The sequence below is a fragment of the Crotalus tigris genome, unplaced genomic scaffold (assembly GCF_016545835.1).
Source record: "Crotalus tigris isolate CLP2741 ecotype Arizona unplaced genomic scaffold, ASM1654583v1 scf7180000018282.538533, whole genome shotgun sequence".
In the NCBI taxonomy this organism is placed as follows: Eukaryota; Metazoa; Chordata; class Lepidosauria; order Squamata; family Viperidae; genus Crotalus; species Crotalus tigris.
The window spans coordinates 100,875-389,232 of NW_024096923.1; the positions used below are offsets into that span (position 1 = coordinate 100,875).

The 288,358-nt window shown below is 39.4% G+C and overlaps 3 protein-coding genes across 11 annotated transcripts; 1 reads left to right on the forward strand and 2 right to left on the reverse strand.

Annotated features, from left to right (window-relative positions):
- Positions 1-21,595: 21,595 nt before the first annotated feature.
- On the reverse strand, positions 21,596-136,826 carry STXBP4 (syntaxin binding protein 4). 9 transcript variants are annotated; one of them, XM_039349511.1, is made up of 25 exons: positions 136,695-136,777; positions 136,350-136,414; positions 135,922-136,036; positions 134,662-134,759; positions 128,996-129,069; positions 128,712-128,804; positions 127,404-127,473; positions 126,893-126,967; positions 123,754-123,839; positions 121,313-121,412; positions 118,631-118,763; positions 114,582-114,688; positions 113,548-113,728; positions 105,510-105,588; positions 103,826-103,917; positions 97,088-97,184; positions 95,590-95,684; positions 94,316-94,405; positions 88,781-88,846; positions 84,084-84,263; positions 79,337-79,453; positions 77,461-77,510; positions 76,059-76,192; positions 47,040-47,097; positions 21,596-25,024 (listed from the first exon to the last, which is right to left on the reverse strand). In XM_039349511.1, the coding sequence occupies exons 4-25, from the start codon at positions 134,691-134,693 to the stop codon at positions 24,868-24,870; spliced, it is 2,166 nt and encodes a 721-aa protein (XP_039205445.1). In that variant the 5' UTR covers positions 134,694-134,759; positions 135,922-136,036; positions 136,350-136,414; positions 136,695-136,777; the 3' UTR covers positions 21,596-24,867. The 9 variants fall into 9 exon arrangements, with proteins under 9 accessions (XP_039205445.1, XP_039205448.1, XP_039205449.1 ...); XM_039349512.1 differs by lacking the exon at positions 136,695-136,777 and having other exon boundaries at positions 22,707-23,177; positions 24,825-25,024; positions 136,350-136,651; XM_039349514.1 differs by lacking the exon at positions 136,350-136,414 and having other exon boundaries at positions 136,695-136,826.
- Positions 136,822-142,309, forward strand: LOC120310747 (cytochrome c oxidase assembly protein COX11, mitochondrial). Its single transcript, XM_039349521.1, has 4 exons — positions 136,822-137,135; positions 140,312-140,467; positions 141,095-141,220; positions 141,690-142,309. Exons 1-4 carry the CDS (start codon positions 136,863-136,865, stop codon positions 141,870-141,872), a joined length of 738 nt encoding a protein of 245 aa, XP_039205455.1. The 5' UTR covers positions 136,822-136,862; the 3' UTR covers positions 141,873-142,309.
- A 1,068-nt stretch (positions 142,310-143,377) lies between these two features.
- On the reverse strand, positions 143,378-194,988 carry TOM1L1 (target of myb1 like 1 membrane trafficking protein). Its single transcript, XM_039349520.1, has 15 exons — positions 194,722-194,988; positions 193,344-193,428; positions 183,000-183,078; positions 164,187-164,336; positions 161,689-161,808; positions 159,656-159,748; positions 159,217-159,333; positions 154,872-155,005; positions 152,698-152,758; positions 150,526-150,640; positions 149,399-149,501; positions 149,009-149,069; positions 147,432-147,510; positions 146,544-146,622; positions 143,378-144,715 (listed from the first exon to the last, which is right to left on the reverse strand). The coding sequence occupies exons 1-15, from the start codon at positions 194,777-194,779 to the stop codon at positions 144,655-144,657; spliced, it is 1,395 nt and encodes a 464-aa protein (XP_039205454.1). The 5' UTR covers positions 194,780-194,988; the 3' UTR covers positions 143,378-144,654.
- Between the last annotated feature and the right edge of the window lie 93,370 nt (positions 194,989-288,358).

Consider the following 288,358-nt stretch of genomic DNA (forward strand, 5'->3'; position numbering starts at 1 on the left):
TGTATCATACAATGTTTTACATGTTCATTTTCCAAATTCAATTTCAATAGCATTTTATAAACCTTAGCAATAATATGTTCATCACTGCCACACAATAATGTTTCAAATTCATTTTTAATGAAGTCAAACCTATAATTCTTTTTATCTAATTCTTTCGGTTGTTGATATGTAAACCAATGGCAAACATAACTCTCTGATTCTAACTTTTCACTCAATTTAAGAGTAGGGTCCCCCGAGTTAAAGAGTATTATTTTACCATAAGTCCACTAGTATGGCTTTGCGACCATTTCTTTTCTTAAAAAAAGCTTCCTGTGGGGACACCCAAAGAGGCAACTTTGTAGAGAATCTTGTTTTATATTTATTCCATATTCTAAGTATGGTATGTCTAACGAAGTGATTATTAAAATCAACATTAACTTTAACATTATCATACCATAAATAACCATGCCATCCAAACCTTAGTTCATGCCATCCAAACCTTAATACTCCCAAATCAAGTAGCCTCTTATTCTGGAGGTTCACCCACTCTTTTTTTTTTTTTTAAATTGAAAAATTTTATTTTTTAAAACATACAATCATTTATAAAAATACAATAAAATTTTAAAATAGAGAAACCCCCCCCCCTTACCCTCTCTCCCACCCCCACCCCCCCTTCCTTCACTTCCCAGAGCAGAATACAGGGTTAAAAAAAAAAGAAAATTATAATAATTAAGAAAAAAGAAAAAAAAGAAAGAAAAAAAAATATCATAATTAACCTTTAACTCCATAACCTATAAAACAATTCTCTATAATATTTGATATTCATTCATAAAATAAATAAAAAATTTTAATTCCATACTTTTTCTGAATATAATCTATCCACCTTCCCCATACAGTAATATATCTTTCTTGTGTATGATCCTTTAAATAAGCAGAAATTTTTGCCATTTCTGCAAAACTAGATACTTTAAATATCCATTCTTCTAAAGTAGGCAAGGAATCTTTCTTCCAATATAAACCTACTAGTAACCTTGCTGCAGTTAATAAATTCAACATCAAAGTAGTTTCTTTTTCATTTAAGTCAACAAAAATACCAAGTAAAAATAGTTGAGGAGTAAACTTTATCTTTTTTCTAAAAATCTTTTGAATGTTCCACCAAATCATAATCCAAAAAGCCTTTACTTTTTTACAATTCCACCAAATATGAAAGTATGTCGCATCATTATTGCCACATCTCCAACATTTGGGCTGTATGTTGGAATACATACAAGATAATTTTTTAGGATCTAAGTGCCATCTATAAAACATTTTATAAAAATTTTCTCTCAAATTTTGAGCTTGTGTAAATTTAACATTTCTTATCCAAATTGTCTCCCATAAATCCAATGAGATCGGCTCCTGTATATTCTGAGCCCATTTAATCATACAATCTTTAACCAATTCTGTTTCCGAATCTAACTCTAATAAAACATTATATATTCTTTTTATATGAGCCGGACCTTGGTTTTTAATCTGAATAACCAATTGTCTATCTTCTAGTGTTATTCCCTCTTTCTTGTCTACAGTCCATCTGTCCATTATTTGTAAATATTGAAACCATGACTGTAGAATATTTTGCTGCCTTAATACATCTAGGGATTTCAAATGCCAATTCGAACCAGAACAAATTAACAATTCTTTGTATGAGATTTTATCAAAATTTGTCCCCTTAGAGGTTCCCTCAATTGCATGTGTGGGAATCCCCCAGATAGGTATTTTATAATTTAATCTATAATAATACTTCTTCCAAACACGAAGTAAGGCATTCCTCAAAATATGTGATTTAAAAGTCCGATCAACTTTCTTATTAAAAATTAAATATGCATGCCAACCGTATATTAAATCCCAACCTTCCAAAAAAAGAATATCCATATTTGTTAAATTAAGCCAATCACTTAACCAAGTTAGGGCGGCTGCATCATAATATAATTTCAAATTAGGTGCCTTAAGTCCCCCTCTTTCTCGAGCATCCTGTAATATCTTAAATTTAACCCTTGGTTTCTTCCCGGCCCATATAAAATTATTGATACCCTTTTGCCATTCCTCCAAATTTGCCTCTTTTTTAAGAATAGGTATCATCTGAAACAAAAAAAGAAACTTTGGTAGAACATTCATTTTTACAGCTGAAATTCTCCCCAACAATGACAATTGCAATTTTTTCCAATCTCTTAAATCCTTTTGGACTTTTGCCCATAGTGGTTCGTAATTGTTCTTATACAATTTTCCATTTGAAGCAGTTAGATATACTCCCAAGTATTTAACCTTTTTTACCATCTGAAAACCTGTGGCTTTAATCAAACTTTCCCTTTCTTTAACTGACATATTCTTAGATAATATCTTAGTCTTATAATTATTAACTTTAAAACCAGAAACATTCCCATACTGTGTTATAAGTTCTAATAAACCATCAATCGCCTGATTCGGCTGTTCCAAAATTAAAACCAAATCATCCGCAAATGCCCGCAATTTATACTCATTCTTCCTTATCTTTACACCCTTAATTAACTTCGATTCCCGAATCTGAGTCAATAAAATTTCCAATGTTAAAACAAATAACAATGGGGATAATGGACATCCTTGTCTTGTCCCTTTTTGAATATTAAAATTCTCAGTCAATCCCCCATTTACAACAATTTGTGCAGATTGCTGCTGATATATAGCTTTAAGTGCATGTAAAAAATTATCCCCAAAATTCATTTTCTCTACCAAAGAAAATAAAAATTGCCAGTCCAATTGATCAAAAGCTTTTTCAGCGTCCAAAAAGATAAAAGCCACAGGAATCTGATTATTCTTATCCAAGTACTCAATTAAGTTGATAATTTGTCTGACATTATGTTTCATATATCTCCCTGTTATAAATCCTGCTTGGTCACTATGAATCAAATCTTTCATAACCTGCATTAATCTATTTGCCAAAATTTTTGTAAAAATCTTATAATCAACATTCAATAATGAAATTGGCCTATAATTCTTAGGCTCTGTAAGATCCTGATCTTCCTTCGGAATCAGTGATATAAAAGCTCTTTTCCAAGAAGGAGGAACTTGCATACCCAACAAAATACTATTAAAGAGTTCCTTTAATGGCTCTATCATTTCTTCAGATAAGATCTTATAATACCTAGAAGTCAGTCCATCTGTTCCAGGAGACTTTCCAACCTTTAACTGCTTAATAGCTAAACCAATTTCCTCCACAGTAATTAAACTATTCATCCCATTTTGTTGTTCCTCTGAAAGTCTAGGAAAATGTACTGATTGTAAATATTTATCTATATCCAAACCCCTTATATTATCACTTGAATATAATTTTGTGTAAAAGTCCAAAAAGCTTTTTCTAATCAAATCTTGCTGAAAAACCTCAGTACCTTTATATTTTACTTTCTCTATAATTCTAGCTTTCTGTTTCTTTCGTAACTGATAAGCCAACCACCTCCCAGGTTTATTCGCATTGCAAAAAGTATTATGTCTCATGTACGACAGATTGGTAGCCACCTGATCTGCCATCAACATATTAAATTGTTCCTTAAGCATCTTTATAGATACCTTTAAATTATTATCAGTAGGGTTAAGAACCAACTCTTGTTCTTTTGATTTGATCTCTTCTTCTATTTCTCTACGTCTTTGTGACCCTTTTTCCTTAAAAACTTTATTCAATTGAATCAAAATTCCCCTCATATATGCTTTACTAGCGTCCCACACCATAGACATTGATGTTCCCTTATTCATATTTATAGTAAAAAAGTCCTTTAAATGTTCTTTACACTTTTGTACGAACTCCTCCCGATTAAATAAGTTCTCATTCAATCTCCAGGATCTTCTATTCCCGTCTTCCGAATATAACTCCATCCACACAGAACTATGATCTGACAATGTTCTGGGAAAAATTTTCACCTTCCTCACTCTAGGGAGGAAGTCATTAGTAATCCAAAAAAAAAAATCAATCCTTGAAAATGACTGGTGTCTATCAGAATAAAAAGTAAAGTCTCTATCACTTGTGTTCCTTTCTTGCCAAATATCAATAAGCTCCAGTTCTTACTTCAAATCAAAGAAAGTCATAGGTAGTTTAGTTTGAATAAAAGTTTTAGAGGAACTTCTTTTGTCTATAGTTGGGTCTAAAACCCCATTCCAGTCACCCATCAAAATTACCGATTTATAATCCAACTGAGATATCTTGCCATGCAGCAACTTGTAAAATTGTTTCTGTTGTTGATTGGGAGCATATAGTCCAACAATAAGAACCTTTCGGCCTTGTAATAATAATTCCACAAAAAGATATCTTCCTTCAGAATCAGCCTCAATTAGTTTAGCTGAAAAAGTTTTCTTCACATAAATTACCACTCCCCCTTTTTTCCCAGGGGCTGGAGCAGTAAAATGTGTGCCCAGATGGGAATTCATCAAGAATTTAGAATCCTTTAAAGTTATATGAGTCTCCTGCAAACATATCAAATCATTATTATGTTGTTTCAAATAATGGAAAATCTTTCTTCGTTTCTGTGGCACATTTAAGCCATTAACATTCCAGGTCAGGAACCTGACCATCTCCACCGGCCTGGAGCCTCTGGAGCATGGCCTGCAGATCTGCTGTCGAAGATCTTTTTGGTCTTGCCCCTCCCACAGGCTCTGTAACAACCAAACTTTCACCACTCTTCTGCAACTGCTCTTTTTCTTTACGTTTATGGGCAGCTCGTGTCATCCTTTGCTCTTTTATGTCAGAATTCTGTACAGCTTGTTCCATAACCATAATTGATGAGGCTCCTGCCATAAGAGACTCTTCCGTCATCCTTATTTGTGGAGGTGGTGACAATCTTGCTTTTAAGATAGACTGATAAAAAATCTCTTGCTTTGGAAACAGTAGTTAATCTGTGATGTATCCCTTCATAGTTTACTATTATTCCTCTTGGAATCTCCCATCTGAACTGAATTTGACGATGTTTCAGCTCATCAGACAAGAAAGTAAAATCTTTTCTGGCTCTTAACATTTTTGGAGGTATCTCTTTTAAAATTACCACGTCTTGATCAGCAATTTGAAACTTTTGTTTGTAAAAAGCCTGTATAATTTCATTACGGACAGATCTTCTAGAAAAGTAAATAACCACATCTCTTGGTAGATTTCTCTGTCTAGCAACCCGTGAATTAACTCTAAAAAATTTTTCTATCTCATTCTCAATTATTTCAGGCTGCCAGCCAATATTAGGAGCAATATCTTTCACAATAAGCATCTTTAAGTCTTCCTGAGGGTTCTCCCTCAGGCCTCTGATACGCAATGCGTGTTCCATCTCCCTATATTGTGAAATGATTTGTTCATCCTGTGTAATTTCTATCTTGTTCTCTACCTCCTGCATTCTAAATTCCATCCTTAATGCATTTTCAGTAATCTTTTCCATCTGGTCATCAATCCTCTCTATGTGCAGGGCTAAGCCCTGAAAGGCCAGAAGGATATGGTCTCTTACTTGTTTGTTCTTTTTCTCCAATAATTCTGTATTAGCCCTCTCTGCAATTATAAGATCTTTTACCTCCTCCTTAATATCCAAGGCATGCTGTTTTAAAGCATCTTGTAAATCATTAAGAGAAATTGCAGGAGGAGGAGGAGAAGGTGGAGGTGATTTTGGTTTCTGAGATGCAGGCTGAGGCATTGGAGAAGAAATAGGAACCTTAGAGGCGGGAGACAGACGTTTTGAAGCCATTTTTTTAAGTTCCAAGAAGAAAGATTCTTATTGAAAAAAAAAGGGGGGGCACAGTTCTTTTAAGTATTCTTAAAAAAAAAATAGAGAAAAAAAGAGGAAAGAATAAAAGCCAAATTCTTACTTCTGTATTTAAAGAGTTAATCTGTATCCAGGTTTTACTTTGTAATGCAAATCAGGCAGGAAAGACAATCGCCATTTTACTTTTCACTTTCCCTTTCTTCTAAAGGGAAAGTGAACAAAAGAAAAGGAAGAGGAAACTTGCTGAAGTTAAAGGCACCATCAAACTTGAGTACAGTCTCTCCTGGTCTGCTCCGTCTGCTTTCAAATACTCACAAGCAGCTGGAAAAAAAAGCAGATGTGGAAGCGGCAACTTGCTTCATCCCAAAAGCTTCGGGATGAAGTCTCCCTGGAACGCGGAGTTGCTCAGGCTCCGAGGGAGCTCTACCCTCCGATCCCCAAATAACAGGGATCCAGGGGAGCTCTTACCTCTACCTGAGAGCTCTCCTCCTCCCTTTTTCCCAGGGAGGAGATTCAAGCCGCGGGACAGCTGATTGTCAAAGTCCCGCGGCTTTTACACGCACCAGGAACGGGCGGCTTTGTAAAACGCCGCCATTCATCGTCGCTGGAATCACCGGAAGTCCGAGGTTCACCCACTCTTTTAACCAGGGCAGGCAACATGCACCAAAATTCAATTTTAAATCTGATAGACCCAACCCCCCTCTTTCCTTAGCATCTTGCAATAAGATATATCTAATTCTTGATTTTTTTTCTCTTGCCATATGAACTTGGAAATATCCCTTTGCCATTGTTTAAAAGGAGCTTCAGTTGCAAGTATTGGTAATGTATGAAAATGAAAAAGCATCTTAATTACAGAGATCCTACCCAGTTTGGGAGCTGGATTTTGAGAATCCCTCTGGAGGAAGATGGATGTAATGAACAGCTACCACTTCAGAATGTTTAAGGAGCAGAGACTGTGGTCTGTTTTTGTAAAGATATCTGGGAATGACCTTGGGAGACAGGTAGAAGAGCCACAAACCAAACAACTGTAATGCAAAAGGTATCTCAGCTCATAGAAACAGAGGAGGTGTGGAAAGAGTTTCAGAACAGACCCTAGTTTATGAAGAGTAAAAGGTGAAGACATGAGAAGTACTTTCAGATTTGCACTATTCTGTTAACATAGCCTTATAATAGAGTTAATACTCAGAATTGTGCTAGGGTTAACAGCTTTGTTTCTGAAGGACCTATGGGCCAGTATTTTCTCCCTCCCCCATGTAATTTCTGCTCTATGGAAAGATTGAAATTTGATTCACTCTTTAAAACTAATATATTGAGATATTTATTGCTTTGTTTAGTTTATATTCAAGGTACTGCTTGAACTCTTTTTCAAACTGTTTTAGAATACAGAATAACAGAGTTGGAAAGGACCTTGGAGGCTTCTAGTCCAACACCCTACTTAAGCAGGAGACCCTATACCATTTCAGGCTAATGGCTAACCAATCTCTTCTTAAAAGCCTCCAGTGATGGAACACCCACAACTTCTAGAGGCAAGTTGTTCCCCTGATTGATTGTTCTCACTGTCAGGAAATTTCTCCTTAGTTTTAGGCTGGTTCTCTCCTTGATTAGTTTCCACCTGTTGCTTCTTGTTCTGCCTTCAGGTGCTTTGGAGAATAAGCCAACCCTCTCTTCTATGTGGCAGCCCTTTTGTTTTGCTACTAAAGACTTGGGATTTGGGCAGCCCTCCTCTCTGATAAGCCCAATCAAAACAATCTTAGTTCATGTCTTAGTTATATGTGGCTTCAAGTCATTTTTGATTGATCATGGTGGATTTTCTTCCTGACAAAGGAAACCTGATGTCTCACATGTAGAGGAAGTGTGGATGGTTGAATGAAATGTGTTTAGTCTCTAGACCAGGGGTGTCAAACTGCTGGCCCGCGGGCTGATTGCATCATATGAAGGCTGTGCATACCCCAGCTCTGGCAATGCAAAAAAGTTGCAATACATTGCAACACATCACGTGATGCAGCGAGTTTGACACCCGTGCTCTAGACTCTCCTCTTCTCTCCTCATCATGTGCCCCATCTGTGCTGGAGAGTAATTTGTTAGGGTGGAAAGCCAGATTTGGAACCTTTTCTGAGTGTCATCTCTCAGATAATTTGGGGAGGTCCAACTTCTCTGAAAAACAGATCGTGTTAGTCATCATCTAAGGACTTGACTTAAAAGATTGATATATAGACACAAAGACACATATATACATACACACACCCTTCCTGCTTACCAACATTTACAGTCTCAGGTTTGAGACGAGTAGAATACTTGCATGCACTTCTAAGGATGACTGACCTGGTTTGAACTGGCAGAGAGGTTGTCCCATGGAGAAGTCCTTGGATTTAGTCCAAAATAGGCAAGGTGCCCTATGCTGTGTGCCAACTCCTGCTGTATGAGAGGAGTTGGAGTGTATATATAGGAGATGGATTAAGGATAAGATCAGGATTCAGTAGGAGAACATCTGGCCTGAATCTCTCTATAATTGCTAAATTGCACATCAAGAGTTGGCTTATTTCTGACTTCATAAATAAGGTCAATGTGACTTTTTCAATAACTATGGTTTAAAACAGGCATGTCCAACCCGTGGCTTGTGGGTTGCATGCAGTTCTGGACAGCTAGTAATGTGGCCCCACAAGTTATAATAAAACATATTAAAAAGGAATGTATTATTTATATACATTAACTATATTATATATTTTATATGCAGTCCGAGTCAATTTCTCTTCACTCAGTGCAGCCCAGGCAAGCCAAAAGTTTGGATAACCGTGGTTTGAAACAATACTGGCTGATGGTTAGGTATGAATCCAGTTCTAACCATTCTGAGACAGGAATCCCAGGTTCAAAGGCTGTTTTCCTTGGATGAGAAAGAAGGCTGTCAGCATCTTCTGGTGCAAATTGACTGTGATAAATATGTCTGATGCAGGTAAGGATGTCTGATAAATATGTCTGATGCAGGATTCAGTCTCATTTGAAGGTTATAGTTACAGCTGAAATGATAAAGATGTCGATGATGATGATGATGATGATGATGGAAGAGTCCTTGGAGGTCTTCTAGTCCAACCCCCTGCTGAGGCAGGAAACCCTATACCATTTCAGACAAATGGCTGTCCAGTCTCTTCTTAAACACTTCCAGTTTCTGGAGACAGGTTATTCTTTAAGTCAAGCTGAACCCCGGGCAACACCATGTGATACGCCCATAGCATTTTCTTAGCGTGGTATGGAAAGGTTTGGCATTTATTTTTTCAAACTCTGGAATTCTTTGGAATCTTCCATCCAACTCCTAATCAGGTAGCTTCCCAGAATAGACAATGCTGCCTGCTGTGGCCAGTCACAGCAAAAGTATGATTTAAACTGGTTGGGGCCATTGAATCCAAACCATGTTTTGTTTTTATCCAGAAGCACTAATAATAATACGGAAAGATGGGAAACTGTCAAAAGGGATGAGATCCTAGAGCAGCGATAAGTAAGATGTTAGGGCATGATAGTCCCCAGTGTCGCTCAACTTTGCCATAGTTTAGCAGCATCTGGAGAATGTTGGATCTCTATTGCTGTTGAGGAAATGTTCAAAAGGATAAAGAGAAACTTAAGTAAACCAGGAAAAGGTAAGCCACAAAGTCTAAGTTAAATATCCCCCCCTTTCTTCTTTGCAAGCTGGCAATAAGAGTCACTTTAAGGGGAGATGGGCAGCATAAACATGTAATAAATAAATACATTCTAGGTCCTGTTGGGTCTTCCATTGGTCTCATGAATATCTGGAGATGGAGTTGGCAAACAGGCAAGCTATTGGCTGCAAGTTCATTTTCTACTCTGTTATGTTTTTAATGCATGAAAGCAAACTATTGTGAGAAATTTTGGCAATAGAAGGCAGTGAATCTGGGACCTTCTTCATACAGAAAAGGTGCACTGGCCTCACTGAAGTAAGGCTTCTTCCACTTTACCTGAGGCGCAGTGTGACCGTTCTTCTACTGTTGACTGTTCTGTTACATTCCCAGAGTTGCCTTTAAGAGAAGCTGCTAAGGCAGGGGTAGGCAACCTTGGCTTTTTTATGACTCGTGGACTTCATCTCACAGCTGGCTCAGGAATTCTGGGAGTTGAAGTCCACGAGTCATAAAAGAGCCAAGGTTGCCTACCCCTGCAAGGGATCTCTGGCCGAGTCACTGCTCTTACACATTCAGCGACCGTGAGCTAGTCTGCCCGGTTAGCTACCTGATATGTATATCTGTATCACTGCGAGATGCGCTGCAAATAAATTTAATAAGCCAACTGTTGCGTCCTTCGCGAAATGGCAATGACACGAGAGGCAGTTGTAGTTCTCAGGAACTTCTTTATTTCAGTTCAGCATACTGGTTACAAGACGCCGACAACGCCCAAAACTCCCGGCCTCTTATATAGGCCATTCCCGGGTCAATCTGCAACTTTTGGCGCGCCAGCACCCGCGCATGCGCACAAGTACTGGAGACAGCCTGTCTGGTCCCGAGCAGCTTGCACCTGCCCGGAACCGTTTGCAATGCCCCGAGCCTGCTTCCACAGGCTCAGGACATAACACCAACAAATACACAAGAGGTGTATTTGGATGTTCTTGATGCCAACATGCACATCGGCTGCTCTTCTCTTAGAGAAGCTGCCTGTTGTGCCTGTGAATCAGGAATCACATTCAGAGATGATCAGTATTAAACACGGCACTAAACCCAGGTCAGACAGCCCTGACCAGAATTTACTATACCTTCTTTTGATAAGTATAAAAAAATCGAACGGTATTTTCTCTTTCTCTTCCCTGCTACTCATGATTGCTGTTTCCAAACTGTATCAGATGCAGAAGAAGTTTTTATAGGTAGCTGCTTGCCAGTTTTAGTAATCAGGATTTTAATTAAATTTTTTTTAAAACTGCTGAGACCTCATTTATGCCCAGCGAATTGTGTACAAATTGAATATACTGTTCCATTTAAAATTACTATATTTTATTCTAATTATACAGAACATATATACCTTTTCTAGAGAAAGTGTCAAACAGCAGGCTGATGCACTGGTTTTTTTTTAATTTGCTTATAATGAACACCAGTTGCAATGTATGGCTGTGAAAGTTGGACCATAAGAAAGGCTGAGCGCAAAAGAATTGAGGCCTTTGAACTATGGTGCTGGACTCCTGCGAGTCCCTTGGACTGCAAGGCGTTCAAACCGGTCAGTCCTAGAAGAGATCAACCCCGGCTGCTCCTTAGAAGGCCAGATCCTGAAGTTGAAACTCAAGTACTTTGGCCACCTAATGAGAAGGAAGGATTCACTGGAGAAGAGCCTAATGTTGGGAAAGATTGAGGGCAATAGAAGAAGGGACGACAGAGAATGAGATGGCTGGATGGAGTCACTGAAGCAGTAGGTGTGAATTTAAATGGACTCCAGAAGATGGTAGAGGACAGGAAGACCTGGAGGAACGTTGTCCATGGGGTCGCGGTGGGTCGGACACGACTTCGCAATTAACAACAACAACAACAACAACAACATAATGAACAAATGAGTTTTGCAATATGCATCTATTCTTGCTTTGAATTGATAGAGTGGTCTCCACATAAGAAAACATGTACTGCGTGTCAATATTTCTCAAATGTTTGATTGCATGTTTGTTTCTTTTTCTCTTTACCATAAAAGCAGAGCCAGCCTTCACTCTTACACCTGAAAATAGTATTCTTTGTTTTTTAAATGAATATAAACACTAGCACTGAATATAGCACTTGTCTTCAATTCATTCATTTGTTTTCCGAATGAGTCACTCTGGAGAGTGAGAAATTGAAAGGAAGATGCAGTCTCCTCTAAAGGCAGAGCGTGAAAGGAAGAGTAATGACATGATCTGATTGTATTGGAAACAAAATTACTGCTAATTTTCAAAATGTTATGCTGGTGGTCTTCCTGAGAGTATCAATCTGTGGCAATAGAATGCTGGGCTCAGTAGATCTTGATGTTGGGTTAGTAGTGATCTTTTGTCCGCTACAAATTATATGTACAGTGGAAAGAATCAGTAGCGATTTTTTTTTTCTAATCTAGCAGGAGTGATCTACGCATGTACTGAACTGAACTCTTTGCCAGAGTGATTCACGGATGATACTTCTTGATGAATTTCTTTAAATTGGGTGCTACAGTGTATGCATTTCTGCCTTGGAGTCAAGTTTGACTCCTGGTGACTGCCTGGATAGGTTCCTGCAGTTTCCTTGGTAAAATTTTTGGAGACACTCTGTGAGATGAGATGGGAGATGTCTTCTCTGCCAGCTTGGTGCCTAAGGCAGGACTAGAACTCATAGTCTCCTGGTTTGTAGTCCAATGCTTTTATCCGCTGCCCCATACTGGCCTCTCAGATATTTCTGTTAGCCTGCCTAATAATAAGGGACTGTTGGGTGTTGACCTAGGCTCAGGCTGTGCAGCTTGGGTTTCTGGCCAGATCGACAAAAGGCTAAATTAAGCAGAAAGAAGCAAGACTTTAATGGCACTGGTATGTTGGCATAGCTTAGTGTTTGGTATCCTGCTCCATTTGGGAAAGGCACTATGTATGTTTATCACTTAAATAAACTAGACTGATTTGCTTTACACCTTGCCCTGTGCCACAGTTTGTTTTAATGTAGCCCTTATGATCTGGCTGAGCCATAGGGCTAATTATATAGAAAATTTAGAAGCCCCCAAAGGCTGCGTTCACACGCTACTCAGTATTAAATCAAAACCAAGTAGACCACATGATGGCTAAGTGGAATTTATAAACTCAGACAGACTTGGTAAACAGAAACTTGGAATATAATCAGCTTCATGATTATGTAAGTGGAAGTGTGTCCTCCACTCACCCAGGCCTTCTTTTTATATATATATATATAAAAAATTCAGATTCCTAAAAAAAATAAACAGGCTGCAAATATTGTAATGAATGCCGCTCAATGAAAATTTGAGTAGGCTGAGGTGCCACAATGTTGGCCCTGCTGGTTGATGAGAAAGTATTTGGATTATTTTAAACAACGATTCATCTGCTTGATCAGTTTTTCCTACCCAAGCAGCAAAGCTCTGGGAAAAGGTGTGGGAACATTTCATACCTGATGAGAAAGAAAAAGCTTGCTAAGTGATTTAGATTGGCAAACTGGCCACTGGTCATGAAGTCATGAAGATCATCCAGCAGGAAATCTGGGATCCCACCAGACTTTTATAGGAACACCACCTTATTTGGAGCCAGGCCCTTGGACTTTAAAATCCCTAATTTTGACTCTGGCACACAAAATTTTCAGCAGGCATTTGGAAATTGGGCATATTAATCCTTGGAGATGCATGGACTCCAGCTGTTTTCCTTACAGATGGTGTTTGTTTGTGTATTTTAATAGCTTCACAAGGTAAAAAGAAACAAAAGTGGTGAGGATGAAATTGCATTCATTTTTTACTATGAAATCCACTAACTGCTCTATTACATATTGTCTTTAGTGCCACCGATGCACTCGTAGTCCTCAACTTATGATTATAATTGAACCCAAAATTTCTCTTGCTAAGTGAGACAGTTAAGTGAATTTTGCCCCATGTTATGACCTTTCTGGCCACAGTCATTAAGCGAATCACGGCAGGTGTTAATTTAGTAAAATGGTTAAGTGAATCAGGCTTTCCCATTAACTTTGCTCGTCAGAAGGACGCAAAAGGCGATCCCATGACCCCAGGACACTGCAACCATCATAAATATGAGTTAGTTGCTAAGCATCTGAATTTTCAGTGACCGTGGGGGTGGTGCAATGGTCGTAAATGTGAAAAACAGTCATAAGTCACTTTTTCAATACATTGTAACTTCAAACAGTTACTAAATGAACTGTTGTAAGTCGAGGACAACCTGTAGTGTTATAATGTTCATTAAAAGCCTAGTCTGGGGTAGGCAACCTTGGCTCTTTTATGACTCGTGGACTTCAACTCCCAGAATTCCTGAGCCATCCATGCTGAGGGGAAAGGGAGAGGTGACCAAGCTGAGCCATGCTGGCTCAGGAATTCTGGGAGCTGAAGTCCACAAGTTATAAAAGAGCCAAGGTTGCCTGCCCCTGGCCTAGTCGAAGATTTTTAGTTAAGTGTTAGAGTAGCAATAGTAAAGGTATGACACTTGTATCACAGGTGATACACCAGGCCGTTTTTGGTGACATGTCAGGCCTCCGGACCCTCTGGAAGCCACCCAAGAAGGCTTTGTTCTTACACATCCTCTGAGGCATCCAAAAATCATGCAAGCAATCCCCATGCAATGTTCAGAGGCTCCAGAGGCCCTGTGAGAATAGGGCCCTCTCGTGCAACTTCCAAAAGGTCAGGAGAGGATAGTCCAGAGAAACCTCCTTTGTCCAGAATAGGGATGGAGTGACTGCCAGCAGAGTCAAGGTAGGATTTTCTGAATTTTTGACGTGCAAGCCCCAAAGATTTGCCATCGCTGTATTAGACTGATGTAAGTTTCTTACAGAAATATATTTATGACTTCAGCTTGGCTGGATTGCACCGTGTTCCTGACAGGGAACTCCGCTGCATTTTATTATACTGTTTCTCTTTAACATGTTAGACTCCATAAATCTTTTTCTAAAATTGTATGCAGTTCTAATCAGCAACCATTTTATATGTAAACAATGTTTATATATAGCATGTCAGGCGGCCTATAAAATGTATTTGTTTGTTATGGGCTACCTGATGTGTTACCGTCCTAGCTTTTAGCATATGCAAAACACCTGTTTGTATCAGTTGCTTCAGTGAAATCAAAACAGAACTTAAATGGGCTTCAATGCTGAAGATGCCCTTGACAAAATGTAACCTGATTCTCTCTGTGTCCCTATCCCTCCCCTGCTTTTCTGGGATCCTTTGAAGTGTTGGCTAGGCATGGGAATTTCCCACAATGTTCTAGAATGCCTATCATAACATTCTTCCAGGACATTAAAGGACCTTTGAAATGGCGGCTTCCATCCACTTAAAACTGTAAGTGTAATGGATATTGGCAACTACTTTAATGCTCCAGGGACAGGCTTCTGTTCAAGTGTCCAACTTCCAATATATCAGTTTCTTTCAATGTGTAAATAACTTCATCCGCAACACTTATAAAGGGAAACAGTCAAGAGGGCGCACCCAGCCAGAATAAATTTGCCTTCTTTATACAGGGCTCTTTAGCTGATTTGTATTAGTCATGTTTGAGTCCCCCCCCCCTTTCCCAAAGGGAGGGAATGGAATTTAGATAATTCATTCCAGATGTTCATACAGAAAGTGGAAAGCTAGACTGCCTGCAAGACACATTAAGACTTTTTTTTTGTTATTGTTCCCTATGCTATTATAATTCATTTATAAAGTGCTACAGCTTTATAGCCCCATATAAATGGTGAAAGATGTGGTGAATTCCATGTTCACAAGCTTGAATTAATAAATTGGATAGAAGAAAACAAAGTGAGGATTGGAGCAATAGTTTCTTTTTTGGCTGGTGGTTACAGTAGTCTCAATACTCTCTGGAGATGTTGGAGAGTGAAATTCCTTGCAGCTGTTCCCCCTCTGACCAATGTTTGGCCAATTTGGTCTCTTTGTGACTGATGAGTTAGGACATTTCATAGCTATAGACCAGGGGTCTCCAAACATGGCAACTGTAAGTCTTGTGGACTTCAACTCCCAGAATTCCTCAGTCAGACATGTTGGCTGGGGAATTCTGGGAGTTGAAGTCCACAAATCTGAAAGTTGCCATGTTTGGAGACCCCTGCTATAGGTCTTGTAACCCAAGGAGGGGATAATGGTTTGTCCCAGTTGGCTGCTATTTTTTCCTCTGCTTTCTAATTAGTCTGTTTTATATCGCAACAGGAAAATGTCAGGCTGCCTTCAGTTTCCATTTTATTCTCTCTTAAATGCTTTGCTGTAGATTTATTCTGATCATGACTGAGAAGGACTACCTGTAACAGGTATTATGAGCCACCATTCAGCATCTGACTGACCTTTTGCTCCAGCTGAACCTGTGGATTGCCAGCTTCAGGACTGTCAGCCTCTGGAATCATTAAACCATTATTCATTTGAGGCTGACAAGCCACAGGCATTTCCTGTTCAGTTGGAGCATCAATGAGGCATGAGCCCCAGCACCGGGTCTAGACACAGGCAGCAGCGAGCAGAGCAACACTCTTCTTGAGGCTCCTTGTTAGACAAAGGGCAAGAAATGAGTAATTGCAGCTAGCTGCTTGCAGACAGATTTATATAGCTTTGCTTTCAGTCTTTGTTAGAGACAACCGTTTCAATTTTGAGTTTGTGATTCTTGTTCCTGTGCCTGCTTACTGCTGAAATCTTGATTGTTGGACTAGCTGATTACCTGACTTGGTACTCTGACTCCTGGAATGAATTTGGACCAATCTATTGCTGCTTGAACTTCAAACAGTTATTCAAGCAAGCTCTCTTTGCACAGACCTTGGTTTTCAATTTTGTCTACTATTATCTGCTTAACTCCTTAGCAACTGTGTTTGTGTCTGCAACAGAACATCAGTGATGATTGGCTTGCAGTTGCTATCCAGATCTATATATCTTCCTCAAAAAATGTGAGAATTTTTCTCTAAGATCCCACAGAACAGAACTCATATAGCCTAACTGTTTGACGAGGAATATAATCATTGAAGTTTTCTTTTTAAAATTGCTACATCTCAACACCCCAAATCTTAGTTCCTACCGGTACATCTCTTCAACAAAGACTGGTTAGAATTGGATGGGGATCTCCACAGCTCTCTCTTATTCGGCAAATATTGGCCAGTTGTGTGTTACATCACACAGAGCCATAATCTTAGGCCTAGTGTGATGTATGAACTCTGCCATTGTAGTCTGTAATCTGTGGTTTATATCTCAGTGCAGAGGCAGGTGTGTGATGTGGTAGTTCTTTATCTTAATAGAATAACAGAGTTGGAAGGGATCTTGAAGTCCAAGTTCCTGCTCAGACAGAAAACCCTATATTGTTTCAAATGGTTATCCAATCTCTTCTTAAAAACCTCCAGTGTTGGATCATCCACATCTTCTGGAGGTAAATTGTTCCACTGATTGTTCTGTCAAAAAAATTATCCTGATGGCTGCTGTGGGTATGATCCATGTGGATATCACCACGTGGGCAGGACTGATATTTTCGTTTTAGTTGCTGATTTTTTTTTCTAGTTCTGAAATGTTCAATGTATGATAGATTTGTAAAGCTTAACAGATGCAGTTATTTTCAGTTCTGTTTTAATAACCATAGCTACAGAAAACTGATGCTATATGTAGCGGTGTGAATATTTATGAGTTTCCTAGGGTTAGCCCCAGTTGTATTGGCTGCCAGAAAGTTTTTGAGTACAATTCAAGGTTATGATCTGTGTGGTCCCTCATGGCATAAAGTCTACCTATCTCCATGTGATGAAATGTCCTGAGGAGATGGGGTGCATTCCAAGGAGTAGGAGGCAATTCAGCCCAGATATTCTGTGATAGAGGTGAAGACAACCTCTCCCTAATAATTCACCGTATGTACATGTAATTCTTGACTTATGACCCAATTGAGCGAAACTCTAGGTTGCTAAACAAGGCAGCTAGGTGGGTTTTGTCCCATTTTATCCTTTTTGCCAAGGTTCTTAAGCAAATCACTACAGTTAAGTGAATCATTTAGTCATTACGCAAATCTGGCTTCCCCTGTTGACTTTGCTTGTTGGAAACTGGCTGGGAAGGTTACAAATGGTGATCACATGACCCTGGGACACTGCAACTGGCATAAATACATGCCAGTTGCCAAACATCTGAATTCTGATCACATATCTGTGGGGGTGCGGCAACGGTCATAAGTGTGGAAATCGGTCATAAGTCACTTTTTGCAATGCTGTTGTAACTTCAAATGGTCACTAAACAAAGGGTTGTAAGTCGATTTCCTGTAGTAGATGCAGATAGTAGAGTCCTCAAGGTTTTGTCTATAGATGTGAGACAAACTCAGCTTGGAAGAATTGGCATATGTCATTCTTGGGCTTGGGCCCGATATTGCAAACATTTCTGCCCATGCCACAAGATCCAGCAAGGCAAGCATGCTCTGCGTCTCTTCTCTGAAACAAGGCCATTTCATGGGACTGAAGAAGCACATCTTCTCTGTTGATGTGGCTGCCCTGTTGATGTAGCATTCTCTCTAAGATTTGGTTGCCCTGGATCTTGCTGGCCGTTAGTAAGGGGCTGTAAACCAGGCTCTTTCTTTAGGTCTTAGGCTGAGGAATTAAATGCGGTCATTTTGTAAGGATCATGTATTTCTTTTTTTTAAATCTTGTTACCTTTTGTTTACTTGTTTTTAAAATGATAGCTGCTATTGTCAGTTGGGCAGCCGTCCAAATTAATTAACTAAATAAAGCACTCTTAAAAAAAAAACAACACCTTTCATCACAAAAGTTTGTTGGTGCAATCTCTGAGACATAAGGACACATAGTTCCAAAGTCAAACATTTCCACCATTATTGAGTATACTCTTTTTTTAAAAAAAAAATTGATTAAAACAATCTAATGCTTAGAAAGGATGGGCAATTTATCTGCCTCATTCCAAGTGTTGGCAATGTAGCTGTTTTGGCAATTAACAAGAGACATAACATAGGCTGAGAGAAGTGGATGCCCGTTGGGGAGACATCAATTGGACATGCTTTGTTTGTTTCCCTAATTCAGTACTGTACTTACTGTGAGATGGAATAGGGAGAACAAACAAGAATTTCTCACAGGGAATTGTCAGGAAAGGTCCTGTCTCTCTAGCTGCCCAAGAGAAATGGTCAGAGAGATGCAGAGCCTGTACCTGATGGAAGAAGTGGTCCTGCAGTGGACCACATTGGGCTGCCTCTGAAGAACATTTGGTAACTTCAACTGGTGCAGAATGCAACTGCATAGGTAGTAAATGGCGCCAGATATATGGCAGATGTAACACAACTACTGAACAAGCTGTATTAATTACTGATACATTTATGAGTACACTTCAAGGTACTGGTTGTCAACTTTAAAGCCCTATATGGCTTGGGACAGGGTTACCTGGGGGGCTGTACCCGTCCAATTCTATCTAGCAGATTGGGCATGCTGCGGATCCCATCAGCCAAAGAGCGTTGGCTGGAGGGGACTAGAAGATGGACCTTTTCTGCAGTAGCCCCTGCTCTGTGGAAGATCTTTGCCTCAAATTAGAGTGGCCCCAACCCTGTTGGCCTTTTGTAAAGCTTTAAAAACTTGTGTGATTGTGTTCCTGAGCTTGGGGAGCAGAAAGTGTTAATGTCCCCGTTTCTTGACTTTACTATTAAGTGGCTAATTATCTCAGTTGCTGTGTATAGTTTGGATGTTTTTATTTTTTAAATGCTTTTTATTGTTTCGTTTTTGTAATTATGGAATTGTAAGCCATCTAGAATCATTGATTGAGATGGGTGGCTATAGAAATTGAATAAATAAAATCCAGCAGGTCACTGATTTCTGGAGGCTTCTTCTCCCTACAACAAGGGAGGGTCCCTCTGTTTTCCCATGGAAAGATCACTATTCACCTTGATCCAGCTTCAGAAGACTAGTATGTATTGGGAGGCTCCATTTTGAGTATGCAGTAACTTGGCTGTCTTGGAGCCAGGGCAAGTGAGCTATGTGGATGAGCACTTCATAAGAAGAAATGCAACCTGCAAAGGACCCATAATTTGCTCTCCTCTTGCATGAACAAATTCAGTTGTGTAATGTATTCAAGCCAGAGTTTTGGTTGGCCAGGATTATAAAGAGTTGTTCAAATGTCAGTTGTTAAAATTAATAACATTTACATATTCACAAAATATACTGCAATTTACCCTATAAATCATATTTCCTATTGGGTGGGATATAAAGAAATGGTCTGAGATGCGCTCCACACAATCTGCAATTTTTAAAATCAAGCATTTGAAAAGAAGCCACTGAGAAAATGAGGAGTGAATGTTTTTGCCTGGTGGTTGAACACTGAACCGTGTTCCCATATATCCTTAATGCAGAAGGTTATTTATAGCCATGACGGCATGAATGTCCTTGCTTAATGCAGTTAAGCCCCATGAACACTCCCAGAGCTGATGTGGCTTCTCAACACACTCTGCTGGTGACTGAATGCTTTGCTACCCTCAGCATTTCCTGCAAACAGGAGTTCAATACAGAGCCACTCCTGGGGCCCCAAATGTATTCTCCAACTTGATGCAGTGGCCAAAGGCAAATTATCTGATGCTGTGTCAGTTAATCTTTCACCCTTTTCTTTTGCAATTGACTGTGGGCAGGTATTTGAGCAGGTGCTTGTTGAAGTTGCTCTACCATCAGCCTGGGTCTAGGGCTAGGCTTTGGGCTTGGTGTATCAAAAATTTGGAAAAAGCTTAACTTAATTCTGCTGACATTTCACTCTCCCTCCAACAAAAGATAAACACTTTTCCATCTCCCCCATCTAGGCTACCCTGAATAGTGATACTTTAGTGGCAGCACTGAGGCTAGACCTGAAGATGAGGCCTGGTTCTCAACTGCAGCCTAATATAATCGCTGCCTCACAAAAACTCCATTCCCCAGGATATTCTGCACACTTAACTTTGGCAGTGTTTTCTTTCTGTTGACAGGCCCCAAGGCCTATTTAAGACCACTCTGGGTTACACAAGCCTTTGTTTTTGAATTGGTTTAAGACAGGGGTAGGCAACTTTGGCTCTTTTATGACTCGTGGATTTCAACTCCCAGAATTCCTGAGCCAAGGTTGCCTACCCCTGGTTTAAGAGAATGCTCTTCCACAACCCCTGTAGCCTCTGAAAACCATGCAAAACATGCCCTGCTTTCACCTGATTTTCGGAGGTTCTGAAGGCCGTACAAGAGCACAACTTTCTTGTGCCACTTACAGAAGGTCCCGAGGCCGTGCAAGAGCACACCCCATTCTCACGTGGCCTCATTGTGCAAGAATCATAAGCTCTGGTGGCACAGTGGTTAGAATGCAGTATTGCAGGCTAACTCACTATCTCCAGCCAGCAGTTCGATTCTCACCGATTCAAGGTTGACTCAGCCTTCCATCCTTCTGAGATCGGTAAAATGAGGACCCAGATTGTTGGGGGGGGGTGATATGCAAAGAATGCTTATATTGTAAATCGCCCAGAGAGGGTTATAGGGTAGCATACATGTTTAAATGCTATTGCCATTGCTATTGCTAAGAACAGGGTGTGCTTTTAAGAATAGTTGTCAGGTGTTGGTGAATGCTGGAGTATGATCCTAAATAGGGCATGCCATTTTAGACACACATCATAGCATCACTATCACTGTTCTAGGGCAATGTGCCTAGTCCCACTGGCATGGTCAGCAGAGAAAGTTGTTAGGAATTTCAGTTAGCAGTACCTGCAGGACCATTAGTTCCCAATGGACACTCCAAGGCTTCCACTTAAGATAATGGGATGTTATGGAGGATTGTAGACAGTGGTGGGATTCAAATATGTGAACAACCGGTTCTCTGTGTGGATGCCACTTCTGGAAGTCCATTCTGGGCCTGGGTAACAAAAATTTAGTACTGGTTCTGCTGAAGTGGTGCGAACTAGCTGAATCTCACCACTGGTTGTAGAGTCATAATCCCACTCACTGCTGTGTTTTGAAACCAGATGGTTTTGTTTTCGGTATCATTGTTTTCATCTTGGTCTGCAGTCTAAATCTTCTCCTTCCCTGTGAAAGAGTCTCTGGGAGATTGGGGGAAGAGTGGCTCTAATAGAGGATATATTTAACACTCTGACCTACCATGTAGATTTCCCCGTGCAAAAGGTATGTTTTCTTGCATTATTTTCTACAGAGCTGTGGTGGTTATTGCATGCAGCAGTAATTTAAAAGTTGGCTACGCACACTCAATCCTTTTATTAAGTCCCATGAGCTGTCTCAGTGGATTCAGCTTGAAGAAAGTTGCCCTCAGTTGGCTGAATAAATTTGCTCTTTGATTGTACGGTAAAATGATTAATGAATCATGAGCATGAGCCAGCTTTGGCTACCAATGTGGTTAAGCCCACAGCGCAACTAGCCCACTTAAATGACGAGATTATGGCTCTGTGGTAATTGACCACAGACTATAATACCTTACACTTCTGGCCTCTTCAATCTAACGTTGGAAGTGCCCAATAGTTAATGCTTGGCTTACCTGCTTTATTTCTGCTTTTATTTTAATTGGTATGTTTTAAGCTTCTGAGCACTTCCTTAATCAACTAGCTAATGTCCCTCAGTCATACAATATCATGTCGAGCCAATTTGGTGAAATGGTTAAAGTGTTGGATAGGCACCAGGGAAAGCCAACAACTAGTCCACTCCCAGCCATTAAATGGACCAGGCATTGTTTTACAATTCAATCAAATTCAATTATGGGGGAAAATATGAGGGAACAATGTGTTAACCACCTTGAACTCTTGAATGAAACAGCAAGTAAATAGTTGTCTCATGTTTGATGGAGAATGTCTCTGTGTATCTTGCTTTAGCTTTGTTGGCACACTTGTGAGAGCAGCCTTTGGATAATAAGTCTTTAAGCCAATGTGGCAGATGTGCTAGATCCTTATGCAAAACATCTGTCAATATTGTTGATCGACGGATGGCAAAGGCAAGAAAATTAGGAATGATTAGATTTCTTCTTCTCTGGTTGGTGATGAATTTATCTTTCTCTGAAAGCTATCTAAAGAGACGGAGAAAGAAGGTAAAGGTGTGTGCGTGTTTGTGTGCGCGCGATGTGTGCAACTCTATTAGAATTGCAAATTGAATTCTGAATGGCATAATTAATTGAGCTGATAGGCTTCATACAAAAGTGATAGATGTAAAAAGAGATGCATTACCCTCTTGTGGTTTTTGAATTCTACTGCCAAGAACCTTCTGGTGTGACTGTCTCAGATTGCCATCTGAAACTGCCAAGCAGGCATTTGTAAACAGCTCTATAAGAGTTTAATTTCAATCTTTCTTATCTAATGAAATACTGAAGTGTCTTGGTTGCTTTCAAGTCCTCAAGTGCTTTACTGGCTGCAACCCAACTAGGTTCCATGCCCCCCCCCACCACCTTTTTTTTGTCTGCAAAAGTTCACTATATGATGGAAAGTGTCTTTTGAGATTTGTGGAAATGGCTTTGTGTTAACAGTTATAAAATTTGTTTGATGGAGGTTTTAAAGGTATGATTTTGACAGCAGCTGATGATATTAAAGGCATGTCAGTGAGAGTTTGAGAGGGTTCTTGGTGTCAAGCAGGATGAAGCCATTACATGGATGCAACTCACACTATTTCACAAGGGTGAGAATATTCACCTGAAAAATTATTTGTTTTTTCTCCCCAGAATAATAACTGAATGTGTGGCTGCTTTATCTTTTGGTTTCACTGAAACCTTATGATCCTTTGGAAATATGCCAACCACTGCATTATGCTACCGAGAACAGTTGAGCCCTCAGGGTGAATTTGAAAGAAGAGGTTCTAATGGATTTCTTTCTTCTTTCTTTAGCAAATGCCAGGGCCAAATTTTAAGCTGCCAAAACAAACAAACAAACAGACAAAACAAAATAGAAAAAGAAAAGAAAAAAGAAGCTGTATTTTTTGTAATATGGTGAATAAAAAAAAACACAATAAATTAAAATGTCCAGGCTTACAATGGCTTTAACGAAAAAAACCGAATAGTTCATCCAAGAATGAAATAAAGAACAAGCAACTATGCTACAGGCACAAATTCCAATAAAAATAACATTACACAAATGCAGTATGACCTGGAAAGAAGCATCTTTAAAAGCTAGTCTTTGCAATGAACAGTGAAAATCCCAGTATCTCGAGAGCTGTTTCATATCGTTTGTCATATCATTTCTGCATGGTATGTTCCAGTGCTTTTGTATTTTTATAGAATATCTGAACTATCTCCCTTGCTGAGACATCTAATTGTGCAAGACTTGTGTCTATACAGTAGGAAGAGCAGATTGCATTTGATTCCACAGACGAATTAGTGGGAAGAACTACAGACTGGCATTGAACTTCTACCTTTCTAACCCTCTTTTGTAGATATCTACAAATCTTAAAGAAAACGAATGAGAATTGGTGTGTGACAGCCACTGGAGGATTTGGTTATGGTTGATTTTTCCCTATGAGCTACCAATCTTCTCATGATAAAGATTAGTGGCATAAGGCAAGCAATTTATATCTATAGTGGGCTATACAATTTTGGTAGAAATACGTTTGAGACTGCATTGGCAATAGACAATACTAGGGTCAAAAGATGGGTAGAGTCTGTTCTGTCTTCCTACTATCCCCATCCTTTTCTCCATCTTCTTTCCACCCAGTAAGTCCCTGGAACAGGACAAGATTTCTCTTGCCAAAGATCTGAACTAATTTGTAGCATAGGGCTTTTGAGGTAAGGCCAAGGACTGCCTATGTTCCTCGGAATGGAGGCTGCCTACCCTCAGAATGGAGTGTTTTTTCCTCCAGATTATTTTCTTCATGAAAATAAGAGGTGGGGATGACCCCCTTTTCTTTGGCCATGGGGTTTCTAGGAGCTCTGCTATGAATTATTGGTAAGTTGGGGGGAAAACAGAAAATGGCAACAACCTGCTATTTCTGTATGGGAACTAGGAAAACCATTTATGAAGTTCATGAACGTGTTAAACCAATTCTGAACTCTCCCACTAGCTCACAGTCCTACAAGAATGGCCTAATCCTTGTTATCCCAAGTGTTGCACTTTTTATTGTGCATTTCAGCATTATTAATTTATAATGATACCCAAATGTCACTATGGCAATACAAAGTTTGTTTTCCTTCGCGACATCCCATAGAGCGGCTGGATGATATTATAAATTGCTAGTGCGGACAGCACATCCTTTTCATAACAGTTTGTGTGCTGGCTGAGATTTTCTAATCATTTCACGTTGTTTATCCTGATGGATGCAAAAAGCAAGCAGAGTTTGCTTTTCCTGTTTGATTGTCACTAAACCTTTGCATGGTTGATGACCATCCAAGGCGGAAAGAGACAGAAGCTGAACAGGGAAACAGACTTGTGGTAAAGCTTTGCTGAACCTGCATTGTGACACATGCATATCACTAGCCTGTTTGACTCACTTCCTCTTGTGTGACAGCCCCTCCCAACTACAGCAATTATGGCTTTGGGATGTACTTGTGCTTTTGACATCTCACCTTTTAGTTCTGTTATACTGGTCTGTCAGGTTTTGGAATTCTTCTACCCTCTTCTCCTTGGTGTGAGTGCCAATAAAAGACAGCTAAAGAAGAAAATACCAAAAGATGGAGGAGGAGGAGGAGGAGGAGGAAGAGGAGGAATTTTGCAAGTACTCCCTAGTGGATTTTCTTTCTTCTGATGAGGGCACAGGATGGAAACACTAAGATAAAGGAGAGGAAGTTACACGACTGTTATGTGAATATTGTCACTTTTGAACTTGGAGAAGAGACTACATCTATATTCCCATCCGCAATTCCTAATGGAGATGGCATGACAAAATTGAATTGCTTCCCCTTCACTGAAATAAAACCCATTGCCTCTGTAGCAATCCTCTTCACCAGCAACTCAGATCTAGTTTATGCCTAGCAGCCAAAGGAACTAAGGCACTACCTGTATTCTGTAATAGATGGCAGGGATCTCTGTTTAAACAGCTGATCTTAAGGAAGGGTAAGGATAATTAAAGTAATCAATGATGATGATATCTGTAGCATAGCTGTCTCCAATAAAAAAAATAATTGGATCCTTCAGGACTTAACTATAATGAAGTCTCATGGCAGTGCATGTTTGTGTGTTACTGGGAGGATTGAGTGAAGAACGGAGGGACCAAGAGGACCTGTGTGTGGTTGAAGATGGAAAGCCAAAATTGAGAATAGCAGAGAGAGAAAGGTAATTGGACCGAATAGTTTAGGAAAGAGAAATGAAGCAAAACAACTTATCAGCTGCTGCCAATTCAATGATTTCAAGGGTTGATTGCGGAAGTGATCATGAAGTGGTCCTTATTCATGATGGCAATGAGGGTGCTTACCGCAAGGAGGTTGAGGGGTTGGTGAACTGATGTAAGGAAAACAGCCTAGTTTTAAATACCGGAAAAACCAAAGAGATCATTGTCGATTTCAGAAAAGGCAGGCACAGCCACACTCCTCTGTGCATTAATGATTCACCTGTGGAGATGGTTACCAGCATCAAATTCCTGGGTGTGCAGCTAACGGGTAGGCTGGCTTGGTCGCTCAACAGCGAGACACTGGTGAAGCGGGCACAGCAGCGCCTGCATTTTCTGTGTCTTCCTATCCTTACCCTTTCTACAGGGGGACGATCGAGAGCATCCTGTTATACAGCATCACAGTTTGGTTTGGAAGCATCACTGCTTCAGACAGGAAGGCGGTACAGAGAGTGGTGAGGATGGCTGAAAAGATCATTGGCAGCTCCCTCCCTGCCATCCAGGACATAGCACAGAAGTGTTGCTTGAGCAGGGTCCGTAAGATTATCTGGGACACTACACATCCTCTTCACGACCTGTTTTCCTTGTTAATTTCTGGGAGGAGGCTTTGTGGTATCCACAGCAGAACATCCAGATTCAGCCGTAGTTTCATTCCATACAGCATTAACCTTGTGAACTCTCAAGCTTCCTCCTTCCGTTATATATCCAAGATGGACAGTATTTAATATTTATTTGTTACATATATGTAGGGATGTGGGTTTATAATATGTTGTATATAGTATGTTTAGGTGTGTGTCATGTATGTGTTTCATTTTGAGAGCGGGCACCTAAATTTCATTTTTGATGTGCCCACAGTAAAAAATGACAGTAAAGTTTATCTCATCTCATCTCATGTTATCTTATGTGCAAACTCCAAGCCAAGTTAAAGCAGGTTATGCTGGAGATGATTTAGCTATCTGGTCAATAAGAGTTGATATTGACTTGATGAAACATAAGCAATAATGAAATCTGAGACAGAAAACAGTTATTTTCAAGAACTAAATATGAGAAAGAAGCATTACTTACCATGAAATACATCATTTCCTGGCTTCTTAATATCAATTACTACATATCTGGAAACTCAACTTTGTCAATGTATTTACGGTTGAAAGTTCTCAATTTACAGTGGGGCCATAGAATATTTCAGATTTCTGCTGGAATTTTTACACCGGAGGGGAAAATTCATCATTAGCATTTTGTTTAAGCCAACAACTGAAGTTTTTCCTCTGGTGAAAAAGAAACCAAGGTAAAGATAATTTTATTTATATCTTGTGTTTCTAGACCTCCCCATCTCCCTCAATGATGGTATTGAAAATAAATTTTATGTGGAATGGGAAAAATGCTTTCTGAGGAAAATGCTGGGGGACACTTGATAACGATGGCTCTTAATCTCATGAAAACCCAATCACAATTGGGGGAGATGTACCTTTAATAATAATAATAATGATGATGATGTTGGAAGGGACCTTGGAGGTCTTCTAGTCCAACCCGCTGCTCAGGCAGAAAACCCTATATCATTACAGACAAATGGCTGTCTAGTCTAATTGTTCTAACTGTCAGGAAGTTTCTCCTTAGTTCTAGGTTGCTTTTCACCTCGATTCTTTGATCTTATGGGATACCAACAGGGTAATTAGTTGATCCACTCAACTAACCTGAAGAGAATAAACTTATCCCCAAATAGACCCTGTCTTGCATATGGATAAATGTGCAAATTATACTTATCGTGGGAAACCCCAAAACACAGTTGTCCTATTTTGCCCGGTTAGTTCTCTAAGACAAAGAGTTGGAGAGAAAGAATGGATTAAAAAAAGAAATTCTCTTTGTTTTATACTTGATTATTAATGCCTGGCAACACAAACACATACTTTCAAACACATACTAGCTACAGTACCTAAATCATGCCCTGACAGTCCTCTTGCCACCTGCTTGAAGGGCTTATGGAATATCATGGTTTGTGGCAGAGGACTTTATTCCCAACATACAGCCTTTATTCAACATGACTGTGTGCTTCCAAATGGGTAAGGGGGCTGCCTGGGTTAAGTGTGCCCTGTCAGTTTGAAGAGTTGTCAGTCCCATGGAAAAAAGTAACACTTATCACAGAGTGTGCAGCATGGAATAAAGGAAGGTTTCAGGTGAACATCAGGAAAAGCTTTCAAACATAAGAACAAATGAATAGTGGAACTGATTCTCCAGGGAGGGGTAAGTTTTAAATGCTCTGTTTTAAAATCTGCCTTCATCTGTCAAGGGCAATCATAAATCAGAACAAATACTAAAGAAACTGAAATGGGATTCATCATGAATCATGTTTAAGAGAGTTCTTTAAATAAAAATAAAGACATTAAGTTCACTGAGTTTCCATGGGAGTTTGTTTTTGGCTTTCAGAGCCAATGTCAATACTAGTCAATTGTCAGAAAACCAAGTTGGGAGCTTCTGGCAATTCCTTCTTGATCATTTACATGTCAATTTCATCATTCTTGTTATTACAAATGGGTTACACTTTAAGTGTTTCCCCCCCCTCCCAGTAATTTCTGAAAATTTACATTTAAAGTTACATAAAATGCCACGGCACAAAACACATCTCTATATAGTTGACAGAAGGAAAAAGAAAGGGCTGTTTTATGAAGCTATGGGCTGCAATGTATATGAAATATCTAAGATGATAACAATAATAGAAGTAAACATTACCAGCATTGCCTCACCTCAAACATGAAGAGAGGGAAATTGTGGTCTCTTAGATCTGTGTTGGACTACAACTCCCATCACTTTGAACAGGTGATTTTGACTGATAGAACTTAAGAGTCCAACAATCTCTGGCAACACAATTTCCTGGTAGAGAACCCAGCTGTTGCAAAGGGCAGCATTAGGATGATCATTCCCAGCTTGTAGGAGCTGTACTTAGATGGGGCAGTTTTCTATGCTATGATGACCACTAAAAGATACAAAGTCAGTAATAAGGATCTTCCTTCCCTACGTTATATCTTGGATTGCTACCCAATGTAATTATGGTTAGCAAAGTTATTTCCAAAATGTTTCCCTTACCAGCAGGCTTTCATTACAACATATAAATTGATTACTGCTCCCGTTAAGTCAGGCACTTCATGAAACAACTGATTGATATACAGCAGGAGTTCCCAAACCCTGGCTGAGGACTGGTACCGGTCCTTGGCCTGTTAGGAACTAGTCTGTACAAGTGGCAGGCGAGCAAGTGAAACTTCATCTGCACATGTACAGGATCTAGGTTGTGCACAAAATCACCCCCCACCCACCTCCCAGTCCAGGCAAGACAATTTTGCTTCTGAAACCAGTCCCTAGCCGCAGAAAAGTTGGAGACCACTGATATATAGGACAAAGGAAATGCAGGTACTGTACACTTTGGGAACAGATAAATCCCCCAATTTATAAATAACTTTTGATTGATTTTGGCTTGTTAAGCATGTGTCTTGGAATATGTCCCTTAGTCCACAGCTAGCAAGCTATTATAATCTGCTATAGTAAAAGTTCTAGTTCTTATATGATTCGTAGTCACAGCTTTGAGAAAACTAAATACTTCAAACGTTAAAACCTTGAAAGAAATATCATTTATTCATCTATTAAGATTGAATACAATGACAGTACAATGTCTCTCATTAGCCTATTGTAATCATGTGCGAAGAGAAAAAGTGAAAAATTGGGAAGGCTTATAATATGGGAAATAAAAAGTTAAAAAAGTCGGCTAATTTTGTTATGAAAACATTACTAATACTTACAAGCTGCTAAGGCACTATATCTTAAGACTACATATTCCATTTGCGTTTGCCTGCATAATGGAAATACATGTTGTAACTTATAAAATAAAGTAAGTCAAGGCTGGAATATATTTTGCTTTTAAACAGAACATAATCTGCTTTCATGACATGTCAGTAAAAAATGTGAAATGACTGGAACTTATCTGACCAGCAATATGATGCTAGGATAAAGAAATACACTGGACATAGCGACCTACTTCTGAAGAGCTATTAATTAATAGGTTTTTTTTAAAAAACCGTAACATCTCCAGATTGCTGAAATGTTACTATGGCTGAGCATAAAACTGCTCTGGTAATTACTTATGTTTATGTATTGATAACTGTTTGGAAATGTATGGGACTAAAGAGTTGCACAACTGATACATCATTAATTTGGTAGAGACATTAAGAAGACAGCCATGCTAGTCTATGATGGCAAAGTGTCAGAAGCAATCTGACTAATACAGTGGTTCTCAACCTTTCTAATGCCGCGACCCCATAATACAGTTCCCCATGTTGTGGTGACCCCCAACCACTTATACATCACCGGGTGCCAAAGGCGTGGCCAAAGAAAAGGGGGAAAAATGGCAGACAGCCTTGTTTGGCGACCCCCGTGAAATGGTCGTTCGACCCCAAAGGGGGTCCCGACCCACAGGTTGAGAATCACTGGACTAATACATCTTTTCTGACTAATACATTTTATTAAACACCATAAGCTTTTGTGAGCTACAGCTTACTCTATCAGATATAAAGAGTGGCTAGGCTGATATTTCCAGATCTAGGAGAACAAATAGTGCTTGAGTGGAAATTCCAGTGGAAATTACTCAAAGATATACTTCGGTTTGCAGGAAGTATATTTTTAAACAAACCCCTCACCCCTACCCCATTTCTTCTAGTAAAAATGCAATAGATAAGTAAATAACAGGAGAGCCAATCTAGTGAACTGGTGAAGGCACCAGGCTAGAAATCTAGAGACTGTGAATTTTAGCCTTGCCAAAGCCAGCTGGGTGACCTTGGGACAGTCTCTCTCTTTCTCTCAGCCCTAGGAAGAAGGCAAGAGCAAACCACTTCCAAAATCTTGCCAAAAAAACTTCATGGGCTTGTCCAAAGTCACCAGAAGTCAATATTGACTCAAAGGCACCAAAACAAAACTCCCAAATCAACTGTTTTTGTTACTTTTCTATACCCCCAAACTTTCTGAACCTAGTCTCTTAAATCTACCTCATGGTAGGACTAGCTTGAGGGACTCAGCACTATTGAATAACACACAGTAGGAAACAATTCAGCTCTTGGGCCAGATATAGTACCTCTCATCTGTTATCAGCAATAATGATCAGGAATGCAAGAAGTTGTCTGTGGTTGATTCGCAAGAATATGAATTGGTAATGGGAAGGACATAAACAATATTGAAATTAAACTCTTGGAATATGAAACTGGTTCTTCTGTATAACACTGATCCTGTGAGGGCAATTGTTTACCCTTGTAATCTGTTACACAGAAACAATAACTAAACTTTAATTTATTTCTGTTGATGAATAAATTGCTGGGAGCAGCTTGTCTTTCATCTATGGTCTCAGGTTTGGGGATTGGGAAGTTCTCGGAAACCATCATCCACGTTCCCTTCCAAGCATGACAAGGCAAGGACATTAGTGACAGGATGGATCCAGGATGTTGTTTGTGTCACATGGCTAGAAAACAAACCAACAATCATTATTTTGAGAGATCAGCTTCAAATCATACCCGCCAATAAAGTATGCCAACATGTTTTGAAACAAGTTAGCCTAAAGTTGTGAAAAACTAAAAGTGAAGTTCCTTGATATAGGGCAGGGGTAGGCAACCTTGGCTCTTTTATGACTCATGGACTTCAACTCCTAGAATTCCTGAGCCAGCCATGCTGGCTCAGAAATTCTGGGAATTGACGTCCACAAGTCATAAAAGAGCCAAGGTTACCTGCCCCTGCTATAGACCAAACTGGCTCTTGCTGACTTCAATGGAGTTTAGCTTCTTGAAGAAAATCTAAGGCTGTAATGTGAGTCTGCAGTGATGTTGTTGTAAATTATATTATTTTGTAAGCTTTTCAAACTGGATTTACAAGTCATAAAAGAGCCAAGGTTGCCTATCCCTGATATAGGGAGATAGATTTATTGGGTAATGATTCAATTGCTTTGCCAACGAAAAGGTGATGAGGAATATGTATTTCAATATTGAGAAATACACAATTTGGGTTGTTTTAAAAAGCAAAATTATTTAGGGAGGAGGAATAGCCATGCAAATATTAATTGGACAAAAAGATATTTGAATAGTTCAGTTGAAAAAGATCTGGATGCATTTTTTCCATCAAAGATAACATTCCAGAACTTCGCAAAATGAAAGTATAATCTCAGAATTTGACCCAATGTTATCTGATATGCAATTTATTCATGAATGTCAGTTTATTTTTAAGAATGGTTATTTGAATAATAGCATTAAGTTTTATATTTTACTCCAGTAAATAGAAATAAAACTTACTTTGCTCCTCAAAGAAATAAAATAGTGTGATAGCTTCTCTCCCAGTGTTTTGCCTAAGGCACGGATGTCAAACTCGTCATGTCACGTGACATGTCATGATGTATTGTGACTCTTTTTGCATTGCCGGCAACGGGTGGGCGCGGCTTCGGTATGATGAAACCGGTCAGTAGGCCGGCAGTTTGACACCTGGCCTAAGACATTTTTCCTAGCTCTTGACTCTTAGTTAGATTTAGGCCACAATCTACCTGTTGGTGAACACAGGCACTTATCTGGCTAATTCCTATCTGCTCTTCCTAGCTATAAGAAAAATATTGAATAACTAATAGTGAATTTGTTATTTATAAATCCTTATGTAGCCAACTGGCACCAACCAAACAACACACATATGCACAAATGTCATGGTTGCCTGGTTGGCATTCTGAAAAATAGAATGCCATAGCATAATCTTTTTTGGCAAGCCCCAAATGTATCAATGAATTTATAGCTTCCTAATCCACTTGATTGAAATGTTCTCTGATTTTCTCTCTAAATTTGATCAACTTAGGTAGAAGATCGGAAAAGGGAAATTAAATCTAATTTATACTAACACTATTCACCATCCCTCTTCTCCATCTTTTTATCCTTTCAAACTATTCTTTCATTACATCTAAATATTGGGTGGCCTCTTTAAACTTCATTTTTGAACGTATCAGCTCCATACAATGACTTTTTTGTTCTTCCTCTTAACTTATTCATTCCTCCTCTTATGCAATTAGTGTTCATAAATTCTCTATATGATCAAACCCAAATGTATTGGTTAACTTATTTTTACATTCACTCCATTTTTATTAAGCACTGATTCATTCCTGATGCTAACTCTTCTTTTTTTTAACACACAAAGTGTTTCATTAATTATTCCATTTCTACTGCTTCCATATTTCTCCTGTGTCAACTCTCACGTCAATACAATAGTAGAAGCATGTTCTTTTATATTTTCACTTGTTTAAATGATCGTGCCTAGCACATTACCAACATTTGCACATCTTAATTTTTTTCCATTTCTTCAGAAAAGAGTATAGAACTTAATCTGCTTGCTTATAAATTGAAATGGTTCACTCCATTTTTCTTCTCAATCAAACAAACAATTTACCTTGGTCTTTGATAACTAAATTTTCAGATCTGTACTTCTTGTTGCATCACATAATCTATGTGTAAATTGTTAGCATTCCCAGAGATCAACATGGCATTGTTTGCATACATTATGCACATATTCATGTCTACAATACACAATATTTGTTCTAAATATAACCAGATCAAAATCCATTTACCATCTATCACTCAAGAAACCATCTATAAAGCCTATGAAATACTTCCAGCTGTTGTAAAATGTGCTTCCCGCAGTTATGTGACTACACTTCAGGCACATGACAACTGGCACAGATTTATGGCTGGCTGCAGTGTTACAGTCACGTGACCTCTATTTTCCAGGCAAAAGACAACCATTCAGAAGAATGGGTTCATTTAATGACTGCCGCAAAAAATATTGTAAAAATGGGCCGAGTCACATGTATGCCTTGATTTAAGACTAGTTCCAATTGAGGGCTACCTACAAATGGAGCCAAATCTGGCAAGAAAAAAAGTCAATGGATGTGATAAATTAAAAAAAAAAAATCCAACAAGAAAAATTACATAATACTTCAAAACTGCAAAGGTAATTGCAGAATGAGATCAAAGAAAATTCTGTGTTTTCTTCAACATCTATTTAGTCTTGCTTTTGCTAAAGCAGAATTTAATTCAAATATTTTTAGTTCAGAATAATTAGAACTATTTGATTTCTCCTAGTGTACATATTCTCAAATACTCTGGTCCTTTAGTCAGCAGTACAGTGTAATCACTTGCTTAATTATTAACATTTTGTACATTCAATGGTGGCTTTCCAGATATATTTAAGCTTCAGTGACCATTATCACACAAGCTAATTCAAGTTTGATTTTGCTATTTTGGGGGAAAGGTAGCCTGTGCTGGGAAGGGGGCTGGTATTTGCAAGGTCAAAGAAGGGTAAAAAGAAACTCTATCATTGTGGAAACGTGGCAAAATGAGTATTAAAAAAGCCAAAGAGCATACCTGACGTTTCAGAAGACATCTTATGTAGGATCTTTGGGTGATGTCTTCCACAATTAAAATTTCTCAAATTCTAGGCAGACTTTGTAGTAAAACCTACTTTAAAAAGTTCCCAAGCAATATTATAGAAAAGATACAAGCTGATTTTAAGAGAGATGGAAAGGAAAAAAAAAACTATTTGCCACCAGTATCAAGTTCCCTGCGTTATCTTTTTATCAGAGGTCAGTTTCCATCACATCAAAGTTAGAAAACTGAGTTAGGACAGATATATTTCTATTTAGTGCCTTTTCGGTTATGGCACTAAATAGGGCACTGTTAGGGTTAAGTTGGCTTTTTGGAAAGCTCTTAAGAACTGGCTATTTTCCCAGGCTTCAAGGTTAAGAGGATAGTTCAGTCCAGATGGGTTGGTTCCTAGTTTCCTTGGTTGACATAGCACGCTTGTCCTTGCTTTTGGCTAGTTTGTTTTGAACTGTTTCCAAATTTTGTTAGATAGCCAGAGGCATATTTGCTAGATGGGCAGACATAAGAATAAAATCAAACTTTTTTTTTTTTAAATTGGCTTAATGTCAAGTAAGCCTTCCATTTTCTCTCCTTTCCTTCCCTGCAACTGTGCATAAAAACATTTTCCTTTCTCACAGCTGTAAACAGGATATTGCTGGTCTTGATTTTTATTGCATAGAATTGACAAGGACACTGTAGTCACTTTCTTTATGGCTAATGCTGCCTCTATCCTTCTCATCCTTTCATAAAATATTCCATATTCTTATCACCCTTGCTCTTTTCAGCCTTCCATTAGTGAAGACACCTATAAAAGCCCTCTTGAAGCATCCACAAAAGCTCTGAAAGAATAAAAATGGTTACTTCTTAAGGCACTGAACATTGTTTCCTTTATCCCGTGTTTCGTCAAATATTCAATCTACTCTAAACCCTGCACTTGTAAATGGAGCCAAATCTGGGGGGGGGGGAATCCTTTTTCTGAAGTTCACCTTAATTCTTTCTCCACAAGTTTTCCTCAACCTCTTCTCTTCACTAGATCGCTTCCAGAGCCCATGCAGCCCTCACCCCCATGTGCCATTCATGACTGGCATGGCACCTCCTACCCCTATTCTTCTTAACCTGTTCCGACACCTTAGTTGACCTGCATGGTACCTCTTACCTCTATAACTTCCACAAACCCTTCTTAACATGCCCCGCATCTCATGCGCCCTCCCCAATCCACACAGCACTTTTTGTGTATCCCGGGGAACCTTTTTCCAACCTATGCCATCCACCTATGCTCCATCCCCAAATCACTTGCCATCTCTAGTGCACACCCACACACCCTTCCCAGCCCACAAGGCACTGTTTGTGCACTTCCATTTACCATTGCTGACCTGCAAACTCTTGATCCCTCCCCCATCCAGAAACAGTCACTTATCTGCCTGCTGGCCTTGCAAATTCCAGCTGGCTTCCCCACTCACTGTCTCCCTGCAAGCTTCCCACAAGCAAAATGGGGAATCAGGAAGGAGTTCTAGGGAAGAAAGGAAAGGAAGTAGGGAAGATAGTTAATGGCAGGGAAGGAGGAAAGAAGTGAATTGGGAAGAGGAAGGAGCAGTGAGGAAGAAAGGGAAGGAGGAGGGAGAGAGGGAAGGGAGAAGGGAGGGAGGAAAGAAAGGAGGCAAAGAAAGGTGAAAGAGGGAGGGAGGAAGGAAGGCAGGAAGTGAGGAAGTGAGGAAAGGGTGGAAGAGAGGGAGGAAGGATGGGAAGGAGGGATGGAGGAAGGATGAGAAGGAAGGAAGAACAGTGAGAAAGAAGGGTGGAAGGAAGAAAGGTTTTTGATGCTCCCTTCCAGCTTTCCATAAGAAAACTCAATGGAGAAGCCCATGGGAAGTAACACATTACTTTCACTTCCACTGCTTTTTTTGCTAATCCATAGTTGTCTATTTCTATATAGCTAAGGAAATTTCAATGACCCAACAAGTCATGCAGAATAGTTTTTCTTGATTCTTAGATTCAAATAATGCCCAGGACATGCAGCTAGATTTCAAAAAAGAGATAAAGGAAACTAAGGATGCAGAAAGCAGATTGATAAAGTATTGGTAACAAGTGGCAAAAATATATTCTGAATGTGACTAGCTAAGCAAGGAAAATTTCAGAATTTAGTTGATGTAAATTGGCATTTTGGAGTTTTGCTTAGATTGCCGGTGGCTTAACTAGATGGATGAGAAAAAAAACCAAGGATTTTTGAAGTGTCTTTCCTGAAAATTTCACATTTTTTTTTTTTTTTTTGCACTAGCTTCAGATCTGTTTTCTAGACATCATCACCTGTCTGGAAGCTGAATCAATTTATTTCTGACTGTGCTTCACTATGTAGGAAATTGCAGAAAAGCCAGTATTGCACTAATCTTCCCTTTATATTAAATTGCTGTAGTCCATTTTCATGTTGTTATGCCCATTCTTTCATTAGTAATACTCAACCTGCCAGTCAAGCTCCTCCAAGCAGATGTTTTGAAAAACACAGCTGGGAACTAAATCATTATTATACCTCAGGAATGGTATACCTCTTAATTCAGGCCCAGCAGGTTTTTATCATATTGAAAAATCAGGGAAAAAAAAATCTGGTGGCACCTGTTAAAGAGTATTTTATCAATTAAAAATTGTAATGTGTTATAAATCCATTGTGTTTATTCAGACTCTCTGAAATTACCTAAAACCTCTTGTGCTAAGTTGTGCCGGCAAAGTTTCTTTGTTCCAAAATTGCTTCTCTGAGATTTCTATTAGGATGTCCTGGGAAGTTAAAATGCTCCATTATTACTTTTTGCTTGTTGAGTCCTTATGTCAGACTTGTGGCCATTAATTCTTTTGTGCAAATTCTAAGCTGCTTGACATAGAATCCAGAAATGCATTTCTGGCAGACAATGGGAAGAAGCTCAGATGTTTACTTTGCCCTCACAATAGGTCTATTATGGGCTCTAACAAACTTTCAGAACTTCTTTCTCTATTGTGACATGTGCCATCATGCTTCTAAATTGTCTCCCATGTAACTTTTCACTGCATCACTCCATTGTCTAGTCCAGCGGTTCTCAACCCTGTGGGTTGCGACCTCATTTGGGGTCGAACGACCATTTCACAGGGATCGCCAAACAACGCAGTCCGCCATTCCCCCCCCCTTTCCTTAGCTGTGCTACTCCCTTTTATTCTATTGGCTTTTGAAAGCCAATAGAATAGACTCTCTTGAATAGAGTCTAATTCTATTGGCTTTCAAAAGCCAATAGGAATTGTCCAGGCTGTCTCTGCCCTGCTGAGCCCGCCAAAAGTCCCATTCTGCAAATGGTGCTGCAAGTTGTCTGCAGCGAAGGCGAGCTGTCTGGCAGTTTCCACCCCTCCCTGCTGAGGAACTACTAAAAATGTAAGTAAAAGAGGGCCAGGGATGGGAGGTGGGAGGCCGGCGGGCGCAGGGAGGGTTGCTGGCGTGCATGGGGCCCGGCGGGTGCCTTACCTCCCTTGGGCTGGGCCAGCCGGTGGCCCAGCCGGTGGTCGGCCTGTGCCGTCTCTGCTGCTTGCCAGCTATGCCTCGGCTGGTGCAGGGGGCAGCACCACGCATGCGCAGCGCTCCCGGGCAGGGAAAGTCCTTGACTTACGACCGGTTGGGGGTCGTAGCATTAAAAAGGTTGAGAACCACTGGTCTAGTCTTTCCCTCTCCACTTTTGCCCCTTTATTTGTAAAGGAATCCAGAGATGACTTTGGTACAAAGAACCATTAATGATGGATTTGGAGAAACAACTGGATAGTCTTGAATTGAAGCAAGTGTAAGAAACTGAGAATAACTCCTCTATTTTTTTTAGTGCAAGAGGGAATAAATTGAAATGTAGACAGGCTTTCAGGATGCTGTAATCATACCCCCTTTGAGGTAGCCCAGATCACGACAAACACCACAGGAATTCCAGGTATGCTATTTCAACCTTTCAACTATATCAATTTTTACTGATCCGTTTTCAGACAGACATGCATAAAACAATATAAAATAAAAATAATTTACTGTACAGCAAATAAAGAAAAACTTTAGAAAACGCTGTGCAAAAGACTCTATAATTACAGTTATATCCCAAGGTCACCTGATATTGTAAATATTTAAAAAGTAAAAGCTTTTAATTTTAATCAAGCCTATTCAAAATACTCAAGAAATAATGTGATATTTTCTGATTGACCAAATATATAATTTTTCAAAAAGAAATGGCTAACTCTCCTATCTCTGAAATCCAATCTTTTATGCTTACATTTTATTATTGACAAGAATATGTTAAATTGTTCATCATAAGCAATGTGTCTGCTACATAACTATGGATTCTAAAAGGTAGATGCCATTTACTTGTGTAAGTTTCAACCTCTTTCATGACAAATTGAAACTCTTTGGGAAAAAGTAAAGGAGTGCCAATATTTTGGCACACTTGTCCATCCCGGTTTCATTATATGTGAGGAGGAACAGGTTCTTCACACATTGCAGAGATTAGATAAGAGACGCAACACCTATTTTTCTCCAAAGAAAGGCCTCAAATATTTATAGTTTAAACAAATTGTAATTTGAACTGTAGTTTCCAGGAATGTTTGTTAGCTCTAAAATATTATTCCTGGACTGCCAACAGTGATAGCCCATATAAATCAAAAAGATGGAGCTTTCTTTTTTTGAAAAAGCAAATTAAAAAAAAATGTATACAGATGTGAGCAATAGTATCTATGAAAGAATAGTAGGGACTTTGTAAGTGTTGCTGATTCACAGGGGACAAAAAAAAAATCTGCTTGTGATACAGTACAGATAAAGCTACAGTACTATTTTCTCTACTGCATGGTTTGTGAGATTATCTGGGAAGGCCATTCACTATTATGCATACTTGGTGCATAAAAATTAAGTTTTTCACCAAGGAAAAGCAATTTTTATATTTTACATCAATTGGGTACATAATTCTGTATCTTTCCTCCTTTTCTGTAATATGTTCTAATAACAGGAATGAATCCAAACTTTGCAAACTTTAGCCTATTTCTCTTCGGTTTACACTTCAATCGTTTATTTTTGCAGAACTGTGCTTGAATATTAATCAAAAAAAGCTGCAAAACACAGGATATGAATTGAACATAATAACCACAGAATGCATAAACTTTCAATTAAGCTTTAGCTGCATTATATCAGACATATGCAATCAACTTTAAAACCATTTACCATCATTCAATTTAAGCAATACAGTCCTTATCCTGGATGTCCTTGGGAATGAAGAGGAGGAATAGGAAAAAATGTACAATGGTACCTTGGTACTCATTGGTAATTCGTTCCAAAAGATGCAACAAATACTAAAATCGATGGGTACTGAGAAAACCATGACTTATCATGTAACCATTTCAACTGGAAGAAATAGCAAGTCATGAAGCAGCTGATGTCAGCAAGTTCTTCCTTGCATGTCAACTATTGGCAGAAAGATGAGTGCCAGGACATGATTTCTGCTTCAAAATGCGTCAAATACCGAATTTGAAGAGTTTTGAAGCAGTTGAGTGCTGAGGTATGACTGTAGTTGATCTATGTTTTCGAATTGACCTAAATCTTCCACTTTTCAGGCTAATAAGAATATTAGAAACCAATTGTCATTCAGTATGTGTTTCTTGTAATTATACATATTCTGTTCTTGGTCCCTTAATTATACACACAACTACACACAGGCATTGTCAGGGAAAATTGGATTGAAAAAGATTTGTCTTTTAAAATTGTAGTAGTGTGGAAAATGGGCAGAATGGAATTATAACTAAATATGCGGGATATTGCTATGTGTTGGAACATTCATGAGCAGGAAGAGTCATGTGGTAACTCAGTCAGCCAATGTGAAGAAAGTGCTACTGAGTCTGTGCAAAAGGGTATTGAGTTAGAAGCTGAATTTTCAGTCTCAGGTTTGTCTCTGTATCTCTCTGTAAGAAGCCTTCAGTTGAGCTATGTTGCTGTAAAGAAGAATGTATGGTATTGTAAATATTTTGATATAAATATAAAGAAGTTATTTTGAATCAGCTAAAATGCAGTCAACTGTGAGAGCTTCTAATTTATTTTCACCAACAGAGAAATTAAAATTCTCTGACAGGTTATGGGCCCAGAGCTTACTAAGGACTGCATTGTAATTTAAAGCTGGAAGAAATTGCCTGTGTTTAGAAAGTATAAGAACAAGGCAGAATAAGCAGAATGGCTGCAATGGAATTTAAGGAAAGCTCTGTGCCTCATTTGAGCCAGAAGAATTACATTGTGTGGGCTGCTAAAATGGAATGTTTGCTGAAAGCTAAAGAGCTGTGGTATATCATAGAAAATCCACAAGTATTTGTAGCTGCTGATCAGAAAAGTCATGATCAAGCAATGGCTTATCTCATCTTGAATTTAGATGATGAACAATTTCTAAATGTTGCAAATTTAAAGACTGCAAAGGAGATTTGGTTGAAGTTGAGAGCTGTGCACGTGAATGTTTCTGCATGCAATATAGTGCAATTGTCAAGAAAACTTTACAGGGCCTGTTTGCAACCAGGTGAATCTGTGGAACAGCATTTAAATAAAATGCAAAGTTTATTTTTGGACTTAGAACAACGTGGGATTAAATTCCCCGAGTCCCAGAAGGTTTTATTGGTGTTGAACAGTTTAGATAAAACCTGGAACACAGTTTCTGTAATATTTGAGTGTAAAGAAGAGCAAGACTTAAATTTTGAGGCTTTAAAGGCATGTTTGCTTAATGAAGAAGAAAAGCGCCATTTTAGAAGCAGCCGCGAGGAGGTGAAATTTCTGAGGAGGGGGTCCAGACTGCAAGTCTCCAAAGAAGAAACATTTTGCAAGCAGAGGGCTCAGCAAGAAAAGAATTGCTACATTTGTGGAGCAAACAACCATCTGAAAAGGAACTGTTTGCAGAGGAACAATTTGCAGCGGACATTTGTGCAAGCAAAAAAGACTGATTTGCAAAAGGAACATTTTGGTGTTGCAAAAGTTTGCTATAGCAACAACAGAGACAAGTGGCTAATAGATCGTGGGCAAGTCAAACAATTGTTAATGACTCTGAATTATTTTGCAGGTTTGTTCCAGTAGCACAAGAAGCTGTAGCTTTGGCAAATGGCCAGAAAGCAAAAGTCATTGGAAGAGGCAATATAAAAATTCCATATTTGGAATCAAAGTTTACCAATGTGCTTTGTGTACCTGAGATGGAACATAATTTGTTAAGTGTGTCTAATTTAGACAAACACGGTTTTGAGGTCATTTTTGTAAATGGCAAGTGTCTCATCAAAAGGAATGGGAATATTTCTGCAGAAGGCATAAAGGAAGATAATCTATATGCATTGCAGGGACAAAAGGTTCAATGTTCTCATATATTTAAGAATGTTGCAGAGCATGATTTGTGTGTTCATCTTCTACATAGAAGACTTGGCCATGCAAGCTTTAAAGTTTTGCAGCAAATGCAAGAGTTTGCAGAAGGGATAAATTTGAAAGGATGCAAAACGTATTTGGACTGTGCAGTATGCAAAGCATCGAAGTCAAAGGCATTCCCAGTTAGTAAATATAGCACAAGAGAAACAAAAAGAGCTCTAGAGCTGGTCCATGCAGATCTTGTGGGACCTATGCAAGCCAGTTTCAGAGGAGCAAAATATGCACTGGTAATTGTTGATGATTATAGCAGGTATTTGTTTTGCTACTTGCTTAGAGGAAAGACAGAGGTGCTACAATAATTCAAACAGTGGGTAAGTTTTGTAGAGAGAAGGTACAGACAACAAGTGTGTCAGTTGCAAACTGACAGAGGTACTGAATTTATGTCAACTAAATTCCAACAATGGTTGGGGCAGTTGGGGATAAGACACAGACGTACAAATCCTTACACAGCAGCAGAGAACAGTGTAGATGAAAGAAGGAATGGTGTTTTGCAAATTCATTATTAGAAGATTCTGGTATGAGCAGGTCATATTGGGGAGAAGCCATATTGACTGCCAATTATATAGTTAACAGGCTGTGGAGTTCCTCCATTAATAATACTCCATATGCCATTCTATATGGGAGAAAGCCATCACTGGCACATTTGAGAATTTTTGAAAGTACTGCATGGGTACATATTCCGAAAGCAATCAGAAGAAAGGGACAGCAAAAGGCAAGAAAGCTCAGGTTTGTGGGCTATGAGCCAGGGTCAAAAGGATATCGCTTTAGCGATGGAAGTAAAGGAATTGTAATTTCAAGGTCTGCTAATTTTGCAGAACAAAATTGGGACAGAATTAATGTAAATTCTGGGTATGTCTCACTTAATGACGGTGATCTATTTAATGACAATAACTCATCTAATGATGGAAAAATGCTTATTGAAGATGTCAATGTTCAGGGAGGAGAGGCTGAACAAGACATGAAGCCAGATAGACTTGAGACACAGGAGCAGATAATACCATGTAGGTCAGAGCGATGTAACAAAGGAATTCCGCCTGACAGGTATTCTGCCAGCAAGGTAAAGGTTTGCAACGTGTGGTATGAGCCAAGAAGTTATAAAGAAGTGTTGGCATTACCAAAAGCTGAACAAGAAAGATGGAAGGAGGCCATGGATAAAGAGATGAAATCCATGGGAGAACATGAAGTATATTCTTTGCCACAGGGAACCAAAGCTGTGGGTTGTAAGTGGGTATATAATAAAAAGGTATTGCCAAATAATAATGTATAGTTGTTGCAAGATTTCAATATTAATGTAAAAGAATCTGTAAAGGTATTTGAAGACAATGCTGCCTGTATAAAAATGGCAACTAGTGATAGGGTGAAGAACAGAAGTAAACATGTAGACATTAAGTATTGTAATGTCAGGGAAGCTGTAAAAGGAAAATTGATTAGTTTACATCATTGTTCTTCTGAGGATAATTTGGCAGACATGATGACTAAACCATTGGGTAGTGTTCACTATGGAGAATGTATTAAGTCAATAGGTCTGATGTCTCTTCCTGTCATGAAGGGAGGAGTGTTGGAGTATTCATGAGCAGGAAGAGTCATGTGGTAACTCAGTCAGCCAATGTGAAGAAAGTGCTACTGAGTCTATGCAAAAGGGTATTGAGTTAGAAGCTGAATTTTCAGTCTCAGGTTTGTCTCTGTATCTCTCTGTAAGAAGTCTTCAATTGAGCTATGTTGCTGTAAAGAAGAATGTATGGTATTGTAAATATTTTGATATAAATATAAATAAGTTATTTTGAATCAGCTAAATGCAGTCAACTGTGAGAGCTTCTGATTTATTTTCACCAACAGAGAAATTAAACTTCTCTAACACTATGCACCAAAAGAAGGCTGATTCAATGACTGCAGTAGAAAAATTAGTCAAGTACTTAGTTGCAGCTTCATTATGTCAGCCCATATTGCATGGCCTAATGGGAAACTCCAAAGGGAATACCTATAAGGATGGTCTTTTTCAATTGTTTGTCTTACTGAATAAAATCTGTGCAAATCATTAGTTACTTTGTAGTCGCCACTCATTCTAAAAGATTCTGTGCAAGAAAGCTCATACTGAATTGTGTGGCAGTCTCCTATAGCTCAAGCATAACTATCTTCTTCTTCTTGTGCCATATCCATTATCGACGTTGGCGATCATATAGCATAACTATAGGATCAAATATTATTTTATATGCCACTCTTAGCAAATAATGCATATTAAAGTTCTAGAAGAACATTAACAGAGAGATTGGGTAATCTATACAAAAGTTTGACATCTCAGATTAAGTAATTAACTCTTATGACATATAGTATGTAATAAAACACCTAATAAATTATGCTGTATATCTTTGTTTTAGAATATATTTCTATATTAATAGACAGAAACATGTTCTTTTCCAATACAAACATAAACCAGCCTGTAATAAGAGATCACCGGTATATTCCAGAAGCATAGGTTTGTTTGGGAAACTGAAAGAACATTCCAGAAAGTGTCTTAACAACACTGCCAAGAAAATAATATGGCAGTCCCTGTGTGGTCAGCATGAGTCAATTTCAAACCTGAAGAAGAGTTGACTTTACTATTCCAGTTTAAAAATAGTCAGATGCCATTTTTATAAAGCATTTGTTGCATTCATTGTTATTGAAACTTATGGATTCAAGGTATCTGCTGAGTTAATAATACCCTTGCATTTACTAGTATCTTTCCCTACAACAGTGGTGGTGAACCTATGGCACGGGTACCAGAGGCGGCACTCAGAGCCCTCTCTGTGGACACACGTGCCATTGCCCCAGCCTTGCTTCTCCCCGTGACCCCCTCCTCACCAGCAGCCCTCTTGGAGAAGAGTTGCCCCCGAGCGTGGCCCATGCGGAGAAGTGCAGCCAAGGACATGGCAGCCAGGCAGCGTAGACAAGACTCTGCTCTCACGCCCCATCGCGCACAGTTGATGCTGCCGGGCGTGGGCAGAGGGCGTGGCTGCCATGGCGCTGCTGGGCGATCTGCGGCAGGCCTTGGAGACGGTGAGTGGCCCTGTGGGCAGGCGGAGTGGGGGCAGAGCAGGGGGTGAGCGGGGGTGGGGCCAGTTTTTGGGCACTCGGTCTCTAAAAGGTTCGCCATCACTGCCCTACAACAACGAAATCTAATTTAACCCATCACCTTCAGTTGAAATGCAACTGAGAGAATAGCCCCAAGCTATAAACTGAAGGATTCAGGCATAGTAGATTAAAAGTTAGAATGATATGGGGAATTATAATTACCATGACAACCAAGTCATGTTCCTAATTTTGTTCACTGGAAACAGAATAGCAGGAAATAATTTTAAGACCCTCATAACTGCAGCTATTTCAAATACCAAAGACTGAAAGAACAGACTGAAATTTACTTCTTCTGCTAATTTTTCTTTATATAATGTACATATGTGCTAAATTAAAGTCTGTATGGGACCATCTGATTAAAAATATTTTTTGAGAACCTTTTTTTTAAGGAAAAGAAATCTTTTTTTTAAGATGGCAGTAATTTTTGGTTGCTGGATAACTGATTGGCCTTGAGAGATGACTGCTGACTCATGCCTGTCTATGGATTCTTCCATACATCCTGTTTGCCACAGCGCAAGGACACCAATGAACAGTTTGTTGAGGAGGTGTTCTCACAAAGGCACTTTCATCTTGTCATTAACTATTTGCTGAGGCAGGCAGAAGCCAGTCTAAAATGTTCTAGCTTAAAAATAGTGTTTCTCCTGCTCTTTGACAGAAGTCCTCCCACGGAATATTCTACTATTATGTGAAGGAGAAGTCCCTGAAGACTGAATATCTGCTGACTCCAATTTGTTTACTGAGGACCATCCCTCTTATTTGGTTTTCCTTTTGGTTTAATCTGCCTCTCTGTCTCTCTCTCTCTCTATCCAAAATAGTTATTGTAAATAAACCTCCAAACTAAAAAACATTCTCAGGTCTGCAGAAGCGACCATGCAAAACAATCCCAAAACTATCTAATGGATGACATCCAGTGAAGTGCCAACTCCTCTTTTCTGGTCATCTTATTGGAAGTTCTGCTTATTGTTTAATGTGATACTGTTTAGTACTAGGAGATTTAAAGCCTCTTTTATTTAGCAGTGGACAGTTCTGATAAAAGAAGAACAAACTATTTCTACCCATATCTCAGGAACAGCCAAATATATACAAGCTATAAATGAAGCAAATAGCACCAAAAAAGGCAATATTGGGAGCAGTTCCAAGCTATATAATAATAATAACAACAACAACAACAACAATAAAAAGTTGGAAAAGACCTTGGAGGTCATCTAGTCCAACCCCCTGCTCAGGCAGGTAACCCTTTACCATTTCAGACAAATGGCTGTCCAGTCTCTCCTTAAAAACTTCCAGTGTTGTTGCATTCACCCCTTCTGGAGGCAGGTTGTTCCACTGATTAATTGTTCTAACTGTCAGGAAAATATGTGCCATATGGCCTCAATCTTCTGGCTCCTCTACAACATAAAAGTGCACTGTATGTTCTAATCTAAAGAAAATTTGCCACATTCTCTTTGGGATTAGCTGACTGAAATTTTGATGTTTACTCATAAAGACTTTGTTGTATAAATGGAAATGTTGTGTCACTATTTTTAAGATGCTAGTGTATATTTATTATGTATATGTAATTTTTAAAAATTTCTTTAAATTTTTGAGACCTTTTGGCAGTCCTGGCTCCTGTTTCAGCCCATTACATTTATTTTAAAAGTGCTTCTGTCTGCGAAATTCTTTCAGGACTGGTCTGTTCCAAACAAAGCTTATTAAGAGAAACTGTTAATTACCAAAGATTTAAATGACAAATGAGAAAATGGACCAATATTAATTTTTAAGGAGAGAGGAGAGGAGGGGGGAGCAGAGGGGAGAGAAGAGGAGAGGAGAGATCACCATCCTTCCTGAGGATTAGTAACCTATTTTAGACTTTTGCAAAAATATATTTCTCAGTATCACTTCAACCTGACGCTTTGGAGGAAATCTTTAAATGTCATTTGTTTGAATTGAGTGAGATGAAATTTCACACATTCATTTTGTTTCAGTGATAAAAGTTTGCTGTTGATAAATGCATAACACCTTTTGAGTGATGACATGACATTGATTAATATAAAAAACAAGCACACAACTCATCTGGTACCAACCTCAATCCCCACCCCATTATAAAGGAGGTGTAGGACAGAAAGAAGAAATAGTTCCCGTACTTTTACAGAAACAAAATGCTAAGAAGCAGAGTAACCTTTATTGACCAGCCTCTAAGCTGCATTCTGAAAAGAGTTTTTAACTAACTAACTAACACAGTAAAAATGTTCCTGTCCCTGGAAATCCTTAGTAAAAGGCAAAAGATTTACAGAATTTGAAGACAACACAATAACAGAAATGCTATCAGTAGAAGCTTCCCTTGATTTTTAAAAGATAATTCTCATTTCTATGCCCAAAATTTCTACAGATATGCATTACCAAGAACTTGCAAAGTACGTGCCAGCTAGAACATATTTCTATGCTTTTACTAGCATGGTGATCATATTCTTAGTGGCCATATGCACTATAAACCTTTATTTTATATATCTATTTTATAACTGCCTTCTGAAAGTGATGTACTTACTTGATGAAGTATTTGATTCCATCTGCTGTATACGCTTTTTCCCACCCATAAGGCAGACCTAAGTCAAGGGGGAGGTAAGACATGGATAAAAATAGAATGAATCTCTCAGTCCAACAAACTTCACATTCAGACATGTTATATCCACATCAAACTATTTCATTTCAAGACAATATATTGCAAAGCACAAAAAGAGTTAAGAAATAATCAGCATAAGAACTTAAAGGCAGATGACAAGTCTTTACATCAGTGGTTCTCAACCTGTGGGTCGGGACCTCATTTGGGATCAAACCACCATTTCACGGGGGTCGCCAAACAACGCAGTCCGCCATTTTTTCCCCTTTCCCTTAGCTGTGCTACTCCCATTTATTCTATTGGCTTTTGAAAGCCAATAGAATAGACTCTCTTGAATAGAGTCTAATTCTATTGGCTTTCAAAAGCCAATAGGAATTGTCCAGGCTGTCTCTGCCCTGCTGAGCCCGCCAAAAATCCCATTCTGCAAACGGTGCTGCACCAGTTGAGTAGTCCTCGACTTACGATCGGGTGAGTAGTCCTCAACTTACGACCGGCTGGGGGGTCACGGCATTAAAAAGGTTGAGAACCACTGCTTTACATCAACATATTGATTCTTACTTCCTACAAATAACGTGCTCTCATCTGAGCATCCTGGCTATGATGGGAGCTATCCTTCTACACCATTAGTTTTAAATGTATGGTAGGAACATGTCCTAAGGCCCAATTCTGAAAGACCCATCACTTTCAAAGAGGGTGAGCTCCTGCTTTGCATGTTTGTCCGACAGTCTCCCTTGCTTTCACTCCTGCTGCAACTCTTCATTTTTGCTTTCTTACTTTGGACCCAAAGCAGAAAGAAAGAGAAATGGAAACAAATGGTCCTGACTGCTTGCTTGCTTCTTCACTCAGAAAATGTAGACAAACAAGTATTGGCAACAAGGAGCCGAAACAGAGAACTCACCGCTAGAAAAGTTCTAATAGTGAGCTGTAGATGCTTGGTAATGCCAACCCCCTGGCTTCATTTCCTGAAGTTAAAATATTAGATGTGAAAACCCTGCCGATGGTTTTGATCTATACTGTCTAATTCTCTCCTCTAGTAAATGTGAATTTCCTTCAAAAGTCAGGAAATGGTTCTTCACGCAGATTTCATGGGTTTACATGCTTTGTCTGATGAATACAACAGAGACCTTGACTTGTGAGCTTGCTATTCATTTTGTAAAGTACAGACTAGACGAGTGGCAATCTACTACAATACTAGTTGATAGAAAATAAAGCTTTTCCTCTTGGTTAAGCTTTTAGTCTACTAAAAGCTTAAGGGGCTCTGAAAGCTTTGATAGGCAGATTGTTTCTGAAGCACATAAAGCTGAAGAGTTCCAAGGGCACAAACTAATGTACAGATCTCTGACCTAATGCCAATCTGAAAAGAAATCCCACTAAAATATATTTCAGGAGCTGGAGTCAAACAAGCCATCAGTTTGGAGTCATTGCATTGCCACAAGAGACCCAAGTCTACCCCCCCCCCCGTGAAATCTGTTGACCCTTATCTAGAGCTAGTTTAGTTTTGATTGTTAGTTGACTAGAGCCTTGCACAGAGGTGGAAATAATAAACTCTTCTGTGCTTTGAATTCAATAAATGCTTCTGATTTATTTGCACCTGACAGTTTTCTAGTTCTGCAGGCCATTCTCTACAAAATTCCTTTGTGAGGGTATTTTGTAGAGTGTGAGGCAAATTAAGGAGAGTTGTTGTCCTCCTGCCCCAGTAATATTCAATGCCAAAGATGATAATCCTTTGCATACTTATTCAGAAGTGAAATATTTTGCTCACATTGGTCAAAACTGAATAAACACATTGATGAAGATGATGCCATTAACTTATCTGTTGACTTGTAGTCAACTGTTTTCTTATGTTTTCAGCAATAACCCCATTAGGACTGATACCAAAGCCCTTAAACTTTGGTCTTTCTGAACTTCATTTTATTCTTGATTTCTCAAAGTTTTCAGAGAACACATATTGATGAAAAGTCAAATGTATTAAATAAAATGGGTGAAAGAATAAAAGCAAATCAGCTTAGGCTATAAATTAATGAAGATCACTTGCTAACTGAATTGTTACATTTTACACCACATTGGGAATTTATTTCACCCATGATTATTTTCGCTGTTCGCTAAGAGAAAGCAGCCACATTGGGTGAACTTAAAAATAAACAAGAATAGTTTCTGAAATACATCTTTCCTCTTTCTGATGGTTTGTCCTGCAGTTGTACAGCATGTGCGTATTTTGGAAGAAAGGTGTTCTAAGACTTGTATTTTCAAATAGTATAATGAAATGAAGAGCCCTCAAACAACCAGAGCAAATGCCCCTGAATTCTCTATAAGAGAGAGGGAATCTGGGACAGCTGGTGTGGGCAGATGCTCAGTTATATTAGTGTGAAAGTGCTCCCTATAGGTTAAAAAAAATTAGGAAGACACAGACATAAAAGACTTGCAGTCATCCAGAAGTGAATAATATAGAAGTCACATCTTATATACAGCCAGATTATTTATTAAATAATTTTAGATATCCAATCAAATCATACATAGCGATTCTAGGCAGCCTACAACATTCAAGATCAACAATACTGTATACAAAATCTAAAAATCTTAACCCTGTGGCAGCAACAAATACAATCAATTGATCGACTCTGATTCAGCTTGGTGTCCTCAAGCCTTTTGAGAAACCATGTCTTCAGGGCCTTCAGGGAAAGTGGCAAGGAGGGAGACAATTTTATTTCCAGGGGGTTGATGTTCCAAAGCGAGGGAACCATCACGCAGAAGGTCTTTCTTCTATGTACCATCAGATGTACTTAATAGATGGGACCCATAACATGCTCAGCCTTCCTGCTCTGGTAGGCCCCAATACAGGTAGTCCTTGACTTCTGACCGCAATTGAGCCCAACATTTCTGTTGATAAGTGAGACAATTGTTGAGTTTTGCCCCATTTTATGACCTTTCTTGCCATAGTTGTTAAGTGAATCACTATAATTGTTAATTAGTAACATGGTTGTTAAGTGAATCTAGATGTCAATGCTGCTAACATCTGATGTTCTTGCTTTGACAACATATGAAGATGCAGCCAATTTCCTCTTAACTTGTGTGTTACTTTTAGAGTTAGAATTAGATGATACTGGGGGGGGGGGGAAGGAGGAAGAATGTGTATGGGAATTAGTTAGACATAACAACATTGTAGTAGAGTGTTTTTTAAGGTTGCTTGAAATAAGAGATGATAAGAAATGGCAGGTTGAAGAACTGGAGGGAAGATCTGCATTTCAAACTAATTGGAGAATGTGATTTATGACTGTTAATTAGAGGAGGGAATTTTGCTTTGATACTAGGTGTTTAGGGGAGGAGAATTCAGATTTCGGCTTCCACCATGCACATCTGATGCCATGCAATTTGAATAAAGATTCTTTAAGATAAACAATGCCTCACATGAACCCTGCAACAGTCATAAATATGAGTCAGTTGGCAAGTGTCTGAGTTTTGATCACATGACCATGGGGATGCTGCAACAATCATAAATATGAAAAACAGTTATAAGTCACTTTTCTCAGTGCTGTTGTAACTTTGAACAGTCACTGTACTCTAATCAATCTTTAAATAATTAGCCTAAAAAAAAGTGCAGTCATTCTTCACAGCTGGGAGATGTGTAACACTACTGCTAAGCATTAAAGATCCACACAATGATTAGAGGTAATCTTAGGTTCCTATTACTACTGGCCTCCATTTCTGGAACAAGTGTTACTGTAAACACTTTTATTGGTATTAGGGTAAAGTTAGAATTACACTAAATATTCCTTGAGATTTATGCCAAGTTAGCATGATGCTATTATTAGATGAGTTTTTATGGTTTGTGGCATTTGCAGATTTTCTGATTGAGAATTTATTAATTATTGTGACACAGTGAAGCTAGGGTTAGGATCAAGATACCAAGTGGTGCATGCTATAACTAAGTGTGAGGGATAGCATAAGTGTGTTTTTCTGTTTAGTAGTTATATATTACAGTTATTTTTGTGTTGGTTAGGATTAGGTTTTCTTGGAGTTAATGGTCAAATTTATTTGCGACTTCACATTAGGGTGAGCTTATGGTTAGCAATAAACTTGGATAGGCTTTTTTTAAAAAAACCTCTTCAAACATCTCTTTCCTATTGGTTAGGATTCTGCCTAGGAGAACAGATCCACTTGTCTCTTCCTCATCCTTCTGGAAAATAAAACAGCAGGATCACTGAGGAATCTGGGAGATTTTCCATTCCTGGTCAGGTTACTTCCTATCGTTAGTATGTTTCTTCTCCCTGGCTACCTGGTTCAAGAGGATTGAACCTGATTGGCAGTTTATAGCCAAGAATAGTATCATTGTTGTCACCACTTCCTTGAATTCCTACCCAAATGCTCTTGACTGAACATTTTTTTAAAATATAATTTTTATTAAGAATTTTGATTACAATAGTAAAACTAATACAAACTAAACTTAGAGAAAAAAAGAAAAAGTGTAGGAAAAACAAAAAAAGAGAAGAAAAAGAAAAATAAACATATAAAGGACTTCCAACCTTCATCATAACAAGTACAAAGAAATTTATTAACTTTTCTCCTCCTATAAGTTTACAAACATATGTCTCTTTATCTATATGCAAATCCATAAAATATCAACTTTTCAATCCTGGTGTCAGCAAAAAGTCCATAAAGGGTTGCCAGAACTTTGCAAAAGAAAACTTAATTAAATTATTTTAATCTTGATCAGGTAAATCAATTTTATATTCCTTCCTTTATTCTAACAGTCGTAATCTTTAATTCAATTAGAAACTATTGAAGGATTTGATTTCTCTTTTATTTTTTTTTTTATTCCATCACAATATATCCTCAAGACTTTATCAAGCTTCTTTTGTAGATCCAATAAGAAAACATTTTCTAGGTCAGTAATGGCAAACCTTTTAGAGACCGCCCCAAAACCACCACCCCGCTCCACCCCCGCTCTGCCCGCCACTCGCCTACCCGCAGGGCTATCCACCACCTCCACGGCCTGCCGCAAATTGCCCAGGTGGTCCAGCAGTGCCATGGCAGCCATGCCCTCTGCCCGTGTCCCGCAGCATCAACTGTGTGTGACAGGGCGCGAGGGTGGAGTCTTGTCCTGTCTGCCATGTCCTTGGCTGCACTACTCTCCATGGGCCACACTTGGGGCGACTCTCCTCGGGGGGGGGGTTGCTGGTGTGGGAGGGGCCGCGGTGGGAGGCAGGGCTGGGGTGATGGCGCGCATGCCCACAGAGAGGCCTCTGAGTGCCACCTCTGGTACGCATGCCATAGGTTCGCCACCACTATTCTAGGTCATTCTCTTGGTTTATCATTTGCATTTCCCTTTTAATTTTTAAAGTCTCATCCAGTTTCTTTTGCTTATCTAGTGTCCTTTTCCAAAAATTATCTTGTAGTTTCACTTTCAGTATTTTATCCTGTCAGATAAAATGTATTAAACATCAATCATTCCTTTATTAACACCTCTTGAATACACTCTATCCCTAGAAGCAGACATCATTACTGACAGCAGTGATATTTTAGATATTAATTTCTGGCTCCATTGTTAAAATGTATCTTTTAGGGTTTCTGATAATATTTTTGTTATTTTGTAAGTCCCAGTCCCCATAACATACTGACATCAAGAACAGGCTTGCACTTTTTTTCTTTCTTCTACTTATAATCTTTAATCCCCTCTGGTGTCAAATTTCTAAAATCATAAAGTAACTTATCTTTAATATGACCTACAATAGTCAGGATAACCAAAATAAGTCTGTTTCCCACAAGAAGCTATTTATTTTTTATAATTAGTTCCAAAGTCTTATAGCAAAAGTCAACGTTCCAAATTTATCTGAACCTTTATATAACATTCTGAGATCAAAACCTTATTTAGTTTTTTTCCTGTTTATTTCAAATTCTTTATTTTTTTTAAGCTTATAATACATTTTCTTTTGTTCAGAGTTCAAGATAAACTCACCTAATTTTTCAAACTTTTTGTTTGGAAGGTTTCTAAGAGCTTTAAGATGATTAATAAGCAATTTCTGAAAGTGATTAGAAAGGGTGGCTTGCAAGCTTAGTGACCTTAAATTTAAAGGCTTCAGTGACCTTGAACTTAAGTCTAAATCACTTAAGTTTAAATGACAAATTTAAAGGTTCCACCTTGGTTGTGAGAAGGTGGTGAATCCCATTATCTCCAGGTGTTCAAAGTGCAGAAAACTACTGTTCTGCAGTCTTCTTGCACATGTGAGTGATCTTTCATCCTCTCCTTATCTGAATGAGTTGCAAGAAATCAGCTTACTTATTTGGTTCCTTGGTCTTTGCTGGGATTGCTGGCTCTGCCCTCGAGGAGACATTTCAATTCACCAAACCTCCTCCCAAACCACCCGCAGAGGCCCACTCTTAATTGGACTATTGTTATCTTCAAAGAGGAAAACAAACATGGCACATCCCCTGCAGGTCACAAGAACAGCCCTCTCATCTTTGTGTTCCTTTGATGAACAACAATGAAAAATATCCCTCCTGCTTGACCTTTTCTGCCAAAGTCCTATTACTCTCTGGGAAACTGGCTTCCTTATATATTCTCTGAAGGTATCTTAGCCGCACTAGTACAGTGGTTCTCAACCTGTGGGTCGTGACCCTTTTGGGGGTCAAACGACCCTTTCACAGGGGTCGCCTAAGACCATCCGAAAACACATATTTCCGATGGTCTTAGGAACTGAGACACCGCTCCTCTATCCGTCTCCGCATGGCTTCGAGCTGGGGGCCATTGCAGCACCAGATTCGTTTCCGTCGAGCATCTCCTAAGGGAGGCTGTGCTGCTTCGCAACCCTTTCCGTGAAGGAGGCTGAACTAAGCTCTGCCGGCATTGTTGCCCTCTTGGCTCGCTCTCTCTCTCTCTCTCTCTCTCTCTCTCTCTCTCTCTCTCTCTCTCTCTCTCTCTCCCTCCCTCCCTCTCCCCGCCTGGGCGCTTCTCCAACCAGGCTGGGCGGAGCGGCCTTCCTGGTCCCTCTCCCTGGCCAGCTGGAGCTGGGCAGGCCAGCAACCTTTGGAAGTGAGGTGAGAACAGGCAAGGCGCGCTGAGCCCCAGATGCAGCGGATGAGTGGGCGGCATCGATGCGCACTTGGGGAGCCCTTAGAGTTGGGGGGTCACCAAAACATGAGGAACTGTATTAAAGGGTCGCGGGATTAGGAAGGTTGAGAACCACTGCACTAGTAGCTATCACAGATAATTAAAAACAGTGTAAAAACTGTAGCCCTCTGTCTCTCAGGCACTTCTTTTTCTTCTACCTCTTCCCTGTCCTTAGTTTAATTCCCTGCTAAATTCCTCTTTGCTTCCTCACTGATTCTAATATCTGAGTTCAGATTTCTTTCTCTGTCCATCCCAAACAATATGTTTCTTTGTGAAGTCCTTGCAGGTATCACAATACTAAAAATAAATGCTCTATCTTCCCTGAATAGAGATACAGAAACATGAGATATCTTAGACATAAACAGCAATCTTCTTCTAGCCCAGACATGTCAAATTCACGACGTCACGTGACATCGCACAACGTATCAGGACGGTTTTGCCATTGCCGGCAATGGGGTGGACGCGGCTTCCGGATGACGCGTCTGACTCACGGGCTGGCAGTTTGACACCGCTGTTCTAGCTAACAGGATCAGAAGGAGAACAAATAATGTGGCATCTGTCCCTCAATTCTAAATTTGCTTATGTAGCAGTGTTAGTCAAAAGAATTTTTTTAGGTTGTAACTTACAAGATTATTAGATAGAAAAAGGAAGCCAGTAATAATTCTACGCAGTTATTGATGGAAGTAACAGAAATCTTGGTGTCATACAAATATCAATGATTTATCTTCCTATCCAGGAGAATGACAGAGAGAGGTGCTATCTCATAATATCTAAAATCACGAAAGGGATAAAGTATTGGGGATTAAAGCTACTCCTTTTACTTCTACTGAACCCAATACTGGGTGACATTTTATTTTTCACTGTGCTCTGCTCTAACCTTTACTAATGCAAACATACACTTGAACTCTGAACCTCAACTAGACAATCACATGCTTTGGTATCCTCCTCCTTTAATTTTCCATAACTGTATAGCAAGTCTCTGTACAGCAAGTTAAGAATAGAGCCTACTGTAGCAAAATTTGTGTTAAATAAACAATAATTCAACTTAAAGATACAATGGCTCAAGTTCATTACATAGTATTATTTATACATAATTATACAATATGCCAGCTTATACACAAATTTGACTTAAGGACAGACCTTGAGAATGAAATTCATTCTTAAATTGGGGATGGAATGAAAACCAGTCCTCATCACTTCAAATCAAAATAAGGTGAATTTGACAGAATAAATTGGATAAAATGGTTAGTACTTCTAAGTATTGTTCACTATGATAAGACATGTGAAGCTTTACAAAGTATGTGCCTTCACCTTATATACCTTCCCATTCCTTAATCTGCTTCTGTGTTCAAATAAGTATATTCATCTTAATAAGATTCTGCTAAAGGAACATTCCTGGGTTATTTTTTCTGCACTGCAGATTCCAGCATAAACAATTAGATCTAATTTGTCATTGTTGCCGATTGAATGACAATGAAGAACAGCAGAAAACATGTCCAATCTGGCACAATGTTATGTCAATAAAAGATGTGCTCACAACAACAGATCTACGCTGGGAATTAGCACTGAATTAAAGGTCAGGGAGTGGTTTATGTTCACTCATCCACTGAACTCCATCCATTTCAAAATTGAGCAAAGATAGTATGAATATGCATTAGCAACAGAGAATTGTTGTTTAGAGAAAAACAAAAGTCATTCCTGCTTGCCATTAGCCTCACAACACATGGGAGTACAGCTTGCCAGCTACAAATGAGGAACTGTAGTTGGGAAAAACTCATAAACGATCATTTAAAATGGGCATGAAGACTGTTCTTTTACTTATTCTGGTGACATTTTAAAATATGGCAAGCTGAAACTTTCAAAATCTAATTAGAAAATCATCTTTATCGAAAGAAAACTAATATAACTCTGTCAGACCAAAGGCTTTCACTTTTTCAAATCAGACAGAGCTTCATGGATCCGGAGGGTTATTAAACTCAAAACGGAAACACCCAGCTGTGACTAATTTTTAATCCAAGCAGGAGCTCAATGCTAGAAGAAATGAGCACACAGCACTGAACAAAGCAATAAAACACCTTTGCCTGCTTTGCTGACGGCAATCAAACATGAACAACTGTTGTATTCAGTAAGCTGAAACCAACTGAGCTTATAGGCTGAAGATGAGCTTGTAAATACAGCAGTCTGAATACACATTTCAGTGAAGGAAATACCAATTAAGACTATTGTATATCCTTGTTTGTCTATTTTTTTTTCTTTCCCTTTTTGGAGAAAATTCTAAACTCTTTGTCCATGTGTCCCAATACTGTACAATAAAACTGTGGAGGGAGGGGGGCATTGTCCTCTGGCTATTTCTCAGGAACTCATTTTTCAGCCTTCTCAGCTGAATCTCATAACCCTAATGATATTATAGCTAGCCCTTGATTTATGTCCATTTGCTCAATGACCATTTGAAATTATAACGGCCCTGAAAAAAAGTGACTTACAATTGGTACTTACCCTTGCAACCATCATAGTGGGTCTGTGATCACCGGGTCAAAATTCAGGCGCTTGGCAACTGGCAGGTTACTTTCAGGATCACAGTGACCTCGGTTACATGGCTATGATTTGCGACATTCTGAGGGGGCTTCTGACAAGCAAAGTCAATGGGAAAAGCTGGATTTCTTTAAGAGCTGCGTGATTTGGTTAATGATTGCAGCAAAAAAAGATTGCAAAATCGAGTGTGACTCACAGAATGACTACATCACTTAGCGGCAGAAAGTCCAGCCCCAATTTTGATTTTAAGTCAAGGACTACGTGTAAAGGTGATGGATCACAGCTCTTTGTGGAACCTTCTGATTTATTTTTCAGGAATGAAAAGAAAAAAGATTCCCTAACAGAGCAACACAAACTAGAGTTTAACTTCAGATAGTGTATCTTGCGATTCAGTTTCTAAAAAAGAACGGTTCTCCCTATAATACCCTATGGAAGCTAAAGTTCAATTTTGAAGAAATGGTATAGAAAAAGTATTGATACTTTTGACCCTGGTGTCAGAAAAATCTCTTGAGAATGCAATGCATAGACAAGAAAACAAACGAATAGATTTTCAAACCAATTTAGCCAAAATTAACACTAAAGACACAAAGGACCAGGCTCTTATGATCTGTCAGAAATTTGAAAGTAGGAGTATAATTCTTAGCTCTGTTGTAACACTGGTTTCAATTGCTCTTTCTTTATTGACAGCAATCGCTCTCTCTTCATGCTCAGCCATCAAAGAGAGAGAAACCAAAAAAGCTTCTTTGGGAGCTGGTCCCATAATCCAGGTTCAGAATATTTTTAGTTTGAGCAGAGAGCTAAGCAGAAGCCAGCTCCCACATAAAAATTCACTGGAGAATTAAAATGGAAATGCTCCACAAGTTAATCCTTATTCAACTTTTCAGAAACACCGAAAAGGACTCTACCATACAATGCTATAGACATGATCAACATAATGTTTTGCACCATATGAAAGGCTAGAGGTAAGAATTTTAAATAATAATAATAAAATAATATTTTTAGATTTCAAAAAACTAAGTGCAGGTCATACTAACTACCTCTTACCACTCGTGTAATCTCAAATTATTAAGGCTAGATGTGGCCATGCAAATTGCTGAAGTTACTGGAAATAGTATCTATAGAGGGTAATGAAAATGAAAGATTTTTAGAATACACCTCTTTCTCCAGGCACATACAACAGTATCCAGAGATTTAAACATATGTCTAAATTATACATAATAAACAAGAGGAAGAAATGTATATCCAGTTATATATTCCAACACTGGCAATGAAGAATAAGCAATCTGGATAAAATTGAGACTGGCTTTTGATTTCAAGTTCTCTTTCTCTGATTATTATTTATATGCTGTATTTTGCTTGCACTACTGGTAAATTATTTGCTACCATGATATTTCAGTGCTTTGAGTGTCGCAGTGGGTGGTCAAGGTAGTTATATAAAAAACCTTTTTTGTTTTAATCCAAGCAGAAATTCAACACCATTTAAGTAGTGAGCACATGGGTACTAATTTTTTGTTCGGTACCTTTCTGTTTATTTGATGCTTATGGTGATATATGAAAAAAGCTATGTATTTTCACTTATGAATATTTATACTGCTGCAGAACAGTAAATCTACATAAAGTTTTTACTGATACAGATCTGATTTTTTTTCTTTCCCCCCTCCTGCATACTATTTTTCATACACTGGCACTCAATTTAATACAATGGCAACAAAAATTCTCACAGTGCTTTCATCATTATCTGTTGAAATATGGTTTTTAATGATTTCTACAAGGAATGATGAAACTTCTACAGGGACATGAGCTTAACAACCAGCAAACTTTTAAAATTAATTTTTGGTAACTGATGAGGCCAGTCATTTGAGGCTGCAATTTCATTAAATACTGCAAGTGATAAAAAGGATGTATGATCAGAATATGATAATTTGGGTTCATCTCCAACTGTTTTAATGATCAGAAAGTCCTTTGATGGAACAAGCCAGGGTTCAGTTTACATACATACTCTTAGGAAATAAGGAGCACTTTGGACTTAATTTGATAGATGAGGAAACAATTCCATTTGAAATAATCCTGCATGAAGGAAGGGTTAGAAAAACCATAATGTCATTTAATTTATTAATAAAAAATGTATGTCTTTGCAAAAGTTGTGTCAAAAATTTCTATTGGACCATTGAAGGCCTTTTGTACATTCAGTGAAACTGCTACTGCTGATTTCAGGGTTTTTTAAAGTATACATTTAAAATATCAATGTAATCTAACAATATTAGAAACCTGCCTCTTTTTTGAATATTTAACAGAGACATTGGGTGACAGCTTGAACAATCAGCACAATTTTTTTATCAGACTTTAAAATCAACATCATATAGGATTCCTTAAAGGAATAATAAAAAAAAACTTTATTCAAAGAAGTGTCATAAGTTACAACTGTATTGGACCAAGGGCCATTGCTAGCTGTATCAGACCAGAACTAGTTCCAGATGTTATAGTTTCTAGATCAATATTGCAGTCAGTACTAACTAGGACTGTTGGGCCTGAAATCAATAGGAAAATTTCCGGTTCTGTTAAATGATGAGGGCAGAACACCAGTTTTTCTCCCATAGTTATAATATATACTTTTAATATATCCAGTGGCATCAAATTTTCTGTCCCGTGTTTGTGACATCACAGTTTCTTCCTGTATAAAAGATTTATCTGATAAGACTCCTATCTAAATGGTAGATCATCAGGTATGTTATGTAAGAATAGGGTTCCCTTTCCTTCAATAAGTCCTCTTGAAATTTTGCCTTTCATTATTATAGATCTCATAAACTAAATAGGAATTAATATACTAGAATGTCAGATGCAAAAACCATTGTAACCAACTGTACCAGATGAGTTTAAGAATAACAAAAACTAATGCTTGCTACCCAGAATATCTATTTATTGATTAATAAAAATCCTTGGGAATTCTGCAAATATTCAACATTAAAAAAATATAAGAATGACTATTGTTTCTGACAGAGGAAGGTATTTTCTTAACACATTTTCTTCCCAAATAAAATAAAGTGAGAACACACTGCTCAAATTTTATGAAAATATCCTCATTTATAATATGTTCATTTAGTGTATTAAATTCAACAGATGACAACCAAAGGTAAATTCACCTACATAAATTAGCTAGAAGCCATTAGTGACCAAGATACATGTCATCTAGCTCTGCATAACAGTCTACTTTTACATTTGCTGAGAACGATATGGTTTTTAATAGCACAGTACTATTCTGAGATTGTCGAGGTCGATGTAAGTTTTATCTATGTTTATTTATTTACATCCTGTCTTTATTATTTTTATGAACGAACACATATAATATTCCCATTTTTCCCACAACAACCACTCTCTGAGGTGGATTGGGCTGAGAAAGAAAGTGACTGGTTCAAAGTCACCTAGCCATTCACGCCTAAGGCGGGACTAGAATTCATGGTCTCCCCGTTTCTAGCTTGGTGCCTTAACTATAGACCAGGGGTAGGCAACCTTGGCTCTTTTATGACTCATGGACTTTAACTCCCAAAATTCCTGAGCCAGCCATGCTGGCTCAGGAATTCTGGGAGATGAAGTCCAGGAGTCATAAAAGAGCCAAAATTGTCTACCCCTGCTATAGACCAAACTGGCTCTTGCTGACTTCAGTGGAGTTTAGCTTCTTGAAGATAATCTAAGGCTGTAATGAGAGTCTGCAGTGATGTTGTTGTAAATTATATTCTTTTGTAAGCTTTTCAAACTGGATTTACAAATGTGTATCATAAAATGCATCATTCATGCTGCTTTGACAAATGTAGACAATTTTTTCTCATTAAAGCTGGCAGTAGCTTGTTTGCCAAAGCTGGAACATACTAGGCTGAGCATAGGAGTTAGGAAATAACAAGACAGAGGGGAGCTAATTTATTCCAGGTCAACTAACATACATCATTTTGACCAGTCACAAACAGGGACACGTTGAGTAACAATGGCTTTAAATCAGGACAAGTATATTTTTTAAAGCATCCCTGCTGACTGCAAATGAGTTAATCAAATTGATTATTCATTGGCAACATATTTTCACATTTTTGTTATTTCTGTTGACAACTATTCTAAATAAACCACTAAAACACTGCAGACACTTGAACTGCCAGCTCAGAATAAATGTGGCTGTAAGGTATATGCAATAATTCCCCACATTAAAACAAATGAAAAAGGATGACGTTCGTTCTTTAAATCCTTTTCCACAGCTTTATTTTTAACTTTTGGATTCACAGAAGGGATCCTTCCTCTAGCTCCAGTACTTTTTAACCAATTTCTGTCTATTAAAGTTGACACAACCGACTGCTCGTCTTCAGCTGCATTTAGAATTAAAGGTTTCTCCCGCATGACTTCTCCCGCAACCTTCTGGAAGTAATTTAATATGACAGAACATTTTCATCCATATTCCCACCAAATTGCTCCTGCTCTCACAAAGAATAATTCTGCCAGAAAACTAGCTTAGCTTTTGGGAACAGCATTATTTCTTACTTTCAAAGCTGCAGCATTTCATGAAACCATAATCCTAATGAATCCTAAACTTCATGATTAAAATATCTGCATCCCCTTCACTGTTCCACAGATCCATGTTTTTCTGACACGTCATGATACTGTGGCAACCTATGAAAAGTGACCATCCCATGTATGCATGCTCCTGCTTCTGAGAAATTAAGGCAGATACTCCTTTGAGCCGGTTCACATACGTACATGTGTCATTCGTGTGTGGTACCACACTTTTACTTTCAGCACATAGCAACATTTGATTGCTCTTGAAATAGTATATGACTGATTACCTGTTGCAAGGGAAATCACTGAGAATGTCAGAAGTGCAGGCTAGTTTGGGTAATGAAAAGATATTCTGGAAAAAGGCATTAGTAGAGGCTACTGAGGGAAGTATGGCGAACTGAATATGGCTCTGCAAAAGTGGAACTGATGAATATGGCAAAGACCAGTGAAACAATGAATAGACCAGTTCCTTGGAACATCTCCAGATAAGGAGAGAACAAGAGATTGCCCTCATGTACTCTGGATGGTTGCTCCTAGTAAAGAGACTGCAGGACAGTTTTCTGCAGGTTTGAGAAGAGGAAGATGCAACTATAGCAGAAGTTTTAAGGGATAAATAAGTTTGCAAACCTCATTTCCTAGCCATTTTCAGAAATTGTTCATTAACTCCTATTAAATTATTAGAGATCTTTTGGAATAACAACTACGAAAACATGAGGTGGGTTTCCCCTCAATCCTGAATGAAAGAAAAAAATTTAATCATAAACTTAAGAATTTAAAAAATCTGAAATAAACAGCAAAAAGCTAAATAAGATTTTGATTTAGAAAGTTATAAACAAACTAAGGGCCCAGATAAAATTCAAATATTGAAACTTTCACAATAGGATTTTGGGGTTAATTATAAATTACAAACAGCTTCTCATAAGAAATAATTCCTACATTGATATTGCAAGACATAACATGGATAAGTAATTTCATTATTTCAAAACTTAAGAGAGGGGAACTAAAGATTTTCGGTAGAGGAAAGATATACAGGCCTATAAGATGATGCAAAATGTTCTGGCAATACAAATACTGAAGGAGACTTCTGATGGCAATAAAAAATAGTAGTAGTGTGCTGCAGCTGCCAAAAAAGCCAATGCAGTCCTAGGCTGCATTAACAGAGGGATAGAATCAAGATCACGAGAAGTGTTAATACCACTTTACAATGGTACACACTTGGAATACTTCAACCAGTTTTGGTCACCACAATGTAAAAAAAATGTTGAGACCCTAGAAAGAGTACAGAGAAGAGCAACAAGGATGATTAGGGGCCTGGAGGATAAAACATAATGAAAAATGGTTGCAGAAATTGGTATGTCTAGCTTAATGAAAAGAAGGACTAGGGGTGACATGATAGCAGTATTCCAATATCTGAGGGGCTCCTACAAAGACAAAGGGGTCAACCTATTCTCCAAAGCACCTGAAGGCAGAACAAGAAGCAATGGATAGAAACTAATCAAGGAGAGAAGCATTTTAGAACTAATGAGAAATTTACTGATAATGAGAACAACTGACCAGTGGAACGGCTTGCCTTCAGAAGTTGTGGGTGGTCCAACACTGGACGTTTTCAAGAAGATATTGGACAACCATTTGTCCAGAATGGTATAGGGCAGTGATGGTGAACCTTTTAGAGCAGTGGTTCTCAACCTTTTTAATGCTGCGACCCCAAACCGGTCATAAGTCGAGGACTACTCAACCGGTCGTAAGTCGAGGACTACTCAACTGGTGCAGCACCGTTTGCAGAATGGGACTTTTGGCGGGCTCAGCAGGCAGAGACAGCCTGGACAATTCCTATTGGCTTTTGAAAGCCAATAGAATTAGACTCTATTCAAGAGAGTCTATTCTATTGGCTTTCAAAAGCCAATAGAATAAAAGGGAGTAGCACAGCTAAGGAAAAGGGGAAAAAAAATGGCGGACTGCATTGTTTGGCGACCCCCGTGAAATGGTCGTTTGACCCCAAATGGGGTCCCGACCCACAGGTTGAGAACCACTGTTTTAGAGACTGAGTGCCCAAACTTCAACCCAAAACCCACTTATGCATCGTCAAGTGCTGGGTGGGTGTGGCCAATTGGGTGGGCATGACTGCCGTGGTAATGGCAGACTGGGTGGGACTAAAAAGTTCAATCAATCAATTCCAACTTTGCAAGATCTTTTTTTTTCCCGCAAGAAGTTGAAATTGACAGATTGAACCTTTTTCTTTTTTTTTTTGCACACAGCGGCGGAGGCCTAAAGTGAAAAGGTTTTATAAAACCCAGCTGAAGGCCTAGGATTAGGGTGACAGCGTGCGTGCCCTCAGAGAGGGCTCTGAGTGCCGCCTCTGGCACCCGGGCCATAGGTTCGCCACCACTGGAGTAGGGTCTCCTGCCTGAGCAGGGGATTGCATTAGAAGACCTCCAGGTCTGGTATTCTGTTAGTAGCCATAATATCAACAATGTTGGATAGGGATGATACTTTGGATAGTAATGATGGATGGGTTCAGAAGGGTGCTTGGGAGTGCCCAAGAGGTGCCATGCAGGTCAGGGATAATGCACAGGAGGGTGCATTCTGAGTGCCCAAGAGGTTCCCTTCCATGCAGGTCATGAAAAGCACACGGGATCATGTGGATCAGGAAGGGTTATGTGGGAGGTACACAAATTGTGAAGGGTGCAAAGGGATGTGCAAGAAGTGTTGCGCAGGTCAGGGAAGACCTGTGGGGACTGGTGGGGTCAGGGCTGGCTGCATAAAGCTGTGTTAAGAGGTGCCATACAGGTCAGGGAAGGTGCAGGAAGGTCCTCCTCCCTTCCTTTTTCAGCAGGCAGGTAAACAGCTGCTGCTGGGTGGAGGAGGAAGTGAGGAATTGCAAGACTGGCTGGAAAACTGTCATAGAAGTTGAAAATGAAGATCACAGCAGCAGCCAATACGTGTGAAGCAGCTAAAACTTCCTCAAGTTTCAGCCCCTTGGAAGTCATGGGTCCCAGATTTTGGACACATTCTCTAAGTTAGGTCAGTGTTTCTCAACCTTGGGAACTTTTTAAGTTGTGTGGACTTCAATTCCCAGAACTCTCCAGCCTTCAACTCCCAGAATTCTCTGGCTGGCTGGAGAAATCTGGGAGTTGAAGTCCACACATCTTAAAGTTTCCAAGGTTGAGGAACACCGAGTTAGCTATTTGAGATACCCTGGCTCAAACAGTGCTGCCCTACGAGGCACCCGTTTGACCTGCTAAAAGTCATGACAATGAGAATTTTACTAGTACATAGATTGTAAACATTGCAGAGTAAAAGAAAATGTGTACTCTGTGGGTTATCATAGATATTGTTTTAGCAACAGATTGAGATAACACTTTTTCGTATGACATTTTTTAATTCTTTTGAGATTGGAACTATAATATTTGCTCACTGAGTCAATACAAAAGTGAGAAATTTCATAGAGTGTTCTTTTATGAAGAACACTTATCTGTAAATTGTGTAAAACTACAAAAAAATAACAAAAGGTTTTTATTGAATTATGAATCTTGGTTAGATTTAGCTTAAAACTTCAACTGCACATGCATACTTGAAAGCAACATTAATTGAACTATTTAACAGTTATTTTTTAATAAAATGACTGATTAGGTTCCAACTATAAATAATCTGACTGCTTGGAAACAAGTGAGCGCATAATTATTTCAGAATCAAATAATTATCATTCTTAATTCTTTCATTAAGAAATTCTGAATGTTTCAAATCATATACTACAGTAATCCAGTTGTAATATATTTGAGGTTATAGGTTAATCATTCTAAAAGGTAAGAACATTGCAGGAATATGTACAAAAGATGTTACTGGCTGGTATACTGTAATTCAGTATTAACTCTTACTTGAATGAATCCAATTTTAAAAATGTATTTAGTAGATTGTCCAAATAGCCATTATAATGAAAACATGTTCAATATGGATTCACATAATGCAGTAATTTCTCAATTAATTTCACAATGAAGAAAACTTTAAACGGATTCAAAAGTACATATTTAATTGTTGAACCTCTGTGCCTATTGCTAATTACAACTACTAGTAGTACTGATACTACTTATATTACTTTATTACTTCTTTTGGTCTTGTATCCAAAGGTCACTTAAGGTGGCAAGGCCACTTATGAAACATTTAGTGTATTAATTGTGACAAGGTAAATTACTAATCCTGATTCCTTTCATTAAGCGGGTAGCAAAAAGTCCACATGCGTGAAAAAAGCAGGCACATAAACAGATTCTTACTGCACTGTTCTGGTGAGCCATAAAGAATGCAAATTTATACGAACTCCATGTACATACCTAGAATAGTTCCTATTGTGTTAAAACAAACACATATAAAACTAAACTCTTCAGTGCAGAAAAATCTGCCCTTCCTAGACTGAAAAGTATCCTGTGGTTATGTGTACTTAAATAACACAAAGGTGTCCTCTCTCTTTATGTCTTAGTATTACACTATACGATTGTTTTCATGTATGCAAACTCCATTCTAGCAATATCATTATATTTAAGCATTAAGTGTATCTTGTAAATATTATAGGCTTCCAGTATCACTGATGTCTGTGTATAAATAAAATTATAGAAAAAAAACCCATATTTACACAGTAGCGCTTCAAAATTTTGAACTGACTTATAATAAGGCCCAAATAAAAGAACAGCTAAAGAGGTGTGCATATGGGGCATTTTGACCATGTGACTGCTACTGCCAATCTTGCCCATGCACAATCCAAGGAAGACACAAAAAACCTGAATTGTCATCTAGTTACATTATAGCTTTATAATCCTACAATTACCAACATCTTGTTATATCTTTTCCCCTTAAAATCCCTGTTGAACATTAAATGAGAACTAAGTAACGAACCCATGTTAATAACCAATGGTTTACAGTTTTTGGTTGCAAAGAATGTTTGGCTTTTGCGAACATTATATGCAACCATATTCTTAAAGTATTCTGGCTTTTCATAATTCTCAAACTTTCCTTTGTGGATATAAATTTAGCCCTCCCAACCCATCTCTCCAATATAGTCTCACAAAAAAAAAAAAAAAATGGCTCAGAAATCTCACTGCTGTATATACACACAGATAAACTAAGACTTTTAGATGCCAAAATGTATTTAAAAAATCAGGTTTAGCTTATCCACTGAAAGGCTTATTTGCAAGGACATACAGTAACACATATGTACCTATATTTCCTGTATATTCTGATATATCTGTATACAAGCAGCTGTAGATAAAGCAGCTCCTTGAATTTTTAACCCAAAATACTGTGGAAAAATACAATTTGGCTTATTCATGGGTGGTGCATTTTTCATAGTATTTTGGTTAAAAATTTAAAGGGTCAGATGATCCACAGGTGGACTCATACAGCAATTTTACTGAAGCTCTCTTGACATCTTCTGAAGTTCTCTGATGTTCATGTTATGCGTAAGTCAATGATAGCTCTCTGTAGAAGCACTGAAAATGATGTATATTAAGGCTGTTAGTATTCTTGAGATTATCATAGAAAAGTAAGAAAACTAACAAATGGATAATAGAACAAACCAATCCAGAGTTCTCATTTGAGGCACAAATGGCTAGCTTGGTTTATTGTATTTTGGACACATTATACAAAGGCCCAGTTCCCTTGAAAAGAAAGAGAATTAGCAGCAGCAAGGTGCCTGTACTTGAGTGGTGCACTATTGGAAGATCTGAAGAGCAAGGGTGGGAGTAGATCATCTTGGAGAAGATATACTAATACTACTACTAATACTACTACTAATAATAAAGTTGGAAGCTTCCGGTGGGAGGCGACGGCGATGGCGGCTAGCTTTTAGCCGTCCAGCTGGGGAAGTGTCAGAGCCGCGGAGCGCAGCGCGCATCAGCTGGCCCGCGGCTCGGAAATCCCTTCCCGGGCAAAGGGAAGGGATAGAGAACGCAAGTGTAGAGGTAGAACCCCTGAACCCCCTCTGGATTTATTTCTAGAGGGGGTGAAAGGAGTGTTCCCTCGGAGCTCTTGCTGATCTCCGCCTCCCAGCTGTTTTTGCTTCCTTGGAAGCAAAAGAAACCGCCGCTTCTATCTCCGTGTTTACAGCATTTTGGTGATTAATTTTTAAACGGACGGAGCAGTTTAAAGGACTTTTTCTTATATTTTAGGTGTTTATTTTTTTATCTTTTGATTTTTACTATTTTTCCTCCTTTTCTTTGTTATACTAGTGAAAGGACTTTAGATGGCGTTTTGAAAGTGTCGGAGTTTTTTTTTCCTTTCTCTTTTGTTTTACTTTCCCTTTTTAAGGATTGTTTTTTGCTTTTGCTTTTGCTTTTGGCTTAGAATTTTTTTTTTTGAATTGTTTGCTCTTTTACTATTTATTCTTGGGATTTATTCTGGACTTTTAATGATTATAGTTTGTCTCTTTTTAAAAATTCTTTTTTTCTTTTTTTCCTCCTCCCTTTTTGGCTGGAGGGGAAAGGGAAGTGACAATTGTGCTTTTTAAAATGGCTTCAAAGAGGCAGCAGCCTTCCTCAGTACCCAAGGTTATTTCTTCTCCTATAACTTCCACTGCACAGCTACAACAACAATCTAAACATGCACCACCGGCTCAGCCACCACCCTCCCCTCCTTTACCTGGACTTGCAGTGCAAGAGGTTAGAGGTATAATGGGAGAGATTGTAGTTCAAATGAGAGAGGAAATGACTCAATTTGTTTCACAGATTAAATCAGAAATTAAATCTGATCTCAAAGAAGAGATAACGGGGATAAAGTCTAAATTGCAAGAAAATAATAATGAATTACGACAAGATATACTGTCAGCTGTTTCAGGTTTGGCTACTGTGGTGGTTAAGCTCGATGCAAGGCTTGAGGAAGTGGAAGACAAAGTTGACTCTTTAGATGACAAAATTCAAGACGTGGAAAGGAAGGTGGACTCCTCACAAGAAGATATTTTGATGTTTCAGTACAGACAGATGGAGTATGCTCTGAGGATTAGAGGCCTTAAGGAAGATATGAATCAAGATTTGATGGAGGTGGTTCTTAGTGATCTGGCGCTGGCTTTGGATATGGATAAAGGAGAATTACAGAGAGAAGTAGAAAAAAATTATAGACTCAACTCCTGGATTGCTAAGCAGAAGAATTTGCCCAGAGATGTGGTGATTTACTTTACAAATAAGTCCCTGCGGAATGAGATTATACAAGCTTTTTACAACAAAAGATTTCAGATTGCCGCCCAAGATGTCATCATTCTAAAGGAAATCCCATCTAAACTCTTAAGAAGTAGGAAAGATTTTGCTTTTTTAACTAATGAGCTTAAAGCTAGATCGATGCCATTCAGATGGGAAATTCCGATGGGTATCGTTTTGAGCCATGCTGGGACACGTTACAGATTGAACACAGTTGACAAAGCGAGAGATTTCTATACTTCGGTCCTGAGTGCAGGCTCAACTTCATCTGGTCGGAAATCTTTGAGTGCTAAGGAACCTGAGCAGCAATCTGAGGCACTAGATTTGGTTTCCGCAGGGATGATAGAAGTGGCAAAGCAACGCCAAACGGAGGCTAAAAATGACTGAGGATCAGAAATATGAAATTAATGGTTTAATCACTAAGGAGGAAATCGCCTCAGCAATTCAACAATTGAAATTAGGGAAAGCACCGGGTACGGATGGGTTAACAGCTGTTTATTATAAAGCCTTAATGGAGGAGATGATTCAACCATTAAATGATCTTTTTAATGGTATCCTACAGGGTTTAGAGATTCCTCCTTCATGGCGTAGTGCTTTTATATCATTGATTCCAAAGGAGGATCAAGATCTTACTTTACCAAAAAACTATAGGCCTATATCTCTTTTAAACGTGGATTATAAGATATTTGTAAAAATTTTGGTAAATAGGCTTATTGAGGGTGGTGCATCATCTTGTGCATAAAGATCAATCAGGGTTTATAACAGGAAGGTATATGAAAAACAATGTTAGACAAATTATTAATTTACTAGAATACTTAGATAAGAACAACCAAGTTCCTGCAGGGCTCATATTTTTAGATGCTGAAAAAGCATTTGACCAACTGAATTGGCATTTTATGCTAAGAGTAATGGAAGAAATGAATTTTGGTGAAAACATATTACAAGCCCTTAAGGTAATATATCAAAAACAAACAGCACAACTTATTGTTAATGGAGGTTTGTCGGAGGTTTTCACAATAGAGAAAGGTACTAGACAGGGGTGTCCTTTATCGCCATTGTTGTTTGTTTTAACATTGGAAATATTATTGATTAAAATTCGAGAGTCTCAGGAAATTAAAGGAATATATGTTAATAAAAAAGAATATAAGTTGAGAGCTTTTGCGGATGACTTGGTTGTTACTTTGTCGCAACCTGACTATTCTGTAGTAAACTTATTACAGTTGATTCACCATTATGGTTTGGTCTCGGGTTTTAAGATTAATGTAAATAAGACTAAAATTTTACCTAAAAATATGTCGAGTCAGGAGAAGCAGATTTTGGTTAACTCGACGGGTTTTGAGATTGTTAATAAGGTAAAATATTTGGGGGTGATGCTGTCTGTTTCTAATGCAAAATTATTTAAAAACAATTATGAAAGGTTGTGGGTCGGGGTACAGAAAGACTTGAAGAACTGGGAAAAGCTGCAATTATCCCTCATGGGAAGAATTGCAGTGATAAAAATGAATATTCTACCCAAGTTTCTTTTTTTGTTTCAAATGTTACCAATTTTGAAAAATGAGATTAATTTAAATGAGTGGCAGAAGGGTCTCAATAAATTTATTTGGGCAGGGAAAAAACCAAGGGTTAAGTTCAAAATTATGCAAGACTTCCGTGAGAGGGGCGGACTCAAGGTACCAAATTTGAAATTATATTATGATGCGGTGGTTTTAACATTAATTAGTGACTGGGTAAATTTGACAAATTCTGAGATACTTTATCTAGAGGGATGGGATTTACTTTATGGGTGGCATGCCTATTTAATATTTAATAAAAAAATAGATTGGGCTTTTAAATCTCATATTTTAAGAATTTCTTTACTTAGGATTTGGAGAAAATATTATAAAAGTGATTTTAAAGTACCATTATGGGCTATACCTTGGCATGCGATAGAAGGAATAAAAAGAGGGGTTAAAATGGACATGGTGTCTTATAGACAGTTACTTAAATGGGATGGACAAAACTGGCAATTAAAATCACGGGAAGAATTAGCACAAGAAAATTTTACTTATTCTTGGTTCCAATATAGGCAACTACTAGATAGATGGAAGATGGATTGCAAGGTGGGTTTTCTTAGAGAAGATGAAAATCTTATTAAGCAACTGAAGGATCAAAGACAAACCCACATTAAGAGAATTTATGGGGTTTTAGTTGAATTGGACTCAGAAACGGAACTAATTAAAGATTGTATGATTAGATGGGCGCAGAACTTTGGTGAGCCAGTTTCATTGGACACCTGGGAAACTATTTGGGTGAGAAATGTCAAATTTACTCAAGCACAGAATTTAAGGGAGAATTTTTATAAAATGTTTTATAGATGGCACCTTGATCCACACAAAATGTCTTATATGTACCCTGACGTGCAACCTAAATGCTGGAGATGTGGTTACAAGGAGGCTTCTTATTATCATATTTGGTGGTCATGCAGAGAGATAAAAGCATTTTGGATCAAAATATGGTGGAATATCCAGAGAATTTTTAGAAGGAGGGTAAAATTCACTCCGCAATTATTTTTGTTAGGTATTGTTACAGATTGTGATACAAAGGAGGTTGTATTGATGTTAAACTTGATCACAGCCGCGAGGCTGTTGGTTGGACAATATTGGAAGAAGGAATCTTTGCCTACATTGCAGGAATGGTTTTTTAAAGTAGCTTATTTGGCGGAAATGGCAAAGATTTCGGCTTTCTTAAAGCAACAAACGCAAGAGAAGTTTTTTGCTATCTGGGACAAATGGATAAAATTTATACAATTTAGATTGGGTATACAAAAATATTATATAGCCTTTTCATAAGTTTTATTTTTATATATATTATAGATATCTTTTTTATATATATAAATATAGAGTTTTTAATTTAATTTTTATTTTTTTTTTTATTATTTCTTAAGCCTATATTCTGCTCTGGGAAGCTCAGGGGGGGGGGAAGGGAGGGTTTTTGGGAGGGGTGTGGGGTGGGGTTTTTTTTTTTATATGTATTGTTTAATTTTTTTTTCTTTTGTATATGTTGTTTTTTGTTCTGTATTGTTCTTGTTTTTTTTGTAAAATTTATAAAACTTTTAATAAAAAAAAAAAAAAAAAAAAAAAAAAAAATAAAGTTGGAAGGGACCTTGGAGGTCATCAAGTCCAATCCCCTGCCCAGGCAGGTAACCCTATACCATTTCAGACAAATGGCCGTCCAGTTTCTTCTTAAAAACTTCCAGTGTTGGAGCATTCACCGCTTCTGGAGGTAGGTTGTTCCACTGGTTATTTGTTCTAACTGTCAGGAAGTTTCTCCTTAGTTCTAGGTTGCTTCTCTCCTCGATTAGTTTCCATCCATTGCTTCTTGTCCTGCCCTCAGGCGCTTTGGAAAATAGCTTGACTCCCTCTTCTTTGTGGCAGCCCCTGAGATAATGGAACATTGCTATCATGTCCCCCCTCGTCCTTCTCTTCATTAAACTAGACATACCCAATTCCATCAACCTTTTCTTATACGTTTTAACCTCCAGTCCCCTAATCATCTTTGTTGCTCTTCTCTGTACTCTTTCTAGAGTCTCAACATCTTTTTACATTGGGGTGACCAAAACTGGATGCAGTATTCCAAGTGTGGCCTTACCAAGGCATTGTAGAGTGGTATTAATACTTCGCGTGATCTTGATTCTATCCCCCTGTTAATGCAGCCTAGCACTGTGTTGGCTTTTTTGGCAGCTGCAGCACACTGGCTCATATTTAGGTGATTGTTCACTAGGACTTCGAGGTCCCTCTCACAGTTACTGCTATTGAGCAAGGTACCCCCTATACTATACCTGTACATTTGGTTTTTCCTACCTAAATGTAGAACCTTACTTTTTTCACCATTGAATTTCATTTTGTTAGATAGCGCCCAGTGTTCAAATCTGTCCAGATCCTCCTGTATCCTAAGCCTGTCTTCTGGAGTGTTGGCTATTCCTGCCAGCTTGGTGTCGTCTGCAAATTTGATGAGTTCCCCATCTATCCCCTCGTCCAAATCGTTGAAAAAGATGTTGAAGAGCACTAGGCCCAGAACAGAGCCCTGGGGCACCCCATTACACACTTCCCTCCATGTAGATGCGGTTCCATTGAGGACCACATGCTGAGTACGGCTGGTCAGCCAGCTACGGATCCATCTGGTGGTCATGCTGTCTAACCCGCATTTTTCTATCTTATTGAGTAGTAGGTTGTGATCTACTTTGTCAAATGCCTTACTGAAGTCCAAGTATGTAGTCACTAAGAATCAAAACTGACTTGATGGCACATATTCAATCTATCACTTTTCAAAGATTCAGAAAAATAAACCAAGTTTGAACTGGGGCCATGTTGGGAAAATGCCAGCTAAGCTGGAAGGAAGGGATCAACGAGGGCGTAGCTTGGAGTCCTTGCCAGCCACAAGTGCATAAGTTTCACCTCCCCCAAGATCCATGAGCCTTATCTGGTCGTTCCCAGGGAAGGCAAGAAATCGGGTGAGATTCTTGTAACATAGCTGGTAAGCAATAAAGTTACTGGCTTTCACTATTCACAAGTGGCTCAGGTTGCTTGCATTGATAGGCCAGCATGCAAACCAATCTACGCTTTCTCTATAACCACTTTCCTCTTACTTATTAGGATGTAATAATAGGAGGAATAGAATTATTATTCCCTGCATACTGCCATAAACATGTAGAACATTATTAAAAGTTTCACTGTTCCTAGCCTTTAGACATTACCCTATATACCTATGATAGTGAACAAAGGTACTGAGACTCATGAAAAGTTTATATTATAAGGTTTTTATATATCCCTTTTGTCTACATTTAGCCTCTTTGGAAATCAGGAAAGAAAAAAATGTCCTAAATTTGTCCTAAATGTTTTTACACTGAGGCCCTACTATATCTTACATATTCCATATTCCTTTCGATCAGGATAATTGTGGAAAATGGACAGAAATTACAGTTAGACAATGTGTACAAAACAGCCTTTTCAGGTTAATCTAAAAAGTTTGGGCCAAATTAAAATGCTTGTCATTATAGATCCATGAAATCCAGTGTCCTGCATAACATTCACTTTGCAATCACTCTGCCATGATAAAAAGTTATAGGCAATACTGTCTTAAATTGACTATTATTTCAGTGAGTTCTCTATGACATTTTCTTATAGAAGTATAAGCTGGTTTGCAATTTGATTTGATCTAGTTTTAATTCAAAACACTGCAATATGCATTTGAAAGAAGAAGTATTTAACCTTTTGACAGCATTATCAGTATTCCATAAATACTTTGAATAATAAATTAAATGGTCTTGTTTGAGTTAGAAAATCCTTGCTCCTTTCATCAGCAAGGTCAATTATTATTTTTCCCATTTGATTCTAAAATCTGAATACCATTAACAACATTTTCCAGACCGAAAGGGAATAGATAATTAATGTTATTATTATATCAAGGATGACTATGACAGCGTGTGTCTGTATGTGTGTTAGGATTACACAAATTTAAAAGGTGAATTATTCCTTTTCTGAAACTGTGGTCATCACAAATTGAGATTATAAGCAATTCCTAAACAAGCTATGTAAGAATGTCCAACATATAAATAACTTCCAAAATAAAAATATAGAAAAAATATTTATGATGCTAATCATTAAGCATATTCCTCCAGAATAATTTGGCTAATAGAACAGATCTTTAATTCCTTCCTTATAAATGCCTGTGCAAACATAGCATCTTCTACAGTACTAAAAACAAAACAAAGGATGTTTTATATTTAGACAGTTGCCAAGGAAAAGTGTGTATTGTTAAATACATGCTTCCTTCACACTGAATATATTGCCATTCTTCATTAAGTAAAATATTAATTGCAATTGGTTTATAGAACAACAGTGGCTGGAAAAACTAAGTATCCCATAGTTAAGGGATCAACACAGTAAATCTATGTTACTATAAGATTTTTTCCGGTAAAGTAATAATTGGAAGTTGTTATTTCCAATTATAATATGTCAAACTGTAGCATCATTTGAATCCTTAACCATAGTTTGATTCAACACATAGCCTATGGTTGTAAGTTAGCATATCACATTTAAATTTAACTTGAATGTGTTATTCACAGAAAGCAAGACCAACTGATTAATCTGAATCTGAATAAAAAAGTCTGAACACTTCTTTGTAATCACAGTGGAGAAGGATAGGATTGGATCGGATCTGTGCAAGTAGTTCTCATCACAGTTAAACTACGGTTTAGCCTGAAACCCATATGTAGTTTTCTTTATAGGATTGCTGGCATAACTATTCTGATATTTTTTTGGGTATAAAAAAGGCAACATTATTAAATTGGTGTAATTATTTTGTTGAGTCAACTGGATAATGTCTTAAAAGAACATACACTGAATGCTACGGTGGCATACACTTTTTAAAATAATAAATGGCTTCAGGGCAAAAGTCTTCATTTTGTTTTTTTCACAAATTAAAGTTAACTCAATATTGGAATTAACACAACAGGTTTGTTTATTTATTTAACAATGGGAAATACCTATAAATATGCTTCAAAGGAAGGATTTATTGTTAGCTACAGATGGCTGGTTCTGTAACTAAGTGAGTAGCACCAATATACCTCGACTTACAACCATTTGCTTAATTACTGTTAGAAGTTATAACAGACTGTCCTGGGGGTTCTTACAACCTGGTTCTAAAGTTCTGAGGATTGGGCTCCCCATTCAGTCATGGTGACTGAATTTTGGGTGCCTGGCAATGGCTTGCATTTACAGCCGTTTGCAGCATCCCACAGTCACGTGACAACGTTTTACTATGTTTTGCCCAAAACAGCATTTACTTCCAGTTTTTAGCAAAACCAGCCCATACTGAACGATCAGTTTGTTTAACAACTGCAACCTTTACTTTATGATGGCAAAAAAGATTGTAAAGTTAGGTGGGTTCTGTTTTATGATCATCCTGGCTTATGATGGTAATGGGCAAGCTCCAAGGACTACCTGTATACAAATTCAGAAGCAGTTTCTCTAATAACTATTTAGCCAACCGGGGTCATGTGTCTTCTTGAAGAAATAGCAAATGACCCCTCAGTAACTTTTAGAATGGCCTTGTTATAAATTCCATCCATGCAGTACATTTAAATATAACCCTTTTTTTTAAAGTTCTGCTTACTATGAAGATGTGATTACTTCCTATGTATGTTATCCTACCGGCAGAAACAACATTTGGGATAATTAGCACGTAATTTGAAAGCTTCATCTATTTGAATCACAATTTGCTCTTTTTAGTTTTTGCTTTTCATGTTTGCAGTTAAACAAGAATAGGTACAATTATAGACCAAGAATGCATACCCCAACTATTTTTCTCAATTATGTAGTTCGAAAGTCCCAAGTACATATCGTACAGTTGATCTGAATTATTACATCTGTCACCATTTGAACATTTCACGGATGGTTATTTTCCTTTCTTTTGACAAACCACAATGAATTTGGGCACAACCCAAAATATGTCAAATATTCTTTTTTAGAGACATTTAAAAAAGAACAAGAGAAAGCAGTAAGATAGAAACCAAATGAAAATGAAAAAGAAATAGAAAAAGAAGAGCAATCTGATAAAACTCACAATCTGCTTCTAGAATGGACCGGACAGATCTAGCAAGTTCTTTGGCTTCTGTTGCAAGAGATGCCACAAGAGTGTGGCCATTCCGTCCCAGATGTGCAAGGAGCATTTTTGAAGAGATTGTGGCTTTCCTGTCACTGGATAAAATGATCAGAAAAAAAAGAACAAAGCATTTTCTTTACAAGGTCCCAACCTTTCTGCCTTTGTGGACTGGCGGAAGGGGGGGGGAGATAGCATGGGTCTGCGTAAGCAGCGGGCATGCACTCGCCCGCCATCTCCGCAGTCCGGTTCCGAACAGCTCAAGGCCCAGTATTGGGTCATGGTCCACAGCCCTGGTTTAAGTCACTAAATGCATTTTCATTTTCATCTATATCTAGAGTAGTCAAGGATTGATTCACCGGAACACTTTATTCTGACCTGTAATATTTCTCAATATAACCATTTTTTGAAATAGAGGACAAAGAGGTTAAACACTGCATGGTGAAGTGGGCTGCACACTTTGGCTATTTTATAAATATGGATATATGGCAAAAATGTGAGAAACTGGTGTTTTCACATTGTATCCTAATTTAAGAGAGCAATATTATAAAATAATGCACCAATGGTATATGACCTGATTTACAGCCTAAAATGTATAAAAGAATATCAAGTAAGCCTTGAAGATGAAGATGGAGACTTTTTACCATTCACCTTTCGAGGTGGACTTGTGAAAAAGCAAAGGAATTTGCGTGCAAATTAATACACTGTGGATTAACATAGTATTATGATTAAACCAGAATTGTATTTATTGGGCTGTATAGGTCTGTTGGCCAAAAGGTGAGTGAATAATAAATGAACAATTGCATTAAATTGCAACAGAAGACTGAGAGCTATAAATCAACATGACAGCGATCCACATCAACACGTGAGAAAGATTATTAATTAGGTAGAAGTCCTGTATAATTTTATACATGGAAACATGATTCTAATGTTATATTGTATCCACATCTCTCTGCTCTGAAATCTTAAGGGAAGGTGGATTGTATTTAGTATTCTGATAGATTCTAACCCCAAAATCTGATTTTATTCTCAAAATCCCTGAAAACAATTTTCAACAAGACGGGTGAGAACTGAGAACCGTATTCAGATCCATTTTGTGTAACAAATTCAGTTGTTTAGCCTTGGCAAATCAGATATTTCTATAGAGTCAATTCTCTCTATCTGTCTCAAAATAAGACTACTTGTTTCGCCAAACAGAATCTTCTGGGTATCAACGTTATAAAGCTAATTTTTAAAAAAATTTGCAAAAAAGTTCTGTATGGGATTTGTAAGCAAATAGTACCAAAATTTAATAATCAGTTCTCGGATTCTTTGCCCAGAGTTAAAGTATTAATTCAAGAAAATTTCAACAGCACACATTTCTTACCTTAAAGTGACTGGAGGGCTACTGCCATGCAATAGTATTTCGGGTACAGTCTACAGGCAAATGGTAGAAAGCAGAAAAAGAAATAAGTTAAATTAAATAAAATAAAAATTCCAAAAGCAAAATAGCATGGCTTTCTCTTTCACTGATTATATAATCACCAGTCCCCCAAGTGTGCATTTTGAAACCACACAGCTTTATATACCTGTCTCTTAAGGTACGTTAGCTTTGCTGGCAACAATTTACACCCTTCTGAAATCAACAGCCGTTAATACCCTTCTTAATGATTCTTGATTCTTTCAGTTGCTATCACCATAGCAGTTAACAGCCTTATCATTCAGGTGCCTATGAATTCCCTGCTCTTGTTATCAGGAAAGGTAGCGAGGCAAGCAAGTCAGCATCCAATCTGCAGCTGGCATGCTGTAGTCTACCAATAATCCTAACAGTAGTGTTGCATAAAAGCTAAAGTTGGAGACAGGCTTGACTTTGTGAGATATGGACAAGATCACCCCTCTCTCAAGCTGCTTCTGCCAACTTCTGTTTCGTCCTACACCGTGGCATCTAGAACCGGGGTAGCGCAGTAGTTAGAGTGCAGTATGTCAGGCTGACTCTGCTCACTGCCAAGAGTTTGATCCTGACCGGCTCAAGGTTGACTCAGCCTTCCATCCTTCTGAAGTTGGTAAAATGAAAACCCAGACTGTTGGAGGGATTAGGCTGACTCTATAAACCGCTTAGAGAGGGCTGTTAGTCTATGTGCTATTGCTATTATTAGAAGAATGCCTTGAAATATCTCTAGTCCACTGTTCAAATTATGGGAATAAAAGTAGGGAAGAGGTTTAATGAAAATTATCCCCATGTGTTATCTAAATCATGTCCTATGAATATATTTTTAAGACAGAATCTAAGAGATCCAATCAAAAAGGGAAGAAACAAGAACTTCTTCTAGCCTCATATGATTTGAACAATGATCTAGTGACCAAATACATTGTCCAAAGCTTCTATATCGATGTGAAGCTGTAAGACATAATCATGTAAGAACAAGAGAGAGGGGATACTGGAGATGGCAAAAACAATATTGTTAATGAACATCTTTGAGGATTTCTTGAGGGCGGAAGAAAACAAATGTCAGGGATTCTTCTTCCTTCCCTGGTGATCTGCTAGAAAAGCAACTACGGTTAATACAGAAGGCAGATTGTAAAGAGAACCCAACAGCATTAGCTACCTCCCTTTAGAGTTGGCATCATGGATTGTACCACTAAACAAGTTAAAAACTAACAATAACAAAGTAAAAGCCAAAGCAAGGACATATCTTATTATTAAACATTGAGTTAATAATCAGAAAAACATTCAATGAAGTCTTATTTGAGTTTATGAGACAATCTAGATCAGTGTTTCTCAACCTTGACAATTTTAAGGCATGTGGACTTCAACTCCCAGAATTCCACAGCCAGCAATGCTGGCTGTGGAATTTTGGGAGTTGAAGTCCACATGCCTTAAAATTGTCAAGGTTGAGAAACACTGATCTAGAAAGTTCTAATGTGAAAAATCTAGTTTTAGAATTCTGTGATTTTTGAATTACAAACCCTAGATTTGCAGCAATAGCTGAGTTATATAAAATATTTGATATCCTTGCATAGCAACAGGCTCCTGAACAGAGATTTATCTGTTCACAAAGGGACTTACTTTCTCAGAGATGTTCTAGTTCTGCTTTCTGAATTTTTAGTTTTGTTTTTTTTTTTTACTAAAAAGAAGAATACGTTTTCAACCCATTAATAATAATAGTGCAATTAAATAACTTTTAACAACACATCTTTGTAACAATTAATACAATCAACATACTCTAGTCTCTTGAAGGAAAAATATTTGAATTCACCATTACCTCAACAAATTCTAGCAATTTTTCAGTTGCCACCTCAAAGGTCTTCTTGGCTGTTTCAGATTTTCTTAATTGACAATCAAGCACAGTAATCCTCTTCCTTAAATCTTGCATACTCTCCTAGGAAAAAAAGAAATTAAGTAAAAACAAAAACACTAGCATCTAAATATCAAGGTAGGGAGTCAACAAAGGAGCGAAAAGGCATTACCTGTACCAAGATCTGATTTAGCATCCCGACACATTGCAAAATAAACAGTTTTATAGTGGGGGGGGGGTCAAGTGAACTTGAAAGTGATTAAAATACTGGAGAAACTGATCCATATTTTTAAAGAAAAAGTGTAGTCCAGTGCCCTTAGAGATGGTTAATTATTTCCTTAATTTGTAAACTTTTCATGGGTTCTACTTATCTAGCATATGGCATACAATGTCAAGGAAATCTATACACGCTAGACACACACAACGCAGTCCTGACAGCCTAGAATGCTAGTTCATTCTATTCAGTGCTTAGGCATCTATCCTTGGTGCACCGCGGGAGGTGAACTAGCTTTACACCAACTAACTGGGTTGTACATCTATCAGTGACAAGTATAGGAAAAAAATAGGGCTTCCTCTACAAGCAGAGTAAGGAAGCCACACTGAGCGGCAGATATTCACAGTGAGGATAGTATTTGACTGTGGTGTCAAGCTAGGGCACTGGTGGCGAACCTATGGCACGCGTGACAGAGGTGGCACTTGCAGCCCTTTCTGTGGGCACGTGCGCCATTGCCCCATCCCCATCTCCCCCTGCGGCCCCTTCCTCTCCAGAAGCCCCCCTGGAGGAGAGTTGCCCCCAGGCGCGGCCTGCATGGAGCAGCGCAGCCAAGGACATAGCCGGGCAGCAGAGACAAGACTCCGCCCTCGTGCTCCATAGTGTGCAGATGATGCTGCGGGGTGTGAGCGGAGGGCGTGGCTGCCATGGTGATCTGCTACGGTGGGCCATTGAGGCAGTGCATGGCCCTGTGGGTGGGCGGGTGGGGGTGGAGCAAGCAGGGCAGGAGGCGGAGTGGGGGCGGGTTTTGGGCACTCGGTCTCTAAAAGGTTCGCCATCACTGAGCTAGGGTGTAATAAGGTGAATTCAGAAACCTGCTTTGACATACATACTATTTAAATATTAGCCATGGATATCCTGAGCCCTAAGATGATAAAAACAGTACAATTATACCCTCTTCCAAAATTACAACTTTATATTTAAATGTATTGTAGCCCATGGTATAAAAATTGCCTTCACTTATTATGTATTCCAAAACAGAGTTCCCCAACGTTTCCAGCTTTGCGGACTGGTGGGGGGGCAGAGAGAGGGGATGGTTCGCATTTGTGGCTGGCAAGCCACCGCGGCCTGCTGCTCGCACAAATGGAGCACACGCGCAGGCACTCGCCTGCTGTTTGTGCAAGTGAGGATGCGTTCACGTGCTCACCGGCCTTTTCCGCAGCCTGACTGCCACAGGTTGGGGACCCCCGTTCTAAAATCTTGCTACCCTTCCTCATGTATAATTAATTCCAGGTTTTCGTGTTACTCAGATCCATCCAATGGCATGTGTTTGTGTGTAAGACTTCAGTTAAATTTTCAATTCATAAAATTATTGCTTCTTCATCTTCAAAAATTAGCATAGCAAACCAATGCCATTAATTATGATTTGATTATGCTGGAGGATTTACTTTTTGACTCCTCTAAAGATTAAATAGAAAGAGTTTTTTTTCATTTTTTTTCTTCAAAAGACGGATTCCTGTATTATGACAAGCCTTTTTTTATCAATGAAGTTGCTTGACTTCCCCAAAGGAAATTATTGTTACTTTAAGATAAAATTAGCACAAAACAAGGATCATTAAAATGACTTGTTCTCCAAGAACCCATGCTAATATTAGCTGCAGAGGACCCTTCTTGAAGTTCTGGCAGCATCATTTTCCTTTTTGTATGAATGCTGATAGAAATAAGTGCTGCTGCAGACAGAAGGCAACTTGTCTGAAATCTTGTCAGGAGGAAGTAATGTACCAATAAAAGGTACATTAGGGAATATTTGCTCGTCATCTTCTGCAGAGGCATTCTCTTGTGTGCACTGAACTCTTTTCCTCCCTTCCCCATCCTTTGTTAACTAGTTACAAACATCAAACTACAAAGTAGCCAACTACCTTTGGCTATTTGGTATAATTATGGATGAATGTATAGGAACTGCTTGTGATAAGGTAAGAAGCTAAGTTACAAAGCATTGTTATATGGTTTCGCTAGTTTGACTTCGTCAACCGGTCTCTGGGGTTATTGGCCTTATTTACGATTATGCATTTTTTTAAAATAAATTTTTATTGATTTTCTAGTTTTACATTTAAATATTTGAAAAGCAACGTGGTGGCTGAGTTGATCAATAATTCAATAACATACAAATATCTTTAATACGGATCTCAAACTATTACATTAAGTTACTTGTCTGAGCAGGGAGTTGGACTTGACGACCTCCAAGGTCCCTTCCAACTACTACTACTACTACTACTACTACTACTACTACTACTTCTTCTTCTTCTTCTTCTTCTTCTTCTTCTTCTTCTTCTTCTTCTTCTTCTTCTTCTTCTTCTTCTTCTTCTTCTTCTTCTTCTTCTTCTTCTTCTTCTTCTTCTTCTTCTTCCTCCTCCTCCTCTCCTCCTCTCCTCCGCCTCCTCCTTATTATTATTTCCTCTCCTTTCCCCTTGGTATTTACTGTCTCATATTTAAACTAATGCAATTCTAACATTCAATATTTTTAGACAATCAATGTCCTAATTAGTTTTTCCCTATTTTTAGTTTCCCATTAATATTTAAATTTAACGTTTAATATTTATAATTTCCAAGTTTTAAATAATCCCAATTCCCTTTATCACAATTCATCACAAGATCTAATGTTCAGGATACACGTCTTATCTATCTGAATTCTCACCATCTTACATCAACTAATTAATAATACAACTATTATGCATTTTATCTGAACATGGCCTGCTCTAGAGAGGATTCAAGGTACACTTGAATTGCTTAGCCTTGCCTACATACGAAAATCCATGTACATTTGTTTCACAAGACAATTAGCCTCTTACATTATCACAAGCAGTTCTTATATATTCATCCATAATTATACTAAATAGCCAAGGGATCATAATCAAATTCATCTATAACAAAGATTCTGCTATAAATTGTGTACGGTGCTTGATAAAAGGCACTTACTGTATGTTTTAGAGTTTCAGAATGGAGGGAGAGGAAACCCTGTTTTCAAGTGTCTATAAAAATTAAGATTAGTAATCAAGAATCAGATTTAGAGAAATGCTATACTGAGTGAGTGCACATGTATGTACTCAACATAAAACATTATCACCCATGGCAACTTCAGATGGCCTCAACTTACACTGTTAAATGCATGTATATTACCCCATTTTCAGTATGTATGAGTGTGTGTGTATGTATGTATACAAACATTAATACACATACACACACCTATCTAGGAAACTTTTTTAAATAAAAGACAAATTATTGTTTTTTGGCAAATAATTCCCTTGTAGCTTTGTCTTTATTATAATACAAAAGTAGTCCACAGTTCTTTGCTGTGTCTGTAACTTAAAGATCAAGAAAAACTACTTTCAATTAATTGAATTGAATTAAAAGGAGAAATAGGGTATTTTTATGTAGTTAATGCAAAAATTGACTGAAATATTTGTTGCAAACAAGATATGAAGATCACATCTCAGGTAATCCTCAAGTAACAACTAGATTTCTGGTTGTAAGTTATTACAGTCATAAGTCGAGGCTGTTTTTATGACATTTTTGCAGAGCGCATTAAGCAAATCAGTGCAGTCATTAAGTGAGTCATCCCATTCCTTTCTTCTAGGGTCAACATTACTTTTAGCTCTCAAGTTGGCAATGAATTTATTTTAGTCGGTCGTATGCTGGAAAGTCCATAGTTCTTTGGGAAAACTGAAGGATGTTTCATTCTTTGTGGTCTGTTATAAAGTAAATAAAATTTATAGTAAACTGAACATTGGTTGTAGCCTATTTCTACTAACTGAAACATCAACTTGATTGTTTTTGCTTTAAGCGTTATATCATTTCTAGAAAATGCACCAATCAGATAGAATATCTGGTTACCACAGCTGCAACTGAATTTCAGCATTAAAAAGAAAGCATTTGAAATAAAGCTTTATTTTTTTTAAAATATTTATAAAAATAAATAGTAATTATATAACCTCTATAATATTTACTCCCCATTAACCACCATAAAATCCTCTACATAATCAGGTGGGTTATAAATGTTTTGTATAAAATAACCAAAATGAATGTACAGACTAAGGACCCCTAGCTAACTGGAACTCAGATGGAATTAAGTGTTTATAGGACTGCAATTTTAATTTCTGAATAAAATTAAAGCTGTTTCATCCACTGTACAGTTAAAATATAGATCAAATATAAATGCAATATGCTCTATATATCTCGTGCACTTGAGCTACGCCATACTGACCAGCCACCGAAATGAAGCCAAAGTTCATATTTTGTCACTCAAAACACTTCTCTAAAGAAAAAAAAGTGCATAGCTTTTATGCCCCTCTTCCCTTCACAGCACGTTCATTCCAGCTCTTGAATTGTACAAGACAAACAGTGGCTTATTTTAAGAGAACAAATGGAAGAAAAATGAAAAACAGGATACTTGACAGCAGCAAGGAAACCATGGCAACTCTACTAGAGACTACTGGAAGTGCTTACTTTATTTTGGCCACCACCGTGATCAGCCAGCTGAGCCCTCAGCCTGGTGATTTCTATCTCCAACAAACTGATTACTTCCTCGTAGTCCAGTTCCATTCCACGAGCTTGCTTTTGGGCAGCTTCTGCGAGGTGGATTCTGCTTCGTAAGGTTCTCGCCTCCTCCACAGATGCCTTGGCTTCCTACAGGGAATCAAGTTCTATTTTTAAAATGTACCATTCGTGCTAACTAGATACTTTCATTTTGCTTTGACTATGTAAAGTTACTTTAAATGCGTCTTTTCTCCTTTCGAAACAGCTAAAAAAAAAAAAAAAACAGACCCAAAGAGCTGCAAATACATGTACTATTGCAGAAAGAGTTGCTCCAAGAAAAAAAGAATAAAAATGCTTGAGAATTCCCAAAGCCAATTCCCTCTTCCATCGTTTCAGCTTGCCCTTCTGACACTCTCTATTCAACAGTGCCTTCGTTGTGGTCCTCCCTGTGGACACAACCTTTCCTGGACATTCAGGTGGGCCTTTTTATTTAAAGGTATGGAAGACTTGGTTTCTCCCCTGAGCATTGGGCCAAGTTATTTGGTGAGGCTATCTTGGTGCTGTGATTTTGTGTGTTTTGTTTATATATATATATATTATTAGTTTTTTTTTATCATAACAATCTTTAGTATTTACTAAGCAACATGTTGTCTGGGTTTACATATTTAACATCAATAGTAATAGTTTCCATTCCTATCCTTTATTCTGTTTTTCTAACCATTTATAAAATTTTTCCCATGTTTGGAAAATGAGTCTTGTTTCCCTTTCATTTTCAATGCGAGCCTATCCATTTCTACACAGTCCAAAATTTTCTTAATTGTATCTTCTTCAGATGGTATTTCTTCGTTTTTCCAATATTGAGCAAATGTAATTCTCGCTGCTGTTGATACATATAATATTAAGTATACACATTTTTATCATATTTTTTTGAGATTATACCTAAGCAAAATAGTTCTGGATTATAGTCTATATGTGCTTCTATCATCTTCTTTAGCCACCTATGTATTTTTGATCAAAAGTTTTTGTTTTAGTGCATGTCCACCAAAGATGGTAATGTTTCCAATAATTGCTAGATATATTTTTAAACATTTTTGCTAGTCTTGCAGGTGGTAAATGCCATCTATAGAACATTTTATATAGATTTTCTTTATAAGCAGCTACCCTTGTTATTTTATAGTTTCTTTCCCATAGGTTTTGCCATTTTTCTAGCTCTACAGTGTGCCCAAATTTTTTTGCCCAAGTTATCATTGTTTCCTTAATGTTCATCTTCCATCTTTAAATTTAACAGAAAATTGTACAATTTCTTAATCAATTTGTCATCTGATGACAATAGTATCTGGTCAAACGCTGTCTGATCTTTGTAAAAACCATATATTTTAAAAACCATATATTTTTGCATCTTTCTCATATCTCATTTGCATTTGCAAATGTGGCTACCATCAAAGCTCTATGCCCTATTCTTCCAATTGTTTAGTTTGTAGTTTCCCATCAATATTCAAAATATCTTTATAAGTCACAAGTTTCTCATAGTTAATTAAATTTGGGTGAACAAACGCCTCCATTGTCGAGATCCATTCTGGTATTTTCATGTTAATGCTCGATTTTATCTTTTCCCATGTCAAAAGCAATTTCTTATATAGTGGTTTTGAAAGTGTTTATGAATTTTTTGTTCTTCCCATAACATAGAAATGCGTGCCATTTGTAGGTCATGCCCTTCTAGGTATAATAGTCTTTTGTTTCTAAGGATTATCCATTCTTTTAACTATGTTAATGCAGCTGCTTGACAGTACAAAACCCAACCTGGTAGCCCAAAGCCTCCATTTTCTTTCGCTTCTTGTAACATTTTCAATCTAATTCTGGCTTTTTTTTTGTTGCGAAATAAATTTCAGTATCGATGCATTTAATTCATAAAAAAAAATTCTCAATTTTTATTGGTATTGTTTGAAATAAGAAAAGAAGTTTTGGTAGAATGTTCATTTTCACAGTCACTATTCTTCCCAAAATTGATAGTTGTAGATTTTCCCATTTTTCCAGGTCTAGTTTTATTTGTTCTAGTAATTTTACATAATTGTCTTCTTTTATTGTTGCGCACCTTGCTGTTAGATATATCCCCAAGTATTTCACTTTCTTGACTATTTGAAGGTCTGTTTTTTTCTGACAACTGATTTTTTTGTTTTATCTGTAAGATTTTAAACTATAACTTTAGTCTTTTCTCTATTTATTTTCAGTCCTGCTACTTCTCCAAATTCTTCGATCTTTGCTAATAATTTAGAACTTCTCTCTAAAGGATCCTCTACTATAAATACCAAGTCATCTGCAAAAGCTTGTAGTTTGTACTTTTCATCTTTTATCTCCATTCCTTTAATTTCTGGGTCCTGTCTAACATTTCTGTTCAGCACTTCCAGGGTTAGAATAAATAATAGTGGAGATAGTGGACACCCTTGTCTTGTACCTTTTTTTAATATTGAAACTCTCCATGAAATCTCCATTCATAATTATTTTAGCTTTTTGTCTATGATAAATTGTTTGGATTATATTCATAAATTTTTCTCCAAAATCCATATAGTTTAGTTGTTGAACCATAAATTGCCAATTGATATTATCAAAAGCCTTCTGTGCATCTAGAAAGATTAATGCCATTTGTTTCCTTGAATGCATTTCATAATATTCCAATTTATCTAAAATCATTTTTAAATTACTCCTTATTTGTCTCTTTGGTAAGAATCCATTTTGATCTGAATGTATAAATTCAATCAAAAATCTCTTTAATTTTTATTTTCTCTCTCCATGCCAGCAAAAAAGAACAAAGGAGAAACAACCAAAACTAACTAGAAAAGGAAAATAAAACACTAAACTATAAAAAGAAATCCTTTAAACCGCTCTGTCCGCTTCAAAAGTTACTCACCGAGACTCTTTAACCGCGGAGATAGAAGCGGCGGTTCCTTTTGCTTCCGAAGAAGCAAAAACAGCTGGGAGGCGGAGATCAGCAGGAGCTCCGAGGGAACGCTCCTTCCACCCCCTCAAGGAAAAAATCCAGAGGGGGTTCAGGGGTTCTACCTCTACTCCTGCGTTCTCTACCCCTTCCCTTTGCCCGGGAAGGGGATTCCGAACCGCGGGCCAGCTGATGCGCGCTGTGCCCCGCGGCTCTGACACCTTCCCAGCTGGACGGCTACAAAGTAGCCGCCATCATCGCCGCCACGTACCGGAAGCTCCCCAAAAATCTCTTTAATTTTTCTGCTATTATTGAAGCAAAGATTTTATAATCCACATTTAGTAGAGATATTGGTCTGTAATTCTTTATCTGGGTCAAGTCTGAGTCTTCTTTGGGTATTAGTGTAATATTAGCTTCTATCCATATAGTTGGTAATTTGGCTTTTAATAATACCTCGTTACACCTTGCATTGGTAAGATTAGTGTATCTTGTAAGCATTTGTAAAATTCTGCCGGTAGCCCATTTGGGCCTGGTGTCTTGTCATTTTTTTGTTTTTTTATAGCTTCTCTCAACTCCATCACTGTTATTTTTCCATTTAGCACGTTCTTGAAGTTCTCTGAGATTTTTGTAGCTTAACATTCTCTATACATTGCGTTATTTTTTCCTGAGGAATTTCTTCTATATTTAAAGTATTATTTTTTTTACTGCATCATTTTGACATTGTAAATCGCCTCTCATATCTTGTAAATTATTTATCAATTTCTTCTCTCTTTCTTTTTTCAGTTTATAAGCCAATCATCTTTTCGGCTTATTATCATTTAAAAAAATGTTTTGCTTTTTTGAATTGTTAGGTCATTTCTTCAGCTTTTATTAAATGTAATTTATGTTTTATTATCTCCATTTGTTTTTTAAGACTTTTCTTTTATGGGTTTCTTTGTAATTCTAATTCTAGTCTTATAAGTTCTTCTTTTAGTTTAGTTTGTTGTTGTTTTTTGTCTTTCATCTTTTTTGCCCTATAAGTTATGGATAATCCTCTAAAATATTCTTTGGCTGTGTCCCAAATATTAAGTGAACATCTTGTTTGCTATGGCACAGGTCTCCAACCTTTCCGGGCTCGAGGATCAGAGGGAAGGATAGCAGCTTCAAAATTGGCACACGTGCATGTGTACACACTGGTGCAGTACTAGCAGACTCATTCACGCATGCGGCATGCCCTGGCCCCATGCGCATGCGCGAATGGCGGTGCACGCCCCACGGCAGCTAGTGGCCTGTTTGTGCATGTGAAAATGGGCCACGCAAACCACCTGGGCTAGCGGCACATGCGCAAATAGACTGCGGACACCCGCCCCATGCTAGCATCCCCGTCTACGCTTATGCAGATGTTGGGATGTTTTCCAAAAATGTCGCAAGTCGTAGTAATGTGACTGTGGCATGCGGCAAATGGAGGACAGTGGCCAAGCACCCAAATGCAGTCATGTGGCCATGTGGGTGGGTGCAGAGGCAGACATCAGAACTTTGAATCCATGTTATAGGTAACTTTTACCAGGATTTGTTGTAACTTTGAATGGTCGCTAAGAGACCTGTTGTTAGTTGAAGACTATCTGTATTATAAATTATGTAATCAAGATATGAAATATGGAAAACGGATATCTCAGAAACAAGGAATATCTTTCAGTGTGGGGGAAAAAAAAACAGAGCGAATTACTTAATTTAATTTTACAGATATTCTACCCACTTGTTTGGTAATCCGCAACTCTTCAGCTAGTTGTTTTCTCACACATTCTGACTTTGCCAATTCTTCCTAAGACATATATGGAGAAAAGATAAGCAGTAAATTTAGAGATTTTTCCCACCCCCTCCCATCATTCAATGACATTTTGATATAAGAAAATCTGGTTAAAGCAACTCCCAAAAAATGATTTCAGCTTCCTATAAAACAGACCAAAGCTTCTGAGAATCTGAAACCCCCTTTTCAAAGCACTGCTCTATCTTTCTCTTCCTGTGACAATGGGTGTTCCCATCTGCCTCCCAATCCCATCAGTCCTATCTTCCCAAATCTCTAGAAATCCCTCCTATCCAATATCACATACTACCCAGTCCTAATCATCCCACCACCCCAGGGGGCTGCATCTGATTAATACTCATAATCTCCCTGAGTCTGCCCACCATAAACCAAACTCAAAAAATTGATTATCCACTTATATCTTTCAGAACCTGTTTCTTTCATAAGTGCCACGTAAGTGGCAACCACCTAAACTACTATCAAGGAAACGATGCACATGTTCCTCTTTTCCTTACTTGGAGAGGAACCAGTCATTTTTTCCTTCCACTTCACCCAATCCAACTTTATTAACAGTATTGTTCCACCAGTGAAAAGGTGATTGCTTCTAATTGCTAAAAAAAGAAAAAAGAAAAAGAAGGCTGCAACTCAGTATCCCTCTTATTTGGGATGAGATAGTGGTGACAAAATTAACATTCTGAACGTATCTAAGGGAAATTTCCTGTTGTACTGCTTCATAGCTAACAAGAGTTATTTTCTTAGAAATATAAAGATTCAAATTAAGCTCACATTTTCAATTCCCCCCCCCTATTCCACTGAGGTATTTCTAATTCTGCTTCCTCACAACATGTGCATATGTGACACACAATACACAAATGCACAGAAGGAACATTTTGGCTCCTTTTGTTCTACAAGGACAACCATGGCTACATTATTGGGAGTGTCAAGGTCTCCTGACTGCCAATCAGAATCAGTTGTTTTCTTTGGAGGTTTTACTGAAGCAATCAAGTCAAGAGTAACCTGTATCAGTCAGAAGAGCAGATCAGAAACGCCTCAGCCTTTTAACGGCAGAAAGTCATTCATCAGATTGGTTTGTTCTTTTTCACAGTGTTAGAGATCAGCCATTACTGGTAGTCCTTGACTTATAACAGTTCATTTAGTGACTGTTTGAAGTTACAACTGCACTGGAAAAAGTGGCTTGTGACCATTTTTCACTTACAACTGTTGCAGCATTCTCCATGGTCACGTGATCAAAATTCAGCCACTTGGCAACTGACTCATATTTATGACGGCTGCAGTGTCCCAGGGTCATCTGATCACCTTTTGTAACCCTTCTGACAAGCAAAGTCAATGGGGAAGCCAGATTTACTTAACAACCAGGTTACTAGCCTAACCACTGCAGTGATTCACTCACCAACTGTGGCAAGAAGGGTTGTAAAATGGGGCAAAACACACTTAACAACTGTCTTGCTTAGCAACAGATATCTTGGGCTCAACTGTGATCATAAGTTGAGGACTACCTGTATGTACAATCTCCCCCCTTCATTCTGGAAATGCACCCTGCAGCTGTTTGTGCTTATTTAAAAATTATGGATGCGCAATTGTTCAAATAGCAAATATGGTTAGCTTGCAATGCTAAATATGAAGGAAGATATTTGGGTTCTGTAAAAAAAAAACCCAACAGAACAGACTTGTTATTTTTATTGACATTCCCTTCCTAATGGCATCTGAAAGCAGTAAACTGACAGTAAACTGAAACCTTGTGGGAAAGGCATGACAATGTTATATATATACATATATATACATACATACATACATACAAACATACATATATATATATATTGTTTATATTAAACAGGCTGGTTTATTATATCCTGGTGTTCGTTTTTTCTTTTATTTGTTAGCATACATATATGTGTGTGTGTGTGTGTGTGTGTGTGTGTGTATGTATATGTGTGTGCATGTGTGTGTGTGTATGTATATATGAGAGAAAAATGCTTAATTTGCCTTAAAATGGTGGGTTAAAAAAAGAAATAAAAATGCTGACAAAAGAGGAAAAAGGAGCAAATGTCCCCCACAATATTGTTAAAGGAAGACAGTAATAGGTCAAATTTTAGCTGGAAAGAGGAAACCTGTAATTGGATCGCCATTCTTGCGATGGAAACATCTGTCAGGGTGCAAGTAAATGGGGAATCGGGCTCTCCTCAAAAGAAATGAAGCGCTTCAAATTTTCACTGAATAATTTGTTTTAAAAACTGGGGAACTGCAAGTGCAAGTCAGATACTCCACCACATACCTAAAGATATGATTCCCTTCTGTAACCAATGAACCAAGGTGACTGAATTTCTTCCTATGGGGAGATGGACTTTAGGGCTGTGCGTTCACTGACACATATTCGTCCTCTGCTCCAAACTAGCTCAGAACGGTGGTTTAAGCAGATCCAGGCAGCTTTTAAAGGAGAATATTTGTGGCTCAGGGTTGAAATGAGGGGGTCTATGGTGCTCTTTGAATTTGTTTTCTTGCAGACATTTCATTACCCAAACTGGGTAACAACCACCAGCGCTAGTCAAAATAGGTAACCTCATCAGTGCTAGTGACTTGGTCGCTGCCTTGGTTGCAAGAAAGCAACCAAGCTCAGAGATCACAAAGTACACACACACATACACGCTCCCCGTTCTTGCAGACTAGCTGTCCGGGTTAGCAAAGCAAACCACAAAACAGCCCCACACTAGAAGGCAGCCTGTGAGAATGCCCCTTACTATTTCCTCTTGCCCTTTCCCCAGCATGGTGCCACTTGCTACTTTTTCTGGGTATGGTTGAGTATATTCTTAAACAAGAATATTTGTTTATCTACATGGGGCCCCAAAGCATTTGTGGAAATAATTATAATGTTAGGCATCTCCAAACCTATGCTTTGCAGCTCTGTTGGATTAATTCTTATCACGGGCAGCCAACTACTGATGAGAGTTGCTGTCCACACTGGGAAAACTTGATCTAAGAGTCCCTGATGAAAAAACTCTCAATTTCCCTTCTTTACAGAAACAATCTCAAGGGACCTCCCTTGAGCTCTCTTCACTGCTTTCTGACTTCTATTTACGTTCATCACATTAGATTCAGTTGGTTAAACAACTCCTCTTAATTCTACTTATTCAAAGCTTTACATAAATAAGTTAGTTCAGCGAGGCTCATAGTTAAAAATAATCAAAATTAAAGCAGTGCGTTTACAAATTAAAGCATGCACAGGGTCCAACAATACGTCACTGGAATAGGTAGCAATAGCAATTACACGTTGCCAGCATTAAAGACATATTGTGGAAGTCTGCAGAGAATTGTCCTGGGGACATATCCAAGGACGTAATCAAACAAATGATTATTGTAATTACTTAACAAATTAACTCTTGGTGTAGACAATCACATAGGAACAATGATTATTTCATGAAGTTGGTAGAGAACTAATGAAACAAAAATTATGACCCCAGAAACCGTCTGCCAGTACAGCATTTTAAATCTTACACTAAGTTACACTTTAAAAAGGTTTAAAGCCCGGTATGTGTTTAAGACTAGAAATCTCTGCTTCTTATTATGAAGCATCAATCAAATCTTTATTATGGTCATAGACCAGCATAAGAAAAGTAGGGTATAGCCATTAAAAAAGCGCAGAAGATAAAAATAAAAACTAAAAAGATTATGAAAAGCTGTAAGATACAATACATACATGAATGAAAGACTAAAAGTATATTAAAAAGAGAGAAACTTAAAAGGACAGTGACATTAGATGGGTACGGGGGAGCATAGAAGGTTAGTATATGGTACATCCATCAAGTTACAGGGCATTGTAATATGATGAATTAGCTATTCATTAAATCTAGCTTATAGCACAGGTCATCACCTGATAAATTTTGTTGCTGCACAGAACCTAACAACACTATATGTTGTAGTAGGATTTCTTAAGAAGCACATCTTTATACGATTCATATTTTTTTTTTGTCTTCTGAATGAAAGTTAAATGAGGATATCTATGTTGCAAGCTATCTTGAGTCAGTCTATTGAACAGGCAATCATTTGGGAAGTTGAGAGTCCCTGAGAACAACAGCAACCACAATGGAAGTTGTTGTGATATCAGGTTCTTTAAGCAAGTCAACCCACACAATCAAATAAAACAAAAGGGTATAGAGTTCCACTTGGCTGACCTTGGCTGGGCCACAAAGCTAAATCAAGTTGGGTCTGGTTGGTAGTTGGAAGACAAACCACCAGGGAATTCTTACAGACTAGTTTGGTAACTCGGAAAAAAATATCCCAGAAGGCAATAGCTGAAAAAACTGCGCAAATATACCCCTGTAGTCGCCAAGGATTATGTTTAACTTGCAAGCCACTTTACCTCTTCCTAATTAACAGGAAAGATATTTTAAAAATAAGTTCTGTTTTCATTCAACTCCCACGCCCCTCCAAAGGTTTCAGGGCAACATACCAAAAATACAGTGGATCAAAGGGAATGGAATGGATTAAAAATATTAATATATAAATTGTATGGCTGTGAAAGTTGGACCATAAGAAAGGCTGAGCACAAAAGAATTGAGGCCTTTGAACTATGGTGCTGGACTCCTGCGAGTCCCCTGGACTGCAAGGCGATCAAACCGGTCAGTCCTAGAGGAGATCAACCCCGACTGCTCTTTAGAAGGCCAGATCCTGAAGTTGAAACTCAAGTACTTTGGCCACCTAATGAGAAGGAAGGACTCACTGGAGAAGAGCCTAATGCTGGGAAAGATTGAGGGAAATAGAAGAAGAGGACAACAGAGAATGAGGTGGCTGGATGGAGTCACTGAAGCAGTAGGTGTGAGCTTTAAATGGACTCCAGAAGATGGTAGAGGACAGGAAGACCTGGAGGAACATTGTCCATGGGATTGCGATGGGTTGGACACGACTTCGCAACTAACAACAATAACAAATATATAAATTATAAAGCAACCAGAAATAATTACTGGTAAACAATAACTGGGACAGGACTCTATTTATTTACAAAGACTGTCCAAATCCAGATGATTCAAGCAGTGTACCACATCAAAAGAAAAATTCCAAAAGAACAAAGTGTGTCTCTCGAAAAGAACATTAAAGAGATATGTGAAATCCTAACATCTTAAAAGGGGTTTCACCTTTCATCCACCCTAACCCAAAGCTTGGGGAAATAGATTTTTAGAGATTTTTTTAATGATAGGTGGGGTTGGGGCCATATAAGAATCTGGAAGGATGACGGCAGCAAGAGAGAAAAATTTTGTAATTTTTGTAAAATTTTTCAATAAAAAAAAGAACACAATTAAACTGCATCGTATTTAGAAATTTTTTACAGTACAGTATAAAGAAAGCAAATAATACTAATTTTATTTAATCATTCTACATTTAGCTCACCTTTTTACTAAGTGGTAAGTACTGCAATGTGTTTAAAATATACAAAGATCAGTGCAGATGTTTAAATTGATCAAAGCAAAATGTCACCTTCAGTTGACATATTTCTTTCAAAGCTTCATTTTTCTCTTTCCTAAGTTGTTCCATTTCATATCTTTCCAAATGATCGCAAGATACAAGCTGTATGCATTAAAAAAAACCAGAAGTAGAAGTTGAGGGAATATATGTATACAAATAACAGAAAAATAACAACATGTCTGTTATTTAACCTAATACTCTAAGCGTACTAATTCAGTCCACTGAATAAAAACTCTTTTCTACTATATAAATAAAGTTACAAAAAAACTACAGGAACACCGACAGAGGGTGGGTGGAGAACTATTTCATTTTTAGATTTTGAAATACTGGATAATGTACTGTACCTGTAGTCCTTGACTTACAACTGGTTGTTTAACAAATATTCAAAGTTATGATGGATTTAAAAAAAAGCAACTTATGCCTGGCTTTGAAGTTACAATTACCCCCCCCCCCATAGTCACATGACTGAGATTAGTGACTTTTTTGCCGTTTTCTGGATATGCTGGATTTGTTTAAAGACCACGTGATTCACTTAGCAACATGGTGATTTGTTTTAAGATTGTCATAAAAATGGCTGTAAAATCAGGTCCAGTCACAAAGATTTACAACAGAAATTCTGGGCTCCATTGTGGTCATAAGTTGAGGACTACCTCAAGTAGTAGTTTATCTGGCAATGCTATTTACATTAGTGAAAACAAGCTTGATTTATTTACTACAGATAAATAAATATGAACACAAGTGGTCTAGCTAAACTCTCCCAAGCTATAATTAAAATGGCAACAAGACAAATAATTCATGAAAGATAGCAGTAGAAAAGCGAGTGAAATTATAATCAAATGGTTAGCTTTCAAAAATTGCTGGGACCTTTAAAGAAAAAGTTTTTAATTTGCCCATGGGGAGCCAGCCACATCGAAGATGCTGTAACTCCAGGGCATCAGAAGCCTGCTGCTATTAGTGCCTAATTTGTCATCCACGATTATATAAACTTTCTCTAACTACTGCCCTCAAGGGAAGTTGGGAATCTAATTCTACATCTGGGATGGTGCTGGGTGAGGGAAGACTATTTTAACTAAGTGTACATTGTGCACAATAATTAGCTACAATTTGTGGACAACATGGTTGTATAACAGCATTGAAAGTAGTTTTCACCTTGTTATGAGAGCGACTAGATATTCTATCCTTTCTAGTCATCCCTTTGAAAGACCACAGTAGGCTGGAAGTCTTCGAGGAATTTAAAATCAAAATTTCACCACATTTTATTTGGAGGTAAGAATTATATTATTTACCTGTGAATCTAGTAATTTAGCAATTTCATGAATAGGGCTGTGACCAGTCTCATCCAGCTGCTGAGAAAACAAATTTCTTGCCACCTGAACAAAATCTAACATATAATTTAAGTCAGAACAATAGTGTCAATCACAGAAAAATCAACATGTTTTTCATTAAACAACCCTGTTAGCATTTCAAAACTTCGGTTTTGGCTCTAAACTAAAATCTTGCCAAGAAAACTGCACGGACTTTTCTGTACGGTCACCAAGAGTCAAGACTGACTCAAAGAGACAAAAGAGAGCAAACGCTAAAGCCTGGACACTTCCTCCTTCTCCCCCTCATGCATTCAGAATCATTTAGGTAAACTAGCATGAAGTAAAAAATTGAAAGCCGTGGGCTTGTGATTGCTTTCCAAGCTAAAATTGTGTGCAGCAGCACAACCTTGGTTTCTTTTTCATATATGAAAAGCAAACATCACACCATTGCTGTCATATAGACCGAATAGAAGGATAAATTACAGTTTTTATTAAAGAAGAAGTAACTGATTGTTAGTTCCAACTGATCTGATGGCTGAAGCAAATCTTTCAGAGGAAGTGTAGATGCAAATCTAAGTGAATGTGCATGCACACATATGCAGCTAAGCTTTCTATACAACTGTGTTAACCTGGGGAAAAATGACTATTTCAATGATTCAAAGAGAAATAGTTTGCGTGGGCTCCTGTGTGTTGAGTAGCTCTTCCAAATTTTGCTATTGTGTTAATGCAGTGCAGAAATTTAACCTCCAACAGCCATAGGAATTTTATCACCTTAGCTCTGAATATGGGATGGGCCCATGCAATCTTAAGTCTCATAATTCTAATTAATTAATATTTAATTAAAATGCAATTTGCACTGTTTTTTTGAGGTAAAACATTGCATTAGGCAACAAAAGCCAAGAGAAATGATAAGCTCTGAGGAGAACTCGTTTCCTGCTTCATGGTGAAAATGAGCAGGACAAAGAAAATGTGCTATGGAATGCATTTGGTGATGAAGAGCCCAGGATCAGGCCTTAAATTTTCATTCATTATCTTAAAATATAATACCTGCAATCAGGTCTGTCTAAATTTTGTTCTCTTAATGGTTACCCATATATCTATGGAAAGCTCACAACAAAAATACGAGGACACTAAGATCTTCTTAACCAACTTTATTCCTCATCTGCAAATTTGACCCACTAACAATCCTGCTCCTTTTAATTTATTCTGCACATTTGTTCTTTTTTCTTAAATATGATGGAATAAGGTTGTCTAATAAGTGTTTTAATTTGTAATTAAGAAAGTGCTGGGTAGCAAATGCCTTTAAAATGGGAATGCAAATCTTAACACTATACACATTATACATAAGGGACTTCATGGAGTGCTTGACCAAATATCCAATCAACCCTGAAGCACACCTAGTGACTTCTGTCCTGAAGAATTGTATGTAGAATTTTGAAATCTCCCTTGTAGTTTCCTAAAAATCCCTTCACTTAATTACCTCCAAAACAGACTGTTCCTTCAGAATCCCTTGGTAGCTGTTTCCTTAGGATTTCTTGCTCTTCTTCTGTAGGCTGAATCCCAAGATACTTCAAAGCCTGATCAAGAAAAAGAAATGGAAGAAAAAACCTGAAAGCAAGGAGGCTTCGGGTTTTCTAATCAAAAAGGTGCCTTAAGACTTTGCTTTATAGCTCTGGGTTAGAAACAAAACCTGTGTGATAGTTCTCCCTTTCACAAACAGAAAGTGAACTTTTTTATGTGAAGAAACTGTTTTCACTGGGTAATGTTGGTACTATCCGCAAATTAAAAAAAAAAAAAGTATTCAGCTTTCAGATTCAGTCAAACCTAGGTTGTTCTCTATTCTTATTATTTTCAACAGGCTCTGGCTGAAATTGATGAAAAATTCAGAACAGCGATGTTGAGAAGATCATACTCTTCACTGGCCTAAGCACACGAATAAGACCTATTTGCAAAGAATGTATAAAAGCCATTTACTAACTGCCTTCCCAGATATAAACATAGATTCAGGAGGGACATTTCTGAAAAGCAGCTGATGCAATTTGAGACAGCTCTTCAACAACATTTCTACTTCTAAAATAAACAAGGGACAAAAGGGAGAATAAATCCTAAAAACACATTTTCACTGAATAGATACCATATGCCAAAACAATACGTCTTAAAGTAAACTGATATTGCAAAACCCAAGTTTTTCTTTCTTCTGTCAGTATTATTAAAAGGTGAAAAGGACAGTATAATAAAAGCAAATAAATTCCTCTTGGTCAACAATTTTGAAAAATAACGGCAAAGTATAATGAATAATGAAAGTATATTGATAAAAGTATTTAAAGGGGGGGGAGTTATGCTACTGAGAACCAAGCATTTTTCTCTCAAATTGTAGATATTTCAAAGAAGCAAACATAAGGAATAATGGGAACACTTCAAATATCAAGAGGAAATTTCACTAAATATAGGTAGTGCCAAACCAAAGAGGTTAAAATATTCCAATAGTCAGGGATAATGATTTATGCTACAGATAAATGCAGTACACCTATGGAGTGCATCGTTTCAAATCATACAGAAATAATTCTGCAAATCTTTTGATTATTTTGAAGGAGTATTATTCATACCTGATGTATCAAATCATACAGAAATAATTCTGCAAATCTTTTGATTATTTTGAAGGAGTATTATTCATACCTGATGTACTGAAAGTATTTTTGGCTAGAGTCCAGGCACAACTTCTGTTCAAGGCCCAATTGAGGCCATATAGCTTCTTCACTCCTTTGGTGAGGGTACAGTTTAAATTTTCAAGGAACATATTTTAAGTTCCACAGGGTGTTCCTAATGTGGATTTACACCTAGAGCTGAACATGACTAAAACTGAGACACATATGCTTCTACTGATACTGGTTAAACTACTTTCCCATCCCATGAGTAGGAGGGATTAAGAGCACATGAAGCGTTAGTACCACTTTATAATGCCTTGATAAGACCAGATTTGGAATACTGCATTCATGATATAAAAAAGATGTTGAGACTCTAGAACAGGCATGTCAAACTTGCGCCGTCACATGATATCGCATGACGTATTGGGACTTGTTGACATTGGGACAGCAATGGGGTGGACGTGGTTTTGGCGTGATGCATTTGGCCCACGGGCTGCCAGTTTGACATGCCTGCTCTAGAAAGAGTGCAGAGAAGAGCAACAAAGATGATTAGAGGACTGGAGACTAAGCTATGTGAAGATCAGTTGCAGGATTTGGGTATAGCTGGTCTAGAGAAAAGAAGGATTAGAGAAAAAAAGCTGTATTCCAGTATTTGAGAAGAAGGGGTCAACCTATTTTCCAAGGCACCAGAAGGCAAGACAAGAAACAATGGATAGAAACTAATCAGAGAACCAACCTAGAACTAAGGAGAAATTTCCTATTAGTGAGAACAATTAATCAGTGAAACAATTTGCCTCCAGAAATGGTGGATGCTCCAACACTGGAGGTTTTTAAGAAGAGACGGGACAGCTATTTGTCTGAAATGGTATAAGATCCCCTACTCGAGCAGGGGGTTGGACTAGAAGACCTCCAAGGTCCCTTCCCACTGTTATTCTGAGGAGGATTCCTTTCTCCTTCAGTGTGCAAATAAGCTTGGCCTCCTGGTTTTAATTTATTTTTGTCTCATCCTAGAGTAGTACGAATAAGAAATTTAAGGATGTGGTTTCTCACCTGAAACAGTTCTAATGATGAGATGTGAGCACATACAGCCATTAAACAGTATGCCATAGACCTGGAAAGCCAATTAGATCTAGTTGTCCTACTTAAAGATATGCTCCTGGGCAATCATTCCTCTTTTTTCAAAGTATTTAAGCTAAATAACATTTCCCAAAATCAGAAGAGATTTAATGTCCTTCCAAAGTTGAGATATACTTTCAGGTTATTTTATTTAAATAAAGACTCTTCCTATGTGAAGAGGTATTGAAACATTGCCATGTTTTGTTACATTGCCTTTATTAGAAAGAAGCCAAATTATAGGTTACAAATTTTCACCAAGTCAGATTTTGAGGCTAAATGGATTCATTCCACTCATAATCAACATTGCCAACATAATTACATTCTTCTTAACGTGGCTATTTTTTTTTGTTTACTAGTTGTAAAATAATTTGTCCTTTGACATCAGTTTTATAATTATTTAGTTTTGTGAGCTTTATTTTCCATTTCTTCTTTCATTCACTCAATTTACGCAGTATGGGATCTCCTCTTTGTGAATGGAGTGACTGAGTGAGTGAATGAATGAATCTGTTTTAAATTCTTGTTATATGTTTCTGACAACTTGCTGCTTGAAAAATGCAAAAAGGAATAATGGCACTGACTAGATTTCATTTGATTCTAGACAAAAAGGAAGCATTGGTTAATTATATTAAAGTACCAGGAATCTGAAGGGTGAGGAAAACAAATGGAACCACTGGAATTCATGATCTTATGAAAAATCTAAATATGACTGTAGTCAAGGGTGTTCTTTAGATGGAGAACTGCCAGGTTGGATTCTACTAACCAAAGAAGAAAAGCAGCTTGATTTTACTTAGAAAACAAACAAACATTCAGCTCAAAGGGAAGATTACCCTGAGTCTTCACCTTATGCTACTAGACCAGTGGTGGCGAACCTATGGCACGGGTGCCAGAGGCGGCACTCAGAGCCCTCTCTGTGGGCATGCATGTTGTCGCCCCAGACCCACCACCACTGTGGCCCCCTCCACACCAGCAGCCCCTCCGGAGGAGACTCACCCTGGGCGCAGCCTGTGCAAAGCAGCGCAGCCAAGGACATGGCAGCCGGGCAGCGGGGACAAGACTCCACTCTCGTGCCCCATCGCGTACAGATAATGCTGCAGGGCACAGAAAGAGAGCGTGGCCACCATGACGCTGCTGGCCACCTGGGCAATCTGTGGCAGGCCATGGAGATGGCAGGAGAGGCAGGGTCGGACAGGGGCAAGGTGGTTTTTGGGCACTCGGTCTCTAAAAGGTTCGTTATCACTGTACTAGACTAAGGGCTACTCTGTCACCATATCTTTTGTACTCCGAGAACATTATACCAAGGAAAGACCAAAGTGGTTCCACACTTCAGCCATACAGGGAACATCTTCAAAGAATTTGCTTTAAGTTTTCCTGTGGGAAAGAATACTTCTAAGAATCTTTTCTCTTGTCGTGCCCAATTCATTTTCAATTTGTGCCATGCTGTTTTAATTCACAGGCCTGAGGGCAAGGACTGTCTTGTTAATTTTTATAATTTTGTCCCAGAGCCTTTTCAGTTAAATGCAAAATGAAATGCTTCAGTTTAATTCAATGTAAAGAGACTAACGTCTAAAAGGAGCCTGTCTCAGCAAGTGGCATTACTAGACTGACCTTCTCTGGGTTTGGAAAATAAGCAGAGTTTGGGTTAATTGGAACCAGAATGGAAGAATTTCAGCAATTATCAGGGCTGTAAACTAGACTGGGAAGTTCTAAAAAATATTCCAGAAGAAATAATGGCAAATTACTTCTATATTGTAACAACAAAAAACATGTATTAATGGTTTTCTTGTTCATGGTCATGTTCCTGGTCATGAGGAACTGAGAATGAACTGAATGAGACTTTACTTATAAAAGAAGCCTGAGATTGGGTAGGAGAATATTTTTTGAAAAAGAGAGAGTATTATTAGATACACAATAACTAACAATTCAATTTAGCAACAAAAATGATGCAAATGAAAAGCTTAACGAGAGTCAGAAAACAAAAAATGTCTAGAACAGGGAAGACAGGATAGTAGAGAGAGATAAGATAGGATAGGATAGGATAGGACAGGACAGGACAGGAAAGCTAGGATTTAGAACAAGTTGAGTATAGCAACTAAAATACCTTTTTCAGGTATATTTGAAGCAAGAATGTAAGAAATAATGATGACATTTTAATACACAACAGGATGAAGGAAGAATGGGTGCCCTTGTTATCTCCGAAGTTAAATGCATGCAGACTCATGACTGTAACATTGGTGTAGGTGACTGAAAATTGAAACTTGAGAAGCTGGTCAAGAAATATCTAACTCCTGTAAAGGAACTGAAAACTTCAGTGTCAAATTATTTTCATTCTAAAGAATTAGCAAACTTGTTAATACGGCCTCAGAACCAATTTCTCAGAAACTCTGGAGAGCTAAGATGCTATAGAAAGGCACATCATGTTCTAACCTTCAGACAGAGGAATCCTTGAAACTACAGGTTGACAAAAGGTGTTAGAGGTGATTCATTTCTGCAGTGAGCATTTTTCCAACTGCGCACTGTATCTGGCTTCAAAGATCTAGCCTTTTTCTTCAGCTACACTAGGATGGGAACTCCCCTGTGCATTACATCTCCCCTTGTCTTTGTTTGTAAGGTCCTGAATCCAATCTTGTTGACATTAATTTATTTGGCAATCTTTGCAAACAGAACATACTGTAGTCCCGAGCTATTCACAACCCTTGGTTAATGTAACCAGAGCTGAAAGTCAAAGACATGTTGTCATAATTAAACAAAAAATTAATTTAAATTGCTGCAAAGTTTGAAAGATAAAATATTGTTTTTGGAAAAGCTATCTGTTTTGTGCACAGGATAGCTATGGCTGATTGAGGTGGACTGAATTGTAGTGCTAAAGATAAAAAGGTTAGATTTATTAGGTATTACAAAACATTTTTTTAATAAACCTGGACTTGACAAAATAGACAACCAGAATGGAACCAGAATGCTGGCACTAAAATTAAACTGTGCCATTTCATGTGAACTCAGAAAAGCATGACTGAAATTGGTGAGCATCTGATTCAAAGAAGAATCATCTTTGTCTAATGAAGATAAAAGATACTGTGGCATATTCAAAAGGAGAAAGAGTAGAAAATTAGTATAAAATGCGAGCTATCCAAATAAGCCACCCAGAGTCAGTCTGGAGTAGGGCAGTAATGAAACAGAATAAAAGTAAACAAACAGGGAAAAACGCACACACAGGGAAAAAGGTTGGAGCCAAAATGAATGAGCTGGTTTTAAAGAAGAAAATAGAATCAAGAGAAACAAAGAAAATCTGTTGGCATGGAAAATCAGTAACATACAGTCATATCTGCATAGAAATAAGAAAAGCATAGAGTTCTCCAAAGAACAGGATGATTTTATCTCAAAAAATCTTACTTTGCAGAACATGCTATAATCTCCTTGGCCAAAATGCTCAGAATGAGCTTGAGATGGCCTATGAAATGAGAGAGGCACTGTGGAAACAGCCACTGCATTGTTGCATTTCAAGTGCTGGACAAGGACTGGGAAAAACCCAGGTTCATGTCCCCATTTTACTGAGTGATTTTGAGTCCACCTTTCAGCAAACTCTACCTTACAGGGTTATTGTTCTGAGGATAAAAATAGACAAAACCTCTATATATACACCATCCTGAGTTCTAAGAGAAAAAGTAATGTGTATGTGTCCTTTATATATAAGGTATAAATGCAACAATTTAAAAAAAATGCAGAATCAGAAAAGTTCCTGGCTTGTTCCCAACAGCTCTTATAATCTTTAACAATTTATTGTTCTATCTTGACTAAAAAGGAGGGCAAGTTTGATGCCAAGTGAATTTTACCCGGCTGCCCTGCCAAAGACAAATGGAAACATGTTGGTTAATGAGCAAAACATGAATGCATAGAATGCACTTGGCTCTTGGGATCCTAACTGTTAAAGTTTACTCTATAAAATATGTGCTCTACCAGCATAGCTAAAACTTTATTTGTTGCACTAGTTCCTTATTCTGAAAAGGCAACTTACACTTTCTGAAATGGCTTGCATCTTAAAATATAACAGCTGCTGAAGCAAGAATACCTGAAGAAAACATGCAAGGTCACTAGAAGGCACCTGTAACTTATTTCCAGCTGTTCGGTGAGTGGGGTTGGCCAGAATGAACAAATCAACATCCTTTATGGCTTGCAAAACAACAAACAATAAAGCATTTCCAAAGCTAGCAAATGAAATCACACCTTTAATTGAAGGATCAAATTCCTAAACAGATTGATACAGTCAGATCATTTAAATCCTGACTGAATAATTGCACCTCATATCAACATAGATGCAGCATCACAAATTTAAGCTTGATGAATTAATTATTGACCCAAGTGGAATAGAAATTTTGTTTTGAACTAACATTAAAATGAATTCTGAAAACTTATCTGAAAGCTATCACATTACATAAGAACAAACATTAAAATGATATATTTACCATCTCTAGTTTATCTGCTTTGAGGCGAACTGAGGGATTGAGGGAAATCTTCCTTTGCGGTCCATAATCAATTCTCCAGGAGGGGCTAACAGCTATGAGACAACAGGTTGCATATTAATTGGAATTCTAATTGGATTTTATTTTTTTTGCTGAAGGATATGTTCTAAACTCCTGCTGTTCAAACAACCCAGCTAATCACTTGAATGCCAAATGTTGATTATTTTTTCCCGTTAAATATTAAGCAAGGTGCTATTAAAATGGAAACTTACAGATGCTGTTAAGCCCCTTTATATTTACCCACCAAGAAATGAAGAGGGATGGGAAACACAATCACACATACCTGGGGCTTAATTGACAAAGACACAGTAGAATAAAAAGGTATTCTTTAAACAGTAAAGGTCATATTATGATAGAAACACATGGCTTGTACCTGTGATACATTTTTTTAACAAGACACAGGAGACAGATCGGTTGTGAATATACTTATGAAAATCAGCCTTATGGCAATTATTTTGTTGTGGAAAAAAACTCTCTTGGCAAATCACTCCCCCCCCCCCAATCACAATAACCTCATGATGCAAGGCTTCTCAAACTTCTCAAATACTATATGTTGGATTATAATTTCCACCCAGCATCAGCACTGACATGACATAAGGAGGGCCTCTAATATGTATTAAATTATTCTTCCCAATACAGATCTGGAGTAACACAGGGCCTGGGAAACTTGCAACCTTAAGTAATTTGCACCCTTGTTCTTTCCTTCACTAAACAAGAGCCAGAGATCTGCTTCAAGCTTTCCAAAGATTGAGATATGATCCAAGGAGACTCAGTGTTCCTCTTTTGAATTAGCTGTATCACAAACTGTCCTTAAACTTTTCCTTGTTTTAAAATAGGCGGAGAGGAGGGAGTTATTGTTCAAAAAGCAGTTCTCAGAAATAACGTGGGTATTTATATATACTGCCATTTCAACTTCTAAAATGGATAATTTTTTACTGAGACATTGGTGAAGATAGATAGATAGATAGATAGATAGATAGATAGATAGATAGATAGATAGATAGACAGATAGATATATAAGTTCTGTATTGGTTGGAAACACACGAAAGGCCTTCAATCTGCCTTATATTTACATTTAATATTTTTTTTCATCATGGAACTTAAACCAGTATAAATGGTTTCTTAGAAGGATTCTCATTCATACTCTGAACCCAAAGGCTTACTTGCTTCGCCTAAATCAGGGGTCTTCAAACTTGGCCCTTTTATGACTTGTGGACTTCAACTCACAGAATTCCTCAGCCAGCATGCCTGGCTGAGGAATTCTGGGAGTTGAAGTCCACAAGTCATAAAAGGGCCAAGTTTGAAGACCCCTGGCCTAAATCTTTGCAGCTTCCTTGATGTAACTAAATTTGTGTTGTATCCTGAAATTTACAACCAGAATCTCTCAGTTTAAGTGTCACACAACAACTATACAAGCAAATGTTACAAACAAGGGCAATCAACCTTTATTCAGATGTCATACTGAAAAAAAAGATGCCTCAACAATTCGTTCCAGTTTTTTCACTTACATTGTCAAAGAAAAGGCCCACATACTGTTTTTTTTTAAAGAAAAGGAAACAAATTACATATTATTCATGTGAAAAGTAGTAACAACAAAGAGAGGGTGAACAAACGAGTAAGCATTTACCCCCAGCTGATACATCAATGGAACTGTTGTCTGTAAAAAAAGCAGAAAATTGTTCTTCTTTCTTGAATCCAGTTTTCATCTGTGAAAGAAAAACATAAAAAATAAGAAGTACTATTTACCAAAGTAGGTTGTGTCCCAGACTAAATACTGATGTCAAGTTTTTATTATCCAAATTATTAGTCTATTATGGAGAAAAATGTGTTTACATTTTGCCGAACACCCAACAAGTTTATTTATTAAGGTATGCCAAATAATACTTTTAGCATAGTAAATCTTAATCCATAAAGATTAGCAGAACCTTTTGGTAGTATTGATTTTCCCCTCCCAAGTAGGATTAGAAGAAAAGGGTATTTCTGCAAATGCTTTTTATCTAAAGTTATGATGTGGCCCCAAAGGAGCAGAGTTAAGTGTAGAGCAAACTACAAACAACTATATCAGAAGCCTGCGCCAATCAGCGATAATCAAGTCAATCAAATCAAGAACCACAAAAAAAGAGAGATGTGTTCCATTAGACATAGGAGCAAGCGTAAGTACCGTACCTCAGGATTTATAACATGGTAGTTTTCACTGAGGGACGCTAGTTAAAGAACACATCGACCTGTCAGATTCTATGTTGAAAAACATTTTCAATCAATTTACTGTATGATACTGACTGTTCTATTGCTTTTTGAATCTGAGCTAGTTTGTATAATTTTTATCTTGGTTGTTTCACCCAGAGAATGCGCAAGCGATATGTTTGAGTACCAGTGATCCAAAACAGCACTGAGTATACTTCATTGCCCCCCCCCCCGGTAAATATATTGATATAGAACTCAACATTAAATAAGCTACAACTTGCCAGATGAACTCATTTCAAAGTAAACTTGTAGCACCCAGAATTTCATTGTTTCATGAAATTTCTTAACAAGCTAGAAATTGTTATTTTTTTTTAAAAAAAAATATTTTATTGGTTTTTTTAATTTTAATAAAAAGTACTTAAGACACACCGTGGTGTTTGGGTAAACAAACATTCCAAAGTAAAAAACATAGATAAATCGCTCAACTTAATACTTTCACTGTCATCTCTCTATTTTCCACAGATAACATAATAAATTTAATATATTCCATTTCTAGCTTAAATTTCTATTATTACTCAACCTGTTTTAAAACTTTATCAATTTACAATTACCATAATCAAATATTGTTTTACATCAACAAATTATTACTTCAAATATACCAGATATGTTAAAGTTCTTAATCTCTCTCATTCCTCTTTTTGTCACCAATCTCATTCATTTCTTCTTCCAATAATAACTAACTTAAGAAAAAAAAGTTAAACCTTAATTCCTTTCAATTCATTATACTAACTTCAAATTCCATCCAATTAATTATCATACCTTATCAGATCATATTGTTATACACAAAAATCACCTAATCAATTTAAACACTTCAAAATTCCATTCTCATAACTGAACATTTTTTTAATTCCAGAACATACATACATACATATATACATATATATGTATATGATTATATATTTTTTATCCTTAATACAATCCATAAAGACAAGGTTCTTTTTTGTTTTTGTTTTTTCCAATTTTAACTTTCATATTTCTGTACCAAGCAAATTTCCATAAAGCAAAAAAAAATCATCTAACTAATTTAAACACTCATGTATATAATTGAATTTTTCTTACTTCTCACTCTAAATCATTATCCTTAAAACAATCCATAAAACAGCATTGCCTTTTAATCCATTAAACAGTTTTAACTTTCTTTTTCAGTCTAATTCTGGGTTTTTTTTCTATGCCACTTAGGCTTCCATAAAAGTGCTTCCCTTTCAACCAATAAATCCATTCTTGTTGCTTGTAGTAATCTTTGAGAAAATATAAATCCCTTCCTCTGCAGTAAATGTCTTTTTTCCCTTTCAACCAATAAATCCATCCTTGTTGCTTGTAGAAATCTTTGAAGACATATAAATCCCTTCCTCTGCAGTAAACGTCTTTTTCTCTTCTCCTTGCAGTGTCGTTGCTTTGTAGTTTGAGATCTTAGTCTTTGCTTCTTCTGATTCTCTAAGTTGCTGAAGAGAGGGTTGTCGGATGAAATAAGTTCCTCTTCTATCTATGTAGATTCCTCTTCTGGTACATTTTGATTTATACCATAGTCAGTTGTAATCTGAACATCAGTTTGAACAAATGTAGTAGAGTCTTTGGATCTTGATTCTAAAGTACAGTGTTTAAGTGTAGCACATATTTCTGCAGTGGCCTCATAAATCTTTTCCAATATAAGTGCACAGTTCAATTGTGGCTGAGGTTTCTCCATTTTAATACAAATGCTTAAAAGAAAATCTCTTTTTCTTTTTTGTGGAGGCTATATTAAATGCAAACAATATCCACCCCCACAGCTTCCACAGCTGCACAGCTTATCTTTCCCTCAAAAGTATTTTGAAATTCAGTAGGAAAATAAGCAGAAGATGCAGTATTAGACTTTGGCCACTAGATGCCCTCAGTGAGTTAAAAAAAGTCTTTTCCAAAAATCAATTCCTTTTTTCTATCTTTTGAAGTAATATATATATATATATATATATATATATATATATATATATATATATATATATATATATATATATATATGTAGGTCTTTGGTTGTTCGGGTTTTCTCCCACGTAAAATTGGAAGTGTCTTGGCGACGTTTCGACGAAGTCCCATTCGTCATCTTCAGGCTGGTGCTTTCAGCTCGAAGCTTCCAATTTTACGCGGGAGAAATCCCGAACAACCAAAGACCTACATATATATATATATATATATATATATATATATATATATATATATATATATATATATATATAAATAATACAGTTCTTAAAAAGAGAGGAGAGGAGAGAGAAAATCTTTTCCGTCTTTTTTCCTTTTTCATAGCCAAATAAAATATATATCAAATTAAAATATAGTCTTTTTCAGTATTTATAAAACGCCTTTCTTCCCCAAAAAAGCAAAAGCCGCCTGTCCAAGCCAGGGAAATAATTCCAAAAGCTCTTACAGGTACCCAAACAAAAAAAGTAAAAAAGAGAGAGTTACAAGAAACAATTCTCACCTGGATTCACCACGGGGGCACTCAAAACTTAGATGTTGTCTGACTTTCGGTCTGAAGCAGCAGGGCGATCGGCCATTTTACTGACCGATCTTCTTCTCCGTCAGCCCTCGGACAGCTGGAGGAGCTTCCGCTCCTCTACAGCTGGACAGCAGCCTCCTCGATGGAAGTCGCACCCTCCAGGGCGACTTTGGACCCGTATAAGGGTCCACCGACAGAGGGAAAGCTAGCCGACGAGGAGAGAAGTCTCTCCGTGCGACTAGTGACGCCGTGAACCGGAACCGGAAGTCTACAAGCTAGAAATTATTAATGCCATTAAAAATAAATACTGTGTTCTACATTATTTATACAAATTTTTATTTAATCAACAAAGATGATTTGGGGACCTATAAAGAAAGGTTGTTGGAATTGGCTATGTCTAGTTTAGTGAAGAGAAGGATGAGGGGTGACATAATAGCAGTGTTCCAATATCTCAGGGGCTGCCACAAAGAAGAGGGAGTCAAGCTATTCTCCAAAGCACCTGAAGGCAGGACAAGAAGCAATGGATGGAAATTGATCAAGGAGAGAAGCAACCTAGAACTAAGGAGAAACTTCCTGACAGTGAGAACAATTAACCAGTGGAACAACCTGCCTCCAAAAGCTGTGAATGCTCCAACACTGGAAGTTTTTAAGAAGAGATTGGGCAGACACCGCCGGGTGTCAAACTGCCGGCCTGTGAGAAAGCCGTGTCCACCCCATTGCCAGCAATGGCAAAATAGTCCTGATATGTCACACATCATGTGATGTTGTGAGTTTACATGTCTAGTATAGGGTTTCTTGCCTGAGCGGGGGGTTGGACTAGATGACCTCCAAGGCCCCTTCCAATTTTTATTTTTATGTATTATTATTATTATTATTATTATCGATCATCGCACAGTCAGCCAGATGTTCAGACTGGATTTGGCATTTTGTCTACCTATCGAGTCCTTACCCAGGACCTGGGATAGGCAGATGTGTATGTTTGATGGTATTACAGATATCGTCGCAGGATGGAAGCAGTTCCTAATAAGGCTGCCTTTTGCAATTGACTAATAGCGAATTTGTCAATGCCAATGGTGTTCAAGTGGTGCTCCAGTTGTTTTGGGATTGCACCCAAGGCGCCTATTACTATTGGTACTACCCTTGCTTGCTTTTGCCACAATCTTTCTATTTCTATGTGTAGGTCTTTGTATTTTGTTATCTTCTCCAGTTCTTTCTCTTCTATTCTGCTATCTCCAGGCACTGCCACGTCCACTATCCAGACTTTTTTGTCTTTCTTATCGACAATTGTTAAGTCTGGGGTGTTATGTTGCAGGTGCTTGTCTTTTTGAATTCTGAAGTCCCAGAGCAGTTTAATTTTATCATTTTCTATTACTTTCTCTATTTTATGATCCCACCAGTTTTTGCTTACAGGCAAATGATATTTTTTGCAGATCTTCCAATGCACCATTGTTGCTACTTTGTCATGCCGCTGCTTGTAACCAGTCTGTGCGATCTTCTTGCAACAGCTTACCAAGTGGTCCACTGTTTCTCCAGCTTCTTTGCATAGGCGGCACTTACTGTCTGTTGCTGTCTTCTCAATTTTGACTTTGTATGCCTTTGTCCTTAAGGCTTGGTCTTGTGCAGCCAGAATTAATCCCTCGGTCTCTTTCTTCAATTTTCCTGCTCTTAGCCATTGCCAGGTTTTATTATTATCTGCTTTCACAGCTATTTTTTTAATGTATTTGCCATGTAGTGCTTTGTCTTCCCATGCCTCTATTCTGTTCTTCCTTTGGTCTTTCTTGTAGGCCAGTTTGGTCTCTCCAGTAGTTAGTAAGCCTTCCTGATATACTAATTTCAGTGCATCTTCATCATTGTTCTTCAGATATTCTTCCAAAGCCATTTTTTCTTCTTCAACCATCTGATGTACTTGTAGCATTCCACGCCCACCTATTTGCCTTGGTAGATAAAGTCGATCAATGTCACTGCGTGGATGAAGGGCGTGATTCATTGTCATTATTTTTCTGGTCTGCCTATCCATTGCTTTTAGTTCTGCTTGAGTCCAGCCCACTATTCCAGCTGTGTATCTAATGACTGGGATTGCCCAGGTGTTGATTGCCTTTATGGTATTTCCTCCATTGAGTTTGGATTTTAAGATCTTCTTCACTCTCTTGATGTATTCACCTCTAATCTTTTTCTTGACTTCAGTGTGCTTTATGTTGTCAGCTTGAAGGATACCCAAGTATTTGTAGTATTCTTCCTCATCCAGACTCTTAATGTTTTTTTCGTGGGGCATCTTGATTCCTTCAGTTTTCACTATTTTTCCTTGTTTGATAGTAAGTGTGGCACATTTGTCCAAGCCAAACTCCATTACAATATCTTGGCTATATATACGGACAGTGTTGAGCAGCGATTCTATTTCAGATGATGTTTTTCCATACAGCTTCAGATCATATTATTATTATTATTATTATTATTATTATTATTATTATTGTACAATCATATGCGTAGATTCCAACAATTCAATTGGGCTCAATTCCTGGATTTTGGATTCTAATTGGAATTCTAGTCTAATTTAGGGCAAGGCCCTTCTCAGTCAGTACCAAAAAGAAATACAAAACTCAAAATCAGCCACTCAGTGGAACAAAACATTATTCTCTAGGTCTGGGCAAAATCATGAACCAAAATGGCTATGCCCAGTTGTAGGAACCATTTCTGAAGTAGTCACATGAATCATATGGTTGATGCAACTATTTTATAATTTGAAAAAGGGTTGTTTTGTGTAAGAACCTGGTCTTGCAAAGACTCTTTTTTGAAAGTTTTGCATAACCACATTATTCTGGCTATTGACATTTCTCTGAGGAATGCAGCATGCTTTGAGTTGAGTTTTTATCTCAAAGAGAAGCATGATTTTTCTGCGCTACTTTTTTTCCAGGAGGCCTTGATGCAGTCATATTCTATTCATAGATATGTTTCTCCATAAAGAAAGTATGCTGATAATGGAGCAACCAGCTCAGGTCTCCTAGGACATATACTCCCCCTTAGACTATTTAAAAATATTTCTTCTGCAAACATCTAGAGGAGAAGGGCCATCTAATTTAAAAGCAGATATAGACAATCAATTATTCTGAATACCAATTATCCTCTCAGACTAAGGCTGCTTCCTCTAGCTCAGGGGTGTCAAACTGCCGGCCCACGGGCCGGACGCGTTATCCGGAAGCTGCGCCCACCCCCTTGCCGGCAATGGCAAACCATCCTGATATGTTGCACGACATCACGTGACGTTGCGAGTTTGACATGTCTGCTCTAGCTTAAGAATAAATGAAAATGATTTTTCCTCAAAGTGATGTTTTTCAGAGATTTATTTTTTTTCATAAAGCAAATTAAAGTGGATAAACATGAACCCACTTTGTGCAGAAAAATTCAGGCTGCTGCTTTGTTCATCCAAAGCAGTCTTCTCCAGTTGGTGCCCTGTGATATGCCCATGTAATATGCAAGAAATATGATAAAAAAAATCATGCCTGCTGGGAGCTGAAAGGCAACATATACAGAGGGCATAAGGTTGGAGAGAGCCAAGCCAACTAGAACAAGTTATTTCTGTGAGTTGTGCCATGTACAAGCCAGGAGTTCAAAGAAAGTATTTGTGGTAATACTAATTAGCAGACAATCAGATGCTTTAAGGTAAAGATATATAATTTACCCAGCTCATTAGGCATTTGATAGTCATAGTCACCTCAGCAATAGCACTGGCCACGTATAGGATTTCTTTACATTGAAAGCTTTATGCATAAGGAAAAAAAGAGCACTACAGAAGTAGCGATCGGATGAAACTAAACATGACCCCCAGTCCAGGCAACAATAAGCATGAAGAGCTTGCTCTTAACTACTTTAATTTCTCTTTGATTACTTAATTTCTGTTTTTCTTGTTTCTTCTTTGCAGAAGGTATACATGATTATTTTAGCAAGCATAATTTTAAATTGCAAATTGCCTTAAAAGTGCTGGAAAGCAGATAGAAAATCAATAAACAGTGGATGTTTGCAAATAAACCACTTCTTATATAAGAGTTATGCCTCATTCATAAAATTTTAAAGGAAGTCCAAACTTGGTTACCCTTTTTTTCCCCCAATTAACTATTAGCGATAAAATGGTCATTGGGAATCGAATGGCATACATTTAAAAATAATTGGAAAAAAAAATGGCTTCTATCTAGAACAGCGGTCCCCAACCTTTCTGGCTTTGTGGATTGGTAGCAGCGGGGGGAGGGGATGGTTTCGGGCACTCACCTAATGCTTGCGCGGCCCAGTTCCCAAATGGTGGGTGGAGGGGATAGTTTTGCATGTGTGTCACATGCGCAAATGCAGATTCGTGTGCTCACATGCTCGCCCGGGAAACCCAAAAAGAATTGTCTTTAAAGTCTTGCCAAGGAATTGTCTTATGCAGGGGTAGGTGACCTTGTCTCTTTTATGACTTGTGGACTTCAACTCCCAGAATTCCTGAGTCAGCATGGCTGGTCTTATGCAAACACATGCTCATTATTACTATATATTTGGAAATATTTGGGTATGCACTGGCAGAAGACAATAATCCCTTCTAAATTCATAAAAATAGTCAATACATAAACAACACTGCAAGAAATATGATTTTAGGTATTATTTTTTTATTACAGTAGGTTGTGGTATTTTGCAAAATTAAACTGTAAAGTTCTCTTTGAAACGAAGTCAGCTCCTGGTGACTCCATGGGTATAGCTGAGCAGATTGCTTGGCACTGCCATCCTCCAAGATTTTTTAAAATTATTGTTCCTTGATTAGTTTATAGCCTTGTTTACTAATGAATTCTCATTAAAGTACTGAGTCTCCGTGCTCAGGTTTTTGAGATCAGCCAGGATCTATTAAGTGCTGCTTCGGTAAAATTATTCACTTAAAACAGAGCAACTTTTTAAGGAAAGCAAAAATCTGACAAATTAAACTTGCCATGTTAAGGACAGACTTCTCGGCAGCAACATTCTCATTAGAAGACGATGTTGGACTGGGTAGATCATTCTGTAGTCCACACCTCTCTGAACTTAGTAGACTGGAGAATGCATGCATATTTTCCACTTCATCAGGACTAGAATCATGTCGAATGAAAGTTATCTCCCAAGAGGTATTTGATCTAAATGAACGAAAAAGGTGGTAAACTGGTATCATGCACATTACATATCCAAGTAATAAAGATTTGTTGTTGCTTTCTAGCCATTCAGAAAGCAAATTCAGGAAGATTAAAATGTATTACATTGTTTTTTACTGGCTTTTGATATGAGAGGCGAGTATGGGTAGTCCTTGACTTACAACAGTTCATTTAGTGACCATTCGAAGTTACAACAGCAATGCAAAAAACAACATGACCATTTTTCACACTTATGACCGTTACAGCATCCCCATGGTCCCGTGATCAAAATTTAGATGCTTGGGCAACTGAGTCACATTTATAACCGTGGCTGTGTCCCAAGGTCCCGGGATCCCCTTTTGCGACCTTCTGACAAGCAAAGTCAATGAGGAAGCCAGATTCACTTAACAACCGGGTTACTAACTTAACAGCTGCAATGATTCATTTAATGACTGTGGCCAGAAGAGTTGTAAAATGGGGCAAAACTCACTTAACAAATTTCTCACAGTTAACGTAAATTCTGGGCTCTGTTATAGTCGTAATTTGAGGACTACCTGTAGTTTAGTTGTGAAGACCTTAATTTTTTTAAACGTTCTGTGACTTGGGCACAGTGTTTAGAAAAACTAGAACAACTCATGTGGTAGGATCAAAGTAAGTTCTGCACAATTCAATGAAGACCCCAACGAAACCCACTCATATACTTTAATTTCCTATGGTTACAAAACTATCACACACACACAAACACACACATTTTCAAAAGCACTGTCCAAAACTCTTTTTTGACATTTTTAAATGCTAAATACATAAATATAATTTGAAAATGAAGGTTCAGATGCTTGGTTTTATAACAAATGGTTACCTTGGCTGTGTTCGGTTGATTAGATTTCTTGCCTCTTCGTAGTTGATTCCAATCAATGATTCCCCATCAACAGATACAAGCTGGTCACCAGGTCTCAATCGACCATCCTAACAAGAATAATGAGAGGATTTCACGCTGGTTTTTACCATCAGTTCACACAGCTTAATGAAAACCTCTGTAAATCTATTAACTGCGAAGGGAAACTAAGTTGCCAGTCAGGCTGAAGAAAAGTGAAGGGGCAGGGGAGGGCTGCTAAATACAACTGATGCTGCCTTAACAGCCAGTTTTTAATATTTTTCTCTGTTCCATCTCACATTCCCAAAGCATTCTCTTTTAACTCATTGCCCTGGGTAGGTCTTCCCAATAAACAATGGCAAGGAGAACTCAACAGCAAGCCATGTAAAAAAGAGAGTGAGCCAGTGTGGTTAGAAGTTAAAGTGGTGGCCTGGAAACCAGGAGACTGAGTTCTAATTCTACCTTAGGCATGAAAGCTAAAGATTACTTTCATCCCCACCCCATCCCACAGGCTTGTTGTTGCAGGGAAAATAGGAGATAGGAAAGCGTATTGTGTATATTTACCACTTTAAGTTACTTATAAAGCAGGGATTCCCCAATCTTTTTGGTTCCATGGAATGGTGGGAGTGGCTTTGGGGGTGGGGTAGGTTTTGCACACAGACCCTAAATCCAGTGCATATGCAAATGAAGCTTTGTGCGCTCACCCACTGCTTTGGTGACCCAGTTCCCAATGGGGGCCGCAGCCCAAGGGTCAGGGACTCCTATTATTAAAGTAATACTATAAAGATGGGGTAAAATTCTAATAAATAATATAACATGCTCTCTGGAAGTAAAGTAGCAAATATGTTTTTGAAAAGCAATTCATATAATGAAACTACTATTGTGTTTCATCTCTGAGCAAATGGGACTTGTCCAAATAAGCCCGTTGCCCCCTCCGAAGACTTAGCTGTGTTACAATATATAAACTAACATATGTAGGAAAACAGAACGATAGCAAAATTATATTTTCCCCTAAAGGATGTAACGGAGCCTCCCTTCTACTGATCTGAATGCATTAATTCTGCAGTATGCTTGATTACTCCTAAAAGAGAACAAACATAAACTCCTTACTTTACTCCCCCCTGAAGTGTATTCTCCACTCAAATAAAAGATGGGAGAAATAACTCTCATCTTTCTCTGGCACGGAAGGGGACTTGTGGAAAGGTGTTCGAGGAAATCTTCCATATTGCACATGTTTCTGAAAAAATATGTACCCCACAGTAGGTTTTATTCTTTTAGAATGAGTTGTTTTGTCTACTGAATTAATAGGAAGCAATACTCTTATTCAATACCAGACATCCAAAATACTGTTAGTTTCTGTTGAATAAGAAGCAGACAGACTGTATTTGGCCTGGTGTGGGATAAGTAAGGATACACAAGTGATACCAGCTTCTTGCTTTGTGCCTTTAGAGAAGAAAATGACATCAGAAACTCACTAAAGCTCAGAATAATGTTCTGCGTAGGCTTTGTCCATGCTTTCTAATCTATCTAGCGTAGCTGGGGACCTTCCTACAAATAACGTCTAAGGGGCTTTTCATAAAAGTTGGAGGGCATTTGAAGGGAAAATTAATATCAATCTCTTGGAGAATTGATTTGCTATTAATTTTACCAGAATAACAGCTCTGAGAGATCTGGGGTTAAAGTTACATTAAACTACAGATATTAATTTTTTTTTACAGAATTAAGCCACAGATACACAATAAGTTTCTGTACTAGTTAATCCAACCTTGAACTTGATTAATTTATTATCAAAGGGATGAGAATAAAAGCTCTGCTGTCAATGACTACCACAGACATACTTCAGTGAACAAATTGATTAGAAAGACACAAGAACGATGTACTGACTTTTATATCAATAAATTCAGGAAGTTTTCACCAGCCTTCAGTCAGGGATCTGAAGTTAAAATCAAACTGAGGAAGGCTGATTTACTGCTGGCTATTTCTCAGGGGAACACCAGAAGAATTTTTTTATATCAGCAAGGTACTATGTTGATAATCTGGGGGTTCTGTCTTAAAAGCAATTCTATGTTGTACACATGCAGCAATAAAACGTTACAAAAGAAATAAAGGAAAGAGTAAGATACCTAGAAAAAGGAATAACAGGAGTTGTGGGACTGTGAGTATGAAATGCTTGGGATGAAAGGTTCACAGAAAACGATGCAAGTACCTCTTGAATGCAGACTGATGTCTACAATAAACCACCCTTATTATTTTTAACATTATTTCCTCTAATAACATTCTGCGTTCCTATGGTTCGTAAGATGCTAATTGGTTGCATTCTTAAATGTTGATTTATATCTTCAGCTACAGTATTATTGATCCCTTGCATTTGGATGGTTCTTTGAGATTCCTTTTGATTAGCTTTCTATTGCTTTAATAACATAGTATTCTCAATTCTCTAGATATGTTGGGACTGCAACTTCCAGAATTTCTGACTAGCCTGGGAACTGCAACTGAATTCTTGAATGCACCAAATTGGAGGACCCATGATGCATGATACAAGAAACAATGGTGACCTCTTGTGGCAGTGATTCCAAATAGCATATTCTCCATTTGAATGTAAGAAATTAAACATACCATACAAGTTGCAGACCATAAGACACATGAAAATAGATTATAGGAAATTCAGCCCAAAACATATGGGGTACATTAGGTTGCCTAATTCTAGCACCAACTCTGAACCTGACTGATAGAAAAGATCATTATCTTAATGCACTGAGAAAAAAAAAAATCCAGAGTTCTGCTTGCAGAGATCTGCAAATTTTGAAAATGGGGATTAATTTATCAACAGCTGTCTATATTCTTGATATAATAATGTGTAAATTAAACATATGTCAAATGAAACTCTTAAGTTCGGTTAGACAGTGCTTCTCAAATAGTGGGGCGGGCCCCCCAGGGGGGGCGCGAGGCTCCGTAAAGGGGGGCTCGTTTGACCTCGGCAAATACTGTCATATTGGACGCACGTGACACACGCAAAGGACCCGATTGGATAGACAGTCGCGCGGGGGCGCGCGAAATGTTTTCTTCTTCCTAGGGGGGCATGACAGAAAATAATTGAGAAGCACTGGGTTAGACTCATAATGAGTTCATGAGTTATTTTGACAATAATGTGGAAGCGCTTTTGTCACTGCTTTCTTCCTGATGTCTTTCAACTCCCCAGTCTAGCCCATAATTCTAAAATTACCTGACAATCTCTCATCCAAGAATTATGCAGGGCTGACCCTGCTTAGCTTTCAAATACAGACAAAATCAGCCTAGTGTTATCACTTGTGCCATATTTTAATAAGACATTTCAGGTGCTTGAATGTTATCCAGATGACACAGAGAAATCAGTGCCCTCAATATCAAAGTTAAGGGAAATTCAAAGCACTGATAAATAGCATCTCTTTTAAAAGTACTGGATGAAACTTTAAAATATAAAGGGCAATGGACCAAGAAACTTAAAAGCATCAAAGCAAACAGCAATCTTTGCACTGAAGATGACTCTGTACTGACAGCTGACTGATCCAATTCCTCGATCAGGGATCTTCAAACTTGGTCCTTTTCTGACTTGTGGACTTCAACTCCCAGAATTCCTCAGCCAGACATGCTGGCTGAGGAATTCTGGGAATTGAATTCCACAAGTCATAAAAGGGCTAAGTTTGAAGACCCGTCCTAGATCAACCCAGTCTATACTCCAGCTTTGATATATTCTTGTCCCAAATATTCGTCAGAACATCTAACATCAGAAGGTGTTCACAAGATACTGTCAAAGTTATCAAGATGTTGACCAGGATAGTGAGAATGAAGCTATGCCCATTTTTATTTGAGGAAGGCAAAGTTCAGAGGGATCTAGCAATAGGTTTGTTGCTCCTTTAATTTAGAGTCATCTTAATTTTGAAAAATTTGTAAGACTTAGGCAGATACCAATCAATGGCACTTGTGTCCTCCTTGGGTTGCAAAGAGAAAAGCAGAGACAGAAACCCTCTTCCCCAACTCTTCTTTGCCTTCTGTACCTTATGACAGTCACCTCCAGGAATAACTGCCAGAATATACACCAAGGGCCCTTCATTCTTGTCGATGCCTCCTACAATCTGCAGGCCCAGACCTGTTTCCTTGGAAACACTGATAATCTGAAATATGCTGTCACTAGAGAAAAAAGAAATAAAGTTAGCTTTAAAAGGTCAGTGACTGGAAACTGAGAACAAACACAAACAACACCTTGCAGCAAAATATTTTGTTTTTCTCATAGCCGTGCTCTGATGCCTGCTATGCTTAACAGGAGATCCATTTCCCCCAACCCACCACCTCCTTCTAAAATGCAACTGAGAATAGGAAAGTTGAATCAAGGAATCCTGTTCAAAATGGAAACTTTGGTGTAGGGCCTCTTGTACAATTCTGTTTCTGTAAAGAATATTTTTTCACAGTGGGCTAGGAAAGAATCTACTACTGTATGTCTTTGGAATGTGGCAAATGAATACACCATATACATGTTTTAAATAAAAAATAAAAACAAAAACTTAAAAAGTTTTTTTACTCTGGGTCCTACAATTTCCTATATCTGGAAGCTTTCTCTCTCCCCCCCCCCCCCGCTTCATGGAATTTGAGGGTAAAAAAAAAAGATTAAAAAGTGGTAAGAACAGAAAGTAAGGTATCAAAAGACATTTATCCAAAATTGCCTCCTCTCTGTTATATGCTGTGTTTCAGACAAGGCAATTGTATAACCAAAACCCATACCAGAACGCAACCTGTTTCTAGGCTGTAAGGCATCTCTCTTAGATGAGCAGACAGAACTTGAGGTTGCCTGAGCAAAATCACTTGGTCTGTCCTACCCTATCTAACAATGCTGCCATCTGCCAGGACTCAATGCTTGGCCTGAGGGACACCTAATGTGGAATCAGGCAAATCAGCATTTTTTTTTTTTTACCTCAGGCAGCAAATGTCTTGTGGCAATGCCGATCTCTACACATCTAAAAGCTGAGCTTTATCAATCCGCATAGAACTTGAAGTTTAATGGTGAGCCAAGACCAGGGAAAGGAGGCATTTTATATATTTCTTTGTAAATTCAGTGATAGCATACCAAGACATTAGGAAAATGAACTGTGGTTCATAATATAAGCATAACAAGACCTGATAGTAAACCAGAAGCTAGGAAACAGACAATAGAGAAAAATAAGGTTTGGACCCAGGAACCTAAGGATCAGGAGCAGGGATACAAGATTTTTGGATAATGTTGCTTTAAATTTAAAGATGAGAGCCAGTTTTGCCTAGTGACAAATGGTTTACCCTTTTTTGTTTGTCACTCCTTGTTATACCCTTACTGACCCCACTTCCCTGTTATACTTATAAAATCTAATAAAATATTTATTTTTTTAAAAAAGACCCCAGGTTAGAAAGCAGGAGACTGTGAATTCAGCTTCTGCCTTAGCCATGAAAGCCAGCTGGGTGACTTTGGGTCAGTCACTCTCCCTCAACCCACCCCACCCACAAGGTTGTTGTGGGGAAAATAGGAGGAGGAAGGCATATGAAACATGTTTGTTGCCATTAATATTTGTAAAAATAATAAATGCAACATAAAAATAAAATAAAAAACTGGATCATGGGGGCAATTCTATTTGAGTGCTGGAAGGCATCCACTTCCAACCAGGCTGCATTAAGATGCTGTCCCCACAGCATGACAGTCATGAAGGCCAATATGACTACAGATACTAACTTTGGAACCCAGTAGGGCTCCTGCTATTGGGTGTTTTTTGCTTCATAATTTCAGAAATGCATGTGTCCAGGATCAGTAACTATGACACAAAACGTGCAGGCTGGGTGGCCTTGCTGTGGACTCCTGGATATGTGTCTGCTTGCCACCGAACAAAGCTGGGAGTTTTACTTGGGCCCATGAAAGAAAAGCACAGTTGCTAAGCAACAGTGACATCATTACTTCTTTTCCTGGTTTTGAAAAATGGGGACAGGAAGTTTTTCTTCATCTACAAAGGATTATGGGTAGGAGTTCCCAGCCTGGAAACTATGGTGCCTCTCAGCCCTCAGAATCTACTCAGAGATTGACAAGGGGGTGGGGGTTTTTTGGCTTATTTTTAAAAAAGGGAAAAAGCAAATGAAGAAAGGCCTTGGGAAAGTCCCAGAATGCATCCTCAGGGGCCCAAGTTTAAAGGATTTGGAGCAGGTCACAGGAAAAGCCTGACAGTACTGGATGAAAAGATATCTATGGAGATTCACAATCATCCAAGTCATGGTTGTCCCAAAGATGCTTTTTCCAAAAGGCAACTGGAGCTTCTTGGCTTTTTTTCTTTAACAACATTTTCCTTCTCATTCAAGAGGCTTCTTCAATTCTGCTGAATGGATGGAAAGGATTGCCTCTCAACTGACATATGACAAGATCCTATGCCTCCTTAAAAAAAAAAAAAAAACGAGACCATTTAAGAAAAATAATTGGGAGCAAACTACAGAAAAAGGCAGCAGAGCCTGGCTATGACATTTTTCATAGTTAATTAGCTTTCCATGCAGAGAAAAAGCATATAAAACAAAAATTAAAACCCATGCCTCTTTGAGGACCTTCTGTCAGTATTGACAGCTCACAACCTTAGATTAAAAGGAAGGCTTTGGAAATGATAATGATCCTATGCTTTAAGCCCAGCATCCTGTCTTTTCCACAAATTCTCCATGAAAAACAAACTTCGCATAGTTACTTTGTTGTGGCTTGAAGGGAAGTTACCGCTGCAGGCCTTCCTGGAAGGTTTGTCACAGTGTCCTTTGGATGAAATAATGGAGGACTCACTGAAGATGCCCCTGAAAAAAAGATATCAACACCTTTTATGGGAAGATAAAAAAACAGTCACAGAAACAAAACGAGAATTTTCTATAGCAATCAACTGCTCAGTACCACAAAGATTAATGCCTATTGAACAAATCTTCTATTATTTTAAAATAGGGGTGAAGAATGGGGTCCAATCCAAGGGTCACAATGTCCTGTTAGGAGCATCTTAAGTGAGTACCCTGACATCAAGGAAAGGAAGAGACTGGCAATTCCAGGGCCAAATATAACCCCAAACATCTTTTATAGCAAGGGTGTCCAACCTTGGCAACTTTAAGCCTGTGGACTTCAACTTCCAGAATTCCCAAGCCAGCATAAATAGCTGGCTGGGGAATTCTGGGAGTTGAAGTCCACAGGTCTTAAAGTTGCCAAGGTTGGATACCCCTGTTTTACAGCCTCAGGAGCAACCTCCAACTCTAATTCTCCCAATTTGGAAGCATAATTACTTACCTTTTAAATGGAAATATTTAGAAATTGGAGTCTAAGTGCTAAAGTTGAATTAAGAAAACAAAGCTTACTCTGTCAATTAAAAGAAAGTGAAGCACCATATTCCCCCATCTCAACCATTTGTATAATTTGTCACTCCTTCCCCTCTCCCCCCACTTATGCCACTATCCAGTCCGTTTCTGCCTGAACCTTTTGTTTGTTTCCATCATTTATTTCTAATTACTTAGAAAGGCTGATACTTTCACACAGGCAACTGCTCATGTATTGTTTTTCTCTTAAGACATCCGTATTCAACATGGGTGCGAATGGAATGAAGAAAGGGGAAAATCTGCAGTTGGAAGGACTAGAAACATCATTCCACCCCACCCTCCATATGCAAAGATGCAGAATACCATAAAATATGGACACAGGCATGGACAAATTGGAGGAACTTGCTGAAAACTAAATTTATACAGAGGGCTATTTTTGACCGTGCAGTAAATTCAAATTAAAACTAAGACTCCTCGTTATAGGTAGTCTTCGACTTACAACCATTTGTTCAATGATCGTTCAAAGTTACAAAGGCACTGAAAAAAAGTGATTTACAGCTGGTCCTCGCACTTATGAGCATTGCAGCATCCCCACATGAACATGATCAAAATTCTGGTGTTTGGCAACTGGCAGGTATTTACAATGATTGCAGGGCCCTGACCATGTGTGATGGCCGTTGTGACCTTCCCAGCCAGCTTTCAAAAAGCACAGTCAATGGGGGAAGCTGGATTCGCTTAATGGCTGCATGATTCACTTAATGACTACAGCAAAAAGGTCGTAAAATTGTTCGCAGCTCATTTAACAACTGCCCTCCTTAGCAATGGACATTCTGTTCCTAATTGTAGTTGTAAGTTGAGGATTACCTACAAGTAGTACTTTCATCTATGAATGTTCTTAGACTAAACTGCCTACCAGAAAGGGCAGAAATGGTTCCCCAATAAAATAGAGAGAATTATAATTTAACAGACTGCTGGACTAGGGCTGGGGAAACATCATTTCAAATCACCATTTAGTCATAAAGATCAACCTACACACCACTTCACAGTGAAGGAAAACATACCATGAGCTCCTTGTGAAAAAGGAAAAAGGGCAAATATAATTTAATTACAACAAGCTGATAGGCCCAAAACCATCCTTTACAATGAATTGCAATCTGCTCTGTCCAGTCGCTTACAATATATAAGGCTTCAAACTCTAATCTTTTATTCACGTGGGCAATAAATAAACCTGCAAGCATTTTGACAAAATAGAAGTTAGCAACAATTTAAGTTCTCTCCCTTTTAAACACTAAGCCAGAAACTGTTTCCTATAATACAGTGCAAGGCTCTGCATAGGCTTTAATTGATTGCAATTGGCACATGACATGGTAACCTATGAGCAATACGAGATTCTGGGGCCTGAAACGGTCCTGAACAGCTGGTTTACTGGTGTTTTTCCTCTCACTGTGGCACAATTATAACATAACAGTGTTAGCCAGTAATTTCTTGAGAATATAGTTAATTATTTACATGGCACACTTTGGAATTATAGGCTCAATATGTTCTTTAAGCCACCAAACATTTGGAAATGTACAAATGAAGCCCTAGGGGGCAGTATGACACTACTACTAAACTGTTCAGTCTCATAAAGATATATATATATATATATATATATATATATTGAACTAAGATGTCCTTTCTGTCCATCAAACATCAGCCCATAAAATCTGGGTTAAAGGTCTACCTTCCAATTCGTGAAAGCATCTCTACCAACCTGAAATATTAATGGAGGCCATCAGGCCAAGAAGCTTTCTCTACTGTTCTCTTATATTGCAGAATGAAAACATAACCAATCCCTTACCAGTTAGGAGCTGCGTTGGGGAATTCCTTCTGGAGTTTATGTTACTATGTGAACTGTATTTCTCCATCAAGGCCAGAAATTCTTTCCTGCAATAATTTTTTTTTAAAAGTTGAAGATGCGATATCTCATTTAATACCTCTTAGAACAGTTCTCAACCTTTCTAATGCCGTGACCCCATAATACAGTTCCCTATGTTGTGGTGACCCCCAAGTGGGTGTGGCCACCAATAAGAGGGAGTAGGACAGCTAGGGAAAAGGGAAAAAAATGGCGGACAGCGTGGTTTGGCAACCCCCGTGAAATGGTCGTTCGACCCCAAATGGGGTCCCGACCCACAGGTTGAGAACCACTGTCTTAGAATATGTTGATAAAAGACCTTTCAAGAAATACATGTTTAGCTTATTTGTCGTTGCCAAGCTAAATCCTGAGTTTTGCTCTGTGTCTTATGTAGCAGTTAACAAATATATATATAACATACATTCACAACCTATGAAAAGCAGGAATAGTGGTATTAAAGATTAGACAATAGATAACTTAAATAGATTTTCTGTCAAATATGAGATATTTTCATCATGTTTCAATTGCAGTGCAGCTAGGTTGCATAATTACAGGTTGGAAGTTGTGTGTGGCATGAAATATGCAAGACCAATTCATTCTCAAAGATAGACTTGAAACAGCAAGAGTTCTTGATGTGCTCTTTTAATTTGCAAATTCCAACACAAAATTAGGCTTGCCAAGATGCCTATGCTTTCCCCATATTGATTTTTAAGGCTGAGTGGTAGCTTTCCCACATTCTCTTCTGTCTGTTCAAATCTGGAGATCTGTCACCATTCAATATATCAGTAGGAAACAGCAAAATGGACCAATTTCTCTGCCCACAAACAGGAAGATGTGCTATTTTAGCCAGGTTTATATTATGGTTTTCTCATAGATTTAACAAATCTATGATCAGAATGATCAAACAGCCCAACTCTGGAAATCAGACTTGATTTTAAGTAACATATGCATCTATCTTTTCTAAAGGAAAGGCACATTTTCCATAACTACTAGAAGCCTGGGTTGATATAGATGTACTTGATCAGAAGGCCTCTTCTATAATACTCAGGTCACCATACTAACATCTGAAGATCTACTCAAAAGTAAATCTGATTAAGTTCATTATGGTTTAGCCCGGGGTCCTTCCCCCCCCCCCATGGCCTGTTCAGAACCAGGCTGTGCAAGCAGCAGAAGAGTTTGCGCACAGCTCCAACTTGTGTAAGCGGCTGATGAGCATGTGCACGTGTGAAGCTCCATTTGTGCGAGTGGCTTGCATGCGCTTACCCATCACTCATACACCCTTTCCCCCCACACACACACCGCCGGTCCGTAAAGCCAGAAAGGCTGGGAACTGCTGGTTTAGTCTACCTCTTTAGGAGAATAGGATAGGATAGGATAGGATAGGATAGGATAGGAGAACCTATACCATCTCAGACAAGTGACTATCTAGCCTCTTTTTAAAAATCTCCAGTGATGGAGCGCCCATGATTTCTGGGGGCAAGCTATTCCACTGGTCAATTGTCCTCACTGTACTCATTATTACTATAGTGAGTAGGATCTTCCTGACTAAAATGGGCAGATGAAAAAAAGCCTCCATGACCAGACGGATGTAGGCTATATAACAATTTGCCAGTGTAAATTTAAAGAGAGTTGAACACATGTTAGTATGAGCCCAATAAAACTAAATTATAAATTAGCAAGAGGGAGTCTAATTCTGTTCTGCACTGAGATCTGCTGGAATGCCTGAATTGATTACAGGTTTTAATTATTCAAGATGGTTACAGTAGTTAAAAAAACAGGCTAGTATTTCTTATCTAGAAGCAGATTAGGAATCTCCAATCTACAGAACAGGGAGAGAATAAAGCCATTTGTGTATAATTGGCAATTTACACAATACCCAGAAACACAGTGTTATTTCCTATATTAGGGGAAATTAGCCATTTTTCTTTCAACTTTCCTCACTGCAAAATGTTTGGAATCCAGCGTTTAAAAGGCAGAATGCTCCGACCTCCATTATAGGAAGAAATAAAATGTCTTTATTTCCAATGTTTACATTTTTAATTTTGTCTTTTGCTTCCTAAATGTCTCTAATTATTTCTTTGAACACAGTTCAATTTTTCCCAATCTTTGAGAACAAGTATTTGTGCATTCAGTTGTTCAAAGCTGTTTTCATGTACAAACAATTAGCCAGGTTTTAAAATCAGGCAAAGCCTTGCTTAGACAAAAAACTAGCTTAAAATCCTGCACACGTTTGGATAAATCCCATTCCTATCCATATAAAGCCTTCCATATAGGAGCAGTTTCTCTACCACTGGTAGCTAACCTGGTATGTACATTTTGCTTAGATAATATCTAGCTTGATCCCACAGGTATTAAAAATAAAGAAACAACAAATAAAGCAAGCAAACAAGCAAGCTAGAGGAAACTACATATATACATCCACACTAGCAGAATTGCAATACTGAAAAGGGAAATCAAATTTAGACAAATGCTGTAATTAGTGGAAATTTTCTCCATCTTTACAATGTTCTCCAGAAAGAATGTGCTATCCTTAGATAGCTAGCTGGGAATATCAGTAGTGATATACTAGGCACATCTGAAAGGCACCAGATTGGGAAAAAATGCTTTATGACAACTCTATTCATAAAGCTCATAAGATAGGGCTAACAGTGAACTTGCTGCAATTAGAAGATTACAAATCCACAAGTCTATAACACACAAATGAGGAAAACAAAGTTTCAGATTTCACTTTTCAAGAACAGATTGCAGGAATCGTCTCCATACATTTAATGATTCACATTTAGTTTCACTTCTCTATTGATTTTATCAGACATGATTTATTAAAGTGGGAACAGATGCCATATTTATTTTTTCATTCCAAATTTTCTCAAAAAGGATAGGGATTGTGGTTTTTCTTCTTTAACCTGCAGAAAAACTTGAAAACTTTGCATTTTTGCAGTGAGCTGAGGGAAGTTCCCACACTATTAAAGAAGCTCTAATGAAAGAGATTAAATAAATAGGGATATTTTTTTAAGATAAATGTATAATTTACCATTAAGTCCTTAGTATAATTTTCTAGGACTTGGGGAAATTTAACATTTCTTACTTTGCATCTTCATCTCGGGCAATAAGCAAAGACACGCGACTGGTTGCCGATGCCATCTGTAATATGTCAACAGCTCTGTAAAATTAAAAATGAAGAGTTAAATGTACTGACTTTCTCCACTGAGGTGCTATAAAAGCATCACCATAATTCATTTTATTGTTTTCTATTGTTTATTTATTGTTTTCTATGAGTTGAATGATTATATGTTCATTTTTAAAACATTGTTGGCATAATGTCCTTTTTACAATTATTCTTCATAGCAATGGATATTGTGAAGACAGCATTCTTTTTTGTCTTAAATTGGCACAGAGCAGGCCAGTGACACTTTATCTTATTGTATGGCATCTTATCCATGAAGATGTTAAAGAAGATGTTAAAGCAGTTGGAGGCAACTGTTTTTTCTTTCTATAGCTAATATAGCTTCTGTAGCTAATCTGAGCTAAAATACGAATAGGCAAATACAAATGCTAGCCATTCCAGTTGATGCTTATAATTAAATGCTAGAACTTACCTTTCATTAGTTACGCCACATAATTTTTGGCCATTCACTTCTAAAATCAAATCTCCAATACACAATTGATCTTTAAAATTAAAAAAATCATAATAGTTAATTAGAAATCAGCTACATCAAGAAAACAAAATGTTTTGTTTAGGAAAAAAACCCCTGCTCTCTCACACATACACACACACACACACACACACAAAAAAAAAAACCCACCAAGCACAGAAAAATATCAGAATTACTTCTGATATATTCAAGCAGTATGAAACAGCTACAAGATTAGTAATTAACTATTTTCTAGCTATGCTGAATGACATTTATTTTATTTATATCTTTCTATAGGACTTCATAATAATGACCTAAGGCAATCTTTCATTTATCTTTTATGCCATTTTTAATGTTTTACTTATTTTATTATTTTTGTACGATGGACATTTTAGTTGGGGGTAACTTAACTATCATATGAATCTTACTATCAGACATATCTATTATAATATCCCGAATTAGTGAACTAAGTAGTAATAGCTGTTTTTCTATGACTTAGTCATTTATTCTCCACTGGTAAAAACTTATCTTGTCCACCAGCAACATATGATCAACAATGTTCTACTTAAAGAGGGAACTGACAGTTTTGAAATCAGCTGATATATAAGAGGTTGGAAGGTGAATAAAAGCTGTATTTGCATTTCCAGTAAAGAGAAAGGTAAAAAAAAAAAAAAAGTAAAACCAAACATATCCATGGTAATCTAACAAGCTTTGGAGCCCCCATGGATAGAGATGACAGGGAGAGGCTAGTTATTCCACCTTTCCTGTCCTTTGTCTATATTATGGGAAGTAAAACAGGGACAGAGAAGATGGGCTTAGAGTTTTTCCCCTCTATTTGGCCAGCACAGCAGATAAGCACCCCATGGCTAGCTGGAGCTAAAAGCAACTTCTTCAAATCTCCTGGCTGTTTTATTGTGTGTATGACCCAGAGAGAAGTTGCAAGCCTGATTAAATCAGGTATATAGTGCGCCTAAAATTCTCTCACTTGAATCTAATGGATGAAATCCAAAGACTTTTTTTTTTCAAAGGAAGTAATTATTTCCATGAGTGGAACTATGGATATGGTGACCTCAGCCTCTCCTGTGTAATCTCCTTCTGCTCTAAAAGATTGGAATTTCTAGAACAGAATGAGGATGTTCTGTAGGGGAAGGAAAAAGAAGATGGTCTGGAAGTGTGGCTCTTTAATAAAAAAAAATCAATATATGGATTGTTACAGCTTTTTTTTAAAAGCAGCATTGCCACCAGTGACGATCACAAATAATTATTTACTACCTGTAGCAGCTATCCTCTCGGGTAATATCTCCTTTATGAAAATTCCATATTCTTCTTTGGATCGATCTTGACAGCTTCCAATAATTTTAATGCCTGTTGAGAAATTAAAACAAACAAGAAGTAAATAGGTTATTTTCTTATTTTCCCCACTGTGATAAACATACCATGGTAATTACTAAATAACTATATACATTACAAATCCAATCTACATTAGAGCGGACCACCTGCCCTAAACAGTGTAGCAATACGCCAACTTTATTAAATTGAATACGTAATTTAATTACCTAATCCATTTTGACAGTCTGAAAACACAACACGGTGTATAACTCGTTGGGTTCCATGTGAGCCTACAAAGGTCCTTTGAAATAGAGAAGAGAAGGTTGATTTCAGAATATTTGCAAGCTATGAAATATTTTTTTAAAAAAATTGAAACATGGAACCTATTGTGTCAGTCCAAAGGTAATAAAAGCAGGTATCTTTAAAAATGATGATGAAAAAGTGATTGAACTCATTTGCTTCCTCCCATCATTTCTTTCCACCATTTAGAACAGTGGTTCTCAACCTTCCTAATGCCGCGACCCTTTAATACAATTCCTTATGTTGTGGTGACCCCCAACCATAAAATTATTTTCGTTGCTACTTCATAACTGTAATTTTGCTACTGTTATGAATCGTAATGTAAATATCTGATATGCAGGGTGTATTTTCATTGTTACGAATTGAACATAATTAAAGCATAGTGATTAATCACAAAAACAATATAGCAATGCTCGCTGGAGAAGCTTGCTCTTCCTTGCTCAACAATGTTGGGAGGGAGGGGGAAGGAAGGAAGGAAGAATGAAGGGGAAAGGAAGGAAGGAAGGAGAAAGAGATTGAAGGGGAAGGGATGGAGATTGAGGGAAGGAAGGAAGATTGAAGGGGAAAGGAAGGAGATTGAAGGGGAAAAGAAGGAAGGAAGGAAGGAAGGAAGATTGAAGGGGAAAGGAAGGAGATGGAGAAGGAAGGAGATTGAAGGGGGAAGGAAGGAAGGAGAGATTGAAGGGGAAGGGATGGAGATGGAAGGAAGGAAGATTGAAGGGAAAAGGAAGGAGATGGAGAAGGAAGGAGATTGAAGGGGGAAGGAAGAAAGGAAGGAAGGAGAGAAAGATTGAAGGGGAAGGGATAGAGATGGAAGGAAGGAAGATTGAAGGGGAAAGGAACGAGATGGAGAAGGAAGATTGAAGGGGAAAGGAGATGGAGAAAGAAGGAGATTGAAGGGGGAAGGAAGGAAGGAAGGAAGGAAGGAAGGAAGGAAGGAAGGAAGGAAGGAAGGAAGGAAGGAGAGAGAGATTGAAGGGGAAGGAATGGAGATGGAAGGAAGGAAGATTGAAGGGGAAAGGAAGGAGATTGAAGGGGAAAGGAAGGAGATGGACAAGGAAGGAGATTGAAGGGGGAAGGAAGGAAGGAGAGAGAGTTGAAGGGGGGAAGCACTGCCAAGGACGCACAAGGACTAGTTATAAAGTTACTTTTTCAGCAACATCATAACTTCAAACTGTCGCCAAATAGGGCAGTCATTAAGTCATTTATTGTACAATAAAAGAATACAGTACAATGCAATTTGAAACAAGCAACAAGAAGCAGATACCGTAAAAAAAAAAGTTAGGTTATGGTCACGCTACTCTGGAATTTTTCCCACATTCTTTGTAACCAAAGAAATGTGATACATTTCCTTAGGGCAGTGCTTCTCAAATAGTGGGGCGCGCCCCCCGGGGGGGCGCGAGGCTCCGTAAAGGGAGGCTCGTTTGACCTCGGCAAATACTGTCATATTGGATTTCTAGATCGGATCATCCGACTCACTCGCAAGCGGCAGCCCGATGCGGAGGACAACATGACCGCCAACGCACGTGACACATGCAAAGGACCCGATTGGATAGACATGATGCTCTATCCTGATTGGCCAAACCCGCCCGTGTGACTTTTAGACCCGGAAATCGGTCCTCTGTACAGAAAAAATTTTTTTACAGTCGCGCGGGGGGCGCGAAATGTTTTCTTCTTCCTAGGGGGGCATGACAGAAAATAATTGAGAAGCACTGCCTTAGGGCATTGCCACCTTGGCAGCACCCTCCTAGTGACGAAAAGTAAGTAAACAGGCAGCATGTACCATAAATGTAAAAGGACACTCTTGTGTATTTCTGATCTACACTGTCAGCTACCTGTCATCACACTGATCTGTAAACGCTATGTAGTGCACAGATGCCACTTTTGTCTTCTCTATAATCTTCCAGATTTAACTTAGAAAGATAGAAAGAGATGAATAATCTTGGACTGTTGCTAAAAAATTTTGTAAAAAAACATGAGATTTAAATAAAGAGAGGAAGAAAAAAGCAGAGAAAGAACACAAATGCACATTGTAGTTACCGGTACAATCTGCTTATCTAGCAACATTTTATTTGCTATATATAACAGTCTCCCTTCAATAAACTAGGTTGCTTTAAAGGCGCTTATTACATAATATTAGTAACAGCAACAATTTAGTACAGGATTGTTCTAAAGAACATAGGCTCACATTCCAACTGGAATAAATCGCATTTCAGAAGCAGGGATTTTAGTGTTTTGCCTATTCTGTCACAAATGTTTACAGATGGAAAATGATAATATATGCTGGATTTTGTTATTTAATAGCAAATAATCTGAAACTGCATTACTGAATCTTAAAATCTACATTTTAATCAATTATGATTTGCCCGTCTCTGTGACGATCAGCTTAAGATATACAAATGGTTTCTTGAATGATACTTTATTGATAATCAATATTTTTTTTATTTTGCTAAAATGTGTTTAAGTTTTTGGAAGGCAAAAGAAAACAACTGACCCCCCCCCCCCGCAAACTCTTATTTCTAGATTTCTGTAAAATATATCCACAAACCAGGTTTTATATGCATCTAGATTTAGGAGAGAGGCTTGGAAAGAAATCTCAGTAAATGAAGAAGTCCTTTTAATAATAATAATAAAAAACTATGAATCACTTCTTTTTATCCTGAGTAAGGTACACAAGAATCACAGCAGTAAAACCATTAAAGTAAAATGCCTGCTTGCCTGCCTATCATCTGTCTGCCTTGTTACAGAATAAGCCTGCAATAATCTTTACATTTTATAGAGATGAAAATATCTGTTTACGTAAGATTTTAGAAAATGGCTGGGGACAGCTATCTAAAATCTAACCATGAGACACGTCTTATAGATCTTATTCTCTGGTTTTCACTCATCCCCCGGCAAAAGACAATTGTTGAAGACGAAATAAATCAATCTTAAAAAGCGCTGAGAGGTTTCATATTCAGCAGCAGTATAATTGCTTGCTTCCATCATACTTGAAATTACTAAAACTTCAGTGTGGTCTCTCCTTCCAATTAATCTTCCCACATGAGATAATTCACACGTGACAGCAATAATTAGTTCTCCCAGTGCAATTCAGTAAGTAGGAAGAACTGTATTTTTTAAAAATATACCAATTACTTGCATTTTCTCTGGATTTTAATATATCGTTTATAATAAACTACAGCTCCTTTTGTTTGTGTTAGGATTCATTCTTTATAATCCTCTTGGCATAAAACTTCAACTATCTTTATCTATTTAAAACATATGTCTGCCAGATTGTGTCAGAACATGTAGGATATATAACTCCTTACTCACCAACTTATAATAATCTCAAACTCCCCAGTACTTATCCATTATGTACATAGTGGCATAGAAGAAGACAGCAGGATAAATTCAGAATGATATTGCAAAACAATTATTTTCCAATAAATTTCTATAGACAAATTATCAACTAATTCCTTACATTCTGAATGGCAATGCTAGGCATTAACAAAAGTTACACAGAATGCTTATTCCCTTATGTCTTGCTTCTAGGCATATCTGGTTTTCTGTAACTGAAAATTGAAACATTGGGCTAGATACTTATGGGCTTAATCTAATACAGGGGTCCTCAACCTTGGCAACTTTAAGACTTGTGGACTTCAACTCCCAAAATTCCTCAGCCAGCAAAGTTACCAAGGTTGAGGACCCCTGATCTAATAGAACTTCTGATTCTAAGTCAAAATGCTTGCTGATTCCATTCAAAACTGTTCTTCCAGAACTGCAAACACACCGGATTTTTATTTTAGCTGTTAACAGTTGACCAAAAGTCTGTGCTTACATTTGTATATGAAGGAGATAAACATCTGTCAGTATATCCTATGCATATGACAGACAGTTTGGTGTAGTGGGTAATGCACCAAACTAGAAACTGGGAGATTGTGAGTTCTAATCTTGATTTAGGCATGAAACCAGCTGGGTGACAGGCCAATTACTCTCCCTCAGCTCTAGGAAGCAGGCAAGGGCAAACCATTTCTGAAATTTTGCCTGCAGTGATACATCAAGATTCCAGGAATCAACACTGATTTGAAGGCACATGCAAACACAAAGATTAAAATAATGAATTTTATACACTGTATATTTCATTGTCACCAAGAATGCTTAGATTCATCTACTTTAGCTTGTCTGTTTTTCCTTCCCAGCTCTTCAAGCTAAGATTTTAGATTTGATTCTTGACATACCTTCCTAGGTTTCTAATCTAACTTATCTATTTATCTACCATTTTTTGCAGTTCTGCAATAAGAATAAGATAATGCTGACACAGTGGTTAGTATTCTGGTACTGGAAAATTGTATGTCCTAATTAATTTGCAAGTAAAATATCAACTTTTACTGATAGGAACCAGAAATACTTCAGAATACTGATGAATATACAATCTGCGGAGGTTCTACAGATACAAGATACTAAGTGGAATGGCAGAAAGTACCATAACATGTATTTTACTTTGGAGTTCTTGGTGCTCTCTGTGCTTGGTTGTTTGCTTGCAGACATTTCATTATCCAACAAGGTAACATCATCATTGTGAATGTGGGTTTTGCTCCCTGTTTATATGTAGTAGCGTGCTCTGCCAATGTTGGTCAGAATGAGGTTTTCTCCTTGCTATTTTCTTGAGTAGGGTATTGTTTTCTGCTTGTTTCTCTGGTGTTAGTCACTGCTTATGTGCGTGTTGGCTGCTGGAGATGATATGTCCTGGACTTTTTGTTTCCTCCTTAGTTTTTTCTTGTCTCTTCTGAATGATGTATAAATATGTTTTATTTCTATGTGTCTATTGATGTCTGATTTGTCTGAATGCCAGGAATCTCCTAGGAGTTTTTGATTTGGTTTGGTCTAGGATGCTTAGTTTCTGTTTGGTCTAGGATATTCAGTTTCTTCTCACAGCTGGTTGAGGTTCATGGATGTGCTAGTCTTCTGCCTAACTGTTCTACATAGTAACTGTTACAAACACTGTATATTGTAGATGATTAAAGCAGGTCATTCCTAAGTTTTTTTTTCTGTTAAGGAGGCTCCTGTTGCTTCTGTCTATTTCCTAGCACATCTGATCCACACATTCCATTATATTCTCTGAATAATGTTCCTGCACAGCTCCTCTTGTGGAAGCTTGGATTGTTACTTTGATAATGGAGCACTTGGTTAGTGTGGGTTGTTTTTCAACAGGGTTGTGTTTCTAATTTTCTATTATTTCTTCTGCTGAAAAAGATATCCAAGAAGTATAGTGTGTTTTTTCCTTCCTTTGCGAATATTATTCCTTTGAAGGTCACAGAGCACCAAGAACTCCACAGTTCAGCTCTGAACTACATATATTCTCTTTTATTGCTATTTTACTTTATTTACTGTCAGTGATCACAAAAGATATATCACTCTGGAATCTTATTAGCTCAGCAGGTAAGAACACAGTAATGTATGCATGAAAGTACATTTCTTTCATTATATTCTGCACTAACTAGATGTATTACACTAACATTAATATACATATATTAGGAATTGTTTTAATAATATAAATCAGAGATAGATATTGAATTATTATAGGCCTAAAGATGTGTAAACATACATGACTTACATTTCAGGGTGATTTGAGTCTGGGGATGCCATTTCTGTCGACAAATGTCATTAATAATGGAATATTCCAACAAGCTCACAACTAAAACTGCCCCTTTGCTGCAAAGCAAAAAACACCATTGGGTATTACATGCATAATTACTATGAATTGCATTCAAACTAATGCAGACACACATTCTTTGATGGTTTGATACACCTGGTATTGAATTTACTGAATATTTCTTAGTTAAAAAATAAAATATCCCACATTTTTAGCAGCTTGAGACAGAGAACACAACAATCTTGGCCACCAAGACCCAGGATTGAAGCTGTAGAGCCAGAAATGGGTACTGGCATCAAGGTGGTGGTCCCATTTGTACTGGAATGCTTATTCTGCTCTTCCTGGCATATCTTTCCTGACCAGTCATCACAGAGATCAGCTCACCTTACTTCCACAGAAACAGCCCTTAAATAGGGGTACCAATTTCAATTATAACCACCCTCCAATAACTCCCACATCTGTTCTTTCCTGAGAAAGCCAGCAAGTGGAAGCCAGCTAGTATGCTGACCTCTTTTATTACAGTAGCTATGCTTTTTCTATGAATGCAGTCCAGATCAACCTGTATGTGTATGTGCAGAATGCATCTTGAAAGGATGGCAGATGGAAGCAATTGTTTGTACTTTTGAGCCACAAAGTTTGAATGTAGTATTGTCCCTACCCAGTGCTTTTTTTGTAAAAAAAAAAAAAAAAAAGGTGCCGGAACTCACATTATACAACCCGCCTTGCCTACCCTACAAGGTTCCATCCAGAAAAGGTGCCGGAACTCCGTTCTGGGCATTCTATGACAAAAAAAGTCCTGTCCCTACCAAACTAGACTATAGCGACCAACAGAAGAGCCACATTGACTTAGTGGTTAAGGCATAAAGCCAGAAACCAAAAGATTGTGAGTTTTAGTCCAGGCTTAGGCATGAAAGTTGGCTGGATGATTTTGGGCTAATCACTCTCAGCTCAACCCACCTCATAGGCTGTTATAGGGAAAATAGGAAGGAGTATTAGCATGTTCACCGCCTTATAAAAATAAAAAGGTGGGATATAAATTAATAAAATTAAATGCTGTGTGCCATTTAATACTATGTACTTAAGCAATACAGTGGGAAAGACCAATTTTATTTAAAACAATTTTGTCCTTCAAAAACCCAAAGCAACATTCTAGTACTACTCCACCTGCTGCCCACTTTATCCTCAAAAACAACTTTGAGTAGGTCAGTTGAAAAATCTTGCCTCGTCTCAGATCACCCAGAGAGCTGAATGCGTTCTTCCTCGTACAAATCTGGCTCCCTCATCTTGCTCAGGTCGCTTGGTGTGAATATCAAAGGCGCTATAACTCCTTTTATTCCTAACGAAACAGGTGATTAGTAGACTGGACATTTCAAAACTGGAAACATCAGTTTAATCCCTAGAAGATTGCGTCCTGCGAAGCCGAGAGCTTTCTCAAGATTTCCAGGGGTGTGTCTGGATAACAAACAAGTCTGCAGTGCGCTCGTCTTTTTTGAAACTTCGCCTGGGGCGGTCTAAGATTGCGGGAAGCAGAGTTGCAAGCGGAATTTCCAATAACAAGACAAAAGTGCTAAGGTTCTTAAATAAACCCAGATTCTGCATTAAAAAACAAAAAGCCCCAATAAATTAGTTTTAAACTAAAATATTTTTACCTATTTATCAGGGTTGCCAGCGGGGATTCCTAAAACCAGATTTCGCGCTCAGATAAACCCAGATTCTACAAAAAAAAAAAAAAAAAAAAAACCCAGGTGGCAAAACACCATAAATCAGTTTTAAACTAAATTATCTGTACCTAATCTAACACCTACAATATAATGTAATGTATAGAAAAACTTAGATTTCATTAAATTTTAAAATAAAAAGACCCCAAGAAACCCAACAAGGAACCAGATCTGGATTGAAAAAAATCCAGCACGGCAACCTTGGCGGGAAATGCGTACCGCTCCTAACTCGGAGGCGGGGCAAAGAGGCGACAGGTAACGAAAACGCGAACTTACCCCCCGCGGCCGCCGTAGTCAGAACGTAGTGCTGGAAGTTTTGCAGTATCAAAGCGACAACCCCACTGGGTTTGACCTTGGCTTCTCTCGCGATACTTGCTAATCGCGTTCGCTGGCCTGCGAAGGGCAGCCCCGCCGAAAGGGAATGCTCACGTGACAGGAAGAAGCATGCGTTTGGGCGCAAAGGGCTGGGTGCTGGTGGCCCGAACGGTGAGAAGCTGGGGCTGCAGGCCGGTTCGGCTCTGTCACCGTGGCAACAGCCAGGAATTCCGCGGGGACCAGCGCTATAAGAGCGCCGAGGCTGTGGCCGCGTTCCGCCGGCAGCAGGAGCAGCAATGGAAGCACCGCAACAGGACGGTGCTCACCTATCTGGCGGCCGGGGTGGTGGGCATGGCAGGCTTATCCTACGCAGCCGTGCCGCTCTATCGCCTTTATTGCCAGGTGAGTGGCGGGGCGTAGGAGGAGGCGGGGTTGGAGGTCACCTGCAGCCGACGATTCGTTTCCCTCTCCACGCCAGCCTGCCCCGTTAGGGTTAATGTGTTTGAAGGGGCGAGGGCGGGGCTAGTTCTTGTGGTCCATGGAATATGTGATAGAATAAAACGGCGATCATAGGTACAGATTGCTAATTGCTAAAATTATTCTGATCTATCTTGTTATTGGCATGTCCTTACTCTAAACGATTTCGTTTAAGTTTATTATTCCCAATTACTTTTCTCTAAGATTGCTGTCTATTTGCATTTGTGCACAGGGAAACAAGTATATGACCTTCAGGCCTTTTCCATCAACTCTTTAAGTACATGAAGTGTGATGGTTGACATTACTGTTGACTTAAAATTTAGTAGCAGCATGGATTTTTGGTGTTCTGATTTTGCGTTCCTAATGAGCTCTTTAAATTTTATTCACTTTCAGCCCAAAAAATGGTTGCATTTGCAAATCTCAGATGTATAGTACACATTGACTTGTATTAATCCTTTCTTCCAGTCCTACTTTCAGTATGTACACCGAATACATGAAATAGATATTGAGTCAATATGTATTTTTGTCTCTTTCCCTTCTCTGTTGTGGCCTATTCCCTTTCTCTAAATTCAATTCTTACAGTGTTTTTTGTCACTTTAAGTATTCTTCAAAAGAATAATAGGTTGCTTTGACACATCCATTAGCTTTGATATATTCCATGGTCTTGCCATTCTAAGGCCTCTGTATGGTTAATATTCTAAATCAGAGGTAAACGTCCACATATTCTTCTGCTCTATCGATTATCCATCTTATGTTTTCTATCGTATGCTCCCGAGCTTTTCTAAAATACTGTGTTCCTGTGATTTTTTCTCTCCAGCTATAGTCCTTTTTATAAAATCTTAAGCAAAATGTGATTGTGTGAAAAACTACTGCCATGATTTCAGTAATTTGTGCATTTGTTTTGCATCTCTTTTTACTGTTTTATTACCTTGACTCATTTTTATGTTCTTACATTTATTTGGTAGGAACTGATATAACTATTGTGATGAATATGATTATATTGATTGGTTTTAACCTCTATATGAATATTTTTGTTTTTATAGCCTGCAAGCTGCCAAGAATAGATTAGTCTGTGTGTCTAGAAGTATAATAAATATACATTGAGATGTGGATAAGTTGTGATTGGTAGAACTGAAACATTCTGGTTATTCAAGGCTTCAGCTGAAACAAAATCTGAATGGGTATTTGAACTGAATAAGACAGTGATGGCGAACATTTTAGAGACTGAGTGCCCAAACTGCAACCCAAAACCCACTTATGTATCCTTGGGTGCCGGGTGGGTGTGGCCCACTGGGTGGGCGTGGCTGCTGTGGTAACGGCAGACGATAGGACTAAAAAGTTCAATCAATCAATTCCAACTTTGCGAGATCCTTTTTTTTCTCATAAGAAGTTGAAATTGAGAGATTGATTGAATTTTATTTTTTTTTGTTTGGACACGGTGGAGGCCTAAAGTGAAAAGGTTTTATAAAATCCAGCTGAAGGCCTAGGACTGGGGCGATGGTGCACGTGCCCACAGAGAGGGCTCTGCGTGCCACCTGTGGCACGCGTGCCATAGGTTTCCCACCATAGGAATAAGACAAGGCTTGTACTGTATGTTTGTACCTTCCTTTTGCTGCAGGTGGTCATCTCGCCTGTCAATTTTCTTAGTGCTTTCCATTCCCTAATTCTCCTTAGTTGCTTAGCTTTTCCACTGATGACCTTGGTGTCAAACATGCCCTGGGCCAAACCTCTCATTATCTCAGCACTTTCCATTTTTACTTTCTTTTAACCATCCCCAATGTTCTTGGCTTTTTGCCACATTCTGTCCCTCCTAATTTCTTTCTTTCTGTTTTGACAATTTTAGTTTTCATTGAATAGTGTATCACACTTGTCATGTTCACAATTGTTTATGTCCTTGTAAAGAGAAGAACTCTTCAAGTATAATAAAATCTCAGTTTAACAACTTCAGTTTAGTAGTCTTCAAATAATAAACTTAAAGTGCATCCAGATTTCAGCTATATTTAACAAAGTCTATTGTACCCCGAATAATCCAGATCAAACAAATTTATATAATTTATATAAGGTACTTATATTATACTTTTGGCAGAGTGATGTCAATTGACTCAAATGGCAAATTCAGGTTGAATGGACATTTGAATATAACAAAGATTTTATTGGCCTTTCTTTGTATCTGATTACATTATCACGTCCAGATTTCTACACGAAAATTCAATATTCTTCAATTAGTAGACAACTATTTTATGATTTCTGGAGCAAAAGGATTCTCAGTATCTGGTACCACCATCATTTGTCTAAATGTTCCAGCCATACCCATATGCTTGCCTTGTTAACAATATAGAGATGGTTTGTTCTTTTCTTCTGGTTTTTATGTTTGAATTTCTTGTCTAAAATAACTTATCTCTTCCACTTTTAACTGTTCAGCAACAACTTAGTGCTCCCATTCTTGTCAGTTTTACTGAAACAGCTTCAGCATTACATGAAAGTGCTAATCTGCTGAGAGGGAGCTTTGTAAGGGGGTTTTACAGTTTGATGAAGGTGGGACAACCGTGGTAATTATATATTTCCTCTAGCAACTGATGCAGTGCACATATGAATTTCCTTAGTGTACTTAACGTCTTTCTTGCGAAGTCCCCATTGGTATTTAGTTGGTCTCCTTTTGAACCTTTTGAACAACCTTTTGAACAACCATGACTTTGGTGAGGGGACTTCAACTGCTGCTCAGATTATGGCTGTGGAGTACTTCAGATTCAAAAACTTGCTTTGAAGCATTAATGGGTGCACACATTGCTTCTCTCTCCAACTACTTAAACCAAACTCATATTTTCCCAGGATCTTACTGCAACTACAGAAGAAAACGGCATGCTCCTGAGAAAAGACACAGCTGCTTTAAGGAGCTGCAGAGAAATATTCCATGAGCACCCTTGCAAACATTGAGGCATCTTTTGCCTTTGAATCTAAAGCACTGCACAGCTCTAGTAAGTGTTGCTAATTTTAAGTAAACAATTTGTAATCGGAAAAAAAACCTACTCAGTTCTTATTGCCATGAAAATAATTTGTTTTCAAGTAGATTGTTTTTTAATTTCAGCTTATTTTCCTTTCAGGCTACTGGGATTAGTGGGTCAACTTCAGCAGGCCATAGTTCAGACCAGATTGAGACTATGGAGCCTATAAAAGACCGCATCATTAAAGTCACCTTCAATTCAGATGTTCATTCAAGTCTTCAGTGGAACTTCAAGCCTCAGCAGACTGAAGTTTATGTAAGTAATTAAAATCTGTTAGGTGAATTTTGCATGAACTTTTAGAAGCATTTTTTACAATAAAATGATATGCTTTTATAAAAATAATCAAGAATGTGAGTAGTTGTAGCCAACCAAGAGTTTTTAATTAAGAGGCTCCTTTCAGTTAGATAAATAAGATATAATCAAAACAATAAATTTTGTTTTACTAATTTATATTAGCAAAACTAATTTTGGAATTAAGTTTATGCTAGTAGCAAATATAAATGGCAGGCAGGTTAAATCCCAGTACACTGCTTGTTTGCCAAGTGCACAACTATAGTTTAATCTATTCTCTGTCATTAGTATTAGAGTGAACCAAATTCTGGTTAGTTTCTTTGTACAATCTAAAATGATTTTTAATAAATATTTTGAAATATAATGCAACAAAGATACTCCACCTCAAATGATTGAGCCTTTAATGCTGTGTTTTGCAACCTCAACTGGCTTAAGATGCATGGATGTCAACTCTCAGAATTCTGGGAGAATTCTTGAGAAACCCTGCTTTAATGTAACTTGGTGCACAGACTTTGTTTGAAAACCTATTTTGTAAGAAATAAAAGTGTGGAGAGAAGCTAGAAACATAACAGTTGTAACTTTTTAAAATAGGTAGTTCCAGGAGAAACTGCACTGGCCTTTTATAAAGCAAAGAATCCCACTGATAGACCAATAATTGGAATATCTACCTACAACATACTACCACCTGAGGCTGGACAATATTTCAATAAGATACAGGTAAGTGCTGTTCAGTTTGGTTAACTTCCTGAAATATTTATAATTAAAAATAGCCTATTTTGATAATTCATATTTGCGGCAATTCATATAATTAGATTTAAGGTATGGTATGATCTCAATACTTCTTGTTCTCTTGAATTCTGTGTAACTTCATTTTTTTAAGGATTGCTTTTGTATAGCATAATATAAGATTTCCAATAGTTCAAAGTGCTCACTTTTCCATGAAATATGAACAAAACAGGGATGTTCACCAATATCACTTAGTTTTTGATCTTACTATTTAAATGTTTTATATTTAGACAGATTTTAAAATGTTTATAAAACAATTACTTGACAAAGAGAGTTTGAAAATGGTTTTGTTTTTAATATTTTTTAAAAAAACGTTATTGAATTAAAGGTTAAAACAAAACATAGACAGAGGTTAGCTAGCTATTCAATTTTGGAAAATAAATCTTTTTTTTTCTTTCAGTGTTTTTGTTTTGAAGAACAAAGACTCAATCCTCGTGAGGAAGTGGACATGCCAGTATTTTTCTTCATTGATCCTGAATTTGTAGAAGACCCAAGGATGGAGAAAGTTAATTTGATTACTCTTTCTTACACGTTTTTTGAAGCCAAAACAGGATATACACCACCCCTTCCAGGTTATAATTAACAATGCAACATGTAGACTTGACATTGGAGTTTTGTCTTCAATTCTCTGTTGATAATCCACTGACTGCAAAAATAATTTCTTTAACCCAGGAAGAAGATGCTGAATATTTCAGGCATTATATTTTATTTTCTGAATATGCACTGATGTATCTTCTCTTTGGAGATGTGATTAATCTTCATTTTAAATCCAAATTAAGAATACAAAGAAATGATATACAAAAATAATTCATTTTGTTCATTTCTCTCTTTCATTTACAGAAAGATGTATCTAATTACCAATTTATGACTGTCATAAAGTTTTTTTAATTTCAATTCCACACAGTTATCTAAAATGATATTTAATAGATTAGTGTGTCAAAGAATAAAATAGTAAATGGTTTATTTTTGGAGATTTGATGTCTGCTGAATGAAGTATTAAATAATCAGTAAAATAACAAACATTGCTAGATTTGACTTTTCTTGCCTATCTTAAATCAGAAGTAGCACAATCTGATAAGTTTTGTAAGCTGTTTTAAAGAAGTGTGCAGAAGATATTGTCCAGTGTACTATGTTAAAACTCAGTTATTCCATGCAGCAGCTTTTTATTCTAAAAGCTACGCTCTTGTTTTTCATGAGTTACCCACAAGCCAAAATAAATGAAGAATAGCTAAGAACAGCAACCTTTTTTTAAAAATGCTGCTTTTATGAATCCCATAATATCCTCACTTAAAACTTTCCTCTTGAGTTCTTCTTCAGGGTAATATACTTTGATTCTATTCTTTATATTTTCATTATCACCTCGGTAACACATAACCAGGTCAAATAAAGGTTTGAGTAGCTGTATCTGTATAACATGCTAAGCTTGATTAGGGTTATCCTTTTCTGTGGCTTAGCATGTTGCACAAATCCAATGTCCTTTCTGCAAACTCAGAAAATGGATTAAAATTCAATAATTATGTTAAATTTGTTGCACCAATTTTTCAGTGTGGAAGATGGTGCTGATTTTCTCCTAAATAGATGTGTGTTGGGTGTGTGTGTGTGTGTTGTGTGTGTTGAGAAAATAATTTCACTAACATGGGCTTTTAACCTCGGTAAATTTGACTAGATCCCTGCCTTGAACAACTTGACAAACTGCTTTTCCAAAAGAAGAAAGTAATATCACTATTAGGGTATAGTATGTATTGAAAACTCTGTCAAACAATATCTAAAATATATTACATTTCAAATGTAAAGTGATTTGTTCACCACAAATTCCACTGTGTGGTGGAAATCAGTGGAAAAAAGAGGGGCAGAAGATCCCCCCCCCGTATAAAATCTTTATAGGTTTAACAATGTTATTATAAAGCTCATTTGCCTAGAAAATAGGAGGCTAAGCCTAACATTTGTTAATTTTATATTTTCCCTGCTTTTCCCTATGCATCTCCGTAGTATTTATGGAAGATCCCTCAACAGTCCAAAGCAAATCTGGTAGAGTGGATCTGGTGCATCACAAAACACTACATAAAAAACAAGCTAACCATAAAAGCATTTGGGAAAATTTGTCTTCAAATTTAATTTAGTTTTCCATTCCATATTCTTTACTTGGATTGTATGTTAATAACAGCTATTGTAAAACAAATAATGGTATACATTTTACTCAAGACTTAAAGGGTACCAATTTATTAAAAGTTTGAAAACTAGATCTGGAAACGTAGAGAGAGAAAAGGCACTTATTTCAATCACTCTTTTATATGACCTCATGACCAAGGAATTGTTATTCAAGGTAACCTGAATTGTTGGGAATAACAGAAAGTAACAGCAGTAATGTAATCAAAGTCATTCCAAATATCACACAATGCATGTTTTATATTTTGCTGGGCCCATGCATTTTGGCAGTGCTTGGGGCTGTAGTTGTTCCCAATACAAACCTCCATAACTTATGAAAACTACTGCTTCATACATGCTTAGCTGCACTGTAAGAGAGAATGAAATAATCTAGGAAAACAGATAAAACTGTAGTAAGGCAATGTGGAACAAGCTATGCTACTACAGCATGTCACAATTGCTACCGATTCATATGCTCTGTTTTGCAGTAGCTTGTGCCTACTTTCTTTTGCATTTAAAGTGCATTCCATAACCGAGGAAAGTGTTAGAATGGCTAACTATCAGAAGAGTAGGAAATGTTCTGCAAGGAAATCTAACTTCAACCTCCGAAGTTAGTGATTATTTTTCACTAAAAAGTAACATCAAAGACAAACAGTTAAGGTCTCTCCTAATAAGCAGCCTACCAGGAAATCTGACTGCAGGATTTAATTAATAGCTAGATCTCTCCTTGTCTTCAATAGTTGGGAATTGTACTTGGGCCTCTATAGGTATTAGTCATCGATCCAACACTCAAGTTCTTTGATTGGGATCATAAGCAGTTCTATCAGATACCAGTCAATTATTCAGCAATATGCAGTGTAGTTCTTCCTATAGGAAAAGATGTTGCTTTTATTATTAAAGGATTCTATAAAAGTAACCTGCTTGAGATGAAAGATTCTGAGTGTTATATTTGCTATAAGGATGAAATTTTGAAAAACATCCATTGTATCCATTGTAGATTTTGATCCAAAGATTGCAGAAGTGAATCTTATATTGTTAATGAATTGAACCCAATACAGTGTATTTAGGGTGTGTAGGATACACATCTTAGGTTTGAAGTGTCTTCTTAAATCACTTTATCCCAAATCTCAGCCTAATGAGTAGATTTTGTCTTTACATTTTGAAGCAATCAGCAGAATCTACCATTATGTTAAATAAAATCTTGCTATTGGTATCTGCTTCTAGCATTTGATGTTAACCTGTGCTTTGAAGAGGTGTGGATCAATTTCTTCATAAATATGTCTGAAATCAAAGCAGATAATAAACAGTTTGTGACAAGGAATAATCTAAAAATTAGGAACATTCACAGATAGAGTTAAGGACAGATATAACACTAACCCAGGGGTAGGAAACCTTGTCTCTTTTATGACTCGTGGACTTCAACTTCCAGCTGGCTCAGGAATTCTGGGAGTTGAAGTCCAAGAGTCATAAAAGAGACAAGGTTGCCTACCCCTGCACTAACCTCACATTCCTCCTAGTCATGTCCATATAATAAAAAAAATTACTTGCGGTGTATCTACCAAACATTTTTCTTTGAACCAGTCATCTCACATTTCAGCTAAGTGACAGTTAAAAATAGTCATCAAACTGCTCATATTTTCATTAGTAACAAAAGTATGTTCAATTTGTGATTCAAATACACTTATCTCACGTATTTGACAAACAATACTCCTATGATACCTGACACAATTCCTAACCGTTAGGCTCATCAGGAAGGCAAATTCATATCCTTTTTCTTAACTGTCTAATTATTACTTTGCTCAGAATAGGGGGAATAGAGTATTTTCAATTTCCCTCTGAAATGCAGTTTTGATTATGGTTAACTTCTGGGACATTGCAGTATGTAGAACGGGGCTTCCAGGTCAGGATAAAAATATCTAGGGGATGACATGCTAGAATTAACTACATGTCATGTATTTACCCAATCTAGTTTCTAGCAATGGCAATGAACTTGCCTCTCAATCCATAATAAATTTATATAGTGCTTAGTTTAGTGTTCTCTTCAACTTCCTTTCAATTTTGCAGATCAACAGGCTTAAGTGAATAGGAGATTTTAACTATCAAGTATGATGTACAGCTATGAGATTTCCTCAAACATTTTGAAGTCAGATGAGTTCTCAAGAAATACATATGTGCATTTGAGAACTGTGAGAAGCTAAACAAATTACTACATTGATCAGAAAAATGAATATAATGAACACCAACGATCACTTTCTATGGGCTCAAAAAGGGAAGTTGAGAAATTATCCTGATTACAACGTTGAGGGTTCTTTGGGACGAGTTACTGAGCTATGGAATTTAAAGTGAGTAGACTAGGCTGTTTTAAGCAACCTATGTGGAAATTAGATTTTATTTATATTTCCCGACAGCCCAGCCTATCCGTAGCTTAGATGGTCTCAAATATTCTCCAATATTCTTGTGAACTTGTCTTTTTCCTTTTGCAGTCTCTCACTCTTTCATCACTCACCATGTGGTGTTGAATGGATGTAGTTCTGCATTTTCGTCTCGGCTGTATATGGCTGAAGTGTTTGCTTCTTTGTGAAGTTTTGAGTCTTTTATATGTTTTACTCTGTTCTATCTCGGAGAAAGGTGCCATCTCAGAGGCCAGCATAGACACCTCACCCTTCAAGCTACCAGCTGTTAATGCTTACCCTTTTCTATGCCTTTGCATTAATGATGCTTGCCCCAAAAGCAATAGTGTACGTATATAAATATTGTTTGTTATAATGGTAAAAATACAGATAACTGCTCACCCAGCAAAACCTTTCTCTTTTCTATGGTTCCCCCGTACAGTATCTGCTAAGAAAGTTGGGGAATGGCAAAAGAGATAATGCATTCTAGTGGATCGGTATCATCAGATGCAATTCAGTAACATGAAACAAAGACCCATTCAAGAATTCTATGTGGCTGTTCGATTTTAGTGGCTATCACAAATGACTTAAAATACGTACCATATGGTATTTTTGCTGCACTGACATAAGAAAAGCTGTCTGTATTGACCTGGACTATTAAGGTAAAGAAATCAAGCAAACAAGCAAGCAAGAATTTAATCATTTTGAAAATCACATACTTGGTTGGATCACAAGGGGCCAAAGGATCAAATTCCATTAGCTCATAATAAGGAGGATGTGGGTTGGTTTTTGATATGTCTGGAAAAAGAAAGAGACCAAAAAAAAAGTTTCATTTTGCTGATTAAAAGTATTAAGAAACAAAAAATCAATTTATATTGGCTCCCATATTCTACTTCAATTCTGAGATACAAGATAAAAATTATATATGGAAGGGACTGTGGAGGGAATAGGATCTGGGCAGCATTTTCCCCCAGCAGTAAAGTTCAGGAGTGAGCAGACTGTATACAATTGAATACACTTTTTAAATAAAATATCAAGAGAATACAGAGCAATTGCTACTGCCATCTTGCCCCATCTTCAAATGGACATAATATGCATAGTGGTGAAGACGTTGAACTAAGAATTATGAGATACAGGTCCACTCATCCACAGAAGCCGACTAATTCCTACTCTCAAGTGTTGTTATTGTCAGGGGAAATGGGAGTGGGGAGGGCTAGGTACATCTTGAGCTCCTGAAGGTAAGGCAAGCTGTTAGACAGATAGACGGATGGACTTAAACCACACAACTAATTCATCTGGCAATGGTGTGAACTTGTTTTTCCCATGGTCATATGATTTTGATTTTTGGCAGTTTTGATGGAAACCAGCATTTAATTATAGTTTCTGGCAAAAAAAACCATTCATTGGGTAAAATGGGTTTGGTTAACAACTGTCGTGTTTGCTTAACAATTGCTGCCAAAAAGTTGTAAATCAGATGCAGTCGCGTGGTGACCTGCTTAATGACCACTATGAATTATGATTGTAATTCTGGCTCAATTACAATTACCTACAGTCTTGTAATTATAATAATGCAATTGCAAACTCTAATTGTAATAATAAAAATTTACCTCCTGGTGGTATATTTCCTATACCATTATTTAGGTTGTTTGCTGCATGCAAGGGCTCTGGATTTAAACATTTGTTTACCTAAGGAAATTAAGTGAATTAAATCAGATATGCAGGAAAATGCTTTGGTAAAAAATGGTTGAGCATAACAAGATGGTTCATTCATTTTTGTCTATATGGCATAAGGTTATAATAAAAGTGATTAAGGATTCTATTAATATAAACAGTACATTAAGTGAGCTTTTGGTTGGGTCTCTATAAATTAGATAGTATTGAATAAATCATTTAGAAAAGATCCATAGGATTGTTTAGACTGCATTAACCCCACAGAATTAACACAATAGAATTCAAAACATTCTGAATTTGGCTTACGGAATCAGATTCCTCAGACTATCCTGGGCAATACATTTTTTAAAAATCAACTTCAGCCTGGTTATTTTTTTTAATTTATCTGTACCTGCACTCACGTAATATATGTTGGTTTCAAAACAATGAGCATTGGGGAAGTAAATTCAGCCTATTGTCTTTTTGTATTTCTTGGCTACACAGATCTGTAGGGATTAGGGATCCTTAGCAACGATCTGAAAAAGTTACGGTTAATTTCTCTTCCACGGTGCACGCTTAGTGGGTATGTTGACACAATTCACTAATCTATAAGTCACAGTTTACAAAAGGGTGAATACAGCTAAAGTATCTGCAGTTTTTCTGATGCTTGCAACTAAACTCAAATAGTTTAAGATTAAACTTGAAGAGCAGGTGACAGATGTGACTAGGAGAGCTTTTACATAGCTCTGGTTTGTGCACTAGCTACAACCTTTCCTGGATCATGACTCCCTTCACTCAGTTATTCAAGGCCTGGTCATCTATCTTCTGGACTACTGCAGTATGCTCTACATGGGGCAACTCTTGAAATCCATTCGGAAGCTGGTTCAAAATGTGGTAGGGAGAGCAATCTTTGGGGCCTTTAGAATGGCCTGCATTACACTTCTGTTCTGCAAACTGCACTGCTACCAGTCTGCTTCCGGGTGCAGTTCAAGGTATTGGGTATGACCATAAAGCCCTTAATGACATAGGCCTAGGCTACCTATCTCGCCCTGGTAGGACAAGCCTGCCTCACTTGTGCTGGCAGAGAGGGCCTACTGCAGATCCCTTCGATCAAAGAACTTCGACTATCGGGCTCTAGAAGAAGAGCCTTCTCTGCTTTGGGCACACCTTTGGAACACCATTTCCTCCAGGGTGAGATCTGCCTCCACCCTCCTATCCTTCCATAAGAGTCTGAAGAAATGACTCTTCTGGTTGGTTGGGGACTCAGTGGGGGGTTACCACACTGGAGGTGGCTACTAGACTGATAATAAAAAAAACCCTCTTCCCCCACTTCCTTACCTGCCCATCTTTTGTTCTCATATCGCTGTATTCTCATTTTTTTTCTTTTTCATTGTTCCATTACTTTGCTATGTCATATTTACACTTCTTTTTCATTTCTCCATTTTTATTGTTGTAAGCTGCCTAGAGGTAGCTCAAGGCGAAATCGGCAGGCAATAAATCTAATATACAAATCAGGCCACAGTTTGATACTCACATTGACATACATTGGATCATTTGGGATCACCTGGGATGTCCTTTGTGCTTCTGTTGAGAATCTTTAAAAGGAAAAACAGTGCATTGGAAACCATCAACAAAATACAATAGAGATACAATGGAATATGATGGCTTTCCCTCAGTGTCCAAAACAGGACAATTAACTATTCAACTATTTTATTAGTCAATATTATGCTTCTTAGTCTGTTGCTTCATTTGCAATAGCTATATGATTTTACATAAATTAGCTTTTAAAATGAAGGATTAATGAAAATCAAATCTACGAGAAGTCTAGCTAATTATTGGATAAACGTCTAACGATGAGATCTTTTGGCTTTTGGCTGTCAAAGCTTATCTAAATGTTTACATGACTTTAAACATTGTTACTTACGAAGATTGTGAAGCATTCGCAATACCAAGTGAGTTTAGTTGAGGGTATACTGATGGCACAGCAGAATGAGGATGTGGAGCAATCACACTTTGGGGTGGATAATCTAAAGGGAGGCAAGTTAGTAGTTGTGAATGGCAGAATTTTCCTGCACATATTCAAATACAGGAAACAAATCTAGTCAGCATTGGTAATAACATATTATTAGGGAGCTTAATATTTAGCCTTTTCTTAGGCACACTTATGTGTTGTGAATGCACATGAGATACTATAACATATTGCCTTCTATATGGTAAGCAGAACAGGTAATCCTCGATTTACAACCATAAGTGAATCCAACATTTCTGTTGCTAAGTGAGACAGTCGTAAATTGAATTTTGTTCCATTTTACCCCTTTTTTTGCCACAGTTGTTAAGTGAATCCCTCAGTTGTTAAGTTAGTAACACAGTTGTTAAGTGAATCTGGTTTCTCCACTGACTTTGCTTGTCAGAAGATCATAAAAGGTAATGATATGACCTCGGGACACTGCAACTGCCCTAAATGTGAGTCAGTTGCCAAGCATCTGAATTTTGATCATGTGACCATGGGGAGACTGCAACAGTTGTAAGGGTGAAAAATGGTTATAAGTCACTTTTTTCAGTGCCGCTGCAACTTCAAATGATCACTAAACAAATTGTCATAGGTTAAGGACTACCTGTACATCTGTCATGTTAGACTGGGATAGGGATCCCATAAGCTTCGAGCTATGCAGCGTAACAGTCACACTTTCTGCCACCTGTGTGCAATTTCAAGAGCAATCTACCGTCTTGTTGCCATGCCAGGAAGACAGCAGAGGCACCCAAACCTGCAGCCTCTAAAGAAATTCAGTTAACCAGCCTACCACTACTACTGCTCTGAATGTCAGCAGAATTTTTCTGGTAGCTGAAATGCATTTGAAACAATACTAAATACTGATAGAAGATAAGCCACCATCTTTATTTGAAACATATTCAAAATTACGTTTAAAAATACTATTACATTTAGCACAGCTCTGAAACAAATCTACAAAGTGGAACCCAAAGAAATTATTTTTTTCCTTACATAGCTTCTAGAATTCTGTTAAAATATTGGAGTTTATATATTTTACTTACTCGACTCTGAAGATTGGGGAAGGTCAGTTCTCATAGGCTTTGGCACAGCAGCAGGAAGACAGGAATCAAGGTCAAGCAAATCACAGGAAGGAGCAGATGGTTGGTTGCCAACGGCCTTAAAATTAAACAAAGTTTTTAGACATTATGCCTACTTTGCCTCTAAGCCCATATTAAATACCTATAAACTGCAAATAATCTCTCAATGAAACACATCTTGTAGGCAGTGAGTATCTCTTGAAGTCATTGATTATTTACATACTGTATTCATTCAATTTGCATCCTGCCTGACATAAGCCATAGTGCATTTAAGGTAACAACAACACTAAAATGAACAACATTATTTCAATAAAGGTAGATCAAATCAACACAAGATTTAAAAAACAGAATAGCAAATTCCACTTTATTCCACTTATTTTTCATGAATTTCTAGCAAAAGAAGTAGGTCCTAGCTTGGTGCTCAAAATATTTTGAACTGGGACTAAAAATACTTCTCAGAGGAATAGTAGAACTGATTGTTATATTTTTCTTCATGAGATGGGATGATTTAAGGTCACAGGTAAGCTGTTACAGTTCTTGTTGAGGCAATCTTTCAGATACTCAGCTCCCAAGCAATGTAGGATTTTGTGATGGTTAATACAAGGACTTCTAATTCATTTTATATAGCCAATGTTAAATCTTTCCTGAAAATACACTATGTGGATTCTGACAACAGTTCCCGACAAAACATTTGTGGTTCACTAGCACTGATGATGTTACCTAGTTTGGGTAATGAAACCTCTCCGAGAAAACAACCAAGTTCAGAGAGCATCAAGGACCCCACATTGTTTCAAGTTGTTTCCAGATCATCTTCAGTAATTTTGATGCAGCCTTGTTATTGGAGATCTAAATGGCAAAGCCACACTAACCATTTAGATCTCCAATAACAAGGCTGCATCAAAATTACTCCCAAGAGATTTATTCTTCTTTGGGGGGAGTACAACCCTATTCAGAACAGGCTATTCCTTTAACTCTTGGAACTAAGGGTCAGGTAAAGAACAGCCATCTTATATGAATATGAATTCATATTCATGGTCTTCTGAGTCATTCCAGCCTTCAGGTATTTATTCATCATCTTTATGCACTTACCTTGTTCAGATGACAAGAATTCATATTTGGTTTTATCAGCACCGTGCTACATCTCTACCCCACATACTTATCACTTCTAGGGATTTTATATGAAAAACTGGCTATTCCTCCAGATGTTTGGGTAGGGTCGATGCACCTCTTTCAGATATATGGATTTGCCACTTTGTAACTGTTTTTTAATGGGGGGGAATTGATTTTGATTATGTTGTTATTTGTTTGTTGTTTTTGTATTACTTTTTAAACCTGTAAGCCACCTGGAGTCAGTTGGGAGTTGGATGGCATCAAAAATCAAATCAAATGAATAAATATGAGAAAGCGTGGAGAATAGCATGGGTCTCTATGAAGTTCCTGATGTTGAACAAAAGGTTTCTACAGGTTTTTTGGACACAATCACAAGAAACAAAATCCCCATTTCACCCTATCCTCATACATGTGGATGCCAAAAGTTGCTGATAAATTCAAAAGATCAATAGAGGAATATCCCTCTTGTCTCCTTCCTGGTGAGGACAATCCATTCATTGGCCAAAACCTCTGAAGCATCAAATATAAACTCAAAAGCCAGAATGAAATAATTTACTTCCCTCGAGAATTCCTGCCCAGTTAAGAACGCCTTGGAAATCTTGCTCAGTTTTTATATTTGTTACCTGTTATTTGATAAGCATAAATTATATTGAATGTGATATATGATTCCATGCCAATCAGAAGATCACTGCACATTGAAGATGAGTGAACAAAAGAAAATTGTTTTCTGCTAGGTGAGATTTAGATAAAGGCAGATGATAATAGCTGCTTTCCTGTGTTCATAACATGTTTTTTTCCTCTTCTCTTTCTTGAAGCTCTTCATTCCTATCATGCTTAGAATTGATTTGTATTGCACAAATCCTCACTCCTCCCTGAATGCCTTTGTTTTTTCACTAACTAGAATATATAATGAAGGTAGGAAAATGAAAACTTTCAAAAGAATAAATTAAGCATTCAGTGAACTTAATTCTGTGAACATTCATAGTTTTGGAAGGGAAAAGAATTCAGAATTTTAGGAATACTTACTGCTGCACGTTCATTTTGGATTCTCTGATTCTCCCAGAAACGTACTCTGTTTCTAGAAAATCTAGATTAAAAAATAGCGTAATCAATATAATCAATTTCAAGCAATGCAATTTCAGTGAGTTTTATTAACATAAAACACATAAATATGGAGACTAATAGCAGTCTTCATATTTATACGCAATACCTGTCCTTTTACATTTAAGAGTCTTGGATGACTTAGGTTATTGAAAACTTGGGCACTATTAAGCCATAGATGATATAAGGAAACAAACCTGTAGAGGTATTACTCGAACAACTGAAATAAATCTCCTTTGTTCCTATTGTGCAATAACAGGTAGGTGCTCCTATAAGCACCACATGACTCAAAAGTGAAAAACAAGGATTTCAGATTACCAACTTCCCACTCCTTTCTTGAGTGTACAGAACTGTTGGTTAAAGAAAGTTCTGGAAACTATTCTTCCTGAACCCACCTTATATATCTCTTCATGTGGGAGGAGGCTTAACAAACTAGAACCCTGAGAATTTGCAGCACATTCAGAATATATGGAAACTTTATGGTCGTGCCAGAGGCCTTCTGGAATATGGGGCACAACTGTCACAGTAAAGGATATAGTAATGTCACTCCTGGATAGTAACAAACAGCCTATAAGGCAAAGATGGGAAATTGGTTGTGCTCAAATTGCTTGCAATACTGCCTGGTCCAGCACCCCAATATTCTGGCATCCAAGACTAGTAGAATAACTGCCAGAATTCAACAACACTTTAAAACTATTTTTAATTTGTTTTCAATCCTAAGGGCAGGAATGACAGAAGGAGACCGTCCAAATGCCTCCTGCTCTTAGCCATCTCTAAATCCTGTCAAAAATGGCAATTTTTTCCAGATTAATTTTACCTTTTTTTGACATGGTTGAAGGCTTAAGGACAGGAATAGAACATGAGGCCTTGAGAGACAAAGGAAGGTTGTACTGACAAGTTCCCAAATAGGACAAACCAATCGCATAGTGCCTGCTTCCTGATGATCAAGATAACTGAAAACATATCTGGTTGACTATGTGGAGTGAGTCCCAAATAGATGGAAACTGGTCGTGCAGTGCCTTCCTCTGGTGGTAACACACTGTCCTGAAAGCTCTATAAAATGACTATCTTGCCTATAGGTTACATGAAGCCTAGCAGAAGCAAATGCCTGTTATAGTAACACATACAGATGTCGGGTGCTTCTTCTGTCTAACCAACCAACCAACCAAAATTTCCTGATGAGAGAAAGAGATACACAGTTTGAATTTTATAATTTTTTTGCTTTCCTTGTATTCTTATCTTTCCTAGTATTTGTAACAAAAACTCTGATTGTCAAGAGTTACATTCACACTTCAGGGCAGACCACTTTTTATTGTAATTCTGAAATGTAATCAGAATCTTTTGTTCTTCAATGTGAACTCTCTTTAAAAAATGTGTTTACAAATGAGCCAGGTAATTAGTGTTTGCTCAGCCTCTCAATACTCATGTCCCAAAGTAACTGATCTTCTTCATAAAGGCAATCAGTCAGCTCAAACCAACTTCCAAATCTAACTGAAAAAGAAACATTTGTAGGCTTAAAAATGTGGAATATTACAACCAGCCTTGGATGGAAATCTCAAGCTATATTTCAATAGTAGAACAATGTAGAACAAAGGGGGTTTAGGTCTTCACAATGGTCAACCCTTGGCTTGATTAAATGGGTTTACAATTTTTGTCCCAAATGTGTGATGGCTGATATCTAATTCATTTTACAGCCTCTGAGCACATCTTGACATTGTGTTATAGTTACAGATGATACTATTTTACAGTCATTTTTACAAGCAATTCAGCAAGGAAAATAGTATGATTAACCTATTTATAGATATTTGAACTTTTGGTTAAGGAGTCATGTTTGTTTCTTCCTTGTGATATGCTTCTCAAAAAAGACTGAATTTTGTTCTATACTCACACTCCATTTATTAGGCTTCATATTTGTCCAGTACAAAGAACATGATCTATTCATTTATTATTACTATGAACAGTCCCTAACTTAAGATCCAGAATTGCTTCACCTTTTGTTGGGTAGAAGGAATAAATAAGAGATTTGTTCATGAAGAAAGGCACAATGATTTGTTAGCATAGACTACATATATAACATTAATAATAGTAAGTAATAATACCTTTCATGTCCCAGTAAGACATTATTTAGGTTTTCATTCATTTGTATGAGTTCAGTAATCACGTCTTCATTCTCCACAGTTGCTAGCAATTCCATAATTCTCTCTTGCATTGCCCGACTTGTTTTGTAGAGCTTCTGCCAAGGGAGAAAAAGTAAAAGGTATACTATTTGCATCTGAATAGAAAAAATAAGAGATACTGAAAATATTGAAAATATAAGCAGCACAGGTCCACATGGCATTAAAAAACATGGCATTGATTCATTTATTCCTCCCCAGCCATCATCTCTTGTTTTATAGAGGAAACCATTTTAAAATTGACATAGTAAAAAACTTTTTATAAATGGCCACAAGCCTCTCTCCCTTTTGGTAATTGTAATCATACAGCAATTGCCTTAGGTAGCATCATGAAGGATGCAGCACCAAGAACATGGAAGCAATAGCAAACAGCACTTCAACTTATATATTGCTTTATAGTGCTTACAACATTCTCTTAGCCAGGCTGTAGACCAACCCTCAGGCTGTGGACCATTACTGGTCAATGGCTCATTGGGAACCGGGCAGTGATGGGATTCAAATATGTGAATAACCAGTTCTCTGTGTGGATGCTGCTTCCGGAAGTCCATTTTGGGCCTGGGCAACAAAAAATTAGCTACCGGTTCTGCCAAAGTGGTGCAAACGGGCTAAATCCCACCATGGGAACTGGGCCACGCAAGTGATGGGCAAGTGTGCAAAGCTTTATTTGTGCTTGTGTGGAATCTAGGACGCGCATGTGAAGCCATCCCTCCCCTCTTGCCGCTACCACCAGTCCATGGAGCTAGAAAGGTTGGGGACTGCTGCTCTAAGCGATTTACAGAGTCAGCATATTGTTCCAACAATCTGGATCCTCATTTTACCAACCTTGGAAGGATGGAAGGCTAAGTCAAGATTGAACTCCTAGCAATGGGTGGAGTTAGCCTGCAATACTGCATTCTAATCACTGTGCCACCATGGTTCTTTAAGGAATGGTTTATATCTGAATTTTGCAAGGGATATTCCTGTAGGAATGGGAGGCATTTAGAATGTGTTTCATGGATTGTTGGTGTGCACTTTTAAACATACAGTACATTTAACAAAAACTGTGTCCCATTTTATAAATTTCTCTCTGAGAAATGAGAGGGACCATAATATTAAGACATAGGCTTGGTTTATACATAATGCTAAGGTACACTATTGTTTGTTTGTGCTTACAATCCAACTGCTAAATCATAATTTAACTGGGTGAAAATGTGACATCCAAATTCTAATTACAGACAAAAATATGTTTAGGGGAGAGAGCCTTAACTATAAACTGAAAATATAGATTGATATGGATGTGAACAATAGCTTGTTGAGAAAACCAAGGTTTGGACTTTTTGCTTTTCAAAATTGACTTAACATTTTTATGAATCAGATCCTAGAACAGAGACCTTCTATCTTTCCAATGAGTGTATTTCTGATAGATTTTGTTACATGGAAGTTGAATACTTATTTGGAATATGTGTTCGTGTGCATAGGTACACGTTGCTTCAAGAATCAAGACAGCTAGATAGCCTCAAATTGTAAGATTACAGAAAAGCCAAACATAGCTATCCTTTTCCTCATCATGCATATTTTTGGAAAACTTGAAGATAACACTCCAATTGGCTTACTTTTCTCTTCAGCGAAATTTATTGAAGTATAAAAGGGAAATTGCTCTAACCACTTTTATTACTCTTTTCTGCATCCAATGATTGTTATGACACAATTGATAAACTTTTATCTAAAATACACACTTATTCTATGTTTATTGCTACCTTTAGAGAAAACAGGCTCCTGTGAAGGAAACTGAATTTTCACACCTTTGCTATATATCATTTACGTATTTTTTTTTAAAAAAAACCCTCCTATATTTGTTTTACAAAATACAGCTTCCATTCACTCAAGCATACTACTTTTCTTCAGAAAAGATCTGGAAGAAAGAAATAGAAAACATAAAACCACCACAGCAGGATGCATCAGATATCAATAAACAAACATAAGAGGTTTCAGCGTGCAATCTTATAGTTCCTAAGAAGTTGCCTGTAGGATTGTTCATATTTCCTTGTGAAGAAAAAGAATTCTAGTAGCAAAAGCCACCTTTGGAAAGCCAGAGGCCTCACTGTAAGAAAAGGGAAGCTGAAGATCTACCAGACCCCAAATTATTGTTGCAACATGATTTTAAATTTTTCTAGTTGTGGAAAGAAATGCATTACAATTTGTTTCTTTCTAAAGTGGATAAGGAAAATAAGCAGAAGACTGAATGTTACATGCTTTGAAGCTTCCGACCTTGAAGCTCTGTCAGAGAATAAATGGGACTATTCTGCTTCTGAAGAGTTCAATTATTTTAATGTTCATTTTCACCTTTTTTTTTTTTGTATTCTGCCATTCTGGACATATTTGAATAGGGACAACATCTTGCTTCTCACTGAGATACAGGGAGTAAATCCCGTTGAACACAGAGATATATAGGTATCCCCAAATAAGCATGCATAGAATTGAGCTGCACAGATCTTAGCTAAAGTCAACTGTAGCACAAATGAAACAAACGCAGAAATATAGTGATCATATTTATGATCACTATAATGATCATAAATATAGTAATCCAGAAATCACTGGAGGTCTACCACATATATCATAAACCCCCAGAAGGACAGTCATGCTACAGAATCTTTTGGCATTTAAAGATTAATTATGTTCTGTTGCAGAAACTCATGACATATTAAAAATAAACAAGAAGACACCATATTGCTCCCTAGTCTAATTTCTGTTTCTTCATAAGCTGGTATTTCCATAGCAGTTTTGAATGTTATCTGATTACACGACCACCGTTTTACAGTATGAGGTAATCTCTGCCCTTATTTATTAATTACCACATCTCATTATTTGAAGTCCTAATGTAATGCCACACAAAGCCACCTTATTTAAAAAGGATCAAAAGGAACTGGAGGAAAGGAAAAATGTTTTCCATGCTATAAATCAGGGATAGCCAACTTGTAGTTTTCGGCCCAATTTTCACAAAGAGATCAGCCCAGACTTTGGGGAATAATAGGTGGCTCTTCACAGATTGCTGTTTCACAAAGAAAGAGGATATCCAAAAGGGAAAGAGAATATGATTAAAAAGAGTATATAAAAGAGGGAAGGGTATATTGGACAATCAGTGACCCAGATACTTTGTTTCCAGCAGCACTGCCCCATCCTTTCCTTAGCTTGGGCCAAGGGATGGCAACTGAGGGAATCTTGTCACTATGGAAAAATGGTGGCCTACTTCAGCTACAAACACTTACACAAAGCTGTCGGCTGCCGACCATTTATTTAATGACTGTTCAGAGTTAAAGTGGCATTGAAAAAATAACTTATGACTGTTGAAATGTCCCTGCAGTCATTTATTATATTTATATCCCACTTTTATTATTTTACAAATAATTCAAGGTGGCAAACATACAAAATACTCTTTCCTCCTCCTGTTTTCCCCACAACAACAACCCTGAGTTGGCCTAAGAGATAGTGACTGGCCCAAAGCCATTCAGTCAGCTTTCATGGAGAAGGCAGGACTAGAACTCACAATCTCCCAGTTTCTAGCCTTAACTGCTACACCAAACCATGTGATCAGAAATCAGGCACCCAGTAACTGGCATGTATTTATGACAATTGCAGCATCTCAGAGTCACATGATTACCATTTGCAACCTTCCAAGGGGGCTTCCAACAAGCAAAATCAATGGGGGAAGCCAGATTCACTTAACAACAGTGTGATTCATTTAATGTCAGTGGCAAAAAAGGTCGCACAATATGGCATAACTCACTTAACAACTACATTGCTTAGCAATGGAATTTCTGGTCCCGAATGTGGTTGTAAGTCAAGGGCCTTATCTGTATTAGAAATAATGTAAAAGAAATACTATTTTTTAAATGGAGAGAAACCAAACAGATGCTATGGTTTTTGAAAGAACACATTTTGCCCCTTCTTTGTGATTTCTGTTCACACTCCACACATTTTGGAGTCTTGTGTTTGGCAGAATTGGTTTTTATTAATAAGAAAAGAGCTAGATGAAAAGACATCTCACTATGCTCAGAAAGCTTCTTGACCATACAATAGACATTCTGGGGAATTCAGGGAGCAACTGAGGAATTGTCAGAACCAGCTGAGCAATCTCACTTGGAGCATTTCTTGTTTGTGATACGCCACCCATATTTTTACCACCAGCTAAACTTCTGTATAATGACTGTGCTTGATGGTAGTGCAGAAAGTATTTTCACCTCCAGCACAAAACAAAAACAACAATAACAACAAAAACCCTATGTGATGCTACCTGCAGAAGCGCCATATCATCTGGGTTTTCTGATCCAGGAACATTTTCTTTCAATATTGCTGACATGACTCTGACATTCATTTTTACCATGTCCAGTTCACTGTAGAGCTTTCCAACCTGTCCAAAAGCATAAGATTCAATTCAAAATAGAATGGAAGGCCTATTGTGGTCTGTGATTTTTTAAAAAAAAAATCAACATTTTTATCAGAACATTGTCTTATTGGCTTATAAGGCGAACGATGTTCCTTCTCTTCTTAAATTGAAAATTCAGGCTCATTTCCCCAGCTAGGTGGAAGAAGCCTGTCCTACCAGACACCCACTAAATTAAAATGTATTGATAAGATAGGAAATGATAAACTAAACACTTACACTCTCATCCAAATCTAATAGAGAGATAATGAGTCTTAATCTGTAAAATATTTGAAGAAATAAACCGTACCTGCTCAGGAATCAGTGTTATTATTGCAGCTGGGGAGAGGGGTTGTGAAAGGCACTGCTGGGAGGAATTATAAGATATCCTTGTAGACAAAGCCTGTGGATACAAATAGAAGACTTTCAATATTTAAAGCTAGGAGATACTTCAAATAGGTACATATATTTATATTGGTGTGTACATGCAAATATATTTAGGAACACCTTTAAGCTGTCAATCACAGTTGAATTCTTACTTTAGCCTTAAATTCAATAGCATGAGTCTTAGTTGAAAATTTTCTTCACTAATGAGGCTTAACATACAATTTATGACCATTCGTTTAGCAACCATTATAGATAAATCACATTTCAAATGCAATCTCTTGATGTCTTTAAACAACCATCAGAAACCAACTGATCTCAAGTACTGATCTCTTATTTGGTCCAAATGTCCTAAGTCCCAACAGTAACTAAGTGATATCATACTCACGTAATGTTTATAATCAATATCAGGGTTAGATTGAAAAATATGTAGTACTTGTTAATGAAAAAACTAGCAACAGTCCAGTTAGATAAAGTGAATACTATGCACTAAGGTAGCTTAAAAAGTGAGCATACAGGGAAGTTGCAATTAGAGTGAGTTAAAATAATGCAATATTTGATTTAATGCAAATTGCAAACTGATACCAGGTCGCATTTAATGTGATCCAAAATTTAGTTTATGCAAGGCTAGTGAATGCAGAATTGAGATTTGCACATGCACAGTTGCAGTTTTAGATGCTGCTAATCTTTATGGGCAAAATGGACAAAAGGAAGAAAAAAAGTACAAAATTGAAAAAGAGGAGGCTCATATTAGAGCAAGAGCCGAGGTGGCACAGCAGTTAGAGTGCAGTATTGCAGGCCACTTTAGCTGACTGTGTTCAGCAGGTCAGCGGTTCAAATCTCACCGGCTCAAGGTTGACTCAGCCTTCCATCCTTCTGGGGTAGGTAAAATGAGGACCCAGATTGTTGGGGGCAATGTAAATATATATATACATTGCTTACTGATGTACACTGCTTATAGAGAGTGCTTGCACTTAAAGCGGTATATAAGTCTCATAAATAACTAAATAAATAAAGGGTGTCAAACTGGTGGTCTGCAGGCTGGATGTGTCACCCGCAGGCCACACCCACCCAGGCAAAGGCAAAAAACATTGCGATACGTCATGATACGTCACACGATGCGATCGAGTTTGACACCCATGTATTAGAACAACTATTTACACCCAAGTAAGTGAACAGCACAAATGTGATCGCAGCAATGCTAAAATAGGAGGAAATGTTGGAATGTCTGAACCTATAGTAGATTTTTTCTGGCTTTCTATAACTATTCTGTGACTTTCTTAAACATAAATTTAAATTAAAAGCATATTATTTTATTGTTTATTGCAGTGTTTCTCAACCTTAACAACTTTAAGATTTCCTATTTTGGTCAAGCTGGAACGAATTACCATATTGAAATATCATTTTGAATAATGCAAATTTGAATAAAGTGACCATCTTGTGGGATTCATTAACTAATCAAGACCTATCTATATACCCATTGTTATGAATTCTGGGAAGTAAACTTCCCTGTACTTTTAAGGCATAATAATAATAATAAAATAATAAAAAAAACATTTATTTAAACCCTTTGCCGATTTCAAAAGATATCTTGTGTTTTCTGTCCAAGTGTTCAGTTTTGTTTACATCTTTGTGGAATTTTGTAAAGCCTTCAGGGTAATCCAGGCACTTAATTTCCTTTATCCTGAGGAAGAAACCTGGGTTACTAGGATTTCGTGGGCAGATTCAAAGCTTCAACTTCTATGTTTCCTGTTTAAGAAATAGTTTTAAACTATTCCTCCTACTCTTAGATTTTTTTAAAAAGCTCCAAGGCAGAAAAATATGACTGGCTTCATAAGCAAAGGAAATCACTGTGCCAAATAGACGTTATTGAATTAATTAACACACCTTCTATGCACGTGCAAATCTTTGCAACTTGCAGAGCCTGTTCAGATCAACAGCTCCCAACGTAGCACTTACCTTAGTGGTTCTCCTGTTGATCTCTGAGGATGGAAATTCAACTCCTTTCTTAAGAAGCTCCAGATAAACCTCCTTGACTTCACTCACATCCACAGCATTCTGAAATCCCCTGGCCCAGGTCTGTTTGCAAAAAAGATTACAATTCCTGAAACAATTAACTCTCCTTCAAAACCTTAAAACTCCCATTTGGGGCCAAAAACTGGATAACAGCTATTTCTTCAAAAGACTTTCAGAGGAATGTGGCTGTATCAGAAAAGAACCTGATGCACCAAATTCTCCTCTCCCATCTTGCTGAATCAGCACATGGACAGATCAAGACAGAGCGAAGTGATTCCTTGGTATTCCAGATGGAACCATTTTAGAAACATTAAGAGATGTCTATGTATCAACACCAAATCAAAGATTCAGAAAAAAAAATGACCAAGCTATTTAATGAAGATCTCTCAAATTTCTCAAAATGGATCCTTCAGAACAGGGATTCTCCTTTTCCTACATAGAACCAAAGGCCATGTCACTTCCATTTCCTTCCCTTTCCCACCTCACTCTCATTGATCCTAGACAGAGGACTTGCTGTGTCGCCTATGCAGAGGTGACTGGTGAAGATGTCATCAAAATGGTCACCCTAGAACAGTGATGGTGAACCTTTTAGAGACTGAGTGCCCCAAACCGCCCCCCCATCCCCGTCCCTGTTCCGCCCTGCTGCTGGGCCACCCACCACCTCCACGGCCCGCCACAGATCACCCAGGCAGCCCAGCAGCGCCATGGCGGCCATGTCCTCTGCCCGTGCCCCGCAGCATCTGCACATGACGGGGCGCAAGGGCAGAGTCTTGTTCCCGCTGCCTGGCTACAATGACCTTGGCTGCACTGCTTCGCGTGGGCCGCACCCGGGGGTGACTCTCCTCCGGGGAGGCTGTTGGTGAGGAGGGGGTCATGGGAGGAGGCAGGGCTGGGGCAACGGTGTGTGTGCCCACAGAGAGCGCTCTGAGTGCCATAGGTTTGCCACCACTGCCCTAGAAAGTGATAAGGGAGCGAAAAAGAGCAATCATTCTCTCCCTCTCTTTTGTGGGCCAGGTAAATATATTTATTTTTGGGACCAGAGGCTGGATTATTTCAGGTGGCAGGCCACATCCAGCCCACAAGTCATAAATTGCCTACCCCTGCTTTGGATAACACACACAAAAAGACAAGATTTAACTTTAAAAAGGGATTGCCAAAGATAGGAAGTTATAAAACTACACATTCTGCAGATGTTTTCCTGATTCTTACATTACACTAGAGGTCCTCCCATTAAATTGACTTGTAATGTGGAAAGAACCATAGTCTTCATATAATGCCTCTCTTGAGAGGCAAAATGCTTTTCCATATCCATAGGGAGCATGGGCAGGGCAATAATTAGATGGAACCTTTGATCCTTCTTTTGTTCTTCTCAAAACTGGTGTTTCTCATATTCATCAAACATATGAATGTTTATTCCTCTATGTCAGGGGTGTCAAACTGCCGGCCCTTGGGCCGGTTGCATCATGTGGAGGCCACGCTCACCCCAGCTCCGGCAATGCAAAAAAAGTTGCGACCCATCGCAACATGGCACGTGACGCAGCAAGTTTGACACCCGTGCTCTATGTGATAGGTTAGCTTTCAACATAAGGGAGAGAGGAATTACTAGTAGTACAAAAAGACGTGCTAAATTTTGATTTTTATTTCATGGAAGTCATCCTAACTGTTTAGCAGCTCTCAAAAATAGTGGTGTCAATCAGTTATTAAGGATCAGAGATTAGAATATCATTTTATTCTCGATGGCTAGTAAAGCTGGAAAGCTCTATGAAAGTAAGGCTGACTTTATTTCTTACTTTCACAGATCTTTCCAGCCTTAGAATTTCTGGTTCTTAACCGATGCTTGATACAAGTATTTCTGAGAGTTGGTAAACAATTAGAATGATTCCTCTACTGACTGAAATAGTTTTGTGAAAGTGTAAATTTTATACCTTAGGTAAGCAAACTGATGTTCTGGATGTTTTGGATCCAACTTCCATAATCCATTACTATTGGCTTCTGGAAACTGAAGGCTAAAACTGGACATGAAGGTTTCTTATTTCTGTTTTGGCCCACTCAGATGTAGAAGTGAATTTATGATTCAGTATGATCCCATGATACAGTAACTGACAGTGAAGAAAAACTCCCACTTTCCCATCAGAAGCAATTCTTTTATTTGCTGATTGGGAAAATAACTTTTTTTAAGAGCAGAAAAAAAATGCCCTATGTTTTTTCAGTCTGAGCAGATAGGGAAGCTTATGCAACTACAAAGGAATCGTTTGAAAACCAGGGCAACAGATTCTCTATCCTTCTCTGCACTTTCTGTTCTCCAGCTTCAAAGAGAAGAAAAGGAAACTGTTTTTCACACAGTCCCTCCCAGGCACCACAGCATAGCTTGTCATGAAACACTGATTACATTTATTTCATAGAGGAAGCAAAAGGGAAATAAGGGGGGGGGGGGAACTTACCATGATAAAAGTCAAAATTTTCTCCTGCAGATCCACTGGTAAGTTAAACTTTGGATTCAGCAGCTTTACTAGTCTATCTTTGCAAAAATCTCGTTTCACTACCAGAGATTGGAAACGTGACCCACAGTTCTTTATACACATCTCAAGGAGCTGCAAAAAAAAAAATGGTTTTTTGCATCAGTGATATGAACAATTTCATTTACTTCCACTTCTGTTAGAGCAATACCCTACGAAGCTCCCTTTGTTTCTATTTCTCCTGCCCCATTTTTCACTGCACCCCTACATCAGTTACCACCTCAAGCTTCCTCTTATACTACTGAATGTTTCTCAGCCACTGGTTCTCCTAGTGCAAAGTTTCTTAAAATACATTACACAGGTCATCAATTGCCTGAATAACTTGAAATGATTCTACAAACTGGTTGCAAGTTAAAATTGGGAGGAAGGGGCAGGCAAAGAGTTATATGGAGTTTGGATCCATTCAGTCTTGGTAGCCAAGTGAGCCGAGCACTTATCCATGAATTAAGAGGGGGCAGTGGCAGATGTCTCCTCAAATGTCATAGATGAAACAGTTGAAGAAAAACAATCACTAGAAGACACTTGAATGAAAACTCACAGAGAATATGAGCTTTTAAAATCAAATGACACCTATGATCCCACTATCTTTCTCTTCAGTACCTCTTCTGGAAAACAGATTTTCAGCACTCAGCTACCGAAACAAGATGAACAATATGTTGATTCTAAGTTTTTAATTATCTCATTCCAAATATTGATGAAACATGCTACCCTATGCAAGTTCACACATTCCTTAAAATCTATAACCAATATATGAGATGTAAAGGAAAATATAAACTATCACTAAGATATGTTAGTGGCACAGTTTTATTGTTTTCTCAGATATACATTCAATGGGTTATGCATATGACTATAGCAGAAGGGCGCTACCTTCAGATCAGATAATCAAAATACAGTATTTAACTCATTTTATAAGAGCAGTAAAAATGCTACAAAGCTTTCTCAATCACAAAAGAAACACCAAGAGACAATAACATAATGTTAAATTTAAACAATGCCATTCCAGGATCCTGAATCACTTACAGTCTTTCAGTAATGATATTCCCATCATCAAGAATTCCAATGACAATTAAAAACAGGTTATTATATCACTGCTATCCTGTAATTTTATAATGATCTACTTCAGACTGTAACTCTAAAATAAAGTCATTGTTTTAGGCACACATAGAGCATCAATTCTCCCATTGAAGAAAGAACTTCATTTTCAATTAGCTGAATTTTATATTTAAGTCTCAATCCAAACCTGTAGTTAACCAGTGGTTAAATATGGCTGAGGGGATCAAACCAGCTTTATAAACATAAATGTCTTCTCTGATAAGCTTCAGTGTATAATGAGAATCCCCAAGGCTATATGGGTAGTCACTGAGTTATAACTGTTCATTTAACAATGGTTCAAAGTTACAACAGCCTTTGAAAATGAGACTTATAACCTGTCCTCTAAGTTACAACTGTTGCACCGTTCCTGTGGTTCCATAACTGCAATTTGAGCACTTGGCAATTGGCTTGCATTTACAATGGTTGCAATATATTACTATCATGTGAACGTGATCTGAGACCTGCTCAACTGGCTTCCGACAAGCAAAGTCAATGAGAAAAGCCAAATTCACTTCACGACTGCATGATTCAATTAATAGCCATAGTAAAATGGTTATAAAATCAGGTCTGGTCATGAGATGCCTCACTTAACAACCACTTCACTTAGCCACCAAAATTCTGGTCCCAATTGTGTTGATAAGTCAAGGACCAACCTGTATATTGTCCCCAATGTTTGTAATGCAGGCCTAGGATGTTTTGTAAAATTGGTACTGAATTCTTGGTTTTATAATGTGACAAAAGAGAGAAATTAAACACATGGGGCAGAATTATATTAGTGGTATTAATTTGTTTTTGTTATAAGATTTAATTTAAATCGATGTCAGGAAAAGGCTCTTCAACTTTGAAACAGTTGGGATCTCTTGTACTAAATCAGAGTTCTCAGACCTTATGGTGCCATGCAAATTTGTATCAATCATGCCAATGATAATAGCAATGGCAATACCAATAGCAGTAGTAATAACTGTAACAGCAACAAATTATAGGGATGTTTATAATTGCTTAATAATTAAGCCATCTCTAAATGTATGGTGTTTTTTGGACTGCATTCTAGAAGCCTGAGATATGCCAATCTACAACACCCCTGTCAGCTAGTTGAGGATAGGGAGATCAGAACTCCTCTCCATGTCTGAAAATTAATATATTAGGGCTAAAAGTGTCATGGTTCTGACAGATGAAACTCTTCAAAGAACTTCGAGGCATTGTTTACTTTAAAGAATCTTTATTCGAGAAGCATAGCATCAGCACTAACACAATCGAAGCCAAAAAACTGGATTTCCCTCCCCTGAGCGCATAGTATCAAAGCACAATTCCCTCCTCCAATTAACAGTCATAAATCACATTCTCCAATTAGTTTGAAATGCAGGCTTTCTCTCCAGTTCTCCAGCCCACCAATTTTTATCTCTTATTTCAATAACTTTGGTTCACACACTAGGTCTAGTAATGTTATGTCTAGCTAAACTCTCATGCACATTCCTCCTCCCAGCATCATCTAACTCTAACTCTAACTCTAAGAAGAAAACATAAGAAGAAAATGGTTGCATCTCCAACTGTTGTCAAAGCAAAAACATCCGATGTTAGCAGCATTGACAGAAAGCTGCTTAAAGCCTTCTTCCTGGGGGACTCAATTCTCTGCCCACCAGCTATGAATTCAGAAATTTATAACCCCCCCCCTCTAATTTACTCATAATCACTGGGGAGTGGGAAGCATGGCTCATTGTTTGACCACTTCTGCACTACAAGACAATAAAGTTAAGCCAGTTTCACTGGATAGATCATTGTTCATCCATAACAGTAAAATGCAGAAAACAGTAGGAAAATCTAATACCCCCAAATCACAGATTAGAAAAGCAGCAAGCAAACCAGATTAAAAAACAGAGATGGTGGGAGGGAAAAGGAATGAATGAATGAAGTGAGGGAGAGAGAAGGAAGGAAGGAAGGAAGGAAGGAAGGAAGGAAGGAAGGAAGGAAGGAAGGAAGGAAGGAAGGAAGGCAGGCTGTCATAGGAAAAGGGACTATATCACAGCTACAGTATATCACATAGGGGCTATATCACAGCTACCAAACGTCTTAGCTAAAATAATGAAAGACATGTTAATCAGCTATTTGCTCACAGAAGCAGGTTTAAAGTGGTTTTGTGTATGAAAAACATTTTTTGCAAGATAAATGAAAAAATTAGCGACACTTCTCCCTTTACTGCACTTTCCCTATACAGACAGCGATGAAGAATTACTGGATCTTGTATTCCATTAAAGTAGTTTAGTCCTCCTATTGGTTTTCAATAAGCTGAAACAGCTAGATTGAGAGTGTGAATTAAAAGCCTTTTTTTTTTTTTTTTTTGGCAAAGCATTTGTGAGTGAACTAATGGAAGCTACTTCCATGGTAACAGCTATTTTCATCAGAGAAGAATGCCCCAGTTAGGTCATCAATTGGTACTGAGCCACATCCATTGGAATGAAATATAAATATTTATTGTACTGTATACTGCAAATTCTCTCTCCTGCTCCCAGTAAATGTTGATCCTTTCAAGTACCTAGTCATATTTTTGCAAGACCCAAAAGCTGGTATAGAATATTTGAAGAAAATAAATGAGTTAGGAGCTTTACCGGGCTTCAAAATAAATAGAAAACAACAATGTTTGTTAACAATAAGACTTTTCAGGACTATGAAACAGTGACAAAAAAGGTCGGGATTCAAGGTGGAGAAAAAGGTGAAATATCTTGGAGTTATATTGACAAATACAAATTCTAAATTGTTTCAAATTTTTTACCTGTGTAGAATGATATCAAAAAAAAACCACCTATTAAGATGGGACAACTTGCAATTATCTTTTTTGGATAGAATCTGCATAATTAAGATGATTGTCTTACAAAAGATGTTATTTTTATTTCAGACTTTATGGATTCTTTTAAATTATTATAAATATAAGTATTAATAAATAATGGCAAATGGCCATTTCTAAGTTCATATGGCAAGGGAAAAAACCAAAGATTGGATACAAATTATTGCAAGATGCTAAAGAAAGAGGAGGTTTGGGTTTACCAGATTTGAAATTGTACTTTGATGCTTGTTGTTTGGTCTGAATTAAAGAGTGTGTAACTCTCCAAAATAAGAGATTGATTACTTGAACTGGAAGGTCATGAACTAAGAATTGGATAGTGTGGCTGCTTATGGTATGACGGTTAAATAAATGTTGATTTCAACAACCACTTTTTTAGATGTGCCATCCTAAGTCTTTTGAATAAATATAAAATAAGGTTCTCTGTGAAGATACATTGTTTGGTGTCAGCCCAGGAAGCTTTTTTAAAAAGAAGAATTGATGGTGAGGCCAGACTGGTGGACCTATACTCAAATAATACTTTTTAGTCAAGGTGAACCTGCCTTCAAATCCAAAGAAGAGTTGGAATCAAAGGAACATGTTTGTCACTGATTTACATATCTATAATTGAAAGAAAGGTTTAAATTAGATTTTTAAAAGCTTTGGATTTGACTGTGCAAAAAAATGAATCAGAAACTGTACTAGGTGGTAATGAGGAACATATTGCTAAGGTTTATAAACTGTTATAAAAATTGAATTTGGAAAATAAGTGTGTGAAGCACTGTATGAGCCAATGGACAAAGAATTTTGGGTATAATATAATGCTTGAACAATGGGAAAATATTTGGACAATGGGTTTAAAGTTTACATTAAATTATAAAATATTTTTTTTGTAAACTGATGTACCATTGGTATTAACACCAGATAAAATGTCAAAAACGTATAAAAATATTTCAAATGCATGTTGGAAATGTAAATATAAAGAATAAATGTTTACTATGTCTGATAGACATGTGACAAAGCAAAAAAATATAAGAATAAGAGTCACATTTAATATAGAAGGTTCTTAAAGTGAGAATAAAGTTGAAACTAGAGATGGACAAAGAACTTGAAAAAATGGAACTGTTGTTATATATGTTGACATTAGCAAGAATGCACTATGCACAAAAATGGAAAGATACTTTAATTCCTACAATGGAAGACTGGCTGGAAAATCTGATGGAATTAGCAGAAATAGCCAAATTCACTGCCCTTATCAAAGAAAAGAATGCAGCTAACTTTGTTTCCATTTGGAAACCATTTTGGGACTTTGTGCTTGAGGTGGGGAAAAAAAGAGACTTTGGCTTTGGGTTTTGCTGATTAGATAGGTTTGATATTATAAAATGACCAGTATATATACCCATTCAGAAACCAGCCACAAGCTCGGAGAATGAACCTTCACCCTCATATATACTATTATGGAAAAGTATAAAAAAATTAGGCTCTATGTTATTATATTGTTCTACTGTGCTAAAAAGAGTCAGAAATCAATGTTTTTTTTCTTTCCCCCCTTTCCTCCCCTATTTCCCTACCATTTTCATTTTTTTTTTTTTTTGTACAGATAGTACTTAACTTACAACACTTCATTTAGGGACTGTTCAAAGTTATAACGGCACTGAAAAAAGTGACTTATGACCATGTTTCACAGTTACAACCTTTGTAGAATCCCCATAATCATGTGATCAAAATTCAGATGCTTGGCTATTGGTTCATACTTAGACCATTGAGAGGATCTTCTACTAATTCTTATGCCAGATATACTGGAAATTCACCACTGGTACCTAAATTGTTCCTGTCTTTTCCAACCTAACTTGGAGAAAGATAGCAACATATGGAAGTATTAAGCAGACTCAAAAGAACCTAATATCTTTCATGGATAACTAGATACCTAGACAGATAGCTAGATAGATAAGAATGTTTTGGTGTAGTAAAAACATACAAAATGATCAACAGCAAAGATAGAAAAAATAGAGGAAAAGTAAATAAGAAAAAGAAAAAAAAAACATAATTATGCCTTCCACCCCTCATTCTATTATCATCTTAATCTTTCCCCCAACCTCTTTCTCCCTCTTTAATCTCCAAAACATCAATTCAATGTTTTCTTCTTTAAGCAAAAAGGAATGTTTCAATGTAGTAAAAATATACAAAATGATCAACAGCAAAGATAGAAAAAAATAGAGGAAAAGTAAGTAAGAAAAAAAAATAATTATGCCTTCCATCCCTCATTCTATTGAGTAATTACCATCTTAATCTTTTCCCCAATTTCTTTGTCCCTTTTTAATCTCCAAAGCATCAGTTCAATGTTTTCTTCTTTAAACAAAAAGTTCCTATAATGTTTCCAGTCTTCCCAAAAAATTCTTAATCCATTTTTCTCTGTTCAGAGTGGTTGGTTTCATCATTTCTGTTAGTTCAATTAATTTTATAATACAATTTACCACTGCAGGTATGTCATTGGTTTTCCCAATTTACTGCATACAATAATCTTGCCACAGTTACCAAAAACAATATTATTTTACCATATTTCTTTTCTAATTTCTTGTCCATAAGATTTTTCAATCTATTCTGTCAGACACAGAGACTGGAATATAATATGAAACCTGACATAATTCTAGGCAGCCATTTTAAAACATGCTCATAAATACATACATTTGTGAAATACTAGTACAATCAGCCAGTACAGACGGCGGAGTCCCAATGTGACTAAAATGGAATTTAAATGTTCACACATCTCTTTCAAAGCTACTCCAGAATGTTGGGAATCTTCCAAAATTAATATGGGATTTCAAGCTACATTAAATTTTAAAGTCTAGACAACAGCATATATGCTGACATGTGTTCAGAAAATCTTGTTAGTGAAAATTAAACTATTTGTAATGACAAACACCTGGATAGGTTTCCTTCAAAAATACAAAATAAGCAAGGAAAGAAAAGTACAAAAGCATCTGACATGTTTGCCATTGTGCTTTCTATTAGCCCTGCATTTTCAATTGTATTCTTGAAAATACCATTTATGGAATTCTACAGTTTTGCCAGAAGGTCTAATAGACCATGACTTGTCTTAGCCATAGGTTTTAAACATGTCAGAAGGAAGCTACAGGATAAACAAAATAATAATGACTTGCTTGGTCAAAATAGATTTGTTCCTCTTCCTTTTCACCCTTTGTACTTCTACAGAGTGATTAGAGCAAGCCAACCAAGTATAAACCAATAAAACACTAACCCAAATAAAGCATCTCTATTCATGCATCATGCCACACAAATCAAAATTGAAACAGCAGCAAACCAAGGTTTCAAAATGTTATTTACTAATCCATATTTAAATAATAGTTGATCCACTCCTTTCTCACATTTACGGCAAGCCAGAAAAATAAGCCACATTACGTTTAGTGCAATGTATGAATCCAAGAATTGATACCTATTAATTTTGTATTGATCTACCAAGAGAATAAAGTATTTGTACTTCTTTATAAAGTGAATAAGTATTTTATCTTATCTTAAAACTATTTTCCAATTGCTCATTTGTGTGTTGTGGATTACATATTAATCTGAATACTGAACTGTAACTCTGATTCATTTGATTGCATGCTAAATTACATATTTGCAGAGAGACTCTTGTAGGCAACAAAATGTCACTGGTCTCCTGAATGGTGATTATATTAGGCTTTGGTGAATCTCCAAGGAACAAACTGGAAAGCAGCAACAAGAATGCTCCAGAGAACTCTTAGCATCCACAGTCAGGTAAATAAGAGCTACCAAAAAGAAGCTTCAAGAGGCTAAATGGAATACGAGAAGACAGCCAAGTTCCTCATGCAAGTTGGATAGTTTTTAAAATATTTTAATTCAAAAAATGATGGCAAAATATGGATTTGTTGAAGGGTACAACATCCTGCCTACTAGAATATCTTCCAAGATAAATATTCATCATAAAGCAAGAAGCTGCATTTTATTTTAGTATTATTTTATCAGCGGCTGCTGATAAAAACAGGATCGCCAACATGATCGCCAACGTCCGATAACAGATATGGCACAACAAGAAGAACTGTACTGACAGTGAACAATGTCCTCCTTTGCATCAAGTGAGAGGCTAATTTAGGAATACAAAGCAAGTTGTGGTGGCACACTAAATTTTTCTTCCAAAATCTCTCACCAGTTATGACTCCATGCCCCTACTTCTGCCTTAGTTGGCCACTTCACTTTGTCCAATAGCAGAGCCATCCCGAGGCAGCCTATGTTACTGTACAGCTACGATAAAAGCAGAAGATCCACAAATGATATACAACAAAACAGGCACATATAAGGAGTAATATGGGAAACTACTGTGTTTGCTGTTGCCGAGCATACTGTAGATCCATTGTAGTTTTGAACAACTATTTATGTCTCTAGCAGTGCAACCTGACATGACTTTTAGTACCTGATTTAGGAAGCAACATTAATCAGTAGTGGCAGCTGGAAGAACACAGATGTAAAAAAGAGGCATATTAGAATAAATCAGAGAATGGTGATGGACTTGAGCTGTCATTCCTAGATCTGTATTCCTACTATTAAGAATTTGCCTGCAGCAAAAAAATTCAATTGTGACAAGGTTCTAAAAAAGCAGAAAGATAACACAGAAACATGAAACTGAAGTTGATGCATTTATATATCCTTAACATAATAAAATAGATGAAAATAATGAAGGAACAAACTATCATTGGTATGTACAGCTAGGATATACTGTATGAGATTTGATTTTTGCCAGAGATAGACAAGAAAAGATTCTTATGATACTTGTTCACAATGTCTTGTTTTTACAAGTAAACTTTCCCTTATTTAAAGCCTCTTAAGAACTTCTTAACAGCATCTTGCACAATTAAGGAAAGAAAAAAACAACACTAGTATGGGTTTTTTTTGCCCAAGGCAAGCAAGGATTGCATACTAATAGGAAAGGCTATTTTCCAGCAATGGAGAAGGAAGCTAGTCTCTAAAGGTGCAACCTACTTGCCGAAACCTTGAGAAGTACTGCTTGCATTTGATGAAGAACATTTCGCCTGCAGGTCAAAATGGGAAGGAGAAAGCAATTACAGCTACAGTGCTAAGACTTGGAAAAAAACGCTAGAAGTGGGTCTCCTGAGTTATCAAATAACTTCTTAAAACGAAGTAGGAGTCATTAGTTCTGTACAACTTTGATAGACTGTCAAACCAGATAGTTTCCACTGAAGGTGGTAATTCTACAGCTTCCTAGGGAATATTAGTTCCACGGGTCAAACCTAATGTGCAACGTTTCTATTTATTTCACAGGAAATGCAACAGTGATCATGAATTAGTTTTGTTCTGTTTTGCTAATGGAATTGTTTATTCAGTGAAATGAAAAGTGGGCACAAGTTTTCCTTTCTGTTCCAGCCCATCATTTGTTCTCAGAATGTCTCTGGAGGGTAGGGGCATAGATTGGGAAGGGTGTGGAGGAAGTATTTTCATGAAAGCACAGTTCTATTGGCACAGGGATGGGATTCAGGCAAGCACTGCAAATATTTCCAAACAAAATGGAGCCATTTAAATAGATTATATCATTTCACTAATGAAAACAGATCTCATATTGTTTGTTTAACTATCTGGATTGAGAGAAAGTAGATCAACCTACATTACAGAGAATTTCAGGTAGCTGAATGGAATGCATTAAACACAAATCCTTTAATGTTAAATATCCAGAGAAAATTTAACACTTAATAAATCAGTGTGAGCTTCTTAGTTACTTGGTGACACCTGATACTATCAATGGTAGTAGAGTTGTATAGAAGGGACAAAAAAAATATTACCAAGCTGATCCTCCAGATGTTGTTGGAATGGTAATGAAAGACCAAAACTGGATTGCAGTTCAACAATACCTGGATGGCCACACAGTGCTCACTTGTGTGTTAAAGAAAGTGATTGCTCACACTAACCACTCACACTATTTATCTAGCGCAACCATCACAGGAGTTACACAAATTCAAAACTTTGTTCTTCTGTCTCCTAAGGAGATTGTGGAATGCTGGAAACGCCTCGGTGATGTTGGTGGTGGGCACTTTGCCCATCTACAGTTGGTCTTCTTCTTGTACTTCAAGAAGCTTCGCATCTTGCACTACTCCATATCTGGCTATGACAGTTAGTGCTAACATGCAACACAAAGCCTACACTGGTTTAGTGGCACTGTAATAAATTGTACCCCATCCTAAATACACTTTGGTCAAGAATCATTCCTTGGATTAGGCCCACTGTTTATTTAAATATGATTTGCTGAGTAAGTCATAATTGACCAAGTTCATTATTATTACCAAAACCATAAACAATAATTTACAGACCACAATGGCTGAGATTCATGAAACTTGGCAAGCCAAACCAAACAATCTATTTTAGGGTTGGATTGGCATGCAAGTCCCGATATTAAGTGTCTTCTAATGGGATGAAAGGCGGGATGAAAATCTAAAGAATGATGAAACAGAGGTACCTACCGTGTATTCAATTTATATAGGTCAAAACACGGTAAAGCTCTCAATTTTAGTGCTTCAGATTACAAATTGCGAATATTATATTCTTAGAAGATCTGCCTGTAAATCAAAATCTCTACCCCAAATCTAGCCTAATCCGTTGTGGGAGACAAGAAGAAATGAATGTCTTTTTCAGAAGTGTGATTGCCCAATGGGGTTGTCCTTACATTAACAAAGGCATTCTTTGGTTCCAGGTAGCATTTAATAATGCAGCTCATTACAAAGAGGCCATCACTGCAAGTGAGAGACTATTTTGCCCCCTCCCCTTTATCCCTAAAGCCCTATCTCAAGCTTCTATCCTTCAAGGGGAATAAACTTCTTGATTCTCAACATCATCTAATTTGTAATCCCATTATTGTTTCAAAGCGGCATCTTCTCATTCTGTCTAATCCAGCCATTTATTATGGAGATTCTGTAACTGCATTTGAGAAAGCTGTAGTACTGTGATACCTAGATCCCTGAAATCAGATTTGCCTGGGAAAATGTTTAGCTCCCATAGATCTTCCAAAGTAGCAGGATTCTTCAATTAACACTTAAGATTTCTACTACAGTAAAAATCATATAAACAGACTGGCAATGACCTAGAGAAGGCTCCAGTAAATCCAGTAGCTTGTTTATTTACATTTAAGCTATTAGGTAATCTCCCATGAAAACAGGTCTAACACACCCAAAGTTTATTAATACCGGTAATAAAGATTATGTAACCAAGCAGCAACCTTGGCTGCCTATCTAAAAATATTCCTTCTTACTTGTTTTGGAAATATTGTAAACAGTGAGGATTTGTGACTGTTCCCCTAGGCCAGGGGTAGGCAACCTTGGCTCTTTTATGACTCGTGGACTTCAACTCCCAGAATTCTGGGAGTTGAAGTCCACGAGTCATAAAAGAGCCAAGGTTGCCTACCCCTACCTAGGCTGCATGCAGCCTCTATTCTTCTAAGGCCTATGACAAAAAAAAAAAAAAAACCTCTGCAATACTGATTTGAAAATATGACTTCTTTTAATTGATGAAAAAAGAATCTATACAGATGGGACAGGGAATTTGGAGGGGCACCATTTTGTCTCAATGATATACCTGTTTATTATCGTTCTCAGGTTTTAGTCTCTAATTTTTCATTACTCAAATATCAAAACTCCCTCATGACTTAATGAAGCAAGTACATAACAATATGTCCAGCTCCAAATTCCCAATTTTGACTCTTTAACAGAGGTACAGAAAGAATAAACTGGATTGAGCAGAAGAAAAATCTTATCATTCTAAGCAGTTTCCTCTACTTTTGCTTGTAGATAATCATAAATTACTTGCAGGTCAGACATGTTCCCAACTTCCACCAACTCATGTAACTATAAAAGTTTATGGAATTTTCTTTATTTAAACTCCATGCAGATAAATTAACATCTGCAGAATAAATCCCTAGATAAATTATCCCAACGCATTTTCAAGCCACACATTACAGTGTGCTGAGCAGGCAGGGAAAATAAATAAAAGGCAGATAGTTTGATATCTAATCTGTGTGCCAAGAGGAAGCCAAAGCTGGTTTTGTTTTTTTAGTCCGTATGTTTGCAACTCAGAAGAATGTCAAAATACTTACAGTAGTGACTCAGAGTTACTAAGAAGAGGGTGGGGGCACAGACGTTTGTCAACATACCCAGGAATCTGAATCCCCAATCTAGCATAACATACTAAGACAGCTCAAATTGATATCTGGAAAATGTTGGCCATTTATCAACCTAAATTATTAGCTCAACTCTGCCGATAATTGTCCTGCTGAACAAGTTATCAGAAGAAAAGCAGAATACGCAATAAGAAAGTGTGCTTCTGCACATCTGATAATCAGCCCTAATAAGCTCCTCTGATTAAGCAGAGAAGTTGATAACATACACATTGCACAATACTGTACTATTTTCTTCGGAGACACAGAGCTAGCAGACATTTTGTTTGCACCTGTATTCACTGCTGATCAAATCCCGAATAATCATACAAACCCTGAAATTTAACACAATATTCAGATTTCTGCTTACGTTATCCATTATTGCGAATACAACATTTTATTTTTCATGATAATTCTGTACAGAAATTCTTCAAGAAAAAGGCTCCTGTCAGAATCCAATTATATTTCATCTTTAATTATCAAACATAGAAAACCCCAATTCTACCTTCTCTGGATTCTGCCATAAGAGGGAGAGAAGGGGGAGAACAAAGGGGCTTTATGGCCCTCACTTCCTTCAGTACACTTCAAAGAGCTGAATGCTGAATGTATGTTTATTGTAACCTCTTGGGTGTTAGCACCCAAGAACATTACCATAACAAGGAAGGGTATTTGCCTTTCATGTAGTTATCTGAAGTCTCCATCCAGACGGAAGAAAGAAGAAAGGGGGTGGAATTGTGATACTTGAAACTATCACTGGAAGGGGGGTTGATTGGGTGGGACTACTGGGAACCCCTTAAAACCTTGAATGGGAGAGCTTGAACCCCAAGTCCTGTCTAGCATGCCTGCAACCATTTTCTCTTAATAAAGGATTCCTGTTGGAAGAATTATTCCAAGAGTTCTGTCTTCTTAAGATGCAAAGTGGGGTGGGTCCTTACAGCTCCAGTCCATAGATAGACAGACAGATGAATCCTGGTGACTGCTTGGACAAGTCTTTGCATTTTTTTTCTGGCAAGATTTCAGAAGTAATTTGTGTTTGCAGCTGGCTTCGTGCCTAAGGTGGTCTCTAGCCCTGTGCCTTAACCACTACACCAAACTGGCTCTATCCCAGTTCAGAAAAGCTTATGTTATAGCTTTTTTATAATCCAAACATCATTTCTGCAAGACAGAAACACACACCTACACATTTGATTTCACTGAAAGAATTCTAACTACCCTGACATCAACTGGGAGACAAACTCCGCACCAAGTGGAAGATCAAACAGGTTCCTGGCAAACCTAGCAGACAACTTTGTCTCCCAAAAAGTAGAGAAGGGAACTAGGGGATTAGCCATCTTGGATCTAATTCTCACTAACAGAGATGAAATGATAGACGGTGTTGAAGCCATAGGAACCCTGGGAGGAAGTGATCATGCAATATTAGAATTCAACATTATAGAAGCACAACCAATAGAACACAGTCAAACTAGAGTCTTGGACTTCAAGAGAGCTAATTTCAATAAACTTAGAGAGGGCTTGGGAAGGATTCCATGGATGAGAATCCTCAAGGGGAAAACAACTCAAGAAGCTTGGGAAATTTTGAAAAATGAGATAATAAAAGCACAGTCTAGCACAATACCAACAAAGAGGAAAAACAACAGCTCTCAAAAGAAACCAGCATGGCTGCATAAAGAACTCTCTGACAAATTGAAAGATAAAAAGGACAAGTATAGAAAGTGGAAAGAGGGGAACATAACTAAGTCAGAATATCAGCAAATAGCCCGAGCCTGCAAAGATGAAGTGAAGAAAGCCAAGGCTCAAAATGAACTAAGGCTTGCGACCAAAGTCAAAAATAACAAAAAAAGCTTCTTTCAACATGTAAAAAACAAGAAAAAAGTGAAGGAAACGATTGGTCCATTAGTGGGTGGAAGTGGCAAGAAGGTGACAAACAACAGGGAGAAAGCAGAACTATTTAACTCGTGTTTTGCATCTGTCTTTACACAAAGGGAAAAAACAGACCAACCTATCAAAAATAGTGCCATAAAAAACAAAACAGAAACACAAGTTAAGATAGGCAAGAAAATGGTTAGGGAGCACCTGTCCAGCCTAGATGAGTTCAAATCGCCAGGACCAGATGGATTACACCCCAGAGTTCTCAAGGAACTGGCAGATGTAATATCAGAGCCACTGAACTATATTTTTCAAAGATCCTGGAACACAGGGGAACTACCAGAGGACTGGAAAAGAGCTGATGTAGTTCCCATCCTCAAAAAAGGAAAAAAAATGGATCCAGGAAATTACAGACCTATCAGCCTGACCTCAATACCTGGGAAGATCCTGGAAAAGATAATCAAACAACGAATCAACGAACACCTAGAGGCAAACAAAGTCATTACTAAAAGCCAACATGGGTTTGTCAAAAATAGATCATGCCAGACAAATCTTATTGCATTCTTTGACCAAGTGACAAAATTAGTGGATCAGAGGAATGCTGTGGACATAATTTACTTGGACTTCAGTAAGGCATTTGATAAAGTAGATCACAACCTACTACTTGACAAGATAGAAAAATGTGGGGTAGACAGAACCACCACCAGATGGATCCGTAGCTGGCTGACCGGCCGTACTCAGCGAGTGGTCCTCAATGGAACTGCATCTATATGGAGGGAAGTGTGTAGTGGGGTGCCCCAGGGCTCTGTTCTGGGCCCAGTACTCTTCAACATCTTCATCAATGACTTGGATGAAGGGATAGATGGGGAACTCATCAAATTTGCAGACGACACCAAGCTGGCAGGAATAGCCAACACTCCAGAAGACAGGCTTCAGATACAGAAGGATCTGGACAGACTTGAACACTGGGCACTAACTAACAAAATGAAATTCAATGGTGAAAAAAGCAAGGTTCTACATTTAGGCAAGAAAAACCAAATGCACAAGTACAGCATAGGTGGCACCATGCTCAATAGTAGTAACTGTGAGAGGGACCTCGGAGTCCTAGTAGACAATCCCTTAAATATGAGCCAGCAGTGTGCTGCAGCTGCCAAAAAGGCCAACACAGTGCTAGGCTGCATTAACAGAGGGATAGAATCAAGATCACGTGAAGTATTAATACCACTCTTCAATGCCTTGGTAAGGCCACACTTGGAATACTGCATCCAGTTTTGGTCACCACGATGTAAAAAAGATGTTGAGACTCTAGAAAGAGTACAGAGAAGAGCAACAAAGATGATTAGGGACTGGAGGCTAAAACATATAAGGAACGGTTGCTAGAATTGGGTATGTCTAGTTTAACGAAGAGAAGGACAAGGGGGGACATGATAGCAGTATTCCAATATCTCAGGGGCTGCCATAAAGAAGAGGGAATTAAGCTATTTTCCAAAGCACCTGAAGGCAGGACAAGAAGCAACGGGTGGAAACTAATCAAGGAGAGAAGCAACCTAGAACTAAGGAGAAACTTCCTGACAGTGAGAACAATTAATCAGTGGAACAGCTTGCCTCCAGAAGCAGTAAATGCTCCAACACTGGAAGTTTTTAAGAAGAGACTGGACAGCCATTTGTCCGAAATGGTGTAGGGTTTCCTGCCCGAGCAGGGGGTTGGACTAGATGACCTCCAAGGTCCCTTCCAACTTTACTATTATTATTATTATTATTATTATTATTATTATTATTATTATTATTATTATTATTCTGAAATGGTGGATGTGATTAATTCCATTTAGTATTTCAAGGCATCCACTATCCCCAATGGAAAGATCACTGGATAAAAATTTGTCTCTATTTTCTTACAGGATATGAAATCTCAAGGGACCCCTGTTATCTTTCACATTTGTCAAATTATGAATAATGATTAATTACAGTAGAGGCTGGATATAATTGCATACCCTTCATTCATTCTATAATACTTCACATATTTTAAAAACTGTTTGCAAACTAATCAGGATGACAGGTACAAATTAGGAATGAAAGCTATTGTACTCATTTGAGGGAAACATCCTTGATTGCATTTCTGTAATTTCTGAAAGGAAGGATTCAAACATTAGGTGGTATCAAACCTTTGGAGAAATTTAAATCAGTAGGACTTCATTCATACAGCGTGGTAATCGTTATTTTGAAAAGCAAATTCCTCAAATTCCAAAAGCTGCATCTTACATTACAACCAATAAGATAGGTAATCCTGTGTACAAGAACTATCAATCATTTGTACCACTAGTGATGTGCCTGACTTTTTTTAAAAAAAAAACATAGGAATTTGAATCTGTCTACCATTACAATTACTGTACATAAGTTCAAGCAATGGACCAATCTACATTACTCCAAACTCCCAACTGCTATCGCCGTTTGACCATACTGACCTAGATTACAGCCTACATAGGAATGTTAGACAACACCCATAAAAATATCAGACTGGGCTACTATACAGGAAATTCATTTTTTTGCTCTAAGTATTTCTAACTCACACCCACTTGTTATTATTTGGCAAGTATTTTTCAGAAGTGGTTTGCCCTTGCTTGTTTCTGAGGGTTGAGAAAGACTGACCCAAGGTCACCCAGCTGTACCTAAGGCAGAATCAGAACTCAAAGTCTTCCAGGTTCTAACCAAGTACCTTAAACACTGCACTAAACTGGCTCTCATGCCATTTAACTCCACTTTTTAAAATTGCATGTTATTTGCTACAACATCCTGGAAACTGGACTGGTGGCTAAATGCACAAGATTCATTTCAACCGCTTATGACTTGGTTCATGTATCACACTAAATCACACTATTTGTTTTCATAGATTTTCATGGGTATAGGTATGCAAGTCTTGGTGTATTCGGGTCTTTTCCTGTGTAAGATTGAGAGTATCTTGGCGACGTTTCGATGACGAGTGGGACCTCATCGAAACGTCGCCAAGATACTCTCAATCTTACACGGGAAAAGACCCGAATACACCAAGACCTGCATATATATTGCTCCTAGAAGCACGAAGCTGAAAACACTAGCCTAAAGATGACGAATGAGACTTCGTCGAAACGTCGCCAAGACACTTCCGATTTGATGCGGGAGAAAATTATATATATATATATATATATATATATATATATATATATATATATATATATATATATATATATATATCATTTGAGCAGCAGAGGCACGAAGCTGAAAGCACCAGCCTGAAGATGACGAATGGGACTTTGTCGAAACGTCGCCAAGACACTTCCAATTTTACGTGGGAGAAAACCCGAACAACCAAAGACCTACATACAAACACCCGCGAAAACCTCAGAAAACATATATATATATATATATATATATATATATATATATATATATATACATACACACACGTATATAATTACTGTTAAAATACCATGATTTAACTTGAATATATTTTTAAGTTTCATGCAGATTGCAGTTTTGTAAATATAGTTTCCATCCAGCATTGTAACATTGAAATGAAAGATAGCAGATGCCTGCAAATAAAGCAAAGGTGAACTGTTGCCCAACAGTTATTATTAAAGCTACAACTCCCAGCATCCTTTATCTTAGTTATGTTGTAGTAAAGTTATAATCCAGTTATTCAAATAGTGCCTTCCTCAATTAAAGCCCAGCAAAGACAGAAATACATGAACAAACAGACATTAATTTTTCACATTGACTTTATAGATAAAATATTGTAAGACATTTTTAAATTACAAAATAAATATCTCCTCTCTATGTGATCTGATTCTGAGCCATCAACACCTTTGTATAGTTAAAACTACATGCTTCAATGGACTTGGTTCAAAAATATTCTCATAGGACTTGATACTAGCATATAAAGATTTTATAGCATGCTGTAAAATGGAAAACTCTCAGAGAAAACTTTTTGTGGTTAAACAACAATTCCTTTAACAGGATGTCATTCTTTTTCTTCCAAGCTAACTGAATACTTGAATGTTTAGTTTAAAAAGAAAAAATGAGGCAATATGCTGATTAAGATGCTAAGCTTCCTACTTTAGAGTGGGTTGAATAAAGCTAGAATGTTAAAAAAAAACCTAGAACTCTGAACAATGTTTGAATTTCTGTTTATTTTTTCATTTTAAATTGGGTGTTTTGTTGTGTCTTAGTACCTCCAGATTCATTCAAGAGAAATGGGGAGGAGGAGGGTATTAATATAGTGGTTAAGTGTTGCATGAGTCCTGTGGAGACCTAGACCCTAGCCTACCTTTAGGACATAAGATCCCTGATTAGCTTTGAATGAGTCTGAGGCCTGCTATTATTAGGGTAAAAATGAAGGGAATGGAAATTGTCTTGAGCTCTTGAAGTAGCAGACTGTAAAACTAATAAGTAAATAGAACTGGAGGTTCTAAATTAATTTCCAGGCTACAGCGCCGGAACCCAAAATTTGTAAGAGTGTGTTTTCTTTCTCTAACATTTGTCTGAGAAGCAAGTGAGGTATACAAAGTACTTTTGCTACTCTTAATGGGAGGAGCAGTCTTCTGCCTATCGAAATAAAGGGGATCTAAATGATATTTTGTAAATTTGATTCAAAAATGGCAACTTCTGTCCCATGAAACTGATTTTTCATGCCTCAGAAAATTGTGCTAATATTCCAGCAAAACACTTATCTGGAAAACTCCCATGAATTTTGTCCTGTGCTGTGCAAATATTTTATAAGGACTGAACATGTTGTACTTACGGACAAGGTAAGATGAATCTCCATATGATTACAGTTTTTGGAAAGCCTTTTCCTAAGTGCTCTCACTGCATCCTTGGGTCTGTGGTTAAAAGAAATAAAATCAGAAAACATACTGATTGTTAACTAAAATTCTACACACGTATTATTTCTCTTACAATGTTAGGTGAAAATAAGGAATCAAGATTGCTGAAATGAACCCCCCCCCCCAAGAGGAAAATTAAATCAAGACGGGAATAAAGCAAGGTAGCCACTTCAGTGACAAAGATGAGTTGTGTGTTGAGAGTACATACACTAGAGGCGGGCAACTAAGGCAACTTTACGATTTATGGATTTCAACTTCAGAATTCCCGAGCTGGCTTGGACAAGTCCTTGCACAAGTCTGAGAGTTGAAGTCCACAGGTCATAGAAGTTCCATAGTTGCCCACCTGGCATACACTATGTCCTGCCAAAGATTAAATTTTTTCACTCCATTATTGAAGTTTGTACAATAGATAGTTAATTTCCAACATCCGCATGACCTGATGTCTGAGATGATTTGTGTTTGTTAATTGACTGCAAAGCATCCCTATTACAGAGGTTAATAGGGGACCGTACATAAGCTTTGCTGAAATGGTTTCCCAAACTCAATGCGTTGTTTCTGTCTACAGTAGAAGTACTGTAGGAACCCTAGAGGCTTATCAAAATGTTGAATTCCAATTCCCATCAGCCCCAAATGCTGTAGCATGCCTAACAGTCAGTATTGTAAGTAAGATGCCTTTCCCGGAGGCATGGAAAAATCATCATCATCATCATCAATGTGAGAGAAAATAAAAACAAAACAATAAAAGATTATATTCAGAGTGACACTGAAATAGATTCCGAATCTACTCCCAACTCCTAATAGCCTCCAAAGTCTTTACTGAAAATCAAGCCTGCTTCTATCTGCATATCTTTACCCTTTAGAGTAACCTGTATTATCTTGGCCAAAATAGTGTAACATTATCAACAAAGGCAAAATTGATGAATTAACATTTCCAAATATAAATAAGCTAAGACAGCAGGCCATGCTAGTGTTGAAAATTATTTATTGTATGAACGTCTGTAGGAGAACAAGAAATTTTATCTACAATTTCCTTTATGTTCCTATCTAACCCTTTAGTGCAGGCAGGCATGTCAAACTGCCGGCCCACAAGCCGGATGCGTCATGCCGAAACCGCGCCCACCCCATTGCCAGCAATGGAAAAAAAGTCACGATATGTCGCGACACGTCACATGATGTTTTGAGTTTGACACCCCTGCTTTAGTGTACTTCATCACTAACTAGACTCAACACCAATAGCATCAGTTAAAAAAACATGCTTTATTAATTTAATAATCTGTCTGATTTCCCAAAAAAAAAATCCACTCCAGATAATTGCATATAGGTTTGTAATTGTGCCTTATCAATTTTTGAGTTCAATATCATGAATAGCCATAATTGCTTAGCCATGGCTTGTTAAATAAGAACCAATTAGCTGGTTTTACAAAACGTATTAAGGCAAGCCACAAGCCTGGAGTTAAAAACATACTGATTTTTTAATAAATGCTAAGCCACCCTAAAGCTCATCATGATGTATGAATCAGGCCACTATCACACAGGACAACTAAGGAATACAGTACATTACAATACATTAATTGCATTTTAGCTACTTCCACATTTGCAACAGATTAGCTTGTTGGAGGGAAGGGAGGAAGGAAAGATTGATTTTTCTCTTCTCTGGGCCAAATACCTAGAATACAAAATTACTCCGTGCAAGGCCAAGACATTAACATCAGGATCCTGGCTCAATTTAAGTCTAATTATAGGATGCTTCAAAACGATCAAGGCAGACATGCTATTAAACAAACTGTACTCCACCTTAAAAAAGGCTGTGCTAGGTTATCTGTGTGCTTTGCACCTCCTTATATATTTATGAAAAGGAAGAAAATTTGGTTTACAAATTTTCTGTGAAAAATGGAGATCTATAAATATTTTTATAAATATTAAAAATAACAAAATATTTGGTTTTGAGTGGAATGAGGTAATTAGGGCTCATACCTCTTATCTCTCACATAAGCTTCGTCTAGTGCAGTGTTTTTCATGTGTAGACTTCAACTCCCAGAATTCCCTAATCAACATGCTGGCTGAGGAATTCTGCGAGTTGAAATCTATACATCTTAAAATTGGCAAGGTTGAAAAACCTTGGTCTAGTCCAGTGGTGGCGAACCTATGGTACGCGTGCCAGAGGCGGCACTCAGAGCCCTCTCTGTGGGCATGCATGCCATTACCCCAGCCCCACCTCCCCTCGTGGCCCCCTCACCAGCAGCCCCCAGAGAGTCGCCCCTGGCACGGCGCATGCAGAGCAGCGCAGCCAAGGACATGGCAGTCAGGTAGCAGGGACATAATTCTGCCCTTGTGCCCCATTGTGCGCAGATGATACTGTGGGGTGCAGGCAGAGGGTGTGGCCGCCAAAGCGCTGCAGGGCTGCCTGGGCGATCTGCTGTGGCGGGTCGTGGACATGGTGGGTGGCCCTGCAGTCATGTGGGAATGGGTGGGGAGTGGAATAGGGGCGGGCAGGGGGCAGGGCAGTTTTTGGGCACTCGGTCTCTAAAATGTTTACCATCACTGGTCTAGTCCATTGCTTTGATTCTATTAGTAATAGGCCTCTACGTTTTTCCACTAGTCTCAAAGGCAACCCCCTCCCCCTACTCCTTCTGTAATAGCTCTGCATAGGGAAATTTTCCATAGTTTTCAATGTCTTCTTTAAAGGGGCAGGAGAGAACCAACAGAGGAGCTTCTTTGGTGGTAAGATTTTGAAGAAACAGAGCTGAGGAAAGGCATAGCAGCCATGGCTTAAGATAGCATGTAAAAAGCATGTAAAAAAAAAGAGCTCTTGGTACAGAGAAGTCTTGATACGATTCAGTGTTTCCACCTCCATCACACAGGACAAAAAAACAGCATGCTCAAGGGTTTGTTTAGTTCTTTTGCATTTTGGAGGGCATTATATTTCTAACTCAACTTTCAATTAGAAGCTAAAAGTGGTGTGTGTGTATCCTATTTTCCATAAAACAACAATCCTTTGAGGTAGACTGGGCTGAGAAACAGCTTCCGTGACTGAGGTCAGGAACCTGGGTCTCCCTACTCTTAATCTGATATTTTATTGATTACTTCACACTGGCTCATTTGTGGGATTACGTTGTATTTTTAAAAGATGAAATGGCACGCTTAAGCCTTGCAGAAATGGCACGCTTAAGCCTTAAGCATCAACAATGGACTCCAAATTGAGAATAGCACATCTTCCTTCCCCAGTCATTACCATTTTCTTTAGAGGGACGATTGAAAGTATCCTGTCATACTGTATTACTGTATGGTTTGGAAATGTTTTGGATAGGAAGGCTGTGCAGAGAGTGGTGAGGATGGCAGAAAAGATTACTGGATTTTCATGTCCTTCTATTCAGGACTTGGCATATAAGTGCTGCTTGACCAGAGTCCACATATTGTCATGCATGCTACACATCTTCTCTATGACGAGTTTTCTTTGTTACCTTCTCGGAGGAGGCTTCACAGTATCCGAAGCAGAACAACTAGATTCCGTAATAGCTTTGTATTATATGGCATCAACCTAGTTAACTTTCAAGACTCTTTTTTCCACTATGTGTTTCCACTATTGTGATTAATATACAAACACACATACGTCTCTCTCTCTCTCTCTCTGTGTGTGTGTGTGTGTGTGTGTGTGTGTGCGTGTGTGTGTGTATGTATATTGAGAAAAGTAGTCGAATACCGGGATAAATATAAAAACAACTGTTTAATAAACTAACAACTGTTTGATAAACTTAGCTTTTGTCGGCTAAGTTTAGAGTGGAATGCATGCAACATGAATATACCCGGGATTCGCATTTTTAGTATAATTAGAGACAATATATATGTGTATAGATAAATAGATAGATAAATAGATAGATAGATACGGTAGATAGATAGAGAGATATTTTTGAGAATGGGCATCAGAATTTCATTTTTTTAACAGGTCCCAGTGTGTTCATAGAAAAAAGTGAAAATATTTTAAATTCAAGCCCTGCTTACTTTTGAAAGGTGGCCTTCAAATGCTACATGAAGCCTTATGTGGCCTTCAAGATACTTCTGACTATGTAATACAAAAGGAAAAGCATGACTTTAGAGCCTTTCCCCCCCTCCACCCCAGGGTGAAATTTCTCTGGCAAGAGATCATTTCACTTTTTAATACTTCATAAACTGGCATATTCTGCTGCTCCTGATGACTCTTAGCTTAACAGTGGTTATCTTTGTTGCTCATCTAGATTAAACGATAACAATACCAACCTTTAAATGACCAGCTTTTAGTTACATAATTTCAAATGCTGAACTGGACATAGGTTGGAGGGCTGCTAAACACTGGCTATTTCACTGATTGACACATAAGCCAAACCAAAACTCATATACTCCTATTCCCCCTGTGAACATGGCTTCTCTTTAGTCAAGCCCACAGATGTCCATGGTTATACAGACCCAAACAAAGTTGGCAAGTTGCCGGGGGGAACAAAAGCCCAGAATGTTGTTTCTTTTTCATTTCTTCTGCTCTCTGAAAGTTGAACAAACAAGCAAACAAAAAAATCACATAACCTAGGGTATTCTCCCTCAAACTTGTTTCCTCCAGGTGTTCTCAATCTAGTTAGTATAGTTAGGAAAGAGAGGAGGTACTGTATATCTCCCCATGTTGAAGATGGAAAGACTGTTTTAGAGGAGTAACATAAAGTCCTTTGTGGCATACAGTCTGGTTATCCGAGGTACTGACTTCAATTGGTACTGCCTGGTACATTTACATAAAATGGGTACACTATAGATCCCCTCTATTAAAGGTTGTCATCTTATAGCAGGGGTCCCCAGCTCCTGGTATGGGGACTGACACTGAGTTGCGGCATGCCAGAAACTGGGCTGCGCAAATAAGCAAAGCCCCATCTTGGTATTCAGGCAGTACATGAAACCTGTAAGCAATTTCCAACCACGCAAAGAAAATTGGCACATTGTTTAGAAAAGTATCTCAGTTTAATTTAATTTTTTTAAAAAATTGTTATAGTTGCCCACACCATGGAACCGGTCCCTGGTGCCCAAAAGATTGGGGGTCGCTGCTTTATAGGATAGAGCAGTGGTGGCGAACCTATGGCACAGGTGCCAGAGGCGGCACTCAGAGCCCTCTCTGTGGGCATGCGTGCTGTCGCCCCAGTCCTAGGCCTTCAGCTGGGTTTTATAAAACCTTTTCGCTTGAGGCCTCCACCTCCGTGTGCAAAAAAAAAAAGGGGGTTCAATAAGTCAATTTCAACTTCTCGTGGGGAAAAAAATAGTTCTTGCAAAATTGGAATTGATTGACTGAACTTTTTAGTCCCACCCAGTCTGCCATTACCACTGCAGCCACGCCCACCCAATTGGCCATGCCCAGCCAATGGGCCACACCCAGCCAATGGGCCACATCCACCCAGCACTCGACGATGCATAAGTGGGTTTTGGGTTGCAGTTTGGGCACTCAGTCTCTAAAAGGTTCGCCATCACTGGGATAGAGGAAGTATGCCTTTACTGCCACAATGCCTGCCCTCTGCAAAGCCTCTCTCAGAGATACAATTGGCACCCACTCTCCTGGGATTCTGAAAGGAATTTAAAAACTAGCTTTTTAATTGAGGTTAACACATTTAGCTGATGTATTTGTGGAGGGCCCATCATATCTACATGGCTTAGCATTTGAATATGGGCTCCCGGTTTATATTTAATTGTTTTTAATCTATAATTTCTGGGTTTTAAAAGTCACCCAGAATCTAATAGAGTGGGCAATTATAACGAATTTAATAAATTAAACTGAGACATCTTTCAAAACAATGTGCCAATTTTCTTTGCGTGGTTGGAAATTACTTAGAGGATAGGTCCACCACAATAACACTGCTATTGCCTCTGGCTGGATAATTCTGTTGTAACTATGAGTTGCTGTTTTTTGTTGATTTGGTTCAGGCTTTGTTGCTGGTTTACTTTATTATTATTATTACTGTAAGCCATCCAGGAAACATTTTTAAAAAGAAGAACAGGTTCCACTGCTGAAGTATAAATAAAAGGCCATGGCTGAAGTCCAGAGAATAATCCCTACCAAAACAACAAAATCCATCCCAGAAAAATAAACAATAAGCAATACTTCTAAATGCATATAAACATCAGCCTATATCTTAATGTGTACAGAGGAACAAACAGTAAGAGATAATGCTTATTTTATTCCAATTTTGCTTTGGGCAAAAATTGCTCTTTAAGTAATGATTTTCACACACTGCGGTCTTCAAAATATGGCTATGCTGGTTGAAGATAAAGACCTACAGGTAGTCCTTGAATTATAACTCTAATTGAGCCTGGAATTACCATTATAAATTGTTATAGTTGTAAGTCAAGGCATCCACATAACTGGAAGTAATTGCCAGGCCTTTTTTTTGTGATGGTTCTTAAGTAAAAACAGTAATCGTTAAGTGAACATGGCAGTTATTAATAAACCCGTTCATTTGAATGGGCATTTTTAGCTGGAATTGTGGTCACATGGCTGAGGAATGCTGCACAATGGGTTGTAAAGCCGACCTGCCCAATATGCAGCCACATGACCGCAGGGGGCATGTGGTCTGACCATTTATGACAGCCAGGGATGTTTTATGGGCTGTCAGGTACCCATTCAGCGGCCATAACTACAACCATTCTCAAAATAACTTGTTAAGCAATAAGTCATCTAGACCAGGGGTCCCCAACCTTTTGGGCACCAGGGACCAGTTCCGTGGAGAGAGGTTTTTCCATGGACTGGAAGGGCCATGGTTTTGTATGCTGCCTAGATCCCTCGGATGGGGCTTTGCTTGTTTGTGCGGACTGATTTTTAACATGCCGCGGATCGGTGCCAGTTCACAGACCGGGGATTGGAGACCCCTAATCTAAGACTAGAGCACACCCAATAAGACTAAGCTCGATTCTTTTTCTCTACTGAAAGAAAGCAGCCAAAATATCCTAGATATATGTGTGTGGAAAGGGAAGAGTTACGTTCAAGAGCTCTGATATGTAGCTCCTGATAACTCATCCAAGATTCTAGATGTTGTGTTTATTGCTACTTCATACATTGAACTATTTCCACACATTTTTGGATTTTCAGAGCTGCTGAACTACCATTCTCAGCAGTCTTCAACAATCATGGCTAATGGAAACGAATGCTAGTAACTGTAGTTCAGCACCTTCACGACAGTTTCCCATTGTGCAGCAACCTCCATTACAAGTCACAATAACAAGTCAGTATGTCATATTGTCATTCAAATAGTACAATTCTGTGCTTTAATGACAATGTGACATCTGATGCAAGGACAAGTTGCATCATTTGTGCAATAATATCAATTCAGAAATGGCATTTGCCTCTATCCTTGTGTTATGTGAAGTAGGTTGAAATTAAAAAGTCAATTTCAACTAGTATTGTAGTTCTTAAACAACAAACCTCAGGACATAGAATTGCATGCTCAAAATAGCATGCTGCTTCTTTGCAAAATTACACACCTCAAACAGGATGTTTTCTGCTAGATGCCCTGTAGTTCCTGCTTCAAAGGTCTCCTGGAAATATAGCATATGGACTGAGCATTGGCACGAATGTCATTTAGTCACAAGACTCATTGATCAAACACTTTTTCTCAGGCAAAGACACAACTCAGGGTTGCTCTCAGGATAATGGACTTTTCTGTATTTTTTTGAAGGCAGGACACCAATGTAATTAAAGGTAATCCTTGATTTATGACAGTTTGCTTAAACAAGATTTGAATTAGCAACAACCTCCATAAAGGAGACTTATGACCTAAATTTGAACTTACAATTGTTGCCCGTCCCCAGTCACATGATTGAAATTCAGGTGCTTGGCAACCGGCTCACTTTTATGACCAGTTGCCCATCTCGCGATCATGTGATTGTTAATTGCAACATCTTTGCTAGTTTCCGATTCGCACTTGGGAGCTTCTTTCATTCCCTGCTAATGAGCCCACTGAAGTGGTACCTATTTATCTACTCGCGTTTGCACGCTTTTGAACTGCTAGGTGGACAGGAATTGGAGTGAATGACAAAAGTTCTGACACACAGCAGCACTCCGGCTTCGAATACAAGTTTGCAAATGGTCAACCCAGTGTCCTAACCACATGAGCCACTGCGCTTCATTGGAATATAGTCAAGTTGATTAAAGACCATGGAAGTATCTTTGGACAACACTGACATCCTCAGCTAAGAATGGAGATGTGCACCGCCCCCTAGAGTTGGACACAACTGGACAAGGGAAAGGGGGTAAGAATAGCTACTATTGCTCACATCTATTCAAATGCTAAAAACCAGTGAAGGCTCTAGTCAAACTTGCAAGATCCTATAAATCAGGGATGTTCAATTTTAGCAATTTTTTAGACTTGTGGATTTCAACTTCCAGAATTCCCCAGATAGCAGATGGACACCCTACTATAGATTCTATATGGCCATTACAGAACTGCTTTACTCACCATTTTATCTAAGAATACACTGCCATTCATTAACAGACACATTTAGTTGAACACATAAACAACTAATATGAGTTTTCACAGGAGGCATGATACAAGTGCCAGGAAACTAGGATTGCCCAATACATGCAATTTGTCTATTATCTATTTATTTATTTGTATTTATATTCTGTTCCAGAGACGCCGAACAGTTCACATTCAAATCCAACTCATCAGGCAACAGTAATCACAATATCAAAAACATATAGCAGTGATGGCGAACCTTTTAGAGACTGAGTGCCCAAACTGCAACCCAAAACCCACTTATGCATCGTCGAGTGCCGGGTGGACGTGGCCCATTGGGTGGGTGTGCCCCAGTGGGTAGGCATGGCTGGTGGTAATGGCAGTGGTAATGGCAGACAGTGGGACTAAAAAGTTCAATCAATCAATTCCAACTTTGCAAGATCTTTATTTTTCCCGCGAGAAGTTGAAATTGACTGATTGAACCTTTTTTTTTTTTTTGCACACGGCGGCCGAGGCCTAAAGCGAAAAGGTTTTATAAAACCCAGCTGAAGGCCTAGGACTTGGGCGACGGCATGCGTGCCCACAGACAGGGCTCTGAGTGCCGCCTCTGGCACCCGTGCCATAGGTTCGCCACCACTGACATATAGCAATGCCCATTTTCAAACTAGTTATTTCTCGCTCCCTGTGATTTAAAAAAATGTCAAGGTGAAGATTTCACAGCACGGAAAGAAACTTTTACTTGGGTCTTATGTCAATCAAGCCCCACTTAAAGGTAAGCAAGAGGGACTCGGTGAAAGTTGGCAACTCCTAACATGCATTGCAACAGATGCAGCTCCTACAACATCATATAAAGCTGAAATGGGTAACCCATAAACATTACATGGTCTAGTTGCCAGTTGTTTTTTTCTCCTAGTCCTGCAAATCTCTTCCCGGATCATTCAATCAGAATTGAGAATGTATTGTTTTCAGGAACATTTTGTGATTTTTTTTAACTTATATTTATTTTAGTTCTTAAAAATAAATTTTAAATAAATAATAATTGTGAGATAGGCGAGACACGTCATCAGAATGGATGAGTGCTATATACCTCTCTAGTTATTCTATTGTGTACTGGAGAGTCTGGAAGAGATCTCGAGGTTGATCATACAAGCATTACAAAGACATCACGAAAAAAATCCCACACCACTGTGACTTCCAGCTAAGACAGGGGTGTCAAACTGCTGGCCCACGGGCCGAAAGCATCACAGCAAAACCGCGCCCACTTCATTGCCGGCAATGGCAAAAAAGTCACGAAACGTCGTGTGATGTTTGACACCCCTGAGCTAAGAGAACAAGAAGCTGCAGCTGCTGGATAAGCCCTCTGCTATGAAGCCTTCACCAGCTTTGAAGATATGTGCCACCAAAAATTGATAGAAAACTGAGTGGCATCACAGAACATCACCCACAATTACCACAACAATGGACTGCCCATGCCTCCACTGTGCTAAATTCTGTGCTTCTAGACTGGGGACAGCAGAGCCACCTCCATGTTCACAGATGAATTGCAAAACAGAGTGTCTTTTTTCAAAGCTGAAAGACAATCATATTATATTTCTTAGCCTCAAATTCCACAAAAGCCAAAAAAAAAAAAAAAAGTAAAACATTCTGGACATGCTTTCCCCCAAACTTTTAAGTTTTCCCAACTGCTGAAGAGCAAAATGATACAAACAAAAAAAAGGCAGCAATTCACGAAGAAGCACTGTCATTCTCTGACTTCACAGCTAAAGATTGAACACTTATCTTTTCAAAGAACATCAAGCAGCTTACCCTTCCTCAGTTGTGTTGATAAGGTCACAAATATGCATAAACTGACCCCATTCTTCTGTCTGCAAGGCTCCAAAAGTAGCTTTTGCTGCCAAAGGAAAGATTGGGCTCACAGTTAAAAAGCTAGGCAATTAGGAACAAACTGTTATTTTAGAGGATCAAAGTAGGACATTTAGACTTAGAAGACAATATAAACCTAGTACAGATAGTCCTCGACTTACGACAGTTCATTCAGTGACTGTTTGAAGTTACAATGGCACTGAAAAAAGTGACTTATGACCTTTTTTTCACACTTATGACCATTGCAGCAACCCAATGGACATGTGGTCAAAATTCAAATGCTTGGGAACTAACTCATATTTATGACAGTTGCAGTGTCCCAGTTGTCATGTGATCCCCTTCTGTGATCTTCTGACAAGCAAAGTCACTTAACAACCTTGCTACTAACTTAACAATTGCAGCGATTCACTTAACAACTGTGGCAAAAATGTAGTAAAAATGGAGCGAAATTCACTCAACAACCGTCTCGTTTAGCAACAGAAATTTTGAGTTCAACTGTGGTCGTAAGTCAAGGTCTCACCTATAAATAAATACATATCTGTCTGCCAACTTTAAAATTTAGGAAATTCAGCTAATGGTAACAGATTGTATTTGGTGGAGTTTCAACGTGGTATTTTCCAATGCCATTTAAGGAGCCACAGTGCAACAACAAGGGTGTATCCAAGATAAAATGAGTCTAAAGCCCTCAGATGCTACTGAATCTCAATTTCCATCAATCTTAATCAACAACTTCTGGAAGTTCACCCATTGCCCTGTAGGATGCAGGAACACCAGCACGGCATCAATGCCTATATTGACAATATAGGCTTCAGCAGGTGTTACCGGTTGCCTTTATTGGACACCTGTGGTGGTTAAAAACTCTTGCAAAGTTCAGAAAGCATAGATGTGCACTTCGGACGAGTTCTGATTCTCAGTTGCTGACTAACATTTCCTGTAAGTAATCTTATCAAATACGTAAACTCTCTCATTCTTCCAAGCTCACCGAAAGTTCAAGTGCTCTACATAGCAATCGGTTGCCATTAGCGTTTCTGTTAACATTGCAGCAATCTTAATTTTCAGTGGACCGTGGATAATAGCTTGGGATTCGAGTTACTAGAATCCAGGCTACGGGTGAAGCACATCTCCCCACAACCCTTTGAGAACACAAATTCAAGAGCCTCACACACGCCGTCTGGTTCAATCGTAATTGGACAATGCCAAGAATCCAAGCGGTATCATTGCTACACAGCGCTGAAACCAGAACTTCAGGATTGAGCCGCTAAATTCAGAGACGGCCCGGGCCAACACCAAGGGAACAAGCTACCCGGCAGGCGCCGCTTACCGATCAGATGGCCCACGGGGGTGACGAAGGCATCCTTCTGACTCTTCCCAAAAGCCATGCTCGCGCCTGAGTTTTCAGGCCCGTTCGGGAGACCAGGATCTTCAGATCAGACCCGAGAACGACGTCCGCCAGCCTTCTCCCTAGTAGCTAACGCCGACGCCTTCCTCCTCTGCTCCAGTGGCTGTCCCGTCGGGGACAGCTGCCCAGTGCCTTTCCCGAAGGCTGGAAGGAGGAGCTTGACTACCGCCTTCCAGGTACAAGCCAGGGCTGGCCTCCCACAAGCTCCGCGTCGGGGATCACGTGCCGCGCGGAACTGAATCAGCGTCAAGAGGAGAGAAAGAGAGAAACTAGGAACAGCCCCTTCCCGAGAGGCGCCTGGCCAAGAGGGTCAGTGGTCTGCTCAGTGCGCTTCGTATACCATGAGGTCGAGAAGCCTCTTTTGCTCCCTGGTATTTCCAACCCGTTTCGATTTGCAACTTCTGAGGTTGGCCCGGGGTGCTCTCATCACCCGGGGTGTCTGCTTCGTTTTCGAAGCGGGAGGGAGAACGATTTGGTATCCCACAACCACGCTTTTCCTTCCTGTTCCGACCCTGAACGTGAAGTTTGAGTTCGGCTAATAAAGTCGAGCTAATAGATAGATAACCTCTATTGTCTTTTTTTTTTTTTACACACATTAAAAATGAAATTTAGTCTGTTTCGAATCGAGCTTGGTAAGTTGGTGGGTTGTAGTCACTGTGAGTTGTGGGGTGCACGGAGGGAGGCTCAGCCAATCTCACTGTTATACTTTGACAATAAAGGTTCATTCATTCATTCCCTTCTGGTAACTTTTTGGATAACTCAAGGATGCATCACGCTGAAGCCAATTTTGCAACCTTTATGTTTGTAGGTGCAGAAATAAAAGCGTTTATAAAATCATCACCATTTCGTACATCACCCATATCGTAAATTAATAACCATTATCATGACAGACATCCATCTTTGTACCCTGGGAATGATCAAAAAGATTGTTAATAACTAAGATGATAAAGATGATTAAGGGCCTGGAGACAAAAACATGAAGGAATTGGGTATGGCCAGTCTAGAGAAAAGAAGGACTAGGGTTGACATAATAGCAGTATTCCAGTATCTGAGGGGCTGCCACAAAGAAAGAGGGGTCAACTTATTTTCCAAAGCACCAGAAGGCAAGACAAGAAACAATGGATGGAAACTCCTTACAGTCACTCACGCCCTTGTCACCTCACGTTTGGACTACTGCAACGCGCTCTACATGGGGCTACCTTGAAAAGTATTCGGAGACTACAGTTGGTCCAGAATGCAGCCACACGAGTGATAGTGAGTGCTCCTCAATACATCCACGTTACACCTATCCTCCGTGAGCTGCACTGGTTGCCTATTGGTCTCCGGGTCCAATTTAAGGTGTTGGTCATTACCTTTAAAGCCCTATATGGCTCAGGGCCAGGCTATTTGTGAGACCGCCTACTACCTCATAGTTCCCTACGTCCGGTTAGATCCCACAGGCTGGGCCTCCTTCAGGGCCCGTCGGCCAAGTAGTGCCATTTGGCGGGGCCGCGGAGGAGGGCCTTCTCTGTGATGGCGCCCACGCTTTGGAATCAGCTCCCCCCGGAGATTAGGACCGCTCCCACCCTGTTGGTCTTCCGTAAGCTACTTAAGACCTGACTTTTCCAGCAGGCCAGGGGTTTATAAAACCTTACCCCTGGATGATTGTTTTTGTATTGTTGTTTTGTTATGTTTTATGTGTTTTTTATTGTTAGCCGCCCAGAGTCCTTCGGGAGTGGGGCGGCTTATAAATTTTAAAAATAAAATAAAATAAAATAATAAAAACTAATCAAGAAGAGAAGCAACATGGAAATAAGGAGAAACTCCCTAACCATGAGAACAATTAACCAGTGGAACAGCTTGCCTTCAGAAGTTGTGGGTGCTCCATCACTGGAGGTTTTTAAGAATTTTAAGAAGAGACTGGATAGCCATTTGTCTGGAATGATATAGGGTCTCCTGCTAGAGCAGAGGATTGGTTTAGATTAGAAGACCTCCAAGTTCTCATCCAGCTCTATTCTGATTGATTAAAATAATGTCATGGGGAAGAATCCCATCTTTTTTTGTTTTTGGAAAGCTTAAACTTTCCTCTGCTTCACCTTTCTTTTAAACAGCTTTTTGGGGCTGGTGGGCACCTTCAGAATTTAGCACGTTTAATGCTAGCACCCCCTTTATGGATTACTGCCTTGTCGTGGCGAAGGGGCTTGTGTAACTCAATGAAGCTATAAGCTATGCCGTGCAGGGCCATCCAAGAAGGACAGGTCATAGCAGAAAGTTCTGACAAAATGTGACTCACTGGAGAAGGAAATGGCAAACCACTCCAGTATCTTTGCCATGAAAACCCCATGGACAGTACTAAAAGGCAAAAAGATATGACGCTGGAAGATGAGCCCCTCAGGTCGGAAGGTGTCCAATATGCTACTGGGGAAGAGCAGAGGGCTAGTACTAGTAGCGCCAGAAAGAATGAAGCGACTGGGACAAAGCCGAAAGGACGCTCAGCTGTGGATATATCTGGTGGTGAAAGGAAAGTCCGATGCTGTAAAGATTTTTTCTCCATAGGAACCTGGAATGTAAGATCCATGAATCAAGGCAAGCTAGACGTAGTCAAAAAAGAGATGACAAGAATGAACATCGACATCTTAGGAATCAGTGAACTAAAATGGACAGGAATGGGTGAATTTAACTCAGATGACCATAAGGTATACTACTGTGGGCAAGAATCCCTCAGAAGAAATGGAGTAGCCTTCATAGTCAATAAAAGAATAGGAAAAGCAATACTGGGATACAATCCCCAAAATGACAGAATGATCTCAATTCGAATCCAAGGCAAACCATTCAATATCACAATAATCCAAATCTATGCCCCAACCATTGGTGCTGAAGAGGATGAAATTGACCAGCTCTATGAAGCCGTACAGCACCTTATAGAATTACCACCAAAAAATGACGTCCTTATCATCATGGGGGATTGGAATGCTAGGGTAGAAAGCCAAAAGATAACCGGAATAACAGGCAAGTTTGGCCTTGGAGTACAAAATGAAGCAGGGCACAGGCTGATAGAATTGTGTCAAGAAAATACGATGGTCATAACAAACAGTCTTTTCCAACAACCCAAGAGACAGCTCTACACATGGACATCACCAGACGGTCAACATAGAAATCAGATTGACTATGTGCTCTGCAGCCAAAGATGGAGAAGCTCTATACAGTCAGTAAAAACAAGACCAGGAGCTGACTGTGGCTCAGATCATGAGCTTCTCGTTGCAAAATTTAGGCTTAAATTGAACAAAGTAGGGAAAAGCACTAGGACACTCAGGTATGAACTAAATCATATTCCTGATTAATATACAGTAGAGGTGACAAATAGATTTAAGGAACTGGATCTGATAGACAGAGTGCCTGAAGAACTATGGATGGAAGTTCGCAACATTGTACAAGAGGTAGCAACTAAAACCATCCCAAAGAAAAAGAAATGCAAGAAAGCAAAATGGCTGTCTGAGGAAGTTTTGCAAATAGCTGAGGAAAGAAGGGAAGTGAAAGGCAAAGGAGAAAGAGAAAGATACACCCAATTGAATGCAGAATTCCAGAGAATAGCTAGAAGAGATAAGAATGCATTCTTAAATGAACAGTGCAAAGAAATAGAAGAAAACAACAGAATAGGGAGGACCAGAGATCTCTTCAAGAAAATTGGAGATATGAGGGAACGTTTCATGCAAAGATGGGCATGATAAAGGACCAAAATGGCAGAGACCTAACAGAGGCAGAAGAGATTAAGAAGAGATGGCAAAACTACACAGAAGAACTATACAAGAATGAGCTTAACATCCCAGATAACCACAATGGTCATTGACCTCGAACCAGACATCCTAGAATGTGAAGGGCCTTAGAAAATCTGAGCAACAACAAAGCTAGTGGAGGTGACAGTATTCCAGCTGAGCTATTCAAAATCTTAAAAGATGATGCAGTAAAAGTGCTACACTCAATTTGCCAGCAAATTTGGAAAACTCAACAGTGGCCACAGGATTGGAAAAGGTCAGTTTACATTCCAATTCCAAAGAAAGACAATGTCAAAGAATGTTCAAACTATCGCACCATTGCACTCATTTCACATGCTAGTAAAGTTATGCTTAAAATCCTACAAGCTAGACTCCAGCAGTATGTGGATCGAGAACTACCAGAAGTACAGGCAGTATTTCGAAGAGGCAGAGGAACTAGAGATCAAATTGCCAACATACGCTGGATCATGGAGAAAGCTAGGGAGTTCCAGAAAAACATCTACTTCTGCTTCATTGACTATGCAAAAGCCTTTGATTGTGTGGATCACAACAAATTGTGGCAAGTTCTTAAAGAGATGGGAGTACCAGACCATCTTATTTGTCTTTTGAGAAACCTATATGCAGGTCAAGAAGCAACAGTGAGAACCGAACACGGAACCACTGATTGGTTCAAAATTGGAAAAGGAGTCCGGCAAGGCTGTATACTGTCGCCCTGCCTATTTAACTTATATGCAGAGCACATCATGAGAAAGGCAGGGCTAGATGAATCAAAAGTTGGAATTAAGATTGCCGGGAGAAATATCAAACAACCTAAGATATGCAGATGATACCACCCTAATGGCAGAAAGTGAAGAGGAACTAAAGAGCCTCTTGATGCGGGTGAAGAAGGAGAGTGCAAAAGTTGGCTTGAAACTCAACATTAAGAAAACCAAAATCATGGCATCCGGCCCTCTCAATTCCTGGCAAATAGATGGGGAAGAAAGGGAGGTAGTGACAGATTTTATTTTTCTGGGCTCCAAGATCACCTCAGATGGGGACTGCAGCCAAGAAATTAAAAGATGCTTGCTCCTGGGGAGAAAAACTATGGCAAATCTAGACAGCATACTAAAAAGCAGAGACATCACCCTGCCAACAAAAGTGCGTATAGTCCAGGCCATGGTTTTCCCAGTTGCAATGTATGGCTGTGAAAGTTGGACCATAAGAAAGGCTGAGCACCAAAGAATTGAGGCCTTTGAACTATGGCGCTGGAGAAGACTCCTGCGGGTCCCTTGGACTGCAAGGCGTTCAAACTGGTCAGTCCTGGAAGAGATCAACCCCGACTGCTCTTTAGAAGGCCAGATCCTGAAGTTGAAACTCAAATACTTTGGACACCTAATGAGAAGGAAGGACTCACTGGAGAAGGACCTAATGCTGGGAAAGATTGAGGGCAATAGAAGAAGGGGACGACAGAGAATGAGATGGCTGGATGGAGTCACTGAAGCAGTAGGTGTGAACTTAAATGGACTCCAGAAGATGGTAGAGGACAGGAAGACCTGGAGGAACATTGTCCATGGGGTCGCGATGGGTCGGACACGACTTCGCAATTAATAACAACAACAACAACAACAACAACAACAACAATGCTAGCACATCAACAAAATGGGTGCTATGGAGATAAATGGCCTGTTAGAAAGAATTGCCCTGGTAGGTTTGATGGTTTGCAAAACAACTAAAAATAAACTGTTGAAATTGCTCTTTACCACCCCTTCTAGCCTAGTCAATCTCCCTTCACTTCTGCCCTTTACTGCAGTGTTTGTAGTATTTTTCCTTGGAAATAAAGGCATTGGTGCTTTTAGTAAAGTATATGCATATATACATATAAATTGTTTATAATTAGAAGGATCTTTTTTTAAAAAGTTATTTATTCATCATCAAATTGATTGTATTCTTTTCATGGTATTATGTAATCTACCTGAGGGCTGAAGGGACATAAAATGTAAATCCCCTGTTAATTACATTTTACAAATGGGACAAGGGCCACAATGAGATTTGATTTTTTTCCCCCAGATTAAATCCCAGTGACTTCAATCCCAGATTGACAACTGCAGGCAAAATCCACATTCTAGAATATTCCAGGGCTTTCGTTATTCCTTAAACATTCTTCTCCAGCTTGGGGACCCTCAAAAAAGCATACTTCAATTCCCAGAATTCTCACTAATGGCCAGACTAACTATGGAGTCCTGGGAATTTTTTCCCGCTGTTAACTGTGATTTACCTGAATTCTTTCATGTCACCTCAATTAAGGCTGGTTAGTAAAATGAATAGCTGGGGAAAATAAATTATGGCATTTCAGTTCCTCCAGTCATGCAAATCTACCATTATACTATTGTAACAGATTGTTGGGCCATTTATCATAGCTGAAAAAGAAGCACAGGAGAGGTCTAAACAATTTCTTGAATGTTGTGGTTAACCATGATGTGGCATTTAGAAAGAGTGAAACATTAGATACAAACATCTGGTACTCTTTTGTTCTGCCTTCAGCACTTTTCTGTCTGGATTTGAGCTAAAGAATTTGGCATTTTCTAAGCTAGTCACATTCTTACCTGTTTTACATTTATTTTCATGGCAGGAATGCTTGTGAATCCAGAGGCATCAGGAGGAAGAATGATAGGATAATGAAAATATAATTTAATATTTGAAGGTCAGGGTTGGGCCAACAAGATAGAGCAGACTAACAAACCAATGCCATATAAATCAAGACTACTTTTATTGTAATAGCTATAGTAGTAAAATCTGAAGGTGCTTCCCCTTCCCTCGGCTTTATTTTAGTGTGAATTAGGGAGTGGCTTGTTTGAGCTATTTTCTCAAGTTACTTTTTTCAGCCTGAGCTCAAGCTCCTTTTATCTGACTATTGCCTTGATAGCAGTTCTTCCTCCTGTCTTTCAAGGCCATTCCCCATGTCCTCCACAGTCAATAACCTAGGTTTTTTTTATTCAACAAATAAACATAGCTGGTTAGCTTATATAGCAGGTGAGATGTTTAAGATGTAACAGACACTATTCTAGATCTATGTTTGGCAAAAAGCTAATCTTAATCATTTCTGCTTAAAAATGGGTCTCTGGAAAGTTAGACAGCTTTCCAGAGTCATAAGGTTAGGCCTTTAAGGACAATCAATTAAAAAGTACTCGTTAGTGTCAAAGCCCAGGACCCAAACTACTCTGAATCAGAAGAAGCAGTTCCAGCTGAGCCATGGAGACACCAAGCCAGGAATCAGTTGAGGCGATAACACAGGGAGCATCAGACCAGCTGGAATAATTAGGTGATGGAATGTAACTTCCAAGCCTTTGGGCTCCAGGAGTAGTGTGGAGAGCAGAAGAAAGATGCTCACTGAGACCCTTTGTCGAACAAGAGCCACCTGGCTTAACTAAAAACAGCCTTACATAAGGCGTAAGTCTTACGTAAGATTTAGAAGCAATCATCTGATTTTCTATGTCTGCTGTGCTAGTTGTTTTCAGTTTGTATAAGGAATTTGAAACTCTGACCCTTGGACTGGCTGATGATCCTTGCTTGGCTGCCTGAACCTCAGACTGAATTTTTGTGTGCTTAATTTGTATTATATGTCTTGGCTGTAGACCTCAGATCTAAGGTAGAATCGTAAGTGGTGATGGGCTAACAAGTGCTGAATTGGTGGGATGAACTCTGAAACACTTCACTTCCCAACTGAAAGGGAAAAAGGCAATAAAAAGACAACCGGCCCCAAAACTCTGTTATATGGTTTACAAGACTTTGATCTATTTGTGCAACACCATAAGCCATAATGGCAGTTTGGTTTACTGCAAGATTGGGCAGCTTCCTAAGAATTGGGGGCTATATTTTGCACTTCTGAACATCTGGAGGCAAGAGATATCAAGCGACATTTAATTCTTTCAATGTTTTGGAGGGGATTTCAGTGGGAGTATAGAAGCTGGAAGTCTCAGACAGGCAAACTGTTTCCACTTCCACTCTTAAAATCTTTGATATGACTGCCATAACCATATTTAACATACTTAAGATAACCTTTATTGTCATTTTTTTTACTGTGGGCACAATGGCACACATCAAAAATGAAATTTAGTTGCCCGCTCTCAAAGTGAAACACATACATGACACACACCTAAACATACTATGAACAACATATGTAAAGACCCACATCCCTACATATACGTAGCAAATAAATATTAAATATTGTCCATCTTGAATATATAACATAAGGAGAAAACTTGAGAGTTCGCAAGATTAATGCTGTATGGGATGAAACAATGGCTGAATCTGGATGTTCTGCTATGGATACCACGAAGCCTCCTCCCAAAAGGTAACAAGGAAAACAGGCCATGAAGAGGATGTGTAGTGTCCCAGATAATCTTGTGGACCCTGCTCAAACAACGCTTCTGTGCTATGTACTGGATGGGAGGGAGGGAACTGCCAATGATCTTTTCAGCCATTCTCACCAGTCTCTGCACCACTTTCCTGTCTGAAGCAGTGATGTCTCCAAACCAGACCGTGATGCTGTATGACAGGATGCTCTCGATTGTCCCCCTGTAGAAAGTGGTCAGGACAGGGGAAGGAAGATGTGCTTTTTTCATGCGACACAGAAAATGCAGGCGCTGCTGTGCCCACTTCACCAGTTTCTCACTGTTGAGCGACCAAGTCAGCCTACTCGTTAGCTCCACACCCAAGAATTTGATGCTGGTAACCATCTCCACAGGTGAATCATTAATGCACAGAGAAGCGTAGCTGTGCCTGCCTTTTCTGAAATCAACAATAATCTTTTTGGTTTTTCTGGTATTTAAACTAGGCTGTTTTCCTTACACCAGTTCACCAACCCCTCAACCTCCTTGCGGAAAGCTTCCACCTTGTCATCCTGAATAAGGCCCACTACTGTTGTATCATCTGCGAACTTCACAATATGGTTGGTGGCAAACCTAGCACAACAGTCATGGGTCAACAGGGTGAACAGTAGCGGACTTAATACGCAGCCCTGAGGAGAACCTGTGCTCAAGAAAATGATATTAGAGGTATTTGTTCCAACTTGCACACATTGGGGCCTGTTGGTAAGAAAATCAAAAATCCAATTGCACAAAGGAGTGTTTAAGCCTAAAAGGCCCAGTTTGTCTACTAGATGCTGGGGAATGATTGTGTTAAAGTCGACAAACAGCAAATGCACACGAGTATTTCTTTCCTCTAAGTGCTTCAGGCTCAGATGGAGAACGGAAGAAATAGCATCCTCCGTAGAGCAATTTGGTCAGTAGGCAAACTGAAGCGGGTCAAATGCTGGCGGGAGGCTAGATATAATAGTGTCCTTTATCAGCTTCTCAAAGCATTTCATGATGGTGGATGTCAATGCAACTGGACAGTAATCATTGAGGCCTGTAATTGTGGACTTTTTTGGCACTGGCAAGATGATGGCTGTCTTAAAACACGATGGGACCACTGCCTGCTGCAATGAGAGGTTGAAAATATCTGTGAGAACACAAGCCAGCTCCTCTGAGCATTCCCTGAGGACACGTCTAGGGATGTTATCTGGGCCTGCTGCTTTCCGAATGTTAACTGTCTGCAGTGTTTTTCGGACAGAGGTGACATCAAAGCTTGGCACTTGCTCATCAGGATGGGGCACAGCTTTCCTAGCAGGAGTGCTATTTGATGCTTCAAATCTACCAAAAAATGCATTCAGTTTGTTTAGGAAGTCTATGTCATCCTTGCATCTCGATGGAGCCACCTTGTAATCCATAATGGCCTGGCCATCTCCGAGCCCATATACCATTTCAGTAGAAGTAATTGAAACCCAAATGACCATTAAAAAAATAGCCCCACCAATATGATTGCTCCTGCTTCTCAAGAACAGACCCATAAAGTGTGATTATCTTCTTTGGCTGGATGCAAGTACAATTCATGGCCACAAGTGTGTCATTAAATCATAATTTAATCTGAAGCTTGGACAGTTTTAATATATGTGGCGAATGAAGGACAAAATAAAAGCTGATCCCTTAAGGCTGCCCATAGTTACTTGAGAGTAAATCACACTGAAATCAAAGAGGCTTACTTCTGAGTAAACATGCAGTGGGTTGCTTTTCCCCTACCTTGACATGACAGAATTAAGAATTGCATTATTTGGAACTCTCAATGTATCCTTGCTAACTAAAAATAAAAAGCCAAGTGCTATGAAGAAATTATGATTCAGATGACATTAAAGTTCTACTGTAATCCAAATTTGATTACATCCCATGTTGATTGATCATTTTTACACTGGCATCTCAGCACAGCTCACAGTTAAGCACAACCGTACATGAAAATATGTAAGAAAGAGATAAAATATTATGACATTAAAACTAGGGAACTGAATCATAGGAGCTGGCAATTTTTGCTTCTTTTCTGAGACATCTTTCTGCCTTGCATGTATTCTAAAGTTGCTCCTGAAGGTTGGATAACAACAACAACAACAACAATGTTGGAAGGGACCTTGGAGGTCATCTAGTTCAACCCCCTGCTCAGGCAGGAAACCCTATACCATTTCAGATAAATGGCTGTCCAGTCTCTTCTTAAAAACTTTCAGTGTTGGAGCATTCACAGCTTCTGGAGGCAGGCTGTTCCACTGATTAATTGTTCTAACTGTCAGAAAAGTTCTCCTTAGTTCTAGGTTGCTTCTCTCTTTGGTTAGTTTCTATCTGTTGCTTCTTGTCCTGCCTTTAGGTGCTTTGGAGAATAGCTTGACTCCCTCTTCCTTGTGGCAGCCCCTGAGATATTGGAACACTGCTATCATGTCACTTCTCATCCTTTTTTTCATAGACATACCCAATTCCAGCAACCATTCCTTATATGTTTTAGCCTCCAGCCCCCTAATCATCTTATTGCTTTTCTCTTTACTCTTTCTACAGTCTCAACATCTTTTTTACATCGTGGTGACTAAAACTGGATGCAGTTACAAGTGTGGCCTTACCAAGACATTGTAAAGTGGTATTAATATTTCATGTGATGTTGATTCTATTCCTCTGTTAATGCAGCCTAGCACTGTGTTAACTTTTTTGGCAGCTGCAGCACACTGTTGGCTCATATTTAAGTGATTGTCCACAAGGACTCCAAGATCCCTCTCACAGTTGCTACTATTGAGCAAGGTACCACCTATACCAGGGGTGTCAAACTGTTGGCGTTCACCATTGAATTTTATTTTGTTAGATAGCGCCCAATGTTCAAGTCTGTCAAGATCCTTCTGTATCTTAAGCCTGTCTTCTGGAGTGTTGGCTATTTTGCCAGCTTGGTGTCATCTGCATTCTGAATTTGATGAATTCCCCATCTATCCCCTCATCCCAATCATTGATGAAGATGTTGAAGAGCACTGGGCCCAAAACAGACCCTGGGGCACCCCACTATACACTTCTCTAGCACAATAGGAATTATGCCTCAGGATAAAAGAAGGGATTTAGGGAAATTGCAGTTACTTCTCCCCCCCCCACACACATTCCATGTTTCATTAACATAAATGCTTTCAACTCATAGAAGCCACCTCTAAGATCTAAGTAACTGACACTAACAAATAGTAATGGAGGCAGGAGCGTGTCACTTTCTACTTTTCCCAGTAACTCTGCCTCAAAGATTAAATTTACAGTATTTCACCTTTGTTTTCCCAGACATTCCCAGACAGCATCCTGTTTTTCCTGACTTCACCTACTCTGTGGAGAATTTTAAAAAATTAAAAACCAAAAGTGGCCCTTGGCTTGAAAAAAATGCTGGATATCCTTGGCCTGTTGTCTCATTACTAATCCTAAGGAATGCTGCTTTAATTTTGTGTTTTGTGCACAAGCCTTTCCCAGTCTGATGCCTTTCAGAAGTGTTGAATGCTGGCTGAGGAAGATGGGGAATTTACTAACCATTTAGTAAATTACTTCCCAATTTAAAGGGAAAAAGTTGTTGCATTTATGTCCTGCTTTTCCTATGCAGCTGTCTTAATTTTATACTTACAACACCTGCTCTTTGAGGCTGGTTAGACTGACATGGGAGAAGGGTCAAAAAAGTCAAGATAGTTTTTACTCTTCTATATTAGTATAAACTAGCCATTTCTGTAATAACAAACCAATCTAATCAGTAAAACCCGAAATCAAAGTATCATTTTTTTCCACCTCAAGCACAAAGTCCAGTAGCAGTTTCCAAGTAGAAACAAAAGTACTAATATTCTTTTCTTTGATCAGAACAGCAAATTTAGCCATCTCTGCTAACTCCATCAACTTTTGCAGCAATTCATCCATGGTGGGAATCGAAACAGCCTTCCATTTTTGTCTATAAATAATCTTACTGCCGGCAACATATATAAAATCAGAGTTCCAATTTTTTTTCCCAAATCTTTTTCCATTAGGTCAAGAAGAAAAGTTTCTGGCTTTATCTTTATATTCATTTAAGAATTTTCTGTATTAGAATATGAATCCCACTTCAATATTTCTTTGCTTTATCATAAGTAATAAAAAGTCCCTTCCTTACATTTACATTTCCAACATTCATTTGAGATACCGTTATACATTCTAGATATCTGGTGTTAAATACTAATGATACATCATCTTATAAATTTTTTCTTTAAAATTATAGTTTAGCCTTTCGTTCACATATTCTCCCATTGTTCAAGCATCACATTATACCCAAAGGTCCTTGCCCACTGACTCATACAATGTTTTACACGTTCACTTTCCAAATTCAATTTCAATAATGTTTTGTAAACCTTAGCAATAATATGTTCATCACTACCACATAGTAAAGTGTCCAATTCATTTTTAACAAAATAAAACCCATAACTCTTTTTTTATCTAGTTTAAATCTTTCTTTCAATTGTAAGAATATAAACCAATGGTAGATCATTCAGAATATCATTCCAGAGTGGCACATAATTATTTTGAAACAGTGTTATATTTGTGTGTGTCAACATAACCCCCAAATATTTCACCTTTTTCTCGACCTTAAAGCCAGACTTTTTGATCAATATATCACAATCCTGAGAGGACATATTCTTGATCAACCTTATTGTTTTCAACTTGTTTATTTTAAAACCAGCTAAAGCCCCAAACTCAATCAGAATAGAGCTGGAGGGGACCTTGGAGGTCTTCTAGTTCAACCCTCTGCTCAAGCAGGAGACCCTATACCAGTGATGGTGAACCTTTTAGAGATCGAGTGCCCAAACTGTAGCCCAAAACCCACTTATGTATCGTCGGGTGCTGGGTAGGTGTGGCCTATTGGGTAGGTGTGGCCAATTGGGTGGGCATGACCCATTGGATAGGCGTGGCTGCGGTGGTAACGGCAGACTGGGTGGGACTAAAAAGTTCAGTCAATCAATTCCAACTTTGTGAGATCTTTTTTTTTCCCTGCAAGAAGTTGAAATTGATTGATTGAACCTTTTTTTTTTTTTTGCACATGGTGGCAGAGGCCCAAAGCGAAAAGGTTTTATAAAACCCAGCTGAAGGCCTAGGACTGGGGCGATAGTATGCGTGCCCACAGACAGGGTTCTGCGTGCCACCTGTGGCACGCATGTCATAGGTTCACCACCATGGCCCTATACCATTTCAGGCAAGTGTCTGTCCAGTCTCTTCTTAAAAACCTCTAGTGATAAAGCACTCACAACATTATATTCCTGCAGGAATAAAGCCAAATCATCAGCAAATGCCCTCAATTTATAAACTTCTTTCTTGATGTATATATCCGTTATTTTCTCATTTTGCCTAATATCTGTTCAAAATGTCCAGCACCAAGATAAACAACAGAGGCGACAAAGGGCCAAGTTACTTTTGTCACCACCATAACTGCAAAAGAATGCAATCCAAGGGAGTCGCTAAATGAGGACTACCTGCACAAATACTTAGAATAATAGAATAACAGAGTTGGAAAGAAACTCGGAGGTCTTCTAGTCCAACTCCCTTGCTCAAGCAGGAGACCCTGTACCATTCTGACAAATGGCTGTCCAATCTCTTCTTAAAAACCTTCAGTGATTGAGCACCCACAACTTCTGGAGGCAAGCTGTTCCACTGGTGAAATGTTCTCACTGTCAGGAAATAATAATAAGCCACCTTACATCGGCTTTCCAGGAAACAGCAAGGCTGGGAAGACTGCTGTACAATATTTTCCATACATAAAACTTGAGCAATGTTAGGAGGGGTGTATCACCTCCAAGGGAGGCTAAATGAATGAATGCTGAAATCTTCCGATGCTACTGGATGCAGAAGCCAATTCTAAGGCTAGATTAAGTGAGGTCATTGCGATTAGCAGAAATTGCCTCACACTTCTCTACCTTTGGTGAGAATTGCTGCTTGTTACTAGCTTCCTGGTGCTTACTCGATGAAAACGCCTGAAAAACACTGATGAAAAACAATTATTTTGCAAGTCGATGCTGACTAGATGCTTGGGGCTTAAGTGTGTCAACAGCCTATCCTTGGTTTTTTTAACAAGAATTTACGGCTTTGCTGATGGAGGACAGGTGAACAATGCCGTGTTTACTTACTCAGAGGCATGTTCATGCCTAATGATATCAGACCAGGAAACGTTCTTTGTTGGGAAAGCTAACACTGCCCTTTGCAATCAGGAAAACTGCTTTCCAGAAAATCATCTAATGCAACACAGCCTACCTGTGTCTGCAGCCCATCAGGATATCCGGGAGATTTCAAATCTGTCTTTTTGACAGCACAAGTTGAAGTAATTTGCCTTAGGTAGGAAATCAGGTTCCTGGTTTTCTCAATGTCTGGGATTTGGTTACTGGGGCACTGCTTATATTTTTCTCCTTAGGCCCCAAATGCCTTGAGTTATTTTTCTGGAAAAAGCCTTGCTATCTGCTAGGCCTATTGGAGCCACTCTCAGCCCTTGCCTCCAACAATCCTCTGGAGCAGAGGTCCCCAACCTTTTGGGCACCAGGGACCAGTTCTGTGGAGAGAGGTTTTACTGCGGACTGGAGGGGGCATGGTTTTGTGTGCTGCCTGCATCCTGTGCTTTATGTGCTTTCCTTGTTTGTGCAGATCGGTTGCTGGCATGCCATGGATCGGTACTGGTCCACAGACCGGGGGTTGGGGACCCCTGCTCTGGAGTAGGAGTTGGCAACTATGGTAACTTTATGACTTGTGGACTTCAACTCCCAGAATTCCTGAGCTAGCATTTCTGACTCAGGAATTATGGGAGTTGAAGTTCACAATTCGTAAAGGCATAGTTGCTCACCCTTAGTCTGGAGGAAATTGGAAGGGGTTGAGGCTTCTCCTTCTCGACTTCAACCTTGCAATATAACATGAAATTATGGGTAAGTTCAAATGTACTAAGCTATGGTTTATTGGTAAGCACAATTTATTCATTAAACTAGACACAACATTTGGCTTACATACCTGAGTCTGGGTCATGGATTATGCTTAAGCCATAACATGGTTGCTGTACCTTGGGTTTAATTAAGGACACTGAAGCTAGTCTGTGAGTTGTGGAATATGAGACAGCAGAAGTAAGAGCTGCAAGATGTGGCCCTTTATTTTTTTAAAAAAAGCCTTTCATAATCATCTGAAATCATAATTTTTTACGATAAAAACTTCTGCATTTCTTTAACTAGATGTTTTCTGTGGGAAAAAAGTTTGTGTTTGCTTTGTTAGGATTAAGCATCATAATGGACACTGTGCAATGGCCATGTTCCATTGCACCTTGTCAACAGGCAAAGAAGGACAATTGGACAGAACACCAAATTGGATTGGGGAAGGAGGATATGCAAACTGGCATCTGGGCCAAAGATTTCAGTAAAAAGCTACAGATTTCACCATAGAAACATGAGTCATGTGATCTATATAGATTTGAAGGACCTGGATTGAAGCTGTTTGCTGGAATCAGGAAATGGAGCTACTGTACATAAATCCAGACTGTTGAGTTATGTTGATGAAGGAGGGAAAGAAACAAGCAGATAATACAAGGTCGCAACCTCAAATGTTTTAAAGACTACTGTTGTGGAAACAGTCCAAAATAAATTAAAAAGCACCTGAAAAGCTGGACAATATCAACTATGCCTGCTAGATGCAGGACATGGGGATAAAAAAGGAGGACACGTCCTCCTTTTGCCACACATCTGGCGACCCTACTCATTCACAGGGTTGTGAAAAGCCTCTGGGTGTTAAGTGCTGCCCGCATACCATTCTTTGCAATTGGAGCAATCTGCAGGGAGCCTTAGTATTGGTGGGCCTGAATTTCCTGGTGAAAGAGCAGAGAAATGTCAGCTATATGGTGCAAAAATATGATCTTATCTATAGGATAAGATGAGAAAAGCCAGCTGCTGTGAGGACAAAACCACCCTGCAGTTGTGATGCCTAAGCAATGAGAAGCAAATACTGAAACACGTCCATTGACCAGAAAAAAAATGTACAGGTAATCCTCGACTTACAACTATTCTTTTAGTAACAATTGTTCAAAATTACAGTGGCACTGAAAAGAGTGACTTACAACCAAATCTCACAGGTATGACCATTTACAGCCTTTCCATGATCACATGATTAAAATTTGGGTGCTTGGCAACCAGGATGTATTTACAACAGTTGTGTCATCCCCGGTTCATGTGATCACTATTTGCAACCTTCCCAGCCAGCTTCCAACAAGCAAAATCAATGGGGGAAAAAAGCCAGGGTTGCTTAGTGACCACATGATTCACTTAATAACTGCAGTAACTGGTTTAACAAATGTGGCCAGAAGGTTGTAAAATCAGGCACAACTCTCTTAATTACCACCTTGCTTAGCAACAGAAGCTTTGGTCCAAATTGTTATAAGTTGAGTACCTGTAGCCAATGCATGTGGTAAAGTACTTCTGCCATTTGAATCATACATAAAACAACAAAAAAAGCAAGGGCAAAGTCACAAGATATGAAAGGTTTTCTACATTTGCTGAGATTTGCAGATACGGCAAATGGCAAACACTGAGATATGGGTGACAAGGTTCACCTGTCCTAATTTTGTTCAGTACTTGTAGACCAAGTCTTAATGGTCCTATTTTAAACACAGTGCCCTGGAGAAGGAGAAGAGTGGGGTTGTCAAAAGATGTCAAGCTGTGCTGACAATTTAAAAGGTATATTCCTGAGTTGCAGACATTATAAAGAAATATAGTTCAGTATACCTAAATAGCCCCAGTGTGGAAAAACAGAAGTCTCTCATTTACAGTTCTATGAAAGTTATGAGCTGGATAGGAGGATAGAATTGCATTGTTACTTGAAAGCAGATTTTCCAATGTGCTGTTGGAAATGAGAAAGGGACACTTAGTCTCTTTTCAACCCTGAATTCTACTTTTTCCCCTTTATCAGTAGATAGAACTCTCTGTTTTCTGAAACACCTTTGAGAATTTCTACAAGAGCTATGCTATTCTTTTATTTATTGGCACCTTCAAGTCAGCTTCACCTCCTGGCAACTGCCTGGACAAGTCCCTGCAATTTTCTTGGCAAGTTTATTTTGGAAGTCATTTGCCCTTGCCTGCTTCCTAAGGAGGAAAGAGTGTGACTGACTTAAGGTCACCCAGCTGGCTTTGTGCCTAAGGCAGGACTAAAATGCTCTCCCAGTTTCTAGCCTGTTGCCTTAACCACTTCACTAAACTGGCTTTTCTATGCTAGTCTACAATGGCCAGGAGTCATGTAACTCTTTCCACAAGAAGCATCTGATGGAATGAACTGCAATTCTCAACAGCTTGTGCCTTTTAATAAAATGTGTTAATTGGAAAAGATGCTACTAGTCCAGGGGTAGGCAACCATGCTGGCTCAGGAATTCTGGGAGTTGAAGTCCACGAGTCATAAAAGAGCCAAGGTTGCCTACCCCTGGTCTAGACTCCTAGTTAGCAGAAAAATTTCTTCTTCTTCTTTGTTTTCCTTTCTCTTCTCTTTTTACATATATGAAGAAATCTTGGCTTGCTTCATGTCTATGGAGATTCTTAGTGATCCAGTTCATGGTTGTCCCAAAGGTGCTTTTTCAGGAGGCAACTGGACTTCCTTGTTTTTCTTTGAAGATGTTTTGCTTCTCATCCAAGAAGCTTCTTCAGCTTTGACTAGATCAGTGGTTCTCAACCTTTTTAATGCCGCGACCCCCCAACCGGTCGTAAGTCGAGGACTACCCAACTGGTGCAGCACCATTTGCAGAATGGGACTTTTGGCGGGCTCAGTAGGGCAGAGACAGCCTGGACAATTCCTATTGGCTTTTGAAAGCCAATAGAATTAGACTCTATTCAAGAGAGTCTATTCTATTGGCTTTCAAAAGCCAATAGAATAAAAGGGAGTAGCACAGTTAAGGAAAAGGGGGAAAAATGGCGGATTGCATTGTTTGGCGACCCCCGTGAAATGGTCGTTCGACCCCAAATGGGGTCCTGACCCACAGGTTGAGAACCACTGGACTAGATGGTGGGGAATGGAAAGATTTATATTCCTTGCAGGTCATTTGCATTCTTTTATAGAGTTGTTGAAGCCATTTGGAGGTTTACCTGTGTCCTCAGGGTCACCTGAGTAGTGCAAATGTGTGTGGAGCCTTCTTGGCTGCAGGATGTTTTCTGCCCTGTGTCCCATCACTATTGAAGACAGGGGCAAGTTTTTGGGGATGTGTTGTCCGCACCTCAAACTGAAGCACAAATGGTTCCTGTAGTCTGCAATGTTTTCTGGAAATCTGTTGATACTCCCTCACTATTTGAAGGGTGTTCATCCCAAAGTGCATAGCTAAATGTCTATAGAGATTCTCGGTCATCAAGGTCATCCAGAAGCTTCTTGGATGAGAAGCAAAACGTCTTCAAAGAAAAACAAGAAAGTCTCCTGAAAAAGCACCTTTGGGGCAACCATGACCTGGATGACTGAGAATCTCTATAGACATTTAGCTGTGTACTTTGGGATGAACACCCTTCGAATGGTGAGGGAATATCAACAGATTTCCAGAAAACATTCTAGACTACAGGAACGGTTTTGACAGGCAGACAACACAGACTTATTCCCAACAGCCTGCGCCTGTCTTCAACAGTGAAGAGACACAGGGCAGAAAACATCCTGCAGTGAAGGAGGTTCCACACCCATTTGCACTACTCAGGTGACCCTGAGGACACAGATAAAGCCTCCAGGTGGCCTCAACGACTCTCTAAAACAATGCAAATGACCAGCTGTCTGCAAGGAATATAAATCCTTCTATTCCCCACCATCTAGTCAGAGCTGAAGAAGCTTCTTGGATGAGAAGCGAAATGTCTTCAAAGAAAAACAAGAAAGTCCAGCTGCCTCCTGAAAAAGCACCTTTGGGACTTGGCTTGCTTCCTTTTTGTCTTTGCAAAAAGACTCTTCCCTAACACAGTGACTCCCTCTGCTGGCTAACATTAACTTGAAAGAGGAAACAACTTTTGCAGTTTGCAAAACAATAATTTACTTCTTGTGATAAGTAGCTCAAAGGAATGCAATCAGATATTGTCAGATACAGATGTAGTCATTAGCTCTTTTATTCAGTTTATTGCAGCAAGCCCTTATTATAGGAATTGCACTATTTTGATTAGGCCCTAAGCCAGTTTTTTCCCAACCTTGGCAACTTTAAGATAAATGGACTTCAAGTCCCACAGAAGCTGAAGTCCACATATTTTAAAGTTGCTAAGCTTTGCAGACACTGCCCTAAGCAGACATGGTGCCACTGCTGATCTTCTCACCCCTTGAAATGTCTTCTTCCAAAGTAGCTAATCAATTGGAATATGCTTTCTACAATAAGAGAAAATCATTATTATTGATACCTTACTTTTTCTGGGGAGAAGGCACTTATATCCAAATTGTCCCATTTTTTTCTCCTGTAAGCCAGTTCGGTGTATTGGTTAAAACACCTGGCTAGAAAATGGGAAACCATGAATTCTAGTCCCGTCTTAGATACAAAGCCAGCTGGATGGCTTTGGGCCAGTCACTTCTCTCAACCCTAGGAATCAGGCAATGGCAAACCACTTCTAAAATTTTGTCAAGTAAATTGCAAGGACATATGCAGTTGCCAGGAGTCAACAATAACTTAAAGGCATCAAAAAAAATATTGTGGGTTAGATATTGCAAATGAATTCCCAGATGAGCTTCATATACAGTGGAGACTTGAAAGTAAGTTCCCTAGTCTCCATCCAGTACTCTAACACAGAAATTATTTCTATATTTTATTATTGACTATATTTTAGCCTTTTGAATAGACTTTCAAAAGGCTAGAATATAGGAATAATTCCTAGGATGCCATTTGCTGTAAAAACTGTACTCAAGTATCAGTAAACAGGAAGAGAATCTTCTTGAGATGGTAGGTATCATTTGTGCTTACTTCCTCCTAGAGAAACAGCAAACGCTGCAAACAAACTCTTCAGTTTGTGGGACTCCAGCCATTAAAGGCTTCATATGTCACAAAAGCATCTAAAACCTGGGTGATTGTAGTAATCAGTCCTTAGTCATTGAAGGGTGCAAAGAAATGGCCACTTTCTATGCAGCCTTTATTGTTTATATAGAGATTTACAAATAGCAAAAGATACTGCATGGCAATAGCATTTCATTGGCTAAAATCCTTTACCAATCCTCAAGAGTAAAAAGCTAGAGGCCATAAACAGGGAAACTTGTTGTTCACCAGCCAGCCTTATCAAACTGGCAAGGTCACACAGACCTGCGCACTTTCACGTCACCATGGTGATGTGGGGGGGGGGGGAGAAGATAGATGCAGAGCAAAGATACAAGCATTGGGGGGGGCAGTTTTCTGCACACGACTTTCGCCTGTCTCTCACCTCTACATCTCACTCCTTTTTGTTTTGTTAGATGAAATATCGCCATAAGCAGGGTTAATCAGGAGAGGAGCATCCTTGCAGTTGTTAATATAGGGTCAAAACTTGACCCTGAGGCAATGTGAGAGAGGATCTACTGGGATTTAAAGCTCTAATACATATATTGCAAAATGAAAGAAATACATTACATAAACAGCACCCATAAAGATCCTAAGGTACCAATTTTCAAATCAGAGGCCAAATTGTATAAAATATAAATCTGGTGCTGGATGGTTCATGAATTATCAGAAATATTGAAACAATACATTTCCTCAAAACGTTTACAACCCAAATGCTGGTGCAGAAGCAAATAATCAATTGCAGCGTGATTTTGCAAAATAGTTCTCAAATTTTGCAGTTCATGGTTGATCGCTGAAATAGTTGAAGAAGTAGTATTAATTGTCTTTGCCAAATTTCATGTAATAGCATTAATGTTGAGGTGGGCACGAACAGCAAGTCCTGGCACGCTCACTAGAGATATAGCCAATGCTACAAAGTAAGGTTGTCTCAGAGTCACAAGTGTTGTCTAGCGTGACACCACGTGAAGAATGGTTCATGTGAACTTGTTGTTTGGAAAGCAAAACAGGAATCAGCTGGCTGAGGCAACATTGCGCTTCACTAATATTAGCAGGAATATAATTTAAACTTTCTTGACCACACGTAAAAAACCCTCCTTGCAATAGCCAAGCATGTTCAAAATGAAAGGAAGTCTCTATTGAAGCTGTGCAATTTAAAGCAGGTGAGCCAATGCTATGACAGTGAGGTTTTTTTAAGCAATAACCTCCCAGAGTCAGTGAAGTTTTGAATTACTGCAGAAGGGGTGCAAACAAAGACGAAACATATAGAAAACAAATTACATGTAATACATTTCAGATAAACAAAAGAAGTCATTTTGTGTGATGTTAGATTTTGCTTCATTCGTTGTTCGAACTATTGTTTGAGTGGTATGACAATTACAGTTGTCAAAGGGCAGATGTTAACGATCAGACATAAACAAATGATGGATAAGAAATTTGCAGTTAAAACCGCAAAAATGGCAGCACACAGGTTCTCGGGGATCAAGTTCTTTACATCTCCCCATGTCACTGGCTGCCTGGCATGTCAGGATTGGATTACTTGCTGTGCCATCTGTAGAGTCACCCTTGCCATTTCTGGGACTGGGTCCAGGGACTGGTGCCATGACATCCCTGGCTGGGTGATCACAATGCGCTGGAATCCGCAAATGTCCTGTTGGAGCAAGCACAGCAGTGTAGCCCTGCCCCCAAGTGATCAGAGGGACTAGTCCCAACTATGCTTTGTCTGGTAATGCCTGATAATATGCCAGAGGTGGAGGCAAGCTTGTTTTCTGTTGAGAGTGTCTCTGATAAGCGGTCAAATTTGGAATGGAAATATTCAATTGGTGTAATGTAAATAATACTTTTGAACCTGTTGTATTACCCACGACAAATTGGGTATCCTAGATAATCCGTCCTTTTTTATTTGTTTGTGAAGGCAGTCCTTGAAAGACCAATTAACACGTTCCACGATAGCTTGACCTGTGGAATTATAGAGAAGACCATGAGTAAAAACAATATTTCAGGTTGTACAAAATTGTAAAAAGGACACTGAAAAATAGGCTGGCCCATTGTCAGTTTTTAGGGAAGAGGGTTAACCCAGGGCTGTAACAGCCAAAAAAAGATAAAAAATATCATGCAAAGCTGTTTCCCCTCATAGAGGTGGGGGAAATTGTTCCTAAATACCTATTTATGAATATACATTTCTGGGAAGCCAAAAAGAGAGAACATGGATAACGTCCATTTGTCATAGTTGATTAGAGGCAAAACCATAAAAGACATAAAAAAAGACATACAAAAGACATACAAAAAAAAATTAGGCCCAGGAAGGGAGGAGTGATTGTGTATATGAGAAACAAAATTATAAATGCTTTCAGTTATGGAGCAGCTGCTGCAAAGTTAAAAACAAAGTTATGATTTTGGGGTCAATCCTGGGCATGATGTAAGCACCTGAAGAAGTAAAAGTAAGTTGGCACACATAATGAGAGTCAGAGATTAAGTTAAAAGACTGTTGAGAAAAGATTTTAAAAGCTAAAATAATTCTGAGCATTGTGATAAGGGTTGCATTGCAGTGTAGGACACTTTCCAGGTATCATCCTTGTAAGCAATTGCTCCTCTCGTTTTTCCTCCATCAGAAAAAGCAATAACTTGTGGCAAGGGAGAAAGAGGAAGAAAGCAGTGGCTGGACTGGAAAGGAAAAAGTCATTAAACAAGCAAGTCAAAGATCATTAGGCAAATGATATGAAATATAGCCTATATAGTCAGTTAAAGCACATTAAAGAGATAAGTTATTTTTGAAAACAATATTAATTAAATCAGTTCCTTTTCGGACGGCAAGCTCTTGTGCATCCTAAGGTTATCATTTTAGCAACCACCTGGATAAAAAATAAAACATTTTGGGATGGGATATGGTACGTAAATATTATTCAATTCAATATACTTTCTGCATTTCTATTACAGTTAATACTCTATTAGGTAATTTACTAGTAGAAAAAAATCAAAAGTGTGAAATTCTGTCCACAAATTGAGTATTCATGATGTCATCAATTTGTGCAACTATATTTTTTTCTGGGACTTATTGCAATCCTAAATCATTTTATATTTTTTGAAAGCCAATTAAATTGTATCTTTGGTGCTTCAATTTAAGCAAAGTCCATTCAGATGGAAACAATTTTTATATAAATAGGTTAAATATGTATAAATCTATAACAATGTAATGTAGTTAATTCTTTTGGTTGTTGGATATAAAAAATATTGTCCAACATTACTGTTTCTCTTCTGAGTAAAAAGTTTATTTGCCGAAACTACATAGGTGAATGTCAAGTTTCAGATTCACTCCACTCTTCTCAGATTACAATTCCAAGCAGAGGAAAAAAATTTTTAAACGAACAGTTCCCCCCCCCCCCTCCTTCCTGTCTCTGGCTCTTTAAGCAACACAGCCAGCCGAAAGAGACGGGGGAGAAATCTCACCACCAAAAAACAATTACACCTCCTTCCTATGCATTTTTCAATAAATTCTCTCATACATGAAATTCTTCTCATACAAATATTTACTATTATCTTCACAGTTAGGGAAATAATGGGTGGGTTTTAAAGGCTAACACACACTTCAACAAATTAACTCATTCAATTCCATACTGACTGTTTGCATAAAACCATTCCACATACAATTATTTCATTTCATACTTTCTCCAGGCAAACCATATATTCTTAGCAAGGCCTTTTTATATTGTTGTTATCAGAGAGGGCTTTGAGCCTCTTCCAAGTCTTGGAATAACACAGAACAACACAGACAAATGTATATACACAAATACTGTTACAACAACATTTATTTAGACATATAACTTGTTCTGCAAGAAGTGAGAAAAATGACAAGGTGATTTCAACCAAAAAGTGGTTTTGAGGGCCCTAATCATCTCCCATTTTTCTCACCATTCCAAGCTCAAGCATAATGTTCTGAGTGGCCACACACACACACATAACACAAAACACAACCAGACATTTGTCTGATGGTTAACTTAATATATTGCAAAGTTTCAAAGCACTCTGAGGGAGTACATTTTGATTTATGACTTTAACTAATCAACAAAGAATTAGCCTCTTCAGAAGAAGCTGAAAATCCAATTAAAGATGTTTTTAGAAGGAATAAATTTTACTTAGTTGCAAGCAGAAGGGGGCTGATAGTTAATTGCCCTTCTGAAGTATTTGGGTCCATTTTTTTTTCTTTGCCGGACAGGATTGAACACTATAGATGTTTATACTGAAGCCCAAGGTTCAAGATGTAATTTATGCTCTATCTTTTAGCCTAAGCCTCCGATGCTCAGGATTCGAAGAACACTGTTTTCCTATCTCCCCAATCAGCTTCCTTATGTCCGTTTCAAGCATTGCCAGGCCTGATTTCTGTAGCAGGAGTCTGAGCTCCTCTATATGCTTTTGCTGAGGGTGAGATAATTTACAGCCCATACTTACTCACTGAGGGGTCTCGTAAGACGAAAGTGCACCTAGGGGTCTGTTCCAGATGATGGTAAGTATGTTGGCAGCTGCTTCTTCCCATAGGGGTCCCAAAACAAAATGTCCCTGTTCGGGCGCCAGCTGTAGTAATCAGTCCTTAGTCGTTGAAGGGTGCAAAGAAATGGCCACTTTCTACGCAGCCTTTATTGTTTATATAGAGATTTACAAATAGCAAAAGATACTGCATGGCAATAGCATTTCATTGGGTAAAATCCTTTACCAATCCTCAAGAGTAAAAAGCTAGAGGCCATAAACAGGGAAACGTGTTGTTCACCAGCCAGCCTTATCAAACTGGCAAGGTCACACAGACCTGCGCACTTTCACATCACCATGGTGATGTGAGGGGGGGGGGGAGAAGATAGATGCAGAGCAAAGATACAAGCATTGGGGGGGGCAGTTTTCCGCACACGACTTTCGCCTGTCTCTCACCTCTACAGGTGATAATCAGAAGCCAGCAGCTGTTGTGTGATGAACACATGTGAATGTGCCCCAAGTAAAGTCATTAAACATTCATACATTCATCCAGGGCTGTCCCCTGTAGGGAAGATTAGAACAGCTTAACCTCGCTACCTCGGCATGTTATGGAATTGTAAGCCATAAGTCATTGATTCAGACGGGTGGCTATAAAAACCGAATAGATAAAGAAGCAAATTAATTAATTAATTAATTAATGGTCATATAGGTAGTCCTTATTCAAGGACTACTTTTCCAGGGACCATTCTGAGTTATAATGGCCTTGAATGAGGGGATTAATGACTATTACTCATAGTTGTGGTCATATATGATTGCAATTTGGGCGCGTGGTAACTGGCTTGCAATTAAGATGGCCACAGCATCCTATGGTCACACGATTGCTATTTCTGATCTTTTGTGTGGGCTTCTGACAACATCAGTGGGGGAAGCCAGCAGTAGGTTACAAATGGATTGGTGTGAATTGTGGGATGCTACAGTGTGAGGGATTTGCTTTGTGAAGGCAACTGCAACTGCCATAACTGCAGTCATAAGTCAGCATGGTCAGTCAATATCATGCTTTACAACCACATCGCTTAGTGACAAAGTTGCCAGTCCTGATTTACATTGGTAATTGAGGACTATCTTTAAGAGGAGGAAAGTTCACCCAGGACCTCCTTGCATCCCACTTGGATCACAGGCATTTATTAATTAGATCAATTTTTAAGACCACCAACTCACCTGTTTAGCTCCAGCATTCATGAAGTTGCTCAATACTTCAGACTCTCTTTGGTACGACTTTGCTTTGCTTAAGATTCAGTCCCCAAAAGATGCTTTGGAGGAGGTGGGAGGGCAAATGTAATTCCAGTTTGCAATGGTCACACAGCAGTCAAAGAGGGTTAGCCACACAATCCCAAGAAAAGACCCAGGTGTATCTTTCAAATGTTGACAGATTGTTCCTAAATTATCCAGGAGGAAGAAAGATAGGCTTCTCTTTTATTTTATGAGTATAAAATGGAATTTATCCCTTGGATTTTTTCCCTCTTGGGTTTTATAGTATTGTCATATACTGTTTACACATTTAACATCTGTTGCAGGTTTTAGTTTTGTTTTATTCTCAGATCACAACCACATGTTACCATATTAGTTTCTTCTACCAAAATAATCCCTCACATTTCTGTCCGTCTGCCTGGCCTCCTTGGCCTTTTAAGTTGCTTTCCCAGATCTGTGAAGGGGGGAGGGGAAGGAAGAGGGTTTCAAAGAAATTACTCAGAGAACCATATTTCATTCCCTGTAGGGATCACTTAATTTTTGGGTGGTGGTTAGTGGCAAAGTAAGAAAGGTGAGGGCCCTAGTTTCCCGTCCCTCCATTTTGAGTGCAGCAAGAGACTATTCTGCGACTGCTTTGTTTGTTTCTTAACACTGTTAAATCTGGTTTAGGGCTCACGTTACAGCAAGTAGCTTTGCAACTTTGCAATGCCACGACTGCTTAAAATGATAAATAATGATATATGATTCCCCACGAATTAAACATATTGTTTTTTTTTAAGTTGTGACCTGCTCTAAGTTGCTTGTGACCCCTTTCAGGGTTCATCCAAAGTTTGAAAATATTGTCGTCAAGAGTCTTGGTATGTTTTGAACTCAAAAAGGTGGGTTTTTGACAAGCGTACCAATTGACATTCCAGTCAACATTGGAAAAAGTTGATGTCCACACCAAACATAGGTAATCCATAATTGTCCATGTCAATTAAAGAGTGGCTGCATTTACATAACATGTGAACACAATATGACTGAGTGTAGATGGTTTAGCATGTTCCAGTTTAGCATGTCCTCTAATTGTTCTTACATGGTTTGATGCACTGTGCAACTCAGAAAATGGGTTATTTCAGTTCCCATATTAAGCTTGCTTTGTAAATACTGCCAAGGCTTATCGTGGTGCAAAGAATAAAGCATCAACATCAGCTCCTGTGCGGCAGCCTGTCTATCATCCTTCCGGAAACAGGCTAAGGCATACTTAAACAACCTTGGTGCCATTAAAAACAGCATCTGCTATAATGTTTTCTTTTTTCTTTTTTTCTTTTTGCTATTGTTTTATGACAGGGTTAACAGTTTTATGATCTCTAATGCTCAAGTTATTTTAGGTTCATTCTGTGTTCTGTTTTGGAAATAGAATTTGGAAATAGAAATGGAATTAAAAATCCTATTGTGTCTATGGAAGAGAAAGAAGGGGGGGAAGGGTTTATTAGAGCAGGGCTTTTCAACCAGAGGTACGGGTACCACCTGTGGTACATTGGCACCTGGCAGGTGGTACACGACCATCCTAGAAAAGTGGTAGTGGGGGAGGGGAATGAACTGAACTGGTGGCAGCACTGCACAAACCTGAACGAGAGATGGCTGGAGCTGCAGAGCTGTCAGCGCTCAGCGGAAGCGCCAGGATCAGCGCCAGGCTCTAGGTGGAGCTCGTCGCTGATCCTGGTGCTTCTATTGAGCCCTGAAGAAGCACCAATCAGCTGAAAAGCAGCACTGATCCTGGCGCTTCTGCTGAGCCCAGAAGATGCGCCGATCAGCTGGAATGTTGCAGCATCTCCTGGATCTTGTGATTTACATTCAGATGCTTGACAACTGATTCATATTTATGATGATCACAGCGTCCCAGGGTCATGTGAAGTGACCAAAACCTGCTGCAACCACCAGCAGACGGGGGGGGGGGAATAAAAACCAAACACCGCCCCACCCCTGCTGCCAATCCTCAACAGAAATGCTCACAACAATGAAAGCCTTGGACAGGAGGAAGAACGCAGATGGGCAGGCAGGCAGGCAGGTGTCTTGTTCGGCTGTGCCTTGGGGGACACTTTTTTCAGTGCCATTGTAACTTTGAACAGTCACTAAGCAAACTGTTGTAAGTCGAGGACTACCTGTACTTTATCACTTTTTTCCTTTTTGGGGGGAGTGTCATCAAGTTTTTGACACCTTGCTAAGTGACTGGTGGTACTCAGATGTTGCCATATCCTAAAAGTGGTACAAGGGGTGAAAAGGTTGAAAAGCCCTGTATTAAAGCACATCAGGGGAACCAAATCAGATTTTGGAGGCAAACTCTTCATGACTCATGGAGGAGACAGCTTTCTAAATCACTGCATATCTGGGACTGCTTGGTAATATAATTATCCATTGGGACAGCAGGCCAACGAAATAAACTTTAAACAACTATAATGGCACCAGTCCTGATCTATGAGAAATGGTTTGATATCTATGTATACAAGGGATTCTCTGGGAAGATAAATTGCTGTTGGTGAAGAAAGCAAGTGTGTGTGTGTGTGTGTGTGTGTGTGTACATGCATGCATGTGCGTGAGAGAGTATTCCCAACAATGGGAATCTAGGATTCATGAAGTGGGTTCATAAACGTAATCAAAAGAAAGTTTATTTAAGAAAATACAGGGAGAAGGTAGGAAAAGCTACTATCTAGCTAACGTCATTTTATCAGGTGGAGAATCAGTCAGCAAAAGAGCTACAAATGCCTTGGGAGCAAAAGCAGGAGTAGCAATTTCAGACAAAGACCAGGCTGCAGAAAAACAAAGAAGAAATCTGAGGAAATCCCTCACTCTCTACATCCTTGTGGCCAAAAGGCTGTCAGATGCTAAAGATTCAGTGGCACCCTTTTCTTTCAGAGAACAACATTCAGCTTTAGTCCAGTTAAGTTCATGCTCATCGGGTTCTTCCCCTTCTGCAAAGTGCAGAAAAGCTGTTCAGTGCTGAACAAAAGATTTTGGAAAGCCGGAGACAAAAAGAAAAGCAACTTAATCTAGTTTACACCAGCTCCTTATCTTTCTTTCCTTGCAAACTGTCTTTCCTTCTACCATGTCTACACACTTTTAAATATAGCTTTTTTGTCCTTTAAACGTCTTGTTTTTCTCTTTTTAAGAATCTCATCTACTCCAACTCCATTTTCTGTTTTTTTTTTCACACATTCACTCTTCCTCCATATATTTTCTTTGCAACTCAGTCCATCTTCATCCTCTTTATATGGCAAATTTCATTTCTGACTTTTGCTCTGACCACTTGCTTTTGCCATCAGTCTATATTGTCTTAGCACCCATTCATTTCTGACCCTTTGTTTCCCCCTACCCCACTTATAAATTTCCAACTCACACTGCATTCAGTTTATTGACGTATTTTTCCTGGCATGTTCCACTTCTGTGTAACAATGTGAGCAAAAGCACTACCAACTTTTCACTTGTATTTCACGACAAATATTATCTACCCACATTCTGCCGAGGTACACAAATTAAGTTAATGTAATATGTGCCATTCATTTCAATCTCTTGACAGACGCAACTACCTTGCTCTTTGATACATTAACTTCCAATTCTGAACTCATTAGTCTTTTGCCTTCACTGCAAATTGTGAAGCAGCAACAATGTGACATAATCTGCATACAAAGAATAAGTGCTTCACGACCCCAACCAATACATCTCTAGAGTTACCCCAAGGAAAAGTGTATTAAATAACCAGAGGGACATCATACATGCTTGTCTTTTTCCTTGTTAGTATTGAGCTAAGCATTTAAAAATGCACTAAGCATTTCATTTATTCTAACACAGTGGTTCTCAACCTGTGGGTCAGGACCCCATTTGGGGTCGAACGACCATTTCACGGGGGTCACCAAACAACGCAGTCTGCCATTTTTTTCCCCTTTTCCTTAGCTGTGCTACTCCCTTTTATTCTATTGGCTTTTGAAAGCCAATAGAATAGACTCTCTTGAATAGAGACTAATTCTATTGGCTTTCAAAAGCCAATAGGAATTGTCCAGGCTGTCTCTGCCCTGCTGAACCCGCCAAAAGTCCCATTCTGCAAATGGTGCTGCAAGTTGTCTGCAGTGAAGGCGAGCTGTCTGGAAGTTTCCACCCCTCCCTGCTGAGCAACTACTAAAAATGTAAGTAAAAGAGGGCCAGGGGTGGGAGGTTGGAGGCCGGCAGGTGCAGGGGGGGTTGCTGGTGCACGTGGGGCCCGGCGGGTGCCTTACCTCCCTTGGGCTGGGCCAGCTGGTGGCCCAGCCAGTGGTCGGCCTGTGCCGTCTCTGCCGCTTGCCAGCTACGCCTCAGCCAGCGCAGGGGGCGGCACCACGCATGCGCAGTGCTCCCGGGCAGGGAAAATCCTTGACTTATGACTGGTTGGGTAGTCCTCGACTTACGACTGGTTGGGGGTCATGGCATTGAAAAGGTTGAGAACCACTGTTCTAATACAATGGTTTACATTCATCATGTACTACTATGATTGCATTCAGCAACCAAGCTTTTCCTCCATATTCACAGAAAACATTCCATAATTCAAGCCTACTCACTTTAGCATAAACTTTAAATCTGCACACATACAATAAACTTTCTTTCTCACATTCATCCCTATCTCAGTGATCCGCTGAAGGTGAAATACTGTTCAGCATAAAGCTGCACTAGATTTTATTCATGGGTATTACCGTACTTTCTGGCGTATAAGATGACTTTCGAAAGCGTTGAAATCGGCGCCGGTCGGGGTCGTCTTATATGCCGAGTCGTCTTATACGCCAGAAATAACTGTAGTTACCGGTGTATAAGACAACTTTCTAGGCATGCGACTTGACGCTGAAGTTGGGGGTCGTCTTATACGCCGGGTCGCCTTATACAGCGGAAAATACGGTACATCTTTTGACCAGAATTCTGCCAAACACATTTAATAAATTAATCTTTCTATAGTTTGAGGGATACCTTTCCATATGAAAGAATGTTACTAGTATCCCATTATACTGTTGTGAAGCACGGATGCATGCTTCACGCAAATGCCACATAGCACAACATAAGCAGATCAAATCTGTATATTGATATTTCTCCAGTAATATCTTCTCCACCTGCAGCCTTACCATTTTCCAACATTTTCACAGTACTTAAATTTCCTTTACATCAATTTTTCTTTGGACACAAGATAACCTTAATTTCAGTTCTACTCTTTGACATATCATTGTAATTTCCATATAAATCTCAAAAATACTCCTTCCAGCATTCTCCTATTTCAGTTTTATCCCAAATAATTTTTTCATATTTATTTTTAATTCTATTTAGTATAACTGAGGCTCATTTATTTGTTTTCATCACTTCTAATTGCATACGGCAGGACGAACGCTCCCAGCTGGTGGGGTGAGTGGAGAGAGGCGGAGCACCAAAACTCAAACAGATGTCAGTGAACCTGGCGGAAATGATGCAATTGATTACCGGAAGGCAGAGACCGAACAGACCCGTAACACGCTCATTAGCTAAACCACTGGCTTCACAGAGACTATAAGAACTTGTTCTCTAATTCTGGCTTAAACTCTGACAATGTCAGCAAGCGCTGACGAAAGCTCAGTTTTAATAAATTTTTTAGTCTTGGTGATCCGTGTTTCTAATTTTAAATATGAATATACCCGAGACTCACATTTTCAGGACTATATATATGCCTTTAGATGTTTTCCTTTGTCCTGTTGATGTATGTATACAAAACAGACATTTTTAATATAAATTTTATTGCAGATTTTTAAACAAGTAGCCCTCGACTTATAACAGCTCATTTAGTGACCTTTTGAAGTTACAATGGCATTGAAAAAAACCTATGGCCGTTTTTCACACTTACGGCCATTGCAGCACCCCCAGTCATGTGATCAAAATTTGGATACTTGGCAACTGATTCATATTTATGACGGTTGCTGTGTCCCAGGGTCCTGTGATTACATTTTGTGACCTTCTGACAAGCAAAGTAAATGGGGAAGTCAAATTCACTTCACAACCGTGTTACTGACTTAAAAACTGCAGTGATTCACTTAACAACTGTGGCAAGAAAGGCTGTAAAATGGGGCAAAACTCACTTTACAACTGTCTCGCTTAGCAACAGAAATGTTGGCTCAATTGTGGTTGTTAAGTCGAGGACTTACATATAAAAGGTAAACAGAAAACAAGAAAAAAATACAGAAAGGAGAGAAAGGAAAGATAGAGAAAATAAAGATCTACAGGAAATAAAGGGAAAAAAAAGAAATATATATTTAAAGAAATGACTCCTGATCCTCTTTATACCAAGTATAAACTCCTTACCCTGTAAGATTAAATTACATAGTTCACTTCCTCTGACTTTCAAACGTTTTCAATCAGTAAATCCAGAAATCATCAAATCATTTTTTTCCCCATTTTCAACAAAGGTCTATAAAGGGTTTCAAGTGTTTTATCCCTTACCTGTCAATTATATATATATTTGGTGTCACTAATTCTTAGCTTAGTGATAAGATGTCATAAAACCTGGTCTTTTATCTTCTTTCTGACAAGATGCACAAATATACTGTATTTCTTAACATTTCTTAACTTTTCATTTCTTGTGTTAATTCTGTACACCTTGTCCTCTTCTACATCCACGTCTTTCTCTTCCCCTTGTAAAAAAATGTATTAGGGCTTCAACAACCCTGTCCTTACTATCTTAGTCAGGATGTTCTGTAGCTGCTTTTAGGCCCAAGGGAAATTCATTCTCTTTTAAATGTGTCACATTATCAGTTTTTTCATCTCTTGAATTGTTTCTGTCTCACTCACTTGTAGTGCAGAGTCTTTTATTCATCTGTTCTTCCATATTTGCAATTTTTTTTTTCATTCTCCCTTCAAATGTAATAAAATTTTTCTTAACAGATTAGATCGGTGATACTGACACTGCCATTGTTGTATTCTTTTCAGATTTTTCCAACCAACCTTCACTGAATACTTCACTGAAACATTTCATGTTCTCTTTCAATTTTACCTGTTGCTAAATTTATACCCAACTAATCTCCCTTATTTCTTAGTTTCCCTTATCAATTTGTTTAGGAAAATTCACCGGTTAGTTCTCTTAAGAAGCAATTCAAACTCTTAATAATCGTTGTGCTTTGAAATATGTCTTTATGTTTCACTTTGATCTTGTCCCAGGTGGCAGGAGGAACCCCAAAGTATAGGAGTTTTCATTTTTTAAAAGTTATCCTGTGCATATTTACACCGCTTTAAATTCAGTTAAATTCAGGGACGGTTTCTTTTCAATAGCATTGAAATGGGCAGCCTCACATTGTAAACCGCTCAATTAGGGAGAACAGCCCTCTTAGGGCAATCAATTTGCTGTATTTCCCCCCTGCTGGCTGGCAGCTTCATTTCTTTGCTTCCTAAAGACTGACCAACTCATTAACTAATTGCCTTGCAAGAGACTTTGATGTTCCTGAGTGAAAGGTGCTGACACAGAAGTTCAAAGTGTTCTAGCTCTCCCTTTGAAATAAATTAGCCAGAAGAGCCTCCTTTGACTTGCGCTCTGCTGTCTGGAATAAATCAAGGCCAGCATCCCAAAATGTGCCTTGCACACCACAAACTACTGGGAAGGCTGGATTTGCATGCGGAGAGCTCCTATTTGAAAATCCTGGGAGTAACAAGAGCTAAACTTCTCCACCCTGAATGGGCTGCATTTACGCAGGTCGGTCTTCATTGACAGTCTGTTTGAGTCCTCCTTCATTCTCATTATCCCTTCACCACAAAGACAGGATCAGCTGAAAAGATCAGCAGGTCATTAGGCAGATGCTGAACAAATGGCAAAAGGGGTCTGCATCAAATCTCTTCGGCAGAATCTCCACCAGCTCATTAAGATCTAGGGATAGCAGATAGTTTCTCTTGTGTTTCATGCCCCGGCTTCAGCGTGGTGATATAGCAACCTTAGGATGTCTACCTGGTACCTGTCTGAATATGTATATTTATATGTGAATTAAATAGTACATACATACACTAATTAATTTGTTGCGGCCTTAAATTGCAGTGCCAAATAATCTAATTTTTCTCTTCTTTTATAAAGCAAGCATATTAATACCACGTGTGTCCAAGAGAGGGAGGTGTTGTTTAACTAATCAAAAGAAGTGGTGCATAATCTTCTCATGAGAATCAATTTTAAAGCATGTCTGTCTGTCTGTCTGTCTGTCTGTCTGTCTATCTATCTATCTATCTATCTATCTATCTATCTATCTATCTATCTATCTATCTATCTATCTATCTATCTATCTATCTATCTATCTACACATACAGCATTTCACCCATATTGGAATTCAAATTAAGCATTGCAGAGCTTTCTCAATTGCACACATTTTAAAGGAAATGATTTTTTCCCCTTGGGTTTACTACTTTGGAAGAACTGATTTATCATGGGATTATTGCAATATGACACACCCTTTCTTGCTTCAGAAAGAAGGAAGAGTTTTTGTATAAGATTCTCAGATTTTATGTATAATTTGATGGATTTGTATGCCTCCTCCAACACAAGGTCATTGGATTTTTGTAAGACAAGTGCAGCATATTAATGCAAAATGCATTATGACCCAAATGGAAACACAAAAATGGTGGATGGTTGTTCTTAGACTTTGGAATTTCATATATTGTTCATGTATTAGGCTGAAATTGGGAGGTTGTTAATAAACACATAAATAGCTTTAGGCAAGTTTGTAAGTTTGAACTTTTGAGCATTATTGAGCTTCCAGGTTTTCTACTTGCTTCCTTTTCATAAGAAAGGCAGCAGAGTTTTATGAACTGCAAAAATCTTGTCATTCTGTAAATTGTAATTTATATTATGGGTATTATTTTTAAATGAAGAGTTGTTAGCTTGTTTGTTTTGCTATATGTTTGACTTCAATTTATTGAAACTCACTGTTTTGTCAAAAATTTCAGAGTTTTATTTACTTTGATTAAAGCGTAATGTGGCTTTTTAACACAGTTGAAATGGACTAAATTCTCATCTTTTACAGAGTATAACAACTGACACCTGTTCAGCATACAAAAACTATCATTAAATATTAAAGAACCATCAATGCTGAATGCGAAGAGTTGAGTTTGGGCTTTCTAGAACATATTTGTGAATCTCTAGCAAATCTGTCAACAATGGTGTGTGTATATTTATTTATTATTTTTAATTAGTCTTTGGAAAGCCTAGAGAAGTGTGAGTGTTAGTAAAGATACTGAATCTACATAGTGATAAACTGAGAACTGGAGCAAGTCACTGACATTTCTTCTGAATTTCCTTCAAAATAGAATTCCTAACTATGTATAGTATCACCCTGAATTTTGTGTTCAGTGTGTAAAAGGCATACAAAGACTTAAGCGAGACAGCTAGCACCATGGGCAATATCTTATTTAAGTTATTCAGGTTTTCCTTTTTTAAAAAATTCTTATTGTAAAAAGCAAATATTAATTCAAATGAAACATGGAAAAACAAAAGAATGATCTCAATACAGTAATAAAATCCAGAAGTCAGGAGGTATACTACAGTAAATGAGATTCTCTTTCCTATTAAAAACATGACTTTATATTTGATTACATTGGGATTTGTTTCCAATGAAAGTGATATATTTTTAAAAACTCATCATTAATCTTATTTGGGCTATTAGGAATTTGATTATCATAGGATTACAAAATTTGAGAACTCTTTAACTTGTTTCTTATTAGTTGAGTTCCCTGAAGATGATCAATCTATTTCCATTGGCAGGAAAAGTCTACTCTATGTCAGCTTTTTGTGGTTAAGATTTTAATTTTGAGTTGGTTTTTAATTGATTGCATTTGGAGATATTTGACATGCTTCTTAAGTTATCCTAATTACATATTAAATTGTATTGTTGTAATTGATCTCATAATTAAAGTTTTAAAATCCCAATACTTATTATTGGTATCTGCCTCGGGCATTAGCATCATAAATAATAGGAGATTATAAAATTGGTAAACAATAATAGACAAGGTATGTGCACATGTGTCCCTCACTATTATGTGCCTAAGGCACTTTGTTGCAGGCTGTTTGGCTGTCCCCATGGAAACCAGCTTTTCAGTGATATTCCTACCAGGTGAAGTGCCTCTGCAGAACTTTGGATATGGATTACTAGTGATGTAGAAAATGGGAAAACAGATTTTTGATATGATTTCCCCAGCCATTTAGGTTTTTAACAATTAAACTCAGAAATAGGCTGAAAGATTGATGGATTGAGTTCTCCAGTTAGAACATCTGTGGGCCAGGGCTTGTCACTCCTGGATTGTACAGACACTGTGTCACTTTAATGATCCAACTGGCAGACCTTGTTTGTAGTGACTTTTATTGCAGACTTCTCTGTCCCTTTTGCAAAATACTTCTGCTTCTCTTTGCAGTTCGGCCATAACTCTTCCTGCTTTTTATGTCCTGGTGGTCCTATTTGCTTAGCAGGGTGAACTTTGCAATGTTGTAAACATGCACTGTTGGCAGATCTTGAAAGCAGTGGTGGCAGGTGTGGAATTACGGCCAGAGGGCTGGGCAGCAAATCATGGGGTTAGATTAGCTTAATTTGGTGACTCTGGATAAGGAAAGCCTGCCACGCAGGAAGCGTTTATAGCATAGTAAACTAAGAATAAAGAAAGAACAAACTGAGTATTTCCCAACAAAATTGACATCTCTTTAATGGATCTGGATTGTGAACAAAAGGCTTTTATTTCTAATTCAGTTTCTGTTCTAACTGGTGCTCTGAACACTTTGGTTCAGAGCAGAGATAAACAGCCTATGGCTTTTCAAAAGATACTGGAATCCAGCTCCTACCAGTTTGAGCCTGCATGGCCAATGGTCAGAGAGGAGGGAAGCTGCAATCTGACAATATCTGATTCCCCACTTTTCAGAGCATCTTTCTTGGGCATTCCTCCGATTATCCTCTTGTCTATTGAAAAAAAGCTGGACACTTTTCATCCTGCTGGAAGCCTATTTTCACATCCTTTTTCCTTTTGTAGAATTCATCCTTCCAGGGTGGCATCTCACCTATTATCCTTCATGATACAATGGGAGAGAAAGCCAAATTCAGTAAAGAAGTATAAATGCCTTATCTTTCCCTTTCCGCTTTTGGATTTTGCCTTTCCAGTTCAAAGGGATAGTTTCTTCCTTGCAGCTTTTGATATTGGATCAAGCAGTGATTTCTTCCCCCCACCCACCCCTGGCCACCTTGTAAACCAGAGTGACTAGCTATGCCTGGAATGGGATAGGACAGTGGTGGCGAACCTGTGGCATGGGTGCCAGAGGCGGCACTCAGAGCCCTCTCTGTGGGCACGCACGCTGTTGCCCGAGTCCTAGGCCTTCAGCTGGGTTTTATAAAACCTTTTCGCTTTAGGCCTCCACCGACGTGTGCAAAAAAAAAAAAAAAAAAAAAAAAGGTTCAATCAGTCAATTTCAACTTCTCGCGGGAAAAAAAAAGATCTTGCAAAGTTGGATTGATTGAACTTTTTAGTCCCACCCAGTCTGCTGTTACCACTGCAGCCACGCCCACCCAATGGGCCACACCCACCAATGGGCCACACCCACCTGGCACCCGACGATGCATAAGTGGGTTTTGGGTTGCAGTTTGAGCACTCGGTCTCTAAAAGGTTCACTGGGATCGAATAAGATGAGTGCTTGAGTGCTTGAGAGTCAGGAGACCTTCTCCAAAACTAAGAAAAACAAAGTATTTCTGAACTGGCAGGATATTCCCACAAGAGGGAATAGCTTAGCTCAGGAGACTTTTCTAAAGAAAAAGGGTGCTCTACAACTTCAAATGAGGCTCTGCCTGCTTCCTACTGAACTGGAAACATAATTGTTTTCCACTGAACAAAGGAAAAAAAGCCTTTAGAAGTCCTCAACTTATGACCACAATTAAGTCCAACATTTCTGTTGCTAAGCAAGACACTTATTGAGTTTTGCCCCATTTTACAACCTTCCTTGCTACAGTTGTTAAGTGAATCACTACAGTTTTTATGTCAGTCACACAGTGGTTAAATTAATCTGGCTTCCCCCTTTGACTTGGCTTGTTAGAAGGTTGCAAAAGAGGTTCACACGACCCCTGAACTTTGCAATTGTCATAAATATGAACCAGTTGACAAGTGTCTGAATTCTGATCACATGACCATGGGGATGCTGCAACGGTCGTGTCAAAAAGGGTCATAAGTCACTTTTGGCAGTGCCATTGTAACTGTGAACAGTCACTAAATGAATGGTTGTAAGTTGAGGACTATCTGTATTTAGCCATAAAATGTGAAGAATTACATGCCCCTTCCCCATTTCCTTTCTGTGTCCCAGCATCAATCAAAGGACAGGAGCTGTCTGTTTTTGTATTATGCAGATCACATTAGCAGCCTTTCAGGCTGAAATTCTGGGTTTAAAGGCTTCAAATATTAAATAAACTATTATCTTTTAAGCAACTATTTCTGAGCTCCTTTACATGCATTTGTGTGCTATTCCTTAGGGCTAGGGCAGGGATAGGTAACCTTGGCTCTTTTATGTCTCGTGGACTTCAACTCCCAGAATTCCTGAGCCAGCCATGCTGGCTCAGGAATTCTGGGAGTTGAACTCCACTAGTCATAAAAGAGCCAAGGTTGCCTACCCCTGGGCTAGGGTCTCCAACTCCAGTATCCCTCAGATGTGTTGGACTTACACCTCTCGTTATATCTGGCTCACAGAACAGGACTACAGAACAGTGCCAAATCATTTTCTTCCTTAGATAAAGATTTAATTATATCTAAGCTATTAAATCTGTATTTCAACTAGGCTGCTTCATATTGTAGGTCCAGAATGTATTTCTGTTTCTCCTTACACACTGATTCATAATAACTGTGAGATATTGACTGCATTATGACAGAATGCTAAGTCATGACTTGCTTAACCATGGTTAATTGAATAACCCACAGGTGACTGGGCTCATCCCAAACATTAAACTATAACCTAATATTGGTAGCCTGCATTTTCCCAGCATGCTATGCTTGATGGGAGTGATTGATTATGTGCCATCAAGTCACTGCGGACTCATAGCCACATAGATTTTCTCTCTGGCGATCTGTCCTTAACCTGGCCAATGGCATCCTCATCACCACTATAACTGAATCCATCCACCTTGTTGCTGCTTATACTCTTCTCTTTCCTTCATCTTTCCCAGCATTAAAACCTTCTCCAAAAAGCTAAGTTTTCACATAATGTGTCAGAAGTAGGATAATTGAAGCCTGGCCATTTCTGTCTTAAGTGAGAGCTCTGGTGTTAGAGCTGATATCCTTTGCTTGCATGTATGCTTCGCTAGATGCCAGCCTGCCATCAACCGGGGGGGGGGGGAGGGGAGAGGAAGCTGTGGGGAAGATGAGTGGGAAACCAAAAGTGAATTTCCTGCCATCCTGAGACATCCCAAGGCCACATATATTGGAATTTAATGCAATGCCTATCCATCTACAGGGATGGTTACCAAAACATCTTTGAATATGACTAGCTAATGGGAGATAACAGGGGGGGTGGGGGGTGGAAAGGAGAAAGGAAAGTTGCTAGGGAATCTTCACACATAAATATTTAGGATCGGTTTTGCTATTATAACCACTTGGCTTTAAGTAAAAATAACCTTTTCGCTACAAATATATTTGAGCATGTTTCTTTTTTAGAAGACCAGGCTGGGCCAAGTCTGACATCTGGGTTGATTTGTTCAGTGATCCATTTATTTCTTTTCTTGGTTGTCCATGGTATCCTCAGGAGTCTTCTCCAACACCAAAGTTGAAAGGCATCAATACTTTTTCTATCTTGATTCTTCAAAGTCCAACTTTCATTTCCATAGAGTATCATAGGGAATACTGTGGTTTGTGCATTTCTGATCTTTTTAGGTATAAACACATCATGGCATTGGACTATCTTTTCCATATACTGAGTTTGCATCACTGAAATTCAGCACCAAAGTGGCCAAATTTCGATGGTGCAGTATCCCCCAAAGCTTATTCTGCCCAAAGCTTCCAAAATTAGGTCCTGCTTCTTCTGGTATCATCACAATATCATCAGAAGGCTTTCTGCAGCCTGACTACTAAGCTGAAAGGCAGTTCCCAGCCCCTAGAAACTGTTCCCCATCACCATAAGCATGGATTGCAGAGCAAATGACTTGTCATAGAACACTAAACCATAAAGAAGGAAACCACATATTGACTCATATGTTATAAGACCCCAATGTATGGGGGAAAGCATAGCATTGGATGACTCTTTTGAGTGATTCACAAAGACTTTTTGTGCTCTAAATGTCCTAAGAAATATTGTATACACACTTCAAAAACCAGCTCTGATTAATTTTAAGTAGAAAATCTTGGGAGCCAGCCAGATTGCATCCAGAAATTCTGTAGAATTCCTTGTGGGATTTTGTTTACAAGAGCAGTTTAAGTGTATTCAGCAAAGTTATTAAAAGTATATGATGAAAAGCCCCTTGCCTCTTGACCACGATACCAATTTCCTCACCTCCCGTGAATGGCTTAATGAAGATAGTATATTATTTATCAATCTGTAGACACTTTGTTCCCTTTTCTGCTTGGCCACTGATGAATTCTTCAGGCAGACCTTGGCCTAGACAGTTTTACTGAAGCATGATATAGCTGCCAACACCTCTGCAAGTTTGGATTAACTCTTTCATCAAGTGCCCAGCTTAGAGGAGCCTTGAAAAGCCCCCAAGATCCCAGAGAGATTGAGATGGTTTTTCTGACCCAGTCAAAAAGCTTAATGGTTCTAATGCTCTCTTACATGCAGCGTTGTTCTTCCTACCTATGTAAAGCACCCCTGGAGAGATGGAATTGCTGCGCAGTAGAGATCTCTTTTGTTGTCAGTGTTATTTCTGATGATAATTGGCATGCCATTCATGCCTTAGAGCTAAACATGTTTAGTCTTGCAGAACGATGTTGCCAGATTTGTAGACTGTTTATCGGATGACTCAATTGTGGTTTTATTTCTATAGGCTAAACTTTCTGTCTCTCTCGTACAATAATCACTGGTTGAATGCTTTTGTCTGTGAAATAAGGGAAGCAAACATCAAATGAAAGTTCATTCAAGACTCCTTTTCTATGTCAGCAAGATCCACAGGAAGCTCTAATAACACTACATGAGAACATATACGACACACAGGAAATCTAGAAGGGAGCAAATGCTTTTTCACACTAGTGTAGTTCCAGGAGTTGAAGCAGAGTCTAAAGAAAAAGACAGCGCCAACTAAACTGGAACAAAAGACTTCTGAAGATCCCAGATAAGACTTGGTTTTTCTTACCAGCATTATTTACAGACTTTGTTCAGCCTGAAGGTTTCCCACAGGGCTTTTTTTTTTTGTCATAGAACGCACAGAACGGAGTTCCGGCACCTTTTTTGGATGGAATCTTATGGGGTAGTCAAGGTGGGTTGTATGACGTGTGTGAGTTCCGGCACCTTTTTTTTTTTTTTTACAAAAAAAAAAAACACTGGTTTCCCATAACAAATTACCAAATAATGAAATTCAGATGCTCTTTTTCCTCAAGTTTACCACCTTAAAAGACATGTCACAGAAGAAACAGGGGATGAAGTAGGAAAAGGAAACTTTATTTATGCTTGTGGGTGGTGCATGGCATGAGGGGAAACATGATGGATTAAATCCATTTATTTCAACATACACACTTTAATAAGTCCATTACATCTTACTGTTGTTTTAGAAACAGCCCTGTTTAGAAGCAATTTTTCAACATTATGAAGGTCTCTGCAGCAATTCAGTGTCTTTAGATTCCTCTTATGTCAGAGGGCTGAACCTATGGAGATTTCAAATCTCTCTTCTTAAGTTTTTTCCAGGTAAACTAAGAGCACATTGTTTCGAGCACCTACTTTCTCATCTGAACAAGACTCCAAAGATTGACAATCAGGTTGGATTACTTTGAACTGTGTGGAAGCCTTTTGTGCCAACTCATTTTTATCACTGTCTTTTTTTTTTCACATGAAGCCTGACTGGAAGAGGAGTGAATAAAAAAAGAAAAATAGAGTAGGATCTCAGTCAACCAGTCTTCTTTCTCCTACACTGTAGATTCATCATCTCTCCTATTTCAGTACAAGAGTTTAAATTTATTTGACTTGATATACTGCTGATTACCAAAGTTTCTCAGTGGTTGACCATAAAAGCAAATTTAAAACCGAGGCAATAAACACAGTTAAAATAGCAATAAAACAATGAAATTAATTCAGTTAACGGTTAAAACTAGCTATAAAATGCGTGTACAAAAGGATGTACTTTAAGGGTCTTTTAAAGAGCCAAAATAGATGTCAACTCCACAACTCTGTGGGGAGTACAGGGAGTCCTTGACTTATGGCTACAATTAAGCCCAAAATTTATGCTGCTAAGTGAAACATTTGTTAAGTCCGTTTGGCCCCATTTTTTGACCTTTTTTGCCACAGTTGTTAAGTGAATCATTGCAGTTGTTACATTAGCAATATGGTTGTTAAATGATTCCCCATTGACTTTGCTTGTCAGAAGCTCGCAAAAGGGGATCACATGACCCTGGGATATGGCAACCGTCATAAATATGAATCAGTTGCCAAGCGTCTGAATTTTGATCACATGACCAAGGGGATATTGCAATGGTTGTTGTGTGAAAAATGGTCACACTTTTTTCATTGCCATTGTAACTTTGAACGGTCACTAAATGAAGTGTTATAAGTTGAGGACTACCTGTATATTCCTAAATGAAGAGGTAAATAGTGAGGTGAAGAGGTAAATAGAGAGAAGATCTTACTCTAAGGTTATTCCATACCAACATATCTGTAGGAAACTTGAATTTAAGCTACTATTCTACATGTACTTACTTGGGAATATTCACTGAATGCAATCAGATTGCAGAGTTTTGTTACCCAGAGGAATGATCTCCCTTTTTCTCCCCCTCCCAATAAACCAGCTCATGTTATACAAACACATACACAAACACACTGAACTGCATGGCAGAGGCGTGAATATTAATATTCAATGAGCTAACTTCTTATTTAAAAGTTCTCTCTGTTCTCTCTGCTCTATTGCTCTATGTTCTGTATACCTTCCTCCCTGGGAATGGCTGCTTTTTGAACAGAATGGTTGTCTGCAAATAACTAAGTATGTAAATAGGCAGGAAGGCAAGCACAAGCAGCCTGGTGGCTCATCTTTTTTATCACCGAGTCTTGCTGCTTCTTTGAAAGCGGCTTTTGTTTTCTCTTTGCTTTAAAGGAAGCCTTGGAGGAAAAACTATGCAGTTACATTGAATGTAGACGTTTTCTCCCTAAAAATCAGCAGACGGCACTTGATCTTTTTAAAGACTATGGAGTAGAACTCAGCGGGGGGGGGGGGGGAGGTTGTACAGTCAAAATTTTAGCGTTTTTAGAGCTTTTTAGCTTTAGGCTGCCTCCTGCAGCAGATGACAGGACTGAATGGCGTCCTAAGCTAAGCAGGGTCAAACTTGGTTAGGACTTGGGCTATAGGTCAGACTAGGAAGTCCAAAAAGCATCTTGATCTAATGACATGGTCTTATGATATTGCTGCTCAGTAAAGTCTGGTTTTAAAAAAAATTAGATGCAAAGGCAGGGTTTTAGTCGTCATCTGGCATTGCTTTCTGAAAGATTGAAGCTGTAAAATGCTGTATGGATTAGGGTGATCTCTCTCTCTCTCTCTCTCTCTCTCACACACACACACACTCTCACACACACATCCTTTACAGGTGTGATTAAGAATTAAGAACAGGGGTCTTCAAACTTGGCCCTTTTATGACTTGTGGACTTGTGGCATGCTGGCTGAGGAATTCTGGGAGTTGAAGTCCACAAGTCATAAAAGGGCCAAGTTTGAAGACCCCTGATTAAGAATAAGAGGAGCTAGTGGGATAAGGCCAAGGATCTATGTAATTCAGCATTCTCTCTCATTCACTGGCCAACCAGACAAATCCAGGTAAATCACAGCCTTAGATAAGAGGGCCATAGAGATAACCACATTTCTCTGTTCCTCCCTAGTAGCTGGTATTTGAAGAATGCTGCTTGTCATTCAGTAGAGGAACAGGCTAATAGCCATGGAGATCATGATCCATAGGAACAGTTGCTAGCAAACCTGAAGGGAGCATGCATCATATATTTCAAAATGTCTTCTGTGTTTTCCTTCATGAACTCCCCACCAATTTTTGGCTATGTGTTGCGATGCGCATAGGATTTGAGGGAAAAAGAACAACCAGTTTACCTGGGGATTGAAACATTTTCTTTGTATTTATGTGTCAGCATACAGCTGGAGTTTTATTCTTTGGCTGTCTCCTGTTAAAATCAGTGTTTCTCAACCTTGACAATTTTAAAGCACGTGGACTTCAACTTCCAGAATTCCACAGCCAGCAATGCTGGCTGTGGAATTCTGGGAGTTGAAGTCCACATGCCTTAAAATTGTCAAGGTTGAGAAACACTGTGCTAAATACAGAAGAGGAGTTCCCTAAGGCATGCTGAGCAGGCCTGAGTCTTATTCCAGTGTCCTGGCTGCTATGATGTGGGTGAAGCCTTTTTGTTTCAGAGGAAAGCATGGAAACTGACCGTTATCTTTTTTTTAAAAAAAACCCCTTGTTTTCAGTGATAGTATCATTATTGAAAGAAAAGTGCATGTTTTAGGACAATATTAGTCCATATATAATACTTTGTTTCCCCCCAACCAAGAACCAAATCTCTCGGTGGAAAGCAAGGGCGGATATTCTTGTTACAAGCAATGCTACACTTCTGTATGAGGAATGGCCTTGAAGGCCAGGAGGAAGAGCTGCTATCTAGGCATTGGCCAAGTAAGAGGGGCTTGGGCTCAAGACAAAAAATGTAGCTTGAGAAAACATTTTAGATAAACCCCTCCCTAGTTCAAATGAAAACAAAGGGAGGGAGAAGAGAACATATTCAGACTTGCAAGTTACTATTTCTATAGCTGTTACAATAAAAGTAGACCTTACCTACAGTACATGGCATAGTTTAGTTTCTTCTATTCATCAAGCAAATTATTGTTTAGAAAGCTTTCTTTTTCTTTCAATGTTGTTTGTAACCAGAGGAAAAAAAAATATTTTCCCCTTATTCCCTCTCCGTCTCACGCTTTACTCCTGGAATTGCTAGTTTTGTTGTCCTAATTAACAAGAAATGCTATTATTCCATCTTCTCTTTTCAAATGTCATAGCTTCTGCTGTCACTCATGGTCTGACTCCCACTCCTTTCATTTCCGTTAAGGGTATGAGTCATGTTATCAATATAGAAATGCTTTTAAAAAATAAATTATATATGTGGGTCTTTATAAGGGGCCAAATCAAATGTCTCTAGGTGATCCATTTGGTATGCAAAGAAGATGCTTTTCCACCAAACAATCATCATCTCTTGCTCAAAAATGCTTTGCCGTTCATGTGCCAGTGCAAACTATCACATCCTAATTATCCAGAAATCTCAACAGAGCTTTCATCTGGGCTCTGTTTACGAAGTTATTAATAGAAACATGTTTTGAGATACTTGCAGCAAATGAAAAAGCAGGTGCTTGGCAGAAAAAACAGAAGTTTTACTTTGGGGAAATCACCTATGTTTGTTTATAATATGAAGCAGAAGAGTGAGAGGATGGAAAGAGATAAAGGCATGTCTCAGAAGTTGGTGGTCCATCTTTGAATCACACCCCTGCATGTTTGTAGCTGAATGTTCACATTATACAAATCTATAGATATGTTGATGGATCTTCTCAGTCATCCAGGCAGAGTTGTATGGAAGTTGAGCCATGGCAACTAGAGTCCTTTCCCTTTTCGGTTTGAAACATTTCACTCCTTATCCAAGTAGCTTCTTTAGTCTAAATCCATAGACAAATCCTGCATTTGGTCATTCATCCTGGTTTCTCTGCTCTCGTACTGAAAGTTTATAGGGAGAATTTCACTTAGACAAGCTTGATCAATGAGCATGTGAACAATGAAACAAAGCTGTAAACATTTCTCTAGTTTTGTATAAATGACAACGGTTATATAGTTACTCCAAAATTGTTATTGCTGTAGCCAGTTTGGTTTACCCAGCAATTACGGATTAGTTTCCTTGTCATGAGGCCCAAAAGATGAGCTCTCTTCTCTTCTGTTAAGACCAACATGACCTATGACCAAAACTATGGGTTCAATTATGCCCAAAAGTCGAGGACTACCTGTACCAGCAATGCCATATGTTTGTGTGGACTTTGGCACTGAGAAGCATGCAGTGACCAGAATGGAAAAGGAGTATTCTTAGACTAGAACAGTTACCAATATTCTGGGCAATTCTTTGGAGATTATTTTCTTCAAAGCCTCAGTTGATTCCAGGACATTTTCAAAGTTGATCTTTCTTTGGCCAGCTTTCAATGTTTAGAGCAGTAGTGGCAAACCTATGGCATGCGTGCCAGAGGCGGCACTCAGAGCCCTCTCTGTGGGCACACGTGCCATGCCCCGGAGATGGCAAGGGACTGGCCTCTGCCACCCTGGCCCCACCCATTCAGTCTGCCATGACCACTGTGGCCACGCCCACCCGGCACCCGGCACCCGGTAATAAATAAGTGGGTTTTGGGTTGCAGTTTGGGCACTGGATCTCTAAAAGGTTCACCATCACTGATTTAGAGTATTATTCTGTTGACATATAGGCAGGCAGATAAAGCCCTAATGCCATTTGCATAATATCTGTCCAACATTCTGTTGAGTTAGTTGGAAAGAACATTTTCTCTAAGCAAGAAGAGTTCTGCTTGTCATAGGTCTCAGCCAATCAGAGCTGTGCATTGCTCCTTTTTTTACAAACCAAAAGAACGCTAGAACCCCTTCTCAGGAGAAGGGATACAGGCACATAGTTTAGGCAATATTTATTTCTTAAAATATATCTTGGCTTTCTAATTTGTTGATTCAATGATTGATTGTGTGTCATTACATTATTTTTGACTACTAGCAACCACATAATTTGAATTTGGGCCTTTAAAGCTATTACATTTTAACAAAAAAGAAAATATGGAGAAATGTGTCTGTGCATGAATCAAGAGAAGGAATTATAGCAAAATATCAGCTATCTGAAGCAGAAGCAATGAAAGAGAAACTGGAGAAAAAACCAGAGCCATCAGAGGCAAATAATTAATAGGAAAATGTCAAAACCTAGGCTCATTAAATGACAAACAAGGCCAAAATAATCCTGGTATGATAGCGTGTAGGCAGTGAAGAGCAAATAAAATATTAAACTGCTTAATGTCCACAGGAAGTCAGTCAAGATGGAACAAACATGAGGAACAATTGGAGACATTAGATATATTTAACATGATGGCTGTTTTCAAGCATCTAAGAGCTGTCATACAGAAGATAGGACCAAAGCATTCAGAGCTGTTTCAGAAGACAGGAGAAGGCATAAAAAATTTATATTACAAGTAAAGAAATTTCATTTGGACAGCCATTAAAATGTCCCAGTATTAAGAGCTGCTACTCAGGGGAACAAATTGCTTCATGGGTTTCCTTTCTCCTTTCCTAGATAAATTTTAACCAAGACAGGGATTAGATTACATCAGTGTATTTCCAGCATGCCAACTTTAAGATGTGTGGACTTCAATTCCTAGAATTCTCCAGCCAGCCCTGAAGAATAGCTGGCTTGGGGATGACAATTCCAAATAAATTGTGTGTCTTTTCCTGTTCCCCATTTCTGCCCATTAGACACAGACAGTTTCTGCCATGGAGAATATTACTGGAGCTGGTTGAAGCAACAGCAGTTTTATAGTTTTAATAGGATTTTACATGTCATTTTAACTTTTGATTGGGAGCTGCCCAGAGTTGTTTGGAAGATGGACGGCCATATAAATATTTTAAGTAAATAAATAATGCATATAGATAGACACACTACATATTCCTTTGCTCATTTATGAATTTAATGTTGTTGCAATCAGAGTGTGATAGTGGACAATTAAACAAATGCCTCTTAAGACTATTTTTAGCCAAGAAAGAAAGAAAATTATTTCATTGCATCAGCATTGCTATATATTTATTTTATTTGGAGAATGATGGGGATTGGAGACTGGGCTATCCATGATGGAAAATTTTAATAGTCCTCTTTTCCAGTTGTGCAATATTGTTCATGGATAAAGATTAAACTGTATTTTGTGTACTGAGATGCATGAAGCAGGATTTAAACTAGATTTGATTAAATTTAATTGGTATATTATATCCATGCATTAATTCTAATTGTTCTTCATATTTTAATATTGGATATTTTACCTCTTTTGTTACATACCTTATAGCGATTTCTTTTCCTACAAAGTGCACACAAAACAAAAGACATCTGTTCCTTCATCTCTTTCAGACTTCATGACATAGGGCAGTCATTGGTCCACTGTCAAATATTCATGGACAGGTGAAAGTTGATATTGCTCAAATTGTCAAGATTCTTGCCAGCTTTATCTTGTCTTTTATTTACTCTTGTTCATGCTTAGTGCTTTAATGCTAACCATTGGGCATTTCCCAGTGGCCCAAGCATATAGATTAAGGCTTATTGCCTGATGAAGATTTATGAAAATGTCATCTTCGTGACATTCCAAGGCTCAAGTCAATGGATGTTGAGCATTTCAGCATTTCTCATAGGATGGTGAAAAATGCTCTGATTAGATAGAGTGAAGCAATTTGTATTGTGATATGCCTCATTCAGCACAGTGTTATTTTCATGCTTATTCTGAACATCCTTCTGTGGGAAGTTGGATCAGATTTAGCTAGGATCTCAAATAAATAATTGGACAGCATCTTACTTCATACTGCAAACAAAAAAGATTCCTTGATCTTTTGAGGTCTTTTTTTAATCTGTGTCCTAAACTTCTGTGGATAGGCTGCTGATTCATCTATTTTTAGTTGATATGATTGACGTCCTAAAACAGTGGTGGCGAACTTCGGGCACGCGTGCAGAGGTGGCACTTGGAGCCCTCTCTGTGGGCATGCACACTGTCGCCCCAGCCCCGCCTCCTCCTGTGGCCCCCTCCTCACCAGCAGCCCCCCTGGAGGAGAGTCATTCCTGGGCGCGGCCTGTACGGAGCAGCACAGCCAAGGGCATAGCCAGGCAGCAGGGACAAGACTCCGCCCTCATGCCTCATAGCGTGCAGATGATGCTGTGGGGTGTGGGCGGAGAGCGTGGCTGCCATGGTGCTGCAGGGTTGCCTAGGCGATCTGCGGCGGGCCATGGAGGCGGTGTGTGGGCGGGGCAGAGCAGGCAGGACGGGAGGTGGAGCGGGGGCAGGGGGTGGTTTTTGGGCACTCGGTCTCTAAAAGGTTCGCCATCACTGTCCTAAGACCTCAGGTCAATCGGCCTCTTACCATTTCATATCTTATGTACTGTATATAATGAAGGATAGTTTTTACCCTCTGTAATCTTTAGCAAAGGCTAGAAGACATGTCTGTATGACAACCCATATGGTTCATTTAATCATGGTTTATTCCTGGACTCTTACAATATAATAAACCATTATTTCCTACCTGCAGTGGCTGGTTTCATCCAATGTACTAAGTCAGAGCCAAACAAACAAGAATATAGGTAATGGCAGTGTATGAACCCAGCTTCAGTGTTTAGACATTGCTAAAGTATCAGAGGCAGTTTGGTTGAAGAGATTTTCATATTTTGGCTCTGATAGTATTTGTTCCCTTCTTGCTTTCTGAAGAGATATTTTTATTTTTACATTTTATGCCAATATTTTATCACTCTTGGTCTATTAGTTGCATGGTTAGGATTGTATTTTGCTTCTTTATTTATTCCAATTTGACAAATATCTTGAGTATAATTTATTGTAGAAAATTGTAGTATCAGTTTGAAAATAATTTAAGTAATCAGTTTGAAAATAAATATACTCCACTCTAACCCAGAGTTTCTTCTATTGATCTTTGAGTTACTGCTGTTGTTGCTGGGTTATAAAACATAGCTTGTTAATTCAGATCTATTCATTGGATGCCTATCATAGTCGTCTGCATTCTAGTGAAAATAAAACCCACTCAATAAAATCCAACCAGGTGCTTCTAAATCAGAATTTCTCAAAGCTTATAATGTTGGGTATTAGGGATTTTTTTAGTACTGTTTTTAACAGCTTCACAAGTTAATAAAATAAATTTTTGAACATAAGTTATCCAATTGTCAGCACTGTAGTAGGAGGCTTCAGAGGAAGCCTTTCTTTTTTCCTTCATATCAGAATTTTGGTAAGATTGTCACTGCCATGTTCTGACTGAAAGAAAGGAAAATAATTATTTGCATATTTTTCTAAGGAACTTTTTTTAAAAAATAAACAGCAACTTGAGATAAAGTTGTTGAATGTTTTTTCTGCAGTGTATTTATGTGTGGTTAGCTCCAATCTTCCTAATGTTCCTCCTGACTAATAAAAAATAAGTTTGCTCATGATACCTGAAATAAATCATGTTTTCTATCACTCCATACAAACCTGCTGCCATATCACTAGAATTTCATCATTTGACAGGCAACAATACCTCTGACTCCTTCCAATTTGAAAATTTCTCACCACTCATGGACTATCAGCTCCCTTGGAACTGCTATCAATTTTCTGACTTTAGAGAGAATGAAGATCGCAAGCAAAGCAAACACAGCTTTTCTCATTATGGCTAGTTACTCATAATTTCTTTGCTGGGAGTGCATGCCTACCCTTAACTTGGTGCAATTGTGTTAAATCTGTATCTATCTGCATCTGAATATATAGTGTTTGATATCATTATTTTTTCATCAGTATTTCACATAAGCATTCAACAAAGCAAAATGCTCTTGTTTTTTGAATAACACACTGTCCTTTGTGTGTATGCAATGGAGATTTATGTTGTGCATCAGAGACTTCCCACTGCTACGGTAATACTGTGGGTGTAATTACTTGAGAGAATATTGGCAAAGTATACTGCTTTACCTGGAAAGGTCTATATAGCTCAGAGAAGAATGAGAATGAAAACATTGGGTGGTGAGCATTTACCCAACCCTTAAGAGAGGGAGAAAGAGAACATAAGTCACATCATTCAAATCAATCTTCAGCCAATTGTACATCCTATTTCTGTATTGACCCAGAAAACAAGACACTGGAGATGGTCTCTGTTATGTCCTGAGCCTGTGAAGGCAGGCTCGGGGCATTGCAATGGTCCCGGGCAGGTGCAAGCTGCCCGGGACCAGACTGGCTGTTGCCAGCACTCGCGCGCATGCGCGAGTGCAAGTGCACCAAATGTTGCAGTTTGGCCCGGGGATCGCCTATAAAAAGGGGCAGGGAGACTTGGGCATTGTCTGCGTCTTGTAACCAGTATGCTGAACAGAAATAAAGAGGTTCCTGAGAACTACAACTGCTTCTCATGTCATTGCCATTTCGCTGAGGACTTAACACTGGCGACGAAGGTGGGATGCCTTACAATGGCTGAAGACAAGTTGTAAGCTTACCCTAGAGTCCTGAGCAGTAGGAAACGGCGTTAAACTCAGCAGCTGCCCGCCAATTCAGCAAACATCGGGGGTAAGCTGGCTGATAGACCCTTCCTGTTCTACAAAAATGACAAAAGTTGGAAGACTTTCAGAATTCGACGTCTCGCATCCGGAAAGATGGGAGTCCTACGTAGCCAGGGTAGAAAACTATCTTAAAGTCAATCAAGTAAGAGAAGATAGTCTAAAAGCCGCCACCCTGCTGTGCGTTTGCGGTCAAGACGCATTCGAGATCGCTGAAAACATAGCAGCATCTGCACCTCTAGAATCTGTTAATTACACAGATCTCAAAAAACTACTAAAGGAACACTTGCAGCCCAAGTTGTCCATCATCGCTTGGCGCCACACCTTCGAACAGAGGGATCAGCAGCCCGGAGAATCAGCCAAAGAGTACATTGCTGCGCTGAGAAAAGCCGCTAAACACTGCGAGTTCAAAGATCTAGAAAAACGGCTGAGAGACAGATTTGTATGCGGACTGAGACATAGAGAATTGCAGCAGAGACTTTTCACTAAAGAAGACTTATCATTCCAAGAAGCCTTGAGAGAGGTTACTGCAGAAGAGGTGTCAAGCTCCCAAAGGCTTGACATACACACGGGGACGAGGGAAAGCGGATGGCACCCCACCTACCCCAGAATCCGCCGGAACGCATGCAACTACAACCGAGGGCCATACCGGGCAGGGATCCAGGGCTGCACGTCCCCACAACCTGCTTTCCGGCGCCGCCAGGCCTATACGGACAGACGCAGGTCCGCCTCGAATTCCGGTCCCTCCGACAACTAGCTGATGCCGGCAAGACCCGACTTCTCCGAACTCCAGCTGATTCTGGCATGCCGGGCGAATGTCGGTGCACAGACGCGGGACCCGAGCGGGGTGTTGCGCTGCAAGAAAGAGAACGACGGCAAAGACTTTATGGCCTTGCAGGCATGTTCAGGGTGGACTGGGGGTGGGGAATACTTACCGGACGGGTGGGATAACAGCTGGGGAGGATTCGGTGGCGGGAGCAGCGCACAAGGAGCGGATGCCCGAGCAGAGGAATGCGGAGGCAGGATGCTGTCGGTGAAAGGGAGGGCACAGGGAGAGGGTGGAGCATTTATTGGGTTTAGGCGGATGTCGGTTTGGGGCTGGGGGCGGGGAAACAGGGTGTGGCAAACAGTTATAGAGCACTGGAGAAGAACCACTCCCAGTGCTGATTTTATTTCATCCTTGGAATAAACCAATCGATGAGTTCGGTGTATACCGGCGTTCCAGTGTCTTCGTTTTCATTTCACGGATGACGGCGGATACATTTTGACAGTAAGTCAGCACTTCCCGCTTACTGCTTCTGTTCCTCTTTCACATGCTGTGGAGGGGAGACATGGCGGAAGGCACGCAGGGAGCTTCCCTGGCAGAGGGGGAGGTGGATACCGGCGGCGCTGCGGAGGCCGCTACGGCGCCGGAGCAGGCGGCTGAGCAACCCGTGGTGCAGCCGAAGCTGCTGCTACCTGCAAAACAGGGGTACGGAGTGGAAGAGACGGGGGCTACAAAGCCACAGGAGGAGTGGTGGCAAAGCCCCGTGGTGACTGGTGTGCAGACTGAGCAGCTCCTGACACCCAGGCCGAGACCCGCTCACTCGGGGTGGCGGGAGAGGCGTGTTACTACTGATGATGATGAGGACTGGAGTTATTCCACGGCTCCAGGCCAGGATACGATGGATGTCTTGCGGAACCGGCTTTGGGAGGCGAGCTACAGACACGGTTCCAGCACATGGCAACAGGAGGAGGACTCCACGGTACGCACCCCATCGTCCAGGTTCCGGTTGAGCAGTCTGAGGCTGCAGTTACCGCCTCAAGCAGCTGGATCTCTAACCACGGGTCTCCCGACAGGTTGCCCATCGGGTCAGACGCAACCAATGCAGCAAGCTGGTCCCAGAAATGTGGCTAGAGGACCTGTAGTAAGAGGGGGTGTGGAACCCCAAAGCCCTGCACCTGGACATTTCAACATCATGCCAGGTCAGCCCCTGGGACCATGGGGTCCAGGGAATTTCTGGGGGGCCCCTCCTATCCCAGTAACGTTCGACGGCAACCCCGATCAACTGGCAATGTTCTTGGGCCAGGCCATAAGCCATCTAGATCAGTACGCCCACTTGTATACCTCCCAATGGGCCATGGTGGGTGCTGTTACCGCTGCCCTGCGGGGAGAGGCGGCTACTTGGGCAGCTGACCTGTAGAGCGACCACGCCGGTGAGGTAGGGAATGCCGGGCTATTCTTGGACGCCCTACATGTAAGGTTCGAGGATCCCACCTGAGCGCAGAGAGCAGAAGCAGACCTCCTTGCACTACAGCAGGGGAAGCGGCCAGCCATAGAGTATGTGCGGGACTTCCGTAGATTGGCTGGCCGGTTGTATTCCTCATGGCTGGAGTGTCTGCTTGTGCACCATTTCTGGGCTGGCCTCGACCACAAATTGCGTCAAGCCTGCGTATACCGCGGGGTTCCGAATAGACTTCGGGACTGGTTCAGGGTAGTAGTCGAGCTAGAGTTCGGCCTCAAAGAGGCGCATAAAGGAGTAGGTGATATCATCCGGCCACGGTGTACCGGAGACAGGCCTCAAGAGGAAGGCCAGGAACCACCACGGCCAACACCCAAGCCCCCTGCTGCGACTGGGGGGGCTGGTTTCCGGTGCTTCCGCTGCAATCAGCCCAGTCACCGTGCAGTCGAATGCCCAGCGCCTAGCCTGCATAAGGCCGCAGCAATCGGCAGTGCTACCCCGATGAAAAAAGCCACGGAGAGTTCGAGAGCTACAGCTCAGCAAGCGAGCCTGGGAGTGAGGAAAGGGTCCCCGGTTGCCACAGAGTCTGTAGCGATGGCACATTACCAACCGGGAGATGATGAGGACAGTCCAGACGATGGCTCCGCTGATCTGATGGTGAGTGATCCCATTAGCCCGTTCGTTCTACCTATCGTCCTAACGAGTCCGGTAACGGGGGTGCAGGGAACATATCAGGCCTTGTTAGATACCGGGTGCACATGATGCCTGATTAGTAGGAAAGTGGCAGTAGACAGTGGCATCCGGATATATAAACTAAGACAACCTATTCGGTTTGAGCAGGTGGATGGGTCACTATTGGGAGAGGTCCCTGATACTCACGTTACCGAACGGGTCCGTATGGATTTGGGAGGCCACTGGGAGGTCCTACGCTTCATTGTTGTACCTATCATAACGGAGACTGTCATACTTGGGTTGGCTTGGCTAGATAAATGGACCCCCACTATATGGTGGGAGGGGGGTTATCGTAAGGTACGCTTGGGGATAGGCCCGTCGCCGTTGGAGGGGGGTGCTGGAGATCCAGTCCCTGAGGTCCCCAGGATAGCGCAACTCCAGGATAAGGGGGAGGGACATGCATACCCCGAAGAATACGGTGATTTAGCAGATGTCTTCAGTGAGAAGGAGTGCAATCAGCTGCCTCCCCACCGGGCGACGGACTGCACTATCCAACTGCTGCTGGGGGTTAAACTCCCAAAACCATGGATGTACGCTATGACACCGAAGGAAGTACAAGAGCTACGCAGGTATATCGACCAGAATTTAGAGCGGGGGTTCATTCAGCCAGCCCATTCCCGGATAGCTGTTCCGGTGCTCTTTAAGGAGAAGAAGGATGGATCACTGTGCCTGTGTGTAGATTTCCGAGGTCTAAACGCGGTATGTGTCGAGCATTTATACCCCCTCCCCCTTATGAAAGATTTGCTGGTGCACTTAGGGAAGGGCCGTATATTTACCAAATTAGATCTCTGGGAAGCTTACTATAGAGTCCAAATTAAAGCAGGTGACGAGTGGAAGACAGCATTTAATTGCCCGTTGGGTAGTTTCCAGTTTCGTGTCATGCCCTTCGGATTACAAGGGGCCCCTGCGGTATTTATGCAGCTGATCAATCATGTGCTACATGACCATCTATACCGAGGGGTCCTTGTGTACTTGGACGATATTTTAATATATACCACAATGATGGATGAACATATTAGTCTTGTAAGACAAGTGTTACGTAAGCTTCTCGATGCCCAACTGTATGTCAAGCTGTCAAAGTACGAGTTCCACCAAAAGCAACTAGACTACTTGGGATATTGCATATCGGCGAACGGGGTGGAGATGGACCCGAGTAAGGTGCAAGCAGTACTGGAGTGGCAAGCCCCCAGAACGAGGCGCCAGCTGCAAAGCTTCCTAGGATTCGCAAATTTTTATCGCCACTTCATACCTTCGTTTGCCACCATAGTTCAGCCTCTCACCGACCTCTTACAGACAAAACACCTTCCAGGAAAACCCCGTCTGAGTCAACCGTTGGAATGGACCATGGGCTGTCAAACAGCGTTTGAGGCTCTAAAGGCCTTATTTGCTAGAGAGCCTATATTGCACCATCCGGACCCGAGTATCCCTTTTGTGGTACAGGTTGACGTCAGCGATGTGGCCGTGGGAGCGGTGCTCCTTCAAAAAAATGAGACTGGGACATTACAACCCTGCGCTTATACCTCCCGAAAATTCATGGCAGCCGAACGAAACTGGGCCATTTGGGAAAAGGAGGCCTTTGCTATCCGATGGGCTCTGACGACATGGCGACATCTTTTAGAAGGGGCCGAGTCGTCTTTTGAGGTGTGGACAGACCACAAGAACCTGGAGGCGCTACAAACTCCGAGACGCCTGGCCCCCAAACATGTCCGTTGGGCTCAATATTTTGCTCGGTTCAAGTTTACATTGAAATATGTGCCAGGCAGGAAGAACTTTCTGGCTGATGCATTATCGCGGATGCCACAATACCGTAGTAAACGAGAGGAGGTCGTACAGGCACTAATGCCATGTACTGGGCAGGAGATGACTAACAATGTATGCCAGAGGTCAAGAACCGATGAGTTAGACGCTATGAGAGCTGCCATGCGGACAGATAAGTGGGCACAAGAGCATCCAGGGTGGCTGACCAATCGAGATGGAGTAGCTTGGAAGGGCGATAAAATGTATGTGCCTGAGGGCCTGCGTAAAATGGTCCTTCAGAGGGGCCACGACGCCAAGCAGGCAGGGCATTTTGGGTTTTTGAAAACCTTACATCTACTACGATGACAGTTTTGGTGGCCTGGACTGAAAGGGGACGTGGAACAGTATGTATGTGACTGTTATGTGTGTGCCAGCACGAAGCCCCGGACGGGGAAACCCATGGGCCTGCTACAGACGGTGGCCGACCCATCCCGGCCCTGGGAGGAAATCGCTATGGATTTCATCATAGAACTACCCGAAAACCGGGGTTATAATACAATCTGGACAGTGGTAGACCTGTTCTCCAAACAGGTGCATTTCATTCTGTGTAGGGGGCTACCATCAGCATGGTGGTTATCACGACTGTTCATCCAACATATCTATTAACTCCATGGTACACCAAGATGGATTATATCGGATAGAGGGATACAATTTACCGCACGGTTTTGGCGAGATTTCGTTGGCCTACTGGGCTCGTCACAGGGGCTTAGCTCAGCATATCACCCCAGTACCAACAGGGTGGCGGAAAGATCTAACGCGATGGTGGAGCGGTATCTTCGTAGTTATGTGTCATTCCAGCAGACGGATTGGGTGGACCTCCTGCCATTCGCCGAAGTCACCTATAATAACACCGTCCATTCCAGTATGGGGTATACCCCATTCAGGGTGGTTCAATCCCATTCCTGAATGGTCACTGGAAACAGATAGGGGACAGACCCCCCCAACGTGGTTTTCGCAGGTAACGGGGTTGTGGGAACGGGTCAGAGAGGCATGGAAAAAGGCCGAAGCGATTGTCAAAGCACAAGCAGACAAAAAAAAAAGGCAGAGCACAAGCCCTTCAGGGTGGGAGATTGGGTGTATCTAGCCACCAAGTATCTCCGGCTACAGGTACCGTGTAGGAAACTGGGTCCGAAATATGTGGGCCCGTTCCAGATAACCAAAGTGATTAACCCGGTCACTGTCCAACTACGGTTGCCAGCCTCGTTGGGGAAGGTCCATCCTGTATTCCACTGTAGTCTCCTCAAACGAACGCATGGGGGTTTCTCCACCACCGGGGCCCCTGGGCCAGTCGCGGGATCCTATTACGAGGTACAAGATGTCCTAGACTCCCGGGTAAGACGTGGAAAGCTCCAATGCAGTGGAAGGGATACCTGCTCTTGGATGCCACTTGGGTGGGGGAGGGGGATATTAATGCTCCAAGGCTAATTCAAAAGTTCCATCGTAGGTGTCCAGGTAGGCCAGGGTGGGACCGGTGCAACACCACAGGTTCAACCTCTCCCTTTTCCTTTCCAGGGAGAGATGTGGTAGAAGGGGCCGCATGTCAAGCTCCCAAAGGCTTGACATACACACGGGGACGAGGGAAAGCGGATGGCACCCCACCAACCCCAGAATCTGCCAGAACGCACGCAACTACAACCAAGGGCCATACCGGGCAGGGATCCGGGGCTGCGCGTCCCCACAACCTGCTTTCTGGCACTGCCAGACCGATACGGATGGACGCAGATCTGCCCTCGAATTCCAGTCCCTCCAACAACCAGCTGATGCCGGCAAGACCCGACTTCTCCGAACTCCAGCTGATTCTGGCATGCCAGGCGAACGACGGTGCACAGATGCGGGACCCGAGCGGGGCGTTGCGCTGCAAGAAAGAGAACGGCGGCAAAGACTTTATGGCCATGCAGACATGTTCAGGGCAGACTGGGGGTGGAGAATACTTACCGGACAGGTGGGATAACAGCTGGGGAGGATTCGGTGGCGGGAGCAGCGCACAAGGAGCGGATGCCCAAGCAGAGGAATGCAGAGGCTGGATGCCGTCAGTGAAAGGGAGGGCACAGGGAGAGGGTGGAGCATTTATTGGGTTTAGGCGGATGTCGGTTTGGGGCTGGGGGCGGGGAAACAGGGTGTGGCAAACAGTTATAGAGCACTGGAGAAGAACCACTCCCAGTGCTGACTTTATTTCATCCTTGGAATAAACCAATCGATGAGTTCGGTGTATACCAGCGTTCCAGTGTCTTCGTTTTCATTTCACGGACGACGGCGGATACATTTTGACAAGAGGCAGCAGGTGGCGCCATCAAGAACAGGAGGCCGATCAGAAGTACTCCAGAAGCTGTGTCCGTGCACCAGGAAGGAGTCCAAAGGAACCCAGAGGAGGATCCTGATGATGAAGTAGACCGTCTCTACCCCACAAAAGAAGGGAAGCAGAAGGAAGGCTCTTCACCTGTCCCCAGGTGCCTCGGTTGTGGAGGTCGTCATAAGAGGACCGACTGCAGATTTCGCTTCGCTATCTGTACAGCATGCGGAAAACAGGGCCACATTGCAGCTGTGTGTCTGGGCCGTCAGAAGGTACAACCTCGAGAAGAATTGCGCCTGAAAGGTACCAGGGTCCCCAGCCAAAACAGGGTGGGTTTCTGTGCTTCGCGAAGAAGCATTTATAGGACAGGCACACACAAGCCCATTAAGAAAAAGCTGTCACTTAAAGTGAAGTTACAAGGGGTTCCATTGGCTATGGAACTGGATACGGGGTCTGCACTTTCAATCATTTCCATGCACATGTTTAGGAAGATTTGTTCTGGCAGCGGATTTCAGGCCAAACTAAGGCCTTCCGACATTGTGTTAACAGACTTTCAAAACTGCAGAGTGTGTGTTAAGGGGGAGGCCACCCTTAACGTACAGTACAAGGATTTTGAAGGTCCATTAGATGTAATAGTAGTAGGGGGTGAGCGAACGAGTTTCATAGGACTCAATTGGTTTGAGGCCTTGGGAATACACGTCACAGGGCTCAATAGCTTGCAAACAGTAGATCTACAGGAAGTCTGCAAAAAATTTGCAGATGTTTTCAGCCCACAGCTGGGCACGTACAAAGGACCCCCTGTGTCATTAAAACTAGACCCCACTGTCACCCCTATTAGAATTAAAGCAAGAAGGGTTCCTTTTGCTTTGAAAGGTAAAATTGACACCGAATTGGACAAATTGATTCAGCAAGGAGTCTTAGAACCTGTTGACTCCAGTCCTTGGGAGACCCCCATTGTCATGCCTCTTAAGGCAAATGGGGACAGATTACAAATGCACTCTGAATAAGGCATTGCAGCAACATGCCTATCCTGTCCCCGTGGTCAGTCATATTCTGGCCTCCCTCAAGGGGGGGCATGTTTTTGCAAAGCTTGACCTAGCTCAGGCGTATCAACAGTTGCCTGTTGATGATGCTGCTGCTGTAGCTCAAACCATTGTGACCCACAGGGGGGCATTCAAGGTAAAGAGGTTACAATTTGGAGTAAATGTTGCTCCTGGAATTTTCCAAAGCATAATGGAAAACACACTACGGGGTATACCAGGGGTTTGCCCCTATTTTGATGATGTCTTAATTGCTGGAGACTCTACACACAACTTAGCTGAGAGACTAAGGGCTGTCCTGCTGAGGTTCAGGGAAACGGGCCTCAAACTCAAGAAGGACAAATGTAAAATTGGGGTGCCTTCTACAGATTTTCTGGGATTCAAAATTGATGCTACTGGGATTCACCCTGCTGAGTCCAAATTAAAAGCTATTTTGCATGCTCCTAGGCCAAAGTCCAAGGCTGAACTACAGGCCTTGCTGGGCCTTTTGAACTTTTACAACTCCTTCCTTCCAAACAAGGCTAGTGTAGCCGAACCTCTTCATAGGCTCCTGGACAAACAGGCAGTGTGGCAGTGGTCACAAAAACATGAAGCAAGTTTCAATGAAGTTAAGGCCTAACTCACTTCTAACAGTGTGCTTGCACATTTCAATGAATCCCTTCCTGTGTGCATCGCTTGTGATGCTTCTCCTTATGGAGTGGGAGCCGTACTAAGCCACCTCAGACCTGATGGAACCCAGGTTCCTGTTGCATATTACTCCAGGACCTTGTCTTCTGCAGAGCGAAATTATGCTCAAATTGACAGGGAGGCTTTAGCTGTTGTTGCTGGAATCAAAAAATTCCATGATTTCCTATATGGCAGGCATTTCACGGTCTTCACTGACCATAAGCCTTTGTTGGGGCTGTTTACCACACATAAACAAACCCCCCAAATCATCTCCCCCAGAATGCTGAGATGGTCTATCTTTCTGTCTGCCTATGATTTTTCCTTAATTCACAAACCTGGGAAAGAAATGGGCCATGCTGATGGCCTCAGTAGATTACCCCTGCCAGTAGTAGAGGCTGACCCTGCACCAACAATCAATATCCTCTCAATTCAAGCCTTGCCTGAGTCCCCTTTAGATGCCGGGGATGTGGCTGCTGAATCAGCCACAGATCTCACACTTTCTCATGTCCTATCTTGGATTTTATCTGGATGGCCAGAGAGCTGTCCAGGCACTGAGTTTCAGAGTTTCTGGTCAAAAAGGAACGAGTTATCCACTTTCCAGGGTTGTCTGCTTTGGGGGAGCAGAGTTGTCATTCCTACCTCAATGAGGACTAGGGTCTTAGGTTCCCTCCACGAGGGTCATCCTGGCATTGTACGTATGAAGGCGCTTGCGCGCAGCCATTTGTGGTGGCCTGGGTTAGACAGAGACATTGAAGCTAAGGTGCATGCATGCCACCTTTGTCAACGCTCACGCCCAGAAATCCCCAAGCTCCTGTACATAGATGGGAGGAAACACAGTCTCCATGGTCTAGGGTGCACATTGACTACGCTGGGCCCTTTCATGGTCAATTCTTCTTGGTCTTGGTTGATAGCCATTCAAAATGGCTTGAGGTTGTACCTGTCTCTTCCACCACCACTGCAAAGACTATTCAAGTACTGAGGGGAATTTTTGCTGCACACGGGCTTCCTGATGTCCTCGTATCTGACAATGGCCCTCAATTCACTTCTTCCGAATTCCAAGCTTTCTTACAGGCCAACATGATTCGTCATGCCACCTCTGTGCCCTTCCACCCGTCCACTAACGGTATGGCTGAACGCATGGTTCGCATCACCAAGGATGTTTTGAAGAAACTAACCTATGGAGACTGGTATCACAGGTTGGCTGACTTCCTCCTTTCTTATCGCACTACACCTTCCACTTCTACCGAGAGGAGCCCAGCTGAACTTTGTTGGGGGCGCAAACTGACTACCAAGCTTGACCGGTTGCACCCAGACAGACTACCTTCTACAATCACACACCCCAGGGCACCTAGACAACTGCTAGTGGGTGCCCCGGTTTGGACTCGTAACTACGGGCCTGGTCATTTATGGGTCCCTGCCACTGTGTCCAGGGTCACAGGTCCTTTGTCCTATGAGGTTTCCCTGGACGATGGTCGTGTCCTACAACGACACATCGATCAGCTATGCACAAGACGGGACCTTCCCTCTGAGACTCCTGGTTTTTTTTCCAGGGACCCCTATGGGCAAAGGGAAGGGTGTGGGCTGCAGCCTATCATTAACGAGGGAACCACAGACAGCTCATTCCAAAATTCCGCGAGTGCTCCAAACAGGAATTCATGGAGTCCAACTAGAATTCAGGCACCAGTGCCTACTCCAACCAGGGAGTCACCCCGGGGGCATAATCACTACACACCAGCATCATTCAGTACTCCAGTCAGGGAGGATATCCGGGAGCATCCAAACAACCCACACCCTGCAAGAGAGCTGGCACACATTCTGTCTAGTTGGCCCAACACTGCCACTGCTCCTAGAAGGGGGCAAGCACACAGGGAGGTGGTCGAGGAACCGAATCCCGATTACAACACCTCTGGCATCACTCAGGGGACAACTGAGTTTTGGGACAGTACTGAAACCCTAGTAAGCCCGGTTACAGAATGGGAACATGAGGGAAGACAGCCTCTTGATAGGTCTAGGACAGACCTGGGAGGTTCTACAGAGTTGCCCAACAGTGGCAGTCACTTAGGAGGGCCAGAGAGCCTGCAACCAGGCAGGACAACCAGGTCAAACAGAGAAAGAAGCCCTGGCCTGATGAGCCCGGTGGGCAAGCAAGCAGGCCAGGCATTGGAGCACAGTCCTTGGGAATCACCAGGGTCAAGCAAGGGGAACAAGCATACAGCACCCCTCAGTCAAGGGGTACTTGGAGGGTACCCAGAAATCAGGAGGTCACAGAGAGTTAAAAGATCTCCTAAGTATTTGGAAGATTTTGTAACCCTACTGGCAAAACAGAGTTAACAGAGAGTATTCCTGTACATGTAGGAAAAGAATGGAACACTGGGGAACAATAGAAGCAAAAGAGATAACTGGTACGAAAGCTAGTTTGGGTATCACACTCGTATTGGGTTGTATATTATTATTTGTATGATTATAGTCTTAGCCGGGGGGGAGGGGTGTTATGTCCTGAGCCTGTGAAGGCAGGCTCGGGGCATTGCAACAGTCCCAGGCAGGTGCAAGCTGCCCGGGACCAGACTGGCTGTCGCCAGCACTCGCGCGCATGCGCAGAGTGCAAGCGTGCCAAATGTTGCAGTTTGGCCCGGGGATCACCTATAAAAAGGGGCAGGGAGACTTGGGCGTTGTCGGCGTCTTGTAACCAGTATGCTGAACAGAAATAAAGAGGTTCCTGAGAACTACAACTGCTTCTTGCGTCATTGCCATTTCGCTGAGGACTTAACCGTCTCTGCCCCCATGTTTGAGTCCTAGCACTATGTAGCGGGGGTGAGCTCCCATCACTTGCCTCAACTTCTGCCTGCCTAGCAGTTTGAAAGCATGTTCTATGTGACTAGATAAAAAGGTACCACTTCGGTGGGGAGACAAGCCGGTGCTTTGTGAGGATGGTCAAAATCCTGCGTGTGCTGAACCTTTCTCATTGCGCAACTATTTTTGAGGTAGCTTCAGTGGAAGGAGAGGCCTCAGATGACACTGCAGAAAAGCTGCTTCTCTTTCTGGTGCAGCAGTAGCTTGCCCTCCTATGGCACACCTTGGGAAGTACATGAGTGTGAACCAAACAGAGCTAGCAGTCAGACATGCAAACTACTAGTCTGTATTAGTATTGTACTCTGCTGGCTAATGTAACATTGCCATATGCTAAACAAACAAATAATCAGAAGACTCACTACAAAACAATAACTATGGGTGTCAATTTGGAAAATTGGAAGGGGGGGGGGAAATTCCTGAACATGTCATTGAAGGATTAAATACAAGAAGGCTATTATGAGTTTTAGCAACCTGGATTTTTTTTCTTTAGCAAAATATGGACAGGTTTTTTATTTTTTTAAAATCTGATTGGCTAATTTATCTGTTTGCGAAATATTTGGTCTATACTTGAACCAGCCAGAGCATGTTACATTTATTTTATTATTCATGACTACAAGTTATATTATTTCATCTTTGAATATTTATCTCCTTTAGGAGAAAGAAACTATTCATGAAGTCCACAAATTCTAAAGCTGCTAAGATTGAGAAATGCTACCTTGGGAGATGTCCTATTTCACAAACACCACAGAGATGGAAAGCAGCTCTCTGTAATATTCACCAAGAGACTTCCCCAAGTAGCCCCAACTCAGTTTTACTGTATGTAATTGCTTAATAACAATCAGTCTTTGAACATATTCACAAACACGAAGAATCTGCTTTATAGACATTATAAAGAGAGTACATTTGGTCCAGTGGTGAAGTCTAGTCTTACCTTAGACATGAAAGCCAGTTGGGTGACTTTGGACCAGTCACCTTCTCTCAGCTCAATCCAGCTTTACAATTACCTAGCTTCCTGGTTTAGCATTTTGCCAGGGAGTAAATTTATGTATCATACTATATTTTCTCAAAAGGAGGATGATTTAGAATTTAAGGTGAATACTACCTACACCAAAGAATGATTAGGAGGAAAAATCTACCTCCATTATCAGGAAACTTAAAAATAAAATATATCATTCTAGAGGAAACTATTCTTCTTTTGTTTTCTTTCAAATAAATTCAGTGTTGTATGCAGCCTTCAACAATACTAGCTCATATTCCTGCAAATCTAACTATTGCATTTAATTCAGGGAACCAGTCACTTTTTAATATAGTTTTTGACAGGAAGAAATTATATTAAAAATTGCTGATCCTATGATACAAGCTGTATTTTAGAAACATATGTCCACAATTGTGATCAGAAATATGCCCATTTGTTGAAAAGACTACAGTTCTATACAATCCTAATAGAGCTGATTTGTTCAGTATTACCATTTGTCAATTATCACAATTCTCATCTACAGTACAATGTTACAAGTTCTGGATGTCTAAAATGTAAACAAAATATAGAGCCAGCCTGAGAAATAAAATCTGACATTGCCGCTTTTATAACAAATACCAGATAGGAATATTCCATTCTAAAAAAATTATTCCGCATTGTCTGTTGTTTCCTAAACAAGGTGGAATATGAAATGTTTTGTGCTTAGATTTATATAGAATGCTGTTTTGTTACAGTAACAAAGCAGAAATCCATTAACCTTTTGGGATTCAGTTGAAAGTTTAAAAATTCTCCGCCCTCTGACTCTGTAAGTTTAGGCATATTCATACAGAAAGTTCCTTACTGATTTAGTATGCTATCATATCAGAGAGATAAGTGCAGTCCTACCATGGAGATTTGTTTACATGGATAAATATTCAAAATATGGCACATATCACATTTACTATTTACAAATTACAATATCAAGATGAGTGTTGACGATAGGAAGAACAGTTTGAGGCCTTCTAAAGTAACAAATAAAATAGCAGATGTAAAATAGCTCTGTTCTGATTAGTAAGAGCATGTTGACTTGAAGGAAGATGGGCTTATCAGAAGCCAAATTCTGAGCTAGGGAGACCCAGATACAACCCCCTGGTTAGTCATGAAGCCCATAGGTTATTATTTGGTCCTTCAATTACTCTAAGTCTAGCCCACAGGTTTTCTTTGTGGATAAAAGTGAGATAGGAATAAGTCTGCAAGTTACTCTGAACTTCCTCCTAGCAGAGTTGGCGCATGCATTGGGAGAAATAAAATACAGGGTTTTAATGTGAAAATAAAGTACAGGGTTTTAAATTAAAGATGCATTGTTTTTACAAGAGAAGAAAGACACCTTGTGAATATAAGATTGTGCAATGCAGCTGGGTATATTAAGAAGGTAAAAGTCCTTAGACAAAATATGCTGTGCTGCTAGGAAAAATGAGTGATTTTTTTTTTAAAAAAAATCTTTGCAATATGCTTATTATGACTTGCTGTCCAGCTGGATTTTGCTCAACAGTTGACAGCAGTCAGACTTAATGATCACAATCTCTTCTAACGTACATATATTGAAATGGAATTCTACAAACTGGTTTTGGTAGTTAATACAGATAGACTTTTCTCATAGAGCTGGAGGGTAATTCCTGGGGGCTTCAGGGGACGTGATCCAGCTTTGTTTTTGTGAGGAATGGTGGCATGAAATGTACCACGTGGCCCTCTATCATAATGGGAAAGAGGGGAACTAGATCGAGATTGCAGTCACTTTGTGTTCAGATGAGAGCTTGTTTCTGGATCTGGGCATTATATGAGATGAATGGAGTTTGAGAGATTGGGAATTTTAGCAGTATTCCTACCCAATCAATGAAATCAGATCATTTGTTGTCTCCAGAGGAAGGTAAGATGGTTCTTTTGCTGGAGTTGTAAAATTAGTCTACCCCAAAGGCCTCATCATTCCAGCTTCTGCTGTAAGCTGAGTGTACAGAAGGGCAGAGGCAACATGAGAGAAAGTTGCTCCCACTTTCCTCATTCAGAGTCCCTCTAACTTTGAAATCTCGAAGTTAGCATCAATTGCTAGCATTGTCTGATATTCTATTTAGAAGGGAGGAGATTTTGTACCAAATTTGAGGAGGAGAGAGATCATGAATCCCCTAGAATGGCCTACCCAGAATGGCAATTAACAAAATGGGAATATGGTTTGATCAGATAGTTTGATACTTGTAAAAAAAATGCTAAAAGAAATTAAAACTTTGGGCAGGAAAAACACAGACAGAAAAAGCAGGAAATAAAACTCACTGAGAATCTCTACTATACTAGTAATGAAAGACCCTGAATGGATAAAAAGTGCATGAGCCAATGAAGATGCAAGTTAGACAGAATCAATACAATGGAAACAAAAAATGCAATATAGGTCATGAGAATGGGACTGAGAAACCAGTTTAACTATTCAGTTAGGCAATTGTAAACCAGCCCCTAACAATCTTTCTTTTTTCAATTGCTCTTTTATGTTATATTCTAAGGCAGGTGTCCCCAACCCCCGGGCCACAGCCTACTACTGGGCCTTGAGCAGTTCAGAACTGGGATGTGGAAGTGGCGGGTAAGCACATGTGTGTGCATTCCCACTTGCGTGTGAGCATGTGTGTGTGCACGCTCTATTTGTGCGAGCAGCGGATGCGCATGCCTGCCACTTGCACAAATGGACTTGCGTGTGCGCGCTTGCGCACCGCTCATGTGGAACTATCCCTGCTCCCCCCCACTGATCTGCAAAGCTGAAAAGGTTGGGGAGTTTTGTTCTAAGGCAGTGGTTCTCAACCTTTTCTTCAGCACAGACCCTCTTTAAACACCCTTTGTGGCCATAGACAATGGCCATGGACCACCAAGAGTTAACTCAAGATTTAAATCAGAACATTTCTTTAAGCCTTCACAGACTCCCTGTGATGATATTCCCTCCCAGGGGTCCGCCGACCACAGGTTGAGAACCACTGTTCTAAGGGTTGATGTGCTGATTTGGCTCTTGGGCTTTGGTTTCTGATCCATTGTTTAGATGTCCATACTTCATCAGGTTCCATTTATATTTGACAATTCCTTTGGGAAGAAGAATTTCCCAGAATGGAGAGAGATTTCCAATCTGGGGGCCATTCATTTAGATATAACTAGTGGATATGATTGTACAGGTAGACCTTGCTTAGCCAACACTTGTTCAACAACCATTCAAAGTTATGATGGTGCTGAAAAAGAAGACATGACTGGTCCTTGAGGTTGCAGCTGTTGCAGTGCAATCACAGTCACGTGATTACGATTCAGCTGCTTGGCAACCAGTATGCATTTATGACATTTACAGCATCCCATGGTCATGGAATTCCCATCTATGACCTTTCCTACTGGCTTCTCACAAGCAAAGTCAATGGGGAAGCCAGCAGGAAGTCACAAGTTGAGATCATGTGACTGTGTGTGATTTGCTTAAAGACTGCAACCAGAACTGACATTGTAAGTCAGTATGGTCACATGATATCACGTTTAACGATCTCACCCCTTAGCAACATAAACAACAATCTCAACTGTGGTTGGTAAGTGAGGACTACCTGTACTTATTTTTCTTATGATGCTTGTCATATTATTTCATCTCTTTTATGGGTGGCTTTGTGGCTGATTTGATGAGTTTGTATTGCTTAATACCAATTTTCTTGCTGCAAGTGTCCTCACTGTCTTATTTTTTCCTGTGCAAACTGCTCATGAACTGTCTTGGCAGACAACTCAGCAAACTGCTAAGCACTTTCTGAGTGGGATGTGCAGTTCATTGAATTTCTGTGTCTCCTGTCAGACTTGATAATCTTCAGACCGAGGAGGAAGTATAGCTCCTCAGTTGTAGCTAGTGACCTAATTGATTGTTATGTCTGTCTGTCTGTGTTTATTTGTATAGATAGAAAGCACTACCAGTACCCAGTACACGGGTGATACCTGGTTTTAATGTCAAGATTTTCTTTACTGTGCCTATAAATCATCATTTGTTCTGATTCATGAAATGAGATGAATATTAAAAATAATAGTGCATGATGTGTTAAGCAGTGCTTGTGAATGAAAGTTGAGGGGAAGAACTAGTGCAGGCAAAATAGTGATGAGAAAGCAGCATGAGTTTCTGTAAGAGCTAATAGGAATGGAAAAGAAGCAACTTCAATATTATTTGCAGTTACACAAGCTCAGTGAATGTTTTTGACTGCCAGTGTGAGTGGGAACAGGAAGAAGCAGAATTTAACAAGAGTCCAAGAATTTATAAACAGAAGCTGTCAACATCTCTGGGTACTTCAAAGCTGATCCCTGAGTTGTGGAGAGAGGGGGAGAATGAAGTCTATTGAATGCAGCAGTAAATGAGCTCCGTGAAGATTGTGAATTACATACAGTAGTCAGAATCCACAGAGGTGTGGAGAACTTGGAAGTGGAGAGAAATATTCCTATAGATGAATATGATTACAAAACCACCCACCAGGAATGAGTGCTGTGAAATGTCTGAACAGTTGAAATATGCTGTTAAAAGCCTTTGGTTTTGGAGGAAAAATGGGAGATTTTGCAGCATCTGGAAAGACATGGTGGAAGTAATGCACAACTATCGCCTATCTTCAAGATTGTACCATCTGCCTCTGACTCTGCTACAACAGCCCTGGCTAGCAGCCAGGTCAGCTCATCAACTGTTGGAGAGTAACTGTCCCAGTCAGGAGGAGGGCTCAAACAGGGAATTAGGCTGGACTCACTACACAAGGGGCAAGGGGGCAAGGTCTGACCATCCCTGAATGCCTTTGAGCTTTATCTAATCTTTCCCAGGCCAAAGCTGCCAGTCTGGGGAGATTCCTGTATTATTGGCAGAGAGCAATAAAGTAGTTAGTTTGAACTCTACACATGTGGGTCTCGCTGTTTGTGCCTGACATTTGTCCTCATGACAAGTGTAGCTGCTCTTCACCAAGACTGAGCTTCTTTTCTCCTTTTCTCTCTCCTTTTACTGACTTGCACTAGTGCAGCAGCAGCCACAGTAGACCGCTAAAGATCATATGTTATTATATGTCCTGTTAACTCCATTTTTTTTAAAAAAGGGAGAAGAAAATAGAAGATTGGCAGGAAAGGTCCCTTTTCACCTAAGGGCACTTCCACATCAATATTTTGCACACCTTCAGGATTAGTTGAGTTGTGGTTGATATATGATATTGTCTGTTCTGCAGCGCTGAGACAATTTATTTTTGACTCTGAAAATGGCATTTTGCTGTGAATCACTGCAGGTCGGCTGACCTAGTGAGCAGTCTATTTCCCAACTGGCAGAAACTCTGGTCTCTCCTAGCCTCTATGGGATAAGCCAGACATTATTTCTTCCCACCCCATCTAGATTCAGAATCCTGTTTTTTTTTAAATGCATCCATTTATTAGAACCTCATTGCTCAAATCAGCCACAGTAGAAACAAGCAACAGAGTCACAACTAACTGGAAAAAGTACTGGGATGAAGAATTGCCAACATGCTATTGTTTCATTCTCGTAACTCAGAGTGACTTTTAATTGAAGCAGAAGAATATTGGCAAGGCAGATGAAAAAGATTCAGAGGTTTGCAATGCTTTTGTTTAATCTTTTTTAAAACTGATCTCCTTTTACATGCCTTCCCACTGTAGTAGCCTCTCAGATCATTTTGCAGACCCTCAGACCAATATGCATCCTTAAAAACACGAGTGGAAGAAAATGTTTACATTAGAGAAATTGATATAACAGGCAAGAAAATGACATATTCTGGAGTTATTGCTTTGTGAGCCCATCATCAAAAGAAAGAAGAGAGACAGAGGAAAGAAAGAAAAAAGAGAAAAGCCAGAGAAAGAGCATCATGGGATGGCCAGATGAAATGGGAGGGCTTGAGATAGAGGTAGATCATGCTTTCGGGTCAAGAAGGACATGCATAACTCTTACACAGGTTGAGACAATCCTAAACATCATTTTTTATCTGCAGAACTCCATACCTGGGAGGCTGTTCCAAACTAACAAGCTACACTGACTGTCCAGGTGTCAACCATCTCGTTGGTATATGCAGCAAAAGAAAATCCTGGGATATTATTTTACCAAGAATATAACTTTACTGATAGATCCATACAGGCACAGAAGTAGCAAAGTTAGCGCTGAGATTTTTGTGCAAAAAACAGCATAGTTAATTTCCCCTTTTTCTCATTTGGGCCACCCATTGTCCACCAATCCAACACATTCTTCATATTTCAGGAAAACAGTCCTTGCCTTTGGAAGGCTCCCATCACATGGCCTTGAAGCACCAGGACCTTCTCAGGCTGCAAACAGCTCACATAAATTCCTTACCTCCATCCTAGCTTCCAATACATTCTAAGCATTCTCCTCCCCCCTCTCTTAGTTTCTGTTGTCAAGTTGCGAGTAAGGTGTGTTATGAGCCTTGACACCCAGGTCTAAAGCTTAAATGAAGGCTGCCCTTTGTATTTGTGAGACCTCATGTGCTACCTACTCACAGTTTGACTCTCATTCCAGGGCTTATCAGCTGTGACAATTTATTGTGAAACCATTTTCCATGATTAAATCCACCAGCTTTGTAGCCTGGGGGAAGTGGAAATTTACTCAGGGTATGATAAACAGAGCTGAATCAACTGACCAAAAATATGATACAAGGGGTGACCATTTTCTTCTACCATGTATGAAGCTTCAGGAAGGATATACATTGAGTATTGAGGAAAGGAGGAGATACTTTTCTACCTAATAGATAACCTGAACCAATCTCAGTGATCAATGAGGTAATAGATACCACAGCCAGATTGTCCTCACAATTGGCTGAAGCAATCATTTGGGGATTCCAGAACCAAAAATTAGCTGTGTATACTCATTTTTTTCCTATGCACTCTCCTATTTTCTCTTTTTCCAAAATAGTACATGGGAAAGGAACATACATTTCTTAGCAGTAACTTGAACAAAGAGCTTTTGAATTAAACCACAGGCTGCATATGACCTTAATTGTAAGTTTCCCATCTTGTTTTAAATGAAGAAATGAGTTTTTCTCTATAGTTCTAGAAAGTGATGAATGCTACTTTATTCCTGTAATTTTCTGGTGAACTTCTGATGCAAATTATTTTGATATTCTTAATTTGTCTAATGTTTATCTGCATTTGACACTTGATGTTCGAAATAAACATTGGGTAGCTATCAGTCTTTATAGAATGATTATCAGGAGCCAGTATTTAGTTTATATTTGGTAGCAGGTATCCGGTGGGATTTAACATTTGGAAATAACTGACAGTATATCAGTTTATATACTATATATGATATGATATGATTTTTTTATCAGCTTATAAACTCAATAAAACAATCAAATCAAGTCAATATTACCCAGGGTTCATTTGTATACACTTTTAGAAGGCTTCAATCTTAACAAAACTTGTTTCTGAATAGCTTTGGGAAATATAGATAGTCCTTGTTCAGCTGGGACCAGCAACCTAGTTGTTAAGCTAAGTGGTCACTAAATGAATCATCTCTTATTTTACAGACCTGCAAAGGTCATAAATATAAGGATTGGTCATGAAATTACTTTTTCATCATCATCATCATCATAACTGTGAATGATTAATAAACAAAGCATGAGGACCATGATTAAGTTTGAAGTTATATTATTTTATTAATACTGTATATATTTATATTTTCTTGATATTATTTAGCTTAGTAAAATTAATTTAAAAATATCTCAAATAGACATGTATTGGATTTGCACTGCATAGCAAAGTTCTACATTTAAATGTATTATTTAAATCTGAGCTTTTCCTTCAAGTTTGTAAGGAGAGCTGGTTAAAATTTCTTCTGCTTAAGTGCTGATATAATCAGGACCTCCCAAATTGGTTTTCAGGGTGATAATGTGTTCTTCAGAGTGTTTCTTGACTTCCATCAAACTTCTTGCTCTATCAATTTTTATTAAAAAAATTTTCAGGAAGGTAGAGTAAATCCTCTTTTTTCAGCAATGCTAGCGGATGTGGAACATTCTTAGAAAATTAAGCATTCTGCCTTATTTGCCTTCTGGTGTATGTTTTGTAATTGGCCATCAAGAGTTTGTGACACATAATCACCACGGTAACCATTTTGTGACACTGTCTCAAGGTGATATCAGAGTTCCAAATGTGTCAACAAATCCAACATTAGGGACCCCTCTTCAGTGGTGGGATTCAAATATGTGAACAACCGGTTCTCTGTGTGGATGCCACTTCCGGAAGTCCATTTGGGGCCTGGGCAACAAAAAAAAATTAGCTACTGGTTCTGCTGAATTGGTGCGAAATTGACTGAATCCCACCACTGCCTCTCTTACATATTAGAAGAGAGTTAACCTAAATAGCAATAAATGAACAAAATGGCTATATGACTGAAAAATAGCAGAGAGAGAACTGTGTGGTTGTCTATTAGTCAAACACCTTTAATATATCCTTCCTAATCCTTTCTCTTAATTGTAGCAAATCCTCCTTATACTAGCTTTGTAAGGCATTGGAGATGTGTAAATCTGCTGTCCCTCTGGGATGCTGCTACTGCATCGGTGACAGGAATTATTTATAAAATAACACTGCTCTTTAACTGTGATTAAGGTAAAGCCTGAGAGGGATCAGATGCATATTCATATTAAAGCAGACAGATCTGTTTCTGAAAATACTGTGAACTTTGCAGGGAAGTGTTATGTCAGGAGCATTGGCAAACCTGCTGAGGCCCTTTTCATTATGATCGTGACTGGATGGGGAAAAAGTGGCTCCGTTTTGTTACTCTGTGATTTGAGCACAGGAATATGTGTTGAGTAAAACTCCCAAGCAATTAATGGAATCACTCTTTTGGGAGGACTCCTGAAACATTTTCCTAAATACGTTGGAATTATTGGCAATCCCTCAGGCTTTTCACTAGAACAAAAACCAGATTTAGATCCAGATGTCATCATATTATCTAAATCCTACTGCTGGTTGGTGGCAAGAATCCTTTACCTCTTTGCCTTAAATTAGCATCCGCCCAAACTGTACACATTTCTGTTAGCGCTTGACTTGCTAAGGGCTGGGAGAGAACATTTTGTTTAATGCTTATGATCCTGTTAATGATGCCTAAATTATGCATGATATTAAGCACGGTTTTGAAGCTATATGAAGAGCAGATGGAATCAAATAGCAAACAATAAACAGCCAACTCTCTGTTGTTTCCTCTTTGCCTCTAAAGAAAGGCAAGAAAGAGGAACTCCTCTAAACTCCTTTGGGGTAACTGGGAACCATGCTTTAAAAGGACAAAAACAGCTAATTTTACTCCTTATCTTTTACTGCAGTGATTCCCAACCTTGGAAATTTTAAGATGTGTGAATTTCAGCTCCCAGCTGAACTATGCTGGCTGGAGAATTCTGGGAGTTGAAGTCCACACATTTCAAAGTTGCGAAGGTTGAGAAACACTGCTCTATTGTGCCCCTTATTTAAGGCAGGGAAGATGGCGGAGAGCCAGAGAGAGAGGGGAGAAAATGTTTGTTTGTTTATTTAAATGTTTATCAAATTTTAAAACCACCCATCTCCTTCACAGAGAGACTCTGGGTGGTGTAGTGTAAAATATTTTTTGTCATTGTTGGTGTCCTTGACTGTGATACAGCAGATTATGGGAGGCAGTGTGTCATGTGATGTGTTTCCAATGATGTCAACAACCAACACAGGCCACAAAACTATTAATGATGGACTGATGAGGTTGACAATATTTTTGGCTCACTGTGGAAGTAGGAAGGATACTGTTAGCTCTGGGTCTGGGCAACCACTTCTTGGTTCTGCCTGGATGGTAAAATAGAGAGGGTGATCCTGAAATTTCCTCAGCTCTGAACTTGCTTATGTGTATCCTCTACGTTTTCCAATTACTGTCTTGAACTATTTAAAATTCTGGCTCCAACATTTGACAAATATATTCCTTATCTCTTTATCAACAATCAAATGTGTTGATCACTGAAGTAATGCAAATTATAGTTCACTGTCTCCCAGTCAGGTTGAAGGCTTCCTTCCATACCAACATAATAAATGAGCAAGATTAGGATTACTCATTTACTATGTAACCTCAGTTTAAGGTCAGGCTTAGAATACAAATACTGTAGCATTCAAAAAGCTAAAAATATGCTGTCATTTCACTTGCTGTCCCAATGTAGACTACTGTTAGGAAGATACTGTTGAATCTTCCTAAGTATTCCTGTATGGAAATTTGCTCCTAGAAGCACGAAGCCGAAAACACCAGCCTGAAGATGACGAATGAGACTTCGTCGAAATGTCGCCAAGACACTTCCAATTTGATGCGGGAGAAAACCCGAATAACCAAAGACCTACATACAAACACCCGCGAAAACCTCAGAAAACAAATATGTTTAAGTATACATATTTATCACACTATATAAAAGTTATCAATAGTATAATATTATGAACAAGCCTTTGGAAGTAAAGGTAGTCTTTGACTTACCACCCAAAATTTATGTTGTTAAGTGAGAAATTTGTTAAGTGAGTTTGCTCCATTTTATGATTTTTCTCGCCACATTTGTTGAGTGAATCACCGCAGTTATTCGATTAGTAATATGGTTGTTAAGTGAATCTGGTTTCACTATTGATTTTGCTTATGACTCCAGGACACTGCAACTATCATAAATGTGAGTCAGTTGTCAAGCATCTGAATGTAAATCATGTGGCCATGGGGATGCTGCAACAGTCATAAGTGTGAAAAATGATCGCAATCAGTGCCATTATAATTTTGAACTGTCACTAAGCGAACTGTTGTAAGTCGAGGACTTCTTGTATGGGGCAGTTGAAGGAAACTCTATAGATAATAATTCAAAGGGTAAATTATTTTCAGTGCAGCCCCAACTTCTGCACACACATCTCTAGACCATAATAATAATAAAAAAGTCTGCTAGTATTCCATCCAACAGTAAATTGAAACTTTTCTGGCAGACTCTCAAGATGTGCCCTTTTTATTTTGAGAATTGCTATAAAATGTCCCAATTCAGAATATCACCATTGTCTATATTTTTCTTGACTCATTTGTCTGAAAGACAGTTTCCTTTATTCCCATTGTCTCCCTAGACCCTGAAGATCCTGGGCCAACTGAATTAAATGGCACTTTTTCTTGTGCTCTCTTTTGTGATAGAGATTGCACCACTATAAACTATAGCAAAATTATCTTATACTATTTCATTCTCTGACCTTTTGAGCAGACAGCCCCTGAATGGATTTTCAGTCACTGCTCTCTGGGCTTGATTTAGAAGTCCATTCCGAAGGTAAAAAGGCCAGCACCTATGAGGCCGACTCATTACTTTGCACTTCTACCCAAAGCGGAAGAATAACAAACACCCAAGTAGGTCACTTGCTGTATGAAAGAAGGGCCTGTCCTGAGTGACACAGCCATTGTTAGCTTGCATGGTGAGGGAATGGACTGGTGTGCTGATTTACATGGGGCCTAAGTTTAGATATCATGCTGCAGGAGATACGATATATATCTTTAAACAAACGAGAAACAAACAAGCAATCTCACAATACACTCTTCCAGGAATTTTACCAAGATCTCATATGAGAATATTGGCAAACCATGTGGTTACATGAAAAATCACCAACATTTCATGAGATTTGCCACTTTCTTTGAGGTTTGGTGCATTGAAGGTTTTCAAAGATAGGAACTCTGCGCCAGAAGTGCAGATGTTGTTTAGGAATGCGGTGGATTCTTTGTGTTATCAGGACCTGCGTAGAACTGTATGTATGTTGCAGTTTCATGGAAGAGGGAAATGTGCTTGTTATGTCCTGAGCCTTGCAAACAGGCTCGGGGCATTGCAGGCAGTTCCGGCAGGTGCAAGCTGCCCGGGACCAGACAGGCTGTCGCCAGTACTTGTGCGCATGCACGGGTGCTGGCGCGCCAAAAGTAGCAGATAGACCCGGGAAAGGCCTATAAAAGGAGGCCGAGAGTTTCGGGCATTCGCCGCTATATTCCAATGTAAGCTGAACCGAAGAATAAAGGTTTCCGAAGAACTACAACTGCTTCTCGTGTCGTACCTTTGCGCAATGGACTCAACACTGGCGACGAAGGTGGGATGCCTTACATCAAACAAGAAAGTGTAAGCTTACCCAAGTGAGTCCGGAAGCGGCAGGAACAGCGTTGACTCGGCAGCTACCCGCCAAATCCAGCATGCATTCGGGGGTAGGCTGGCTGATAGACCCTTCCTGATTCAACATGGCAAAGATCGGAAGGCTTTCAGAGTTCGACGTCTCACACCCAGAGAGGTGGGAGTCCTACATAGCCAGGGTGGAAAACTACCTCAAAGTGAACCAGGTGAGGGAGGATAGCTTGAAGGCCGCCACCCTGCTATGCGTTTGTGGCCAAGACGCCTTCGAGATCACTGAAAACCTCGCAGCTCCTGTTCCTTTAGAGTCTGTCAGCTACGCAGATCTAAAGAAATTACTGAGGGAGCACTTCCAGCCGAAGATGTCCGTCATCGCGTGGCGTCACACCTTCGAGCAGAGGGATCAACGACCCGGAGAATCGGTCAAGGAGTACATCACCGCATTGAGGAAAGCCGCCAAACATTGCAAATTCAAGGACCTCGAAGAACGACTGAGGGACCGGTTCGTATGCGGGCTAAGGCATCGAGAGCTGCAACAAAGACTTTTCGCCAAGGAGGACTTGTCCTTCCAAGATGCCTTGAGAGAGGTCACCGCAGAAGAAGCAGCAGGCGGCGCCATCAAGAACATGCGGCCGATCAGAAACAGTCCAGATACTGCATCCATGCACCAGGAAGAAGTCCAAGGGAACTCTGAGGAGGATCCGGACGAGGAAGTCGACCGTCTTCACCCCACAAAGGAAGGGAAACAGAAAGGAAGCTCTTCAGCTCTCCTCAAGTGCATCGGCTGTGGAGGTCGCCACAGAAGAACCGATTGCAAGTTCCGCTCCGCTATCTGCCGGGCGTGCGGAAAACAAGGACACATTGCAGCTGTGTGCCTGGGCCGTCAGAAGGTACAACCTCAGGAAGAATTGCGCCTGAAAGGTACCAGGGTGCCCAGCCAGAATAGGGTGGGGTTTTGCGCTTTGCGAAGAAGCATCTTTAGGACAGGCACACACAAGCCAATTAAGAAAAAGCTGTCACTTAAGGTGAAGCTACAAGGGGTTCCATTAACTATAGAACTGGACACGGGGTCTGCACTTTCGATCATTTCTATGCACACATTTAAGAAGATCTGTTCCGGTAGCGGAACCCAGGCCAAGTTGAGGCCTTCCGACATTGTGCTAACGGATTTTCAAAACTCCAGAGTGTGTGTTAAGGGAGGCCACCCTTAACGTGCAGTATAAGGATTTTGAAGGTCCATTAGACATCTTGGTAATAGGGGGTGAACGAACCCCCCTCGATTGGTTTGAGGCGTTGGGGATTCACGTCACGGGGCTCAACAGCCTACAAACACTCGACCTACAGGAAGTCTGCAAAGAATTTGTAGATGTTTTCAGCCCCCAGCTGGGCACATTCAAAGGACCCCCTGTGTCACTAAAGCTAGACCCCACGGTCACTCCCATTAGAATTAAAGCAAGAAGGGTCCCTTTTGCTTTAAAGAGTAAAATTGACACTGAGTTGGATAAACTGATCCAACAAGGAATTCTAGAACCAATTGACTCCAGTCCATGGGAGACCCCCATTGTCATGCCTCTTAAGGCAAACGGGGACATTCGCATCTGTGCTGATTACAAATGCACTCTAAATAAGCCATTGCAGCAACATGCCTACCCTGTTCCTGTGGTCAGTCACATCCTGGCCTCCCTCAAGGGGGGGCGCATTTTTGCAAAGCTTGACCTAGCTCAAGCATATCAACAGCTGCCTGTTGATGATGACGCTGCTATAGCTCAGACTATTGTGACCCACAGAGGGGCTTTCAAGGTAAAGAGACTTCAATTCAGAGTAAATGTTGCTCCTGGGATTTTCCAAAGCGTAATGGAAAACACACTACGGGGTATACCAGGGGTTTGCCCCTATTTTGATGATGTCTTAATTGCAGGAGACTCCACACACATTCTAGCTGAAAGGCTAAGGGCTGTCCTATTAAGGTTCAGGAAAACGGGACTCAAACTCAAGAAGGAGAAATGTAAAATTGGGGTGCCTTCTACTGAGTTTTTGGGGTTCAAAATTGATGCTACTGGGATTCATCCTGCTGAATCCAAGCTAAAGGCTATTATGCAAGCCCCTAGGCCAAAGTCTAAGGCCGAACTACAGGCTTTTCTGGGCCTTCTGAATTTCTACAATTCCTTTCTCCCACACAAGGCTAGTGTAGCTGAGCCTCTTCACAGGCTATTAGACAAACAGGCAGTCTGGCAGTGGTCACAAACGCATGAGGCTAGTTTCAATGAGGTCAAGGCCTTGCTCACTTCTAACAGTGTACTTGCTCACTTCAACGAGTCCCTTCCTGTGTGCATCGCATGTGATGCTTCTCCTTATGGGGTGGGTGCTGTACTGAGCCACCTCAGGTCTGATGGAACTCAGATTCCTGTTGCATATTACTCCAGAACATTGTCTTCAGCTGAGCGCAACTATGCTCAAATAGACAGGGAGGCCTTAGCTGTTGTTGCAGGAATAAAAAAATTCCATGATTTTTTTATATGGTAGGCATTTCACGGTCTTCACTGACCATAAGCCTTTGCTGGGACTGTTTACCACACGTAAACAAACTCCCCAAATCATCTCCCCCAGGATGCTCAGGTGGTCTATCTTTTTGTCTGCATATGATTTTTCCCTACTTCACAAGCCTGGGAAGGAAATGGGCCATGCTGATGGCCTCAGTAGATTACCCCTGCCGGTAATAGAGGCTGACCCCGCGCCAGCCATCAATACTCTTTCCATTCAAGCCTTGCCCAAGTCCCCTCTGAATGCCAGGGATGTAGCCGCTGAATCAGGCACCGATCACACACTTTCACATGTCCTTTCTTGGGTTTTGTCTGGATGGCCTGAGCACTGTCCTAGTCCTGAGTTTCAGAGTTTCTGGTCTAAAAGGAACGAGTTGTCCACCTCTCAGGGTTGTCTGCTTTGGGGAAGTAAAGTTGTGATCCCCACCTCAATGAGGACTAGGGTCTTAGATTCCCTCCACGAGGGTCATCCTGGCATTGTACGAATGAAGGCTCTTGCACGCAGCCACTTATGGTGGTCTGGTGTAGAAAAAGACATAGAAGCTAAGGTGCACGCTTGCCACCTTTGTCAACGCTCATGCCCTGAATTGGCCAAAGCCCCTGTGCATAGATGGGAAGAAACACAATCCCCATGGTCTAGGGTGCACATTGACTACGCTGAGCCCTTTCAGGGCCAATTCTTCTTGGTCCTCGTTGACAGCCATTCAAAATGGCTTGAGGTTGTACCTGTCTCTTCCACCACCACTGCAAAGACTATTCAGGTACTGAGGGGGATTTTTGCTGCTCACGGGCTCCCGGACATCATTGTGTCTGACAACGGCCCTCAATTCACGTCCTCCGAATTCCAAGCTTTCTTGCAGGCTAACCTGATTCGTCACGCCACTTCTGCACCTTTCCACCCGTCCACCAACGGTATGGCTGAACGCATGGTTTGCATCACCAAGGACGCCTTGAAGAAACTTACCTACGGGGACTGGCATCACAGGTTGGCTGACTTTCTCCTTTCTTATCGCACCACACCGTCCACTTCTACAGGGAGAAGCCCAGCTGAACTTCGTTGGGGGCGCAAACTGACTACCAAGCTTGACCGGTTGCATCCGGACAGACTGCCTCCTTCTGCCTCGCACCCCAGGGCACCTAGACAGCTGACTGTGGGCGTCCCGGTTTGGACTCGTAATTACGGACCCGGTCATACATGGGTCCCCGCTTCTATTTCCAGGGTCACAGGTCCTCTAACCTACGAGGTGTCCCTGGAAGATGGTCGTGTCCTGCGTCGGCACATTGACCAACTTCGCCCTAGACGGGACCTTCCCTCTGAGGATCCTGGGTCTTTTCCAGGGGGGGGAGGGGGAGCCCCTTGGGCAAAGGGAAGGGCATGGGCTGCTGCCCATCACCAATGAAGGAGCCACATACGGCCCATTCCAAGGTTCTACGAGTGCTCCAAACAGGAATTCTAGGAGCTCATCCAGTCATCAGGCATTCACGCCTACTCCAGCCAGGGAGTTACCCCGGGGGCACAATCACTATTCATCCGCACCACGCAGTACTCCAATCAGGGAGGATACCCAGGAGCATCCCAATAAACCATACCCCACAAGAGAGCTGGCACATAATCCCCAGAATTGGCCTGACCTTACCCCTAGTCCTACAAGGGGGCAAACATACAAGGAGGTGGTCGAGGAACCAAATCCCGACTACAACACCCATGGCCCAAATCAGGGAATAACTGAGTTTTGGGAAAGTACAGAAACCCACACAAGCCTGGACACAGAACGGAATCCGGGGAGTGGACAGCCTCCTGACAGGTCTTGGACGGACCTAGGAGGTTCTACAGAAATGCCCAACAGTGACCATCACTTAGAGGGGCCAGAGAGCCTACAGTCAGGCAGGTCAACCAGGTCACAAGATGAAAGAAGTCCTGGCCTGACGAGCCCGGTGGGCAAACAAGCAGGCCAGGCATTGGGGCACAGTCCTTGGGGGTCACCAAGGCATAACGGGGGGAACAGACACACTGCACCCCTCAGTCAGGGGGTACTGGTCGGACACCCAGAGCTCAGGAGGTCGCAGAGGGCAAAGAACCCTCCTAAGTACTTGGAGGATTACATAACACTATTGGCTAAGCAGAGCCAGTAAAAGAGTAGAACCACTTAAGCAATGGAACGCGGGGAACTCCGAACATTGCAGGAGCAGAACTTGTACAAAGAAGTGGGTTGTGAATTATTATGGCATTGGTCGTAGTTGTAGCCCGGGGGGAAGGGGTGTTATGTCCTGAGCCTTGCAAACAGGCTCGGGGCATTGCAGGTGGTTCCGGGAGGTGCAAGCTGCCCGGGACCAGACAGGCTGTCGCCAGTACTTGTGCGCATGCGCGGGTGCTGGCGCGCCAAAAGTAGCAGATTGACCCGGGAAAGGCCTATAAAAGGAGGCCGAGAGTTTCGGGCATTCGCCGCTATATTCCAATGTAAGCTGAACCGAAGAATAAAGGTTTCCAAAGAACTACAACTGCTTCTCGTGTCGTACCTTTGCGCAACGGACTCAACAGTGCTAATATTAAGGATAGAAATGAACCTTCAAGATTATTTCCCTGGAAACGTAAGTTGCTAGCTCTCATGATCATACAGAATATAAATGAAGGCACACGAGGAAAACCTAAAGTACAGTTTCAGAGATGGGAGCTGAGTTTCCAGGGTACTGCATAGCCTATTTTCCTCTTTTGACTAATTAAAAAAGGAGAAGAAGCTGAAGACTTGCAGCCTACGTGATTTACATGTCTAGGTAAAAATTAATTGCTTCGAATTCACTGTCATTTTCTCCCAAGTGTGGAATATTGCCAGCATTGTAGGAGAGCTTTACAGGTAATACTGTATATCTCTAATGTCAATAAAGCACTAACAAAATGCCCCATGCTTTTTTGAAGAATGATACGGGCTAGAAAGCCTGACAATTAAATGGCCAAATAGCTGGCTCAAAATCAGATTAAAAGTGTATTTGTTAGTGGTTCCTATTAAACTAGAGTGAAATACAGAATTAAGCGCCATGAAGTTCAGTCCTATGATCTGTATTTTACATTGTTATTAATGTGTTGGATGAGGAGGTGAAAAAATGTTTATCAAGTTTATTGATAATACAAAGCTGGAGAGAATGGCTAACACCCTACTGTAGATAAAAATGAAATTCAAAATGATATTGGGAGGTTAACAATATTTACTGGAAATGACAGAAAGAAATGCAACATAGACAAATGCAAAGTTATGCACTTGGGAAACAGAAGCCAAATGCTCAGATATAGATGGGCTTTAGCAAGTTTAGCTGCAGTTCCTATGAGGAGGATGTGGAATATTATTTGATTACAAACTGATAGGAGAGGCAGGGTAATACGGCTGCTGAAGAATGAAATGCAATTTCAGACAGTATCAACAGAACTATAGTTAAATTCTGGGAAGTAATCGTTGCATTCTATTTTACAGTGGTGAAAACCCATTTTAAACATTGTACAGGTAGTCCTCAAGTTACAACGTTAATGGAGCATGCCCATCACAGTTTTAAGTTGTGATGTTTGTTAATTGGGTCACCCACACAACTGACTCAATTTTACAACATTTTTTTTCCAGTGGTCATTATGCAAATGCCATTAGTCATTAAAAAACCCCATGTTTTGCTGTAGGCTGGTTTTGCTAAAACATAAATGTCAGGTTTTGGTCAAACTGTCGTAAAATGTGGTCATGTGACTGTGGGATGCTGCAATTGGCCATAAATGTGGCTTGGCTGCCAAGTGGCCACAAGGTGATCATGTGACCATGGGGATGGGTGGGAGGAGAGCCCATCATTGGAACTTCGAATTTGGATCATAAGAACCTCCAGGGAAGTCTGCTGTAACTTTGAATGGTTGCTAAGTGACTGTTCATAAGTTAAGCACTACCTATATTCAGTTTTGGGCACTCTCCTTGGAATTGGAGCAGGTTCAGAGAAGGGCATTAGGAATCATCGAGAGACTAGAAACCAAATCTAAGAAGAGAAATTGAAGTAATCAGGAAAGTGCAGCCTTGTGAAGAAAAGTACTATAATATTCTTCAAATGCCTGAGAGTACATCAAGTACAAAAGGCCAGACCTTTTTGCTTTATTATTCCAGAATGCTAGATATGGAATAATAGATTTCATTTACAAGAAAGGCAGATTTTGAATAAATGTGAGAAAAAAATTTATATTCGCAACAATAAGAACAGTTCACTAGCAGGGTCAACTGAGTTTTACTAGAGCCAAGGGAAAGGGTTAACCAAACACTCGTTTCTAAGTTAAGGGAACTTAGAAGGTAACAAAGAAAACCTGTCAGTGGTGGGGGGTGGAGGTTCTTTTCATGGCTCAGTTAGGAAAAGAAAAGGAGACAACAATTGTCTGCTTTCAACAGGCTCAGAAATGTTGCAAAGGGTCCCGAACAAACCACAAGAAGAGACCCGGGACCAGACTGGCTGTCTCCAGCCTTGCGCGCATGCGCAAGGCGTGAAAACAGCTTGGTTTTCATTGGCTGACGTTGTCCGGGACATGGACACTATAAAAGGCCTGTGCACCATTTTTTCTGTTGCTGAATGTGTGGAGTGATCAATAAAGAAGCTGTGCTGTTACACGAGTCGTCTCCTAGTAATGCCTTGGGCCCACGAATCTAACAGTGGCGATGAAGGTGGAATCACTGTAAGCTACATTTAACAACAGAAGAAGAGAGGACTCACTAAGAAAATCCTGGGAAGTTCAGCATCCAGCATCATGACTCTGCCTGCCAGTACAGCATCGCTGGAGATGAGCTCGGCAAGGGACCCCTTCCCAAATAACAGGCTTGCAGTGAAGGCGTTAATGAGGGCTGCAGAAGGCTACGATGTCTAAAATAGGCCGTTTGTCAGATTTTGATATTGCCCACCCAGAACACTGGAATTTGTATGTGGTGCGGGTGGAGAATTCAGGGTTAATCAAATAAGAGAAGACGGCCTTAAAGCAGCTACCCTGCTGTGTGTCTGTGGACAGGAAACATTTGAAATAGCAGAGAATCTGGTGTCCCCGGCGCTTTTTGGAATTAGTGTCTTATGCAGATTTAAAGAAGATGCTGAAAGAACATTTCCAACCTAAACTTTCAGTGATTACTTGGCGACACGTGTTCGAGCAGAAGGACCAGAGGCCTGATAGTCTGCTGCAGACTTTATTACTGCCTTAAGGCAAGCAGCGAGGCCTTGTGAATTCAAGGATTTGGAAGAGAGGCTGTGGGACCATTTTGTCTGTGGCCTAAGAAGTCGTGAGCTGCAGCAGAAGATCTTCGCCAAGGAAGATGTGTTGTTCCAAGATGCCTTGAGAGAGGTTGCAGCTGAAGAAGCAGCGGGCGGCGCTGCCAGAAATCCTCCAGCCACCATTACCATCCATCAAGAGGGTGCTTGAGAAGATCCAGACCAGGATCCTGAAGAGGAGGTGGATAGGCTGCACCAGTCAGTGGAGAGAAGGCTGAAGGAGCGTCCAGACAAGGCCCCAGCATCTCCTCAGTGTTTTGGGTGTGGAAGACGTCACAAGCATGCTGACTGCAGATTCTGCTTCGCCATTTGCTGGGCATGTGGCAGGCAAGGCCACATTGCCTCCATCTGTTTGGGTCGCCAGAAGGTCCAGCCTAGGGAAAAATTGCTTCAGAAAGTTACCAGGGTCCCAGCCAACACAGGGTGGGTTTCTGCACATTGCGCAGGAGCATTTTAAGGACAGGAACGCATAAGCCACTTAAAAAAAGGCTTCACATTGATGTGAAGTTGCAGGGGGTTCCTTTGTCAATGGAGTTGGACATAGGGTCCACTCTATCGATTATTTCTCATGACACCTCAAAAGGATTTGCAGCAGTAGTGGCTTTTGAGTAAAACTCAGGTCATTGAACTTAATTCTCACTGACTTCCAGAATTCCAGAGTCAGCATGAAAGGGGAGACAATGCTCAAGGTGCAGCATAAGGCTTTTGAAGGCCTACTAGATGTAGTGGTAGTTGGGGGTGATCACATGAATCTCGTTGGACTCGATTGGTTCGAGGCCCTTGGAATCCAAGTGACTGGGCTTCACAGCCTGCAAACGTTAGGCCTTGCAGAAGTATGCAAGGAGTTTGCTGATGTGTTTAGCACAGAGCTTGGTTCATACAAGGGCCTCCCATTGCCTTACGTTTAGACCCAACTATCACACGCATTAGGATTAAGCCTAGAAGGGGTGCCTTTTGCTCTCAAAAGCAAAATCGATGCAGAGCTGGACAAGCTGCTCCAGCAGGGCATCTTAGAACCTGTGGACTTTAGTCCATGGGAAACCCCCATTGTAATGCCTCTAAAGGCTAATGGAGAAGTCCAAATTTGTGCAGACTATAAATTTACACTGAATAAAGCACTGCAACAGCATGCATATCCAGTGCCTGTGATTAGCCACATTCTGGCCTCCCTCAAGGGGGGGGGGCAAATTTTTGCGAAACTTTGGCACAGGCCTACCAACAGTTACCTGTTGATGAGGTAACTGCTGAGGCTCAAACAATCGTAATGCATCAGGGAGCCTTTAAGGACAAAAGACTGTAGTTTGGGGTTAGTGTAGCCCCTGGCATCTTCCAAAGTGTAATGGAGTGCACACTGTGTGGCATTTCTGGGGTTTGTCCCTACTTCGATGACGTTCTCATTGCTGGAGAGTCATCTCTAAACTTAGGTGAAAGATTAAGGGCTGTCTTGCTTTGTTTCTGCCAAGCGGGTCTGAAACTGAAGTAAGATAAATGTAAAATTGGAGTCACTTCCACTGAATTCTTAGGCTTCAGAATTGATGCTCAAGGTATTCACCCTGCTGAATCCAAGCTCCAAGCAATTCAGCAGGCCCCAAATCCCAAGTCCAAAAGCAAACTTCAGATTTTTCTGGGACTCCTAAATTTTTATCATGCATTCCTTCCACACAAGGCTGCAATGGCTGAGCCGTTACACTGGCTCTTGGATAAACAGGCTCCATGGCAGTGGAGAAAGATCCATGAAATGAGTTTCAATGAGGTCAAGGCCTTGCTCACTTCAAATGCGGTCTTAGCACATTTCAATGAGCAATTGCCAGTGTGCATCGCTTGTGATGCATCCCCTTGTGGGGTGGGAGCAGTACTTAGCCACCTGAAGGCTGATGGGACACAAGTCCCTGTGGCCTATTATTCAAGGACTTTGTCATCTGCAGAGTGCAATTACGCTCAGATTGACAGAGAAGCCTTGGCCATAGTGGCTGGCATAAAGAAATGTCATGATTTCTTATACGGCCACCACTTCACGGTCTATACAGAACATAAGCCTCTGCTGGATTTGTTTACCACAAACAAGCAAACCCCTAACATAATATCTCCTAGAATGCTGAGATGGTCTATTTTCCTGTCAGTATATGACTACACTTTAATTCACAGACCAGGAAAGGAAATGGGCCATGCAGATGGCCTCAGCAGATTACCTGTAAAACATATAGAGACAGACCCTGCTCCTGCTATCAACATTCTCTCTATTCAGGAGTTGCCTGAATCTCCCCTCAATGCTAGGGACGTGGCTGCAGAAACTGCCACTGATCACACGCTTACATGCATGCTGACATGGGTGTTGTCAGGATGGCCTGACACGTGTCCAGATACTGAGTTTCAAAGCTTCTGGCAAAGGAAGCATGAGTTTTCCACATTCAAAGGGTGCCTGTTATGGGGTAGCAGAGTAGTCATCTCAGCCTCATTGAGGGCTAGAGTCTTGATCTTTCTGCATGAGGGACACCCTGGTATAGTCCGGATGAAAGCGCTTACGCGCAACCATCTCTGGTGGCCTGGGCTCAATAAAGACATCGAGGCCCAGGTTCACGGGTGCCAAGTGTGCCAACAGTCACGGCCTGAAATGCCTCAGGCCCCTGTACACAGGTGAGAGGAGACACAAGCCCCTTGGTCAAGGGTACATATAGATTACACTGGGCCCTTTCAGGGGCAATTCTTCCTTGTCCCCATTGACAGCCATTCCAAGTGGCTAGAGGTTGTACCTCTTTCCTCTACTACTACTGCTAGGACTATACAGGTGTTGAGAGGAATCTTCGCTTCCCATGGACTTCCAGATATCCTGGTCTCAGACAATGGCCCCCAATTCACTTCTTGTGAATTTCAGGCTTTCTTACAGGCCAACCTGATCCGGCATGCAATTTCAGCACCATTTCATCCATCTTCCAGCGACCAGGCAGAGAGACCAGAAGTGATTCTCTCAAGAGAATCACTTATGCAGCTGGCATCACAGGTTAGCTGATTTCCTCCTTTCACACCACACCATACCTTGTACTGCCACTGGGAAGACTCATTACCAAACTAGACAGGTTGTATCCAGACTGGGTGGCTTCACAGGTGTCACAGCCGCGGGCACCTAGGAGACTACAGGTGGGCGATCCGGTCTGGGCAAGGAACTATGGGCCTGGACATCTCTGGGTCACAGCAGTGGTCTGCAAGTTCTCTAGGCCACTGTCATACGAAGTGGCCTTGGATGATGGGCGCGTCATCCAACATCACATAGACCAACTGTGCTGGAGGCTTCCCAGCAACACTTCTGCTCCTGGCTCTGCTTTTGGGGGGAAGAGGAGGACCACAATTACAATTGTGGACCATGGTCTCTCCGGCTAACCGGACATCCACCGGTTTCAGCTATTGCTCCAGAAAAGGAGTCACCCCAGGCTTCAGTTATTGCTCCAGACAGGGAGTCTCCAGAAAGGGGGTTTGCCATGGAGGCGGCTCCTGACTCTGGCACCTCTGGCACATACACGGGGGCCATGTGTTATTGGGGCACATCCGCCACTCAGGCCATTCCAGCTGCTGGTCTTGGGCTGAAGGGACAGTGCTCCTAAGAGGAGTCCATTGTGGATTTGGGGAATTCCATCCCACCACTGGACTTGGGGAATTCCACCCCTGCAAGGAACCTGGGCTGAGATTCAGAGGATCCTACCAGTCAGCAGCTGGGTGAGTCACCTGGGTCCTTGGGGCACCAAAATCCTGGTCTGCCTAGCCTGGCAGGTGAGCTGGCAGGCCAGGCAAACACACCCGCCATAAGAAGGTCACAGGGGACCAAAGGTCCACCCAAACACCTTTGGGACTATGTGAGGTTTCTGTCAAGCCAAGAGAACCTTGCTAGTCCTGTAAACAAAAAGTAGGACAAACACTTAGGCGTAGGGGTGTTAAATTGCAGTGTATTATTTTGTTGTATTTTCTTTTGTCCAATTACAAATGTAAGATTGCTCTGCCTGTGTGCAGGCATATTGTACTTCACAATAACATCCTGTCAACTGAACACCGGTACCTGTGCTGCTATAATAATGAGGGTACTATTGTTTCATCCAGGGGGGAGGGGTGTTATGTCCTTCAGCAGGCTCAGAAATGTTGCAAAGGGTCCTGGGCAAACCACAAGGCTTCCAGGGACCAGACTGGCTGTTTCTAGCCTTGCGCAAGGTGCGAAAACAGCTTGGTTTTCATTGGCTGACGTTGTCCGGGGCATGGACACTATAAAAGGCCTGCACGCCATTTTTTCTGTTGCTGAGTGTGTGGAGTGATCAATAAAGAAGCTGTGTTGTTACATGAGTCGTCTCCTCGTAATGCCTTGGGCCCGCGAATCTAACAACAATTATATCATAAACAAAAAAGAAAAAGAGATTCTGGAAACCTTTTTTTGGCAGACCAGACCAGACATTTATTCTGCAATTAAGGAGGAAGAGAAAGGTGGTTTTTTTTAAATTGATGTACCTCTTTAAACAGAAACATGATACCCTGTATTATGTGTTAGGATTATTCAATAAATATAAATTTAATTATTCATAATCAGCTGGTCTTCTAGAGACAGAATTTAATGTTCTCCCCACAGCTAAATCTAAGATGTTCCTCTGGGGGAAAAAAAGAATTGGAGAAATGTTGGAAGCAAAATGTAAGGACTGTTTGGGAGTAATCACAGTGACATTTTATTTATATACTTATCCCATCCGAACGAAAGTCTGGTTTCTCCATATGTGATGCTGGTAGTGGATATGGGAGCCTGAAGAGAAAAGGAGGACAGGAATCAGAGAACTCTGAAAGTATGAAGGAAATATATATATATATGGATAGGGCCTGAGAAAACAAGAAATTGCAGAGTAATCCACAAAAAAGAGTTACAGAGAAAAAAAATCAGTTATGAATGTGAACAGAAAGGGACACTGACGAAAACAGAAATGGCTGCCAGGTTCTGAACCATAAGTGTTAAAAAGGGAATGTGGGAAGCAGCTCCCAGTAGGAGGGAGTCAGCATGGAAGATATGAGATTGTTACTGCCTAAAGAAAGAGCTGTTAACAAGAAGAATCCACAAAAAGAAATGAAACTCCAAATCAAGCCAAGTACTGAATATTTAGACACTTTAAGGAAAGAAAACAGCCTAAAGAGCTGGAGAAAAAAGGAAAGCAGATGAAATTCCCATTCCCAAATGGGAAATGAAAGAGAAAGGTCAGTGGAAGAGGGGGAAGAAGGAGGAGGAGGAGGAGGAGGAGAAGAGGAAGGAGGAGATAGAGGGAAAATTGCTGTTAAGAAGGCAGTGGTAGGAAATAGGAGAGCAAACCAATACAAATTACAATGCAAATTGCAATTGGAGAAGAAATAAGGACAAATCTGGAGGAGATGAGACAGAAAAAAGTGGTTTTGATAAGTAAATTGTGGTGTTGTATGCAGACAAAACAGTAGAAAATTAAAAAATGGTGGCATTAATAAAAACTTTATCTGAGGCAATAGAAGAAAAAGCTGTTAAGAAAGCAGAATGCCAAGCATAGAGCTGCCAACCACAGCCACAGTATTGTAGAGAAAATGGAGATTGCTTCAGAACAAGAGGTGGTGAGTTTGAAAAGAGAAGGCAAAAAAAGAAAAGAAAAAAAAGCGCTGAGGTTTCAAGATTAACATCTTTGTTTTCAAGTGAATTTTTCTTCTCCAGGGGTTGGTGAGCATTCACATGAATTAGAAACAGAAAAAAAAAAAAAAAGCTGAAGCTGAGGTAAAAAAGGACAAGGAGACAGAAAAGGATGAGGAGCAAAAACGTTTAAGGAAGGATGACAAAGCTAAGATAAAGTATCTAAAGCTGTACTGAAAAAAAAAAAACAATAGGGAAAATAAAGTGACTTTTAGGCAGAGGTTTGTCCTCTGAGCTTGCCGCTTGGCTCCCAGATGTTTCGTTGCCAAATTAGGTAATATCTTCAGTTTGGTAACATCTTACCTAGCATCTTACCTAGTTTGGTAATGAAACGTCTGAAAGCCAAGCAACAAGCTTGGAGGACACACCTCTGCCTTAATCTGCAACCTGAGCTATGAATATTCTCTACCATTTCTAATAAAGTGCTCCCCCCATTCCAATAATAGGAAATGGTAATTTGCACAGTGTAGTAAAGAAATTAAAGCTATGTATCCTATTCTTTAGCTTTTTAAAAAACTTTTCAGATATGGGTTTTCAGCACTGATAACATTGACCTTGTATCAAGCTTGGCCATTACATAAAGACCACTAAGTATATTAGTGATGGGGTTCAGCCGGTTCACACCACTTCGGCAGAATCGGTAGCTAATTTTTGGTTGCCCAGGCCCAGAACGGACTTCCAGAAGCAGCATCCACACAGAGAAGCAGTTGTTCACATATTTGAATCCCACCATTGGCTACAACCAGAAGCAAAGCACAAGTAAGGGGGTGATACAGTCATTTTTCCATGGAATAGTTAGTTCATCTGAGTAGTGTGATAAGAACTTTGCTTTTGGTTAGTAATAAGAAATGGTATTAAATCTTTTAACAAATTTTAGCTCTACTGTTTTCTACTAAAATCAGACTTTCCATTGTAAATCTTGAAATCAGCAAGAGAATTTCCTGAAAACTGAAATGTCACCCCCCCCACTAGTTCAGCAATATTGCCATTTCTGATGTCAGATGGGCGTGCTGTACATTAATCCTTTTAAAGTATAGTGAGTGTTGCTCGTATACCATAGGACTGCAGAATTTGAAAGCTCATTTTCAAATACCTTGAGATTAACATGGTTACCAGTCTGGAAACTTCAGTTACACATGCTTTTCCTCTACCAGTCTCTGGGGCTGTGCATAACAAACAGTCAGATTTCCAAAAAAGAAGGTGATTCATTCCCTTCTATATCTCAACCTGTTTCTCACAGTAAGGCCTCCTATACTTAAAATTGTACTAGCAAGCCCAAGAGTGCAGCTTAGAAATAAATTCCCAATAATAAAAGAAACAGTGCAGTTCTCTGCTTTTAAAGCTAGATAAGCATTAGCTGCTTAAAAACCACCATAATGTACAGCAGCTGTGATGTTGATGCTTATGCGACTGATAACGGGTACCTTGCTGTTGTTGGAGAATTTGTATGAGTAATTTCCGCTTTAGTTTACACTCAGCAAACTCCTGGCCAATGCAGAAGAAGTCCATATGTCACTCAATTTAGCTAGCCAAGAATATAGTTTGATTTTATTATTAAAGATTGACTGACATCAAAAATAGTTAACAGCAAAACAGGAAAAATGCAGGCAAAAGCAGGGAGAGAAAAACAGATCTGAACAATAAGCAATATATAAAAAAGGTAAGAGGTCTTAACATCAACATTGTACTATTATCTTTATATATACCAGGACCTATGGTGATGTAATATTTAGAATTGCAGTATTGCAAACTAACTCACTGCTCACTGCCAGCAGTTCGATCCTGACCATTTCAAGGTTGACTCAGCCTTCCATCCTTTTGAGGTTGGTAAAAGGAGGACCGAGATTGTTGGGGGCAATCTGACTCTGTAAACCGCTTAGAGAGGGCTGTAAAACATTGCGAAGCGGTATATAAGTCTAAGTGCTATTGCTATTGCTCTCTATCTCAAAAGGAACAAATCAGCATTGGTGCTTTTTTCCTTCCTTCCCTCCTGCTTCATCCCATACAGACCCTTTTTTAAAATGGCAATTTTGTTTATTTGTTGGATGAAAATTTGTCTCTTTATTAGTTGAAGATTGGCTCATCTGTAAAAGGGAAAGACCTACAGTATGTCCTTTTTTCAATAGATGCTCATTCATAGTGAATGGGTCTGTATTCACCAAGAGAATGTTACCGCCTTAAATCTCTTGTTCCTTAGATCTGCATTGCTGTTCCCTCCTTTCCTACTAGATGAAGTCTGAAACTCATTGGATGAATTCAGGGTAATTCCATCGTGAACATTTTCATTAGGCTTTTGGCAAATGACTCCTGTATCTTTATAGCATCAAGTTTCTTCTCCCCCACACTTCATTGTTATATTGACCACCAGGAAACAGTAAATGGTAAGTTTATTAGGAATTGTTGGATTTAAATAGCCAGAATTTATCCTCTGGCCTTTAAACCCTCTCCTGGGAATTGAATTTATGGACCCTTGCATCTTAGATGACTATTTGCAGTTCATTAGCTTTAAGAACAATCCAGGTCATTGTGCTCAGCAGTGTTGCAACAAGGAATATATAGAATCAGAATGATATATACAGTTTACCTCTCCTTAAGGTCCCAGAGCAGAGAAATACAGAAAAGTCTGGTGAAAAGAAGGACTAGATGCAACATGATTGCAGTGTTCCAATTTCTGAGGGACTGCCACAAAGAAGAGAGGGTCAAACTATTTTCCAAAGCACCAGAAGGCAAGACAAGAAACAATGGATTAAAAACTAATCAAACAGAGGAGCAACCTGGAACTAGGGAGAAATTTCTGACAGTGAGAACAATAAACTAGTGCCTTCAGAAGTTGTGGCTGCTCCATCACTGAAAGGCTTTTAAAAAGAGACCGGATAGCCATTTTTATGAAATGATATAGGGTCTCCTGCTTGAGCAAGGTGTTGGATTAGAAGACCTCCAAGGTCCCTTCCAATTCTGTTATTCTGTTAAGAAAAATTACAATATATCATACCCTGTGCATGAGAGCTTACATGAATTCCACGTCGCCTTTTAAAGGGGAGGGAATTATTCTGTTTTTACACAGTGTGTATCCTGTGTGGTGTTTTCAGTTACCAGGAGGCAGGCACTGTGTGACTGGTTTAACCCATGTTAGGGTGAAGATTAAATTTACTGGCTTTGCTGAGGCTGAAACCACTCTCTCTCCATCATCAACAAAAGATATGTATGATTTTCTAGAATCACAGAGATGAAATGAATATCTAATCCAGCCATGTAGCCTCCTTCCTATCTCTGCTCAAAAGCCTCTAATAAAGAACAGACCTCTGTCTTTCAAGGCATTTGACTGTGTTTAATAAAGCAACTGTTTTATGGAAACATTTTAAAGCAATTCCTTGAGCTCTAAAGGCTGCAGCAGATGTGATGACATCACTATGATGTCACCAAGACAACTGTCAGTTCACCCCTTCCCATTTTTATTCATTTGCATTTTACACTTGGAGAGATCTAAGGTGGCTTATCACCCTTCTTCTATTCTTCTATTATTTATCTGGGGAGAATGAAAATAACATAATGATTTGATACCATGGCAGTTCCGAAATTATATCCACATCGGCAAACATGGAAAATGCAGCAATATCATGAAAAACTTGAAAAGAGTCGAGAATGAGTAAATAAATTGAGGGTGCGGCAGGAAAATGCAAGTCATTTTGAAAAGAAAATATGTCTTCAAGCCCTGGTGGAAGTAATGTGGAAGGCAGTTTCACTTGATGGATTCATCAGAGAGGAAATATTTCTATATTTGTCTTTGATTACTTCAGATGGCAGATGAATATGACATGGATTAGCAATGAGCACGGCATGCTGACATTCCCAATGATCTTTGATTCATTCCATCCTCACATTTGCAGAATATTTTTTTTGATTAATACTGTTACTTCTGTCAAATGCTGGGCCTAACAGGAAACTTTTCTGTCCCACCCCATTATGCTTTATGGACATTATTACCAGAATGCAAATAATATTTTATAACTAATGGTGAAGAAATATAGAAAGCCCAACTAAAAAATCTACTATAGTATGTGTCTTCCTACAATTTTTTTTAAAACTTACCCAAATATTTCTGAGGCTAGCTCATTAACAATTTTGGG

Bases quoted from the DNA above. Each gene is read 5' to 3' on its own strand.
- STXBP4 (XM_039349514.1), bottom strand. From the start codon at position 134,693: ATGGCATCCCCAGACTCAAATCACCCTGAAAT. The intron at 128,805-128,995 runs GTAATTAAATTA...ATTTCTCAACAG, and splicing joins AGACTGTCAAAATGGATTAG to GCATTAAAATTATTGGAAGC. The intron at 127,474-128,711 runs GTAGTAAATAAT...TTAATTTTAAAG, and splicing joins CGAGAGGATAGCTGCTACAG to ATCAATTGTGTATTGGAGAT.
- LOC120310747 (XM_039349521.1), top strand. From the start codon at position 136,863: ATGCGTTTGGGCGCAAAGGGCTGGGTGCTGGTGGCCCGAACGGTGAGA. The intron at 140,468-141,094 runs GTAAGTAATTAA...TTTTTAAAATAG, and splicing joins CTCAGCAGACTGAAGTTTAT to GTAGTTCCAGGAGAAACTGC. The intron at 141,221-141,689 runs GTAAGTGCTGTT...TTTTTCTTTCAG, and splicing joins AATATTTCAATAAGATACAG to TGTTTTTGTTTTGAAGAACA.
- TOM1L1 (XM_039349520.1), bottom strand. From the start codon at position 194,779: ATGGCTTTTGGGAAGAGTCAGAAGGATGCCTTCGTCACCCCCGTGGGC. The intron at 193,429-194,721 runs GTAAGCGGCGCC...TTCCTTTGGCAG, and splicing joins CCCCGTGGGCCATCTGATCG to CAAAAGCTACTTTTGGAGCC. The intron at 146,623-147,431 runs GTAAATTTTTAT...TTCTTTTTCCAG, and splicing joins AGGAAATATACCACCAGGAG to ACATATCAAAAACCAACCCA.